This window comes from Ranitomeya variabilis, chromosome 4 (genome assembly GCF_051348905.1).
Source record: "Ranitomeya variabilis isolate aRanVar5 chromosome 4, aRanVar5.hap1, whole genome shotgun sequence".
In the NCBI taxonomy this organism is placed as follows: Eukaryota; Metazoa; Chordata; class Amphibia; order Anura; family Dendrobatidae; genus Ranitomeya; species Ranitomeya variabilis.
The window spans coordinates 708,182,181-708,456,920 of NC_135235.1; the positions used below are offsets into that span (position 1 = coordinate 708,182,181).

General features: G+C 46.2%; 2 protein-coding genes across 4 annotated transcripts; one reads left to right on the forward strand and one right to left on the reverse strand.

Annotated features, from left to right (window-relative positions):
• Positions 1 to 70,395: 70,395 nt before the first annotated feature.
• Positions 70,396 to 210,858, reverse strand: LOC143766489 (uncharacterized). Of its 3 annotated transcripts, none has more exons than XM_077254206.1 (13): positions 210,803 to 210,858; positions 181,386 to 181,535; positions 181,077 to 181,256; positions 180,871 to 180,994; positions 180,698 to 180,795; positions 180,409 to 180,499; positions 163,516 to 163,673; positions 155,871 to 156,017; positions 155,562 to 155,741; positions 155,355 to 155,478; positions 155,177 to 155,271; positions 154,890 to 154,980; positions 70,396 to 73,901 (listed from the first exon to the last, which is right to left on the reverse strand). In XM_077254206.1, exons 1-13 carry the CDS (start codon positions 210,827 to 210,829, stop codon positions 72,190 to 72,192), a joined length of 3,177 nt encoding a protein of 1,058 aa, XP_077110321.1. In that variant the 5' UTR covers positions 210,830 to 210,858; the 3' UTR covers positions 70,396 to 72,189. The 3 variants fall into 3 exon arrangements, with proteins under 3 accessions (XP_077110321.1, XP_077110320.1, XP_077110319.1); XM_077254205.1 differs by having other exon boundaries at positions 163,516 to 163,676; XM_077254204.1 differs by having other exon boundaries at positions 70,396 to 73,904; positions 163,516 to 163,676.
• Positions 210,859 to 220,032: 9,174 nt separating this feature from the next.
• Positions 220,033 to 270,035, forward strand: LOC143768225 (uncharacterized). Its single transcript, XM_077256917.1, has 3 exons — positions 220,033 to 220,269; positions 220,347 to 221,349; positions 269,866 to 270,035. The coding sequence occupies exons 1-3, from the start codon at positions 220,048 to 220,050 to the stop codon at positions 270,033 to 270,035; spliced, it is 1,395 nt and encodes a 464-aa protein (XP_077113032.1). The 5' UTR covers positions 220,033 to 220,047.
• The last annotated feature ends 4,705 nt before the right edge of the window (positions 270,036 to 274,740 follow it).

A 274,740-nucleotide genomic window follows, 5' to 3' on the forward strand; every position in this document is an offset into this window, starting at 1 on the left:
AGATTTAGCAGACTCTGGAGTTGTTCTAGTGTTCAGAGACATGTGTCATCAAAATAAAACCTCTCCTGCATCCTCACCATAAAATTCAGCACCAGAAGTATGTGCAGCGCCCCAAGGTTCTGGTCATTGCAGTAATGTCATTCTCCTCTAGGGGGGAGTGATGTTACTTTTGAAGGCAATAAAGGAGATCTCTTTACCAGGTATCACAAACCATGCAACATACTTCACACTCCAGTCCACCAGGGAGAGCTATGCTCCTATTTATTAGGGCACTCTTCACAATTAGGTAAAACTGGTGGCCTGGATAGGAAGTCATTCAGTTCCTGTCAGGCAGACAGAGAGGAAGGAGGAACATCGAGTAGTTGCTGACAGAGTTGGCCCCTGTCAGGGGTGGGATCCTGTCAGAGGCCTAGACAGAAGGCCACGGAGCTGCGCCTGCCCCACGTGTGGCAGCATCCTAAGAAAGAATCACGAACAGCAAATTGTATTGTAGAGTGTGAAAAATGAAGTCATAGCAAAAGGAGAGGAAACCAGGAGTTCTGCCCTACACAGGCTGCCTCCTTCTGAGGCGCAGGATCCGGTAGCCAGAACACCGAGGGAGCAACAGTCCTTTATGCCATGCTCCAGAGATGGGCAGGACAGCTAATTTCAAGTTACTGATCTGCCCTACACCCAGGAGGCACAATGGCAACTTGTGGGGGCCGTGGCGTGCTAGAGTCCCTGTAAAAAGCCTCAGGCCTTCAGTTATATAGGTTTATTCCTATCCATCTGGGGGACAGAGAGAGACATAACATCTAGAAGATCTACAACAGTTGTGAGGACCTTGAGAGGCTCAGCAGTAAGGTACTACAACACTCAGGCGCTAGAGGAAGGCAACTGATTTCCACCTGGATAAGGGGACTCTGGATTTGCCTTCAGACTGGCCGGACTCTGCCTGCCCGGTGATCTGGTGCTCCGGACTGTGGATGCTGAAGCCTTCAGTAAAAGGGTAAAGAGACTGCAACCTTGTATCCTCGTTCTTCACTGTGCCTCACACCATCCACCATCTACACACTGTTAAGCCTGGGGATACACTTCACCTGTGCGAAGGTATACATCTAGCTGCCATAACATCACCCCAGCGGACCCCTAAGCAGCGTCGGTCACCGTGACCGAATACCACAGGTGGCGTCACGAACATTTCCCCTTTAAAGACCTTTCCCCCCCAATTACAATGGACCCCCAGAGGGCCACGGACCGGGTCAGCCACCATGACATCCCCCTTGAGAACCGAAGGACCCGGTACTGAGTACCCCACTGCCCTACGGGGGAGATCCAACTTTGGCATCACGAACAGGATCTATTTAAGCCTGAAAATCGGGTCATGTGCGCCTAAGAACTGTGTCAGAATTGTATTTGAACTGTGATTTACTAAAGGACTGTGTATTGCAAAAATTCCTATGAAAACCACCGCCATTATAGCGCCATGTGGCGTGTAAGAGTGTTATGATCTGGTGGCCTAGGAGCAGCATGAGACGTACTCTGGAGAAGGTGGTAGCTGTACTGACCGCAGACCCTGAACTTAACACCGCAACTAGAAGTAGCCGATTGCCGACATCATAATTGCGTTCCGCAGGCGAAAACTTTCGAGAGAAGGCACACGGTTTCATCAAGGAACCATCAGAATCCCTCTGAGACAAAACGGCCCCTGCCCCAATCTCAGAAGCGTCAACCTCAACCTGAAAAGGAAGAGAAACATCCGGCTGACGCAACACAGGGGCAGAAGTAAATCGGCGTTTAAGCTCCTGAAAGGCAGAAACAGCGGCAGAGGACCAATTCGTCACATCAGCGCCTTTCTTCGTCAAATCGGTCAGGGGTTTAACCACACTGGAGAAGTTGGCAATGAAACGGCGATAAAAATTAGCAAAGTCCAAAAATTTCTGAAGGCTCTTCACGGATGTGGGCTGGATCCAATCATAAATGGCCTGAACCCTAACCAGATCCATTTCTATAGATGAGGGAAAAAAAATGAAGCCCAAAAAAGAAACCTTCTGTACTCCAAAGAGGCACTTAGACCCCTTCACAAACAAGGCATTATCACGAAGGATCTGAAATACCATCCTGACTTGTTTCACATGAGACTCCAAATCATCTGAAAAAAATCGAAATATCATCCAAATATACAATCATGAATTTATCAAGATAATTCCGAAATATATCATGCATGAAGGACTGAAACACAGATGGAGCATTAGAGAGTCCGAATGGCATCACAAGATATTCAAAATGGCCCTCGGGCGTATTAAACGCAGTTTTCCATTCGTCACCCTGCTTAATACGAACAAGATTATATGCCCCTCGAAGGTCAATCTTAGTAAACCAACTAGCCCCCTTAATCCTGGCAAACAAATCAGAAAGCAAAGGCAAAGGGTATTGGAATTTGACCGTGATCTTATTCAAGAGGCGATAATCAATACAGGGTCTCAACAAAAAAAAAACCTGCTCCCAATGGAGAAGAAGATGGCGGAATATGCCCCTTCTCCAAAGACTCCTTAACATAACTCCGCATGGCGGCATGTTCTGGCACAGACAGGTTGAAAAGTCGGCCCTTAGGGAACTTACAGCCTGGAATCAAGTCAATAGCACAATCACAATCCCTATGCGGTGGAAGGGAACTGGATTTGGGCTCATCGAAAACATCCTGGAAATCTGACAAAAACTCAGGAATTTGAGAAGAGGGGGAGGAGGAAATTGACATCAAAGAAACGTCATCATGAACCCCCTGACAACCCCAACTAGTCACATAGATTTCCAATACAACACCGGATTATGCAACTGTAACCATGGAAACCCCAGCACAATAGCATCACGCAAATTATGCAACAACAAAAAACGACAATCTTCCTGATGGGCTGGCACCATGCACATGGTTAGCTGTGTCCAAAACTGAAGTTTATTTTTAGCCAATGGTGTAGCATCAATGCCCCTCAAAGGGATAGGACTCTGCAAAGGCTGTAAGGGAAAACCACAACGTCTGGCAAATTCTAAGTCCATTAAATTTAAAGCGGCGCCTGAATCCACAAATGCCATGACAGAAAATGACGATAATGAGCAGATCAGGGTCACAGATCACAGAAATTTAGGTTATACAGTACTGATGGTAATGGAATTAGCGATTCTCTTGGCACGCTTAGGGCAATCAGAAATAACATGAGCAGAATCACCGCAGTAAAAACAACCTATTCTGACGTCTGAATCCTTGTCGTTCAGCTCTAGACACAATCCTATCACACTGCATAGGCTCAGGGCTCCGCTCGGAAGACAACGCCATAGTGTGCACAACTCTGCGCTCACGCAAGCGCCGATCAATTTGAATGGCCAGAGACATAGAATCACTCAGTTCAGCAGGCGTGGGGAACCCCACCATAACATCTTTAACGGATTCAGAAAGACCCTTTCTGAAAATTGCCGCCAAAGCATCCTCATTCCATTTAGTCAGCACAGACCATTTTCTAAATTTCTGGCAATACGATTCTGCCGCTTCCTGACCCTGACACAGGGCCAACAAGGTTTTCTCAGCATGATCCACAGAATTAGGTTAATCATACAATAACCCAAGCGCCTGAAAGAAGGTGTCTACATTAACCCCTTCACCCCCAAGGGTGGTTTGCACGTTATGGACCGGGCCAATTTTTACAATTCTGACCACTGTCCCTTTATGGGGTTATAACTCTGGAACGCTTCAACGGATCCCGGTGATTCTGACACTGTTTTCTCGTGACATATTGTACTTCATGATAGTGGTAAAATTTCTTTGATAATACCTGCGTTTATTTGTGAAAAAAACGGAAATTTGGCGAAAATTTTGAAAATTTCGCAATTTTTCAACTTTGAATTTTTATGCAATTAAATCACAGTGATATGTCACACAAAATACTTAATAAGTAACATTTCCCACATGTCTACTTTACATCAGCACAATTTTGGAACCAAAATTTTTTTGTTAGGGAGTTATAAGGGTTAAAATTTGACCAGCAATTTCTCATTTTCACAACACCATTTTTTTTAGGGACCACATCTCATTTGAAGTAATTTTAAGGGGTCTATATGATAGAAAATACCCAAGTGTGACACCATTCTAAAAACTGCACCCCTCAAGGTGCTCAAAACCACATTCAAGAAGTTTATTAACCCTTCAGGTGTTTCACAGGAATTTTTAGAATGTTTAAATAAAAATGAGCATTTAACTTTTTTTTCACACAAAATTTACTTCAGCTCCAATTTGTTTTATTTTACCAAGGGTAACAGGAGAAAATGGACCCCAAAAGATGTTGTACAATTTGTCCTGAGTACGCCGATACCCTATATGTGGGGGTAAACCACTGTTTGGGCACATGACAGAGCTCGGAAGCGAAGGAGCGCCATTTGACTTTTCAATGCAAAATTGACTGGAATTGAGATGGGACGCCATGTTGCGTTTGGAGAGCCCCTGATATGCCTAAACATTGAAACCCCCCACAAGTGACACCATTTTGGAAAGTAGACCCCCTAAAGAGCTTATCTAGAGGTGTGGTGAGCACTTTGACCCACCAAGTGCTTCACAGAAGTTTATAATGCAGAACCGTAAAAATAAAAAATCATATTTTTTCACAAAAATTATCTTTTCACCCCCAATTTTTTATTTTCCCAAGGGTAAGAGAAGAAATTGGACCCCAAAAGATGTTTTACAATTTGTCCTGAGTACACTGATACCGCATATGTGGGGGGGAACCACTGTTTGGGCGCATGGGAGGGCTCGGAAGGGATGGAGCGCCATTTTGAATGCAGACTTAGATGGAATGGTCTGCAGGCGTCACATTGCGTTTGCAGAGCCCTAATGTACCTAAACAGTAAAAAAAAAACACAAGTGACACCATTTTGGAAAGTAGACCCCCTAAGTAACTCATATAGATGTGTTGTGAGAGTTTTGAACCCTCAAGTGTTTCACTACAGTTTATAACGCATAGCCGTGAAAATTAAAAAAAAAAAATTTCCCCCCAAAATAATATTTTAGCCCCCAGTTTTGTATTTTCCCAAGGGTAACAGGAGAAATTGGACCCCAAAAGTTGTTGTCCAATTTGTCTTGAGTACGCTAATACCCCATATGTGGGGGGGAACCACTGTTTGGGCGCATGGGAGGGCTCGGAAGGGATGGAGCGCCATTTTAAATGCAGACTTAGATGGAATGGTCTGCAGGCGTCACATTGCGTTTGCAGAGCCCTAATGTACCTAAACAGTAAAAAAACCCCACAAGTGACACCATTTTGGAAAGTAGACCCCCTAAGTAACTCATCTAGATGTGTTGTGAGAGTTTTGAACCCTCAAGTGTTTCACTACAGTTTATAACGCATAGCCGTGAAAATAAAAATAAAAAAAATTTCCCCCCAAAATTATTTTTTAGCCCCCAGTTTCGTATTTTCCCAAGGGTAACAGGAGAAATTGGACCCCAAAAGTTGTTGTCCAATTTGTCTTGAGTACGCTGATACCCCATATGTGGGGGGGAACCACCGTTTGGGCACATGGGAGGGCTCGGAAGGGAAGGAGCGCCATTTGGAATGCAGACTTAGATGGAATGGTCTTCAGGCATCACATTGCGTTTGCAGAGGCCCTAATGTACCTAAACAGTAGAAACCCCCCACAAGTGACCACATTTTGGAAAGTAGACCCCCTAAGAAACTCATCTAGATGTGTTGTGAGAGCTTTGAACCCCCAATTGTTTCACTACAGTTTTTAACACAGAGCCATGCAAATAAAAAATATTTTTTTTCCACAAAAATTATTTTTTAGCCCCCAGTTTTGTATTTTCCCAAGGGTAACAGGAGAAATTGGACTCCAAAAGTTGTTCTCCAATGTGTTCCGAGTACGCTGATACCCCATATGTTGGGGTAAACCCCTGTTTGGGCGCACGGGAGAGCTCGGAAGGGAAGGAGCACTGTTTTACTTTTTCAACGCAGAATTGGCTGAAATTGAGATCGGACGCCATGTCGCGTTTGGAGAGCCCCTGATGCGCCTAAACAGTGGAAACCCCCCTATTATAACTGAAACCCTAATCCAAACACACCCCTAACCCTAATCCCAACGGTAACCCTAACCACACCTCTAACCCAGACACACCCCTAACCCTATTCCCAACCGTAGATGTAATCCAAACCCTAACCCTAACTTTAGCCCCAACCCTAACCCTAACTTTAGCCCCAACCCTAACTGTAGCCTTAACCCTAACCCTAGCCCCAACCCTAACCCTAGCCCCAACCCTAACCCTAGCCCCAACCCTAACCCCAGCCCTAACCCTAGCCCCAACCCTAGCCCCAACCCTAACCCTAGCCCCAACCCTAGCCCCAACCCTAGCCCCAACCCTAACCCTAGCCCCAACCCTAACCCTAGCCCCAACCCTAACCCCAACCCTAACGCTTGCCCCAACCCTAACCCTAGCCCTAACCCTAATGGTAAAATGGAAATAAGTACATTTTTTAAATTTTTTTATTTTTCCCTAACTAAGGGGGTTTGATTTACTTTTATAGTGGGTTTTTTAGTGGATTTTTATGATTGGCAGCTGTCACACCCTGAAAGAAGCTTTTTATTGCAAAAAATATTTTTTGCGTTACCACATTTTGAGACCTATAATTTTTCCATATTTGAGTCCAGAGAGTCATGTGAGGTCTTGTTTTTTGCGGGACGAGTTGACGTTTTTATTGGTAACATGCTCGGGCATGGGAGATTTTTTGATCGCTTTTTATTCCGATTTTTGTGAGGCAGAATGACCAAAAACCAGCTATTCATTAATTTCTTTTGGGGGAGGCGTTTATACCGTTCCGCGTTTGGTAAAATTGATAAAGCAGTTTTATTCGTCGGGTCAGTACGATTACAGCGATATCTCATTTATATCTTTTTTTTATGTTTTGGCGCTTTTATACGATAAAAACTGTTTTATAGAAAAAATAATTATTTTGGCATCGCTTTATTCTGAGGACTATAACTTTTTTATTTTTTTGCTGATGATGCTACATGGCGGCTCGTTTTTTGCGGGACAAGATGATGTTTGCAGCGGTACCATGGTTATTTAAATCCGTCTTTTTGATCGCGTGTTATTGCACTTTTTCTTTGGTGGTATGAGAATAAAGCGTTGTTTTTTGCCTCGTTTTTTTTTTTTTTTTTTTTTTTACGGTGTTCACTGAAGGGGTTAACTAGTGATATAGTTTTATAGGTGGGGTCGTTTCGGACGCGGCGATACTAAATATGTGTACTTTTATTGTTTGATTTTTTTTATTTAGATAAAGGAATGTATTTATGGGAATAATATATATTTTTTTTCTTTATTTAGGAATTTTTTTTTTCTTTTTTTTTTACACATGTGGGAATTTTTTTTTTTTACTTTTTTTACTTTGTCCCAGGGGGGGACATTACAGATCGGTGATCTGACAGTGTGCATAGCACTCTGTCAGATCTCCGATCTCAGTTACAGCCGTGCAGGCTGCAGCTTTCATCTGCAGCTTGCACGGCACCAGGAAGTGATCCCTGCAGGACCCGGATGCAGCCCCGCGGCCATCTTGGATCCGGGGCCTGCAGGGATAGGAGGTAGGAGACCCCCGGAGCAATGCAATCACATCGCGTTGCTCCGGGGGTCTCAGGGAAGCCCGCAGGGAGCCCCCTCCGTGCGCGATGCTTCCCTGTACCGCCGGCACATCGCGATCATGTTTGATCGCGGTGTGCCGGGGGTTAATGTGCCGGGGGCGGTCCGTGACCACTCCTGGCACATAGCGCCGGATGTCAGCTGCAATAGGCAGCTGACACCCGGCCGCGATCGGCCGCGCTTCCCCCGTGAGCGCGTCCGATCGTGCTGGACGTACTATTCCGTCCTTGGGAATTAGGGCCCACCCCACATGGACGGAATAGTACGTCCGATGACAGAAAGGGGTTAAGCAAGGCTGGATTCCCAGATTCCACGGAAAATGCCCAATCCTGAGGATCGCCACGCAACAGAGATATGACAATTTTAACCTACTGGATGGGATCACCAAAGGAACGGGACTTCAGAGCAAAAAACAGTTTACAGTTATTTTAAAAGCTCAAAAATTTGGACCTGTCCCCAAAAAACAGATCAGGAGTTGGAATTCTAGGCTCTAAAACCGGAGTCTGAACGATATAATCAGAAATACCCTGTACTCTAGCAGCAAGTTGATCCACACGAGAAGCAAGTCCCTGAACATCCATGTCAGCGCCAAACTCCTGAGCCACCCAGAGGTAAAGAGGGAAAAAAAAACACGAGAGTACAGAAAAAAAAATGGCTCAGCACTTTCTTTCCCTTCTTCTGAGATGCGGTTAACTCATTGTTGGCCAGTTGTACTGTTATGATCTGGTGGCCTAGGAGCAGCATGAGACTTACTCTGGAGAAGGTGGTAGCTGTACTGACCGCAGACCCTGAACTTAACACCGCAACTAGAAGTAGCCGTGGGATGTACCTACCAATCCTAGACACCTCGACACAGCCGGAGGACTAATTAACCCTATAGATAGAAAAGGGAAAACTATCTTGCCTCAGAGAAAATCCCCAAAGGATAGACAGCCCCCCACAAATATTGACTGTGAGAGGAGAGGAAAAAACATACACAGACTGAAAACAGGATTTAGCAAAGGAGGCCAATCTAGCTTAATAGGAAGGATAGGACAGAGAACTATGTGGTCAGTATTAAAATACTAGAAAATATCCACCACAGAAAATACAAAAACTCCACATCTGACTAAAGACATGGAGGGTATATCTGCCTCTCCAGAGATTCCAGCTTGGCTGCATAAATCCTTACACAGATTAAGCTGGACAAAAAAAAACATGAAATGCACTGAACAATAAGGCCCACAACATGTGGGCTGCAAAAACAAGCAGAACTTATCTTTGTTGAAAAGAACAGCAAGCAGGAGAGACCAGGAAGGGATGTGAATCCTCCAGAAACAATGAACAACTGGCACTGACTAAAGGGTGAAGCCAGACTAAATAGCCCAGTCCGAAGTGGACACACCTGATGACTGCTGTGAAGGACAGACAGCAGCGCTACCACTTATAACCATCGGAGGGAGCCCAAGAGCAGAATTCACAACACAAGAGGAGTGGGGCGTGTCATCGTGGGCGTAGCCTGGAAGAATGGTGCGAAATTGGAGCCAGCCCCTCACAGATATTACTATGTCAGAGAGATATGCCCATCAACAAGGAAGGTCCGCCTCCTGGTCTGGGATGGAGGAGGGAGAAGAAGGAACCACCCTCCAGAAGAGTCAGAGCCACAACAACAGGAAGACGTTGGGCAGAACCTGGTTGGCAACATGGCGAGCGGAGGTCGCCCGGAAGAGGGGGTGAGAAAACCCACAGCTGTCTCGGCCAATGGGAATAGAGCAGGACCTTGCCAGACTGTAGGAACCAGGAGGTTCTTGGAGGGGAGGTGGAAGAGCTATGTCTTCAGCTCTATAGCTGGTGGCATTGCGCGACCGCCAGCAACGAGGAGCAGCAATGCAGCCAGCCGCCAGAGCCCCAGCATGCAGAGGAAAAGACCGGCACCGGAAATGCCACAGCGGCAGGTAATGACGTCAGCTCTACCCCAGTAGCCGAGGAACCCCTGCTAGTGGCCATAGACAAGCCCGCGCCACCACGACCCAGACGGGTGTGTTGCCGCCTGGAATGGGAGAGGCCCTGGGAGACTTTGAAGACTGCGACGTTCCCCTGCAGCCCATTAAGCGGACTGTGAACGTCCAAGGGGAGTGGGTAACTTTTAAATGGACCCACGCCACTACCAACCTGTTCGTGTTCCCTGGGGAGGCCCAGCCAGAGGGGGAGAAGATTGAGGTGGTCGGACTAGGGGAATACCAACGCCAGGAAATCCTCCGACAAGAGCAGAGGGCGAGGGAGGCAGAGCGTCGACGCCAGGCTGACCGTGAAAAAGATCTACAGGCCAAAGCCTGGACCAGGCAGATGAGCCAGGAGGATTGGGGCCCACAGCGTTATGGGACTGTCGTGACATTCCGCCTTCAAGGAGGCTGGGGTTTCATTAAAGAGCCAGATCTCTATCCAGAGGTTTTTGTGAAGCGACGCGATGTGGAGGCGCACCTAATGAAGGGACACCCAGACTGGGATCTGTACCCTGGTGAGCGTGTCACATACACGTGACATTGGGGGCACAAAGGATGGTACGCCCTCCATGTCTATAAGTACAAGCCTGAAACCATAGCATCGCCACTCCACCGCCCTGATTCAGTACCATCAGGAACACCCCGATCTCCACCCGACCAGTTGACCCCTGGACCGGTCACCATGTGCTCCAAGTACACCCAAACTACTGTGGTGTGGAGAACTGTGAGCACACAGACCCCCATCAGGAGTGCGGATGCACTCTACATAGTACCAGGTAGTCGCCAGTAGCCAAAAGGACTACCTCTGCCAGTACTACCTCCGGAGCTATTCAATTAGAAAAACCCTGAAAAGACTGTAAATAGTTACCAAACTTCCCTTTTCCAACTTTAAACCCATCTGGGTTATTTCTTAAAGGGGTCCTCAGTCCCAGGAGTTTGCATCAGTTTTGCACGAAGTGCATCATTGCTTTAAGAACTGCAGAATCATGAACTGCGCATGATCAGAAACTGTTCATTGTAAATAGTTTACACCTTCTTAAGGGTGCTTCCTACTGGTTTTACAAAGGAGGCTTTTACAAAAACCGCCTCCAACAGAAACTGCTATTAATCTTGTCGTGAGAACTGCTTTGTTTTCTAGGACTTGAAGAAAAACCCCTTGTTGTGGCAGAATTCCGGGTCAGGATACATGTCTTGTAGTCCACCCAAACCAATGTTGGGGGTTCGTCACGGGTCCCTCGCATCACATCACTGATATTGCTAAAGTGACTTGATGATGTGATTGATACTTTGCACTATCTCAGAAAAGACTGGAGTTTGCCCTAAAAGGGAATGTTCGATTATTGCATTTTGCCAGATTAGAGTTGAGAATAGAATTGTGTTTTACATAGCCTATAATGTGTAGCCGATATTATAGAGTTTAAGTTAGATAGTCTGATGTGATGTACTCTGAATAAATTGAAGAAAATGCAGTGAGCCCGTAGGGGTTGATAGACTGTTCTGCATTTGAATAAAGTAAGCCCGTGGGGGTTGGTTGATCATTAAAGAAAATAATTGTTTTGCACTTGAAGAAGAATAGCAGTAAAAAAGTCTACTTTAGTATACCCTTAAAGGGTACATATACTTCCAAGTTTTAAGAGATAGTATACCTGTACGGGTAATTGTGTTTCATAGCTAGTTAATAACCGTTTCCTACTTGACTTAAAGTCACGCGCACCATGTAAATATGTTTTTGTTTGTAACATTCAAGTGTTCTCCCCTCCCATAAAGGGAAGCTTAGTATATATTAATTTGTTTTATAGCATTTTAAAAAATTGCACGTCTTTTTGCTAATGTATTGTTGTTTTCTGTTGTTGCAGTAATGTCATTCTCCTCTAGGGGGAGAGATGTTACGTTTGAAGGCAATAAAGGAGATCTCTTTACCAGGTATCACAAACCATGCAACACACTTCACACTCCATTCCACCAGGGGGAGCTATACTCCTATTTATTAGGGCACTCTTCACAATTAGGTAAAACTGGTGGCCTGGAAAGGAAGTCATTCAGTTCCTGTCAGGCAGACAGAGAGGAAGGAGAAACATCGAGTAGTTGCTGACAGAGTTGGCCCCTGACGGGTGGGATCCTGTCAGAGGCCTAGACAGAAGGCCACGGAGCTGCACCTGCCCCACGTGCAGCAGCATCCTAAGAAAGAGACACGAACAGCGAATTGTATTGTACAGGGTGAGAAACGAAGTCATAGAAAAAGGAGAGGAAACCAGGAGTTCTGCCCTACACAGGCTGCCTCCTTCTGAGGCACAGGATCCAGTAGCCGGAACACCGAGGGAACAACAGTCCTTTATGCCTTGCTCCAGAGACCGGCAGGACAGCTAATTTCAAGTTACTGATCCGCCCTACACCCAGGAGACATGGTGGCAACTTGTGGGGGCCGGGGCATGCTAGAGTCCCTGTAAAAAGGCTCAGGCCATCAGTCATATGGGTTTGTTCCTATCCATCTGGGGGGGACAGAGAGAGACATAACATCTACAACAGTTGTGAGGACCTTATGAGAGGCTCAACAGTAAGGTACTACAACACCCAGGCGCTAGAGGAAGGCTACTGATTTCCACCTGGATAAGGGGACTCTGCATTTGCCTTCAGACCAGCCGGACTCTGCCTGCCCTGTGATCTGTGTTGTTAATTCCGTTCTTGGACTCCCTCCTGTGGTCGTGAATGGTACTTTAGTGAGTTCTGTCCTTGGACACCCTCTGGTGGCTTTGAGTGGAACTGCTGATCTTTGAGGTTGGCTTGCTCAGCTGCCCTCACTTATTGTTCCTGCTGGCTTTCCTATTTAACTCTGCTATGGTCGTTAGTTCATGCCAGCTGTCAATGTCTCAGTACTGGTTCTGATCTCTCTTGGATTTCTCAGATGACCTGTCTACTCCAGCAGAAGCTAAGTCCCTGCTAGTTCATTTGTTGTCCATTTGTTTTGAGTATATTTCTCAGTACATGCTATGTTTCTAGTCCAGATTGCTATTATGATATTTCCTTGCTAGCTGGAAGCTCTGGGGGTGCAGAGTTGCACCTCCACACCGTGAGTCGGTGTGGAGGTCTTTTTGCAAACTCTGTGTGGTTTTTGTAGTTTTTAATACTGACCGCACAGTTCCCTTTCCTATCTTTTGTCTATCTAGAGAAGAATCGGCGTCCTTTGCTAAAATCTGATTTCATTCCTGTGTTTGTCACTTTCCTCTCAACTCACAGTCAATATTTGTGGGGGGCTATCTTTCCTTTGGGGAATTTCTCTGAGGCAAGGTAGGCTTCTATTTCTATCTTCAGGGGTAGTTAGCTCTTAGGCTGTGAAGAGGCATCTAGGGAGAAATAGGAACGCTCCACGGCTATTTCTAGTGTTTGCGATAGGATTAGGGTTTGCGGTTAGTAGAGTTACCACCTCCTCAGAGCTTGTCTCAGATCTCCGTTTTAACCATCAGGTCATTCCGGGTGCTCCTAACTACCAGGTCCATAACAGTGCTCCTAACCACCAGGTCCATAACAGTCCTGGTGCTCCGGACTGTGGATGCTGAAGTCTTCAGTAAAAAGGTAAAGAGACTGCAACCTTGTGTCCTCTTTCTTCACTGCGCCTCACACCATCCACCATCTACACACTGGGAAGCCCTGGGGATACACTTCACCTGTGGGAAGGTATACCATCTAATACTTCTAACAAAATAACTAATACCTAAAAATAATTCTTTATTAATGAATCATAAAAACTCTTTTACAAATTACCACAAACCCACACCCTAAAACACAATAGCACAGGCTCCTAATACACCCTATTACTCCCTAGTGTACAATTACTGACAGCGGAGGTTGGCACCCTAACTTGTACGCAAAATGGCGCCCCCACTCACTGACGGCTCACCTTAGATACACACTATTGAACCCTAGAAAAATGGCAACCACACATCAAAACAGATAAACCGGTTCCAAACAAAGCGTGCCGTACAGGAAAAAGAGGTAAGGAAAAATCAAATTGAGAGGGTGATACCTTAGCCTATAAAAGCAGACACAATTCGTCTTGCATGGGATAGCGCAGAGCTTGGATCTTGATTGAATGTCTCCAGACCAACACTTCAACCATAAGGCTCTACGAGCCGCGTTGGAAAGTCCTGCTGCTCTGGCCACCATTCTGACTGAATCTACTGAAGCGTCCGACAGGAAGGCCGCAGCATCTTGAATTACTGGGAGCGCATTCAGGATTGTATTCCTGGATGCACCTTCCTTAAGTTGTGACTCCAACTGATTCAGCCAGACCATTAAAGATCTGCCTGTACATGTTGCGGCCACTGCTGGTCTCAGAGATCCGGCCGCCATCTCCCAGGTACCTTTAAGGAAGGTGTCTGCCTTCCTATCAAGTGGATCTTTAAGGGTCCCCATATGTTGTGAATTCTGTTGGTGGGCTCCCTCTGGTGGTTACTGGTGGTACTAGGTGACTTGTGTGCTGCGGTCTCTATTCACCTGTTCCCATCAGGAAATGGGAGTTTCCTATTTAGCTTGGCTTCCTTGTCATTCCCTCGCCGGCCATCAATGTAACCAGAGCCTCTCTGTTGCTTGCTACCTGCTCCTATGGTCTACTGATCAGCTAAGTTGGATCATTTGTATTTTTTGGATCTAAGTTGGATCATTTGTATTTTTTTGAATGTTTTAGTCCAGCCTGCAGTTATATGAATCCTAGCGGCTGGATGCTCTAGTGGGCTGAAATTGCCACTCCGGTGCCATGAGTTGGCACATGAGTTTAAGGTAATTTCAGGATGGTATTTTGAAGGGTTTTCAGCTGACCGCGAAGTTTCCTTTTGTATCCTCTGCTATCTAGCTAGTGGGCCTCATTTTGCTGAAATCTGTTTTTCATTACTACGTACGTGTTTTCCTCTTAGCTCACCGTCATTATATGTTGGGGGCCTGCTATCTCTTTCTGGGGATTTTCTCTGGAGGCGAGCCAGGTCTGTGTTTCCTCTACTAGGGGTAGCTAGATCTCCGGCTGGCGCGAGACGTCTAGAGAACCCACAGGCACGTTCCCCGGCTACTGTTATTTGTGTGTTAGGTTCAGCATCGCGGTCAGCTTAGTTTCCATCACCCTAGAGCTTGTCCTGTTTATTCCTATTTTTTGGATTCCCCTGCCATTGGGAATCATGACACCCATATCCTCAAAGGGTAATGAGGCTTTTTTGGACGCCTTCGCCACCGCAGCATCTAGTTTAGGGGCCTTGTCCCAGGTATCAATGGCTGCATCCTCAAAGGGATACCTGCGTTTTAATGCTGGTGGTAATGAGCCTTTTTTCTCCGGTTTCTTCCACTCTCGGAGAATTAAATCCTGAACTTTATCAATCACCGGAAAAGATCTACGTCTCTTATGGTCTAATCCGCTGAACATTATTTCCTGTCTGGAAGGTTGCGTTTTAGGCTCTTCCAGGCCCATCGTACCCCTGACTGATTTAACTAGTTTATCAACTCGGTCCAGAGGTAGACAAAATCAGCCAGAGTCCTCTTCTGATGACGAGGAAGAGGGAATAGAGCCATAGGAACCTTCCTCTCTTTCTTCCTCCGAAGACTCAGAGATTAAGGGAGTTTTACGTTTTGAACTTCCCGCCTGGGATAGAGACCGCAGGGATTCCCTTACTTCCATATGGATCATCTCTTTTAAGTTAGCCGTACTTGCAGATTCTTCCGCTACCTAGGGGAGGACAATAAGGTGATACCTTCTATCCGACCTGATGTCCCTTAACCCCTACCACACCTGTAGACCTCACCGTCTGCTGTATACAGGGGGCACATAATTTTTTGGGACAAGAATCTGGTAAAGGGATTCCACATAGGGCGCACTCCTTATGGAGCGCCCCCACACCGCCGCAGGGCCGAGGGGCACCCGGAGCCGGGCCTCTAGGTCTCAGTCCTGGGGTTGTCACGGTGGCTAGACCCGGTCCGTGGCCCTGTCCGTCAGTGGGGGGACGTCCGGTGCAATAAGTGGTGTTGTAACGGTGCAGTTGTGGGGTGCAGGTCGCGGTAAATAACGAGGACACCAGGTTGCAGTCTCTTTACCTCTTTACTGGAGATCTCTGAGTCCTCAGTCCGGAATACGATCCACCAGGCTGCGCAAGTCCGGCCGGTCCAATGGCACCTCCAGAGTTCTCTTCACAGGTGGAAATCAGTGCCTTCCTTCTTAGCGCTGTGTGTTGTAGTCCTTCCCTGCTGTGCTCACGGAAAGTACCCCACAACTGTTGTGTCTGTTTCTTAAGTTCCCTCACAACTCGATTAGATGTTCCTCTCTTATTCCATCCCTCCCTGGTATTCAGGTTGGAACGGCACCCGTTTGTCAGGTAGGCCTGGAGTTCTTCCGGGACCCTAGTGACGCCCCTCTCAAGCAATTGCCCCCCAAGACTTCATAGGTGATATGTGGTAGACAGCCCGCCTGAGACTGACTGTCCTGCCGCTGTTTGGAGTATGGCTTAAAGCTGTATCTTATTCCACTCCCTCGGCGTTCCGGCCACCGGTAATGCGCCTCAGCAAGGTGCTGTGTTATGGTTCTCAATGGCAAGAGAACATAGCCCAGCAAACATAAGAACTAGCTCTTGGAAGGATGGAAACTAAACTGACCATGAACTAAACCTGCCGCACAACTAACAGTAGGCGGGTAGCGTTGCCTACGTTTTTTATCCCTAGACGCCCAGCGCCGGCCGGAGGACTAACTAATCCTGGCAGAGGAAAATATAGTCCTGGCTCACCTCTAGAGAAATTTCCCCGATAGGCAGACAGAGGCCCCCACATATATTGGCGGTGATTTTAGATGAAATGACAAACGTAGTATGAAAATAGGTTTAGCAAAATTGAGGTCCGCTTACTAGATAGCAGGAAGACAGAAAGGGCACTTTCATGGTCAGCTGAAAACCCTATCAACACACCATCCTGAAATTACTTTAAGACTCTGGTATTAACTCATAACATCAGAGTGGCAATTTCAGATCACAAGAGCTTTCCAGACACAGAAACGAAACTACAGCTGTGAACTGGAACAAAATGCAAAAAACAAACAAGGACAAAAGTCCGACTTAGCTGGGAGTTGTCTAGTAGCAGGAACATGCACAGAAAGGCTTCTGATTACAATGTTGACCGGCATGGAAGTGACAGAGGAGCAAGGTTAAATAGCGACTCCCACATCCTGATGGAAGCAGGTGAACAGAGGGGATGATGCACACCAGTTCAATTCCACCAGTGGCCACCGGGGGAGCCCAAAATCCAATTTCACAACAGTACCCCCCCCTCAAGGAGGGGGCACCGAACCCTCACCAGAACCACCAGGGCGATCAGGATGAGCCCTATGAAAGGCACGGACCAGATCGGAGGCATGAACATCAGAGGCAGTCACCCAAGAATTATCCTCCTGACCGTATCCCTTCCATTTGACCAGATACTGGAGTTTCCGTCTGGAAACACGGGAGTCCAAGATTTTTTCCACAACGTACTCCAACTCGCCCTCAACCAACACCGGAGCAGGAGGCTCAACGGAAGGCACAACCGGTACCTCATACCTGCGCAACAATGACCGATGAAAAACATTATGAATAGAAAAAGATGCAGGGAGGTCCAAACGGAAGGACACAGGGTTAAGAATCTCCAATATCTTGTACGGGCCGATGAACCGAGGCTTAAACTTAGGAGAAGAAACCCTCATAGGGACAAAACGAGAAGACAACCACACCAAGTCCCCAACACAAAGCCGAGGACCAACCCGACGCCGGCGGTTGGCAAAAAGCTGAGTCTTCTCCTGGGACAACTTCAAATTGTCCACTACCTGCCCCCAAATCTGATGCAACCTCTCCACCACAGCATCCACTCCAGGACAATCCGAAGATTCCACCTGACCAGAAGAAAATCGAGGATGAAACCCCGAATTACAGAAAAAAGGAGACACCAAGGTGGCAGAGCTGGCCCGATTATTGAGGGCAAACTCCGCTAAAGGCAAAAAAGCAACCCAATCATCCTGATCTGCAGACACAAAACACCTCAAATATGTCTCCAAGGTCTGATTCGTCCGCTCGGTCTGGCCATTAGTCTGAGGATGGAAAGCAGACGAGAAAGACAAATCTATGCCCATCCTAGCACAGAATGCTCGCCAAAATCTAGACACGAATTGGGTTCCTCTGTCAGAAACGATATTCTCCGGAATACCATGCAAACGGACCACATTTTGAAAAAACAGAGGAACCAACTCGGAAGAAGAAGGCAACTTAGGCAGGGGAACCAAATGGACCATCTTAGAGAAACGGTCACACACCACCCAGATGACAGACATCTTCTGAGAAACAGGAAGATCCGAAATAAAATCCATCGAGATGTGCGTCCAGGGCCTCTTCGGGATAGGCAAGGGCAACAACAATCCACTAGCCCGAGAACAACAAGGCTTGGCCCGAGCACAAACGTCACAAGACTGCACAAAGCCTCGCACATCTCGAGACAGGGAAGGCCACCAGAAGGACCTTGCCACCAAATCCCTGGTACCAAAGATTCCAGGATGACCTGTCAACGCAGAAGAATGAACCTCAGAAATGACTTTACTGGTCCAATCATCAGGAACAAACAGTCTACCAGGTGGGCAACGATCAGGTTTATCCGCCTGAAACTCCTGCAAGGCCCGCCGCAGGTCTGGAGAAACGGCAGACAATATCACTCCATCCTTAAGGATACCTGTAGGTTCAGAGTTACCAGGGGAGTCAGGCTCAAAACTCCTAGAAAGGGCATCCGCCTTAACATTCTTAGAACCCGGCAGGTAGGACACCACAAAATTAAACCGAGAGAAAAACAACGACCAGCGCGCCTGTCTAGGATTCAGGCGTCTGGCGGACTCAAGATAAATTAGATTTTTGTGGTCAGTCAATACCACCACCTGATGTCTAGCCCCCTCAAGCCAATGACGCCACTCCTCAAAAGCCCACTTCATGGCCAAAAGCTCCCGATTCCCAACATCATAATTTCGCTCGGCGGGCGAAAATTTACGCGAGAAAAAGGCACAAGGTCTCATCACGGAACAATCGGAACTTCTCTGCGACAAAACTGCCCCAGCTCCGATTTCAGAAGCGTCGACCTCAACCTGAAAAGGAAGAGCAACATCAGGCTGACGCAACACAGGGGCGGAAGAAAAGCGGCGCTTAAGCTCCCGAAAGGCCTCCACAGCAGCAGGGGACCAATCAGCAACATCAGCACCCTTCTTAGTCAAATCAGTCAATGGTTTAACAACATCAGAAAAACCAGCAATAAATCGACGATAAAAGTTAGCAAAGCCCAAAAATTTCTGAAGACTCTTAAGAGAAGAGGGTTGCGTCCAATCACAAATAGCCTGAACCTTGACAGGATCCATCTCGATGGAAGAGGGGGAAAAAATATATCCCAAAAAGGAAATCTTTTGAACCCCAAAAACGCACTTAGAACCCTTCACACACAAGGAATTAGACCGCAAAACCTGAAAAACCCTCCTGACCTGCTGGACATGAGAGTCCCAGTCATCCGAAAAAATCAAAATATCATCCAGATACACAATCATAAATTTATCCAAATAATCACGAAAAATGTCATGCATAAAGGACTGAAAGACTGAAGGGGCATTTGAAAGACCAAAAGGCATCACCAAATACTCAAAGTGGCCCTCGGGCGTATTAAATGCGGTCTTCCACTCATCCCCCTGCTTAATTCGCACCAAATTATACGCCCCACGGAGATCTATCTTAGAGAACCACTTGGCCCCCTTTATGCGAGCAAACAAATCAGTCAGCAGTGGCAACGGATATTGATATTTAACCGTGATTTTATTCAAAAGCCGATAATCAATACACGGTCTCAAAGAGCCATCTTTCTTAGCCACAAAGAAAAAACCGGCTCCTAAGGGAGATGACGAAGGACGAATATGTCCCTTTTCCAAGGACTCCTTTATATATTCTCGCATAGCAGCATGTTCAGGCACAGACAGATTAAATAAACGACCCTTAGGGTATTTACTACCCGGAATCAAATCTATGGCACAATCGCACTCCCGGTGCGGAGGTAATGAACCAAGCTTAGGTTCTTCAAAAACGTCACGATATTCTGTCAAAAATTCAGGAATCTCAGAGGGAATAGATGATGAAATGGAAACCACAGGTACGTCCCCATGCGTCCCCTTACATCCCCAGCTTAACACAGACATAGCTTTCCAGTCAAGGACTGGGTTATGAGATTGCAGCCATGGCAATCCAAGCACCAACACATCATGTAGGTTATACAGCACAAGAAAGCGAATAATCTCCTGATGATCCGGATTAATCCGCATAGTTACTTGTGTCCAGTATTGTGGTTTATTACTAGCCAATGGGGTGGAGTCAATCCCCTTCAGGGGTATAGGAGTTTCAAGAGGCTCCAAATCATACCCACAGCGTTTGGCAAAGGACCAATCCATAAGACTCAAAGCGGCGCCAGAGTCGACATAGGCATCCGCGGTAATAGATGATAAAGAACAAATCAGGGTCACAGATAGAATAAACTTAGACTGTAAAGTGCCAATTGAAACAGACTTATCAAGCTTCTTAGTACGCTTAGAGCATGCTGATATAACATGAGTTGAATCACCGCAATAGAAGCACAACCCATTTTTTCGTCTAAAATTCTGCCGTTCACTTCTGGACAGAATTCTATCACATTGCATATTCTCTGGCGTCTTCTCAGTAGACACCGCCAAATGGTGCACAGGTTTGCGCTCCCGCAGACGCCTATCGATCTGGATAGCCATTGTCATGGACTCATTCAGACCCGCAGGCACAGGGAACCCCACCATAACATCCTTAATGGCATCAGAGAGACCCTCTCTGAAATTCGCCGCCAGGGCGCACTCATTCCACTGAGTAAGCACAGCCCATTTACGGAATTTCTGGCAGTATATTTCAGCTTCGTCTTGCCCCTGAGATAGGGACATCAAGGCCTTTTCCGCCTGAAGCTCTAACTGAGGTTCCTCATAAAGCAACCCCAAGGCCAGAAAAAACGCATCCACATTGAGCAACGCAGGATCCCCTGGAGCCAATGCAAAAGCCCAATCCTGAGGGTCGCCCCGGAGCAAGGAAATCACAATCCTGACCTGCTGAGCAGGATCTCCAGCAGAGCGAGATTTCAGGGACAAAAACAACTTGCAATTATTTTTGAAATTTTGAAAGCAAGATCTATTCCCCGAGAAAAATTCAGGCAAAGGAATTCTAGGTTCAGATATAGGAACATGAACAACAAAATCTTGTAAATTTTGAACTTTCGTGGTGACATTATTCAAACCTGCAGCTAAACTCTGAATATCCATTTTAAACAGGTGAACACAGAGCCATTCCAGGATTAGAAGGAGAGAGAGAGAGAAAGGCTGCAATATAGGCAGACTTGCAAGAGATTCAATTACAAGCACACTCAGAACTGAAGGGAAAAAAAAAAAAAAAATCTTCAGCAGACTTCTCTTTTCTCTCCTTTCTCTGTCAATTAATTTAACCCTTTGTGGCCGGTCAAACTGTTATGGTTCTCAATGGCAAGAGAACATAGCCCAGCAAACATAAGAACTAGCTCTTGGAAGGATGGAAACTAAACTGACCATGAACTAAACCTGCCGCACAACTAACAGTAGCCGGGTAGCGTTGCCTACGTTTTTTATCCCTAGACGCCCAGCGCCGGCCGGAGGACTAACTAATCCTGGCAGAGGAAAATATAGTCCTGGCTCACCTCTAGAGAAATTTCCCCGATAGGCAGACAGAGGCCCCCACATATATTGGCGGTGATTTTAGATGAAATGACAAACGTAGTATGAAAATAGGTTTAGCAAAATTGAGGTCCGCTTACTAGATAGCAGGAAGACAGAAAGGGCACTTTCATGGTCAGCTGAAAACCCTATCAACACACCATCCTGAAATTACTTTAAGACTCTGGTATTAACTCATAACATCAGAGTGGCAATTTCAGATCACAAGAGCTTTCCAGACACAGAAACGAAACTACAGCTGTGAACTGGAACAAAATGCAAAAAACAAACAAGGACAAAAGTCCGACTTAGCTGGGAGTTGTCTAGTAGCAGGAACATGCACAGAAAGGCTTCTGATTACAATGTTGACCGGCATGGAAGTGACAGAGGAGCAAGGTTAAATAGCGACTCCCACATCCTGATGGAAGCAGGTGAACAGAGGGGATGATGCACACCAGTTCAATTCCACCAGTGGCCACCGGGGGAGCCCAAAATCCAATTTCACAACAGTGCTGCCTCTTTCAACAAAACCCCTGCTGGTATTCTCCTTCTGCTTGATCTCGTTTCTCACTCAGCACAATCTATCTCGCTTCTAGTCCTTTCTTGGGCACCGCCGCTATGCTGAGCAGGCACGGTCCCGTTACGTTCTTTCCAATGCCAAGCCTCTGCCAGGATCCCACCCCTGGCAGAGACCCTACTGTCTCTTCCTCCACAACACCCTCTCTCACTAGGTGTTGCTTCGTTCAATCCAGTCAGCGTTCTGTCTAACTTCCTGCCTGACCCCCAGTTTACCCACTATGGTGGGGAGTGGCCTAATGAATAGCACCCTTAGCTCCCCCCGGAGGCCCTGCTGTGAAACATATTGGTGTCTGTGATACCTGTTCAGAGGAACTCCTTCAGTGCCATCGAACGCACCATGGCTCCCCTTAGTGGCGGAGCCACAGTACTGCAACGACCAGGACTCTGGGGCGCTGCACTCCCCCCTGGTTAAACACAGTACTCCGGGACTGGGAAGAAAAACAACAATACAGATTAGCAAAAAGACATACAATTTTTGTTGAGTGCAAAACAATAAGTATACTTGAACAGGCTTCCCTTTATGGGAGGTGAGGACACTTTTAACGTTGCAAACATAATCAACATTATAAATTACAGGCTATACATAACTCCTGCTACCCAACCGGGTATTCTACTCAGTGCAAATGCTGGAACGATAAATTAACATTGCCTTTAAGAAACATACACTCTTAGTTTACCAAAGGCCTTCCTATAATCACATTACAGGGCAAGGTAACTCTTCATTCTCCTACTTTTGAACCTGCAGGACCGCCTGTCCCTATGGCACCAGACCTACTGCCTCTCCTTTCTTTTACAGGACCGCCCCGTTCAGCCAGGGCCTACTGCCTTTCTCTACTATACATAGTATAGACATAACATTCCTTTCAGTTTGAGAACATGGAGCCCACTCTGCTTGGCTCCTATAAGGACTCACTCTCTAACCCCTACGGGTTCACTTTCTGTCCTTAGTAACTAACTTTCTATGGGGACGCAGGGTTTACCTTCTATCCTCACCTTCATTATTACTTTCTTACATTTCTAATTATGCAGAACTCTAATCTACCTCAACAGGCTTTCTGCATCTTTCCTTTTAAAGAACATTATTCAAGTTTCACATTTCAAACATATTAAACACATATAACTCCATGTAAAACAGTTACATTTCTTTCAGCATACATTACTGTTCGGAAACAGTATCACTTTTCAAGTTCACTTCTAACCTCCCCTTTAAGAGGAGATCAAGTCTTTCTGAGGTAGCTCTTCTTCTCAGCCTACCAGTTCGTGCAAAGGTTCCGGAATGGCATCTTCGCAAAGTGTCTTTAACTAAAACCAGTAGGAAGCACCTTTAAGAAGGTGCAAACTATTTACAGGAAAGTTTGAATCATGCACAGTCCATGATCACTGCAGTTTGTGTAAAACTTCTGGAAAACAACAAAAGTGACCCCGGGTCAACAAAGGGGTCACCTTTTTAAAGTTTACCCTGGACGGGTTTAGCAGCAACAGGAACAAAAGAACAAACAGTAACTATTTACATTTTCATAAAAGAGCAGTAAAACCTTACTGGGGTTCTGCGGAAGGCGACCTCCTATCCGGCCTCACCAGGCCAACAGACCGCCCCGGTGAGCCAGGACGCCGTTCCGGTCCCAGTAACGATAAAATCCCTCGCCGGGAGGTCCTCCTTGTCGGCAGGTGCACCCGTCCCTCTGGGGTGCGGCGATGTTGGACTTCTCGCGGCTCTGCGGGGCCGGGTTCTGCCACCTTCCTCAGGGGATCATCCTCCCCTGGTGTTCCCGCAGCAGCCTGGAGAGCGACGCATCGCTGGACACCTCGGGCGAACCAGCCCATCTCGCCAGTGCCCCTTCTCCACCTCGTATAGGTAACGGCGTCTCCCGGCTCCAGGTCACGATCGAACCTCCCGCTGCAAGGCTCCACTTCCTCCCGGTCTACCCGGACCTGTATTGGCTCCCCAATTTCTTGTATCACTCCTCTTCCGTGCCGGGGATTGAAGGCCACCACAACACCCCAGTGTGATGGCGAGATCTCGGGGGCACTAATCAGATCCACTTGCTCCGCAGGCTGGGGCCGGCTCCGCCACTCTGCCATAAGGCGCCGTAAGTGCTCAGCATCCGGCATAATTTTCAGGCCAGGTGCGGGTAGTGTACCTTCCGCCGCGGCCGGGTTAGCGACAACAGGAGACAACTCGATCTCGGTGGGCTGGCCCACCCGGGTAAGGGCACGGGCATCGGCCTTCAGTCGGCGGGCCAGCTGTCGGGCCTCGGCTGCAGCCACACATTCGTCAGACAGCGGCACAGGGGGTCGGCCCAGCAGTGGCTCGGTGAGGGTCAGACCCCGCAGCGTTGGCGTTTCGGAGCCTGTCTCAGCTTGTGCGGCCTCGGACTGGGCCAGATCAGCTCCGCGTGGTGCTCCTGGTGCCGCCATTTCTTGCTCTTTTCCCGCATCTTCCTCCCACGGCCTCTTCCGTGGGCGGCCCCGTCCCCATGGTCTCCACCCTCCGGCCAGAATCAGGAGGCGGACCTCGGCTGTTGACGGGCACGTCCTCAACACACAGAAATACTTAGACTGGGCGGCCATAGTTGTTCGCGCTCTCCAGCTTGCCTACGCCCCCTTCACGCCCTTCTTCTCTCCCTGCGCTCTCCTCAGCGCTGCAATGGCGACGGGTTTTGGCGGCAACTGGCGTAGCACAGTCTTTGCAATAAAGTACAGTCCAAGCACAGTAAATCACAGTCTCTAGGCACACATGACCTGATTCTTCAGGCTTAAGTAGATCCTGTTCGTGACGCCAAGTTGGAGCGCCCCCACACCGCCGCAGGGCCGAGGGGCACCCGGAGCCGGGCCTCTAGGTCTCAGTCCTGGGGTTGTCACGGTGGCTAGACCCGGTCCGTGGCCCTGTCCGTCAGTGGGGGGACTGTTATGACCCCAGTGGACAGGGTCTCAGAGGAACGTGTAAGTCTGCGAGATACAAAAATCCAGCTCATAGGGCTGTGGTAACTGGGTTGACCAAATAGCTACTCCTAACGCCAACACTAGAAGTAGCCGGGGATCATGCCTACGGTGATCGCTAGATGACTCGCGCCAGCCGGAGAATCTAACTACCCCTAGGAGAAGAAAACAAAGACCTCTCTTGCCTCCAGAGAAAGGGACCCCAAAGCAAGATACAAGCCCCCCACAAATAATAACGGTGAGGTAAGAGGAAATGACAAACACAGAAATGAACCAGGTTCAGCAAAGAGAGGCCAGCTTACTAATAGCAGAATAAAGCAAGATAACTTATCTGGTCAACAAAAACCCTATAAAAATCCACGCTGGAGATTCAAGAACCCCCGAACCGTCTAACGGTCCGGGGGGAGAACACCAGCCCCCTAGAGCTTCCAGCAAAGGTCAGGATACAGATAGGAACAAGCTGGACAAAAATACAAAACAAAACCAAAGCAAAAAGCAAAGAAGCAGACTTAGCTTTGAAATACAGGAACCAGGATCAAAGGACAAGAGCACAACAGATTAGCTCTGAATTCAACGATGCCAGGCATAGAACTGAAGGTCCAGAGAGCTTATATAGCAACGCCCCTGAACTAACGGCCCAGGTGAGCATATAGGAGAAGACAGAAGCTCCAGTGTCAAATCACTAATGACCACTAGAGGGAGCAAAACGCAAATTCACAACAGGGGACATCCGGTGCAATAAGTGGTGTTGTAACGGTGCAGTTGTGGGGTGCAGGTCGCGGTAAATAACGAGGACACCAGGTTGCAGTCTCTTTACCTCTTTACTGGAGATCTCTGAGTCCTCAGTCCGGAATACGATCCACCAGGCTGCGCAAGTCCGGCCGGTCCAATGGCACCTCCAGAGTTCTCTTCACAGGTGGAAATCAGTGCCTTCCTTCTTAGCGCTGTGTGTTGTAGTCCTTCCCTGCTGTGCTCACGGAAAGTACCCCACAACTGTTGTGTCTGTTTCTTAAGTTCCCTCACAACTCGATTAGATGTTCCTCTCTTATTCCATCCCTCCCTGGTATTCAGGTTGGAACGGCACCCGTTTGTCAGGTAGGCCTGGAGTTCTTCCGGGACCCTAGTGACGCCCCTCTCCCGCAATTGCCCCCCAAGACTTCATAGGTGATATGTGGTAGACAGCCCGCCTGAGACTGACTGTCCTGCCGCTGTTTGGAGTATGGCTTAAAGCTGTATCTTATTCCACTCCCTCGGCGTTCCGGCCACCGGTAATGCGCCTCAGCAAGGTGCTGCCTCTTTCAACAAAACCCCTGCTGGTATTCTCCTTCTGCTTGATCTCGTTTCTCACTCAGCACAATCTATCTCGCTTCTAGTCCTTTCTTGGGCACCGCCGCTATGCTGAGCAGGCACGGTCCCGTTACGTTCTTTCCAATGCCAAGCCTCTGCCAGGATCCCACCCCTGGCAGAGACCCTACTGTCTCTTCCTCCACAACACCCTCTCTCACTAGGTGTTGCTTCGTTCAATCCAGTCAGCGTTCTGTCTAACTTCCTGCCTGACCCCCAGTTTACCCACTATGGTGGGGAGTGGCCTAATGAATAGCACCCTTAGCTCCCCCCGGAGGCCCTGCTGTGAAACATATTGGTGTCTGTGATACCTGTTCAGAGGAACTCCTTCAGTGCCATCGAACGCACCATGGCTCCCCTTAGTGGCGGAGCCACAGTACTGCAACGACCAGGACTCTGGGGCGCTGCACTTATGTTTTGTCTTTGCACTTTTCTTCCCCTAAAATGACAAAGTATAAGGGGGCCCGCGTCACTGAGTGAACATTCACGTAGATCACTTACCAGCGCACGCCAAACAAAGGTACCGGAACACGAGGGGGTTCTTTCCCAGTCGAAGCTCTCGATCCCTGCTTGGACGAGCTTTTGCGGCTGGACTGGTCACTCCTGACATGCTCCTTCTCCAAGGGCTTCTGTCGCACATCCAGTAGCTGAGGCTGCTCACCATCACTCTCCATGACGGAAATGTGGCCAAAAGCAGGGCTCTAAATCCGACACCTGCTTAAATCCCCCTGAGTTCCGGTCAGCAGGCTGCCTGGCGTCATCCCATTGGATTCTGATGACCAGACCGCAGCTGGGAGGTCAGCGGTGGTTAATGAGGAATCCGGTGTCCAGGATCGATGGGCGCCACCATCTTGGATAGACTGCACATGCGCAGCCATCCAGTAACCTGGAAGTGCCTGCTGACTCCGCCCCCGGCGTCACAGCACTCCGGAAACGCTCCTGAGAGCGGTGCAGGACGCCGGAGATGTACAACAGCGCTCCGGTCGGCGTCTCTCTCCTGACACCGCTACCCCACTATACCGCTGCACCGCCGCACCGCTGTATGGACCAAGGGGGACAGTTATACTCACCAACGCCGGCACAGAATGGAGATCAGGAATCCTCCGGACCCTGCTCCCTGCTGCAACACGCCACCGACGTGCAGTCCAGCCAGGACCACCGTGGCGTCTCCAGGGAGATCCGCACCGGCCGAGGTAGGAGACCCCCCCGCTACCAGATTCGGCCGGCCGGCCTGGGATCCATTACGAGGATTTTCATCTGAAGGATCCTGTCCCTCCAGGAACAGGAAACCAACTGATGCATGGGGAGAGGTGCCGCCCTTTTGTATCTGTAGGTTTCCTGTTCCTGAAGGGCGGATCCTCTCTCTCGTAGTGCTGTCATGGGAGTCCGAATAAATGTTTGTACAGCAACAGCTTCAACATACCCTCAGCACGACCTCTTCCGGGGACTGAAGGCCCAAGTTTGCTTTATGTTTCAGTTGGGGATGAGGCGTTCCAACTCGGACACAATCTCCTAAAGCCGTACTCAAGCCGTAGTCTAAAATCCACAAGACGCATTTTTAATTATCGCTTGAGCCAGGCAAGACGTTATGTGGAATGTGCCTCTGGTATTTTGACCTTAAAATGGTGTATCTTACTAACTTGCATGCAACTGCAACTTGAAAATGTGGACCGTGTAGTGAAGGCATGCATCTGTCTGCACAATTTTGTTTCCAGGCATGAACCCCTTTTTTTTATTTTTTATTTTATATTAAATCAATTGTAAAAAGTTCAATCCATACAAGAATATGAAAGGTTATAATAACAGTTAACTTTACTAAAAAATATTCTGAAGACATTGTGCGTCCAACCTGATTGTTGGTAAACATTTTAACATATGAGATCCCATAGGGATGAACAAAAACATACACGATGATATTGGGTACAAAAATTTTTTTTACACAAACAATTTAAACGCAGGAATTGCCAAAGTTTGGTGATTGTTTAAACAGTAGTTACAGACTGTGATATTGCGTGGGCGTATTGTCTGCCCAACTGTACGCTGGACTGCTACATTGCCTTGGCATTTCTATACTCAGTTCACCCTGGCCTCTGTATTTTGGTTTGTATGACGGCATGTCCATGGTTCTTGGTCTCGAGGAAGTGGGTTCCTGGGGGCCCAAAAATCACTGCGACACAGATCCTCTAACCGTTGGAGTCCATCTACAATTATGGCATCAACTTCATCTTTGGCAGATGCTCGCTTGCATCTGCGGTGTGCTTGCAAACGGGCACTGACAACAGGAGCCACAGTACTACTCTCCAATGATCGTGGCTCGCTCGGGCCAGACACATCTTCAGCGCCCGTCTGCTGGCTGGTTTCCTGTAGAGATGGCTCCGGTTCCTCTGCCTCGCGAGGCGCAGAGGTACTGCATATCGTTCTATAACCCCCCCCAAAAAAAATTATTATTATTTGCGAGATTTTAATTAAATGCTTGTTTGTCTCTCACACCGAAGCTTTTTACTTACGAGCGCTGGAACAACGTTTTCTGTAGAAACAACAATTGCTCATAATGAACATAAGGGGTGACATGTTTGCCACCAGATCCACTGGGGGCAGAGGCGTAGCTAGGGTTTCAACTTAGGGGGGTGAAACATCTGAGTGGGCCCCTAACCAGCTAACCCTGATTACAGCTACAGTTGCACACTCTAATTGTGAATATATGGGAACCTCAGAATATGACCCTACTGTTATTGAAAATAAATCTATATACAAAAACGAACATTGACTTTACCGCCATATTGTAACCATATGCAACTTTGATGGTCACAATACTCTGAGTGCCCCTATAACAATGATGCTTAAGTGCCCACTTAACATTTAATAATGTCCCCTAAGTTCCCCCATGTACTGCTCCATTATACACAGTATGGTGAGCTTAAAGCTTCCCTATACACAGTATAAGGCCCCACAGCTCCCCTATACACAGTATGATGATTCTATAACTCCCCTATACACAGTATGATGATTCTATAACTCCCCTATACACCGTATGATGTTCCCACTGCTCCCCTCTACACAGTTTGATCCCACTGCTCCCCTATAGATAGTATGAGCCCAATGCTCCCCTATACACAGTATAATGCTGACAGAGCTCCACTATAGAAAGTATAATGCCCCCAGAGCTCCCCTATATACAGTGTAATGGGCCAACAGCTCCCATATGCACAATATGCCTTCACAGTTCCCTATACACAGTATGATGGGCCTGCAGCTCCTATCAAACAGTACGATGTCCCCCACAGTTCCCCTGTACACAGTATGATGGGCCCAAAGCTTCCTTATACACAGTATGATGGGCCCGCAGCTGCCTCATACACAGTATGATGGGCCCGCAGCTTCCTTATACACAGTATGATGGGCCCACAGCTCCCTTATACACAGTATGATGAGCCCGCAGCTCCTTTATACACAGTATGATGGGCCCGCAGCTCCCATATACACAGTATGATGAGCCCGCAGCTCCCTTATACACAGTATGATGGGCCCGCAGCTCCCTTATACACAGTATGATGGGCCCACAGCTCCCATATACACAGCATGATGGGCCCGCAGCTCCCTTATACACAGTATGATTGGCCTGCAGCTCCCTTATACACAGTATGATGGACCCACAGCTCCCTTATACACAGTATGATGGGCCCGCAGCTCCCTTAAACACAGTATGATGGGCCCGCAGCTCCCATATACACAGTATGATGGGCCGGGGGCCCCGCAGCTCTCTTATACACAGTGTGATTGGCCCGCAGCTCCCTTATACACAGTATGATGTGCCCGCAGCTCCCTCATACACAGTATGATGAGCCCCCAGCTCCCTTATACACAGTATGATGGACCCGCAGCTCCCATATACACAGTATGATGAGCCCGCAGCTCCCTTATACACAGTATGATGGGCCCACAGCTCCCATATACACAGTATGATGGGCCTGCAGCTCCCTTATACACAGTATGATTGGCCTGCAGCTCCCTTATACACAGTATGATGGGCCCACAGCTCCCTTATACACAGTATGATGGGCCCACAGCTCCCATATACACAGTATGATGGGCCCGCAGCTCCCATATACACAGTATGATGGGCCGGGGGCCCGCAGCTCTCTTATACACAGTGTGATTGGCCGCAGCTCCCTTATACACAGTGTGATTGGCCCGCAGCTCCCTTATACACAGTGTGATGGGCCCGCAGATCCCATATACACAGTATGATGGGCCCGCAGCTCCCGTACAAACAGTATGATGGACTCACAGCTTCCTTATACATAGTATGATTGGCCCGCAGCTCCCTTATACATAGTATGATTGGCCCACAGCTCCCTTATACACAGTATGATGGGCCCGCAGCTCCCTTATACACAGTATGATGGGCCTGCAGCTCCCTTATACACAGTATGATGGGCCCGCAGCTCCCTTATACAAAGTATGATGGGCCCGCAGCTCCCTTATACACAGTATGATGGACCCGCAGCTCCCATATACACAGTATGATGTGTGCACAGCTCCCATATACACAGTATGATGTGTGCACAGCTCCCTTATACACAGTGTGATGGGCCCACAGCTCCCTTATACACAGTGTGATGGGCCCGCAGCTCCCTTATACACAGTATGATGGACCCGCAGCTCCCTTATACACAGTATGATGGACCCGCAGCTCCCTTATACACAATATGATGGGCCCGCAGCTCCCTTATACAAAGTATGATGGGCCCGCAGCTCCCTTATACACAGTATGATGGACCCGCAGCTCCCATATACACAGTATGATGTGTGCATACTCCCATATACACAGTATGATGTGTGCACAGCTCCCTTATACACAGTATGATGGGCCCACAGCTCCCTTACACACAGTGTGATGGGCCCGCAGCTCCCTTATACACAGTGTGATGGGCCCGCAGCTCCCTTATACACAGTATGATGGACCCGCAGCTCCCTTATACACAATATGATGGGCCCGCAACTCCCTTATACAAAGTATGATGGGCCCGCAGCTCCCTTATACACAGTATGATGGACCCGCAGCTCCCATATACACAGTATGATGTGTGCACACTCCCATATACACAGTATGATGTGTGCACAGCTCCCTTATACACAGTGTGATGGACCCGCAGCTCCCTTATACACAGTGTGATGGACCCGCAGCTCCCTTATACACAGTATGATGAGCCCGCAGCTCCCTTATACATAGTATGATTGGCCTGCAGTTCCCGTATACACATTATGATGGGCCGGAAGCTTCCTTATACACAGTATGATTGGCCTGCAGCTCCCGTATACACAGTATGATTGGCCCGCAGCTCCCTTATACACAGTATGATGTCCCTCACAGCTTCTTTATACACAGTATGATGTCCCTCACAGCTTCCTTATACACAGTATGATGAGCCCGCAGCTCCCTTATACATAGTATGATGGGCCCTCAGCTCTCTTATACACAGTATGATGGGCCCACAGCTTCCTTATACACAGTATGATGGGCCCACAGCTTCCTTATACACAGTATGATGAGCCCACAGCTCCCTTATACACAGTGTGATGGGCCCACAGCTCCCTTATACACAGTATGATGGGCCCACAGCTCCCTTATACACAGTGTGACGGGCCCACAGCCCCCTTATACACAGTATGATGGGCCCTCAGCTCCCTTATACATAGTATGATGGGCCTGCAGCTCCCATATACACAGTATGATGGGCCCGCAGCTCCCTTATACATAGTATGATGTGTGCACAGCTTCCATATACACAGTATGGTGGACTCACAGCTGCCTGTCCTGATTTGGATGCCCCGGTCATTTACTCATCCTTCGGCGTATTCACTGTTTTGTGGCACTGCTGCAGTGCCGCTGCTCAAACTTGTGAGCGCAGCTTCTGACTGGCCAGAAGTTAGAAGCTATGTCACAAGCGCTCAATGTAAGACTATGAGGCTATGTGCACTTGTTGTGGATTCGCGTGCAGATTTACCGCGGATTTCCTGTGCTATTTGTGCGGCTTTCACCTGCGTTTTACCACCTGCGCAATCCTATACAGGAGCAGGTGTAAAACGCTGCGGAATCCGCAAACAGAATTGACATGCTGCGGAAAATACAACGCAGCATTTCCGCGCAGTATTTTCCGCACCATGGCCGCTGCGGATTTGGTTTTCCATAGGTTTACATGGCACTGTAAACCAGATGGAAAACTGCTGTGAATCCGCAGCGGCCAATCCGCACTGTGTGCACATAGCCTGAGAGTGAGAACGAGGCCAGAACGAGGCTCAAACAGACTCACATTGATTAGTGACCTCTGCACTGCTCCATGAAACACTGGAGCCTCGGACGGGTCACAAACTGCAGGAGACGGAGCCGAGCAGAGACTAAAACAGATGAAAACGCCAGAAGGGGAGTATCAGATGGGGGGCAGGGGATGTGGATTTTCAGCACCGCTCCAGCAGTGAAATAAAAAATAATGCTGGAGTGGTGCTGTAAATGTGATGCAGCTCTTGGTTACTGTATGGGGGCTCCTTATACTAATACTCATAAAAGACCCAGGTGGTACGTATCAAAAGCCCCCTACCCCCCATCTCCAGCCTCCCCAGACAGCAAATATTACATGATGGAGCACATATATCAGAACAAAACATTATAATATTCAGCCCCCAGTGACCTGTCTCCCCTCCCCCACTGCAGCCCCAATTCCCCCATCATCTCACATCCACCCCTAAGTGCCCTGTCCCACCTCACCCACCTTCTCCCCTCACAACCACCAAATGGTCTTACATTCACCCCCCAGTGTCCTGTCTCCCCTCACCCACAATACCCCCATAGTCTCACATTTGTCCCCCCTCACTCACTTTCAGCCCCCACACTACCCCAACGGTCTCACACTGACATACCTGAATTCAAGAAACCTAATAAGTTCCATCCCCACTTACTGATGAAGCTTGCACTGCAGGCAGGACCAGGGAGTGTAAGTGAAATGCAAGGTGTGGGCACTAGGACCCAGCGTGCCTGAGCCAATCCCAGCCTGCACAGAGTGAAGAAAAACTGCAGCCGGGGAAATCTTCATGATCAGGTCAGAGGGGCAGCACCATTCACTGCAGGGGGGAGACTGCAGCCGCCACTGTGCTAGCAGCGTGCAGAGTCTCCATCAGACGGGAGCAGCCATTATACTGCTCTGCTCCTACGCGGTGTTCTGCCTCGTCACAGAAGTGGCCCTGCCCTGGCTCCCAGTGGGCCCCTTCATGTGACAGGGCCCGGGGCGATGGCCCCCTCAGTAGCTACGCTACTGACTGGGGGTGTTTTGGCTGGTGCGGAAGTCCCGTACAAATCGATCTCTAATGGATCTCCACCGGGTATGGACAGCTTCGGCTTCACAGAAAAAAAAATAAAATTATTTGACAGCTTGCAATCTTTACATTTTGCTAGTTAAGTTCAGCAATAATTACCGATTTTTTTCTTAGACAATACGGACTTAGCCAAATATCCTGAGTCCAACTCGCAAATTATTTTATCCCACAACTTCCGGTTTTTAATAATATCGTGGTGGGAGCTGTCACTTTGATCCCATATGGACGGATTTGCATCCACTAGTGTTATAAGTGTCTCGTTCCCTGTGTCCAAGGGCTCTTCGTCAACCGCAATGTTCCTTCTTTTTTTTGCGGGCTGCTTGGACTATGTAAACACAACACGTTATATTAAAATGTAGAATTTCATTTTTGGTTGCATAACTTTATCTCAACGCCAAAATTACATTTTATTATTTTTATCCAAATTTTTTTGCTTTTTTAAAACACTTACATTTTTATAAATTTTTGTAAATTGTATTGCATTGTTTCATCGAATTTTTGTTGGCTGTCCTTGTAGTGTTTGGTTTATGTTATGATATGTATGTAGTTTTTTAACCAGGGTTTTAAACATAGTTTTATATATATACATATGTTTCTTGTGTTATGTTTCTTTTGTATGTTTGATTTAAAAAAAAAAAAAAAAAAAAAGGAAACAACTAATTAGCATTTTTTTTGGTCAATAAGGAACATTTTGAGTGATATTTACCACTTCTAGGTGAGGTGAAGACAGACGGCGAGGCTGTTTCTTTTTTTTTCCCTTTTCAACAACCTATGGTGTAGAAAAAAAAAAAAAGTTACAATTCTTGTATCAAGTAATTATATGTTAATTAAAGACACAAAATGTGTGGCATGTACCTTCTTTGTCACTTTTGCCAATTTTTTGGGGGGTGGCCTGGCAGGTTCAGGATCAGAAGATTCCTATTTGCAATAAAAACATGATTACACATTATCTCAATACACTGGAGTGACACACAACAATATTGTGGCTTTTTAAAGGGACTCTGTCACCTGAATTTGGAGGGAACAATTTTCAGCCATGGGGCGGGGTTTTCGGGTTTTTGATTCACCTTTTCCTTACCCGCTGGCTGCAATATTGGATTGAAGTTCATTCTCTGTCCTCCATAGTACACGCCTGCGTAAGGCAAGATTGCCTTGTGCAGTCATGTACTACGGAGGACAGAGAATGAACTTCAATCCAATATTGCAGCCAGCATGCAGCCAGCGGGTAAGGAAAGGGTGACTCAAACACCCAAAAACCCCGCCCCTATGGCTGAAAATCGTTCCCTCCAAATTCAGAGTCCCTTTAAATCGAAAGCATACCGATTGTGACGAGAAGACTGCAGACACGCTGCTGCTGCTTGATCCCTCACTATCCGACATCTGTGTACAAACAAAACAATACATTTAGTACACACACATCCGATGGGCACTACACACTCAAATGATGTACAGAAAAAAATATATACATAGAATTGTACTTGCATTGCCTCTGATCGCTTGCAAGACACACACACTGTGATGCTGGCGTTTTCTCAGTATGTGCTGGCAGACTATATGCTCCAAAATGGCTGCAATCATATTTCCTGTCACATGACCACATGGACCCTCAGGGACCACCCACCACTTTCATTAACGCAATCCAACGTATGGTTTCATTTGGACATTTTGCTTGATTTACGTCTGGCTGTGTTAGCAATAGACTTGAATGGCAGAATTAGCGCTTCCGTTAATCTTGCGTTAGCTTGACCGAACCCAAAAACGCTGCAGGCCGCGTTCGGAAGGTACGTCATAAACAAACGGAATGTTGCAAACGCATGCCAATTTTGACATGCGTTACGATGCGTCATACAAATGAAAGTTAATGGGTGCGTTACAATGTCCGTTACATTGCGTTTTTACTACTTAAAAACGTGTCCGTTAGACGGACTGCCCTAGCGAAATGTGAACCCAGCCAGTTTCAAACGCTTGGGGGGTGACAGGTTCCCTTTATCTGATGCCGAGGGTAGTGAATACAGACCCTGCAGGCCTCGAAAGTCCAAATTTGTTCAGAGTTTCAAACATAAATGACCACCCGTGGCTGTCAAAGGCCTTTTCGGCATCTAGTTTGAGTAGTAATGCTGATCCCTTCATCCTGTTTACAACCTCACTGAGGTTTATTACCCTCCTTGTATTATCCCCCTTCTGCCTACACGGTATAAACCCCACTTGGTCGTAAAAATGGATAAGATGAGGAAGCCAAAAAGACAATCACAATGCCAATATTTTAGTGAAGATTTTTAAATCTGCATTAAGCAATAGGCCTGTAATTAGCACAATCTAGTGGGCCCTTCCTTGGTGTTGGAATGAGAGTAATATATGAGTGTAGCATAGTAGATGGTATTGCCAAACATGTCAAATTGTTAAACAGAGTGACTAAATGGAGGGTAAGGAGTGCTTTAAATGTTTTAAAATATAAATCTGTTAGCCCATTTGGTCCCGGAGATTTGCCATTAGGAAGCAGTTTAAGTACTTCATCTGGGGGGCATGGCCTAGCAATAGATGTGTGTGGACTGCTCCTGTGAGCATGGATGCAGCAGAGAAGGCAGACGCAGCAAATGCCTCATATGTAAGGAGGCTGGAGATAGCGGCCAAATTGGAGAAGATTGCGAGGCTGGAAGGAGAAGCAAAGGTGATGGCTGAAAGGGGAGAGGGGGAAACCAGGGAGGAGAAGAAGAAGACTCAGAGGCTGATTCGGTACAGGGGGGGTTAATGGGTGAGGATGAATGGTGGGAAAAGGAGATTGTGTAGCAGGAAGATACAGAGGAGCCTGTTTTAGGGGAGCCCTCATTGAAGGAAGTATATTACTTGGCTAGATTTTGCAAGACTGCACTAACAACCCTTACAAAGAGAGTTGATGGGGTTAAAGAAGAAATGTCCATTATGAAGTCAGCCATAAAAAAAAGTTGATGCCAGGGTGGGGGCAGTGGAGGAGAGAGTGAGTGTGTTGGAAGACCAACTTTCTAAAATGCAGGAGTCTCACACTCAATGTTTGCAGAGATGTGCTGCCCTGGCTGATAAAAATGAGGACTTGGAAAACCACTCAAGGCGGAATAATGTGAGGTTAGTGGGCATACCCGAGAAGGTGGAAGGGACCGATCCTACAGCGTTTATTGAGGACTTGCTCTGCACTAAAATTGGAGCTGATAACTTGACCAAACTTTATGCGATGGAGAGAGTGCACAGCGTCTCCATGGGACCCCTCCCGCCGGGATCACCCCCGTACTATTCTTGCTAAGATCCTTAATTATATAGTCAGAGACATTATACTAAAGAAAGCAAGAACGGCCAACGATCTGTGCTTTAATGGCCAAAAAATTTCCATTTATCCTGATTACTCGGCTGAGGTGCAAAAGCAGAGGATGACATATGGTGCAGTGAAGAAAAGATTGGGAGACTTGGCTTTGGCTTACTCTACCTTATATCTGGCAAAGCTCAGGGTTGTGGCCCTGGGAACAGTGCATTTTTTCCAAACACCGGAAGAGGCCACTAAATGGCTTGACAAATAATAAGCAGCTCTAGGCAGATAAGGACAGAGGGAAGTGAGTGGAGTGAAATGCCGCGCTGTGTTGTGTCATTTTTTTGACAAGGAAAAACAAAGATATTGCTGTCGTATGGAGGTTCCTGATTCCTGCATATTAATTGATATGGACTATGAAGGGACTCACTGTAATAATATCGTCTATATGCATGTGCGGAGGAGGTGTGGAGGAGTTTTAGATAGTGGTTTAGAGGTAACGTTTATAGGGTAGCTAGACGGAGTACCCACTCTCTGACGAGAGAGGGGAAAATACAACGGGAGAACTGTTATGGTTTGTTGGGTTACTGTATGTTGGGGAGGGAGGAGGGGAAGGATTAATTGTTCAGGGAAGAGTTTTACTGCATACATAGAGCTGCAAGATATTTTCAAGGGTCGGGAATTTGTATGTATAGAATTGTATGATGGGTGATAGAATTAAAATTCTTCATTGGAATGTAAGAGCAAACACGAAGAGCGGCGATCATGGAATATGCTAGGATGAGAAGGCCTGATGTTCTATGCCTCCAGGAGACTCATTTACTTCGGGAAGAGGTGGAGGTGTTGAAGAGAAGGTGGATTGGGAGATCATATCATTCCACATATTCTTCATATGCTAGAGGGGTCTCTTTATTAATAGGAGCGTCTACGCCATTTGAAGAAATTGAAAGCCATGTTGATAGTGAAGGACAGTATATTTTTGTTGTTTGTAAAATTTTAAGTTAAGTTTAGTAGCTATTTACATACCTCTCCTATACAGCGGGAAAAAGTTATGTGAGGTTATGGAATTATTTAAGCAGGGTGCGTGCGGGACTGCCATTACTTATCATTGGGGATTTCAAAAATGTTATAGATGAGGGATGGGATAGACATAAGCAGAGTGCAGGTAAAAGTATTAGGAAATTGATGGCATTTGGGAATTATATTAAAGAGATTGGAATGACGGACCTGTGGTAAGTGAGAAATGAGAATGTGGTGTGCGACTCTTGTTATTCTGCGATGCATGGGTCTCTCTCACAAATAGATATGGCATTGGGGAATGAAATAATGACACAACTTGTCTGTGGAATGGAAAATCTCCCAAGGGTGATTTCGGACCATAAGCCTATAGAATTATCTATTAGACGGATAGGGGGGAAGATTGGGAAGGGAGTTGGCTGGAAGTTGAGTCCGGTATGGCTGGAATATATTAACCCCTTCATGACCCAGCCTATTTTGGCCTTAAAGACCTTGCCGTTTTTTGCCAGTGTCCCTTTATGAGGTAATAACTCAGGAACGCTTCAACGGATCCTAGCGATTCTGAGATTGTTTTTTCGTGACATATTGGGCTTCATGTTAGTGGTAAATTTAGGTCGATAATTTCTGAGTTTATTTGTGAAAAAAACGGAAATTTGGCGAAAATTTTGAAAATTTCGCAATTTTCACATTTTGAATTTTTATTCTGTTAAACCAGAGAGTTATGTGACACAAAATAGTTAATAAATAACATTTCCCACATGTCTACTTTACATCAGCACAATTTTGGAAACAAATTTTTTTTTGCTAGGAAGTTATAAGGGTTAAAATTTGACCAGTGATTTCTCATTTTTACAACAAAATTTACAAAACCATTTTTTTTAGGGACCACCTCACATTTGAAGTCAGTTTGAGGGTTCTATATGGCTGAAAATACCCAAAAGTGACACCATTCTAAAAACTGCACCCCTCAAGGTGCTCAAAACCACATTCAAGAAGTTTATTAACCCTTCAGGTGTTTCACAGCAGCAGAAGCAACATGGAAGGAAAAAATGAACATTTAACTTTTTAGTCACAAAAATGATTTTTTAGCAACAATTTTTTTATTTTCCCAAGGGTAAAAGGAGAAACTGGACCACGAACGATGTTGTCCAATTTGTTCTGAGTACGCTGATACCTCATATGTGGGGGTAAACCACTGTTTGGGCATACGGCAGGGCTTGGAAGGAAAGGAGCGCCATTTGACTTTTTGAATGAAAAATTGGCTCCAATCTTTAGCGGACACCATGTCGCGTTTGGAGAGCCCCCGTGTGCCTAAACATTGGAGCTCCCCCACAAGTGACCCCATTTTGGAAACTAGACCCCCCAAGGAACTTATCTAGAAGCATAGTGAGCAATTTAAACCCCCAGGTGCTTCACAAATTGATCCGTAAAAATGAAACAGTACTTTTTTTTCACAAAAAAATTATTTTAGCCTCAATTTTTTCATTTTCACATGGGCAACAGGATAAAATGGATCCTAAAATTTGTTGGACAATTTCTCCTGAGTACACTGATACCTCACATGTGGGGGTAAACCACTGTTTGGGCACATGGTAAGGCTCGGAAGGGAAGGAGCGCCATTTGACTTTTTGAATGAAAAATTATCTTCATCGCTAGCAGAGACCATGTCACGTTTGGAGAGCCCCTGTGTGCCTAAACATTGGAGCGCTCCCACAAGTGACCCCATTTTGGAAACTAGACCCCCCAAGGAACTTATCTAGAAGCATAGTGAGCACTTTAAACTCTCAGGTGCTTCACAAATTGATCCGTAAAAATGAAAAAGTACTTTTTTTTCACACAAAATTTCTTTTAGCCTCAATTTTTTCATTTTCACATGGGCAACAGGATAAAATGGATCCTAAAATTTGTTGGGCAATTTCTGCTGAGTATGTTGATACCTCATATGTGGGGGTAAACCACTGTTTGGGTGCACGGCAAGGCTCGGAAGGGGAGGCGTGCCATTTGACTTTTTGAATGGAAAATTAGCTCCAATCGTTAGCGAACACCATGTCGCGTTTGGAGAGCCCCTGTGTGCCTAAACATTGGAGCTCCCCTACAAGTGACCCCATTTTGGAAACTAGACCCCCCAAGGAACTTATCTAGATGCATAGTGAGCACTTATAACCCCCAGGTGCTTCACAGAAGTTTATAACGCAGAGCCGTGAAAATAAAAAATAATTTTTCTTTCCTCAAAAATGATTTTTAGCCCAGGATTTTTTAATTTTCCAAGGGTAATAGGAGAAATTGGACCCCAAATGTTGTTGTCCAGTTTGTCCTGAGTACGATGATACCCCATATGTGGGGGTAAACCACTGTTTGGGCACACGGCAGGGCTCGGAAGGGAAGGCACGCCATTTGGCTTTTTGAATGGAAAATTAGCTCCAATCATTAGCGGACACCATGTCACGTTTGGAGAGCCCCTGTGTGCCTAAACAGTAGGAACTCCCCACAAGTGACTCCATTTTGGAAACTAAACCCCCCAAGGAACTTATCTAGATGTGTGGTGAGCACTTTGAACCCCCAAGTGCTTCACAGAAGTTTATAACGCAGAGCCGTGAAAATAATAAATGTGTTTCCTTTCCTCAAAAATATTTTTTTAGCCCAGAATTTTTTATTTTTGCAAGGGTAACAGGAGAAATTGGACCCCAAAAGTTGTTGTCCAGTTTCTCTTGAGTACGCTGATACCCCATATGTGGGGGTAAACCACTGTTTGGGCACATGCCGGGGCTCGGAAGGGAAGTAGTGACGTTTTGGAATGCAGACTTTGATGGAATGGTCTGCGGGCGTCACGTTGCATTTGCAGAGCCCCTGATGTGCCTAAACAGTAGAAACACCCCACAAGTGACCCCATTTTGGAAACTAGACCCCCCAAGGAACTTATCTAGATGTGTGATGAGCACGTTCAACCCCCAAGTGCTTCACAGAAGTTTACAACGCAGAGCCGTGAAAATTAAAAATCATTTTTCTTTCCTCAAAAAAGATGTTTTAGCAGGCAATTTTTTATTTTCACAAGGGTAACAGGAGAAATTGGGCCCCAATGTTTGTTGCCCAGTTTGTTGTGAGTACAGTGATACCCCATATGTGGGGGTAAACCACTGTTTGGGCGCATGTCAGGGCTCGGAAGGGAAGTAGTGACATTTGAAATGCAGACTTTGATGGAATGGTCTGCGGGCGTCACGTTGCATTTGCAGAGCCCCTGATGTGCCTAAACAGTAGAAACACCCCACAAGTGACCCCATTTTGCAAACTAGACCCCCCAAGGAACTTATCTAGATGTGTGATGAGCTCGTTCAACCCCCAAGTGCTTCACAGAAGTTTACAACGCAGAGCCGTGAAAATAAAAAATAATTCTTCTTTCCTCAAAAATTATGTCTTAGCAAGTAATTTTTTATTTTTGCAAGGGTAACAGGAGAAATTGGACCCCAACAGTTGTTGCCCAGTTTGTCCTGAGTACGCTGGTATCCCAAATGTGGGGGTAAACCTCTGTTTGGGCACACGTCGGGGCTTGGAAGGGAGGGAGCACCATTTGACTTTTTGAATGCAAGATTGGCTGGAATCAATGGTGGCGCCATGTTGCGTTTGGAGACCCCTGATGTGCCTAAACAGTGGAAACCCCTCATTTCTAACTTCAACACTAACCCCAACACACCCCTAATCCTAATCCCAACTGTAGCCATAACCCTAATCCCAACCCTAACCCCAACACACCCCTAACCACAACCCTAACCCCAACACACCCGTAACCCTAATTCCAACGCTAACCCTAATCCCAACCCTAACCACAACTGTAACCCCAACACACCCCTAACCCTATCCGTAACCCTAACCACAAGCCTAATCTTAACCCTATTTCCAACCCTAGCCCTAATTCCAACCCTAACCCTAACGGTATGTGCCCACGTAGCGGATTCGTGTGAGATTTTTCCGCACGACTTTTGAAAAATCTGCAAGTAAAAGGCACTGCGTTTTACCTGCGGATTTACAGCAGATTTCCAGTGTTTTTTTGTGCGGATTTCACCTGCGGATTCCTATTGAGGAACAGGTGTAAAACGCTGCGGAATCCGCACAAAGAATTGACATGCTGTGGAAAATACAACGCAGCGTTTCTGCACGGAATTTTCCGCACCATGGGCACAGCGGATTTGGTTTTCCATAGGTGTACACGGTACTGTAAACCTAATGGAAAACTGCTACGAATTCGCAGCCGCCAATCCGCTGCGGATCCGCGGCCAATCCGCTGCGGATCCGCGGCCAATCCGCTGCGGATCCGCGGCCAATCCGCTGCGGATCCGCAGCCAAATCCGCACATGCCATAACCCTAACCCTACCTGTAACCCTAACCCTAGTTCTAACCCTAACCCTAGTGGAAAAAAAAAATAAATATATATTTTCTTTATTTTATTATTGTCCCTATCTATGGGGGTGATAAAGGGGGGGGTTTATTTATTATTTTTTTTATTTTGATCGCTGTGGTAGAACTTACCACAGCGATCAAAATGTACCTGTAAGGAATCTGCCGGCGGGCAGTTCCAAAATAACTATTATATTCAAACCATGGGTGCTCCTATGGGGTCCAAATTCTCTCCATCTTTAGCAATTTTATTTATGGCATGGTGGGAAGAAATTTATATATTTACAGATGATAATCCATTTCTCCCATGCCTTAATTGGTATGGGAGATTTGTGGATGATATTTTGTTAATTTGGCAGGGGGATGTGACAAAATTTCCTGATTTTATGTCCTATCTCAATGACAATCAGTGTAATCTGCGTTTCACCAGCGGCATTCCTTCAGATGAAGTTTCATTTTTGGATGTTCTCCTTACAGGCAGTAATACAACACAAAGGGTTAACACCTCACTCTACAGAAAAGACAACTCTGGTAACACGATCCTGATGTCCTCAAGCTCACACCCTCGCCACACCATTCACGCCATTCCCAGGGGGGAACTTACTAGAGCGAGAAGAATTTGCTCTAGCGATGAAAAGTTTCATAAAGAGAGTCGTATCATTTCTGATAGACTGCTGGACAGAGGGTACAAACAATCTAATATAAAACATGCATTTAGACAGGTTTCCAAAATTCCACGTACCAATTTGTTGCATTCTGAAAATAGTAAATGCTGCTTCTGAAGCGCATATCACATTTTCTACTGCTTATAGCAGTCAATACAACAAAATCAGACAGATTATTCTCAAATATCTTCCTGTAGTCAATCAAGATAGTTCTTTGTGCACAATTCTCCAAAATGGTTGCAGGGTAGTGGCCAAAAGAGGTTGCACACTGGGGAATATTTTATCTCCCAGTATGGTGCGCCCGAGAAAAACTCCCACATCATGGCTATCAGTGAAGGGTTTCTTTAAATGTTCTGGCAATAGATGTAATGTCTGCCAATTTGCAGACAATAAGAGAACTTCTTTTTCCTCAAATCACAATGTCACTTATAATATAAAATCATTTATCAACTGTGATTCTGATCATGTTATATACTGCATAAAATGCAAAGCCTGTAATATTAGTTATATAGGTTATACCACAAGGAAAATTAAGAAAAGAATCTCTGAACATATAACCAATGTAAAGAATAGGAATCCAAGTTATTCTGGGGCCACAAAACATTTTATTTCTGTGCACCAGGGAGATCTGTCAGATTTTTCCTTTTTTTGGCATTGAAAGGGTCAGTCAGTCACCTAGAGGTGGAGATTGGAGGAAGCAATTAGCTCTGCGGGAAGCTTTTTGGATTCTAACTTTAGACACCAAATATCCACATGGTATGAATTACAAAAATGATCTTTTTTATATATATTGAATAACTAATGGATTTTTTGGCAATTTAGAACAGATATTTGTGTATTTCTAAGACATTTGATAAATAAGGCAAAGTTTTGTTATGTGAATTCAGCTGCAGCCTTTTCCAATGAAATTAATTGCTATGTCTGTGATTGGTTCCCTGTTATATATAAACCTGTGTATTCATGTTATATTCGTTCCTATGACTAAGGGCGCCGTGGTGCGCCAGAAACGCGTCAGGCAAAGAGAGTTCCTCTCTCTTTCTTTTTAATATTGTTTTTTAAAATGTCCTAATAAATTTTGGTTATTTTACTCAAACTGGATGGATGTGCTGGAAATCCCTACTTCTCCTTTCGTCTATATAAATGAGGTATCGATGTAATCGTACTCACCCGAAGAATAAAACGGCTGTGTCAATTTTACCAAACGCGGAACGGTATAAACACCACCCCCCCCCCCCACTAAAAAGAAATCCATGAATTGCTGGTTTTTGTTCATTCTGCCTCCCAAAAATCGTAATAAAAAGCGATCAAAAAAATGTCATGTGCCCGAAAATGGCACCAATAAAATGACAACTTGTCCAGAAATAACAAGACCACACATTACTCTGTGGGCCAAAATATGGAAAAATTATAGCTCTCAAAATATGGTGATGCAATAAAAAGCGTCTTTTAGCGTGTGACAGCTGCTAAACAAAAAACCCGCTATAAGAACCACAATAAATAGTAAATCAAACCCCCCTTTATCACCCCCTTAGTTAGTGAAAAATAATAATTAAAAAAAAAAAAGGATTTATTTCCATTTTCCCATTAGGATTAAGCTTAAAGTTAGGGTTGGGGCTAAAGTTAGGGTTGGGGCTAGAGATGAGGTTAACGTTTGATGTTATGATCCCAATGGCTGGGGATCGCTGAGAGGACAAGCAACAAAAATAGGACGAGCTCTAGGGTGATGGAACCTGGGCTGACCGCGTCCTAATCCTAACACACAACTAGCAGTAGCCGGGGAACGTGCCTGAGATGATTCTAGACGTCTCGCGCCAGCCGGAGAACTAGCTTTCCCTAAAAGAGGAAACACAGACCTATCTTGCCTCCAGAGAAATACCCCAAAGGCATAGCAGCCCCCCACATGTAATAACGGTGAAATGAGAGGAAGGCACATACATAGGCATGAAAACAGATGTAGCAAAATGAGGCCCGCTAAAGCTAGATAGCAGAAGGATACAAAAGTAATCTAGGCGGTCAGCGAAAAACCCTTTCTTTCAAAAAGCCATCCTGAAATTACGAGTACCCATGTGCCAACTCATGGTACATGGGGAGTAATTTCAGCCCACTAGAGCAACCAGCAGCAAGGATTCACATTTATGCAAGCTGGACAAAAAACATGATAAGGCAAAACACAAAAACTGAGAAATCAAAACTTAGCTTGTCCTGATGGCTATAGGAGCAGGTAGCCAGAGGTAAACTGAGACACACTGATTACATTGATAGCCGGCAAGGGAATGACAGGGAAACCAGGCTAAATAGGGAACTCCCAGCTCCTAATGGAACAGGTGGAAACCAGAGACCGCAAAAACAAAAGTCACCCAGTACCATCTGTAACCACCAGAGGGAGCCCAAAAACGGAATCCACAACAGTACCCCCCCCTTGAGGAGGGGTCACCGAACCCTCACGAGAACCCCCAGGACGATCAGGATGAGCCCTATGGAAGGCGCGGACCAAATCAGTCACATGAACATCAGAGGCGACCACCCAAGAATTATCCTCCTGACCATAACCCTTCCACTTCACCAAATATTGGAGCTTCCATCTGGAAACACGAGAATCCAAAATCTTCTCCACAACGTACTCCAATTCTCCCTCAACCAGCACCGGAGCAGGAGGCTCAACCGAAGGAACAACAGGTACCTCATACCTCCGCAATAACGACCGATGGAACACATTATGAATAGCAAATGATGCTGGGAGATCCAAACGAAAAGACACAGGGTTAAGAATCTCCAAGATCTTATAAGGACCGATGAACCGAGGCTTGAACTTAGGAGAGGAAACCTTCATAGGAACGAAACGAGAAGACAACCACACCAAGTCCCCAACACGAAGTCGGGGCCCCACGCAGCGACGGCGATTAGCAAACCGCTGAGCCTTCTCCTGAGACAACTTTAAATTGTCCACCACATGATTCCAAATCTGATGCAACCTGTCCACCACCACGTCCACTCCAGGACAATTAGAAGGCTCCACCTGACCAGAGGAAAAACGAGGATGAAACCCCGAATTACAAAAGAAAGGAGAAACCAGAGTAGCAGAACTAGCCCGATTATTAAGAGCAAACTCGGCCAGCGGCAAAAAGGTAACCCAGTCATCTTGATCAGCAGAAACAAAACACCTTAAATAAGTCTCTAAGGTCTGATTAGTTCGTTCTGTCTGGCCATTCGTCTGAGGATGGAATGCAGACGAAAAAGACAAATCAATGCCCATCTTAGCACAGAACGTCCGCTGTCATGGTTCTCAATGGCAAGAGAACGTAGTAAAGCATACAAAAGGACTAGCTCTTGGAAGATGGGAACTCGAGCTGACCGTGAGCTAAACCTACCGCACAACTAACAGTGGCCGGGTAGCGTGCCTACGTTTTTATCCCTAGACGCCCAGCGCCAGCCGGAGGACTGACTGACCCTAGCAGAGGAAAATACAGACCTGGCTTACCTCTAGAGAAATTTTCCCCAAAAGGCAGACAGTAGCCCCCACATATATTGTCGGTGATTTCAGAGGAAATTGACATACGAAGTATGAAGATAGGTTTAGCAAATTGAGGTCCGCTTACTAGATAGTAGGAAGACAGAAAAGGGAACTTCACGGTCAGCTGAAAACCCTTTCAAAATACCATCCTGAAATTACTTTAAGACTCTAATATCAACTCATGACACCAGAGTGGCAATTTCAGCTCACAAGAGCTTCCAGCCTCAGAAATATTCAAACACAGAGAACTGGAACAAAAATGCAAAACAAACTTAGGACTACAAGTCCAACTTAGCTGATAGTAGTCTAGGAGCAGGAACATGCAACAGAAAGGCTTCTGGTAACATTGTTGGCCGGCATAGAAATGACTGAGGAGCAAGGCTAAATAGAAAACTCCCACATCCTGATGGAAACAGGTGAACAGAGGAGATGAAGCACACAAGTTCAGTACCACCAGTGACCACCGGGGGAGCCCAGAAACCAAATTCACAACAGTCCGCCAAAATCTAGACACAAACTGGGATCCCCTATCAGAAACGATGTTCTCCGGAATCCCATGCAAACGAACCACGTTCTGAAAAAAACAGAGGAACCAACTCAGAGGAGGAAGGTAATTTAGGTAAGGGTACCAAATGAACCATCTTAGAAAAGCGATCACACACAACCCAGATGACAGACATTTTCTGAGAGACAGGGAGATCTGAAATAAAATCCATGGAAATGTGCGTCCAAGGCCTCTTCGGGATAGGCAAGGATAACAACAACCCACTGGCCCGAGAACAGCAAGGCTTAGCCTGAGCACAAACTTCACAAGACTGCACAAAGGAATGCACATCCCTTGACAAGGAAGGCCACCAAAAAGACCTGGCCACCAAGTCTCTAGTACCAAATATTCCAGGATGACCTGCCAATGCAGAAGAATGGACCTCGGAGATGACTCTACTGGTCCAACCATCTGGAACAAACAGTCTTTCTGGCGGACAACGATCAGGTTTATCCGCCTGAAACTCCTGCAATGCATGTCGCAAGTCTGGGGAGACGGCAGACAATATCACCCCATCACCAAGGATACCAGTAGGCTCAGAGTCTCCAGGAGAATCAGGTACAAAACTCCTGGAAAGAGCATCCGCCTTCACATTCTTTGAACCTGGCAGGTACGAGACCACAAAATTGAAACGGGAAAAAAACAGCGACCAACGAGCCTGTCTAGGATTCAGGCGCTTGGCAGACTCAAGGTAAATCAGATTCTTGTGATCAGTCAAGACCACCACACGATGCCTAGCACCCTCAAGCCAATGACGCCACTCTTCAAATGCCCACTTCATGGCCAAAAGCTCCCGATTACCAACATCATAATTTCGCACGGCGGGCGAGAATTTTCTAGAAAAGAACGCACATGGCTTCATCACCGAGCCATCGGAGCTTCTCTGTGACAAAACCGCCCCCGCTCCAATCTCGGAAGCATCAACCTCAACCTGAAAAGGAAGTGAAACATCTGGCTGGCACAACACCGGAGCAGAAGAGAACCGGCGCTTAAGTTCCTGAAACGCCTTCACAGCCGTAGAAGACCAATTAGCAACATCAGCACCCTTCTTAGTCAAATCAGTCAAAGGCTTAACAACACTAGAAAAATTAGTTATGAAACGACAGTAAAAATTAGCAAAACCCAAGAACTTCTGAAGACTTTTAACAGATGTAGGTTGCGTCCAGTCACAAATAGCCTGAACCTTGACGGGATCCATCTCAATAGTAGAAGGAGAAAAAATGTACCCCAAAAAAGAAATTTTCTGGACTCCAAAGAGACATTTTGAGCCCTTTATGAATAAAGAATTGGCCCGCAGGACCTGAAACACCTTCCTAACCTGTTGAACATGAGACTCCCAGTCATCAGAAAAAAACAAAATATCATCCAGATACACAATCATAAATTTATCCAGATACTCACGGAAAATATTGTGCATAAAGGACTGAAAGACTGAAGGAGCATTAGAAAGTCCAAAAGGCATTACCAAATACTCAAAATGGCCCTCAGGCGTATTAAATGCGGTTTTCCATTCATCACCTTGCTTTATCCGCACAAGATTATACGCACCTCGAAGATCTATCTTAGTGAACCACCTAGCCCCCTTAATACGAGCAAACAAATCAGTCAACAATGGCAAAGGATACTGAAATTTGACTGTAATCTTATTCAGAAGGCGATAATCTATACAAGGCCTCAGGGAACCATCTTTTTTAGCCACGAAAAAAAAACCTGCTCCCAAAGGGGACGAAGATGGACGAATATGTCCCTTTTCCAAGGACTCCTTAATATAATTCCGCATAGCAGTATGCTCTGGCACTGATAGATTGAATAAACGACCCTTAGGAAACTTACTGCCAGGAATTAAATCTATAGCACAATCACAATCCCTATGAGGAGGAAGCGAATTGAGCTTGGGCTCCTCAAAAACATCCCGATAGTCAGACAAAAACGCAGGGACCTCAGAAGGTGTAGACGAAGCGATTGAAATCAGAGGTGTGTCATCATGAACCCCCTGACATCCCCAGCTTAACACAGACATTGTTTTCCAATCCAGGACTGGATTATGAGTCTGTAACCATGGCAGACCAAGCACTAGAACATCATGTAAATTATACAGTACAAGAAAGCGAATCACCTCCTGATGAACGGGAGTCATGGGCATGGTCACCTGTGTCCAGTACTGCGGTTTATTCATAGCCAATGGTGTAGAGTCAATTCCCTTCAAAGGAATAGGGACTTTCAGAGGCTCCAGATTAAAACCACAGCGTCTGGCAAATGACCAATCCATAAGACTCAGGGCAGCGCCTGAATCTACATAGGCATCGACGGAAATGGATGACAGTGAACAAATCAAAGTTACAGACAAAATGAACTTAGACTGTAGAGTACCAATGGCAAAAGATTTATCAACCTTTTTTGTGCGTTTAGAGCATGCTGATATAACATGAGCAGAATCACCACAATAAAAACACAACCCATTTTTCCGCCTATAGTTTTGCCGTTCAGTTCTGGACTGAATTCTGTCACATTGCATAGTCTCAGGTGCCTGTTCAGAAGACACCGCCAACTGGTGCACAGGTTTGCGCTCCCGTAAACGCTGATCAATTTGAATGGCCATAGTCATAGACTCATTCAGACCTGTAGGCGCAGGGAACCCCACCATAATATCCTTAATGGCCTCAGAAAGGCCATCTCTGAAATTTGCAGCCAGGGCGCACTCATTCCACTGAGTAAGCACCGACCATTTCCGAAATTTTTGACAATATACTTCTGCTTCATCTTGCCCCTGAGAGAGGGCTAATAAAGCTTTTTCAGCCTGAATCTCTAGGTTAGGTTCCTCATAGAGCAAACCCAGTGCCAGAAAAAACGCATCCACACTGAGCAATGCAGGATCCCCTGGTGTCAATGCAAATGCCCAATTCTGAGGGTCGCCCCGCAGGAAAGATATAACAATCTTAACCTGCTGAGCAGGGTCTCCAGAGGAGCGAGATTTCAAAGAAAAAAATAATTTGCAATTGTTCCTAAAATGCAGGAAACTAGATCTATCTCCAGAAAAAAACTCTGGGATAGGAATTCTAGGTTTAGACATAGGGGTGTGAACAACAAAATCCTGTATATTTTGAACCTTAGCGGCAAGATTATTCAGGCTGGAAGCCAAACTCTGGACATCCATGTTAAATAGCTGAGGTCAGAGCCATTCAAAGATTAAGAGGAGGTGAGAAGCAGCCAGACAGCAATTAAAGGCTAGTCAGCAAAACTCTGAGGAAGAAAAAAAAAAAAAAAAAAACTTCCTCCAGACTTCTCTTTCTCCTGCTTCTGCCATACAATTAACCCTTTGTAGGCCGGCTATACTGTTATGATCCCAATGGCTGGGGATCGCTGAGAGGACAAGCAACAAAAATAGGACGGCTCTAGGGTGATGGAACCTGGGCTGACCGCGTCCTAATCCTAACACACAACTAGCAGTAGCCGGTTAACGTGCCTGCGATGATTCTAGACGTCTTGCGCCAGCCGGAGAACTAGCTTTCCCTAAAAGAGGAAACAGACCTATCTTGCCTCCAGAGAAATACCCCAAAGGCATAGCAGCCCCCCACATGTAATGACGGTGAAATGAGAGGAAGGCACATACATAGGCATGAAAACAGATGTAGCAAAATGAGGCCCGCTAAAGCTAGATAGCAGAAGGATACAAAAGTAATCTAGGCGGTCAGCGAAAAACCCTTTCTTTCAAAAAGCCATCCTGAAATTACGAGTACCCATGTGCCAACTCATGGTACATGGGGAGTAATTATAGCCCACTAGAGCAACCAGCAGCAAGGATTCACATTTATGCAAGCTGGACAAAAAACATGATAAGGCAAAACACAAAAACTGAGAAATCAAAACTTAGCTTGTCCTGATGGCTATAGGAGCAGGTAGCCAGAGGTAAACTGAGACACACTGATTACATTGATAGCCGGCAAGGGAATGACAGGGAAACCAGGCTAAATAGGGAACTCCCAGCTCCTAATGGAACAGGTGGAAACCAGAGACCGCAAAAACAAAAGTCACCCAGTACCATCTGTAACCACCAGAGGGAGCCCAAAAACGGAATCCACAACAGTTTGAATTCCGTTTACGGTTGGGATTAGGGGTGTGTCAGTTAGGGGTGTGGTTAGGGTAGGGATTAGGTGTTGTGAACTCTGTTCTTGGGCTCCCTCTTGTGGTCACAAGTGGTACTGTGTGAGTGTTGTCTTTTGGCTCCCTCTGGTGGCTTTGTTTATCATCCTGCGGGTCTGTGGCTGGGATCAGCTGTCTCGTTATCCACTAGTGAGGTTTCCTATTTAACTCAGCTGCAACTTCACTTGTTGCCTGCTGTCAATGTATTCAGACCTATTCTGATTTCACCTGACTACGTTCGGTTTCAGTCTCTCCAAGAGAAGCTAAGTTTCTGTTTGTTCATTTTTGCTCATCAGTTATTCATATGTTCTCTGTGTATGATGAGTTCAGTCCAGCTTGCTAACATGTGATTTTCTTGCTTGCTGGTAGCTCTGGGGTACAGAGTTGCTCCCCTCACACCGTTAGTTGGTGTGGGGGTTCGCGCATTCTCTGAGTGGATTTTACATAGGGTTTTTCACTGACCGCATAGATCCCTTTCTATTTTCTGCTATCTAGTGTTAGCGGGCCTCTTTTGCTAAATCTGATTCATCTCTGTGTTTGTACTTTCCCCTTAACTCACCGTTATTATTTGTGGGGGGCTTTTCTATATCTTTGGGGTCATTTCTCTGAGGCAAGTGAGGTCTTGCTTTCTCTCTAGGGGTAGTCCGTTTCTCAGGCCGTGAAGAGACGTCTAGGATTTTGGGCACGTTCCACGGCTACCTATAGTTGTGTGCGGTTAGGATCAGGTATGCGGTCAGTCCAGTTACCACTTCCCCAGAGCTAGTCCTATGTTCAGTACCTAGCTGGTCAGATTTACGATCCTAAGCCACTAAGGATCATAACATTAGGGGTGTTGGGGTTAGGGGTGTGTTGGGGTTAGGGGAGTGGTTTGGATTAGGGCTAGGGGCGTGTTTGGGTTAAGGGTGTGGTTAGGGTTGGGAATAGGGGTGTGTTCGGGTTAGGGTTGGAGTTAGAATTGGGGGGTTTCCATTGTTTAGGCACATCAGGTGCTCTCCAAATGCGACATGGCATCCGATCTCAATTCCAGCCAATTCTGCATTGAAAAAGTAAAACGGTGCTCCTTACCTTTCCGAGCTCTGCCGTGCACCCAAACAGTGGTTTACCCCCACATATGGAGTATCAGCATACTAAGGACAAATTGGACAACAACTTTTGAGGTCCAAATTCTCCTGTTACCCCTGGGACAATTAAAATTTGTTGGCTAAAAAAATAATTTTTGTGGGAAAAAAATTATTTTTTATACTCACTGCTCTGCGTTATAAACTTTAGTGAAACACTTAGGGGTTCAAAGTTCTCACAACACATCTAGATAAGTTGCTTTGGGGGTCTAGTTTAAAATATGGGGTCACTTGTGGGGGGTTTCTACTGTTTAGGCACATCAGTGGCTCTGCAAACGCAACTTGATGACCGCAGACCATTCCATCAAAGTTTGCATTCCAAAACACCACCACTTCCCTTATGAGCCCGGATGTGTGCCCAAACAGTAGTTTTCTCCCACATATGGGGTATCGGCATACTCAGGACAAATTGGACAACGTTTCGGGTCCAATTTCTCCTGATACCATTGGGAAAATACAAAACTGGGGGCTAAAATATAATTTTTGTGGAAAAAAAAATGATTTTTTAATTTTATGGCTCTGCGATATAAACTTTAGTGAAACACTTGGGGGTTCAAAGTTCTCACAACACATCTAGATAAGTTCCTTGGGGGGTCTAGTTTAAAATATGGGGTTACTTTTGGGGGGTTTCTACTGTTTAAGTACATCAGGGGCTCTGCAAACGCAACGTGGCGCCCGCAGACCATTCCATCTAAGTCTGCATTCCAAAACGGCGCTCCTTCCCTTCCGAGCTCTGACATGCACCCAAACAGTGGTCCCCCCCCCACATATGGGGTATTGGCGTACTCGGGACAAATTGCACAACAACTTTTGGGGTTCAATTTCTCCTGTTACCTTTGGGAAAATAAAAAAATTGGGGGCGAAAAGATCATTTTTGTGAAAAAATATGATTTTTTATTTTTATGGCTCTACATTATAAGCTTCTGTGAAGCACGTGGGGGTTGAAAGTGCTCACCACACATCTAGATAAGTTCCTTAGGGGGTCTACTTTCAAAAAAGGTGTCACTTATGGGGGTTTCCCCTGTTTAGGCACATCAGGGGCTCTCCAAACGCGATATGGCGTCCTATCTCAATTCCAGCCAATTTTGCATTGAAAAGTCAAACGGCGCTCCTTCCCTTCTGAGCTCTGCCATGTGCCCAAACAGTGGTTTACCCCCACATGTGCGGTATCAGCGTACTCAGGACAAATTGCACAACAACCTTTGGGGTCCAATTTCTCCTGTTACCCTTGGCAAAATAAAACAAATTGGATCTGAAGTAAATTTTGGGTGAAAAAATTGTTAAATGTTCATTTTTTTAAAAAACATTCCAAAAATTCCTGTGATGCACCTGAAGTGTTAATAAACTTCTTGAATGTCGTTTTGAGCAACTTGAGGGGTGCAGTTTTTACAATGGTGTCACTTTTGGGTATTTTCTGTCATGTAGACCCCTCAAAGTGACATCATTATTTTTTAGGGACCACATCACATTTGGTGTTGTAAAAATGAGAAATCGCTGGTCAAACATTTAACCCTTAACTCCCTAACAAAAAAAAATGTTGGTTCCAAAATTGTGCTGATGTAAAGTAGACATGTGGGAAATGTTACTTATTAGGTATTTTGTGTGACATATCTATGTGATTTAAGGGCATGAAAATTCAAATTAGGAAAACTGCGAAATTTTCAAAATTTTCGCCAAATTTCTGTTTTTTTTCACAAATAAATGCAAGTCATATCAAAGAAATTTTTCCATTGTCATGAAGTACAATATGTCACTAGACAACAATGTCAGAATCACTGGGATCCATGGAAGCGTTCCAGAGTTATTACTTCATAAAGGAACAGTGGTCAGAATTGTAAAAATTGGCCCGGTCATTAACATGCAAACCACCCTTGGGGGTTTAGAGGTTAAAGAAAGTGATAGGGGAAGATTGGAGGTGACCATAACGAAAGAAGAGATTGAAATAGCTATTATATCTATGGCAAATAATAAAGCCCCGGGGGCAGATGGTATCCCAAGTGAAATTTACAAACAATTAATTGAGATGGTAACACCCAGATTGCAAAAGGCTTTTGAAGAGGCTCTTCGGGAGGGTGAATTACCGGCGTTCGTGAGGGAGGCGGTGGAGGTGGTCATTCCGAAAGAGGGAAGAGATCCAGGGTTGGCTTAATCTTATAGGCCCATCTCGTTGCTAACGATGGATGTAAAGATTTTGGCTAAAATTTTGGCTAGCCGTTTGGCGAGTGTGGTTCAGGATCTTGTTCATCCTGACCAATCTGGATTTATGCCAAATAACTCTACGGCAATTAATTTGTGTAGACTTTCTGAATTTGCAGCTGCCGTCAGACAATAGGGGTAGTAGGGTTGTGGTGTAACTGGACACACGTAAAGCGTTTGATAGTGTTGAGTAGCAATATCTTTGGATATCGAGGATACGATTGCTATATACTTCCCCGACCGCTAGGGTCCGAGTTAATGGGCAAATGTCTGGGAGTTTTGCGCTTCATAGGGTGACTAGGCAGGGGTGGTTTTGTACTATTGACTCTATATTTAGGGATCTTGTGTGAGGAAAAAAGCAGCCGAGGATCAAAATTGAGATATTACAGAGGCCCAATGATGGAGGGGGACTGGTGCTTCCGAACCCTTGGATTTATTACTTAGCTTCTCAGGGCCGACAGATGAGGAGGTGGAGGGATGTGTCTGGGGCAGGTTCAATATAAAGGGTCTTGGTTCAGGTGATGGGGAGGGATCCCTAGGTTCAGGGGTTGGAGGCAGGAAGTTTTAGGAAAATGGGTTTGATATATCCTACTTTAGCGCTGATACATAAAGTCTGGGAGGCAATTAATAAGATTAAGGGTTTAAAGCACTTGACACATTTTTCCCCAATATGGCAAAATGAGACTCAACCGGAAATTTGTTAAAATGGGAGAATTTAAAAATTGGATGAGATTGGGAATACAATATATGGTTCAGGTGCAGGATACGCAGGGATTGGTGCCCTTTGGAAAGTAAAGAAGGAAGATTATGGGCTACCTGAGGTCTGCAGATTTCAATATGGGCAGTTTAGGCATGCTTATGTTATGCAGAGTAGGAAGATGAATATGGAGATTCACAAGAATACAGTGCCTTGTGAAAGTATTTGGCTCCCTGGAAATTTTCAACCTTTTCCCACATATCATGCTTCAAACATAAACAAACCAAATGTAAATTTTTGGTGAAGACTCAACAACAAGTGGAACACAATTGTGAAGTTGAACAAATGTATTGGTTATTTTAAATTTTTGTGGAAATTCAAAAACTGAAAAGTGGAGCGTGCAATATTATTCGGCCCTTTACTTTCAGTGCAGCAAACGCACTCCAGAAGCTCATTGTGGATCTCTGAATGATCCAATGTTGTCCTAAATGCCTAATGATGATAAATATAATCCACCTGTGTGTAATCTAGTCTCAGTATAAATGCAGCTGCTCTGTGAAAGTTTCAGGGTTCTGTTTGAAGCACAGAGAGCATAATGAAGACCAAGGAATACAACAGGCAGGTCCGTGATACTGTTGTGGAGACATTTAAAGCTGGATTTGGATACAAAATTATTTCCAAAACTTTAAACATCCCAAGGAGCACTGTGCAAGCGATCATATTGAAATAAAAGGAGTATCATACCACTGCAAATCTACCAAGACCCGGCAGTCCCTCTAAACTTTCATCTCAAACAAGAAGACTGATCCGAGATGCAGCCAAGAGGCACATGATCACTTTGGATGAACTACAGAGATCTACAACTGAGGTGGGAAAGTCTGTCCATAGGACAAATATCAGTCGTACACTGCACAAATCTGGCCTTTAAAAAAGAGTGGCAAGAAGAAAGCCATTTCTCAAAGATATCCATAAAAAGTGTCGTGTAAAGTTTGCAACAAGCCACCTGGGAGACACACCAAACATGTGGAAGAAGGTGCTCTGGTCAGATGAAACCAAAATCAAACTTTTTGGCAACAATGCCAAACAATATGTTTGGCGTAAAGGCAACACAGCTCATCACCCTGAACACACCATCCCCACTGTCAAACATGGTGGTGGAAGCATCATTTTTTGGGCCTGCTTTTGTTCAGGAGGGACAGGGAAGATGGTTATAATTGATGAGAAGATGGATGGAGCCAAATATAGGACCAATCTTGAAGAAAACCTGTTGGGGGTCTACAAAAGACCTGAGACTGGGACGGAGGTTTCTCTTCCAACAAGACAAAGATCCCAAACAAAGCAAAATCTACAATGGAATGGTTCACAAATAAACATATCCAGGTGTTAGAATGGCCAAGTCAAAGTCCAGACCTCAATCCAATCGAGGATCTGTGGAAAGAGCTGAAAACTGCTGTTCACAAATGATCTCCATCAAACCTCACTGAGCTCGAGTTGTTTGCCAAGGAAGAAAGGGCAAAAATTTCAGTCTCTAGATGTACAAAACTGATAGAGACATACCCCAAGTGACTTGCAGCTGTAATCGCAGCAAAAGGTGGTGCAGTATTAAGTTAAAGGACTGGAATAATATTGCACGCCCCACTTTTCAGTTTTTGAGTTTCCACAAAAACTTAAAATAACCATCAAATTTTATTCAACTTCACAATTGTGTTCCACTTGTTTTTGATTCTTCACCAAAAATGTTAATTTGGTATATTTATGTTTGAAGCATGATATGGGGGGAAAGGTTGAAAAGTTCCATGGAGCCGAATAGTTTCACAAGGCACTGTATGTTGATTAATTATGTCTGCGCAGAGGGGGGAACAAAAGGGGTAGTGTTGGGCATTTATAAGGATCTAATGCATGCTTTTTTAAATAATTATCCTATTAGAGCACGGGAAATGGGAGGAGGAATTGGGTAGGATAGAGGAAGATAAATGGGAAGTGATTATGGAATATAAACCCCAATTATCGCTCAGTGAACCGGGCAGACTCTCCATACTCCATAGAGTATATAGGACTCCTGAACGGCTGTATAGAGCAGGTCTGAGACAGACTTCTGAGTGTTCTCGGTGCCGAATGGAGGGGGCTGGAATTCTCCATATGTTATTGCAGTGTCCAAGTCTGAACCCATATTGGTCAGCGGTGCTTAATGCCATAGGAGGAGCGTATGGATGTAGGACTGAGGGATCCTGTGGTGTGTATTCTGTGATATGTGGAGGAGATTTCAGGTACATGATATAAGGTGGCAATAGCTAGATTATTATATATTGCACGGAAGCTAATCGCCAGATACTGGATAAATGTAGGTCCGCCAACGTTGAGGGAATTCTTCAGACAGTCTGACTATTGTGAATATAGAAAAAATATATATGTTAAGAGAAAAGGCATAAGAGCATTTGAGACCCTGTGGACACCTTGGGTGGAGCGAGGATGACCCTGAACTTAGGTTATACCATGCATCATTTGCTGCTCTTGTATGTAATGGGGGGGAGGGAATTTCTGAAACTCATGACCATTGTTAATGTTGTTCTCATTGCGATTTTTTTTATTGCTTTGTTATTTGAATTTGGTAAAATCAAAATTTATCGGATTTAAAAAAAAAAAAAAAAAAAAAGTACTTCATCTAATTCTTCCTGGGTAATTGCTTTATGAAGAGAAGCTATGGCCTCTGTGGAAAGTTTAGGGAGATTACATTCCTGCAGGAAGGCCTGGACAACCATCTTCCTTTTTTCTGGGCTAAGAGGAAGAGTATCCTGAATAGAGTATAATTTGGATAAATAATCATGGAAAATCTTAGTAATTTTACCAGGATCAAAAACAATTGTCCCCTTGCTACCACTAAGTGCATAGATTGACGACTTCCCCCTATCCTCTGTAAGTTGCCTTGCTAGAAGAGTATGGGACTTGTTCCGTTTATCATAATATCTCTGTCTACAATAAAGTAGACTATATCTCTAAGTATTTTCTTAGATGGGATTATAGTTAGTTTAGCCTCAAGGGTCTTTAGTTGGTCAGTCAGAAGGTCTATCTGGTGCAATCTATCTTTTTTATTTGGGTGCCTAATGATATGCAGTTTCCCCTAAATACGGCTTTATGGGCTTCCCGGATAGTAGAAAACAGAGACCGAGACCATATTAACCTCAAAATAAGCAACAATTGCTTTTTCCAATTTGTCCCTGTATAAGGCCTTTTTAAGCAGGGATTCATTAATCCTCGAGTGAAACACATTAATCTGAGTTGAAGCTTCTTTAACCCCTTCCCGACATGTGACGGTATAGTACGTCACATGTCGGGACCCCCGCTTTGATGTGCGCTCCGGCGGTGAGCGCACATCAAAGCCGGGACATGTCAGCTGTTTTGAACAGCTGACATGTCCCCGCAATAGGCGCGAGCAGAAACGCGATCTGCGCGCGCCTATTAACTAGTTAAATGCCGCTGTCAAACGCAGACAGCGGCATTTAACTACCGCATCCGGCCGGGCGGCCGGATATGAGCGCATCGCCGACCCCAGTCACATGATCGGGGGTCGGCGATGCTCCTCCATTGTAACCATAGAGGTCCTTACTGACTGATGATCGCTGTTATGTAGCAGAGCCGATCGGGCTGTGCCTGCTTCTAGCCTCCCATGGAGGCTATTGAAGCATGGCAAAAGTAAAAAAAAAAAGTTTTTAAAAATGTGAAAAAAATAAAAAAAATATAAAAGTTTAAATCACCCCCCTTTCGCCCCAATCAAAATAAATCAATAAAAAAAAACCCCAACCTACACATATTTGGTATCGCCGCGTTCAGAATCGCCCGATCTATCAATAAAAAAAAGCATTAACCTGATCGCTAAATGGCGTAATGAGAAAAAAATTCGAAACGCCAGATTTACGTTTTTTTGGTCGCCACGACATTGCATTAAAATGCAATAACGGGCGATCAAAAGAATGTATCTGCACCAAAATGCTATCATTAAAAACGCCAGCTCGGCACGCAAAAAATAAGCCCTCACCTGACCCCAGATCACGAAAAATGGAGACGCTACGAGTATCGGAAAATGGCGCAATTTTGTTTTGTTTTTTGCAAAGTTTGGAATTTTTTTTCACCACTTAGGTGAAAAATAACCTAGTCATGTTAGGTGTCTATGAACTCGTAGTGACCTGGAGAATCATAATGGCAGGTCAGTTTTAGCATTTAGTGAACCTAGCAAAATAGGCAAGCAAAAAACAAGTGTGGGATTGCACTTTTTTTGCAATTTCACTGCACTTGGAATTTTTTTCCCGTTTTCTAGTACACGACATGCTAAAACCAATGATGTCGTTCAAAAGTACAACTCGTCCCGCAAAAAATAAGCCCTCACATGGCCAAATTGACGGAAAAATAAAAAAGTTATGGCTCTGGGAAGGAGGGGAGCGAAAAACGAAAACGGAAAAAGCTCCGGGGGTGAAGGGGTTAAGAGTGAGTGTCACGGGCGCTTGGTCAGACCACAAAATAACACCTATGTTATCATCTGCTATCAATCTAAGTGTTTGAAGTAATCGATTCTCTTATATGTGCTATGTGGAGGGGAGAAAAAGGCAAAAGTTTCTTTCCTGTAGGATGGCTGATACACCAGAGATCGGAAACACAAATTTGCTTTATATGAAAGTTAGCTGACAGCCTATGTTGGGTCCACTTGGCAATGATCCACAAAGGGACAATCTATCCATTGAATCAGAGAAGATAACATTAAAAGTCTCCTCCAACTATCCAGGCTGATGGAGGCGGGAAACTCTTAAGAGCATTTGATTCAAAAATGGAATTGGTCAGACAGTTGGTATATATACATTGCACAATATAATTGGTAAGTCTCTGTAACTGCCTTGTAGTATAAGATAATATCCATGGGATCAGCACTGCCACCCCCGCCTTTTTCCTGCTCGGAGAGGACAAATGCATTGTGGGGTATAGATGCTTGGCAAAATTGCAATTCTCCTTTACATTTACATTCCTGTAAAAACACAATGTTTGCATGATGTGTGCGCAATTCGTTAAAGACCATACTTCTCTTAATGTTGGAGTTAAGACCCTTAAACATTCAGTGTTAAAAGTTTAGCTATTTTCTCAGGTGTAGAAATGTGAAGTATATGAAGTTTTACCTACATGTTGCACTGTGATTCGGAGATTATTCGGGTCTTCTTTTGGATTCAGGAAATAGTAGAACAGTGACAGCGGACCATTTTTTAACCTATTGATTAAGACACAAGAGGGACTGGGGGAGACAAAGATCCAACAAACATTTAAAAAAAAATGTACACATCAATGATGTTACCATTAGAGAGAAAGAGGAGGAGAGTAGAACTTAGTCAGCTCTCAAACTCCCCCTTCCCTGGTACAGGTTAAATCAAAGTTTTATAACATCACTGGTTTAGAGATGGATCTCCCGAAAACCTCCCCAGAGACAATCTCAAGGGAGGAACCAGGGAAAGACAAACCCTTGTGAGGGAGTAGTGGCACTAGGCACCGTGCAATAGCACCTAACAAAGCACTAAAGAAAAGTCGGATGAGCAATTCCCAGTTCACAGTACAGATATATAGCAAGCAAATACAACATTAAATGAGAGAAAATTGGCAAACATTAACATTAAACATCCTAGAAAAAATATCAAGTGAAGTGTATCTTCCATGGCTTAAAGGTAAAAGAATCTCTCAGGTTGGGTTACATTGTGATGTTTCTCCTGGGGCTTTTGCTTTGCCAAATTGATAGTGGTGAAGTATTGGGAAGTTCTAGTTTTTAATCCGCCAGTTTAGACAGCGGGATCTCCAAGTCAGAACAGAAAGTCGGAAGGTCTTTGAGGGAACGTAAAACAGTAGTGCGTCCATCTTTCATCACTAAAAGTGCAAATGGAAAACCTCAACGTTACTTAAAATCTTTGTTTTTCAAAGATAAAACGTTTGGTTTTAAGGGTCTTCTTCTTTGGAGGGTTATCCAGGAGAGGTTAGAATATAATTGAATGGGAGTCCCTTCAAAGTCAATTCTACGGAGAGTGCGGGCTTTAGACATTATGCCCTTCTTTAACTGAAAGTCCTATACACAGCAGATCACATCACGTGGTTAAGCATGAAAGCCCTTGGTGGAGTGCTCTGTCTAGTTTAAATTTATAGGATGCAGGTTGGCCCAGGATGGAGTTGAACACTGATTCACGTGTTGCATGAAGATCTTCCGATCCTGCAGCCTCAGGAATGCTTCTCACCCTTATGTTGTTGCGCCGACCCCTATTGTCCAAGTCCTCAAGATGTTTGTTTCATCCAGAGTAGAGATGGCAAACCCGAATAGTAAAGTTTGGCATCTATACCAAACACCGACTGTTCAGACACAGACACCGAAAATAGACTTCACCAGGGAGTCCGTGTTACTGTTTGTGTTCAGCCCCCTGAACACCAGGTGTTTGTTGTGCTGTCATGTGCATGACAGCGCAGCAAACACTGCTTCTGATCGGCGGTAAAATCATCATCGCCAGTCAGACAACTACGGTTCCCACGCTGTCAAATGACAGTGAGAGCCTGCAGCTGTGATCGGAGGTATAAAGTTTACCTCCGGTCACTGGTGCAGGCTGATGGGACTACTCCTCCCACCAGCCGATGCCTGCTGCCGCTAATAACAGTGATAAATAAATAATTTAAAAAAATGGTGTGGGGTCCCCTCCATTTTTGACAACCAGCCAAGCTAAAAGCAGACAGATGGGGGTTGGCATTCTCAGGCTGATAAGTGGCGATGGATATTGCCAAAAAACCTAAAACTAGTGGCCCATGGCTGGCCAGAAAAGGGGCATCTATTAGATACGCCAATTCGAGTGCTTTGCCCAATTCTTCCCACTTGCCCTGTAGCAGTAGCAAGAGGGGGTTCATATTTGTGGGGTTAATGTCGACTTTGTATTGTCAGGTGACATCAAGCCCACGGCTTAGTAATGGAGAGGCGTCTATAAGACGAATCTCCATTACTAATCCTATAGTTATGTGGTAAATAAAGACACAGGCAAAATAAAGTATTTTATTTGAAATAAAACAAAAGACACTTTTTCATTTTTATTTAAAAAATAACAAACACAGTTATACTCATCTAGCACCTAATTCCACTGTATAAAAATTAAAAAACAACAATATCCCTCACCTCTCCGTCATTCTGTCCCACGCCGTAATCCATGTCTGGGCTTTAGTAGTTTTCAACCTGGACGGTGCTAAGATGCGACCGTCCAGGCTGGGAACCACTGGTGAATGAGCTGCTGCGAGCACAGTATCGGTGACGTTATAGAGGTTACTGCAGATCTTCTGCTTTGCCACTGAAACACAGTTTTATCACAAATGATTTGGAGTAGCAAACGGTGCCTGCGGAGGCTGCCACACGATTTTTGCAATCTTCTTCAATGCTGGAAGATTGATTTCACATAGGACAGGATCCGATCTATTTAAATGACAAATTCACTTTCAGAAGCAGCACTAGCGCAGGAGCAACCTGTCTGCACTGTGACACTAAGACAATAGCGCCAGCAAAATAAGATGTCCGCTTTTTATAGGGCAAAGGACATGTGACTTCAGCAGCCAATCACAGACCTTGTTGGTATGACGTTGTGGATGATTTGTGCGCCGATTGCAACACAAAGTTAAAGGGAAAAAAAGCACAAGTTGCTCCTCTAACCTCTCCCCACACCCTCCTCTCATCAAATGCATCTCCCCGTGCCCCCTGCTCATCATACAGCAACACTATCCTAGCCAAACTTATAACAAAAGCATTAGTGGAAACAAAATGATTTATCGAACTGTGACTGAATTTTGCCTACTTTGAGTAAAAATGCTCGTGAAAGTGAACAAGAATCTGTATGTGCCATGTTCATGCCGAATTTGCGATTCGCAATCGTTTTCTGAACAAGTTTGCTCATCTCTGCACCGGACACACACGGTAAAACTGCGGTGGTCAGTTTCTTGTTTCTCGCACATATATCGATAACCTAAGATGGAGTCAGATGAACCCTCCTACAAAACGTGAGAACAAAGTCATTACTACAGGACTGTATGAGAAATGGATTAATTCTACAAGAAATACTGGAGCTACAAGTGAGAAAACCAGGGCCCCATGGCTGGATACTCCGGCCCCCCAGCATGTTAGGGCCAGATGGGGTCTTTGTCACTGGAGCGTATAATGCTACTCGGTATAATGAGACTCTGATCTTGATCATATAAAGAGGGTTGGAGTAAAATAGAAAATGCCTGAATATGAGACCTTGTCTGATCTCTGTGTGCTGTGTAAGAACTATGGAGATAGCGCTATTCTTCTGTATAATGGGGCATGGTGCTGGGGCCTGAATATGAGACCTTGTCTGATCTCTGTGTCCTGTGTAAGAACTATGGAGATAGCGCTATTCTTCTGTATAATGGGGCATGGCGCTGGGGCCTGAATATGAGACCTTGTCTGATCTCTGTGTCCTGTGTAAGAACTATGGAGATAGCGCTATTCTTCTGTATAATGGCTCATGGCGCTGGGGCCTGAGTATTCCTGTACAGGGGTCTTTGGATACATAATCTGATCCAAGCATTTTGGATTGGGAGAAGGGAAAATGGGATTGAGGACATTTTATCGTAATTGTCCTTTAAAAAAAAAACTAATAAAAAAAAATAACTGATTAATAAAAGTTTTTTGCTTTTCCCCTATTTTGTCTGTAGAAGAGGTAAAGAGCGAGGCTGAAGATGCTTTATCTAGAGAATTTTACAATAGAGGGAGGATTGATAACTTGGAATGTCCTTGTCTATTATGGGATTGGTAGTTAGGAAAAGGGGCAGGAGGACATTTTGAGTTTTGTTTTGGGGGTGGGGACAAAAGATGCAATATTTGCTCATATAGTGTAAATATATGAACGCAGTTAGGTCCAGAAATATTTGGTCAGTGACTGAATCTTGATTTCAGTTTTGCAGGCAAACAAATTTAGATTTAATATGAAACAACTGAGGTACAATTGAAGTAGAGACTTTCAGGTTTTATTTTTTAAACAGAATTTTTATTGAATTTTCCAAAACAATATACAAATAGTATAAGACAAAAAGACGTTTTTCATGACATATTGTAATTCATAGTAGTAAAAACTTTTTGATATAGCTTGTTTAATTGTGAAACATTTTTTAGCAATTTTTAAAGTTTGAATATTTATGCCCTAAAATCAGAGATATGTCACATAAAACAGTTAATAAATAACGTTTCCCACATGTCTATTTTACACAATTTTCTGAAACATTTTTTTTAACTAGGAACTTGTAAAGATTAAAAGTTGATCAGCAATTTCTCCTTTTTCCAACAAAATTTTTAAAAAATAATTTATAAAACAATTTTGTTTAGGGATCACCTCACATTTGAAGTGACTTTGAGGTGCCTATATGACAGAAAATACCCAAAAGTCACACTATTCTAAAAACTGCACCCCTCAAGCTGCTCAAAACCACATTCAAAAAGTTTATTAACCCTTCAGATTCTTCAGGTCCTTCATAGGAATATTTTAAATGTGGAAAAAAAAATTAACAAAAAAAAAATGAACATTTAACATTTTTTCCACAAAGAAAATACTTTAGACCCAAGGTTTACAAGAAGAAAATGGACCCCAAAATTTGTTGTGCAATTTATACTGAGCATGACAATACCGCATATGTGGAGGAAAACCACTGTTTGGGTGCACCGCAGAGCTTGGTAGGGAAGGAACGCCATTTGACTAATTGAATGCAAAATTTGCTGGAAGAATTAACAGATTCTATGTGGCGTTTGAAGAGCCCTTGATATGCCTAAACAGTGAAAATCCCCCTCAAGAGACGCCATTTTGGAAACTAGACCCATCAGGGAATGAATCTAGATGTGTGGTGAGCACATTGAACTCTCGAGGGCTTTACAGAAGTGTATAACGTTGAGCCGTGAAAAATCACATTTTCCTCACAAAAATATTATTTTAGCCTCAAATTTTGCATTTTTATAGGGGAAACAGGAGAAATTGCATCATACAATTTGTTGTGCAATTTCTCCTGGTTATGCTGATACCCCAAATTTGGGAGAATACTACTTTTGAGGCACAGTGCACAGCTCAGAAGGGAAGAGGTGCCATATGGTAGTTCGGGTTTTTCTGAATGGTTTGAGGGTGCCATGTCACATTGGCAGAGCTGTTGAGGTGCCAGAACAGAACCCCCCATCATATTACAAACTAAACTTCTCAATTAATTCATCTAGGGGTACAGTAATCATATTGACACCACGTGTGCCTCACAGAATTTTATACCATTGAGCGGTAAAGAAACGAGTAATTAAATTTTTTATTAAATTTTTTGTTTTAGCCCCAAGTTCTTAATTTTTCTACGGGCTAAAAGGATTTTTTTTCAAACAAACTGAGGACCATTTTTTCCTGAGTGTGTCAATAACCTACCGTATTTTCCGGCGTATAAGACGACTTTTTAACCCCTCAAAATCTTCTTAAAAGTCGGGGGTCGTCTTATACGCCGGGTATGTGCATATGGTGGGTGGGGGGGAGTGGTCCCGATGACTAAGACAGGGGGCGTCTCACAGTAAAGTGTGAGTGGAGTATATCCCCCTATTACCTCATTGCAGCAGGGGGTCTCTGTGCTGGGAGCGGCAGCTCCTCTTCGTGCCGTGGGTGCTCTGTGCTGTGGGGGGGCGGCGGTGCATCTTCGTGCCGTGGGTGCTGTGGGGTGGCGGCGGCGACGCATCTTCTTGCAGCGTCGGGGCTTCTCCGGCATCTCCTCTGCAAGAAGATGCGCCGCCGCCGCCCCACAGCACCCACGGCACAGAGCACCCATGGCACAGAGCACCCACGGCACAGAGCACCCACGGCACGAAGAGGAGCTGCCGCTCCCAGCACAGAGACCCCCACGCTGCCGCATTGAGGTAATAGGGGGATATACTCCACTCACACTTTACTGTGAGACGCCCCCTGTCTTAGTCATCGGGACCACTCCCCACGCCAAAAGGAACATATTCACCGGCCCTATAAGATGACATACGGCGTATAAGAAGACCCCCTACTTTTAAGAAGATTTTATATTTTAACTGGAACAGTTGGGGGGTCGTCTTATACGCCCAGTCGTCTTATATGCCGGAAAATACGGTACATGTAAATCGGGAAATATTTTTGAGGCACAGTGCAAAGTTCAGAAGTGAAGGACCGCATACTACAGTGCAGATTTTACTGTTAAGGTTTGCGGGTGCCTTGACCCTCTCGGAGAGCCCCTGAGTTGCCAGAACCCCCAATAAATGACTCCATTTTATAAAAAACACCTCTAAATGAATTCATCTAGGGGTGCAGTGATCATGTTGACACCACGGGTGTGTCACATAATTTTATATCATTGGGCAGTGAAGAAAAACTACATTTTTAACACCAAAATTTTGTTAGCCCCAGATTTTACATTTTCACACAAGTGGATAAAAAGGGCACCTTAATTTGTCCAACAAGTTCTATTGAAAGTGGCAATACCCCATATGTGGCTGTACAGTAGTGCTTGGCCATACTAAAGACTTGGAAGGGACAGAGCGCTATTTGCCTCCTGGAGCGCAGATTTTGCAATAATAGCTTGCGGACTCCATATACAGAGCCCCTAATTGCTAGAAGAGCAGAATCCCCCCTCAAGTGACCCCATTTTGGAAAATATACCCCTCTTCAAATTTATCTACAGGTGCAGTGACTATTGACTCCATGGGTGTTTTCCAGAAACAAGCAGCAATGAATGTTGCCTAGTCAAAGTTGCAAACTGTCGTTGTAGTGACCAGTATGCTGATATAATCAGTATGTTGCAAGCACCAGTATGTTATGCCCACCTCTTGCTTCCATAAGTTAGGCAGGCTCTCGTTGCTTTAGAAATGCCAAATGTGGACATTATATATGGTTTAGTTACACTGTGGGGTTCAGAAAGGGGGGGGGGATTTTTATTTGAGAGCGAAGAATTTGTTGAATTTCTGACTTGTGACATGTAGGATCGCTACTTCCAATAGGTGGCGCTATAGAGTTAAGTCCTCTTTTTCTCAGAAGAGGCAATTTGCATATTTAAATTCCCAGAGGAGCATTGTATGGCAAATAAGCCTCCTTACCTTGACAAGCCAGAGATGGTATGTCACTCTCCATAAGGAGAAACGATACCCCTTAGACCCCAGTCCAGAGCCTCTCACCTAGCCAAATCAGTTCTCATGCTTCGCACTGACGAGGGCCAACAGCCCAAAACACCGTGTCTGCGAATTGAGATACTGATTTGGCTTTTATCCTAAGTCATATTGCACGACTCGTTAAGAGGGTTGATTGTGACTTGTAGGATCGCTACTTCCAACAGGTGGCGCTATAGAGTTAAGTCCTCTTTTTCTCAGAAGAGGCAATTTGCATATTTAAATTCCCAGAGGAGCATTGTACGGCAAATAAGCCTCCTTACCTTGACAAGCCAGAGATGGTATGTCACTCTCCATAAGGAGAAACGATACCCCTTAGACCCAAGGTCCAGAGCCTCTCACCTAGCCAAATCAGTTCTCATGCTTTGCACTGACGAGGGCCAACAGCCCGAAACACCGTGTCTGCGAATTGAGATACTGATTTGGCTTTTATCCTAAGTCATATTGCACGACTCGAAAGAGGGTTGATTGTGATTTGTAGGATCGCTACTTCCAACAGGTAGCGCTATAGAGTTAAGTCCTCTTTTTCTCAGAAGAGGCAATTTGCATATTTAAATTCCCAGAGGAGCATTGTACGGCAAATAAGCTGTTATGATCCTGGTGGTTAGGATCACAAAACTGACCTGATAGGTAAACCAGAATAATAGGACAAGCTCTGGGGATGTGGGAACTTTACTGACCGCAACCCTGATCCTATCCACACACACACTATAGGCAGCCGTGGAGCGTTCCTAAAATCCTAGACGCCTCTTCACAGCCTGAAAAACTAGCTACCCCTAGTGAGAAAGCAAAGCCTCACTTGCCTCAGAGAAATGACCCCAAAGTTTAGACAGCCCCCCACAAATAATAACGGTGAGATAAGGGGAAAATACAAACGTAGAAATGAAAACAGGTTTAGCAAATGAGGCCCGCTAATCACTAAATAGTCAGAAGATAGCAAGGGATCTGTGCGGTCAGTATAAAATACTATCAAAAATAGCCACGCAGAGAATACAAGAACCCCCACACCGACTCACGATGTGAGGGGCGCAACTCTGCACCCCAGAGCTACCGGCAAGCGAGAAAATCACATAAGCAAGCTGGACTGAACTCATCATATACTGAGAAACATTTCCAAGGAAACAATGAGCAAACATGAACTAGCAAGACTTAGCTTCTCCAGAAGGAGAGGTCACAAGGGAAGTCCAAGAGAGATCAGAACCAGTACTGTGTTGTGAATTCTGTTTTTGGCGCCCTCTGGTGGCTACTGGTGGTACTGGCTTGCTTTTGTCTTTTATTTCCAGTGCACCTGTTCCCATCAGGAATTGGGAGTTTCCTATTTAGTCTGGCTTTTCAGTCATTCTAGTGCCGGCAATCAATGTTACCAGAGTACCTCTGTTGTTTGCTACCTGCTCCAAGTCTGCAATTCAGCTAAGTTGGATCTTCTGCATTTTTTGTGTTTGTTTGTCCAGCACGCATTTATATACTCTTGCTGCTGGAAGCTCTAGTGATCTGAAATTACTACTCCGGTGTCATGAGTTGATATCGGAGTTAAAGTGATTTCAGGATGGCTTTTCAGGGTTTTGAGGTGACTGCGAAGTCCTCTTTTGTATTTTCTGCTATCTAGTCAGAGGGCCTCTCTTTGCTGAACCTATATTCATAATACGTACGTGTTTTCCTCTTACCTACCCGTTATTATATGTGGGGGGCTACTATCACTTTTGAGGTTTCCCTGGAGGCAAGCCAGGTCTGTGTATTCCTCTACTAGGGGTAGCTAGATCTCCGGCTGGTGCGAGACGTCTAGGGATAAAACGTAGGTACGCCCCCCGGCTACTATTAGTTGTGTGTTAGGTTCAGTATCGCGGTCATCTGAGATTCCATCATCCTAGAGCTAGCCCGTTTTTTGCCTAAGTCCCTGCCATTGGGAATCATGACAGTACTGAATACAACGACAGCAGGCAACAAGTAAAGGTCCAGGTGGAGTTAAATAGGCGGCCTGAATAGCATGAAACGAGGCAGCTGGAGCCCAGCTACAGACCAGCCGTATCGCTAAAAGCCACCCAGAGGGAGCCCAAGAACCGAACTCACACAGTACCACTCATGACCACAGGAGGGAGCCCGAGAACGGAATTCACAACAATAAGCCTCCTTACCTTGACAAGCCAGAGATGGTATGTCACTCTCCATAAGGAGAAACGATACCCCTTAGACCCCAGTCCAGAGCCTCTCACCTAGCCAAATCAGTTCTCATGCTTCGCTCTGACAAGGGCCAACAGCCCGAAACACCGTGTCTGTGAATTGAGATACTGATTTGGCTTTTATCCTAAGTCATATTGCACGACTCGTTAGAGGGTTGATTGTGACTTGTAGGATCGCTACTTCCAACAGGTGGCGCTATAGAGTTAAGTCCTCTTTTTCTCAGAAGAGGCAATTTGCATATTGAATTTCTTTGGAAAGTTATGGAGCCATTTCACTTTTCCAGAGCCTTTGTGCTTCCATTAACGTGTAAGCCCCCTATATTTCCGTTAACAGGTGACAGACCTGAGTGGGAACTTGCTTTTTTGTGGATTGATTTGAAGCTTTTATTGGGAACATTTTACATAATGTGGGAACATTTTACATAATGTTTGGGATTACATTTATAAAGCGCTGTACGCTGAGCACTTACTCTGGGGCTTCCATCTAAATCTCCAAGTGACGAGATTCAGATGAAACCCCCAAGGGATTCATTCACTTTAATGAGGCAGCAGAGTTATTCTGAACTTCGTCTGGCCTCTGTTCAGCTTTGTCCTTCTATTCAGAAATGCACAAAACTGTGGCCGACAGCACTTTTATGCAGTCCTAAAAAGATGGACACCACCGGTTCACAGGTCCTATGGCGTCCACAGTGCCTCCATCTTCCTCACTATAGGGAATATTCTGCTGGGATTCAGTCTGAATCACATACTTCAGAGATTTACATTGGTGTAAGCGCTCAGCGCAGAATAAATGTGAGCCAAGCCTTACTGCGATCTTTGGACAGAACGAACAAAACAGCAGGTGAAGAATTGGTTTTATTTTTTACACTATTATTATTTATTTATATAGCACCATTAATTCCATGGTGCTGTACATGAGAAAAGGGGTTACAGATAACATTTACAGTAAACAAATTTACAATGACAGACTGGTGCAGAGGGGAGAGGACCCTGTCCTTGCGGACTTACATTCTACATCATTCCTCCTGCGGTATAAGTGATTAGGCAACTTTACTCTTTGGTTCAGTGATACCAGATTTATATTGTTTTTTTGTTTGGCTGCTGTCACACACTTAAAAAATGCTTTTTATTGCGCATCACCATATCATTTGAGGGCATGTTTTTTGCGAGACAAGTTGATGTTTTTATTAGTACCAATATCAGACACATGATACTCTTTGATCGCTTTCTATTCTGATTTTTGGGAGGAAGAATGAATAAAAATCAGCAATTCAGGATTCTTATTTTATGTCGCTCCGCATGTGGTAAAATTCATAAGACAGTTTGATTACAGCGATATCATAGTTTTATCTTTTTAATGTTTTGGCGCTTTCACACAAAACAATTTATAGAAAACAGCTTGCAATTTGTTACCATCTTTTCAGTTAGCCATTAAAAGGTATCAACCACTGAGGACTCTCAATTCTAAATATTATTCTATCTACTGGCTAACATGGTAACAAGATATATATCTTTCCTGTTGAAAAAAATTATTATTTTTGCATTCTTTTATTCTTAGAGCTATACCCTTTTTATTTTTCCACTGATGGATCTGTGTGATGGCTCCTTTTTTGCAGGCAAGATGACGTTTTCAGTGGTACCATGTTTATTTATATTTATTTTTTTGATTGCTTTTTATTCCACTTTTTGTTCAACGGTATGATGACAAACAACAAGACAAAAACAATGCTTTATTTAATTTTTATGGTGTTCACTAAAGGGGTTAAATAGTGGGACTGTTTCATAGGTCTGTTTGTTCTGGATGCGACGATACCAAATGTGTACTTTTATTGCTTATATTTTTTTATTCAAATATTTATGGGTACAATATATTTTGTACTTTTTATTTTTGATCTTTTTTACATTTTTACATTTTTTATAAACTTTTTTTTTTACTTTCTTTAACTTTTTTTACTTTGTCCCACTATGGGACTTTCATTTTTTCCAGGCTGATCACTTGTATAGCATGGGGATACAGGAGCATCCCTATGCTCTGACACACAAAGTTGACGATTATGATAAAGCAACTTTGCTAGCTCAGGTCATCTTTCACGACATTGGGTTACCATGGCAATGATCAGGACCCCACAAAGATGTTGCAGGGTCTCCGATCCAAAGGCAAAGAGGCGGTCTGCTGTGAGCTCGATCACATCACTTAGGGGGTTAAAGTACTGCAGGAGCGGTGTGGGACCACTCCTGGCACTGAGTGTCAGGTGTCAGCAGTCAGAATCAGGTGAATCCCAGCAGTGATCGCGTTTGCACAGGCCGTGTGAGAGCAAAATCGTCGGGATGTCAATATGACCCAGGTTACCGGGACATATGGATACGTCCAAGGTGGGAAAGGGGTTAACAAAGCCAAACACGAGGAATGACAAGGTATTGCCTTAATAGTGGACAACAACTTTAAGGAAATGCAATTATTGGTTCAAACATTTCAAACATTCTGAACATGGAAAAGGCTTCTCCCCTGTGTGACTGCTCTGATGTTTATTAAAAGTTAATTTCTGTGTAAAATATTTTCCACATTAATCACATGAAAGAGGCTTCTCTCATCTGTGAATTCTTTTGTGACTAACAAAATCTGATATCTGTTTAAATCATTTCCCACATTCTGAACATGAAAAAGGCTTCTCCCCTGTGTGAGTTCTCTGGTGACTAAGAAGATTTGATTTATTCTCAAAACATTTCCCACAAGCCAAACAGGAAAAAGGCTTCTCCCCTGTGTGAGTTCTCTGGTGCGCAACAAGAGTAAATTTATGGTTAAAATATTTCCCACATTCTGTACAGGAAAAATACTTCACCCCTGTGTGAGTTCTCTGGTGCTTACACAAATTTCTTTTCTGGTTAAAACACTTCCCACATTCTGAACAGGAGAAAGGCTTCTCCCCTGTGTGGATTCTCTGGTGTTTAACCAACTCTGATTTTCGGTTAAAACATTTCCCACATTCTGAACAGCAAAAAGGCTTCTCCCCAGTGTGAGTTCTATGGTGCACAACCAAATATGATTTCCCGTTAAAACATTTCCCACATTCTGAACATGAATAAGGCTTCTCCCCAGTGTGAGTTCTATGGTGCACAACCAAATATGATTTCTCGTTAAAACATTTCCCACATTCTGAACATGAATAAGGCTTCTCCCCTGTGTGAATTCTCTGGTGCTTAAGCAAATATGAATTCTGGTTAAAACCTTTCCCACATTCTGAACAGGAAAAACTGTTCTCACTTGCGTGGGTTCTTTGATGTATAACAAGCTTCCCTTTCTGGTTAAAACATTTCCCACATGCTGAACAGGAAAAAGGCTTCTCCCCTGTGTGGGTTTTCTGGTGAATAACCAAAACTGATTTCTCGTTAAAACATTTGCCACATTCTGAACAAGAAAACGGCTTCTCCCCTGTGTGGGTTCTGTGGTGCGTAACCAAAGCAGATTTCTGTTTAAAACATTTCCCACATTCTGAACAGGAAAAAGGCTTCTCCCCCGTGTGAGTTCTCTGGTGCACAACAAGATTAACTTTCTGTTTAAAACATTTCCCACATTCTGAACAGGAAAATGACTTCTCCCCTGTGTGAGTTCTCTGGTGCACAACAAGATTACCTTTCTGTTTAAAACATTTCCCACATTCTGAACAGCAAAAAGACTTCTCCCCTGTGTGGGTTCTCAGGTGCTTAACCAAATCTGATTTCTCGTTAAAACATTTCCCACATTCTGAACATGAATGAGGCTTCTCCCCTGTGTGAATTCTCTGGTGCTTATGCAAATATGATTTCTGGTTAAAACATTTCCCACATTCTGAACAGGAAAAAGACTTCTCCCCTGTGTGGGTTCTCTGGTGCTTAACCAAACCTGATTTCTCGTTAAAACATTTGCCACATTCTGAACATGAAAATGGCTTCTCCCCTGTGTGGGTTCTGTGGTGCGTAACCAAAGTCGATTTCTGTTTAAAACATTTCCCACATTCTGAACAGAAAAATGGCTTCTCTCCTGTGTGGGTTCTCTGGTGCTTAACCAAAGCTGTGTGGGTTCTTTGGTTTATGGTATTTCCATATTCTGAATGTGAAAATGACTTCTTTTCTTTAGGAGCAGATTGTGTTTTAATGCTTATTTTGTGACTTTCATTTTCCTTTGTAGTCAGTAATAAATCAGGAGACAGGACCTGTTTCAAAGGATCAGATGACAGAACTTTGCTGTGAAGGGATGATGGTATATCCAAAGTCATGGCATTCAATTCAGTTGCATCCTGTGGGATTTCGAGATCATCCGATTTAAAAATTGAAGATGTCAGCTGTCCCTCTGATCTCCGGGTACAATCATCTGCTAAGAAAAAAACAATTATTTTTAAATATAATATTATTGAATTTTATATTTTTGAACATTTCTACATAAAGGGAGTCGGTCACCCCAAAAATGGCCTATAAACTAAGGCCACCTGCATCAGGGGCTTTTCTACAGCATTGTGTAATGCTGTAGATAAGCTCCCGATGTAAACTGAAAGATGAGAAATAAAGGTTAGATTATACTCACCCAGGGGCGGTCCCGCTGCGGTCCGGTTCGATGGGCGTCGCGGTCTGGGTCCGGCGCCTCCCATTTTCACAGGATGACGTCCTCTTGTCTTCCTGCCGTGGCTCCGGCACAGGCGTACTTTGTCTGCCCTTTTGAGGGCAGAGCAAAGTACTCCAGTGCACAGGCGCCGGGAAAGGTCAGAGGCGCACGCGCACTGTAGTACTTTGCTCTGCCCCCAACAGGGCAAAGTACTCGTGCGCCAGAGCGACGGCAGGAAGACAAGAAGAGGACGTCATCCTATGAAGATGGGAGGCGCCGGACCCGGACCGCAATGCCCATCGGACCGGACCGCAGTGGGACCGCCCCTGGGTGAGTATAATCTAACCTTTATTTCTCATCTTTCAGGTTACATACAGAATGCTGTAGATAAGCCCCTGATGCCGGTGGCCTTAGTTTATATGCCATTTTTGGGGTGACAGATTCCCTTTAAACTGTCCATAAAAATGGCAAGCTATGTAAAAAAATCTGTAATTATTTACCAAGACAATGACAGTTCACAGTCTAATAGAAAACATTAATACATGAATCAGTAGTGCATGATGTTCAACTGTTTGTTCATTCTATAATTACCACAAGCACAGAGAAGAAAAACAGCTGACCGGCACCGAAGGAGCTTGTCATAAATTCACACCGCTGCGGGGATAAATCCTGAGGGCTAGACGCAGGGGCTGGCTGGCAAATTTTAGCCTGGGGGGGCAAGCACACAGCAGTGGCCCATGAGTCGCTGGCCCATCCTTAAAGTGGTTGTCGGATCTTAAAGGGAACCTGTCACCCTCAAAAACGATGGTGAGGTAAGCTCACCGGCCCCCGATGTTACCTGAAAGAGGAGAAAAAGACGTTATATTATACTCACCCAGGGGCGGTCCCGCTCCGATGGGTGTCTCAGGTCCGGAGCCTCCCATCTTTATTCCATGACGTCCTCTTCTGGTCTTCACGCCGCGGCTCCGGCGCAGGCGTACTTTGTCTGTCCTGTTGAGGGCAGAGCAAAGTACTGCAGTGCGCAGGTGCCGCGCCTCTCTGACCTTTCCAGGCGCATGCGCACTGCAGTACTTTGCTCTGCCCTCAGCAGGACAGACAAAGTACACCTGCGCCGGAGCCGCGGCGTGAAGACCAGAAGAGGACGTCATGGAATGAAGATGGGAGGCTCCGGACCTGAGACGCCCATCGGAGCGGGACCGCCCCTGGGTGAGTATAATCTAACGTCTTTTTCTCCTCTTTCAGGTAACATTGGAGGCTTATCTACAGCATTACAGAATGCTGGAGATAAGCCCCTGATGCCGGTGAGCTTACCTCACCAGCCATTTTGGGGGTGACAGGTTCCCTTTAATACAGGTGCCCATTAGGGTGGAATCACAGTAGCATATGGCATCGGATGTGATATTCCAATGATACTTGGCTCTTGCCCTGCTGTGAGTGTGAGCCAAGTGTCAGTGCTCCAATGCTCTCGCAGCATAGGTGTGGAGGAGACGTAGAAATGAATTTCTCCATCTCCTCAATGGTCTGACTCACCGTGTAACAGACTGCAACATCTGCTGAGGAAAAAAAAAACGACTGCACACGGACAGCAAGTGAGAAGAAAAGCATACCACTTTTGTGGAAGAAAATTTAACAGATTTTTTTTATACTCTTTATTAGTCCATGTGGCAACATTTCACTTCCATATCAGAGAAATGTGAAGTTATGGATCCGAAACGTTGCCACATGGGCCAATAAAGAGTCCGCTACTTTTCTCACAATTAATCGGAGTGATAGACAGATACACACACTAACATAAGAATAAATACTGAGAATTATACCATTTATGCAGGACAGTAGAAGTATACACATCTCCACAATATACCGTATATACTCGGGTATAAGTCAACCCAAGTATATGCCGAGGCACCTAATTTTGCCATAAAAAACTGGGAAAACGTATTGACTCGAGTATAAGCCGGGTATACATTGTCCCCACATCACCGTCCTTGTATGCATGGCTCCCCTGTCCCTGTATGCATAGCTCCTCATCTCCATCCTTGTATGCATAGCTCCTCATCCCCGTCCTTGTATGCATGGCTCCTTATCCCCATCCTTGTGTGCATGGCTCCCATATCCCTGTCCTTGTGTGCATGGGCTCCTTATCCCCGTCCTTGTATGCATCGCTCCTTATCCCCATCCTTGTGTGCATGGCTCCCACATCCCTATCCTTGTGTGCATGGGCTCCTTATCCCCGTCCTTGTCTGCATGGCTCCCCTGTCCCTGTATGCACGGCTCCTTATCCCCATCCTTGTATACATGGCTCCTTATCCCCAGCCTTGTGTGCATGGCTCCCTCATCCCTGTCCTTTTGTGCATGGGCTCCTTATCCCCGTCCTTGTATGCATGGCTCCCCTGTCCCTGTATGCATGGCTCCTTATCCCCATCCTTGTGTGCATGGCTCCCACATCCCTGTCCTTGTGTGCATGGGCTCCTTATCCCCGTCCTTGTATGCATGGGCCTCTTATTCCCATTTTTGTATGCATGGCTCCTTCATTGTTCATGTATGCATGGTTCCAATAAAAACAAAACAAAAACAAAACACACTTCCTACTTACCTTCCCTGCATGCCCTCGCAGCATCTCGTTCTGGTGCCAGCAGCTCCTGTGGCCTGGTGATCACGTGTCCCCCACTCATTAAGGTAATGAATATTTACCCATGCCTATGGGAGTGGAGAGGGGTGAATACTCATTACCTCATTACCTTAATGAGCGGAGGACACATGATCGCTCGGCCTGAAGAGCTGCTGGCGCAGGAACGAAATGCAGCGAGGGTGCGCAGGGAAGGTAAGTATGATGGGTGCTGGAAGCCGGCGGCTGTGAACGCTATAAGAGAAATGAATATTCACTGCCAGCGCAGAGAATATTCATTTCTCCTTAGCAGCGGCACAAGCTTTAGCCACAGCCGCCGGCTCCTGCCTCTGTGACCCGCTGCTCCCCCTCCGTTTTTTTGGGATAATGACTCGTGTATAAGCCAAGGGGGGCGTTTTCAGCACAAAAAAATATGCTGAAAAACTCGGCTTATACACGAGTATACGGTATACTACAATCTATTATATACACAGTGGCATATTATATACCGTGTTAAGGAATATAGAGTGGTGTATATATTATATAGTGTAGAGATGTGGCAGCAGTGTATATATAGTGTGAATTCCACACTATATAAAGATCTCTACACTATACAAACATCTCTACACTCTCTTTCTCTCTCTCTCTATATACACACACACACACACACACATCCCTACAATATACGGTAATTAGGACAGCATTATACTATATTATGATGCATACATCACATAGGAGACACCGCGACTGCTGAATATATCACATTGAAACTACTGTATATACAATATATAGTTGATACTGCGACTGATGTGTATAGTTGTAGTACCACCTATATATTGTATGTGATACTGTGACTGGTGCACACACATTATATAGATGAAACTGAACAAAAAAAATTATATATATATATATATATATATATATATATATATATATATATATATATATTAGACACAGATAGATAGATGGCGTGACTATACACAGCAGTATTACCTATACAACGTATAAACAGTAGTCTATACATTATACAGGTGATACTGCAAATGTTGGATACACATTATATAGGCGATACTACTACTGCTGTATATAATAATAGTATCACCTATATATCATGTATACAGCAGTCTATATACATTATATAGGCAATACTGCTACTGATGTGTATATATGTTATATATAGGTGATACTGTTGTGTATATAAGTACGTGTTTGTGTGTATATACACACACACACACACACACACACACACACACACACACACACAGACCAGTATCGCCTATATAACGACATATATACACAGCAGTATCACCTATACACACATCAGTAGCGGTATTTCCTATACAATGTGTATAGACTGCTATATATACATTATATGGGTGATACTGCTGTATATAATCACTACACCACCTATATAATGTATGTATAGCAGTCTACATCTTATATAGGTGACACTGCTACTGATGTGCATATACGTTACATAGGTCAGTGATTTTCAACCAGTGTTCCACGGCACACTAGTGTGCCGCGACACATGGTCGGGTGTGCCGCGGGGAAATGCTGGGTATAATCATTAACCCCTTCCCGACCCATGACGCCACGTAGGCGTCATGAAAGTCGGTGCCAATCCGACCCATGACGCCTATGTGGCGTCATGGAAAGATCGCGTCCCTGCAGATCAGGTGAAAGGGTTAACTCCAATTTCACCCGATCTGCAGGGACAGGGGGAGTGGTACTTCAGCCCAGGGGGGGTGGCTTCACCCCCCTGTGGCTACGATCGCTCTGATTGGCTGTTGAAAGTGAAACAGCCAATCAGAGCGATTTGTAATATTTCACCTATGAAAATGGTGAAATATTACAATCCAGCCATGGCCGATGCTGCAATAGCATCTGCCATGGCTGGAGACCCCGATCTGCCCCCCCCACCGCCACCGATCGCCTCCCCAGTCGTCCTTTCTGCCCCGATCTCCTGTCCACTCCCCTCCTCCCTCCTGTCCGCTCCCCCGGTCCTCCGATCCCCCCCATGTTTCGATCCCACCCCCCCATACTTACCTAGCTCCGATGTCCCTCCTGGTGTCTGGCCGTCTTCTCCATGGGCGCCGTCATCTTGGAAAGTGGCAGGCGCATGCGCAGTGCACCCGCCGAATCTGCCGGCCGGCAGATTCGTTCCTGTACATTTTGGTCGCTGTGATAAGTTCTATCACAGCGATCAAAATAAAAAAAATAGTAAATAACCCCCCCCCCCCTTTATCACCCCCATAGGTAGGGACAATAATAAAATACAGAAAATATAATTATTTTTGTTTTTCCATTAGGGGTAGGGTTAGGGGTAGGGTTAGGGTTGCACTTAGGGTTAGGGTTGCACTTAGGGTTGCACTTAGGGCTAGGGTTGCACTTAGGGTTGCACTTAGGGCTAGGGTTGCACTTAGGGCTAGGGTTAGAATTAGGGTTAGAATTACGGTTGCAATTAGGGTTAGGGTTGGAATTAGGGTTAGAATTAGGCTATGTGCACAAGGTGCGGATTTGGCTGCGGATCCGCAGCGGATTGGTCGCTGCGGATTCGTATCAGTTTTCCATCACGTTTACAGTACCACGTAAACCTATGGAAAACCAAATCCGCTGTGCCCATGGTGCGGAAAATACAGCGCGGAAACGCTGGGTTGTATTTTCCGCAGCATGTCAATTCTTTGTGCGGATTCTGCAGCGTTTTGCACATTTTGGTTGGTGGTGTGCCCCGGGATTTTTTAAGTATAAAAAGTGTGCCGCGGCTCAAAAAAGGTTGAAAATCACTGACATAGGTGATACTGCTGTGTATACATGTATGTATATACATACGTGTGTGTGTGTGTGTGTGTATACACACATACATACATACACACACACACACACGTATGTATACACATATACGTACATGTATACACAGCAGTATCACCTATGTAACGTATATGCACATCAGTAGCAGTGTCACCTATATAATATTGTGATATATGTGATGGTGTAGTGACCCCTGTGGCAGCTAGGGGGCGCTCTGTGCCCTCTGCGAGATATGCATGGAGGCGTATCTGTTGTGGTGATATTCGTGGTGAACCTGTAATCTGCAGTATTGTGAATGGCCGATATGTGTCGCAGAGGGAGTCTGCGTAGTAAGTCTGATGTTTTGTGTTTATGCTGGGACCTGTAGTCCCTCAAGAGTTTCTGTAATGTGTATAGTTAAGTTTGGGTGACTTACTAGGCTAGTCATGAGAGATGGGAGGGTCAGACTAGCCACACATCCACACACACATCCAGGGGTGTGGTTTCAGGTATATAATGTGACCAGGATGTGGGTCACATGGGAGGTGTGTCCGGTAGGTCCTGTGTGGTTCCTGTGTGGAACCTGTGTATGGACCTGCCCGGTGAAGGTGCTGGATCGTCCTGGGAATGACTAGGGTCCTGCAGGCACCTGGGAACGGTGCGGGACTGTCCTAGGAATGACTAGGGTCCCGGGGACTGTCCTAGGAATGACTAGGGTCCCGAATGGTGCTGGATTGGCCTAGGAATGACTAGGGTCCGGAGAGCACCTGAGACCGTGGACTGGGTCCTGCAAGCACCTGGGAACGGTGCGGGACTGTCCTAGGAATGACTAGGGTCCCGGGGACTGTCCTAGGAATGACTAGGGTCCCGAATGGTGCTGGATTGGCCTAGGAATGACTAGGGTCCGGAGAGCACCTAAGATCGTGAGACTTGGCTTCGGGTGGCCTGGGTATTGGACGTGCCCGGCTGCGGAAGGACGTCCGAAGAATACCCGGACTAGGCCACCGGCGTGATCCTGGTAACCTGAGGTAACGGGTGGAGGACGGTGTCCAGGACCTAAGCTGACAGGTGGAGGACGGGGTCCAGGACCTAAGCTGATAGGTGGAGGACGGGGTCCAGGACCTGTTGTGACAGGTGGAGGACGGGGTCCAGGACCTAAGCTGATAGGTGGAGGACGGGGTCCAGGACCTGTGGTAACTGTGTGAGGACCAGGATCTGCGGAGCCAGTGACTGTTCCTGTGTGGGGAAGCTGGAGTCCTTCGGTGAGGTCCGGACTGACTACTGTGTGCCGGACAGGCAAGTTGGGGATCCCCTTAGGCAGCTTACCCAGAAGAGTGTTAACAGAGTGTGGGGAAGCTGGAGTCCTTCGGTGAGATCTGGACTGACTACTGTGTATGGACCAGGCGAGTTGGTGATCCCCGTTAGGCAGCTTACCCAGAAGACTGTTAAAAGAGTCGGCAAGGTGGAGCAGGAGCTCCCGTCAGGTACCCAAGAGACTGTTGGTGCCTGTTATATTCTATGTAATGAACTGTGCTTAACCCGGTTTATGTGGCTTAATAAACCGTATGGACTGCTTTCTTTTATAAACCCGTGCTGTGTGCTTAAATATCGCGGCCAAGCGAGTGTCCCCCAACACTCTCAGTAAGAGAAACCTTACAATTGGTGGAGAATTTTGGCAACGATCCCGCTAGCACACGTGGCGTTAATTGCTGTGGCAGAGCCACGAAGGTGACAAGCGTCTAGCTGTAACTCAGCGGGGTTACGAAAGTGACAAGCGTCTAGCTGTAACTCGGCGGGGTTACGAAAGTGACAAGCGTCTGCTGTGACTCGGCGGGGTCACGAAGGTGACAAGCGGCAGCGGTGGAGCCGTGCAGAGCCGTGTCGAGAGTAGCCGCGGTTGCAACGAGAGGTTCCACAGTAGGCGGAGCTGCAGTGGCTTGTGGTTAGCAGCACCTGGAGGTGCCGGTTGTGTGTGACTGCAGCGGGAGCTGTGGCGGTACCAGCAGGAGCTGGTGAAAGTGACATAGAGAAAAAAAAATAAAAATTATTTTTGTGCAGACTCTTAAAGGGCCAGTACAAGCCCAGAGACGTTGGGGTGTACTGTGTGAACTGGGGCCTGAGTGCCGTGGGGAAGTTCACGGGGTGTATCCCAGGGAGGGGAGTATCCCTAATAGTGAGCGGTGACCCAAATGGAGATAGTTGCCCAAAAGGGGGCGGAGTCCCAAAAAGGGGCGGTAACCCGAATAGGGGTAATGGCCCAAAAAGGGGTGGAATCCCGAAGGGGGGCTGAATCCCGAACCGGGGTGGTGTCAAAAAGCGGAGCATTTGCCCAAAAAGGGGGTGGAGCCAAAAAAAGGGTGGCAATCAGTGAGGAGCCACGTCTGTGTACTTTTTGGCTGGATGGAAAGTGTGTGCGGGGATTGATAGACCCGGGGAGAGAAGCGTCTGTGCTGAGAACCCGTCTAGGAGATTTTGTGTCACCTGGGGACACTGAATATCTCCAGGTAGCCACTATCTACATTGTCGCACCGGAGGTTTCCACATACCGTGAGGTGGCTGTAGACCCGATTTTGCCGTATCCTATGGTAATAGGACAAGATTTGGTAGCACTGTGGGAAAAGGGTGACGTGTTTGTGGGTATAATTTGGATGTCAGTTAGTAATATTGAGAATGCGCCCCCTAGAGGTGACAGTCCTAATGTAGGCCTGACCAAGGGAAAAGGTGCGATTGCCCAACTAACTGACCTGACGTCACTTGAAGTGAGCCACAATATGACTGGTAGTGGTCTGGTGGATAAGACAAGTGGAGCTGACACCCAGACAGAGAGTGACTTGTGGGGTCAATGTACTGTGGAGTGTGACACAGACTCTGGGGGTGACTGTGACAAGTCATGGCCAGTAACAAAGGCATGTGCCGTGCTGACGGTTGGTGGTGACTCCCATTCAGACGGTGATACCGGTGAGGGTGTGCATGAAGCCTTTGAAAAGACAGTAAAAGCGTATGGTGTGCAGTGGGCACTAGAGATGAAACAGATGATCCTGTTGAGGAATAATGAAGCAACTCGACGTTTGGAGCAAGCCAGGGAAGCTCAAAGTCGCCTGGGCTTGGTGGAATGGCTGATCGCCAAGGACGAGTTAGAGGCAGTAACTCCTCAGTTAACTCAGTGTTGAGTGACCTAGGTGGGAGACCTGGTAGAGAAAATGTAGTGACTAAGGGTTTGGTGACACAGACAGACTGTGACTTAAGGGCCAAAGCTCAAGGCCTACGTGTTGACCGCTGGGGGCGGGGTAACCCAACAAGGGTATGAGTATGATTATGAGTGTTGCTCAAAACCGTTTGAGACAGTCTTCTCGACTGGTGGGACAAGAGAGTGTGTGTGACCTGTCTCGAGATTTCAGGTGTTTGTCAGGTGTTCAACCCTACGGGTGTGAACAGAGGGGGAGGATATGTGATATATGTGATGGTGTAGTGACCCCTGTGGCAGCTAGGGGGCGCTCTGTGCGCTCTGCGAGATATGCATGGAGGCGTATCTATTGTGGTGATATTCGTGGTGAACCTGTAATCGGCAGTATTGTGAATGGCCGATATGTGTCGCAGAGGGAGTCTGCGTAGTAAGTCTGATGTTTTGTGTTTATGCTGGGACCTGTAGTCCCTCAAGAGTTTCTGTAATGTGTATAGCTAAGTTTGGGTGACTTACTAGGCTAGTCATGAGAGATGGGAGGGTCAGACTAGCCACACATCCACACACACATCCAGGGGTGTGGTTTCAGGTATATAATGTGACCAGGATGTGGGTCACATGGGAGGTGTGTCCGGTAGGTCCTGTGTGGAACCTGTGCATGGACCTGACCGGTGAAGGTGCTGGATTGGCCTGGGAATGACCAGGGTCCTGCAGGCACCTGGGAATGGTGCGGGACTGTCCTAGGAATGACTAGGGTCCCGGGGACTGTCCTAGGAATGACTAGGGTCCCGAATGGTGCTGGATTGGCCTAGGAATGACTAGGGTCCGGAGAGCACCCGAGACCGTGGACTGGGTCCTGCAAGCACCTGGGAACGGTGCGGGACTGTCCTAGGAATGACTAGGGTCCCGGGGACTGTCCTAGGAATGACTAGGGTCCCGAATGGTGCTGGATTGGCCTAGGAATGACTAGGGTCCGGAGAGCACCTAAGATCGTGAGACTTGGCTTCGGGTGGCCTGGGTATTGGACGTGCCCGGCTGCGGAAGGACGTCCTGAAGAATACCCGGACTAGGCCACCGGCGTGATCCTGGTAACCTGAGGTAACGGGTGGAGGACGGGGTCCAGGACCTAAGCTGACAGGTGGAGGACGGGGTCCAGGACCTAAGCTGATAGGTGGAGGACGGGGTCCAGGACCTGTTGTGACAGGTGGAGGACGGGGTCCAGGACCTAAGCTGATAGGTGGAGGACGGGGTCCAGGACCTAAGCTGACAGGTGGAGGATGGGGTCCAGGACCTGTGGTAACTGTGTGAGGACCAGGATCTGCGGAGCCAGTGACTGTTCCTGTGTGGGGAAGCTGGAGTCCTTCGGTGAGGTCCGGAATGACTACTGTGTGCCGGACAGGCAAGTTGGGGATCCCCGTTAGGCAGCTTACCCAGAAGAGTGTTAACAGAGTGTGGGGAAGCTGGAGTCCTTCGGTGAGATCTGGACTGACTACTGTGTATGGACCAGGCGAGTTGGTGATCCCCGTTAGGCAGCTTACCCAGAAGACTGTTAAAAGAGTCGTCAAGGTGGAGCAGGAGCTCCCGTCAGGTACCCAAGAGACTGTTGGTGCCTGTTATATTCTATGTAATGAACTGTGCTTAACCCGGTTTATGTGGCCTAAAAAACCGTATGGACTGCTTTCTTTTATAAACCCGTGCTGTGTGCTTAAATATCGCGGCCAAGCGAGTGTCCCCCAACACTCTCAGTAAGAGAAACCTTACAATATATAGACTGCTATACATACATTATATAGGTGGTATAGTGATTATACACAGCAGCATCACCTATATAGTGTATATACAGCAGTCTATATACATTATATAGGTGCAACTGCTGTATATACATTAAAAAAAATCATCTTGGGACTCACCCAGGTCCCTGAGATTGGGGGGAGGTCGGGAGGATGAAGAGCTGAGGTGGGCCGGGTCCTGTCCAGCGTCGGCGGTGAAGAGGATCCCGACCCAGGCATTGGTGAGAGCAGTCTTCTCTGACGCTGGTACAGACCGGCCAGCGTCAGACATAATCAGGAGGAGAATACAGAGGCAAAAACAAAAAGTAAATAATATATATTTTTTATTGATATCCATTAAAAAACATAAATAGACAAAACAAGGGAATTTCTAGACAGAAATAACCGATGGCAGCAGAATGTGAGAATCAAAGAACATTAGGATATATAAATCAATTCCTATGGGAAATATTGAATACATTTTTATGTATATCTTGCAAATAGACTCAACCCCTTATTTTTTAGTAATATGCATAATGCAAATAATCCAATATGGGCAAGCAAAATAAGAAGAAATTGTGGTAAACTATGAAGCTGAAAAAACCTACAAAGTGTTTCTGCAAGTAAATGCTACTTTATATGTAGAAGCTGTTTGATAAAGTGCATGGTGCTGTGCGAATATACATGCCATTCAGACAAATAGCAGCTGAACACTTAGTGTGGTAAGCCTCAATAGCAAAATATCCCAGTAAAATATCCCAATAAAATGGTACTACTCACTTTGCATAGCCACCGGAGACCCCGACAGCGCCGTTTCGCCACACAGGCTTCCTCAAATGGGGGCGTATATGTGCGCTCTATTATGACAAGTTTTTATATGCTCCCGGAGCGCGTGCTGTACCAGCTGATGTGAATGTCAGTGATACCGGCTTCTTTCTGCGCATGCGTGATTTTACGGGATTTCCTCCAATGAAATAATGACTTCCCGTGCCGCACGCTTGGAACGCAGGCGTGAAACGCACTGCATCCAATGGAGGGCGGAGTAAGAAGTCACTTATTCTAGTTTAAGAGGTGGTCATTTCACGATTGGACTCATTTTTGGTAATGTATAATATTGCTATACTGTTTTCTAACAGAGTGTCCGTTATATATAGGATGGATTTAAAAGCCAGGGAGACGACCTGGCGGACCAAAGTCTCAGATCTGTTCAAGCAAGGGGTTTCTTCAGGATCACAGGATTTTACGGTGGAGAATAGAGACCTTTCCTTACAATACAAAAATGCCATACATAAAAAAACGAAATTATGGTGGAATAAAGCCACTTTAGAAAACTACCTTATCCAAAATATTGTACCCAGAGGCCTTAGAGTACAGGTATACCCCTAATTTGAGTTGGAAGACCTTGAATTAGTTCAAAGGTGGAAGAAAGCAGCAATTACATGTTCATTAGAATTTATAAAAATTATTATTGACAAAAATACCAGCAGTATGAATGCCCTAGACAAGGACATAGAGGAGCTACAAAAAACTCTCAAAAGACAATTGGCCGCTGACAAAATGGAGAATTTTATTAAAGCAGTAGAAAAAGACATCGATAAGTGGGAAAATGATATAAGTGAACTAAAACTTAAAAAGTTCACAAGGGATTCAGCTGACTTTGAAGCTGATAAAATTTTCAGGTGGCAATTTCCAAAAAAGAAGCGGATACCTGAAGGAATCAGGAATCTAAACCCAAGACATGAACATGCGTCATATGCAGAAAGCAGCACTTCATGCAGCGAAGCAGAGAGTTCCAATGATAGTCGTATGCAGACTAGAGCGAGTAATCGGGAGACTCGCGAAAACAGGAAATATCCAGATATCTTTAACTATAGGAGAGCGAATAGGAGACACAACGACAAACTTAAGGTAATTAATCTGTCGAGTCATGTTTTAAGTGATTCTCAAATAAAATTACTTGAAAAAGGTCTGAATTTTTCCCCCTCCTCGCACTTAGACACCTTCCAGGTAGTAAAGGACCTGCACCTGTTTGCACGTAAAGTTATTTTACAAAAGCTACATCATAGAAAAGATTGTGACACTGCGGGTTTATCTGAAATGGACAGAGAAACCTTGAAAAATCTGGAAGACCTATTGGAAGAAAACCAAGCGATGGATGATGGTAAGTTTCCATCTCATCTGCTGGGTAGATCACAGAAATTTCCAAACCTGAGCACGTGCTCGGCCGTGGAAATCTTCACGAGAGTAGTGACTAATGATATAGAGAGCCTGCCGCGAGTACCCAATTGGGTCTCTAACCTAAATGGTAATGAAAAGAGAGCACTTGGGGAACTACAATCCCTCAGGGATATAGTTATAAAGAGGGCAGACAAAGGTGGAAACACGGTGATCTGGCCCTGTGCACAATACGAAAAACAAGTGGCTAACATTTTGAATAATAAGAACTGTTATAGGAAATTATCCTATAACCCTCTGACAGAATTCCAACAAAAATTAATTAATATATTGGAAACAGCATATGAGGATGGGATTATCCCCCAAAAATTGGTAGATTAAGTCACCAAATTACAACCGAAATTAGCAACATTCTATATTCTCCCGAAGTTGCATAAAGACCCAATTGATCCACCTGGGAGGCCCATAGTGTCTGCTATTGGAGGATTGTGTGAGAATATTTGTGCAATAATAGATTTTTATCTACAACCACTGGTGATAACATTACCATCGTATATTAAAGACACCACCAGTATTCTTAGAAGATTAGATACACTGCAACTGGAGGAGGGTGCTTTTTTTGTCACTGCAGATGTAGAGGCACTATATTCATCAATAAGACATCAAGACGGGTTGTTGGCAGTCTCCCATTTCCTATACGAGAGCAATTTGGATCCCCCTATGAATGAGTTTATTTTGCTGTTGCTTAAATTTATTTTAGAACATAATGTTTTTATCTTTAATGATGAAATTTTTTTTACAAGAACAAGGCACAGCAATGGGGGCTTTTTGTGCTCCCGCATATGCAAATTTATTTATGGGATTTTGGGAGAGAAAGATTTTCCAAGAGGACGCCATTGTGGGCACAGAGGCAATACATGGGTGGAGTCGATTTATCGACGATATTATTTTTATATGGGAGGACTCTGTGGCTAATCTCATAACACTCATGGATAAGCTCAACCAGAATGATTTTAATATCAGGCTCACTTTTAATTATGGGAGAAAAGTTGACTTTCTTGATCTTCAGATTGAAGCTTTAGATAATGGCAATGTTGTTACAGACGTTTTTCGAAAAAAGACAGCCACTAATAGTCTGCTCCATGCGGCCTCTGCCCACCATAGATCAACAATTAAAGGGATTCCCACAGGTCAATTCATAAGACTTAAGAGAATCTGTACTACAGAAGAAGATTTTATAAAACAAGCCTCAAACCTTACTGAGAGACTATATGACCGTGGGTACAGTAAAAGATTGGTCAAGAAGGGGTTCAAAAGAGCCAACAGATTCTCTAGAGATGAGCTTCTTTACAGCCGTAACCCAGATAGGAATCAAAGGGACAGAATAGGTGTCCCCAATTATGTGAGGTTTATTACCGAACATAATAAGCAATGGCCGGATTTAGTGAAAATCATGGAGAAACATTGGTGCATACTTCAATCGGATCCCATTTTGAGAGAGATATTGCCGAGTCGGCCACTAATGACCCCTAGACGGTCTAAGAACTTAGGTGATCTCCTGGTGCACAGTCACTACCAAAATGCGCCTAGGGGTAGGTTGGAATCATTGCCCCAGGGATTCTTCCCATGTAAAGCATGCAAGGCATGTAGCAACCATTTCAAAAGTACCACCTTTCAAAACTATAATAATACTAAGACTTTTAAAATTTGGAAAACCCTAACGTGTTCTTCTAAAGGGGTAGTTTATCATGCTGTTGCCCATGTAAGAAAGTATACATAGGCCTCACTACCCGTGAACTTAGAATCAGAACTAGAGAACACGTTAGGGATATTGAGAAGGCTGCGACAGCGGAAGATATCACTATGCTTAAAACCCTCCCCAGGCACTTCAGGCTTTTTCATAATTGTGATCCCACAGGCCTGAAGATACAGGCCATTGACCAAATTAGTCTGGGACCTAGGGGAGGTAACCTTGGCAAAATCCTAGCACAGAGAGAGAGTAAATGGATCTACCTTCTGGGCACCCTGGCCCCACAAGGTTTGAATGAGAACTTGGGGTTCATGGCATTTTTGTAGGTAGGGGGATGGTTTATATTTTACATCTGAAATATATATTTATATCTTTATTCCCCAAAATAGTATTGATATCACTAACTTTTTCTATTTTCCTGATCCTGTTTTAATTTTAATTTTATGTTGTTGTTGCTTTGTTTTTACTTTTACGTGTATGTGTGTTTTGTTTTATTAAATTTTTAAAAAAAAAAAAAAATATTCTTTTTATAGAACGGATCCTTTCATGGGGTGGTTTCTGGTCTCCTTTGGCACATGAGTGATCTTTCCTTGGAAATTAATGGTCCACTCCAAGATACTATCTTTCCGAATATTTTCAGAAGCTTTACAGAATATTTTCCCTGTACTAATAATTTTCACAAGAGTTTTATTATTATATATTATTGTATAAAATGTGTACTCAACGGACTATTTTATGGCACTATTTTAAATATCTTCAGGGGTCTCACTGTATTAAAATTTTTTTTTTATATATGCAGAATATTTATATGAATATAGACTGGGTGGTGTTTCCATATATCATATATTATTGTCTTATATGGCTATCTAATTTGTTATGTATATATCTTGTTGTAATTTATATTCCTTGTAATATTTATTTATCTATTTATTGTATGCACTTAATATAACTTCTTTATATTTTCCTTAAATTCCATTATAGGTTTTAGGGACACATTCTTATCTAGGCTTTTTCTTTTTCACACATACTGGCATAATAGTCATTATGCAGTACAATTGGTGATATAGTTTCTTGTATCTTACGTGTATAATAGGATCCGTTTTTAGTCTTTGTCTCCCGTAGTCAGGCGGCTTTTTCATTCATCTCAGTTTCTGGCTAGTGCATGCGCAGTTTGGGGTAACTCCGTGACTTCTTACTCCGCCCTCCATTGGATGCAGTGCGTTTCACGCCTGCGTTCCAAGCGTGCGGCACGGGAAGTCACTATTTCATTGGAGGAAATCCCGTAAAATCACGCATGCGCAGAAAGAAGCCGGTATCACTGACATTCACATCAGCTGGTACAGCACGCGCTCCGGGAGCATATAAAAACTTGTCATAATAGAGCGCACATATACGCCCCCATTTGAGGAAGCCTGTGTGGCGAAACGGCGCTGTCGGGGTCTCCGGTGGCTATGCAAAGTGAGTAGTACCATTTTATTGGGATATTTTACTGGGATATTTTGCTATTGAGGCTTACCACACTAAGTGTTCAGCTGCTATTTGTCTGAATGGCATGTATATTCGCACAGCACCATGCACTTTATCAAACAGCTTCTACATATAAAGTAGCATTTACTTGCAGAAACACAAACAGGTTTTTTCAGCTTCATAGTTTACCACAATTTCTTCTTATTTTGCTTGCCCATATTGGATTATTTGCATTATGCATATTACTAAAAAATAAGGGGTTGAGTCTATTTGCAAGATATACATAAAAATTTATTCAATATTTCCCATAGGAATTGATTTATATATCCTAATGTTCTTTGATTCTCACATTCTGCTGCCATCGGTTATTTCTGTCTAGAAATTCCCTTGTTTTGTCTATTTATATGTTTTTTAATGGATATCAATAAAAAAATATATATTATTTACTTTTTGTTTTTGCCTCTGTATTTTGCCAGTTATGTTCCTGGTAAATTGGTGTTTCTTATTCTAGTTGAAGAGGTGGTCATTTCACGATTGGACTCATTTTTGGTAATGTATAATCAGGAGGAGGCATCCTATGTGCGCCGGCCATTTCAAATAACTCCATGTGCGCGCGTGGTCTCCTGCTTGCTCGCGCTGACATGGGGAGCAGACGAGCACGCGCAGGAACTAGGACCGCGGCCGTGCTCGCGCACTAGCACGGGCCGCCGCGGCACTAGTCAGAGCAGGCAACGCACGCACACAGGACCTGGCTAATTAGTTTTAAAGGGCCGGCTGGAGGGATGCGGCGCGTTAAGTATTAAAATCGCTGCAGTTCCTCCAACGGCCCTGTGCACCTGCTCAGGCACCGGCCCGGGGGGCAGATGCACTCCTGCCACCCGGCCCAGTCCGCCCCTGGCTAGACGGACTAAGCTTCCACTGAAGATAGGGAGGTGCTTTGCAACAAGAGCCGATAGTCCACATATATAGGAAACAAAAGAATGCAGCACTCACCCAGCTTCTTCAAATTTATGGATGTCCTTTATTCAATATGACAAACCGTTCCAAGCGTGGCGCGGCACAGACTAGGGCATGTGAGGGAGCAGGAGCGTGCAGAGACAAGACAGACGACGGCCGTTTTGCGCAAAGGCGCTTCTACGGGTCCATGTGAGTTGTGCTGGTGATGTCATTTCCTTTTATAGGATTGGACACACCACATATAACATAATTAAGCATAATCAATTAAAAACAACATCACTAGCTCTGAGTTTCATACGGATTAGAGGAAGACTGCCATATCCAATTTATCATTGAGACCCCATGGTCCTTGTGCGTTGGTTCTAAGTATCCATCTAGCTTCGCGTTGTAGCAAAGGTCTATTGTGATCGCTGCCTTGTTGAAGGAATTTAACTATCTCAAGGCCGGCAAAACTCAGAGAATTGGGATCGCCGCCATGCACTTCTTGTATGTCCTTCACTAGGCGTACTCTCCCCTTACCTGAGAGCACAGAATTGTAATGCTCGCAAACCGGACCATAAGGGGTCGTATTGTCTTACCAATGTAAAACCGATTACATGGGCAGTAAATCACATACACCAAGAATTTACTTTTACATGTCACGAAATCTCTCACAGTATGATACACAGTGCCCACTTTTAGAGGGTTGTCAATTTTGCGTAGATGACACATACTGCAACTACCGCACTTGAAATTCCCCTGCGACAAAGATTTTTTCATCCAATTATTATTGCTAGCCGAGAAGCGTTTTTTTATCACCAAATTCCCGATGTTCACCGAACGCTTAAAAGCAAACCGGGGAGTGCAGACGGCTAAATTTTGGAAATCCGTATAGTTTCTGAGCACATGCCAATTCTTGCATATCGCCGCATGGATGTCATTATCGAGTGGGCTATGTTTAAACGTAAAAGTAAATATACCGTTTTCATTACGGTTATTAGATATTTTCGATCTTTTATTCCCACCCTTTTTTAAAAGATCCATTTGGGATAAATTGGCCGCCCGTGATTCCGCCTGTTGCAGTATGTAATTTGGATATCCCGTTTTCAAAACGCAATTTTAATTCCTGTATTTGACTTTTATACCTTTCCTCACAATTATTGATTTTTCTCAGCCTTATCATTTGGCTGTAAGGGATACTACTTTTAGTGTGGTTAGGATGGGCACTGTGGAAGTGTAAGTGTAAGCTTTAAGTGGCTTAATGGTGGGCAGAGAGGGAGCAGGGGAGTTTTTTATGGATTGCAATCATAAAGTTGAATTGGAATTAATCAGCACTAAGACTTTGGAAATTAGAATCCAGACATTGGCAGAAAAAGAAATTCGCCTGTATTGGACTATAAAATCACTAAAATCTTATACAGAATGTAACCGAGTCCCGAGAGGGTTGAGAGTGTTCAAAGAAATTTCACAGTTTAAGGACGATCCCAGTTTCCAAAAAGCATGGGAACAGATTCACCTTCAATGTTCCCAAAATTTGCTACAGCTAGTCATTGCTCAACATGAAAAGGACTATGTGCTGATATGTGAACAACTGGACAAATTCAAACGAGAATTCTCTTCCCGCATTAGTGGTGACAATTTGAAGTTATTTGAGAAAAAACTAGTTGTAGTGCAAATGGACATTAAAGAAAAGAAAAAAGAAAAATTTCTTAGAGATAAACGCGATTTTGAGTCCGGTCAGATCTTCACGTGGAATAAAAATAACCCTAGAAAGACTTTTGCTAGAAATCGGTCCAGAAAATTTGGGAAATATCATAAAACTTCCCGTGACGGATGGGTAACGGATTCCGATTTAAGTGCAGCTGAGGAAGTCAGTGAAGAATCGGCTTCAGCCTCAAGTGCAGTACCCTCATGTTATGACCTGGTGGTTAGGAGCACCCTGGAATGACCTGATGGTTAAAACGGAAACCTGAGACAAGCTCTGAGGAGGTGGTAACTCTACTGACCACAATCCCTAATCCTACACCAACACTAGAAATAGCCGTGGAGCGTTCCTAACTCTCCCTAGACGCCTCTTCACAGCCTAAGAACTAACTACCCCTGAAGATAGAAATAGAAGCCTACCTTGCCTCAGAGAAATTCCCCAAAGGAAAGGTAGCCCCCCACAAATATTGACTGTGAGTTAAGAGGGAAGTGACAAACACAGGAATGAAAACAGATTTTAGCAAAGGAGGCCGAATCTTCTCTAGATAGACAGAAGATAGGAAAGGGAACTGTGCGGTCAGTATTAAAAACTACAAAAACCACGCAGAGTATGCAAAAAGACCTCCACACCGACTCACGGTGTGGAGGGGCAACTCTGCACCCCCAGAGCTTCCAGCTAGCAAGGAAATATCATAATAGCAAGCTGGACAAGAAACTTAGCATGTGCTGAGAAATACACTCAAACATAATGAACAACAAATAAACTAGCAGGAACTTAGCTTCTGCTGGAGTAGACAGGCCATCTGAGAAATCCAAGAGAGATCTGAACCAGTACTAAGACATTGACAGCTGGCATGAACTAACGACCAGAGCAGAGTTATATAGGAAAGCCAGCAGAAACAATAAGTGAGGGCAGCTAAGAAAGCCAACCTCAAAGATCAGCAGTTCCACTCAAAGCCACCAGAGGGTGCCCAAGAACAGAACTCACCAAAGTACCATTCACGACCACAGGAGGGAGCCCAAGAACGGAATTCACAACAGTACCCCCCCCCTTGAGGAGGGGTCACCGAACCCTCACCAGAGCCCCCAGGCCGATCAGGACGAGCCAAATGAAAGGCACAAACCAAATCGGCAGCATGGACTTCGGAGGCAACAACCCAAGAATTATCCTCCTGGCCATAACCCTTCCACTTAACCAGGTAGTGAAGTTTCCGCCTCAAAATACGAGAATCCAAAATCTTCTCCACCACATACTCCAACTCCCTCTCAACCAACACCGGAGCAGGAGGATCAACGGAAGGAACCATGGGCGCCACATATCTCCGCAACAAAGATCTATGGAACACATTATGGATGGAAAAAGAAGCTGGTAGGGCCAAACGAAAAGACACAGGATTGATAATTTCAGAAATCTTATAAGGACCAATAAAACGAGGCTTGAACTTAGGGGAAGAAACCTTCATAGGAACATGACGAGTAGACAACCAGACCAAATCCCCAACACGAAGTCGGGGACCAACACAGCGACGGCGGTTAGCAAAACATTGAGCCTTTTCCTGAGACAACATTAAATTGTCCACCACATGAGTCCAAATTTGCTGCAACCTGTCCACCACAGAATCCACACCAGGACAGTCAGAAGGCTCAACCTGCCCTGAAAAAAAACGAGGATGAAAACAAAAATTGCAAAAAAAAGGCGAAACCAAAGTAGCCGAACTAGCCCGATTATTAAGGGCGAACTCGGCCAAAGGCAAGAAGGTCACCCAATCATCCTGATCAGCAGAAACAAAGCATCTCAGATAGGTTTCCAAGGTCTGATTGGTTCGCTCGGTTTGGCCACTTGTCTGAGGATGGAATGCTGAAGAAAAAGACAAATCAATGCCCATCTTAGCACAAAAGGACCGCCAAAACCTAGAAACAAACTGGGAACCTCTGTCAGACACAATGTTCTCCGGAATGCCATGCAAACGAACCACATGCTGAAAAAATAATGGAACCAAATCAGAGGAGGAAGGCAATTTAGGCAAAGGTACCAAATGTACCATCTTAGAAAACCGATCACAAACCACCCAGATGACAGACATCCTCTGAGAGACAGGAAGATCAGAAATAAAATCCATGGAAATATGCGTCCAGGGCCTCTTCGGGACAGGCAAAGGCAAAAGCAACCAACTGGCACGAGAACAGCAAGGCTTGGCCCGAGCACAAGTCCCACAGGACTGCACAAAAGAACGCACATCCCGTGACAAGGAAGGCCACCAAAAGGACCTAGCAACCAAATCTCTGGTAACAAAAATCCCAGGATGACCAGCCAATACTGAACAATGAACCTCAGAGATTACCTTACTAGTCCATCTATCAGGAACAAATAGTTTCCCCACTGGACAGCGGTCAGGTCTATCAGCCTGAAACTCCTGCAGCACCCGCCGCAAATCAGGGGAGATGGCAGAAAGAATCACCCCCTCCTTGAGGATACCAGCCGGCTCAAGGACTCCCGGAGAATCAGGCAAAAAACTCCTAGAAAGGGCATCAGCCTTCACATTCTTAGATCCCAGAAGGTACGAGACCACAAAATCGAAATGGGAGAAAAACAGCGACCATCGAGCCTGTCTAGGATTCAACCGCTTGGCAGACTCGAGGTAAGTCAGATTCTTGTGATCAGTCAAGACCACCACGCGATGTTTGGCTCCCTCAAGCCAATGTCGCCACTCCTCGAATGCCCACTTCATAGCCAACAACTCCTGATTGCCGACATCATAATTACGCTCAGCAGGCGAAAACCTTCTAGAAAAGAAAGCACATGGTTTCATCAAAGAGCCATCAGAACTTCTGTGAGACAAAACAGCCCCTGCCCCAATCTCAGAAGCGTCAACCTCAACCTGAAAAGGGAGAGAAACATCTGGCTGACGCAACACAGGGGCAGAAGTAAAACGACGCTTAAGCTCCTGAAAGGCCTCCACAGCCGCAGAGGACCAATTCACCACATCAGCACCTTTCTTGGTCAAATCGGTCAGAGGTTTAACCACAGTAGAAAAATTAGCAATGAAGCGGCGGTAAAAATTAGCAAAGCCCAAAAACTTCTGAAGACTCTTCACAGATGTAGGTTGAGTCCAATCATAAATGGCCTGAACTTTAACAGGGTCCATTTCAATAGTTGAAGGGGAAAAAAAGGGGAAAAAATGAAGCCCAAAAAGGAAACCTTCTGAACTCCAAGGAGGCATTTAGACCGCTTCACAAATAACGCATTAGCACGAAGGACCTGAAATACCATCCTGACCTGCTTCACATGAGACTCCCAATCATCTGAAAAGACCAAAATATCATCCAAATATACAATCATGAGTTTATCCAGATAATTCCGGAAGATATCGTGCATAAAGGACTGAAACACAGATGGAGCATTAGAAAGCCCGAATGGCATCACCAGGTACTCAAAATGGCCCTCGGGCGTATTAAATGCTGTTTTCCATTCATCACCCTGTTTAATACGAACAAGATTATACGCCCCTCGAAGGTCAATCTTGGCAAACCAACTAGCCCCCTTAATCCGAGCAAACAAATCAGACAGCAAAGGCAAAGGGTACTGAAATTTGACCGTGATCTTATTGAGAAGGCGATAATCTATACAGGGTCTCAGGGAGCCATCCTTCTTAGCAACAAAAAAGAACCCTGCTCCCAACGGTGACGAAGACGGGCGAATATGCCCTTTCTCTAAGGACTCCTTTACATAACTCCGCATAGCGGGATGTTCTGGCACAGACAGATTGAAAAGTCGGCCCTTAGGGAACTTGCTACCAGGAATCAAATTAATTAAGACCTTTTCTGAAAATTGCTGCCAGGGCATACTCATTCCATTGTGTAAGCACAGACCACTTTCTAAACTTCTGGCAATATACCTCTGCTGCTTCCTGACCCTGACATAGAGCCAGCAAGGTTTTTTCTGCCTGATCCACAGAATTAGGCTCATCATACAGCAATCCGAGCGCTTGAAAAAATGCATCTACATTAAGCAATGCAGGATTTCCTGGCTCAAGGGAGAAAGCCCAGTCCTGCGGGTCGCCACGCAGCAAAGAAATAATAATCTTCACCTGCTGACTGGAGTCACCAGAGGAACGGGGTTTCAGAGCAAAAAACAATCTGCAATTATTTTTGAAATTCAAAAATTTTGATCTATCCCCAGAAAACAAATCAGGAATAGGAATTCTAGGCTCTAACATCGGATTCTGGACAACATAATCTTGGATACTTTGTACCCTTGCAGTGAGTTGCTCCACACAAGAGGACAGACCTTGAATATCCATATCTACACCTGTCCTGAACCACCCAGAGGTTAAGGGGAAAAGAAAGACAAAACAAGCTGCAAAGAAAAAAAAATTGACTCAGAACGTCTCTTATCCCTCTTTTGAGATGCATTAACACTTTGTGGGCCAGCTGTACTGTTATGACCTGGTGGTTAGGATCACCCTGGAATGACCTGATGGTTAAAACGGAAACCTGAGACAAGCTCTGAGGAGGTGGTAACTCTACTGACCGCAATCCCTAATCCTACACCAACACTAGAAATAGCCGTGAAGCGTTCCTAACTCTCCCTAGACACCTCTTCACAGCCTAAGAACTAACTACCCCTGAAGATAGAAATAGAAGCCTACCTTGCCTCAGAGAAATTCCCCAAAGGAAAGGTAGCCCCCCACAAATATTGACTGTGAGTTAAGAGGGAAGTGACAAATACAGGAATGAAAACAGATTTTAGCAAAGGTGGCCGAATCTTCTCTAGATAGACAGAAGATAGGAAAGGGAACTGTGCGGTCAGTATTAAAAACTACAAAAACCACGCAGAGTATGCAAAAAGACCTCCACACCGACTCACGGTGTGGAGGGGCAACTCTGCAGCCCCAGAGCTTCCAGCTAGCAAGGAAATATCATAATAGCAAGCTGGACAAGAAACTTAGCATGTGCTGAGAAATACACTCAAACGTAATGAACAACAAATGAACTAGCAGGAACTTAGCTTCTGCTGGAGTAGACAGGCCATCTGAGAAATCCAAGAGAGATCTGAACCAGTACTAAGACATTGACAGCTGGCATGAACTAACGACCAGAGCAGAGTTATATAGGAAAGCCAGCAGAAACAATAAGTGAGGGCAGCTGAGAAAGCCAACCTCAAAGATCAGCAGTTCCACTCAAAGCCACGAGAGGGTGCCCAAGAACAGAACTCACCAAAGTACCATTCACGACCACAGGAGGGAGCCCAAGAACGGAATTCACAACACCCTCAACTCTATCACTCCCAGTACCCCAAACCCCTTTAGGGGGAAAAAAGTACGGCGGGGAGGGAGAAAAAAGCGCTATAAAAAAACGCAAACAAGTGTCGTGGAGGCGGTAACTTCACAATATGAAAGGCACCAGTCTGACGATTCTCTACAAATTATTAATTTGTCAAACAAAACGCTCACAAGTGATCAAATAAAAGTTCTCTCACGGGGAGTTAATTTTTGTCTACCGGAGGCTTTTGATTTAAGTGAATTTAAAATTGATTTATTTAGGAGTGTGAGAAAACTGCACCTTCATAAACATTTCTGTAAGAGTAAGGAGAATATTATAGCACCAGTAACTACGAACACACCCGCCAGAGTGGGACCTTTGGGGTTTATGGTGTACCCTTCCATGGATCAAAGGGATATTGAGATGACGACATTGTTGGCAGGATTGAGTGATAATTATCAAGAATCTACGGAGGAGCGACAAGTCCCTGATAAATCTGTTTCAATCCATCCCTTCACAGGGGGAATAAAATCCAGTTGGATGCCCCCTATATCACCTGGCAATAATGTAAATCTGTTCCAAGATTTGGTCATCAAAGACATAGAGGCGATCTTATATAAACAACCTTTACAAAATGTGTCACCTCAGGAGAAAAGTGCCCTGAGAGAAATACAAAAATGGGATGATGTCATTATTAGAAAAGCTGACAAAGGTGGCAATTTAGTCATCTTAGATAAAGCTTACTATATTGAGGAGGCATTATCTCAACTGAATGACCCCAGTACGTACTCTATATTAGAAAATAATCCCACTAACAATATTAAAGTAAAATTGAGAACATTTTTACGCAAATACGTGGAAAAAGGGATAATAACGCAAAAACGAGCAGAAAAATTAATACCGGAATTCCCACAGTTTCCAAATTGGTACAGCATCCCAAAGGTCCACAAAAATGCGGAAAGACCCCCGGGACGCCCAATAGTGTCGGGAAAAAATTCCGTGACAGAACCCTTATCTCAATTTCTAGACTGGTTACTGAAGCCCTTAGGCCGGGGTCACACATGCGAGAAACACGTCCGTGTCTCGCATGTGAAACCCAAGCTCTGGCGCCGGCACTTGGGAGCGGAGCGTGTTATGATCCCAATGGCTGGGGATCGCTGAGAGGACAAGCAACAAAAATAGGACGAGCTCTAGGGTGATGGAACCTGGGCTGACCGCGTCCTAATCCTAACACACAACTAGCAGTAGCCGGGGAACGTGCCTGCGATGATTCTAGACGTCTCGCGCCAGCCGGAGAACTAGCTTTCCCTAAAAGAGGAAACACAGACCTATCTTGCCTCCAGAGAAATACCCCAAAGGCATAGCAGCCCCCCACATGTAATGACGGTGAAATGAGAGGAAGGCACATACTTAGGCATGAAAACAGATTTAGCAAAATGAGGCCCGCTAAAGCTAGATAGCAGAAGGATACAAAAGTAATCTAGGCGGTCAGCGAAAAACCCTTTCTTTCAAAAAGCCATCCTGAAATTACAAGTACCCATGTGCCAACTCATGGTACATGGGGAGTAATTTCAGCCCACTAGAGCAACCAGCAGCAAGGATTCACATTTATGCAAGCTGGACAAAAACATGATAAGGCAAAACACAAAAACTGAGAAATCAAAACTTAGCTTGTCCTGATGGCTATAGGAGCAGGTAGCCAGAGGTAAACTGAGACACACTGATTACATTGATAGCCGGCAAGGGAATGACAGGGAAACCAGGCTAAATAGGGAACTCCCAGCTCCTAATGGAACAGGTGGAAACCAGAGACCGCAAAAACAAAAGTCACCCAGTACCATCTGTAACCACCAGAGGGAGCCCAAAACGGAATCCACAACAGTACCCCCCCTTGAGGGGTCACCGAACCCTCACGAGAACCCCCAGGACGATCAGGATGAGCCCTATGGAAGGTGCGGACCAAATCAGTCGCATGAACATAAGAGGCGACCACCCAAGAATTATCCTCCTGACCATAACCCTTCCACTTCACCAAATATTGGAGCTTCCGTCTGGAAACACGAGAATCCAAAATCTTCTCCACAACGTACTCCAATTCTCCCTCAACCAGCACCGGAGCAGGAGGCTCAACCGAAGGAACAACAGGTACCTCATACCTCCGCAATAACGACCGATGGAACACATTATGAATAGCAAACGATGCTGGGAGATCCAAACGAAAAGACACAGGGTTAAGAATCTCCAAGATCTTATAAGGACCGATGAACCGAGGCTTGAACTTAGGAGAAGAAACCTTCATAGGAACGAAACGAGAAGACAACCACACCAAGTCCCCAACACGAAGTCGGGGCCCCACGCAGCGACGGCGATTAGCAAACCGCTGAGCCTTCTCCTGAGACAACTTCAAATTGTCCACCACATGATTCCAAATCTGATGCAACCTGTCCACCACCACGTCCACTCCAGGACAATCAGAAGGCTCCACCTGACCAGAGGAAAAACGAGGATGAAACCCCGAATTACAAAAGAAAGGAGAAACCAGAGTAGCAGAACTAGCCAGATTATTAAGAGCAAACTCGGCCAGCGGTAAAAAGGTAACCCAGTCATCTTGATCAGCAGAAACAAAACACCTTAAATAGGTCTCTAAGGTCTGATTAGTTCGTTCTGTCTGGCCATTCGTCTGAGGATGGAATGCAGACGAAAAAGACAAATCAATGCCCATCTTAGCACAGAACGTCCGCCAAAATCTAGACACAAACTGGGATCCCCTGTCAGAAACGATGTTCTCCGGAATCCCATGCAAACGAACCACGTTCTGAAAAAACAGAGGGACCAACTCAGAGGAGGAAGGTAATTTAGGTAAGGGTACCAAATGAACCATCTTAGAAAAGCGATCACACACAACCCAGATGACAGACATTTTCTGAGAGACAGGGAGATCTGAAATAAAATCCATGGAAATGTGCGTCCAAGGCCTCTTCGGGATAGGCAAAGATAACAACAACCCACTGGCCCGAGAACAGCAAGGTTTAGCCCGAGCACAAACTTCACAAGACTGCACAAAGGAACGCACATCCCTTGACAAGGAAGGCCACCAAAAAGACCTGGCCACCAAGTCTCTAGTACCAAATATTCCAGGATGACCTGCCAATGCAGAAGAATGGACCTCGGAGATGACTCTACTGGTCCAACTATCTGGAACAAACAGTCTTTCTGGCGGACAACGATTAGGTTTATCCACCTGAAACTCCTGCAATGCACGTCGCAAGTCTGGGGAGACGGCAGACAATATCACCCCATCACCAAGGATACCAGTAGGCTCAGAGTCTCCAGGAGAATCAGGTACAAAACTCCTGGAAAGAGCATCCGCCTTCACATTCTTTGAACCTGGCAGGTACGAGACCACAAAATTGAAACGGGAGAAAAACAGCGACCAACGAGCCTGTCCAGGATTCAGGCGCTTGGCAGACTCAAGGTAAATCAGATTCTTGTGATCAGTCAAGACCACCACACGATGCCTAGCACCCTCAAGCCAATGACGCCACTCTTCAAATGCCCACTTCATGGCCAAAAGCTCCCGATTACCAACATCATAATTTCGCTCGGCGGGCGAGAATTTTCTAGAAAAGAATGCACATGGCTTCATCATCGAGCCATCGGAGCTTCTCTGTGACAAAACCGCCCCCGCTCCAATCTCGGAAGCATCAACCTCAACCTGAAAAGGAAGTGAAACATCTGGCTGGCACAACACCGGAGCAGAAGAGAACCGGCGCTTAAGTTCCTGAAAGGCCTCCACAGCCGTAGAAGACCAATTAGCAACATCAGCACCCTTCTTAGTCAAATCAGTCAAAGGCTTAACAACACTAGAAAAATTAGTTATGAAACGACGGTAAAAATTAGCAAAACCCAAGAACTTCTGAAGACTTTTAACAGATGTAGGTTGCGTCCAGTCACAAATAGCCTGAACCTTGACGGGATCCATCTCAATAGTAGAAGGAGAAAAAAGTACCCCAAAAAATAAATTTTCTGGACTCCAAAGAGACATTTTGAGCCCTTTACGAATAAAGAATTGGCCCGCAGGACCTGAAACACCTTCCTAACCTGTTGAACATGAGACTCCCAGTCATCAGAAAAAAACAAAATATCATCCAGATACACAATCATAAATTTATCCAGATACTCACGGAAAATATTGTGCATAAAGGACTGAAAGACTGAAGGAGCATTAGAAAGTCCAAAAGGCATTACCAAATACTCAAAATGGCCCTCAGGCGTATTAAATGCGGTTTTCCATTCATCACCTTGCTTTATCCGCACAAGATTATACACACCTCGAAGATCTATCTTAGTGAACCACCTAGCCCCCTTAATACGAGCAAACAAATCAGTCAACAATGGCAAAGGATACTGAAATTTGACCATAATCTTATTCAGAAGGCGATAATCTATACAAGGCCTCAGGGAACCATCTTTTTTAGCCACGAAAAAAAAACCTGCTCCCAAAGGGGATGAAGATGGACGAATATGTCCCTTTTCCAAGGACTCCTTAATATAATTCCGCATAGCAGTATGCTCTGGCACTGATAGATTGAATAAACGACCCTTAGGAAACTTACTGCCAGGAATTAAATCTATAGCACAATCACAATCCCTATGAGGAGGAAGCGAATTGAGCTTGGGCTCCTCAAAAACATCCCGATAGTCAGACAAAAACGCAGGAACCTCAGAAGGCGTAGACGAAGCGATTGAAATCAGAGGTGCGTCATCATGAACCCCCTGACATCCCCAGCTTAACACAGACATTGTTTTCCAATCCAGGACTGGATTATGAGTTTGTAACCATGGCAGACCAAGCACTAGTACATCATGTAAATTATACAGTACAAGAAAGCGAATCACCTCCTGATGAACGGGAGTCATGCGCATGGTCACCTGTGTCCAGTACTGCGGTTTATTCATAGCCAATGGTGTAGAGTCAATTCCCTTCAAAGGAATAGAGACTTCCAGAGGCTCCAGATTAAAACCACAGCGTCTGGCAAATGACCAATCCATAAGACTCAGGGCAGCGCCTGAATCTACATAGGCATCGACGGAAATGGATGACAGTGAACAAATCAAAGTTACAGACAAAATTAAACAGACTGTAGACTACCAATGGCAAAAGATTTATTAACCTTTTTTGTGCGTTTAGAGCATGCTGATATAACATGAGCAGAATCACCACAATAAAAACACAACCCATTTTTCCGCCGATAGTTTTGCCGTTCAGTTCTGGACTGAATTCTATCACATTGCATAGTCTCAGGTGCCTGTTCAGAAGACACCGCCAACTGGTGCACAGGTCTGCGCTCCCGTAAACGCCGATCAATTTGAATGGCCATAGTCATAGACTCATTCAGACCTGTAGGCGCAGGGAACCCCACCATAATATCCTTAATGGCCTCAGAAAGGCCATCTCTGAAATTTGCAGCCAGGGCGCACTCATTCCACTGAGTAAGCACCAACCATTTCCGAAATTTTTGACAAAATACTTCTGCTTCATCTTGCCCCTGAGAGAGGGCTAATAAAGCTTTTTCAGCCTGAATCTCTAGGTTAGGTTCCTCATAGAGCAAACCCAGTGCCAGAAAAAACGCATCCACACTGAGCAATGCAGGATCCCCTGGTGCCAATGCAAATGCCCAATTCTGAGGGTCGCCCCGCAGGAAAGATATAACAATCTTAACCTGCTGAGCAGGGTCTCCAGAGGAGCGAGATTTCAAAGAAAGAAATAATTTGCAATTGTTCCTAAAATTCAGGAAACTAGATCTATCTCCAGAAAAAAAACTCTGGGATAGGAATTCTAGGTTCAGACACAGGAGTGTGAACAACAAAATCCTGTATATTTTGAACCTTAGCGGCAAGATTATTCAGGCTGGAAGCCAAACTCTGGACATCCATGTTAAACAGCTGAGGTCAGAGACATTCAAAGATTAAGAGGAGGTGAGAAGCAGCCAGACAGCAATTAAAGGCTAGGCAGCAAAACTCTGAGGAAGAAAAAAAAAAAAAAACTTCCTCCAGACTTCTCTTTCTCCTGCTTCTGCCATACAATTAACCCTTTGTAGGCCGGCTATACTGTTATGATCCCAATGGCTGGGGATCGCTGAGAGGACAAGCAACAAAAATAGGACGAGCTCTAGGGTGATGGAACCTGGGCTGACCGCGTCCTAATCCTAACACACAACTAGCAGTAGCCGGGGAACGTGCCTGCGATGATTCTAGACGTCTCGCGCCAGCCGGAGAACTAGCTTTCCCTAAAAGAGGAAACACAGACCTATCTTGCCTCCAGAGAAATACCCCAAAGGCATAGCAGCCCCCCACATGTAATGACGGTGAAATGAGAGGAAGGCACATACATAGGCATGAAAACAGATTTAGCAAAATGAGGCCCGCTAAAGCTAGATAGCAGAAGGATACAAAAGTAATCTAGGCGGTCAGCGAAAAACCCTTTCTTTCAAAAAGCCATCCTGAAATTACGAGTACCCATGTGCCAACTCATGGTACATGGGGAGTAATTTCAGCCCACTAGAGCAACCAGCAGCAAGGATTCACATTTATGCAAGCTGGACAAAAACATGATAAGGCAAAACACAAAAACTGAGAAATCAAAACTTAGCTTGTCCTGATGGCTATAGGAGCAGGTAGCCAGAGGTAAACTGAGACACACTGATTACATTGATAGCCGGCAAGGGAATGACAGGGAAACCAGGCTAAATGGGGAACTCCCAGCTCCTAATGGAACAGGTGGAAACCAGAGACCGCAAAAACAAAAGTCACCCAGTACCATCTGTAACCACCAGAGGGAGCCCAAAAACGGAATCCACAACAGGAGCGTGCGGCTCCATGTGTTCCTATGCGGCCGCACACTCCGCTCCCAAGTGCCGGCGCCAGAGCTTGGGTTTCACATGCGAGACACGGACGTGTTTCTCGCATGTGTGACCCCGGCCTTACTGTTAGAAATACCATCCTTTGTAAAAGACTCAGGTGATTTTTTGCTCGCCCTTAAAGATTTCATTTGGCAACCCACCTTTGCCTTAGCCTCGATAGACATCTTCAATCTTTACACCAGAATCCCACAACAAAAGGGACTAGAGGCAATTCAGCGCATCCTGACAAATACAGATAAAGATCAGGACTTTGTGTCATTTATCTTGGAAGGATTGGATTTGGTATTGTCCAATAATACGTTCAAATTCTTGGACAAGTGGTACAGCCAAAAGGTTGGTACCGCGATGGGTACTCCGGTGGCGTGCGTTTTCGCGAACCTGTTTTTGGCAGCATTCGAGGAGAGGCACGTCACCGGACCCCACAACCCATATTTAAAACATATTCGTTTATATCTACGCTTTGCCGACGATGTCTTTATTTTGTGGGATGGAGGAGAACAAATATTTGATGAATTTGTTGCGTTTTTGAATGAAAACAATGATGAGAATATGAGATTTACATCAGTCTTTGGTGATAAAGATTCAGATTTTCTGGATGTAAAAATAGAGGTCCGGGAGGGGTTAATAAAAACTAGTGTTCACAGAAAAACAACTGCAACAAATAATGTTTTACACTTCCACAGTGCCCATCCTAACCACACTAAAAGTAGTATCCCTTACAGCCAAATGATGAGGCTGAGAAAAATCAATAATTGTGAGAAAAGGTATAAAAGTCAAATACAGGAATTAAAATCACGTTTTGAAAACAGGGGATATCCAAATTACATACTGCAACTGGCGGAATCACGGGCGGCCAATTTATCCCAAATTGATCTTTTAAAAAAGGGTGGGAATAAAAGATCGAAAATATCTAATAACTGTAATGAAAACGGTATATTTACTTTTACGTTTAAACATAGCCCACTCGATAATGACATCCATGCGGCGATACACAAGAATTGGCATGGGCTCAGAAACGATACGGATTTCCAAAATTTAGCCGTCTGCACTCCCCGGTTTGCTTTTAAGCGTTCGGTGAACATCGGAATTTGGGGATAAAAAAACGCCTCTCGGCTAGCAATAATAATTGGATGAAAAAATCTCTTTGCAGTATGTGTCATCTACGCAAAATTGACAACCCTCTAAAAGTGGGCACTGTGTATCATACTGTGAGAGATTTCATGACATGTAAAAATAAATTCTTGGTGTATGTGATTTACTGCCCATGTAATCGATTTTATATTGGTAAGACAATACGACCCCTTATGGTCCGGTTTCGCGAGCATTACAATTCTGTGCTCCCAGGTAAGGGGAGAGGGCGCCTAGTGAAGCACATACAAGAAGTGCATGGCGGCGATCCCAATTCTCTGAGTTTTGCCGGCCTTGAGATAGTTAAATTCCCTCAACAAGGCGGAGATCACAATAGACTTTTGCTACAACGCGAAGCTAGATGGATACTTAGAACCAACGCACAAGGACCATGGGGTCTCAATGATAAATTGGACATGGCAGTCTTCCTCTAATCCGTATGAAACTCAGAGCTAGTGATGTTGTTTTTAATTGATTATGCTTATATGTGTTATATGTGGTGTGTCCAATCCTATAAAAGGAAATGACATCACCAGCACAACTCACATAGACCCGTAGAAGCGCCTTTGCACGAAACGGCCGTCGTCTGTCTTGTCTCTGCACGCTCCTGCTCCCCTCACATGCCCTAGTCTGTGCCGCGCCATGCTTGGAATGGTTTGTCATATTGAATAAAGGACATCCATAAATTTGAAGAAGCTGGGTGACTGCTGCATTCTTTTGTTTCCTATATATGTTTGTTCATTCTGCCTCCCAAATATTGAATTAAAAAAACTAATCAATGTTATGTAGGCGAAAATAATATCAATTCTCATCTCACAAAAAACAAGCCCTCACTCAGGTCCATCATTTGTAAAAGGAAAAACAGACTACACACGTGGTCAAAATTGTTGTTACCCCTCGTTTAATGACAGAAAATCCCACAACAGTCACAAAAATAACTTGAATCTGACAAAAATAATAAATAATCTATGAAAATGAACAAATGAACATCACACCACATAAAGCCCCACCCACAGCCCCGCCGTAGAGCACGAGAATCTCATTAACTGAAAACTGCAAAAAAAATTAAACAACCACAAGACGGATTTCATCACCAGGTATCAATGTAACCAGTAGAATGGCGCTGACCTGACACTATGTGTAGGTTACTGTGCACAATCCTGCTGACAGGTTCACTTTAAGTTTAGATCTTAACCCCTTCATGACCCAGCCTATTTTGACCTTAATGACCTGGCCATTTTTTTGCAATTCTGACCACTGTCCCTTTATGAGGTAATAACTCAGGAACGCTTCAACGTATCCTAGCGATTCTGAGATTGTTTTTTCGTGACATAGTGGGCTTCATGTAAGTAGCAAATTTAGATAATCGATAATTTTTGCATTTATTTGTGAAAAAAATCGGAAACTTAGCGAAAATTTTGCAATTTTCAAATTTTGAATTTTTATTCTGTTAAACCAGAGAGTTATGTGACACAATATAGTTAATAAATAACATTTCCCACATGAATACTTTACATCAGCATAATTTTGGAAACAATTTTTTTTTTTTTTGCTAGGAAGTGATAAGGATTAAAATTTGACCAGCAATTTCTCATTTTTACAACAAAATTTACAAAACCATTTTTTTTTAGGGACCACTTCACAGTTGAAGTCAGTTTGATGGGTCTATATGGCTGAAAATGCCCAAAAGTGACACCATTCTAAAAACTGCACCCCTCAAGGTGCTCAAAACCACATTCAAGAAGTTTATTAACCCTTCAGGTGTTTCACAGCAGCAGAATCAACATGGAAGGAAAAAATGAACATTTAACTTTTTAGTCACAAAAATGATCTTTTAGCAACAATTTTTTTATTTTCCCAAGGGTAAAAGGAGAAAGTGGACCACAAAAGTTGTTGTCCAATTTGTCCTGAGTACGCTGATACCCCATATGTGGGGGGGAAACCACTGTTTGGGCGCACGGCAGGGCTCGGAAGGGAAGGAGCGCCATTTGATTTTTTAAATGAAAAATTGGCTCCAATATTTAGAGGACACCATGTCTCGTTTGGAGAGCCCCTGTGTACCTAAACATTGGATCTCCCCCACAAATGACCCCGTTTTGGAAACTAGACCCCCCCAAGGAACTTATCTAGATGCATAGTGAGCACTTTGAACCCCCAGGTGCTTCACAAATTGGACCGTAAAAATGAAAAAGTACTTTATTTTTTTGCAAAAATTTTGTTTTAGCCTCAATTTTTTCATTTTCACATGGACAACAAAATAAAACGGATCCTAAACTTTGTTGGGCAAATTTTCCAGAGTACACCGATACCTGACATGTGGGGGTAAACCACTGTTTGGACGCACGCCAAGGCTCTGAAGGGAAGGAGTGCCATTTGTCTTTTTGAATGAAAAATTAGCTCCAATCGTTAGCGGACACCATGTCGCGTTTGGAGAGCCCCTGTGTGCCTAAACATTGGAGCTCCCTCACAAGTGACCCCATTTTGGATACTAGACCTCCAAAGAAACCAATCAAGATGTGTGGTGAGCACTATTTACCCCCAAGTAGGGTTGAGCGAAACTGATCGGACAAATTAAAAAATCGTCGACTTTCGGCAAAGTCGGGTTTCATGAAACCCGACCCGATCCTAGTGTGGGATCGGCCATGAGGTCGGCGATCATCGCGCCAAAGTCGCGTTTCGTATGACGCGTTCAGCGCCATTTCTCAGCCAATGAAGGAGGATGCAAAGTGTGGGCAGCGTGATGACATAGGTCTCGGTCCTCACCATCTTAGACAAGGGCATGACAGTGATAGGCTTGCTTTCTGTGGCGTCACAGGGGCTATAAAGGGGCGTGCACGCCATCTTACTTCTGCCGATCTTAGCATAGGGAGAGGTTGCTGCAGCTTCGTCAGAATAAGGGACATAGTTAGGGAGGGAAGATTAACCCCGAAACTGCTTGTGCTGTAGCGATTTCCACTGTCCAACACTACCTTTTTTTTGCAGGGACAGTGGAGGCTATATTTTTGTGCATCAGCTCTGTAGCTTATTAGGCTGCCTTATAAGGCTCCCTGATAGCTGCATTGCTGTTTGCACACTGCTGTGCAAATCAACTGGTTTATTAAAAGCAAAAATCCTGTTGCTCCTTTCTGCACAGTTATCTTGTTATTTGTCCACACTTTTGTGTGCAGCAGTCCTTTTTATTGCTGCCATACTTGTCCTGAAATCAATGTAGGGAGATTGAAATTGTACTACAGTCAGGGCCGTATTTAGAGTTTCTGCTGCCCTAGGCACTTTTAGTGCTGCCTCCCCCTTTGGTGAGTATGACACTATCGGCAGTGACTTTGGCAAGAATCACTGATGTGAAAGTAGCCTTTTGCAGCTGATTCGGCAGATTTTCTGCATGTGCCGCGTAACGGATCACTTACGGCAACACTGCGTTTGGCCTCATTCATTCCCTATGGGATTTGCGGCACTTTGCCATGATCTGGCAAATGCGGTACCATACCTCCCAACATTTGAAGGGAAGGAGGTATAAAGTTTGTGCGCGCGTAGTGCGCCGCGGCAAATTTTAGGCCACGCCTCTGACCACACCCATTTCACAACTAGTCACACCCATATCCACGTCCCAACCACAGCCAATTAGCACTGCTAATCGCACTGTTTTATATACAATAATTATAAACAAGAAAAATATGGCCACAGTGCTCCATACTGTATAATGGCTACACATGATGCTCCATAGTGTATAATGGCCACACAGTTCTCTGTTATGGTTCTCAATGGCAAGAGAACATAGCCCAGCAAACATAAGAACTAGCTCTTGGAAGGATGGAAACTAAACTGACCATGAACTAAACCTGCCGCACAACTAACAGTAGCCGGGTAGCGTAGCCTGCGTTTTATCCCTAGATGCCCAGCGCCGGCCGGAGGACTAACTAATCCTGGCAGAGGAAAATATAGTCCTGGCTCACCTCTAGAGAAATTTCCCCGAAAGGCAGACAGAGGCCCCCACAAATATTGGCGGTGATTTTAGATGAAATGACAAACGTAGTATGAAAATAGGTTTAGCAAAATTGAGGTCCGCTTACTAGCTAGCAGGAAGACAGAAAGGGCACTTTCATGGTCAGCTGAAAACCCTATCAAAATACCATCCTGAAATTACTTTAAGACTCTAGTATTAACTCATAACATCAGAGTGGCAATTTCAGATCACAAGAGCTTTCCAGACACAGAAACGAAACTACAGCTGTGAACTGGAACAAAATGCAAAAACAAACAAGGACTAAAGTCCAACTTAGCTGGGAGTTGTCTAGCAGCAGGAACATGCACAGAAAGGCTTCTGATTACAATGTTGACCGGCATGGAAGTGACAGAGGAGCAAGGCTAAATAGCGACTCCCACCTCCTGATGGAAACAGGTGAACAGAGAGGATGATGCACACCAGTTCAATTCCACCAGTGGGCACCGGGGGAGCCCAAAATCCAATTTCACAACAGTACCCCCCCCTCAAGGAGGGGGCACCGAACCCTCACCAGAACCACCAGGGCGATCAGGATGAGCCCTATGAAAGGCACGGACCAAATCGGAGGCATGAACATCAGAGGCAGTCACCCAAGAATTATCCTCCTGACCGTATCCCTTCCATTTGACCAGATACTGGAGTTTCCGTCTGGAAACACGGGAGTCCAAGATTTTTTCCACAACGTACTCCAACTCGCCCTCAACCAACACCGGAGCAGGAGGCTCAACGGAAGGCACAACCGGTACCTCATACCTGCGCAATAATGACCGATGAAAAACATTATGAATAGAAAAAGATGCAGGGAGGTCCAAACGGAAGGACACAGGGTTAAGAATCTCCAATATCTTGTACGGGCCGATGAACCGAGGCTTAAACTTGGGAGAAGAAACCCTCATAGGGACAAAACGAGAAGACAACCACACCAAGTCCCCAACACAAAGCCGAGGACCAACCCGACGCCGGCGGTTGGCAAAAAGCTGAGTCTTCTCCTGGGACAACTTCAAATTGTCCACTACCTGCCCCCAAATCTGATGCAACCTCTCCACCACAGCATCCACTCCAGGACAATCCGAAGATTCCACCTGACCAGAAGAAAATCGAGGATGAAACCCCGAATTACAGAAAAAGGGAGACACCAAGGTGGCAGAGCTGGCCTGATTATTGAGGGCAAACTCCGCTAAAGGCAAAAAAGCAACCCAATCATCCTGATCTGCAGACACAAAACACCTCAAATATGTCTCCAAGGTCTGATTCGTCCGCTCGGTCTGGCCATTAGTCTGAGGATGGAAAGCAGACGAGAAAGACAAATCTATGCCCATCCTAGCACAGAATGCTCGCCAAAATCTAGACACGAATTGGGTACCTCTGTCAGAAACGATATTCTCCGGAATACCATGCAAACGGACCACATTTTGAAAAAACAGAGGAACCAACTCGGAAGAAGAAGGCAACTTAGGCAGGGGAACAAAATGGACCATCTTAGAGAAACGATCACACACCACCCAGATGACAGACATCTTCTGAGAAACAGGAAGATCCGAAATAAAATCCATCGAGATGTGCGTCCAGGGCCTCTTCGGGATAGGCAAGGGCAACAACAATCCACTAGCCCGAGAACAACAAGGCTTGGCCCGAGCACAAACGTCACAAGACTGCACGAAGCCTCGCACATCTCGAGACAGGGAAGGCCACCAGAAGGACCTTGCCACCAAATCCCTGGTACCAAAGATTCCAGGATGACCTGCCAACGCAGAAGAATGAACCTCAGAAATGACTTTACTGGTCCAATCATCAGGAACAAACAGTCTACCAGGTGGGCAACGATCAGGTCTATCCGCCTGAAACTCCTGCAAGGCCCGCCGCAGGTCTGGAGAAACGGCAGACAATATCACTCCATCCTTAAGGATACCTGTAGGTTCAGAATTACCAGGGGAGTCAGGCTCAAAACTCCTAGAAAGGGCATCCGCCTTAACATTCTTAGAACCCGGCAGGTAGGACACCACAAAATTAAACCGAGAGAAAAACAACGACCAGCGCGCCTGTCTAGGATTCAGGCGTCTGGCGGACTCAAGATAAATTAGATTTTTGTGGTCAGTTAATACCACCACCTGATGTCTAGCCCCCTCAAGCCAATGACGCCACTCCTCAAAAGCCCACTTCATGGCCAAAAGCTCCCGATTCCCAACATCATAATTCCGCTCGGCGGGCGAAAATTTACGCGAGAAAAAAGCACAAGGTCTCATCACGGAGCAATCGGAACTTCTCTGCGACAAAACCGCCCCAGCTCCGATTTCAGAAGCGTCGACCTCAACCTGAAAAGGAAGAGCAACATCAGGCTGACGCAACACAGGGGCGGAAGAAAAGCGGCGCTTAAGCTCCCGAAAGGCCTCCACAGCAGCAGGGGACCAATCAGCAACATCAGCACCCTTCTTAGTCAAATCAGTCAATGGTTTAACAACATCAGAAAAACCAGCAATAAATCGACGATAAAAGTTAGCAAAGCCCAAAAATTTCTGAAGACTCTTAAGAGAAGAGGGTTGCGTCCAATCACAAATAGACTGAACCTTGACAGGATCCATCTCGATGGAAGAGGGGGAAAAAATATATCCCAAAAAGGAAATCTTTTGAACCCCAAAAACGCACTTAGAACCCTTCACACACAAGGAATTAGACCGCAAAACCTGAAAAACCCTCCTGACCTGCTGGACATGAGAGTCCCAGTCATCCGAAAAAATCAAAATATCATCCAGATACACAATCATAAATTTATCCAAATAATCACGGAAAATGTCATGCATAAAGGACTGAAAGACTGAAGGGGCATTTGAAAGACCAAAAGGCATCACCAAATACTCAAAGTGGCCCTCGGGCGTATTAAATGCGGTTTTCCACTCATCCCCCTGCTTAATACGCACCAAATTATACGCCCCACGGAGATCTATCTTAGAGAACCACTTGGCCCCCTTTATGCGAGCAAACAAATCAGTCAGCAGTGGCAACGGATATTGATATTTAACCGTGATTTTATTCAAAAGCCGATAATCAATGCACGGCCTCAAAGAGCCATCTTTCTTAGCCACAAAGAAAAAACCGGCTCCTAAGGGAGATGACGAAGGACGAATATGTCCCTTTTCCAAGGACTCCTTTATATATTCTCGCATAGCAGCATGTTCAGGCACAGACAGATTAAATAAACGACCCTTAGGGTATTTACTACCCGGAATCAAATCTATGGCACAATCGCACTCCCGGTGCGGAGGTAATGAACCAAGCTTAGGTTCTTCAAAAACGTCACGATATTCAGTCAAGAATTCAGGAATCTCAGAGGGAATAGATGATGAAATGGAAACCACAGGTACGTCCCCATGCGTCCCCTTACATCCCCAGCTTAACACAGACATAGCTTTCCAGTCAAGGACTGGGTTATGAGATTGCAGCCATGGCAATCCAAGCACCAACACATCATGTAGGTTATACAGCACAAGAAAGCGAATAATCTCCTGGTGATCCGGATTAATCCGCATAGTTACTTGTGCCCAGTATTGTGGTTTATTGCTAGCCAATGGGGTGGAGTCAATCCCCTTCAGGGGTATAGGAGTTTCAAGAGGCTCCAAATCATACCCACAGCGTTTGGCAAAGGACCAATCCATAAGACTCAAAGCGGCGCCAGAGTCGACATAGGCATCCGCGGTAATAGATGATAAAGAACAAATCAGGGTCACAGATAGAATAAACTTAGACTGTAAAGTGCCAATTGAAACAGACTTATCAAGCTTCTTAGTACGCTTAGAGCATGCTGATATAACATGAGTTGAATCACCGCAATAGAAGCACAACCCATTTTTTCGTCTAAAATTCTGCCGTTCACTTCTGGACAGAATTCTATCACATTGCATATTCTCTGGCGTCTTCTCAGTAGACACCGCCAAATGGTGCACAGGTTTGCGCTCCCGCAGACGCCTATCGATCTGGATAGCCATTGTCATGGACTCATTCAGACCCGCAGGCACAGGGAACCCCACCATAACATCCTTAATGGCATCAGAGAGACCCTCTCTGAAATTCGCCGCCAGGGCGCACTCATTCCACTGAGTAAGCACAGCCCATTTACGGAATTTCTGGCAGTATATTTCAGCTTCGTCTTGCCCCTGAGATAGGGACATCAAGGCCTTTTCCGCCTGAAGTTCTAACTGAGGTTCCTCATAAAGCAACCCCAAGGCCAGAAAAAACGCATCCACATTGAGCAACGCAGGATCCCCTGGAGCCAATGCAAAAGCCCAATCCTGAGGGTCGCCCCGGAGCAAGGAAATCACAATCCTGACCTGCTGAGCAGGATCTCCAGCAGAGCGAGATTTCAGGGACAAAAACAACTTGCAATTATTTTTGAAATTTTGAAAGCAAGATCTATTCCCCGAGAAAAATTCAGGCAAAGGAATTCTAGGTTCAGATATAGGAACATGAACAACAAAATCTTGTAAATTTTGAACTTTCGTGGTGAGATTATTCAAACCTGCAGCTAAACTCTGAATATCCATTTTAAACAGGTGAACACAGAGCCATTCCAGGATTAGAAGGAGAGAGAGAGAGAAAGGCTGCAATATAGGCAGACTTGCAAGAGATTCAATTACAAGCACACTCAGAACTGAAGGAAAAAAAAAAATAAAAATCTTCAGCAGACTTCTCTTTTCTCTCCTTTCTCTGTCAATTAATTTAACCCTTTTTGGCCGGTCAAACTGTTATGGTTCTCAATGGCAAGAGAACATAGCCCAGCAAACATAAGAACTAGCTCTTGGAAGGATGGAAACTAAACTGACCATGAACTAAACCTGCCGCACAACTAACAGTAGCCGGGTAGCGTAGCCTGCGTTTTATCCCTAGACGCCCAGCGCCGGCCGGAGGACTAACTAATCCTGGCAGAGGAAAATATAGTCCTGGCTCACCTCTAGAGAAATTTCCCCGAAAGGCAGACAGAGGCCCCCACAAATATTGGCGGTGATTTTAGATGAAATGACAAACGTAGTATGAAAATAGGTTTAGCAAAATTGAGGTCCGCTTACTAGATAGCAGGAAGACAGAAAGGGCACTTTCATGGTCAGCTGAAAACCCTATCAAAATACCATCCTGAAATTACTTTAAGACTCTAGTATTAACTCATAACATCAGAGTGGCAATTTCAGATCACAAGAGCTTTCCAGACACAGAAACGAAACTACAGCTGTGAACTGGAACAAAATGCAAAAACAAACAAGGACTAAAGTCCAACTTAGCTGGGAGTTGTCTAGCAGCAGGAACATGCACAGAAAGGCTTCTGATTACAATGTTGACCGGCATGGAAGTGACAGAGGAGCAAGGCTAAATAGCGACTCCCACCTCCTGATGGAAACAGGTGAACAGAGAGGATGATGCACACCAGTTCAATTCCACCAGTGGCCACCGGGGGAGCCCAAAATCCAATTTCACAACAGTTCTCCATACTGTATAATGGCCACACATGATGCTCCATAGTGTATAATGGCCACACATGATGCTCCATAGTGTATAATGGCCACACATGATGCTCCATAATGTATAATGGCCACACAGTGCTCCATACTGTATAATGGCCACACATAGTGCTCCATACTGTATAATGGCCACACATAGTGCTCCATACTGTATAATGATCCCACATGATGCTCAATAATGTATAATGGCCACACATGATGCTCCATACTGTATAATGGCCATTGGCCACACATGATGCTCCATACTGTATAACGGCCACAAATGATGCTCCATACTGTATAATGGCCATTGGCCACACATGATGCTCCATACTGTATAACGGGCACACATGATGCTCAATACTGTATAATGGCCACACAGTTCTCCATACTGTATAATGATCCCACATGATGCTCAATACTGTATAATGACCCACCCTGTATGATTGGCTCATATTCCCACTCCTGTATGCATGGCTCATATTCCCCCCTGTATGCATGCATGGCTCATATTCACCCCCTCCTGTATACATGGCTCATATTCTCCCCACTGTATGCATGGCTCATATTTCCCCTTCCTGTATGCATGGCTCATATTCCCCCCTGTATGCATGGCTCATATTTCCCCCTCCTGTATACTCCTGTATGCATGGCTCATATCCCCCCTGTATGCATGGCTCATATTTCTCCCTCCTGTATGCTCCTGTATGCATGGCTCATATCCCCTGTATGCATGGCTCATATTCCCCCCCTGTATGCATGGCTCATATTTCCCCCTCCTGTATGCATGGCTCATATTTCCCCCTCCTGTATGCATGGCTCATATTTCCCCCTCCTGTATGTATGGCTCATATTTCCCCCTCCTGTATGCATGGCTCATATTCCCCCCCTGTATGCATGGCTCATATCCCCCCCTCTATGCATTGCTCATATCCCCCCCTGTATGCATGGCTCATATCCCCCCCTGTAAGCATGGCTCATATTTCCCCCTCCTGTATGCATGGCTCATATTCCCCCCCTGTATGCATGGCTCATATCCCCCCCTGTATGCATGGCTCATATCCCCCCTGTATGCATGGCTCATATTCCCCCCTGTATGCATGGCTCATATTCCCCCATCCTGTATGCATTGGTCATCTCTCCACCCCACCCCCGCTCCCATCTTGAATGGCGTGGCTTACCGACCTCCTAAATCCACCCTCCCCTGTCCCTCATACTCACCTGTCCCTCACCGCGCGGCCACGCCGACGTCCCTCTGGCTCTGTCCCGACTCCCGTAGCAGCACCTTCTTCCTGCGTCAGCGGTCGTGTGATACCGCTTATTAAGGTCATGAATATGCGCATATTCATGACCATAATGAGCGTTACCATGTGACCGCTCATTCAGGAGCGCTGCAGAAGCCGAGACCAGGCATCACTGGAGCAGGGCGAGTATCCTCTTTAAGGAGGGTGGGTGGAAGGCGGGCGGCCAGGGGGGGGGCGGGGTCGGTCGGGAGGTGACCCTGCTTTTATAAAAAAAACAAACAAAAAACCCACAACAAACCTTGCTCAGGTGCCATCCCCTGCATTGTCTCCACCCTAGGCACGTGCCCTCACGTGCCTAGTGGCAAGTACGGCCCTGACTACAGTCCTTGTATTTTTTCATATATCAGCCAGCCACTTGCTGCCACTCACATTGCGTTGTTTTATACACTGTGCCTGAGTTTGGGTTCAGTCTCCCCCCAAAAAAAAGTGAGATTCAAATTCTCACAAAGTGGATATACCTCAGTCCTCTTAGTTTGTCGTATATCAGCCAGCCACTTTCTGCCACTTCCATTGTGTTGTTTTATACACTGTGCCTGAGTTTTGGTTCAGTGTCCCAAAAAAAAAGTGAGATTGAAATTCTCACAAAGTGGATATATTTCAGTCCTGTTAGTTTGTCGTGTATCAGCCAGCCACTTGCTGCCACTCACATTGCATTGTAAAATACACTGGGCTTGAGTTGTGGTCCAGTCTCCCCAAAATAAAGAGGGAGATTTAAATTCTCAACAAGTTTAGATACACCTTCTACCTTGTTTTACAGTACCATATAACGGTTGTTATTTTAGTTCGATTTTCCCCAAAATGAGGAAGTCTGATGTAATGGGCCGTGGGCGGTCGTTGCCAGCTGGTACTGATGGTGGTGGTGGTGGTGGAGCATCTGGTGGTAGTGGGAAAAGCAAAATAGCACCTACAGCTGGAGGTGTTGAGCCAGCGTCATCGTCTGGCTACACAAGGCCTCGAAGGCTCCCTTATCTGGGAGTAGGAAAACAGCTTTTAAAGCCGGAGCAGGAGGAAAAAGTTTTGGCTTTCCTTGCTGACTCAGCCTCTAGCTCTTTCGCCTCCTCTTCAGAAAGTTCCAAATATAAAAGCAGCAAGTCGTTAGTGGATGCTCCCGGTCAGGAACAAGATGTTTCCTTGTGTCCTTCACCCAAACCAAAAGTGAAGGATGCGTCAAGCGACACTACAGGTTACTCCATGGAGTTCTTTACACATACCGTCCCTGGGTTAGAAAGGGAAATTGTTAACTGCCCATTACAAGATGAATCGGACATGGAGTGCACTGATGCACAGCCACAGCTAGATTATTATGCTGTTCCACTGACTCAGATCACTACATTGCCCTCGCAGTGTACTGAGCCAGAATCTGACCCTGATGAGACTATGGTGCCCCGTCCCGAATGCTATTGCACCTTACACGGTGACACAGAGGAAGGTGCACATGACATTGAAGAGGAGGTGATAGATGACCCAGTTGTTGACGCAGATTGGCAGCCACTGGGGGAAGAGGGTGCCGCTGCCAGTAGCTCAAAAGCGGAGGAGGATGATCAGGAGCAGCCAACTACATCGCAACAGCTGTCATCTGGCAGTAGAGGTATATTTAGGTGCATGGAATGCCTGTTTTAGTAGTATTCCCTTAATATATTGCTAGAGTTTTAGATATGGGAGTAGATTACTCACACATGTAGAGCTATCCCAGTAGTGGACAGCAGTGAATATCCCTATGGGGGTGCTGCGGTGGAACACAAACTAATAAAGTGCATAGTGCTTTGTGCTCAACTATTGCCACCGCATAACCTCCACACCGACAGCACCGCTGCCCACACTGAAGTCACCTTATTTACCAATAATCTTCATTGGTCCCATGCACCTGTGCTGCATATATAAATATATACATGTATATATATGTATACATTCCCCCGGACGAAGCTGACGCGAAACGCGCAATGGGGCTCAGGACCGCACACTCAGGTTATGTAGCGCAGTTTTACTACTTACTTTATGCCTTATATTTATATATGCAGCACAGGTGCATGGGACCAATGAAGATTATTGGTAAATAAGGTGACTTCAGTGTGGGCAGCGGTGCTGTCGGTGTGGAGGTTATGCGGTGGCAATAGTTGAGCACAAAGCACTATGCACTTTATTAGTTTATGTGTTCCACCGCAGCACCCCCATAGGGATATTCACTGCCGTCCACTACTGGGATAGCTCTACATGTGTGAGTAATCTACTCCCATATCTAAAACTCTAGCAATATATTAAGGGAATACTACTAAAACAGGCATTCCATGCACCTAAATATACCTCTATGTATATAAGTTTATATTATATGTGCTACATGAAAGTATAGTGTGCGGTTATTTGCATATGTTGTCTCCATTGTCAGAAATATTTTTTAATTATTAGATTCTCTGTTTTAAATAGTCAATAAAGTTTATCTTTTATAAAATAATATGACGTTGACTTCCGCTTTTTGTTTTTTTGGATTTTGCTGATTTAATGGAAGTGTCATGTATATAGGCCAATAGTTCTATATATGAAAATTTGAACCTGGTGGTGCAGTGCTTCCTGAAAAATTATCCGGGGTTACCCGCCCTTCTCCTGAAGGTGCGAAGACTTTGCTTGCACATCCGCCGGTCACTCGTACACTCCAGCCGTATGCTGAACCATCAGCGATCACTGAATCTTCCCCAGCACCGTCTAATAATCGACGTTGCAACAAGGTGGAACTCCACACTGCACATGCTTCAGAGGCTGTGCGAACAGAGGAGTGCTGTAATTTATTTGTGGGAGGATACACATACACGGGCAGGCACTTGGATGGCAGACATGGAGTTGACTGGTGTGCAGTGGTCGAAGCTACAAGACCTCTGTCAAGTCATTCAGTGTTTTGAGGAATGCACACGGCTGGTAAGTGCAGACTACGCCATCATAAGCATCCCACTAATGCGCCTGCTGATGCAAAGTTTGACGCACATTAAGGAGCAGGCGTCTGCAGCCGAAGAGGAGAGAAGCCTTGATGACAGTCAGCCATTGTCAGCTCAGGGAACTCTCCTGGACGAGGTGGCGGACGAAGAGGAGGAGGATGATGGGGATGAATATTTATGGGAGGAGGATGCTTCTCAGGGGGCAATAGAAACTGGTGGCGTTGCAAGGTCAGGTACAGGGTTTTTGCGGGACACAAGTGATGTTGATTTGCAAGAAAGTGCTCCTCAACCCAGCACAAGCAGTGAATTGACAAATGAAACATTGGCCCACATGGCTGAGTATGCCTTGCATATCCTAAAAAGGGACCCCGCATTATCAAAATGATGACCGATGACGATTACTGGTTGGCCTGCCTCCTGGATCCATGATATAAAGGAAAATTACAAAATATCATGCCACATGAGAACCTTGAGCAAATATTGGCTACCAAACAAGCAACTCTTTTAGACCATTTGGTTCAGGCATTCCCAGCACACAGCGGCGGTGATGGTTCTCACAAGAGCCGTAGTGGGCAACATGGCAGAGGTGTTAGAGGTGCACAAATCCGAAGTGGCGTTGGACAGAGGGGTTTTATGACCAGGTTGTGGAGTGATTTCGCACATGACAGGTACTGCTGCATCGATTCAAAGTGACAGGAGACAGCATTATTCTAGTATGGTTATGAACTACTTTTCCTCCCTTATCGATGTTCTCCCTCACAGGTCATTCCCCTTTGGTTACTGGGAATCTAAAATAGACACCTGGCCTGAATTTTCAGAATATGCATTACAGGAGCTCGCATGCCCTGCTGCTAGTGTGCTATCAGAATGAGTATTCAGTGCTGCTGGTTCAATACTGACCGAAAAAAGGACACATCTGGCTACCCGAAATGTTGATGATCTGACCTTCATTAAAATGAACCAATCATGGATTTCAAATTATTTGGCCCCACCTTCCCCTGCTGACACATAGCTTGCCTGAAAAATGTCTTGCTTTTGGCCTCCTCTTACTGACTTCTCCAATTCCTCCATTTGCAGCTGCTGAATGTCCACCATAGGCCATTTATATACCTCCCTAAATGGGCTGACTCCCCCCACCGGGCCGTGGTCACCACCTGGCGCAAGCACTCGTGCGAGTGCCGTTTGCCTGGACAGGTGGGTGTGCCCACTCTTAGGCGACGGCACTGGCACAGGGTCCCTCATAGTACAATGAAGTGTCTCTGACGGTGGTGGTGCACAACCAACGTCAGACACACCGTCGTAATATGAGGGGCCCTGTGCCAGTACCGCAGCCCACGAGAGTGTTCCCCCCAGCTCGAACAGTGCTCTACCACTTGCAATACTTACCTCTCCCTGCACCACCACTGTGTAGTCTGTGCTGTTAAATCCTTCAATGGCACTGCCAATACAAATTTGTTGAAATGATAGATGATAGTTAAAATATACAGGGGCCCTAGCCTCCATTTAGACCAGTTAATACGTTGCGCCTACTACCACTGTCTGCTACTCAGCAGAGGAGCCCACTCCTGTACCTAGCTATGCCACCTGGTTATTTAAAAAAAAAATGTTGGCAGACATTTAGCCTACTTTATTATTAGGGCCTACTCACTGTGTCAGCCACTCCTTACAATTGTCCTCCGTTGAACAAAGCAATGCCGTCTGGTTAGTCCTGTTACCAATTTTGAACTGCATTTAGCCTACTTACTTATTTGGGCCTACTCACTGTGTCAGCCACTCCTTACAATTGTCCTCCGCTGAACAAAGCAATGCCGCCTGTTTAGTCCTGTTACCAATTCTGAACTTCTTTTAGACTACTTACTTATTTTGGCCTACTCACTGTGTCAGTCACTCCTTACAATTGTCCTCTGCTGAACAAAGCAATGCCGCCAGGTTAGTCCTGTTACCAATTTTTTTTTTTTTTTTTTTTAATAATTTTTTCCCCCCCACAAAAATAAAATTTTCAGCCCCCAATTTTTTATTTTCCCAAGAGTAACAGGAGAAATTAGACCCCCAACGTATGCTTATGCCCCATATGTTTGGGTAAACCACGTCGGGGCTCGGAAGGGAGGGAGCACCATTTGACATTTTGAATGCAAGATTGACTGGAATCAGTGGTGGCACCATGTCGCGTTTGGGACCCCCTGATGTGCCTAAACAGTGGAAACCCCTCAATTCTATCTCCAAAACTAACCCCAACACACCCCTAACCCTAATCCCAACCCTATCCATAACCCTAATCACAACCCTAACCCCAACACAACCCTAATCCTAACCATAACCCTAACCACAAGCCTAACCCCAACACACCCCTAACCCTAATCTTAACCCTAATTCCAACCCTAACCCTAAGGCTATGTGCCCACATTGCGGATTTGTGTGCGGAATTTTCTGCACCGTTTTTGAAAAATCCGCAGGTAAAAAACACACTGCATTTTACCTGCATATTTCCTGCGGTTTTACACCTGCGGATAAATATTGAGGAGCAGGTGTAAAAAGCTGCGGAATCTGCAAAAGAATTGACATGCTGCGGAAAATACAACTCAGCGTTTCTGCGCAGTATTTTCCGCACCATGGGCACAGCGGATTTGGTTTTCCATAGGTTTACATGGTACTGTACAACGTATGGAAAACTGCTGCGAATCTGCCAATCCGCTGCGGATCCGCAGCCAAATCTGCACCATGTACACATACTCTAATTCCAACCCTAACCCTGATTCTAACCCTAACCCTAATTGCAACCCTAACCCTAGTTCTAACCCTAACCCTAGTTCTAACCCTAGCCCTAACCCTAGTGGAAAAATAAAAATAAATATATTTTCTTTATTTTATGCTGCTCTCTACCTATGGGGGTGATAATGGGGAATGGCTATTTACTATTTTTTTTATTGTGATCACTGTGATAAAACTTATCACAGTGATCAAAATGAATGAATGAATCTGCTGGCCGATTCGGCGTGCGCACTGCGCATGCGCCCGCCATTTTGGAAGATGGCGGCGCCCACGCTACAAGCCGGACAGACACCAGGAGGGACTCCGGAGGTATGGGGGGTGGGATCGGAGAGCGGGGGGGCGCCGAACAGGATGGGGGGGCGGAGGGGAGAGGATGGCGCAGAGAACATAACGGAGGGGTAGGGAAGACTGACGGCGGCGGCAAATCGCCGCTGTCAGTCGGTGGCAGGATCAGATCGGGGTCTCCAGCCGTGCCCGATATCTTGTGATGTGATATCTGTTATGAAAGAATTCTTTGAGTAGAAATCTCTGGAAGAATTCCTCGATAACACTACAGAACTGAGCCCTATCAAGCTGTTTTGTAGGACAGAATGTTAGTCCCTTTGATAGAACATGCATTTCTACTGTGCTTGGCTCATATTGTGGACAGTGCACGCCTGTGGGAAAACATTTCTCTGGAACTGTACATTGTATGACAGACTTAAAAGTTTTAATATTAAAAAGTAATTTTAAGGATGACACAAAAAAAATTGAATTTTGAGAATTCAAACTAATGAAGATGTTCAATTCTTTGACACTAGAACTCAATTTAACACCTGGATGTATGACTCACTACATGGATACAATTCACACCTCCACTAGGACTCCAGATAACTAAGGGTACTGTCACACATTGCCATTTTCATCGCTATGACGATACGATTCGTGACGTTCTAGCGATATCGTTACGATATCGCTGTGTCTGACACGCTACTGCGATCAGACATCACGCTGAGAATCGTACGTCGTAGCAGATCGTTTGGAACTTTCTTTCGTCGCGGGATCTCCCGCTGACATCGCTGGATCGCTGTGTGTGACAGCGATCCAGCTATGTGTTCGCTTGTAACCAGGGTAAACATCGGGTAACTAAGCGCAGGGCCGCGCTTAGTAACCCGATGTTTACCCTGGTTACCAGCGTAAACGTAAAAAAAACAAACACTACATACTTACATTCCGGTGTCTGTCCTCCGGCGTCTCAGCTTCTCTGCACTGTGAGCGCCTGCCAGCCAGAAAGCGAGCACAGCGGTGACCTCACCACTCTGCTTTCCGGCCGCTGTGCTTACACAGTGCAGAGAAGCTGAGACGCCGGAGGACAGACACCGGAATGTAAGTATGTAGTGTTTGGTTTTTTTACATTTACGCTGGTAACCAAGGTAAACATCGCGTTACTAAGCGCGGCCCTGCGCTTAGTAACCCGATGTTTACCCTGGTTACCCGGGGACTTCGGCATCGCTCCAGCGCCGTGATTTCAAAGTGTGACCGCAGTCTACGACGCTGGAGCGATAATCATACGACGCTGCGACGTCACGGATCGTGCCGTCGTAGCGATGAAAATGGCAATGTGTCACAGTACCCTAAGAACATCATTCCCACTGCCTCTCCATTTGTAACAAAATGACTACCGTATATACTCGAGCATAAGCCGACCCGGGTATAAGCAGAGACCCCTAATTTTGCCACAAAAAAACTGGGAAAACTTAATGACACGAGTATAAGCCTAGGGTTGGAAATGCAGCAGCTCCTGGTAAATTTCAAAAATAAAAATAGATACTAATAAAAGTAAAATGAATTGAGACATCAGTAGGTTAAGTGTTTTTGAATATCCATATTGAATCAGGAGCCCCATATAATGCTCCACAGAGTTCATGATGGGCCCCATAAGATGCTCCATAATAAAATATGCCCCATATAATGCTACATAAAGTTTATGATGGGCCCCATAAGATGCTTCATAGAAAATATGCCCCATACAATGCTGCATAGGTTGATTATGGCCCCATACAAAATATGCCCCATACAATGCTGCATAGGTTAATTATGGCCCCATAAGATGCTCCATAGATAATGTGTCCCATACAATGCTGAATAGATTATGGCCCCTGTTATGATCCTAGTGGCGGAGGATCGCAAAAAGACAAGCAAGTATGCAAAAAATAGGACAAGCTCTAGGGTGATGGTAACTGGACTGACCGCAGACCTAAACCTATCCAACACAACTAGAGGTAGCCGGGGAACGTGCCTATGTTGGTTCTAGATGTTTCGCGCCAGCCTGAGAAACTAGCTACCCCTGAAGAGAAAGTAAAGACCTCGCTTGCCTCCAGAGAAATAATCCCCAAAGATATAGAAGCCCCCAACAAATATTAACGGTGAGATAAGAGGAAGGCACACACATAGGGATTTATCCAGATATTCACGGAAGATGTCGTGCATAAAGGACTGAAAGACTGAAGGAGCAATAGAAAGTCCAAAAGGCATCACCAAGTACTCAAAATGGCCTTCAGGCGTATTAAATGCAGTTTTCCATTCATCACCCTGCTTTATCCGCACAAGGTTATACGCGCCACGAAAATCTATCTTGGTGAACCACCTAGACCCCTTAATGCGAGCAAACAAATCAGTTAACAATGGCAAAGGATACTGAAATTTGACCGTGATTTTATTCAGAAGACGATAATCAATACAAGGTCTCAGGGAGCCATCTTTCTTAGCCACAAAAAAAAAAACCTGCACCCGGAGGGGACGAGGATGGACGAATATGTCCCTTTTCCAAAGACTCCTTTATATAACTCCGCATGGCAGCATGCTCTGGTACTGACAAATTGAAAAGTCGTCCCTTAGGAAACTTACTACCAGGAATCAAATCTATAGCACAATCACAATCTCTATGAGGAGGTAGAGAATTGAGCTTGGGCTCCTCAAATACATCCTGATAGTCTGACAAAAACGCAGGGATTTCAGAAGGAGTGGATGAAGCAATTGACACCACAGGAGTGTCATCATGAACTCCCTGACAACCCCAACTTGACACAGACATTGTTTTCCAATCCAGGACTGGATTATGAGTCTGCAACCATGGCAGACCCAGCACGACAATATCATGTAAATTATGCAGTACAAGAAAGCGAATCACCTCCTGATGAACAGGAGTCATGCACATGGTCACCTGTGTCCAGTACTGAGGTTTATTCGTAGCCAATGGTGTAGAATCAATTCCCCTCAGAGGAATAGGGATCTTTAAAGGCTCCAGATCAAAACCACAGTGTCTGGCAAATGACCAATCCATCAGACTCAGGGCAGCACCTGAATCCACAAAAGCATTAACCGGATAAGATGACAGGGAACAAATCAGGGTAACAGACAAAATGAACTTAGGCTGTAAAGTACCAATGGTGACCGATTTATCAACCTTTTTTTTGCGCTTAGAGCATGCAGATATAACATGAGCAGAATCACCACAATAAAAACACAACCCATTTTTCCGCCGATAGTTTTGCCGTTCATTTCTGGTCAGAATTCTATCACATTGCATAGTCTCAGGTATCTGTTCAGAAGACACCGCCAAATGGTGCACAGGTTTGCGCTCCCGCAAACGCCAATCAATCTGAATGGCCAGAGTCATTGACTCATTCAGACCTGCCGGCGTAGGGAACCCCACCATAACATTCTTAATGGCCTCAGAAAGACCTTCTCTGAAATTTGCAGCCAGGGCACACTCATTCCACTGAGTAAGCACCGACCACTTCCGAAATTTCTGGCAGTACACCTCTGCTTCATCTTGCCCCTGTGAGAGGGCCAATAACGCTTTTTCGGCCTGGATCTCAAGGTTAGGTTCCTCATAGAGCAATCCAAGAGCCAGAAAAAACGCATCCACACTGAGCAATGCAGGATCCCCTGGAGCCAATGAGAAGGCCCAATCTTGAGGGTCACCACGCAAAAAAGAAATGATAATCTTAACTTGCTGAACGGAGTCACCAGAGGAGTGAAATTTCAAGGAAAGAAACAACTTACAACTGTTCTTAAAATTCAGGAACCTAGATCTATATCCAGAAAACAACTCCGGAATAGGTATTCTGGGTTCAGACATAGGACTGCGAACAACAAAATCCTGAATACTTTGAACCCTAGCAGCTAGGTGATCCAGACTGGAAGCCAAGCTCTGGACATCCATGTCAACAGCTGAGCTCAGAGCTACACCAAGATTAAGAGGAGGAGAGAAGCTAGCAACACAGCAGCTAGAGACACAGCAGCAAAAAAAAACAATTTCTCAAGGCTTCTTTTCTCCTGCTTCTGCCATGCAATTAACACTTTGCGGGCCGGCTGTACTGTTATGATCCTAGTGGCGGAGGATCGCAAAAAGACAAGCAAGTATGCAAAAAATAGGACAAGCTCTAGGGTGATGGTAACTGGACTGACCGCAGACCTAAACCTATCCAACACAACTAGAGGTAGCCGGGGAACGTGCCTACGTTGGTTCTAGACGTCTCGCGCCAGCCTGAGAAACTAGCTACCCCTGAAGAGAAAGTAAAGACCTCGCTTGCCTCCAGAGAAATAATCCCCAAAGATATAGAAGCCCCCAAAAAATATTAACGGTGAGATAAGAGGAAGGCACACACATAGGGATGAAATGAGATTCAGCAAAAGAGGCCCGCTAATACTAGAAAGTAGAAAATAGAACAGGGATCTAAGCGGTCAGCAGAAAACCCTTACACAAAATCCATCCTGAGATTACAAGAACCCATGCACCATCTAATGGTGCATGGGGAGAAACTCAGTCCACTAGAGCAACCAGCAAGCATGGGAAAACATTTTAACAAGCTGGACTAGAAAACATGATGAACAAAGATGCACACAAACTGAGAAAACAAACTTAGCTTGTCTAGAAGAAACTGGGAGCAAGGTAGTCAGAAGGAATCTGAGTAGCACTGATTACATTGACAGCCGGCAACAAGTGGAAGTGAAACAGAGCTATATAGGAACCTCCCAGAAGATAACGAAGCAGGTGGTAGCCAGAGACCAGCAGATAACACACAAAGCCACCAGGGGGAGCCCAAAGCAAAAGTCATACAGTACCACTTGTGACCACAAGAGGGAGCCCAAAAACAGAGCTCACAACAGGCCCCATAAGATGCTCAATAGATAATGTGCCCCATACAATGCTGCATAGATGATGGCCCCATAAGATGCTCCATAATGTGCCCCATACAAAGCTGCATAGGTTGATTATAGCCCCATTGAAAATATGCCCCATACAATGCTGCATAGGTTGATTATGGCCCCATAAGATGCTCCACAGATAATGTGCCCCATATAATGCTGCACAAAGGTGGATTATGGCCCCATAAGATACTCCATAGAAACATTTGCCACATATAATGCTGCACAAAGGTTGATTATGGCCCCATAAGATGCTCCATAGATAATGTACCCCATACAAAGCTGCATAGGTTGATTATGGCCCCAAAGAAAATATGCCCCATACAATGCTGCATAAAGGTTGATTGTGGCCCCATAAGATGCTCCATAGAAACAGTTGCCCCATAGTCGGCTGCTGCGATAAAAAAAAAAATACACACACTCACCTCTTGTCCTGAGCAGGCCCCCGGCACTTGCGATATTCACCTGTCCCCGTTCCACCACTGTGCGCTGATCCTCTTTCACGTTTTCCGCAGTGACTGTTCAGGCAGAGGGCGGTGCGCACTAAACTCGTCATCGCGTCCTCTGACCTGAACGTCACAGGCAGAGGACGTGGAAGAGGAGCGGCGCACAGCGGTGGAACGGGGACAGGTGAATATCGCGCAATGCTCACCCTCCCAGTTATACTCTCCTGCTCCCGACACGGTCCCTGGCAGCTTCTCACTCACAGGTGGTCTCTGGGCACCCGCAGCTTCTTCCTGTGTTCAGCGGTCACATCATACCGCTCATTAAAGTAATGAATATGGGTCCATATTCATTACTTTAATGAGCGGTACCATGTGACCGCTGAACACAGGAAGAAGCTGTGGGCGCCAGAGCTGCAGGAATGTGCAGAGACGCGTCGGGAGCAGGTACGTATGATTTGACAGCTGCCGCTCCTCCTCCCCCTCCGACCCCCTGGGACAACGACTTTAGTATAAGCCTAGAGGGGCACTTTCAGTCTAAAAAAATGGGCTGAAAATCTCGGCTAATACTCGAGCTGACATCCAGCACTATGTGCCAGGAGCAGTCACGGACCGCCCCCGGCACATTAACCCCCGGCACACTGCGATCAAACATGATCGCAGTGTTCCGGCGGTATAGGGAAGCATCGTGCAGGGAGGGGGCTCCCTGCGTGCTTTCCTGAGACCCTGGAGCAACGTGATGTGATTTTTGCGTTGCCCAGAGCATCTTACCTCCTCTCCCTGCAGTCCCCGGATCCAAAATGGCCGCGGGTCTGCATCCGGGTCCTGCAGGGAGGTGGCTTACCAAGCGCCTGCTCAGAGCAGGCGCTGGTAAGCCAGGAGCGCTGCAAGTCAGATCGGTGATCTGACAGAGTGCTGTGCGAACTGTCAGATCAGCGATCTGTGATGTCCCCCTGGGACAAAGTAAGAAAGTAAAAAAAAAAAATTCCACATGTGTAAAAAAAAAAAAAAAATTCCTAAATAAAGAAAAATATATATATTATTCCCATAAATACATTTCTTTATCTAAATAAAAAAAGCAAAACAAATAAAAGTACACATATTTAGTATCGACGCGTCCGTAATGACCCAACCTATAAAACTGTCCCACTAGTTAACCCCTTCAGTGGTGATCACCGTAAAAAAAAAAAAAAAGAGGCAAAAAACAACGCTTTGTTATCATACTGCCGAACAAAAAGTGGAATAACACGCGATCAAAAAGACGGATATAAATAACCATGGTACCGCTGAAAACGTCATCTTGTCCCGCAAAAAACGAGCCATCATACAGCATCAATCAGTGAAAAAATAAAAAAAAGTTATAGTCCTCAGAGTAAAGCGATGCCAAAATAATTATTTTTTTCTATGAAAAAGTTTTTATCGTATAAAAGCACCAAAACATTAAAAAAATGATATAAATGAGGTATCGCTGTAATCGTACTGACCCAAAGAATAAAACTGCTTTATCAATTTTACCTAACGTGGAACGGTATAAAAGCTCCCCCCAAAAGAAGTTCATGAATAGCTGGTTTTTGGTCATTCTGCCTCACAAAAATCGGAATAAAAAGCGATCAAAAAATGTCACGTGCCCGAAAATGTTACCAATAAAAACGTCAACTCGTCCCGCAAAAAAACAAGACCTCACATGACTCTTTGGACCAAAATATGGAAAAATTATAGGACTCAAAATGTGGAGACACAAAAACTTTTTTGCTATCTATAAAAAGCGTCTTTTAGTGTGTGAAAGCTGCCAATCATAAAAATCTGCTATAAAAAACGCTATAAAAGTAAATCAAACCCCCCTTCATCACTCCCTTAGTTAGGGAAAAATAATAAAATTAATAAAATGTATTTATTTCCATTTTCCCATTAGGGTAAGGGTTAGGGCTAGGTTTGGTGCGTGTTGGGGCTAAAGTTGGGGTTAGGGTTTGGATTACATTTACGGTTGGGATTAGAATTAGGGGTGTGTCAGGGTTAGGGGTGTGGTTAGGGTTACCATTGGGATTAGGGTTAGGGGCGTGTTTGGATTAGGGTTTCAGTTAGAATTGGGGAGTTTCCACTGTTTAGGCACATCAGGGGCTCTCCAAACGCGACATGGCATCCGATCTAAATTCCAGCCAATTCTGCGTTGAAAAAGAAAAATAGTGCTCCTTCCCTTCCGAGCTCTCCCGTGTGCCCAAACAGGGGTTTACCCCAACATACTGGGTACAAGCGTACTCAGGACAAATTGGCAAACAACTTTTGGGGTCCAAGTTCTTTTGATACCCTTGGGAAAATAAAAATTTGGGGGGCTAAAGATAATTTTTGTGGGAAAAAAAAAGATTTTCTATTTTCACAGCTCTGCGTTGTAAACTGTAGTGAAACACTTGGGGGTTCAAAGTTCTCACAACACATCTAGATAAGTTCCTTAGGGGGTCTACTTTCCAAAATGGTGTCACTTGTGGGGTTTTTTAATGTTTAGGCACATCAGGGGCTCTCCAAACGCACCATGGTGTCCCATCTCAATTCCAGTAAATTTTGCATTGAAAAGTCAAACGGCGCTCCCTCCCTTCCAAGCTGTGCCATGCGCCCAAACTGTCGTTTACCCCCACATATGGGGTATTGGCGTACTCAGGACAAATTGCACAACAACTTTTGTGGTCCAATGTCTTCTTTTACCTTTGGGAAAATAAAAAATTGGGGGTGAACAGATCATTGAAGTGAAAAAATATGATTTTTTATTTTTACGGCTCTGCATTATAAACTTCTGTGAAGCACTTGGTGAGTCAAATTGCTCACCACACATCTAGATAAGGTTCTTAGGGGGTCTACTTTTCAAAAGTTATATCGAAGAAATTTTACCACTATCATGAAGTACAATATGTCACTAGAAAACAACTTCAGAATCGCGAAGATCCGTTGAAGCGTTCCGGAGTTATAACCTCATAAAGGGACAGTGGTCAGAATTGTAAAAATTGGCCCGGTCATTAACGTGCAAACCACCCTTGGGGCTTAACGGGTTACATGTTGTGCTTTTTTCTTACTAACATATTTGTAATCTTGCCTGAAGGAGCAGCCACTGTGCTCTGAAAGCTGCAAACATTATTTTCTGGTTAGCCAATAAAGGTATCACTCCTAGAATACTTTTGTCATCATTGGGCAGAAAAGTATTCACATCGATTTTTCTGGCTAACACGGTACCACAATACAATTTGTTATTGTTCATCCTGTTATTGTACAGGAAAGATATATATCCTGGTATCGTGTTAGCCAGTACATAGAAAAATATTTAGAATTGAGAGTCCTCAGTGGTTGATACCTTTTAATGGCTAACTGAAAAGATGGTAACAAATTGCAAGCTTTCGAGACTACGCAAGTCTCTTCATCAGGCAAAGACTAAAAGAAATTCTGAAGAATCACATATTTATGCACAACATAGCACAGAAAAAAAACATGGATAAGACAGGTGACATGAGGCAGAATTACCATGAGTAATAAACAGTTATGTCCATAAATATTGGACCAGTTCTTAGATAAGGAATGTTTTATTGTCCTCTGATTGGGGTCTGGTTCTGTTGTGATGACCACACATAGTCTAAGGGGCAAGTTGCTTAGTTGATGTAAAAAGACATAAATCCATGCGACACATTCATTCCTGCACTAAGACTGTCAAAGGACATCATTAGTTTATATTCCCATACTCTTCTGTCTCTCTTAGATTTGAAGCTACCTTTTAGTACAAGTAATTTCATGTCCATAATGTTATGATTTGAGAGACAAAAATGTTTTGCCACAGGTAGATCCATTCTTTATTCTCTTATTGTGTGGCGATGAGAGTTCATTCTTGTTCTCAGTTTCTGTTCTGTCTCCCCCACATTCAGACCCCCAGTTGAACATTTAGTACAAATAATTAGGTACACCACATTAGAAGTGACGCAGCTGAAAGTACTTGGTATCTTGTAGTCCTGATGTGAATTGGGGATCTTTATCCTCTCTGTGGTCATTATAAATGGACAGGTTTTACATTTTTTCTGATTGCCAGGAAAGGTACCTGCAGCTGTTGGAGAGGACAGGGAGCTCTTGACAATGATGCTTCTTAGATTTGAGGGCTGCCTAAAGCACAGTAGTGGAGGGTCTGAAAAAATGGATTGTAAGCGGGCATCTTTTTGTAGTAAAGGTTGTAATTTCTGTGCAGCTCCTCTTAGCACCTCCAGCTTTGGATTGTAGGTGACTACTAGAGGCACCCAGTTATTTTCTTCTTTAGCTTTGTAATGTAGCAGGTGATTCCTTGATATTCTGGTGGCACTTGTAATCTGGTTTTCAATTGTTCTTGGATGGTAGCCCTGATTCAAAAAGGTCTTTCTGAGGCGACTAAGGTGTTCATTCTTATCCATTGGGTTGGAACATATTCGATTGTATCTGATGGCTTGGCTGTAGACAATAGAGTTTATGTGTTTTGGATGGAAACTGTCCTATTTAAGGTATGTTGGATGGTCGATTGGCTTCTGATACAGGGATGTCTCTATTTTATTGTCCTGCAGCTTAATGATGGTATCCAAAAAGTTTATTTCAGTACAGGAGTAGTTGAGTGTCAAGTTGATGGTAGGATGAAATTGATTAAACTGTTCATGGAAAATCTTTAGCTGTGGCTGAGACTCCGTCCAGATGATTAAAATATCATCAACGTAGCGGTAGTAGGCCAGAGGCCTGATGGTACATGAGGACAAAAAGTCGCTTTCAAGCTTGGCCATGAGAAGATTTGCATACTATGGGGCCATTTTACTTCCCATTGTTGTGCCAGTCTCCTGTAGATAGATCTTCTTGTCAAAGTAATTGTGGGTGAAGATGAATTTTATACATTTCACCACAGAATCCGCATCAGTCCCTGTGTTTTCCAGGAAGAATTTGCAGGCATTTAATCCATCCCGGTGAGGGATATTGGAGTACAAAGATTCCACATCCATGGTGGCCAGGCTGGTTCCTTCTGGTAGAGGACCTATTGCTGATAGTTTATTCAATAGGTCAGTTGTGTCCTGAATGAAGCTGGGTGTATCCTTTACCAGGGGTTTAAGAATACCCACTACCCATCCAGATACCTGCTCAGTAAGGGTACCCACACATGAAATAATTGGTCTTCCTGGATTTCCAGATTTGTGGATTTTGGGAAGCATGTAGAATGTCCCTGTTCTTGGACTTTTTGGTATTAGGTCATTGGCTCTTACGGATTCGTCGGGCAGACGAGATACCAACTTGTTTAGTTCCTTGTAATAGTCCTGTGTAGGATCCGACTCCAATTTTTTGTAGTAGCGTGTGTCCATAAGTTGTCTGTTTGCTTCCTTCATATAGTCTGATGTGTTCATCATGACTATTGCACTTCCCTTGTCAGCAGGTTTGATGATGATTTCTTTGTTGGTTTTCAGAGACTGTATGGCCTTTCTCTCCTGGGCAGTGATGTTGGATGCTTGTCTTCTGTTAGTATCTATGATGGTGAATTTTATCAAATGTCTGAAGGTGTCTAAATATTTATCCAAATGAGGGTTGTGTCCAGGTGGAGGTGTCCAACCTGACCTCTTCTTGGTTGTTAAGATTCCTTTTCCTTCAATCCAGGTGGGTTCTGAATCTTCTGTATCATTGAAATATTCCCTCAGGTGCAGTCTCCTGAAAAAATGTTCTTTTAGTTTAGGATTTTTTTTTTTTTTTTAACTTTATAACATTGCTCTGGGGGGGGGGGGGGACATCATGTTATAGGGTCAGATCGCTGATCTGACACTTTGCAGAGCACTGTGTCAGATCAGCGATCTGATGTGCATTGCTGGAGGCTTGCAAGCGCTAGCTCTGAGCAGGCGCTTGCAAGCCACCTCCCTGCAGGAACCCGAAGCAGCCCAGCGGCCATATTGGATCCGGGGCCTGCAGGGAGGAGGAGGTAGGAGACCCTATGAGCAACGCGATCACATAGCATTGCTCCGAGGGTCTCAGGGAAGCACGCAGGTAGCCCCCTCCCTGCGCTATGCTTCCCTGTACCACCGGAAAAAAAAAAAGAGGCAAAAAAATGCTTTATTATCATACCACCGAACAAAAACTGGAATAACACGCGATAAAAAATACGGATATAAATAACCATGGTTCCGCTGAAAACGTCATCTTGTCCCGCAAAAAACAAGCCGGCATACAGCATCATCAGCAAAAAAATAAAAAAGATAAGTTCCTTAGGGGGTCTACTTTCCAAAATGGTCTCACCTGCGGGGGGTTTCAAGGTTTAGGCAGGGGCTCTGCAAACGCAACATGGCGTCCCATCTCAATTCCAGTCAATTTTGCATTGAAAAGTAAAACGGCGCTCCTTCCCTTCCGAGCTCTGCCATGCGCCCAAACAGTGGTTTACCCCCACATATGGGGTATCAGCATACTCAGGACAAATTGTACAACAACTTTTGGGGTCCATTTTCTCCTGTTACCATTGGTAAAATAAAAGAAATTGGAGCTGAAGTAATTTTTTTGTGAAAAAAAGTTAAATGTTCATATTTTTTTTTTAACATTCCAAAAATTCCTGTGAAACACCTGAAGGGTTAATAAACTTCTTGAATGTGGTTTTGAGCACCTTGTCACACTTGATTATTTTCTATCATATAGACCCCTCAAAATGACTTCAAATGTGATGTGGTCCCGAAAAAGAAATAATGTTGTAAAAATGAGAAATTGCTGGTCAACTTTAAACCCTTATAACTCCATGACACAAAAAAAATGATGGTTCCAAAATTATGCTGATGTAAAGTAGACATGTGGGAAATGTTACTTATTAAGTATTTTGTGTGACATATCTCTGTGATTTAAGGGCATAAAAATTCAAAGTTGGAAAATTGCGAAATTTTCAAAATTTTCGCCACATTTCCATTTTTTTCATAAATAAAAGCAGGTAATATCAAACAAATTTTACCACTATCATGAAGTACAATATGTCACGAGAAAATGTCATAATCATCAGGATCTGTCATAATCATCAGGATCCGTTGAAGCATTCTAGATTTATAACCTCATAAAGGGACAGTGGTCAGAATTGTAAAAATTGGCCTGGTCACTAACGTGCAAACCACCCTTGGGGCTTAAGGGGTTAAAGCAAAGTTTGGCCAGAAAGACTGGACCTGGTCTTGTAGGGACCATATGAGCACATTCAGCAGCACAGAAGGCAGAGAAGGTAGATTCAGAAAATAAGATATCAGGGTTATACGAAGCCAACAGTATAACTACCCTCCGCTTTCTCTTAGAGACCCATCATAATAATGTTCCTCAAGTGATTTTCTAACTTGTCAGTACTTTCTACGTACGCTGTCATTTGGCTTTGTAGTTTACAGATCTGGGCAGGTAACGGTCACCATCTTCTATCCCCAGAGGGTAGGTGGATCCTCCAGGTTGTAAGCTCTATATGAAAGGGCTTTCAATGCCCAAAGTCATTTGAACAGTTTTGAATGGAGATCATGGTAATACAGCCGGTCTACACCACCGATAAAGCAGCCACAGCCAGTGACAGAAGAATCTGTGACTTCTCTGCATTTATTGGTTACTAGGGTTGAGCGACTTTTACTTTTTGGGGGTCGAGTCGGGTTTTGCGAAACCCGACTTTGTCAAGAGTCGAGTCGAGTGAAGTCGTCCGATTATCGCGAAAAGTCGAGGATCGACCGAAACACGAAACCCAATGCAAGTCAATGGGGAAGCATAGTTGGCAGTGAGGGGGGGGCCAGGAAAACACCTACAGTGCCCATTTTAATGCCAAAAACATCCATTCTTGTTTCTGAAGCTTGTCAATCTTAATTAACTTTTTAATAATAGTTGGGCATTGGAAATTGGGGGTCATTTGGCTAAAGTTGTAGGGGGTAGGGCTGGTTCAAGTTTTTAGTGGGCCCAAAAAACGTGGACTAGGTCACGGCGGTGGAGCAGGGAGAGGTAAGTATTTCAACTTTGCAAGTGCTGTGATCCTGAGCAAGCAGGGGGGTCCACTCGTTCGCATTGGCACTCGCACAGGGCCCTTCAAAGTACAGCGGTGTGTTTGCACGGCGGGGGCGCCTCCCACCGGCAGCGACACTTTTGCGTACTCTGAGGGGCCCTGTGCCAGTGACGTCGCCAAGGAGTATGCCCCCCACCTGATGAAGGAACCTGCACTTTCATCTGCACCTTCTTCTCTGTCCCTGTGTAAGGTGGTATAGTATGCGGGAAGGGGAACCTGACTTTCAGCAGGGTCAGATTGTGGCTGTGTAGCGTGCAAGGGGAATGTAGTGGTCTGGGTCAATGTACCACAAGACTCATGTATCACCGGCTGGGCAATGGGCAGGCTGAGGATGAAACACAGATATAGGCCCAAATAATAAAGTGGGCTAAATGCAGTTCAAAATTGTTAACAGGACTAACCAGGTGGCATTGCTTAGTTCAGTGGAGTAGAAAACCCAGGAGCGGCACACACCGTTAGTAGGCCCCAACCACCCTTTTTAAAACAAAACAGCTACTTAACGAGAGCCTGAAAATTGAAGCTCAGCTTTATACAGTGGAGGACAACACCAGGGAGCGGCACACACCGTTAGTAGGCCCCAACCACCCTTTTTAAAAAAAACAGCTACTTAACGAGAGCCTGAAAATTGAAGCTGAGCTTTATACAGTGGAGGACAACACCAGGGAGCGGCACACACCTTTAGTAGGCCCCAACCACCCTTTTTAAAAAAAACAGCTACTTAACGAGAGCCTGAAAATTGAAGCTCAGCTTTATACAGTGGAGGACAACACCAGGGAGCGGCACACACCGTTAGTAGGCCCCAACCACCCTTTTTAAAAAAAACAGCTACTTAACGAGAGCCTGAAAATTGAAAGTGGGCAGCGGAGGACAATCGTAAGGAGGGACCGCAGACAGACTTCCTAGGCCTAAAATAATACAATAGGCTCCATGCAGCTTAAATTTGGCAACAGGGGTACACAGGCAGCATTGGTGTGGTCAGCGGAGGACAATTGGAAGGATGGACCGCAGACAGACTTCCTAGGCCTAAAATAATAAAGTAGGCTCTATGCAGCTTCCATTAGGTGGCAGGGGTACACAGGCAGCGTTGGTGTGGTGAGCGGAGGACAATTGGAAGGACGGACCGCAGACAGACTTCCTAGGCCTAAAATAATACAATAGGCTCCATGCAGCTTTAATTTGGCAAGAGGGGTACACAGGCAGCATTGATGTGGTCAGCGGAGGACAATTGGAAGGACAGACCGCAGACAGACTTCCTAGGCCTAAAATAATAAAGTAGGCTCTATGCAGCTTCCATTAGGTGGCAGGAGTACACAGGCAGCGTTGGTGTGGTGAGCGGAGGACAATTGGAAGGATGGACCGCAGACAGACTTCCTAGGCCTAAAATAATAAAATTGGCTCCATGCAGCTTCAATTTGGCAACAGGGGTACACAGGCAGCATTGGTGTGGTCAGTGGAGGACAATTGGAAGTACGGACCACAGAGACTTCCTAGGCCTAAAATAATACAATAGGCTCCATGCAGCTTCAATTTGGCAACAGGGGTACACAGGCAGCATTGGTGTGGTCAGCGGAGGACAATTGGAAGGACAGACCGCAGACAGACTTCCTAGGCCTAAAATAATAAAGTAGGCTCTATGCAGCTTCCATTAGGTGGCAGGAGTACACAGGCAGCGTTGGTGTGGTGAGCGGAGGACAATTGGAAGGATGGACCGCAGACAGACTTCCTAGGCCTAAAATAATAAAATTGGCTCCATGCAGCTTCAATTTGGCAACAGGGGTACACAGGCAGCATTGGTGTGGTCAGTGGAGGACAATTGGAAGTACGGACCGCAGACAGACTTCCTAGGCCTAAAATAATACAATAGGCTCCATGCAGCTTCAATTTGGCAACAAGGGTACACAGGCAGCATTGCTGTGGTCAGCGGAGGACAATTGGAAGGACGGACCGCAGACAGACTTCCTAGGCCTAAAATAATAAAGTAGGCTCTATGCAGCTTCCATTAGGTGGCAGGGGTACACAGGCAGCGTTGGTGTGGTGAGCGGGGGACAATCTGAAGGAGGGACCGCAGACAGACATAGTAGTCCTAAAATAATAAACATTTGGCTCAATGCAGGTTGAATTATCTTGCAGGGGTACACAGGCAGCATTGGTGTGGTCTGCGGAGGACGATTGGAAGGAGTGTCTGACACAGTTAGTACTCCCAAAAAATGAATAAATGTTAATGTCTCGCAAAACTACAAAAAAAAAACCAAAGGGTGGCATACTTAGGTACAGTGGTGGTCTCCTCTGCCGAGTTTCAGACATAGTTATTTGGCGCTAAGTATTTACTGTTGTCAATGTAGGACACTGACCCTGACTATTTTAACTAGCATCATACATGTCAACAAATTGGTATTGTCAGTGCCAGGCATTGAAGGATGTCAGCGCATAGACTAAACATTGGTGGAGCTGTGAGAGATAATTTTGCACGTGGTAGAGCACAGTTTGAGCTGGGGGGGGAAACTCTCTTGTGGCCGGTGGTACAGGCCCAGGGCCCCTCATGTTACAACGGTGTGTCTGACGTTGGGTGCGCGCCACCACCGCTAGAGACACTTCATTGTACTATGAGGGACCCAGTGGCAGTGCAGTCGACCAAAAGCGGGCACACCCACCTCTACAGACAAATGGCACTCTAACGGGTGGTTGCGCCAAGTGGCGAGACCACGACCCCGTGGGGGTAGTTTTCCCATTTAGGGAGGTGTAAACATGTCGTATGCAGGACAAACAGCTGCTGCAAACTAAGAGATTGGAACACTCAGTAAGACCAGTCCACAAGCAAGACCTTTTTATAGGAAAGCTAGGTGTCAGCCGTGAAAGGTGGGGCAAAATAATTCGAAATCCAGGAGTGGTTCATTTTAATGAAGGTTAGATCATCAACATTTTGGGTAGACAGACGAGTCCTTTTTTCGGTTAATATTGAACCAGCAGAACTGAATACTCTTTCAGATAGCACACTAGCTGCTGGGCAAGCAAGCTCCTGCAATGCATATTCTGCCAATTCAGGCCAGGTGTCTAATTTGGATGCCCAGTAATCAAATGGGAATGACGGTTGAGGGAGAACATCGATACGGGATGAAAAATAGTTAGTAACCATACTGGACAAATGTTGTCTCCTGTCACTTTGAATAGATGCTGCAGTACCTGTCCTGTCTGCGGTCATTGCGAAATCACTCCACAACCTGGTCAGAAAACCCCTGTGTCCAACGCCACTTCTGATTTGTACATCTCTAACACCTCTGCCCTGTAGCCCCCTGCATCTCGTGTGAGAGCCATCACCGGCGCTGTGTGCTGGGAATGCCTGAATCAAACGTTCTACAATAGTTGCTTGTTTGTTTGCTAATATTTGTTCGAGGTTCTCCTAAGGCATAATATTTTGCAATTTTCCTTTATAGCGAGGATCAAGGAGGCAGGCCAACCAGTAATCGTCATCGGTTATCATTTTAGAAATGCGTGGGTCCTTTTGGAGGATATGTAAGGCGTAATCCGCCATGTGGGCCAAAGATCCAGTTGTCAAATCTGGGGTTGTGCTGGCTTGAGGGGCAGTAACAGGCAAATCTACGTCACTTGTCTCCCTCAAAAAATTTCTATTGGCCCAGGAGAAGCATCCTCATTAAAAAAATACTCATCCCCATCATCCTCCTCGTCCTCCTCCTCCTCTTCACCCGCTAACGCGTCCTCTACACTGCCCTGACCAGACAATGGCTGACTGTCATCAAGGCTTTCCTCTTCCTCGGCTGCAGACACCTGCTCCTTTATGTGCGTCAAACTTTGCATCAGCAGACGCATTAGGGGGATGCTCATGCTTATTATGGCGTTGTCTGCACTAATCAGCCGTGTGCATTCCTTAAAACACTGAAGGACTTGACACAGGTCTTGGAGCTCGACCACTGCACACCTGACAACTCCATGTCTGCCATCCAACTGCCTGCCCATGTATGTGTATCCTCCCACAAATACATAACAGCACGCCTGTTCGCACAGTCTTTGAAGCATGTGCAGTGTAGAGTTCCACCTTGTTGCAACGTCGATGATTAGGCGATGTCGTGGAAGGTTCAAAGCCCGCTGATGGTTCTGCATACGACTGGAGTGTACGGGCGAACGGCGGATGTGAGAGCAAAGTCTGCGCACTTTGAGGAGGTCGGGTAACCCCGGATAACTTTTCAGGAAACACTGCACCACCAGGTTTAAGGTGTGAGCCAGGCAAGGAATGTGTTTCAGTTGGGAAAGGGCTATGGCAGCCATGAAATTCCTTCCGTTATCACTCACTACCTTGCCTGCCTCAAGATGTACAGTGCCCAGCCATGACTGAGTTTCTTTCTGCAAGAACTCGGACAGAACTTCCGCGGTGTGTCTGTTGTCGCTGTTATGATCCCAATGGCTGGGGATCGCAAAAAGGACAAGCAATAATATCAAAAATAGGACGAGCTCTAGGGAGATGGTAACTGGGCTGACCGCGGCCCTAATCCTGACAAACACAACTAGCAGTAGCCGGGGAACGTGCCTGCGATGATCCTAGACATCTCACGCCAGCCGGAGAAACTAACTATCCCTGAAGAGAAAACAAAGACCTAGCTTGCCTCCAGAGAAATTGTCCCCAAAGATATAGAAGCCCCCCACAAATATCAACGGTGAAGTGAGAGGAAGGCACATACACAGGAATGAAATTAGTTTTAGCAAAAGAGGCCCGCTAAAGCTAGAAAGCAGAAAGATACAATAGGGATCTAGGCGGTCAGCAGAAAACCCTAATACAAAAACCCATCCTGAGATTACAAGTACCCATGTGCCAACTCATGGCACCTGGGGAGAACCTCAGCCCACTAGAGCAACCAGCAAGCATAGGATTCACATTTTTAGCAAGCTGGACAAGAAAACTTAATCAGGCATAAGCACAAAAACTGAGAACACAAAACTTAGCTAGTCCTGAAGGGTCTGGGAGCAGGTAGTCAGAAGGAAACTGAGTAACACTGATTACATTGACAGCCGGCAATGAATGTCAGAGAAGCAGAGCTAAATAGGAACCTCCCAGCAACTAATGAAACAGGTGGAGGCCAGAGACCAGCAAACCAAACAAAGCCACCAGAGGGAGCCCAAAACCAAAGTCACGTAGTACCACCTGTGACCACAAGAGGGAGCCCAGAAACAGAATTCACAACAGTACCCCCCCCCTTGAGGAGGGGTCACCGAACCCTCACGAGAACCCCCAGGGCGATCAGGATGAGCCCTATGAAAGGCACGAACCAAATCAGTCGCATGAACATCAGAGGCGACAACCCAAGAATTATCCTCCTGACCATAACCCTTCCACTTAACTAAATATTGGAGCTTCCGTCTAGAAACACGAGAATCCAAGATCTTCTCCACCACATACTCCAATTCTCCCTCAACCAGCACCGGAGCAGGAGGCTCAACAGAAGGAGCCACAGGCACCACATACCTCCGCAATAACGACCGATGGAACACATTATGAATAGCAAATGATGCTGGGAGATCCAAACGAAATGACACAGGGTTAAGAACCTCCAAGATCTTATAAGGACCGATAAACCGAGGCTTGAACTTAGGAGAGGAGACCTTCATAGGAACAAAGCGAGAAGATAACCACACCAAGTCCCCAACGCGAAGTCGGGGACCCACACAGCGACGGCGATTGGCAAACCGCTGAGCCTTCTCCTGAGACAACTTCAAATTGTCCACCACATGATTCCAAATCTGATGCAATCTGTCCACCACCACATCCACTCCAGGACAATCAGAAGGCTCTACCTGACCTGAAGAAAAAGGAGGATGAAACCCCAAATTACAAAAAAAAGGAGAAACCAAAGTAGCAGAACTAGCCCGATTATTAAGAGCAAACTCGGCCAGCGGCAAAAAGGTAACCCAGTCATCTTGATCAGCAGAAACAAAACATCTTAAATAAGTCTCCAAGGTCTGATTAGTTTGTTCTGTCTGGCCATTCGTCTGAGGATGGAATGCCGACGAAAAAGACAAATCAATGCCCATCTTAGCACAGAACGTCCGCCAAAATCTAGACACAAACTGGGATCCTCTGTCAGAGACAATGTTCTCAGGGATCCCATGCAAACGAACCACGTTCTGAAAAAACAGTGGAACCAACTCGGAGGAGGAGGGTAACTTAGGCAAGGGTACCAAATGAACCATCTTAGAAAAGCGGTCACACACCACCCAGATGACGGACATTTTCTGAGAGACAGGAAGATCTGAAATAAAATCCATGGAAATGTGCGTCCAAGGCCTCTTCGGAACAGGCAAAGATAACAACAAACCACTGGCACGAGAACAGCAAGGCTTGGCCCGAGCACAAACTCCACAAGACTGCACAAAGGAGCGCACATCCCTCGACAAGGAAGGCCACCAAAAAGACCTGGCCACCAAGTCTCTGGTACCAAATATTCCAGGATGACCTGCCAATGCAGAAGAATGAACCTCAGAGATGACTCTACTGGTCCAACTATCCGGAACAAACAGTCTTTCTGGCGGACAACGATCAGGTCTATCCGCCTGAAACTCCTGCAGCGCACGTCGCAAATCTGGGGAGACGGCAGACAAAATCACCCCTTCCCTAAGGATACCAGTAGGCTCAGAGTCTCCAGGAGAGTCAGGCATAAAACTCCTGGAAAGAGCATCAGCCTTCACATTCTTTGAACCAGGCAGGTACGAGACCACAAAATCAAAACGAGAAAAAAACAACGACCAACGAGCCTGTCTGGGATTCAGCCGCTTGGCCGACTGGAGATAAATCAAATTCTTGTGGTCAGTCAAGACCACAACACGATGCCTAGCTCCCTCAAGCCAATGACGCCACTCCTCAAATGCCCACTTCATAGCCAAGAGCTCCCGATTACCGACATCATAATTCCGCTCGGCAGGCGAGAATTTTCTTGAAAAGAATGCACATGGCTTCATCACCGAGCCATCGGAGCTTTTCTGCGACAAAACCGCCCCCGCTCCAATCTCGGAAGCATCAACCTCAACCTGAAAGGGAAGTGAAACATCTGGCTGACACAAAACCGGAGCAGAAGAAAACCGGCGCTTCAGCTCCCGAAAGGCCTCCACAGCCGCAGAAGACCAATTAGCAACATCAGAACCTTTCTTGGTCAAATCCGTCAAAGGCTTAACAACACTAGAAAAATTAGCTATGAAGCGACGGTAGAAATTAGCAAAACCCAAGAACTTCTGAAGACTTTTAACGGATGTAGGTTGCGTCCAGTCACGAATAGCCTGAACCTTGGCAGGATCCATCTCAATAGTAGAAGGAGAAAAAATGTACCCCAAAAAAGAAATCTTCTGGACTCCAAAAAGACATTTTGAGCCCTTCACGAATAAAGCATTGGTCCGCAGGACCTGAAATACCTTCCTGACTTGCTGAACATGAGACTCCCAGTCATCAGAAAAAAACAGAATATCATCCAGATACACAATCATAAATTTATCCAGATACTCACAGAAGATGTCATGCATAAAGGACTGAAAGACTGAAGGAGCATTAGAGAGTCCAAAAGGCATTACCAAATACTCAAAATGGCCCTCAGGCGTATTAAATGCAGTTTTCCATTCATCACCTTGCTTTATCCGCACAAGATTATACACACCTCGAAGATCTATCTTAGTGAACCACCTAGCCCCCTTAATACGAGCAAACAAATCAGTCAACAATGGCAAAGGATACTGAAACTTGACTGTAATCTTATTCAGAAGGCGATAATCTATACAAGGTCTCAGGGAGCCATCTTTTTTTGCCACAAAGAAAAAACCTGCTCCCAGCGGGGATGAAGATGGACGAATATGTCCCTTTTCCAAAGACTCCTTTATGTAACTCCGCATGGCAGCATGCTCTGGCACAGACAAACTGAATAATCGTCCCTTAGGAAACTTACTGCCAGGAATCAAATCTATAGCACAATCACAATCCCTATGAGGAGGAAGCGAGTTGAGCTTGGGCTCCTCAAAAACATCCTGATAGTCAGACAAAAACGCAGGGATCTCAGAAGGAGTAGATGAAGCAATTGACATCACAGGCGCGTCATCATGAACTCCCTGACACCCCCAACTTGACACAGACATTGTTTTCCAATCCAGGACTGGATTATGAGTCTGCAACCATGGCAGACCTAGCACAAGAACATCATGTAAATTATACAGTACTAGGAAGCGAATCACCTCCTGATGAACGGGAGTCATGCGCATGGTCACCCGTGTCCAGTACTGAGGTTTATTCGTAGCCAATGGTGTAGAGTTAATTCCTCTCAGGGGAATAGGGACTGCCAAAGGCTCCAGATCAAAACCATAGCGTCTGGCAAATGACCAATCCATAAGACTCAGGGCAGCACCCGAATCTACATAGGCATTGACCGAAATAGATGACAGTGAACAAATCAGAGTCACAGACAAAACGAACTTAGGCTGTAGAGTACCAATGGCAGCAGATTTATCAACCTTTTTCGTGCGCTTAGAGCATGCTGATATAACATGAGCTGAATCACCACAATAAAAGCACAACCCATTTTTCCGCCTATAGTTCTGCCGTTCAGTTCTGGACTGAATTCTATCACATTGCATACTCTCAGGTACCTGTTCAGAGGACACCGCCAAATGGTGCACAGGTTTGCGCTCCCGTAAACGCCGATCAATCTGAATGGCCATAGTCATTGACTCATTCAGGCCTGTAGGCGTAGGGAACCCCACCATAACATTATTAATGGCCTCAGAAAGACCTTCTCTGAAATTTGCAGCCAGGGCACACTCATTCCACTGAGTAAGCACCGACCACTTCCGAAATTTCTGACAGTATACTTCTGCTTCATCTTGCCCCTGAGAGAGGGCCAATAAAGCTTTTTCAGCCTGGATCTCCAGGTTAGGTTCCTCATAGAGCAAGCCTAGAGCCATGAAAAACGCATCCACACTGAGCAATGCAGGATCCCCTGGTGCCAATGCAAAAGCCCAATCCTGAGGGTCGCCCCGCAGAAAAGAAATGACAATCTTAACCTGCTGAGCAGGGTCTCCAGAGGAACGAGATTTCAAAGAAAGAAACAATTTACAATTGTTCCTAAAATTCAGGAACCTAGATCTATCTCCAGAAAAAAGCTCCGGAATAGGAATTCTAGGCTCAGACATAGGAGTGTGCACAACAAAATCTTGTATATTTTGAACCTTAGCGGCAAAATTACCTAGACTGGAAGCCAAACTCTGGACATCCATGTCAACAGCTGAGGTCAGAGCCACTCTAAGATTAAGAGGAGGTGAGAAGCTAGCCAGACAGCAATTAGAGGCAAGGCAGCAAAACCCAGAGAGAAAAAAAAAAAAAAATTTAAAAAGCTTTTCTTCTCCTGCTTCTGCCGTACAACACCTTGTTGGCCGGCTGTACTGTTATGATCCCAATGGCTGGGGATCGCAAAAAGGACAAGCAATAATATCAAAAATAGGACGAGCTCTAGGGAGATGGTAACTGGGCTGACCGCGGCCCTAATCCTGACAAACACAACTAGCAGTAGCCGGGGAACATGCCTGCGATGATCCTAGACGTCTCGCGCCAGCCGGAGAAACTAACTATCCCTGAAGAGAAAACAAAGACCTAGCTTGCCTCCAGAGAAATTGTCCCCAAAGATATAGAAGCCCCCCACAAATATCAACGGTGAAGTGAGAGGAAGGCACATACACAGGAATGAAATTAGTTTTAGCAAAAGAGGCCCGCTAAAGCTAGAAAGCAGAAAGATACAACAGGGATCTAGGCGGTCAGCAGAAAACCCTAATACAAAAACCCATCCTGAGATTACAAGTACCCATGTGCCAACTCATGGCACCTGGGGAGAACCTCAGCCCACTAGAGCAACCAGCAAGCATAGGATTCACATTTTTAGCAAGCTGGACAAGAAAACTTAATCAGGCATAAGCACAAAAACTGAGAACACAAAACTTAGCTAGTCCTGAAGGGTCTGGGAGCAGGTAGTCAGAAGGAAACTGAGTAACACTGATTACATTGACAGCCGGCAATGAATGTCAGAGAAGCAGAGCTAAATAGGAACCTCCCAGCAACTAATGAAACAGGTGGAGGCCAGAGACCAGCAAACCAAACAAAGCCACCAGAGGGAGCCCAAAACCAAAGTCACGTAGTACCACCTGTGACCACAAGAGGGAGCCCAGAAACAGAATTCACAACATGTCGCCCAAACACTTCATTGCCAATACAGCCTGCTGACGCTTGCCAATAGCTGTCCCATAATGGGACAACTGGTGTGCAACAGTGGCAGCTAGGGATGGAGTGATTGTGCGAATGCGGTTTGTGGACGGCCTCTCGCTTCTGCAGGACGACGAGGAGGAGGGGGGGCCAACACCAACAGCCAACTGTTTCCTAGACCGTGGGCTAGGCAGAACTGTCCCAATATTGCTGTCCCCTGTGGACCCTGCATCCACCACATTAACCCAGTGTGCCGTGATGGACACGTAACGTCCCTGCCCATGCCTACTGGTCCATGCATCTGTTGTCATTTGCACCTTTGTACTCACAGATTGGCTGAGTGCATGGACGATGTGGTCTTTAACATGCTGTTGGAGGGCTGGGATGGCTTTTCTCGAAAAGAAGTGTCGACTGGGTAGCTCGTAGCGTGGTACAGCGTAGTCCATCAGCGCTTTAAAAGCTTCGTTTTCAACTAACCGGTAGGGCATCATCTCTAACGAGATTAGTCTAGCAATGTGGGCGTTCAAACCCTGTGTACGCGGATGCGAGGATGAGTACTTCCTTTTCCTAACGAGAGTCTCATGTAGGGTGAGCTGGACTGGAGAGCTGGAGATCGTGGAACTAGCGAGGGTGCCGGTGGACATGGCAGACTGAGAGAGGGTTGGAGATGGTATTCTTGCCGGTGCCCTACATGCAGTGTTTCCAACTACGAACCTGGTGATTCCCTGACTGCTTTGGCCTGGTGACGAAAGCTGCACAGATACTGCAGGTGGTGCGGGAAATGGTGGGCTCACAGTGAGGGAAGGGATGTAGCGTTGCTGAGTAGCTTCATTGGCCGAGGGTGCTGCTACCTTTAGGGACGTTTGGTAGTTAGTCCGGGCTTGCAAATGCATGCAACTTGTATTTAGACTTTTAAGATTCTGACCTCTGCTTAAGGTAGTTGAACATTTTTGACAGATGACTTTGCGCTGATCATTTGGATGTTGTTTAAAAAAATGCCAGACTGCACTCTTTCTACTATCGGACACCTTTTCAGGCATTGCAGACTGAGCTTCTGTAACTGGATGGCCACGCTGTCCTCCAACTGGTTTTGGCTTTGCCAAGTGTTTTGGGCCAGATATGGGCCCGGCAGATGGAACCTGTTGTGATGTTGATGCCTGCTGCGGCTCCTCCACTTCAGAACTACTGCCGCATGCACCCTGTTCCCCCAATGGCTGCCAATCGGGGTCAACAACTGGGTCATCTATGACCTCCTCTTCTATGTCGTGTGCAACTTCATCTGTGTCACCGTGTAAGCCGGTGGTATAGCGTTTGTGACGGGGCACCATAGTCTCCGCTGGGTTTGATTCTGGCTCAGTACACTGCGAGGGCAATTTTCTGGTCTGAGTCAAAGGAACAGCATAGTAATCTTGCTGTGGCTGTGCATCTGTGCACTCCATGTCCGATTCAACTTCTAATGGGCATGGCCTGTCAACTGTTTCACTGTCTAACCCAGGAACGGTATGTGTAAAGAGCTCCATGGAGTAACCCTTTGGGTCGCCTGACGCATCCTTCTCTCTTGTTCTGGGTGAAGAAGACAAGGAAGCGACTTGTCCCTGACCGTGAACATCCACTAACGACGCGCTGCTTTTACTTTTAGCACTTTCAGAAGAGGAGGCAAAAGAGCTAGAGGCTGAGTCAGCAAGGAAAGCCAAAACTTGTTCTTGCTGCTCCAGCTTTAAAAGCGGTTTTCCTACTCCCAGAAAAGGGAGCGTTCGAGGCCTTGTGTAGCCAGACGACGAACCTGGCTCAACAACTCGAGACTTGGGTGCTGTACTGCTTTTACCACGACCACCTGATGCTCCACCACCACTACCATCATTATCAGCTGACAATGACCGCCCACGGCCACGACCTCTTCCACCAGACTTCCTCATTGTTTGCAAAACGTAACCAAAGTAACGGTATTTGTTACTGTAAAACAACTTATAAGGTGAACTCAAACTTATGTAGGATTTATATATACCTTTATAGGTGCCTGACACTGAAAGGAAAATCAGGCCCAATGTTACACACTAGGTTTTCTGTGCCCCAATAATTTGAGACAGATGGCACACACAGGACCGGCACTCAAGCAGAAATGCCAATCTTAATCTCCCACTATTTTTTTTTTTTTCAGGGAGAATTTAAAAAAAATAAAAAAAATTCACAGTATGACACACTAGGTTTTCTGTGCCCGAATAATTTGAGACAGATGGCACACACAGGACCGGCACTCATGCAGAAATGCCAATCTTAATCTCCCACTATTTTTGGGGGGTTTTAAGGGAGAATTAAAAAAAAAAAAAAAAAGGGACTGTCCTACAATTACTATCTCCCTGCAGTAATCTCAGCAAGGTATGGCAGGCAGCAATAACAAGGAGTGGACAGCTGCACAAAAAAAAAAAAAAAAAGTGTGGACAAACAAACAAGATAGCTGTGCAGAAAGGAAGGAACAACAGGATTTGTGCTTTGAATAAAGCAGTTGGTTTGCACAGCGGCGTACACACACAGCAACGCAGCTATCAGGGAGCTTTCTAGGGCAGCCCAATGAGCTACAGTGCTGAGGAAAAAAAATGTAGCTTCCACTGTCCCTGCAAACAAAAGGTGGTGTTGGACAGTGAAAAAGGAGATTTTTGTTTACTTACCGTAAAATCTTTTTCTCCGAGCCAATCATTGGGGGACACAGACCGTGGGTGTTATGCTGCTTGCCACTAGGAGGACACTAAGTGATACAAAGAAAGTTAGCTCCTCCCCTGCAGTATACACCCTCCTGCTGGCCCTCAGCTAACCAGTTCGGTGCAAAAAGCAGTAGGAGATCAGTAACAACATATTAGCTTACAGCATGTCATATTATATATGAGAGTATAGCATATCGGATTGTAAAAACAAGCATAAGCCAATACTAGGGTGGGAGCTGTGTCCCCCAATGATTGGCTCGGAGAAAAAGATTTTACGGTAAGTAAACAAAAATCTCCTTTTCTCCTACGCCTCATTGGGGGACACAGACCGTGGGACGTACCAAAGCAGTCCCTGGGTGGGGACAACATCAGATCAGGCTCTGTGTAACCGCTACTTACAAGTGCGCCACCGCGGCCTGCAGAGTCCGCCTGCCCAGAGTCACATTTGTGGAAGTCTGGGAATTATATACTTCAAGAATGCATGCGGACTGGACGAATCCGCAAACGTGCAGGCGTGTCTTGTTGACGCCTGGTGCCTGGAACCCACGATAGACGGGGAGATAGGCTGTCATCTAACACGGAAGGACTACTGGATGGTGAAGGAATACACCAGGCTAAATGGCCGATGGAGACGGCCAAACCCTTCCTGTAAAAGTCAGGAAGCCTTCCTCTTACCGGTAGGAAACCCAAGATACAGTGTCCAACCTTCGGAAGGACGCCGTCCTCAAGACATACCTACTCAGAGCACTTGCTCTGTCCGGAATATGGGGACCTCATTCCATTTTGTGGAGTGATGCCAAAAGAGATGAGGGAGGAACTATGCCCTCATGACAGTAGTAATACAATACCACCTTGGTAACTAGGGACAGGGAAGGCTTGAGGACAACCTTGCCTTGAAGGAAATAAGAGAAAAAAGACTGAAAAAGACCCGTTAGCACCGAAGACTCGTCAGGATGAGGATATAGCCGAGAGAAAAGGGGGCAACCTTCCCTAATAGAATAGATCCCAATGATCTAACGGTATGCAATAGGGAAGAATTACATGTGAAAAACATCCTGCGAGGTGGTCCCTACTTGCAGTCTTGTTGCAGAAATACAGAAAGCTACCAGCTCCGCAAGTGAACTGACGTGGTCAGTACGGATGTCCGAGGATCACTGGGGCCCTTTCTGCTTCTGAAAAGTTTTCGGAAGTGGAAACTGGTACCACGGAATAACCGGATCATGCAGTGCGAAGGCTCCTGGATCTCGAGGCCGAACAACCCTCCAGTACGCCGGCGATCAGTCAGGACGCTATCCGAGCTACAACTGTAGAGCTCCAGTGAAGGCGGGTCTGATGGAATACTTCCGGTGAAGTTCCCACTCACTTGAGGTGAAACCCTGACGACTAAATATGTTCGCAGCCCAGAGTTCTACTTCTGGGATATGAACTGCCAATATCACCGAGTGATAGATCTCGGCCCATGTGAGGTACTTTGGCCATGGTGCTTGAACGTGGGTACTCGCTAGATGATTGACGTATGACACAGCCGTGGCGTTGTCCAATTGAATTCGGATGGGTTGACCCGCCATAAGGAGTGGACCTACTATAGGACTACCCTTGAGATCTCCAGAGCAATGATCGGGAGAAGAGGACTGGCATTGGAAGTTACTAGTAACCATGGAACCGGGAGAAAAAAACTCCGGATGAAGAAGGAACTCAGAGACTATCGTCTGAAAGGCTGCTTGACTTGCTGAAAACTAACGGAGCAAAGGAAACTGTTTCCATTGTCGTCTCCGTTTTTTTTTTTTTTGGAACCCTCCCAGCAAATCGAATGAAATGAGGGGATGAGTGAGCAAGAGCGCGAGCTCCCGTTGAAAAACCATGACCTTGTCCGGAGGGAGATATACCACCCTTCTGGAGGAATACTGGATCATCCTCAAAAAGGATATCTGCTGGGCTGGAAATGAGGAGTTGTCCAAGTCTAGCCACCAGCCCAGGTGAGAGGGTATCGCAAGAGATATAGATGACTTAGCGTAGTCCTGCAAGGGTGGGTAAGCAGTCGGTCAAACAGGATAGGACGACCACGCCTCTAGGTGCAAGATGACAGCCACCATGACCCTTGCGAATACCCTGGATGCGGTAGCAAGGCCGAAGAACAAGGTCGTGACTTAAATGCTATTCACGAATGTAAAAGCAAAGGAATTTTTGAAGAGGTTAGGCATCCCGAATGTCGATGGATGCCCGAAACTGCACCTTTTTTGTTGAAGTAATGGCTGAGCGGATGAGACTCCATTCGAAGAAGAAGAAGAACCTTGTGAAAAGATTGTTAGAAGTTTGAGGTCCGGAATCGGTCCTACTTATCGTTCCACCTTTTTAACCAAGATCCCTTAGATCTAGACTGTCCTGGACAACCCTTTCACTGTTGGTCGGGGCTGCGGAAACGTACGATTGTTCGTTAGTCTCCCGCTCAAGAATATGATTGACCAGCTGAACTGTCTTCAGGAAAGGGATACTGGTGTGAATCAAAGTAGTTAAGGGCTCTAAGCAGGAGACCGTTGCTCTAGCATCCATGCGGCGGATAGGGAGGTTAAAGGGCTGGACCCGTAGTTGCCAAACGGAACAAACCAGATGTGCTATTTGACAGATCGTGGCATTTTTAATTAAGGACATATCGGGCAGGGATACTGGTAGGTAACCCACAGGAGATTGTACCTGGTTAATCTGCCGAGTGGCAGAATGCGCCGCTGCTTCCAGCAGGTCATTGCAGAGTTAAAAATTAGGAGCCTCGATCCACCATCCTCTCAACAAGGAAGTGGAGAGGGAAATTCGCCTACTTGCATCTTCTGTTAAATAGTGGTGATGCAGAGGGGGGTGCTCAGACGCCCGAAAAAAAGGATGCCTCTGTACATCCACAGAGTGCAGGTCTCCGGGTGGACAGGACAGGCTGTCTGGCGTTAGGCCTGGACCTTCGAGTGCCCGTCTGTTGATGGTGTGGGGAGACCGGCGCCCTTTAAAGTGCCTGTCGCCCTTAAAAATCAGACCAGGCATAGCGTCCCGCGTAGAGGCTTCTGTCCAGTGAATCGCATATCCGGACTGGATGGCAAAAGCTCTACGAGGGAGTTTAGGCTGAGGGAACTAGTTACACTGGGATAAACTGGGCTCGGCGGCAGAGGGCTCCTCAATTATGACCAGTTTCGGATTGGTCATGGTGCCCTCAAGACCAGGGAATACTGGTCGTGTGCCGTTAAGACCAGGGAAAACTGGTCGTGTGCCTTTAAGACCAGGGAAAACTGGTCTTGTGCCTTTAAGACCAGGGAAAACTGGTCGTGTGCCTTTAAGACCAGGGAATACTGGTCGTGTGCCTTTAAGACCAGGGAATACTGGTCGTGTGCCTTTAAGACCAGGGAATACTGGTCGTGTGCCTTTAAGACCAAGGAATACTGGTCGTGTGCCTTTAAGACCAGGGATTACTGGTCGTGTGGCTTTAAGACCAGAGAATGCTGGTTGTGTGCCTTTAAGACCAGGGAATACTGGTAGTGCGCCATTAAGACCAGGGAATACTGGTCGCGTGCCTTTAAGACCAGGGAAAACTGGACGTGTGCCCTTAAAAACCCGGGAATTCTGGTCACGCGCCCTTAAGACCAGGGAATACTGGTCACGCGCCTTTAAGACCAGGGAATACTGGTCACGTTGCCTTTAAGACCAGGGAATACTGGTCACGTGCCTTTAAGACCAGGGGATACTGGTCACGTACCCTTAAGACCAGGGAATACTGGTCACGAGCCTTTAAGACCAGGAAATACTGGTCACGTGCCTTTAAGACCAGGAAATACTGGTCACGTGCCTTTAAGACCAGAGAATACTGGTCGTGTGACTTTAAGACCGGGAATACTGGTCATGCGGGTTTAGGTAAAATCTCGCAGCGAGCGAGAAGCGCCAATTTAGGGGACGGAGCTACAGGCACGACGTGGGCGGAGCCTCGAAATTTCCATGATAGGCCCCAGCCGGGGCGTAAATTTCTGCAGCCGGCGTCAGCGTAAGAGTCAGGGGTGGTCACCCGTTGCTCGAGAAAATTGAGCGCTTCCGCGTCAGGCGCTAAGCGCCAGGAAAAAAGGCTAAGCCGCCTTGAGGCGACACAGTGCGCTTCTGGAGGTGCGGACTACACATCGGCCGAAGCCGGGAGCTAAATTTGTTAGCCGGCTGGAGCGTTACCTCAGGGAGGTGGTCACAGGGAAGTCTGAGACTGCCTGTCCATATCCCGCTGCAGAAGCCCATTGCTGGCAGGATCCACTTACCAACGGTGCGCGTCCCGGCATGGAGCCGCCGCGGATGTCGGGTATTGCAGCGTGGACGGTGCAGGGGTAGAGAGATAAACCTCAATCCATCATCCCTTTGTTAGGGAGGTGGAGAGGAACCGTCCGCCTCCTTGTCCGCTTTCACAGTGGTGGAGGCTGCCCGGACCATGGAGGGGGGCTTCTTCCACGAAGTTCAGCCCATCGGGACCATGAAAGCACCTCCGCTCCTGAAAGGGATTTCACTGCGGCCTAGTCCGGCTGCAAAAGCCGGGGACTAAATTTATGGAGCCTGCCGGTGGAGCGCGTCGGCGGGCCGCGCACCGAATGATTGCCGCTGGCCAGTGGCACCCCTAGGACCGCATCTTCCACGCAGGCAGCGTGAGGAAGCATGGCCCCCGAGATCTGCAGGGCGCCTCTCGTCCCAGACGAGAAGCGCCGATATAGGGGGCGGAGTTACGGCCGTGGGAGGGATCTGCCCACTGCGGCCTACTCCAGCTGAAAAGCCGGGTACTAAATTTCCAGCCTGCCTGGGGATGCGCGGCGGCCGCAACGGAGCGACGCTAACCGCCGCAGTTCCCGACCGCCGGCGCCTGTCCCCAGGGGCTCTGCCGAAAGTACCGCCGGCGCCTACCCCATAGAGGCCACTGCGGCCTACTCCGGCTGAAAAGCCGGGGACTAAATTTCCGGCCTGCCCGGCGGTGTGAGGTGGCGCGGCCGCAAAGCGATCCGGAGCGCAGGAGGGGAACTCCTGATGTACTCACAGTCCGGTAATGCAGGTCCCCCTGTCCCTGCGCGCTCCATCCTCATCTGCAATCCCTTTGGGCTCTGCCGCAAGTATGCAACGCCATGTGATGTGGGCCTTGTATGTCGGGCCACCGGAGAGGAACATTAGAGCAGGCTCTATGTGCTCGCCGTCTTGCAGGGGGAAGGGAAATCGGGACCAAAGATGGAAACCCGTTGCCCGAGTAAAATTTGGCGTGCTCCCGCGTCGCAGGAGAGGGACGGGGAGGTATACTCGCCGTGCTCGCCTGTTGCTGGTTCGGGGGAGAGCGGGTCCCATAAAAAAGGATCCGTCGCCCCCTTCACTCCGTTGAATAAAAAATAAAAATTTACAGAAAAATAAAAATTAAAATTAAAATAAGAAAGTTGGGGTCTGAAAACAGACCCAAGTGCCTCCTACAGACACTAAGCAAGAACTGGTTAGCTGAGGGCCAGCAGGAGGGTGTATACTGCAGGGGAGGAGCTAACTTTCTTTGTATCACTTAGTGTCCTCCTAGTGGCAAGCAGCATAACACCCACGGTCTGTGTCCCCCAATGAGGCGTAGGAGAAATCGCTACAGCACAAGCGGTTTGGGGGTGAATGTACCCTGCCTAACACTATCCCTGCTTCTGACGAAGCGGCACCTCTCCCTACGCCCAGATCAGCAGCAGTAAGATGGCGGTCGGCGGAAACGCCCCTTTATAGCCCCTGTGACGTCGCAGAAAGCAAGCCAATCACTGCAATGCCCTTCTCTAAGATGGTGGGGACTGAGATCTATGTCATCACGCTGCCCACACTCTGCATCTACCTTCATTGGCTGAGAAATGGCGCTTTTAGCGTCACTGAAAGTCGCGTACCGCGTGGCCAACCCCACACAGGGACCAGGTCGGGTTTCATGAAACCCGACTTTGCCAAAAGTCGGCGACTTATGAAAATGAACGATCCGTTTCGCTCAACCCTAGTGGTTACTACTCACCTGGGTAGTCATATGTAGGAATCTCCTCTTTACACCGTTCATCACACCTCACAGATGTCTCTGTAGTATTAATGTGGGTCAGATCTTCACCCTGAAACAAATATTGAAAAATTCACAGACAGATGGAGAAGTCACATCTATGATCAGCTCTAATCCTGCCATCTCCACCGTTCTCATTACACAAGTATAAAACATAATACTGGGGGATAAAGCACGACTGAGCACAAGACCTCCACAGCCGTCTACACATCACAAGGGAGATCTCATGACAACTTCCCTCCATCTACCTGATCCTGAGGAAAATTAGGATCTTCTTGTTTACAGTCCTGTGGAAGAAAAGGACGGGGACGTCTCTCTGGTGTTGTCCTCTTACTGGATAGATCTGGAGGAAACACATACAGGGAGTGAATTCATTCTTTACATACAGATAATTATAGGCCATTTGTATTTAGTCCTGCCTATTACCTGGTGATGTGAGAGGCTGGGGAACCTCCATTATTACATTCTTGTACAAAGCTGTGTGTCCTTCTAAATACTCCCACTCCTCCATGGAGAAATAGATGGCGACATCCTGACACCTTATAGGAACCTGACACATACAATGATACCATCATCCCCCCAATCCCTTCATAGTTTTACTGTATAATGTCCCAGCATTCCCAGCAGTGTCACCTCTCCAGTCAGCAGCTCAATCATCTTGTAGACGAATTCTAGGATCTTCTGGTCATTGATGTCCTCATGTATCAGGTAGTAAGGTGGAGGCCCCGTGATTGGGCTCAGGGGTCTTCTGCATCCTTCAGACACAGGGTCCTGACAGCGCTCACTAGAGGTCTTCTTCACTACTGTGTAATCCTGGTTATGGAGAGACAGATTAATAAATCTAACTACAGACATTTCCAGAGTCCTCACCTCTCCAGTTCTGTCCATCTGTTATTCCCATAGATAAGAATTATGTAATGTGACGTCATCAGAATCTCTCACCTCTCCAGTAAGCCGGAAGAGGATCTCTAGGGTGAGGTGTAATATTTTCTCTGCCATCTTTTCTCTGTCCATATCCATCTTTGATGGATAAATCAGGAAGATTTTCTTATGTAGATCTTCACTGAGAGGATCCGATATTGTAGAGACCTGAATGAGAAGAAGATGAGCCGATGTAACATCATAAAAATCCTGTGTAATAATACAATTACTGGAGATAATAAGGGAAACATATGAGGAGATTTATTATTTTACAGTATTTAGTTTCCTTTTTTCCATCTACTAATAAAACCTATATATTTAGGCCACAGACAACAAGCAGTTTCTTCCTCGGAGTCGGCAGCTGAATACGTTTCTCATAGACTCATCTTCCATAATGCTAATTCTCGTCTCATTTACCGACACTGGAATCGGCATTAGTAATACTGCAGGAGATATTCATTACACGTGACAGGAGAAATAACTACTTCATGATGAGGACGACATCTCCATCTTCTACTACGTCTCTAGAAACATATTTGTCCAGAGTCCGTCACTGACTCAATCACCACCGGCCGTCTATATGAAGGTTTCCCGTCTTCCCCACACTGTAATCTATCACGTTAAATCTCATGTCTGATTCACACACAGACGTTTGAGGCTTTTATAAAAGCTTTTTTGTTTCCACAAACACTGCAAACAAAATTATCTGATCTCAAATAGAGATGGGCAAACCCGAACTGTAAAGTTCGGCGTCCGTACTGAACAACTACTGTTCGGGCACGGACACAGAACACAGACTTCACCAGAAAATCAGTGTTACTGTTCAGGTTCGGCTGTCCAAATACCAGGTGTTTGCTTCGCTGTCATGTGCATGACAGCGTGGCAAACACCACTTCTGATCAGTGGGGAAATCCTTCCCGCTGGTCAGAGAGCCGCGGTTCCCATGCTGACAAAAGACAGCGGGAGCTCTAAGCTGTGATCGGAGGTATAAAGTTTACCTCCGGTCACTGGTGTCAGCTGATGGGACTACTGCTCCCACCATCTGATACCTGCAGCTACTAATTAGTGAGAGCAGGAGCTGCGGATGGGAGTTTTCATTGGCTGCTCATGCGCTGTAAATAAACAATTTAAAAAAAAAAAAAAACTAGCGTAGGTTCCCCTGCAGTTTTACTAACCAGCCAAACAAAACTCACAGTTGGGGGCTGCAACCCTCAGTTGTCAGCTTCAGCAAGGCTAGATAAGAAGAATAGAGGGGTCCCCATGCTGTTTTTTTATTTAAATACCGTAAATAATTCAAATAAACATTGTGGGGTCCCCCCATTTTTGACAACCAGCCTTGCTAAAGCTCACAGCTGGGGGCTGGTATTCTCAGGCTGGTAAGGGGTCATTGTGAAGAAACCAGATTGTATCTTAATTTCCCAGACAACCATGTTTTTGGAAACCAAAAAGAACTGATTTTTTTATCTGTATATTGGCTTGTGAATTTAAGTGTTTATGGCTGATGGGGCAAGAAGAGAGACTTGCCAACTGATATACTATCTAACATACTGTGTAAAGGTACCTTCACACTAAACGATATCGCTAGCGATCCGTGACGTTGCAGCGTCCTGGCTAGCGATATCGTTTAGTTTGACAGGCAGCAGCGATCAGGATCCTGCTGTGATGTCGCTGGTCGTTGAATAAAGTTCAGAACTTTATTTGGTCGTCCGATCGCCGTGTATCGTTGTGTTTGACACCAAAAGCAACGATACCAGCGATGTTTTACACTGGTAACCAGGGTAAATATCGGGTTACTAAGCGCAGGGCCGCGCTTAGTAACCCGATGTTTACCCTGGTTACCAGTGTAAAATGTAAAATAACAAACACTACATACTCATCTGCGCGTCCCCTGCCGTCTGCTTCCTGCTCTGACTGAGCGCCGACCCTAAAGTGAAAGTGAAAGCACAGCGGTGACGTCACCGCTCTGCTGTTAGGGCCGGCGCTCAGTCAGTGCAGGAAGCGGACGGCAGGGGACGCGCAGGTGAGTATGTACTGTTTGTTATTTTACATTTTACACTGGTAACCAGGGTAAACATCGGGTTACTAAGCGCGGCCCTGCGCTTAGCAACCCGATGTTTACCCTGGTTACCAGGGGACTTCGGCATCGTTGGTCGCTGGAGAGCGGTCTGTGTGACAGCTCTCCAGCGACCAAACAGCGACGCTGCAGCGATCGGCATCGTTGTCGGTATCGCTGCAGCGTCGCTATGTGTGACGGTACCTTTAAGGTACCGTCACACTAAACGATATCGCTAGCGATCCGTGACGTTGCAGCGTCCTCGCTAGCGATATCGTTTAGTTTGACACGCAGCAGCGATCAGGATCCTGCTGTGATGTCGCTGGTCGCTGAATAAAGTCCAGAACTTTATTTGGTCGTCCGATCGCCGTGTATCGTTGTGTTTGACACCAAAAGCAACGATACCAGCGATGTTTTACACTGGTAACCAGGGTAAACATCGGGTTACTAAGCGCAGGGCCGCGCTTAGTAACCCGATGTTTACCCTGGTTACCAGCGTAAAAGTAAAAAAAACAAACAGTACATACTCACCTGCGCGTCCCCCAGCGTCTGCTTCCTGACACTGACTGAGCGCCGGCCCTAAAGTGAAAGTACAGCGGTGACGTCACCGCTGTGCTGTTAGGGCCGGAGCTCAGTCAGTGTCAGGAAGCAGACGCTGGGGGACGCGCAGGTGAGTATGTACGGTTTGTTTTTTTTACTTTTACGCTGGTAACCAGGGTAAACATCGGGTTACTAAGCGCGGCCCTGCGCTTAGCAACCTGATGTTTACCCTGGTTACCCGGGGACCTCGGCATCGTTGGTCGCTGGAGAGCGGTCTGTGTGACAGCTCTCCAGCGACCAAACAGCGACGCTGCAGCGATCGGCATCGTTGTCGCTATCGCTGCAGCGTCGCTTAATGTGACGGTACCTTTAGTCTGTAATAGTGACTGTACATAGAGTGTTAAGCTCTGTTTATTGATGTGTGCTGATATGCTAATAGTGCTACGTAATACCATCACCATTGTTTACCTTATCTTGATGTTGGACTGAAGGACCCTGGGTAATTCTAAAAATAGCTTATAGGCCTCAGGTATAAGAGACTTTTCTTCTGGTAAGGAACTCTTCAGGATCTTAGCCGAGGGTCTGTCGGACCCGGCTGAAGAACACAGGATTGCTCTCAGATATCTCCCTACGCTTGTCATTACCGCATGCCATCTGCATGCCACAGATGGAGTAGCGGCCCTGGGAGCTCGGACGTAACATCTACCATTATCTCGGCGAGTCAGCGGAAGCGCGAGGCCCTGTAATGTGCACCATCTTGGGGTAATTGGTGGGATCGTTCTGTTTGCTATAGTGTGTTGTGGTTCAATAAAGTATTGCCACACTGTTTTACCTTAACCCTGTGTTTGTGTAGTGTATTGCCCACCGGGAGATAGAGCAGGCGTTCAGTGGTATGAGCCCTAGTCCATGCAGTCTTGCTAAAGACAGCCGGGCCAGCGGATGAGAGCACCCACTGACCCCGTTTCTCCACAGTCATTGATATAGTCCCCCCAACCTTAAAACAGCAGCCCGTAGCTGTCCAGAAAAGTCGCATCTATCAGATCAAAAGGGGAGAAGCCAGCGCTGTTTGTGGTCAGAACGCAATACAAAAAGTGCACACGCACATATTAATTTCTAACTGTATATCAAAATGAGACATTTAGCAAACAATTGATCAATTCTTTGAGCCACCCCACCACATCAAGGCATTCTCATGGGGCAGTCCTACTCTACGATTTTTATATTCGCTGTGCCATTACGGCCTCCTTAATATGTTAGACGCAAGACCACATTAATCCCACTCTACTTTTTTTTATTATATTCGCTGTGCCATTACGGTCTCCTAAATGTATTAAAAGCGGGACCATATTGAATAAAAACCATACCTGTAGCATTTCTGAATTACTCCCATGGCGCCAGAAAGGTTATGCGCAAATAAAGGTCGACAATGTCCAAAGATAGACATTTCAGATCTGACCTCCACACTGCCTGACCAGCGCCATAGATAAAGAGAGAGACAGGCCCATCTATTAGATGCACCATTACCGGTGCTTTGCCCGGCTCTTCCCACTTGCCCTGTAGCGGTGGCAAGTGGAGTTAATATTTGTGAGGTTGATGTTACCTTTGTATTGTTAGGTGACATCAAGCTCACGGCTTAGTAATGGAGAGGTGTCTATAAGACACCCATCCATTACTAATCCTATATTTGTATGGTAAAAGACACTGCCAGACTAAAATCCTTTATTTGAAAAAAATGACACGGACTCCTTTATTAATCTCAATTAAACCATACTTACTGCATCGCCTAATCCCAGCGAATAAAATAAAAATCCAACAATATACCATACCTGTCCGTCGTTCTGTCCCACACAGTAATCCATATCTGTGGGATAATTAGTTTTCAACCAGTATGACACCAAGATGTGACCAATCCGGCTGAAAACTCCTGGTGAATGAGCTCCTGAGAGCGCAGCATCTGTAAGCAGGTTGCGGGATGCAGTGGTGCAAGAGAGGCAGAGCAAGGGTTAACAACTTGAACAGATTTAAAATAACAGGGGTTAAACTCCTCGTAGGGAGATACAAAGGGAGGTTGAACAGTACAGTGGTGGATAAGCAACAAAAGTGAGCAGTAAACATAATAATGGCAGTTCCTGAAAATCACTTATTGTATCAAAGGCCTCTCAGTCTTTAGCTGTAGCTTTGGAGACAATGGTGCCAGCAGAAGGTGGTGTGGTTTCAATGGGATCTATCACGCAACGGTCCTTCTTCTGGCAGCACCAGTCGGTCTCCGGTACCTTCCGCTGAGCCCCTAGTCCATAGGTTGGTGCGGGCCACAGCACGGCCGCAACAATTCCAGAATCCGACGTAGGGTGGTCCACGAGGATTAATTGGTCAGGCCACAAAAGTCTGTCTGGTGCACGGCTCTATCTCAGCAGCCCGGGCATTGTGCTCACAGATGAGGAACACACGGCAGCTCCCAGTCTGGTGAAGGCAGGACACCCAACTGCTCGGTCCTTCCTGGACACTTGGGTGATGGCAGGGACTGGTGGGTGCAGAGCAACGCAGCATGGGTGCTCAAGGGAAGGAGCACACTCTTCAGCCTGATGTTCGCTCTCTGCAAGTGCAAAAACTGACTGCTTCAGAGTGCGCATTTCTTTGGGCACATGCCCTGCTACTGTGTCAGGGGTTCAGTCAGGGCTTTTAAGCCTTTCCCCGGACAACAAGGGAAGCAGCCTCAGCAGTTCCGGGCCCGGCGCAGTGCAGGATCCTGCAGTCCAGTGCTTCTCCTTACACATCATTCGCCAACGGTGACATCATCGAGGCCAGGCTGAACTTCGGTGACCTCCGAACAGTGGGAAAATGCCAAAGATGAAGTCACCGCTGGTGAATGATGGTGTGCTGGCAGCAGCTCATTCACCAGTGGTTTTCAGCCGGAACGGTCGCATATTGGCGCTGTCCTGGTTGAAAACTTATTATCCCCCAGACATAGATTAAACCGTTGGACAGAAAGAAGGACAGGTATGGTACATTGTTTTTTTTTCATTTTATTTTTATTACAGGAAATCAAGGGCTTCACTGGGATTACTGGGATCGAGGGCTGGTATTCTCACGCTGGTAACAGGCCATTTATATAGCCCCCCCAGCCCAAAAACAGCAGCATGCAGGTGCCCAACAATGACGCACATATTAGATGTAGCGGTGGCAAGTGGGGTTCATATTTGTGGGGTTTGTCACCTTTCTATTGTCTGGTTACATCAAGCTCACAGCTTAGCAATGGATAAGTGTCTATAAGACACCTATCCATTACTAATCCTATAGTTACATGTTAAATAAAGGTACAATAAGAATAAAGTCTTTTATATGAAATAACACTAAACACAGGTTTACATTTTTATTAATACGCCTAATCCCAGTGAAGCCCTCGATCTCCTGTAATACAAATAAAAAATACATATATACCATACCTGTCCATCGGTTTCTCCCACGCCGTAATCCATGTCTGGGGGCTAGTTTGCAACCTGGACGGTGCCAAGATGTGACCGCCCCGGCTGAAAGCCACTGGTAAATGAGATGCTGAGAGCGCAGCATCATTGACCAGAGTGACATCATCATTGGCATTTTCCCATGGTCCTGAGGTCACCGAAGTTCAGCCCGGACTCGATGTCACCGCTGGTCAATGATGTTGTGCTATCAGCCGGGACGGTTGCATCTTGGCACCGTCAAAGTTTAAAACTATTTAGCTCCCAGACATGGATTACAGCGTCGGACAGAACAATAGACAGGTATGGTATATTGTTGGTTTTTTATTTTATTTTTACTACAAGAGATCGAGGGCTTTGCTGGGATTAGGGTATGCAGTAAGTATGGTTTAATTGAAAATAATAAAGGAGTCTGTGTCATTTTTTCAAATACAGGACTTTAGTCTGGCTGTGTCTTTATGTGCCATACAATTATAGGATTAGTAATGGGTGGGTGTCTTATAGACACCTCTCCATTACTAAGCCTTGGGATTGATGTCACCTAACAATACAAAGGTGACAACAACCCCACAAAAATTAACCCCACTTGCCACCACTACAGGGCAAGTGGGAAGAGCCAGGCAAAGCGCTTGAAAAGGTGCCTCTAATAGAGGCACCTTTTCTAGGCAGATGCAGGCTGCTGTTTTTAGGCTGGGGGGCCTATATCCTCCTCCACTGTGTGGAGTTCTCCGGTGTGTAACAAGATTACATTTGTGGTTAAAACATTTCCCACATGCTGAATAGGAAAAAGGCTTCTTCTCTGTGTGAGTTCTCTGGTGCATAACAAGAATAAACTTATGGTTAAAATATTTCCCACATTCTGAACAGGAAAAATGCTTTACTCCTGTGTGACTTCTCTGGTGCTTAAACAAATTTGTTTTATGGTAAAAACAATTCCCACATTCTGAAGAGGAAAATGGCTTCTCCCCTGTGTGAGTTCTCTGGTGTGTAACAAGAAGACTACGTTTGTGATTAAAACATTTCCCATATTCTGAACAGGAAAAAGGCTTGTCCCCTGTGTGAGTTCTCTGGTGTGTAACAAGACTACGTTTGTGATTAAAATATTTCCCACATTCTAAACAGGAAAAATGCTTCACTCCTGTGTGACTTCTCTGGTGCTTAAACAAATTTGTTTTATGGTAAAAACATTTCCCACATTCTGAACAGGAAAAAGGCTTCTCCCCTGTGTGAGTTCTATGGTGCTGAACCAAATCTGATTTCTCGTTAAAACATTTCCCACATTCTGAACATGAATACGGCTTCTGCCCTGTGTGGATTCTCTGGTGCTTAACCAAATCTGATTTTAGGTTAAAACATTTCCCACATTCTGAACAGCAAAAAGGCTTCTCCCCTGTGTGAGTTCTATGGTGCACAACCAAACCTGATTTTCGGTTAAAACATTTCCTACATTCTGAACAGAAAAAGGCTTCTCCCTTGTGTGGGTTCTTTGGTTTATGGTATTTCCATATACTGAATGTGAAAATGACTTATTTTCTTTAGGAGCAGTTTGTGTTTTAATGCTTATTTTGTGACTTTCATTTTCCTTTGTAGTCAGTAATAAATCAGAAGACAGGACCTGTTTCAAAGGATCAGATGACAGATCTTTGCTGTGAAGGGATGATGGTATATCTGAAGTCATGGCATTCAATTCAGTTGCATCCTGTGGGATTTTGAGATCATCTGATTTAAAAACTGAAGATGTCAGCTGTCCCTCTGATCTCCGGGTACAGTCATCTGCTAAGAAAAAAACAATTTTTGAATAAAATATCCTTGAATTTTATATTTTTGAACATTTTGACTGAAACTGTACATAAAAATGGCAAGCTATGTAAAAAAAAACTGTAATTATTTACCAAGACAATGACAGTTCACAGTCTAATAGAAAATCTTATTAGATGAATCAGTAGTGCATGGTGTTCAACTGTTTGTTCATTCTGCCTCCCAAATATTGAATAAAAAGAAATCAACCAATGCTATGTAGGCGAAAATAATATCAATTCTCATCTCACAAAAAACAAGTCCCCACTCGGGACCATCATCTGTCAATGGAAAAACAGAGGTTCCCACACTATTAGTGACTCAAAGGCTGTTGAAATGCAAGAGGGTTTCCATAAACCAATCCAGGAAAATCTGCTCTCACTTCTGAGTCTTGCAGTGTGCAAAAACAAAATTTAGGATCCCTGTATTTAGCAATATTATAGTGAGCACAATCTGGGCACTAAGTGTTGGGTAATAAAATGGCAAATGTGCAATTTTTCACTCTCCAAATTCCACTGCATGTTAATTTCTGGAAAGTGGCTGTGGAATCAAAATATTCAGTACTCCTACATATGTGGTAAAAATTGTTGTTACCCCTCGTTTAATGACAGAAAATCCCACAACAGTCACCAAAATAACTTGAATCTGACAAAAGTAATAATAAATAATCTATAAAAATGAACAAATGAAGGTCAGACGTTGCTTTTCAACCATGCTTCCACAGAATTAAGAAAGAATGAAACTCATGAAATAGGCCTGGACAGAAATGATGGTACCCCTGAAAATGTGACAAAAGGGACATGTTAAATCAAGGTGTGCCCTCTAAGTATCACAGGCTTCTACAATCTTTTTTATTTATTATTACTTTTGTTAGAGTCAAGTTATTTCTGTGACCATTGTGTGTTTTTCTGTCATTAAACGAGGGGTACCAACAATTTTGACCACGTGTGTATAGATGATAACCCTCAGTGAATTAATTTATAAAATGGAATCACTTTATGGGGATTTCGACTGTTCTGGTTTTCTGTCATTTAGTTATATTAGGGCTAGGGTTGATCGAATAGCTTTTGCATAACTCCTTATCCTAATAGCTATAGCGCTTACCGAATAGTTGCCTCGGGAACCTTGTTACATGGAGCGCTCCCGATAATCATCTGTTCAGGGCTGCAGCTGCCTGTGTTGTGGCTGTGTGACAGTCACAACACATACAGTACATGCAAAGCCTGTGCCTGTTTTTGGGCTATCCATGCATGTGTTGTGACTGTCACACAGCCACGAAACATGCAGCAGCGACACCGAAGAGTTCATTATCAGGAGCGCTACAGGTATCCAGGTTACCAAGGTAGCTATTCGGGAAGCGCTATAGCTATTCGGATAAGCACTTATCTGAAGCTATTCGATCAACCCTAGTTAGGCCTTCTGCATATGGTGTGTCGAATCTCCTCTGGGATCTGTTCCTGCTGTCCAGCTGGAGTAATCTGCTCCCTACTTCAGCCATTTGGAAAGTACCACACCCTACTAAAGCTCAAAGCATATGACAGGAATCTGCCAGAAACAACATTGTTCTCCTCTGGTTCAGTCCTCTGTGCTCACCTTGTGGCTTGTGTATTTGCTTATTGTTGTGAACATGGCCCATTTACTGACTACTCGTGTCTTCTGATTCTGTCCTTCTGGTTCTGACCCAGCTACCTGACTTTTCTTCTTGCCATCTAATACCACAGAATAGCGAGTAACACCATGGTCCAAGCCTAAGGGTCCCAGTGTAAGTCCAGATACATGCAAGGGTGTTAAAGGGCGATGAGCAAGGCAATCCTTGGGATATGGAAAACAGAGAAGATAGTGCCAAGCATGTTCATGGTGGATATCTTTTGAGCAGCCAGGTGACCCAATACATTGTGTCTGCAATCTAGTCTAGCTAGATCTACATTCAAATAGCTACATGGCGCTCCTTGCCTTCTGAACACTGCCATGTGCCCAGACAGTACAATTGTATGTAGGGTATTGTGCAAAGTTGGAAAATAATTTGTAGAGATCCATTTGTTTTCTATTATCCTTTGTGAATAATTTCAAAATTATCACTACATAATGTGACACATGTCAAATATGAAAAATGGGGCCTGATTAGGAACACAAAACTGGCTGCGGGAAGAGGTAAAATTAGAGTATTTTTGACACTGACTACTGTAATCAAAAACTGTGACTATAGGAAATAACACAACTACTGAAATCATCAACCTCAACAGTCTTCATCAGTAATAAATGAGTAGCTAGTAGTGAAACCTCTCTGGTGTAATTAGAGCACGGGGCTCGGTGACTTCACAATCTAAACTATCATAAGGTCCAATATTTTCTGTCAGATGAGTATCAAGAAGAAATGTTACACACTTAAAAAGAACTAACACCTAACAAATGTCCCAAAGCTTAGGCAAACAAAGGACATAAACTCAAAACTATATATACACAACAAAATAAAGGTATCTAACAGACCACAAAAGAGTATAATCCTTCAATTGGTGTTTATTAAATATTCAAGATATACAAAGAAATTTCTTTTAAGTAACCACAATAAAAAGAAGAACCACTGGCAACTAATACCAAAGGACACACTGTGACCAGCCCAATTAGCCACTGGTATTAAATATTCATGAGTTAATGACTCCCGTAGCCCATTCCAAATAGAAAATGGACAATTTATGTCCAAATGTGCAAATATGCATATTAGCATTGGATTTACATATATATTAATAAAGTGCATAGTGCATCAAGGTCAAACACCGACCGTAAAGTGCAGAGTCAAGCTAATAATAGACAGACACAATGTACTCACTAGGTGTCAGCTGGCTTGGTGCTGGTAACAAGAGGTCCCTGCCGAGCCAACGCACGTTTCGTTGAGACTTCCTTAGGAGGCGTGCATTGGGGAGGGGGCTCTGGCTATTTATCTACAGTCTGGCCAATAGAGATGCAATTATGGACATTTAGTTGATTCGTAACATCCGCTATTATGCTGCTATAGAGAGCGCAGTCGTATAAGTGTCCCACGCACATCCGGGATTGCCGGCGCATGCGCTGCTGCCGTGGCAACCAAGGGACCCCAGCAAGAGCGGCCATGGAGCGCAAACAAACAGAGCCGTCATGGAGACGGAGTCCGCGTGCCGTGCGCCGCCCCAACCGAAATCCGGAGCCAGGGAAGCTGCGCATGCGCACTCCGGATCTAAAGAAGACAAGCATTTTAAAGCGATGCCCAAGGGACTATATACCAACGTGACGGTGCAGTAACGGGGCCACAAAAGATATACATCATAGTGAATATTAGACAACTCACATCGGAATGTAGTCACCATAATTAAAGTTACTACGTGCAAAAATATGAGAATAGCAATGTATCGAACAACAAATACTGGAACAAATTAAACAAAAACAGGTAAGTATAAAGTGCAAAGACATACAAGTGTAAATATAAAAATATGAACAATACGAATAATAAACCAAGCAGGCATACATAAAAAATATATATAAATAAAGAGACCTAGCCTGGCTTGTTAGTTATCATATTACAACAACATGAAAAATGTGAGGGTAACAATGAATAAAAGTGAAGTTATTAAATAAATCCTAATACTGAAACCATAGGGCTGCCAAGAAAAAAATTAATACAAAACTAGCAATAATATAACTACATATATTCTTATAACATTGCAGTTCAAATGTAAAAGATGGCTTCTTCTTGGCGTCCATTGGAGATTGATCTCAATAGAAGAAAACTTGTAATTCAATGAGTGAGGTAGATGCGCATCATCCAAACAAGCAAATAGCAGGAGGCAAGACTAGAATATTAAGAAGAAATAATTAAAACAAGCAGCAATAGATTGAAAATAAACATATTAAAAATAAATATATAAAAAAACTGACAAATGGCCATTAACCCCAACCCCCCCAAAAAACGTGTATGATGTCACTATAAGAAAGACCCAAACCCAAAACCCCATTGAGGCCATATGGAGTAACTGTATTGAGTCTGTATATCCAACGGCTCTCTATCCTAGCTAAGGCTTTAAATAGATCACCACCCCGTAGACCCAGAGATACCTGGTCAATAGCTTTAATTTTGAGTTTACTAGCGTTACAATCGTGATGCAAAAAGAAATGACGGGGAAGGGTTTTTAATGTTTCAACATCCTTAGCCGTTTTTGCCTTCTCTATATCGCGTACATGTTCTCTAGTCCTTATCTTAAGTTCACGGGTAGTCATGCCAATGTACACTTTGTTGCACGGACATTGGGCGTAATAAATTACCCCTTTTGAGGCACATGTGAGCCTATGGTGAATAGTAAAAGTACGACCACCCTGAAGATTAGAAAAATCTCTACTCTTTACATGGTTCTGACACCCCTTACAAAAAGTACACGGGAAGAAACCATGTATTGGATCACTTAGTCCTTTCATTTTTTTATCATTTGGAGAATAATGACTCCGAACAAGTAAGTCACGAAGGTTATCTGATCTCCTGGCAGTGATCATTGGTTTATCAGAGAGAATATTTTTCAAGATGGGGTCTGAACGTAAGATACCCCAATGTTTAGTTACAATTTCAACGAAGGCCTTCCATTGACAATTGAAGGGGGTAATCAGTCTCACCTGTGTGTCGTCATTAGTTCTAGATGAGGACTGTTAAAAGAGGTCATTGCGAGGGGTCTGGCATGCCCTTTTATAGCCACGACGGATTTGCCTGTGGCTATAACCTCGTTCTCTGAAGCGACAATAAAGGTCACGAGCCTGATGTTGGAATTTTTCTTGACTAGAACAGATGTGTTTGATCCGTAAATGTTGTCCAATTGGAATTCCACTGATGGTAGACTGGAGATGTGATGAGCTCGCATGTAGCAATGTGTTAGTGGCAGTGGGTTTCCGGTATACATTGGTCTCTATTAGTCCCTGAGAAGAGACGCAGACATCCAAATCCAAAAAATTGACCTGTCGACCATAGGAGAAGGTGAGCGTGATATTCAAATTGTTTGCATTAAGTTTGGCCATAAAGCAATTGAGTTGTTCATTGGTTCCCATCGTCAAAAACACATCGTCAATATAACGAATGCAGTGGTGCACCTTGCCAATGTGCACCACTGGATCACTAAGGAAAATGTCCCTCTCCCAGGCACCCAGAAATAAATTTGCATAGGATGGAGCACAGGCGGCCCCCATGGCGGTCCCCTGAAGCTGGATATATATTTGGTCAGAGAAAATAAAACAATTATGCGTGAGTATGAATTCCAAGAGCTGCAGAATGAGATCAGATATTGGTTTCTCTATATCTCCAACCTGAAGGAACCATGAAACCGCCCTGAGTCCGTCCTGATGCCTGATGGATGTATAGAGACTTTCTATATCTCCTGTGACAAGTATCATATTGTTCTGAAACAGGAGACCATCAAAGCTACGCAAAGCTGCCGTGGTGTCCTGAATAAATGACGGAAGTTTATTGACTAGAAGCTTGAGATAAAAATCAATGATCACTGCCAGGAGATCAGATAACCTTTGTGACTTACTTGTTCGGAGTCATTATTCTCCAAATGATAAAAAAATGAAAGGACTAAGTGATCCAATACATGGTTTCTTCCCGTGTACTTTTTGTAAGGGGTGTCAGAACCATGTAAAGAGTAGAGATTTTTCTAATCTTCAGGGTGGTCGTACTTTTACTATTCATCATAGGCTCACATGTGCCTCAAAAGGGGTAATTTATTACGCTCAATGTCCATGCAACAAAGTGTACATTGGCATGACTACCCGTGAACTTAAGATAAGGACTAGAGAACATGAACGCGATAATAGAGAAGGCAAAAACGGCTAAGGATGTTGAATCATTAAAAACCCTTCCCCGCCATTTCTTTTTGCATCACGATTGTAATGCTAGTAAACTCAAAATTAAAGCTATTGACCAGGTATCTCTGGGTCCACGGGGTGGTGATCCATTTAAAGCCTTAGCTAGGACAGAGCGCCGTTGGATATACAGACTCAATACAGTTACTCCATATGGCCTCAATGAGGGTTTTGGGTTTGGGTCTTTCTTATAGTGACATCATACACGTTTTTTGGGGGGTTGGGGTTAATGGACATTTGTCAGTTTTTTAATATATTTATTTTTAATATGTTTATTTTCAATCTATTGCTGCTTGTTTTAATTATTTCTTATTAATATTCTAGTCTTGCCTCCTGCTATTTGCTTGTTTGGATGATGCGCATCTACCTCACTCATTGAATTACAAGTTTTCTTCTATTAAAATCAATCTCCAATGGACGCCAAAAAGAAGCCATCTTTTACATTTGAACTGCAATGTTATAAGAATATATGTAGTTATATTATTGCTAGTTTTTTATTAATTTTTTTCTTGGCAGCCCTATGGTTTCAGTATTAGGATTTATTTAATAACTTCACTTTTATTCATTGTTACATTCACATTTTTCATGTTGTTGTAATATGATAACTAACGAGCCAGGCTAGGTCTCTTTATTTATATATATTTTTTTATGTATGCCTGCTTGGTTTATTATTCGTATTGTTCATATTTTTATATTTACACTTGTATGTCTTTGCACTTTATACTTACCTGTTTTTGTTTAATTTGTTCCAGTATTTGTTGTTCGATACATTGCTATTCTCATATTTTTGCACGTAGTCACTTTAATTATGTTGACTACATTCCCATGTGAGTTGTCTAATATTCACTATGATGTATATCTTTTGTGGCCCCGTTACTGCACCGTCACGTTGGTATATAGTCCCTTGGGCATCGCTTTAAAATGCTTGTCTTCTTTAGATCCGGAGTGCGCAAGCGCAGCTTCCCTGGCTCCGGACCTCGGTTGGGGCGGCGCCAGGCGCGCGGCACGCAGACTCCGTCTCCATGACGGCTCTGTTTGTTTGCACTCCACAGCCGCTCTTGCTGGGGTCCCTTGGTTGCCACGGCAGCAGCGCATGCGCCGGCAATCCCGGATGTGCGTGGGACACTTATACGACTGCGCTCTCTATAGCAGCATAATAGCGGATGTTACGAATCAACTAAATGTCCATAATTGCATCTCTATTGGCCAGACTGTAGATAAATAGCCAGAGCCCCCTCCCCAATGCACGCCTCCTAAGGAAGTCTCGACGAAACGTGCGTTGGGGCGGCGGGAACCTCTTGTTACCAGCACCAAGCCAGCTGACACCTAGTGAGTACATTGTGTCTGTCTATTATTAGCTCGATTCTGCACTTTACGGTCGGTGTTTGACCTTGATGCACTATGCACTTTATTAATATATATGTAAATCCAATACTAATATGCATATTTGCACATTTGGACGTAAATTGTCCATTTTCTATTTGAAATGGGCTACGAGAGTCATTAACTCATGAATATTTAATAGCAGTGGCTAATTGGGCTGGTCACAGTGTGTCCTTTGGTATTAGTTGCCAGTGGTTCTTCTTTTTATTGTGGTTACATAGTTACATAGTTATTAAGGTTGAAGGAAGACTTTAAGTCCATCTAGTTCAACCCATAGCCTAACATGCCCTAACATGTTGATCCAGGGGAAGGCAAACAAAACCATGTGGTAAGAGTAAGCCCCACCATGGGGAAAAAAAATCCTTCCCGACTCCACATACGGCAATCAGACTAGTTCCCTGGATCAACGCCCTATCAAGGAATCTAGTGTATATACCCTGTAACATTATACTTTTCCAGAAAGGTATCCAGTCCCCTCTTAAATTTAAGTAATGACTCATTCATTACAACATCATACGGCAGAGAGTTCCATAGTCTCACTGCTCTTACAGTAAAGAATCCGCTCCTGTTATTATGCTTAAACCTTTTTTCCTCCAGACGTAAAGGATGCCCCCTTGTCCCTGTCACCGGTCTATGATTAAAAAGATAATCAGAAAGGTCTTTGTACTGTCCCCTCATATATTTATACATTAACATAAGATCACCCCTTAGCCTTCGTTTTTCCAAACTAAATAGCCCCAAGTGTAATAACCTATCTTGGTATTGCAGACCCCTCAGTCCTCTAATAACCTTGGTCGCTCTTCTCTGCACCCGCTCCAGTTCAGCTATGTCTTTCTTATACACCGGAGACCAGAACTGTGCACAGTATTCTAAGTGTGGTCGAACTAGTGACTTGTATAGAGGTAAAATTATGTTCTCCTCATGAGCATCTATGCCTCTTTTAATGCATCCCATTATTTTATTTGCCTTTGTAGCAGCTGCCTGACACTGGCCACTGAATATGAGTTTGTCATCCACCCATACTCCCAGGTCTTTTTCATTGACGGTTTTGCCCAGAGTTTTAGAATTAAGCACATAGTTATACATCTTATTACTTCTACCCAAGTGCATGACCTTACATTTATCCCCATTAAAGCTCATTTGCCATTTATCAGCCCAAGCTTGTAGTTTACATAAACACTCTCGCACCTCTCCAGTCCATCCTTAACTCTGCTGCCCGTCTAATTAATCTCTCTCCTCGCTACACTCCTGCTTCCCCTCTTTGCAAATCCCTTCACTGGCTCCCAATTTCTCAGCGTATCCAGTTTAAATTACTAACACTGACCTACAAAGCCATCCATAATCTTTCTCCTCCGTATATTTCCACACTAATCTATCAATATCTTCCCTCACGTAATCTCCAGTCCTCCCAAGACCTCCTCCTCTCCTCCACGCTTATTCGCTCCTCACCCAATCGCATCCAAGACTTCTCTCGAATATCACCCATCCTCTGGAATTCAGTGCCCCAACACATCCGGTTATCCACTACTTTTGGATCCTTCAAAAGAAACCTAAAAAACCCAATCTCTTCAAAGAAGCTTACAGCCTATAAAGACCACACAGCCACCTCAACACCATTGGAGCTACTGCAACCCTCGACCTACTGTCTCCTTCCCCATAATCCTGTAGAATGTAAGCCCACAAGGGGAGGGTCCTCTTCCCTCTGTACCAGTCTGTCATTGTTAGTTTTGTTTACTGTAAGTGATATTTGTATTTTGATGTAACCCCTTCTCATGTACAGCACCATGGAATTAATGGTGCTATATAAATAAACAATAATAATAATAATAATAATCCTGTAATATAAAATTGTCCTCCTCTGTATTGATTACCCTGCAGAGTTTAGTGTCATCTGCAAATATTGAAATTCTACTCTGAATGCCCCCTACAAGGTCATTAATAAATATGTTAAAAAGAAGAGGGCCCAATACTGACCCCTGTTGTACCCCACTGCTAACCGCGACCCAATCCGAGTGTGCTCCATTAATAACCACCCTTTGTTTCCTATCCCTGAGCCAGCTCTCAATCCACTTACACATATTTTCCCCTATCCCCATTATTCTCATTTTATGTAACAACCTTTTGTGTGGCACCGTATCAAAAGCTTTTGAAAAGTCCATATACACTATATCCACTGGGCTCCCTTGGTCCAGTCCGGAACTTACCTCTTCATAGAAGCTGATCAAATTAGTCTGACATGAACGGTCCCTAGTAAACCCGTGCTGATACTGGGTCATGAGGTTATTCCTCTTTAGATACTCCAGCTTAGCATCCCTTATAATGCCCTCCAGGATTTTACCCACAGTAGAGGTTAAGCTTACTGGCCTATAATGTCCGAGTTCAGTTTTTGTCCCCTTTTTGAATATTGGCACCACATTTGCTATACGCCAGTCCTGTGGTACAGACCCTGTTATTATGGAGCCTTTAAAGATTAAAAATAATGATCTATCAATGACTGTACTTAATTCCTGCAGTACTCGGGGGTGTATCCCATCCGGGCCCGGAGATTTGTCAATTTTTGTGATTTTTAGACGCCGCCGTACTTCCTGCTGGGTTAAGCAGGTAACATTTAATTGGCTGCCATGGGATTTTCTTTTGTAAATACTGATGAAAAAAAAGTCATTTAACATATTGGCTTTTTCCTCATCCGCATCCACCATTTCACCCAGACTATTTTTAAGGGGGCCAACACTATCATTTTTTAGTTTCTTACTATTTATGTACCGTATTTTTCGGACTATAAGACGCACCGGACCATAAGACGCGCCCTAAATTTGGGGTGAAAATTGCAGAAAAAAAGATTTTTTATAAGATGGGGGGCCGTCTTATTGTCCGAATTTACAGTATCTTACCTGAGGGCTGGCGGTGGCAGAGCAGGGTCACAGGAGGCATGGTGTCGGCAGAGGTGGGGTGAGGCGGTACGGCGTGCACCTGAGCAGGGTCCCTGTTTAGGTGGGCGACGCCACGGCCTGGTGTCCATGGGAGGGTGGCAGCAGTGGTTACCGACAGAGGTGCTGGGATCAGGAGGCACAGTGAGAGGTATGGCGTGAGAGGGGTCCCTTTCCCCGGTGAGGTGATGCAGCAGCCTGGTAATGCAGCAGAGCCGGGTGAATCCTGTTGTTACCGTAACGGCAGAGGTGCGGCGGCAGAGTTGTGGCGGCAGAGGTGTGGAGATGAGGAGGCGCAGTGAGCGGGAGCCGGGTGAATCCTGTTGTTATCGGTGCGCGCGGCCATCTTCCTGAGGCCGCGCGTGCGCAGATGGAGGTCTCTGCTGCCCGGGGCTTCAGGAAAATAGCCGCGATGGGGATCGCTGCGGCCATTTTCCTGAAGCCGAGATGCGAACTCGGCTTCAGGAAAATGGCCGCTGCGATCCCCATCTGCGCACGCGTGGCATCCCGCGGCCATTTTCCTGAAGCCCCGGGCAGCAGAGACCTCCATCTGCGCACGCGCGGCCTCAGGAAGATGGCCGCGCGCACCGATAACAACAGGATTCACCCAGCTCTGCTGCATTACCGGGCTGCTGCATCACCCCACCGGGGAAAGGGACCCCGCTCACTGCGCCTCCTCATCTCCACACCTCTGCCGCCACACCTCTGCCGCCGCACCTCTGCCACCGCACCTCTGCCGCCACGGTAAGCCTGCATTGCAAATATAAGACGCACCCCCCATTTTCCCCCCTTTTTTGGGGGGGAAAAGTGCGTCTTATATTCCGAAAAATACGGTAGTTAAAGAATATTTTGGGATTATTTTTGCTCTCTCTGGCAATGAGTCTCTCTGTCTCAATCTTTGCTGCCTTGATTTGCTTTTTACAGAATTTATTTAATTTTTTGTATTTATTTAATGCCTCATCACTACCTACTTCCTTTAATTCTCTAAATGCTTTCTTTTTGTCACTTAGAGCGCCCCTTACAGCTCTATTTAGCCATATTGGTTTCCTCCTATTTCTAGTATGTTTATTCCCATACGGTATATACTGTGCACAGGTCCTATCCAGGATGCTAATAAATGTCTCCCATTTTCTTTGTGTACTTTTTTGTCTCAGGATATCGTCCCAGTTAATTGCGCCAAGATCCTCTCTCATCCGTTGGAAATTTGCCCTCCTGAAGTTTAGTGTCCTTGTCACCCCTCTACAACACATCTTATTAAAGGAAACATGAAAACTTATTATTTTGTGATCACTATTCCCCAAGTGACCCCCAACCCTTATATTTGATATGCGGTCTGGCCTGTTGGTTAATATTAGGTCTAGCAGTGCCCCCCTTCTTGTTGGGTCCTGAACCAGTTGTGAAAGGTAATTGTCTCTCATAGTTGTCAAAAACCGATTACCTTTACTGGAACTGCAGGTTTCTGTTCCCCAATCTATTTCAGGGTAGTTCTTTGTATACCTTGTATATTTAATAAAGACCAATTGAAGGATTATACTCTTTTGTGGTCTGTTAGATACCTTTATTTTGTTGTGTATTTAAAAAGAACTGTGTATAATAGTGCAGAGCTGTGGTGTCTTAAAGGGAACCTGTCAGCAGGATTGTACACAGTAACCTACAGACACTCAGGTTGGTGCCGTTATACTGATTACATTGATACCTGGTGATGAAATCCGTCTTGTGGTTGTTGCTTAATCTGTATTTGTAGCTTTCAGTTAATGAGATTCTCGTGCTCTGGGGTGGGGCTGTGGTCGTGACTGTGGGCGGGGCTTTATGTGGTGCCCTGATTACATATGCATCTGTATTGGCTTATGACAGGTCACTGACCCCTCAGTGACCTGCCCCACATTTTTACATAATGCATATAATAGGGTTAATATTATTGTTGATTTTGCCTATAATATCCCTCCTTATGTACCTGTGTGCCTTGTTTTTCCTCATGTTTAATGTATTTGTTCATATTTGCCCCCTTTTTCATATGTAAAGCGCCATGGAATAAATGGCACTATAAAAATGTATAATAATAATAATAATAATAATAATAATAATAAATAATAATAAATAATATTGTATGGCTTAGAAAATAAATCACATCCAGCAAAATGTCACCGGCGATAGCGGCGCCTGTGCAGTAGCATCTATAAGTAAGGGATAGATGCAACTGGCAAGCGCCGTCGGTGTCATTTTGTTGGATGTAAAAAAATGTCTAAGCCTCACAATAGCCACAATATTATAGGTATGATCAACAATAATACCAACATTATTATATGCATTATGAAAAATGGGGGGCAGGTCACTGAAGGAGTGACCTGCCATAAGCCAATAGAGATGAATATGAAAGCAGAGTATCACAGAGCCCCGCCCATAGCCCCGCCCACAACCCTAGAGCACGAGAATCTCTAACTGAAAACCACAAAAAAATTAACAAAAACCACAAGACGTATTTCATCACCAGGTATCAATGTAATCAGTATAACAGCGCTGACCTGCCACTGTCTGTAGGTTACTGTGCACAATCCTGCTGACAGGTTCACTTTAAATTTAGATCTTAGGCATTTGGAAGAGGAGATGGAGAGCTTTTTTTAAGACTATCAGGGAGTTACAGACTCACATAAGTCAGGCAGGACAATCCCACCACAATTAAACTATCACATAGAATGAACAGGTAAAAAAAAATACATTTTTTATGATATGTTACATTCAAAACAACAACATATGTACGAGGGAAGAACTTCAACATTAACCCCTTCAAGTCGCGGCCCTTTTTCGTTTTTGTGTTTTCGTTTTTCGCTCCCCTCCTTCCCAGAGCCATAACTTTTTTATTTTTCCGTCAATATGGCCATGTGAGGGCTTATTTTTTGCGGGACGAGTTGTACTTTTGAACGACATCATTGGTTTTACCATGTCATGTACTAGAAAACGGGAAAAAAATTCCAAGTGCGGTGAAATTGCAAAAAAAGTGCAATCCCACACTTGTTTTTTGTTTGGCTTTTTTGCTAGGTTCACTAAATGCTAAAACTGACCTGCCATTATGATTCTCTAGGTCATTACGAGTTCATAGACACCTAACATGTCTAGGTTATTTTTTATCCAAGTGGTGAAAAAAAATTCCAAACTTTGCTTAAAAAAAAAAAAAAGTGCCATTTTCCGATACCCGTAGCGTCTCCAATTTTCGTGATCTGGGGTCGGGTGAGGGCTTATTTTTTGCGTGCTGAGCTGATGTTTTTAATGATACCATTTCGGTGCAGATACGTTCTTTTGATCGCCCGTTATTGCATTTTAACGCAATGTCGCGGCGACCAAAAAAACTTAATTCTGGCGTTTCGGATTTTTTTCTTGCTACGCTTGTTTAGCGATCAGGTTAATGCTTTTTTTTAATTGATAGATCGGGCGATTCTGAACGCGGCGATACCAAATATGTGTAGGTTTGGGTTTTTTTTAATTGTTTTATTTAGGATGGGGCGAAAGGGGGGTGATTTAAACTTTTATATTTTTAATATTTTTTTCACATTTTTAAAAACTTTTTTTTTTCACTTTTGCCATGCTTCAATAGCCTCCAAGGGAGGCTAGAAGCAGGCACAGCCCGATCGGCTCTGCTACATAACAGCGATCATCAGATCGCTGTTATGTAGCTGAAATGCAGGTGTGCTGTGAGCGCCGACCACAGGGGGGCGCTCACAGCTACCGGCGATCAGTAACCATAGAGGTCTCAAGGACCTCTATGGTTACCTTCCTGATGCATCGCCGACCCCCGATCATGTGACGGGGGTCGGCGATGACGTCATTTCCGGCCGCCCGGCCGGATGCGGTAGTTAAATGCCGCTGTCTGCATTTGACAGCGGCATTTAACAGGTTAATAGCGGCGGGTGAATAGCGATTTCACCCGCCGCTATTGCGCGCACATGTCAGCTGTACAAAACAGCTGACATGTCGCGACTTTGATGTGCGCTCACCGCCGGAGCGCACATCAAAGCAGGGGACCCGACATGCGCAGTACATGTACGGCGCATGTCGCGAAAGGGTTAAACCGGAGTTGCACTCATTTATGGTGGACCATTGAGGCTACTATGAGTCCTGACCAGGAGAGTAGAGAATATAATATTGCTCCACATTTCAGGAGACATTGTGCAGTAATCTGAATTCCTTAGGATCGAAAACATAATGTCATTTATAACATGGAGTGAATCCATGAAACCAGGGCTCGAGCCAACACATCTCCTGCAGGAAAGAATAAATGTAGATAACAGCCATCAGCCATGCACAGCTTAGAGATATATCATGGCACAGGTGTAATGGATTTTATGCAGTTTATCACAATCTTCCTTAAAGTTAGTTGGTTCTAAAAGAAACTGAAATTTCAGGATAAAGGGAAACTCTGCTGTTATTGTACAATCGATGTGAATACTTTCTGCCCAATGATGAGGAAAGTATTCTAGGAGTGATACCTTTATTGGCTAATCAGAAAATAATATGTTTGCAGCTTTCAGTGCACAGTGGCTCCTTCTTCAGGCCAGATTACAAATAGGTTAATAAGAAAAAAGCACAACATTTAAGGAATACTACAGGAGGACATTTGTTCTGGGGTGGGAGGTGGGAATGATGTTCGTAGTTATCTGGAGTCCGTCTGGTGGAGGTGTGAATTGTATCCATGTAGTGACTCATAAATCCAGGTGTTAAATTGAGTCCAAGTGTCAAAGAATTGAACATCTTCATTAGTTTGAATACTCACAATTTTTCTTTTTCTGTCATCCTTAAAATGACCTTTTAGTATTAAGACTTTTAAGTCTTTCATACAATGTCCAGTTCCAGAGAAATGTTTTCCCACAGGTGTGTCCATTTCATTCCTGATTGTGTGTCTGTGTAGATTCATCCTAGTTGGTAGTTTTTACATGGTTTCCCCAATATAGATACTTCCAGGGCACCTCGTACATTGTATCATGTACACCACGTTGGAGGATGTACATGAGAAGGAACCCGTGACCTTATAGTCCTGATTTGTGTTTGGTACACGGACTATATCTGTTGGTAATATGTGAGTACAAGTTTTGCATTTTTTATTGTTACATGGGAATGTGCCCGTCACTGATGGTGATGAGAGGACACTTCTGACAAGGAGATTCCTTAAGTTAGGGGGCCATTTATAGGAGAGAAGTGGTAGTTCTGGGAATATGTCTTTCAGTTTGTGGTCTCTGTGGAATATGGGTTGGAGATCAGCACCAATTTTCCTTAGGATGCTTAGGAATTGATGTTCAATTCTTTGACACTAGAACTCAATTTACCACCTGGATTTATGAGTCACTACATGGATACAATTCACACCTGTGCTCTGAAAGCTGCAAACATATTTTCTGGTTCGCCAATTAAGCTATCATTCCTAGAATACTTTTGTCATCATTGGGCAGAAAAGTATTCACATCGATTTTTCTGGCTAACACTTTACCACAATACAATTTGTTATTGTACATCCTGTTATTGTACAGAAAGTCACACTTGGCCCTCACTGCTCAATTAATGAAAATCATATAAAGGAAAAAAGCACCAAACCGAACCAATAGACGAATGTACAAAACTTTATTAAATACCATTACAATACAGAAACAAACATAGCAAAAGGGTAATCACAGGAAAATGACAGCTGTCAACCAAGAGCAAGGAAGGCACCACAGTAAAAACAGGCAATAAAACCCAAGGCAAAAACATAGGATGTGATTTTGCTCACAATTATTATCACCCCTTCTTTCCCCACTTATTTTTACCTCCTGTGGTATCCCGACACCTTTCTTCATGTTAAATCGCTCAGTGCGCGCCGGCGCTCCGTTGTTTGGCATTGCCGACGGCGTCTTCATTTCGGCTCTGGGCGGGTTGCGTCCACGGCCCCGCTCACGTGTTCACCCGTGGGTCTGGCCTGGTGACGTGTACTCTCTCATCCGATGAAGCCCTTAGTGATTCTTACCTCCGAGCGGTCGACTGCGCATACGCCGCCTTTTGAGCAAGCATCACAACCTCTTTCCATACCAATCATGATTAATGCTTCTGACATATATAAGGGCACCATTTCTTCATGACGCCAGACCCCCGGAAGAAGACACTGCGCCGAAACACGCATTGGGGTGGTAGGCACCACGGCTCTTCAGGTAAACACCTAGGCATAACCTTTTTATTTTGGCTTGATGGTTCTTGCTTTTTTTTTTTACCACTGTGGTTATTGAATTTTTGCACCTGTCTTGTGCCGTTATTCATTTGTATTCTTATACATTCTCCATACCTATTAGATCTTCAAGTGGCACATGTCAGCACAATGCACTTTTTGAGCATACCTCATAACTATCATTATGTTTTTGCCTTGGGTTTTATTGCCTGTTTTTCCTGTGGTGCCTTCCTTGCTCTTGGTTGACCACTGTCATTTTCCTGTGATTACCCTTTTGTTATGTTTGTTTCTGTATTTTAATGGTATTTAATAAAGTTTTGTACATTTAGTGGTTACTACTCACCTGGGTAGTCACATGTAGGAATCTCCTCTTTACACCGCTCATCACCCCTCACATATGTCGCTGTAGTATTAATATGGGTCAGATCTTCACCCTGAAACAAATATTGTAAAAGTCACAGATAGATGGAAAAGTCATATCCATGATCAGCTCTAATCCTGCCATCTCCACCGTTCTCATTACACAAGTATAAAACATATAATACTGGGGGATAAAACAAGACTGAGCACAAGACCTTCACAGCCGTGTACACATCATAGGGGAGATCTCATGACACCTTCTCTCCATCTACCTGATGATCCTGAGGAACATTGTGATCTTCTTGCTTACAATCCTGTGGAAGAAGAGGACGGGGACATCTCTCTGGTGTTGTCCTCTTACTGGATAGATCTAGAGGAAACACATACAGGGACTGAATTCATTCTTTACAGATAATTATAGGCCGTGTGTATTTAATCCTTTTACCTGGTGATGTGAGGGGCTGGGGAATCTCCATTATGACGTCCTTGTACAGATCTTTGTGTCCTTCTAAATACTCCCACTCCTCCATGGAGAAATAGACAGCGACATCCTGACACCTTATAGGAATCTGACACATACAATGATACCGTCATCCCCCGATCCCTTCATAGCGTTACTGTATAATATTCCAGCATTCCCAGCAGTGTCACCTCTCCAGTCAGCAGCTCAATCATCTTGTAGATGAGTTCTAGCATCTTCTGGTCATTGATGTCCTCATGGATCAGGGGGTGAGGTGGAGGCCCCGTGATTGGGCTCAGGGGTCTTCCCCATCCCTCAGACACAGGGTCCTGACAGCGATCACTAGAGGTCTTCTTCACTACTGTGTAATCCTGGTTATGGAGAGACACATTAATAAATCTCACTACAGACATTTCCAGAGTCCTCACCTCTCCAGTTCTGTCCATCTGTTATTCCCATAGATAAGAATGATGTAATGTGACGTCATCAGAATCTCTCACCTCTCCAGTAAGCCGGAAGAGGATCTCTAGGGTGAGGTGCAATATCCTCTCCGCCATCTTGTCTCTGTCCATATCCATCCTTGCTGGGTAAATCAGGAAAATTCTCTTATATAGAAGATCTTCACTGAGAGGATCCGATATTGTAGAGACCTGAATGAGAAGAAGATGAGCCGATGTAACATCATAAAAATCCTGTGTAATAATACAATTACTGGAGATAATAAGGGAAACATATGAGGAGATTTATTATTCTACAGTATTTAGTTTTCTTCTTTACATCTACTAATAAAACCTATATATTTAGGCCACAGACAACAAGCAGTTTCTTCCTCAGAGTCGGCAGCTGAATACATTTCTAATAGACTCATCTTCCATAACGCTAATTCTCGTCTCATTTCCCGACCCTGGAATCGGCATTAGGAATGCTGCAGGAGATATTCATTACACGTGACAGGAGAAATAACTACTTCATGATGAGGACGACATCTTCATCTTCTACTACGGCTCTAGAAACATATTTGTCCAGAGTCGGTCACTGACTCCATCCCCACCGGCCTCTATATGGAGGTTTCCCGTCTTCCCCGCACTGTAATCTTCTATCACGTTAGATCTCAGGTCTGATTCACACACAGAAGTTTGAGGCTTTTAAAAAATCTTTTTTATAAGAACATCAAGACAGGAGATATTTGATGCCAATGTCTCCATGTAAGCTTCCATATATTACATGAACAACACCAAAAAAAGGTGTGAAAATATTCCAAAAATAATTATATTGAAGTATTGAGGTACCAAATAGAAAGTTTTTACCCAGCATGTGGACACATTGAACCAATGTTACAACCTCCAGTATATTAAATCTTCAGGGTTGTGCATATCCATGAGGCTATTTATAATCAAGACAATGGAATGAAGAAAATCTGCACTCACCCATTTTAGAAGATACTTCAGTCCTTTTAAATTTTCATTTGATTCAGGACAATGACAAAAAGTGCAACAGTGCTAACAGCATGGCGGCAGGTTCAGTGATTTCCCAAAAAAATACCTGACGGACAAGGAACGTTTCAGACTTAATTTGCGCTTCTACTGGTCCATGTTCCACTGGTCTATGAGCATGGACCAGTAGAAGAACTGAAGCATCTTCTAAAAGGTGTGAGTGCTGACTTTCTCCATTCCGTTATCTTGAATACAAAAATAATATTGAGGATGGTGGTACTGTGAGAACATTATAGGGTGTGTGGTGGGCAAAAAAGGGGCACCATACATACAATGAGAGTAATACATGTTTCCTTGGTTCCCATCTTTCATAGTCGTTTGTATCTATCAGTTGAAAAGAAACAAAACCATTGTGATTCTTATAAGGAGACAACACAAAACCCCCTAAATATAACATTTTATAACAACCCCACAACCTGTGACTCTTCAGGGTAAATCGCTCTCTCACTATTGGATTAGAGCTGATACTATGAAGCTAAAGTGACTAAACAGACTTTCTGTCACCTCCATAAAGGGGCACTTTTCCGTGTTTGTCAGAACTGTCCAAGGATTATTAGAAGTGACAGTTTCCCCCAATTAGAAGGGACACCTGTGGATATTGGGGTCTTTACCTGCTGTTTTTTAATAAATAGTATCCTATACACAAGCTCCACATGCAGCGCCCCAGAGTCCTGGTCGTTGCAGTACTAATGCCCTGCCGCTATGGGGGGCTATGGTATGTCCGATGGCACTGAAGGAGTTCTTCTGACAAGTAGTGTTGAGCATTCCGATACCGCAAGTATCGGGTATCGGCCGATACTTAGCGGTATCGGCATTCCGATACCGAGATCCGATACTTGCCGCGTATCGGATACCGGAATCGGAAGTTCCCAGGATTCAAACTGCACAAATTTGTACGAAATCAGCCAATGAGAATGATTCCAAGTGTGGGCACATCCTGTTCAGCATGGAGGACCTGAAACTACTGGCAAGGCTGTGATTGGCTGCTGAAATGATGTCATGATGCAGTTTAAAAGTCGCTGGTGCCATTTTGCGCTCACTCTGCTGTGAATTCAGTTAGTGACAGGACGCTGTTTGCTGACTGAGGGCCAGTTTAGAGATAGCGATTTGCTTCTTTGTGCTTTTCAAAGGCTAATTTAGCAACCGCTGTGTTCACCTACTAATCACCATGCTTTTGCCTTGTAGCGCTGTTTTCACAGCGATCTGCAAGGTCTCTGTGTGTGTGTGTGTGAGTGCAGCCCACTCTAGTCTGATTGCAGCCATAGGCCATCCATAGCTGGTTGTATTCAGTTCAGGGAGGGTGGTTCATTGCCTCATACTGTTCTTTTTTTTTTTTTTTTTTCAAGTAGTGTAGTCTGCTGCTCATTTTAAAAAAAAATTCCTATTAGTGTCTTTCCACCCGTCTCCAGCTAACTTGTGGAAAAACACTACATAGGATAACGTAGAGGAGGGTTTTTGGGCCTTGCAGCGCCGTTTACGGCTGTCTGCACGGTCTCCGTGTGACTGCAGCTTGCCCTGTAGTCTGTGAGCAGCCATAGCCTGGTTGTCTCCAGCTCAGGGTTCTTCACTGCGTCATACCGTAAAATCAATTTTCCTTTTGTTTTAAGTAGTGCAGACTGCTGCACATTTTTTCAAAAAATTCCTATTAGTGTCTTTCCACCCGTCTCCAGCTAACTTGTGGAAAAACACTACATAGGATAACGTAGAGGAGGGTTTTTGGGCCTTGCAGCGCCGTTTACGGCTGTCTGCACGGTCTCCGTGTGACTGCAGCTCACTCTGTTATCAGTTCAGCCCCCAAAAAAATAAATAAATAATAAAGTTCACCAAACACACCAGTGACACCACTTTACATTTGTGTAGGCCACATTAGCTCATATTAAAGTCTAGTCCACACTTTAGAAAATTAGTGTTTCTTATACCTGTTAGGAGCTGTTCAGGAATAAGCACACAAAGCCGTTAGTACTTTTCTGCTTATCTTTATCAGTCAACCAAGATGAAGAAGGCAGTGAGTAAGGCACGTGGGCGTGGAGCAGGGAGAGGACGTGGGGATTCTGTGCCTGCTGCGGGCACCGGTGACTCATCAGCACCCACTTTCACCAGGGAACAGTCCTTCATGCGCAGCTTTGTCGCAGAGCACCGTACACCGCTGCTGCGTGAAGAACAAATTGAAGCCGTTGTCAGATGGATGGCAGCTAACGCATCGACTTCAATTAGTGCCACATCCTCTCAGACACAGAGCACTGGAGAGCAGCCATCTGTCTCTTCACCACCTGCCAAATTGCCCAGGCAGACAGAGAGCCCAGGACAGGAGCCGTCTCTACTTCTGTTCTCTGAATCTCTTGGCTTGGAAACAGGGGGCCAGCCAAGCAGCATTGGAGAAATGGAAGAAGAGGCAGGGTGCAGTGATGCCCAACAGCTTTTTCTCTCTTCCTCTGAAGAGGCGTGTGGGCCAGTGCGTCCGGTCACCACATCGCAGGACGCATCCGCTGATGATGACACTCAGGTGCCACTTTCTGGTGCGTGCTCTGCTGCTGAGACTACCCAGGAGGAGCAGTTGGTGGCAGAGGGTAGTGTAGATGATGAGGTCCTTGACCCATCGTGGCGTGAGGGACAGGAAGGTGGTGGGAGCAGCTCCGAGGAAGAGATTCCTAGAACGGGCCAAAGAGGTAGAGGGAGGGGGGAAGACTGCGCAGCCTGTAGCCTCCACTTTGGCACCCGTTAGGAGCATGTCTGTTCCAAAAGCCAAAAAGTGCGATCCCAAGACCTGCAGTGTCTGGCCCTTTTTTGACACAGTTGCAGATGACATTTGCTATGTCAAATGCAAGGTGTGTCATCACAAAGTCAAAAGAGGTCGAAATGTCAGCAACCTCAATACCTCCAACATGTGGAAACATGTGCGCACCAGGCACGCGGCGGAGTTAGAAAAACACACTGAAGAGCTAGGCCAACCAACAGCGGCAGCTACCACCTCTTCAGCTCGTGTTGCCTCTTCCTCCAGCTCACATGCAGCTGGTTCGGCTTCCTCCCAGGATCGCCGTGGAAGAACCTCTGGCCCTGTTGTCCAGAGACCCGCTGTAATTCCACCCGCAGCACCACTTTCCCAGTCATCCACACACTCCCAGCCCAGTCTACAGCCATCGGTAGTACAGGCATGGGAGAAAAGGCGGCCTTTCTCGTCAAACCACCCACGAGCACAGGCTCTGACTGCAGGCATTGCCAAACTTCTGTCACTGGAAATGCTGTCATTCAGGCTGGTGGAGATTGACAGCTTCCGTGACTTGATGTCATTGGCAGTCCCACAGTACAATGTGCCCAGCTGCTTTTACTTCAGCAGGCAAGCCGTCCCTGCCTTGCACAAGCATGTGGAGGGACACATAAAACACGCGCTACTGAATGCCGTCAGTAGCAAGGTCCACCTCACCACCGATGCGTGGACCAGTCAACATGGACAGGGGCGATACCTTTCCCTCACTGCCCATTGGGTTAATGTCGTTGAGCCGGGTACAGATCGTGCGAGTGGCGCAGGACGTGTCCTGCCCACTCCAAGGATTGCAGGAATCCATTCTGTACGCATTGACTCCTCTTACACCAGTTCCTCAGACTCATCGCTGCAGGAGCCGTCACAGTCCACCTCCACATGGACCCGTGATGAACGTTTACCTGTTACGACCGACATGAGCACAGCCGTGGCCAAACGTCAACAGGCCGTCTTGAAATTAATTTCTTTGGGGAATCGAAGCCACACAGCGCAGGAGCTCTGGAATGCCATCAAGCAGGAGAGCGATGTGTGGTTTGTGCCAGCGAATCTCCAGCCAGGCATGGTAGTGTGTGATAATGGCCGAAATCTGGTGGCAGCTCTGGGCCTCGGCAACCTCACTCACATCCCATGTCTGGCACATGTGCTCAATTTGGTCGTGCAGAGTTTTTTGAGGGACTATCCGGATCTTGATGCACTGCTGCACAAGGTCCGCCTAGAGTGTGCTCACTTGCGGCGTTCCAGCATGGCAAAAGCGCGCATTGCGGCTCTGCAGCGCCGACACCACCTGCCGGAACATCGCACCATATGTGACCTACCTACCAGGTGGAATTCCACGTTTCATATGTTGGAGCGGTTGTGTGAGCAGCAGCAAGCTGTAATGGATTACCAGCTGCATCAGGCGCAAAGAAATCGCACTCCGGGCCGTTCAGACTTCACAACCACAGAGTGGGCCACTATGAAGGACGTCTGCCAGGTTTTGCGTCCCTTCGATTATTCCATGCGGATGGCGAGTGCAGATGATGCACTAGTCAGCATGACTGTCCCCCTTATCTGCCTGCTTGAAAAATCACTGCAAGTGCTAAGGGATGATGTTGTGGAAGAGGTGGAGGATGAGGATTCACCATTTCCATCATCTTCTGGACAGTTAGCGCCACGTGGTTCCTCACAAACGCGTAGGCAGGGGACACTTTGTGAGGAGGATGAGGAGGAGTCAATGGAGGAGGAAGACATCCGTCCAGAGGAGGGAGTTACACAATTGTCCAGTACTCAGTGTGTACAGCGAGGGTGGGGTGATGACGAGCGGGCAGAGATCACGCCTCCAGCAGGGGACAGCGTTTCTTGGCCAGTTGGCAGTCTGCAGCACATGGTGGATTACATGCTGCAGTGCATGAGAAACGACCGCCGCGTCGCCCACATTCTCAACATGTCTGATTATTGGGTGTTCACCCTCCTCGATCCTCGCTACCGGGACAACGTAGAAAGCCTCATCACACCGTTGAACCGGGAGCGAAAAATGCGGGAGTACCAAGACACACTGGTGAATTCCATCATCTTCTCCATTCCAAGTGAGAGAAGTGCTGCTAGTGCATTACAAAGCAGCTCAGTGCGTCCAGGCAGTGGTGGAGGCTCTGCACAAAGAGGGAGCAGAAGCAGTGCCTCTGCCCAAGGCAAGACCAGTATGGCCCAACTGTGGCACAGTTTTCTGTGCCCGCTACAAAAGTCTACACCATCACAGACGGCTCCAGTCAGCAGGAGGCAACGGTTCTGTCAGATGGTGACAGACTACATGTCTTCCCCTCTTGCTGTACTCCCAGACGGCTCTTCACCTTTCAAGTTTTGGGTCTCAAAGCTGGATACATGGCCAGAGCTAAGCCAGTATGTATTGGAGGTGCTGGCTTGCCCTGCGGCTAGTTTATTATCGGAACGCGTCTTTAGTGCTGCAGGTGGTGTACTAACTGACCGTCGCATGCGACTATCCTCCGATAACGTTGACCGGCTTACTTTCCTGAAAATGAACAAGGCCTGGATCTCGCAGGAATTTGCCACTCCTCTTCCTGATTAAATAATTAGGTGACTGTCTACGTTATCCAGGTCTCCTGTTGTGTTCATCTTTCTACCACCTGAACTTAAATTCCTGGGCTCCAACACCGCCAGTTGAGGCTCAGAAGTGCCGTCTGCACAGTCAAAAAATACGACCCAGTGTTATTGGGTTTCAGTGACGTCAGCTGATCCCCAGCTGTGTAGCCGGCAATGTGTCCTGCGACCGCCACGCTGACACAACAACTGAAATGTAAGGGAACTTGTCCCCCCCAAGGCATTTGTTACTGAAAGAGCCACCTTGTGCAGCAGTAATGATGCACAAGGAAAAGGTAGCTATTTTTGTTTAGCTCCTTGCACACGCAGAACTTAACACTTATAAAATGTGTCGACTGATACCGTAAAACCGTCCCGGAGGTGGGACTTTCCTTCGTAATGTGACGCAGCACAGCCGCCATTCTTACCCCCCCGGCGCCGTGCGCCGGCTCCTCAGCGTTGTTTGATTCTGTCTCGAAGCCTGCGCTGTTATGTTATCCCTTGGCCAGGCACACTTAGCGCTGCACCTCTTCTGACATCATTTGGTGTCAGGCTGGCTGCGCCTGTGCGGCCGTGCTGGCCGAGAGCCCGCCTCGCAGTGTCTTCTGATTTAATCCCACTGCGGGCCTGAGATCCATGGACATGCGCAGTGCATATCTCAACCTCCGCCTCTCACTCATCTCCCTACGCCTTCTTCAGACTGTGCGCCGTCAGCTGATCCCTAATAGCATGCCACGGCCGTGACGCCGCACAGTCTGAAGAAGCCGTAGAGAGGGGAGTGAGAGGCGAGGATATGCACTGCGCATGGCCACGGATCCCAGGCCCGCGGTGGAATTACATTAGACGACACTGCGAGGCGGGATCTCGGCCAGCGCGGCCGCACAGGCGCAGCCAGCCTGACACCAAATGATGTCAGAAGAGGGGCAGCGCTAAGTGTGCCTGGCCAAGGGATAACATAACAGCGCAGGCTCCGTGACGGAATCAAACAACGCAGAGGACCCTGGGCACGGCGCCAAGGGGGTAGGAATGACAGCTGTGCTGCGTCATATTACGAAGGAATGTCCCACCTCCGGGACGGTCTCACGGTATCAGGGGACACATTTTATAAGTGTTTAGTTCTGTGTTTGCAAGGAGCATAATAAAAAGAGCCACCTTTTCATTTTGCATCCTTTGTGCTGCACAAGCTGGCTCTTTCAGCTACAAACGCCTTGGGGGGGGTTAAAGGTTCCCTTTAGACTTTCTCCAATCAGGCTTCGGCCTACACTGTGTTCCTCTGCTCCTCCTGCTGTCCCTGGGCTCCAACACCGCTAGTTGCTGTCCAGAAGTGCTGTCCGCACAGTCCCAACAGTCGCTCCTCTGTTATTGGGGTTCAGTAACGTCAGCTGTTCCCCAGCTGTGTGTGTGGCAATCCCTCCTATCTCCTCCACCTCCTCCTCCTGCTGCTGTCCCTGGGCTCCAACACCGCTAGTTGCTGTCCAGAAGTGCTGTCCGCACAGAGCCAAACACCTCGCCAACGTGTTAGTGGGGTTCAGTAATGCCTGCTGCTCCCCTGCTGTGTGTGTGGCAATCCCTCCTATCTCCTCCACCTCCTCCTCCTGCTGCTGTCCCTGGGCTCCAACACCGCTAGTTGCTGTCCAGAAGTGCTGTCTGCACAGAGCCAAACACCTCGCCAATGTGTTAGTGGGGTTCAGTAATGCCTGCTGCTCCCCTGCTGTGTATACGGCAACGTGTCCTGCGACCGCCACGCAGGCACAATAAGTTAAATTTAAGGGAACCTGTCCCCCCCCCCCAGGCGTTTGTTACTGAAGGAGCCACCTTGTGCAGCAGTAATGATGCAAAGGGAAAAAGTGCCTATTTTCGTGGTGCTCCTTGCACATGCTGAATCTAACACTTATGAAATGTGTCCCCTCACACGGTTAAACGTCCGGTCAGAGGAACTTTCCTTTGTCATGTGACGCAGCACAGCCGTAATTTTTACCCCCTTGGCGCCGTGCGCCTCCTCCTCAGCGTTGTTTGAATCTGTCCCGGAGTCTGCGCTGTTATGTTATCCCTTGGCCAGGCACACTTAGCGCTGCCCGTCTTCTGACATCATTTGGTGTCAGGCTGGCTGCGCCTGTGCGGCCGCGCTGGGCAAGATCCCGCCTCGTAGTGTCTTCTGATTTAATCCCACTGCGGGCCTGTGATCCATGGACATGCGCAGTGCATATCTGAACCTCCGCCTCTCACTCATCTCCCGACGCCTTCTTCAGACTGTGCAACGTCAGCTGATCCCTAATAGCATGCCACGGCCGTGACGCCGCACAGTCTGAAGAAGCCATAGGGAGGGGAGTGAGAGGCGATATGCACTGCTCATGCCCATGGATCACAGGTCCGCAGAGTGATTACATTAGATGACACAGCGAGGCGGGATCTTGCCCAGCGCGGCCGCACAGGCGCAGCCAGCCTGACACCAAATGATGTCAGAAGACGGGCAGCGCTAAGTGTGCCAAGGGATAACATAACAGCGCAGACTCCGGGACAGATTCAAACAATGCTGAGGAGGATGCGCACGGCGCCAAGGGGGTAAAAATGACGGCTGTGCTACGTCACATGACAAAGGAAAGTTCCTCCGACCGGACGGTTTAACCGTGTGAGGGGACACATTTCATAAGTGTCAAGTTCAGCGTTTGCAAGGACCATAATTAAAAGAGCTAACTTTACCTTTTCCAGCATTAGTGCTGTACACGATGGCTCTTTCAGCTACAAACGCCTGGGGGGGGTTAAAGGTTCCCTTTCAACTTGCTCCAGTGCAGGCTTCGGCCTACTGTTGTGAATTTGGATTCTGGGCTCCCCCGGTGGCTACTGGTGGAATTGAACTGGTGTCTTCATCTTCTCTGTTCACCTGTTCCCATCAAGTTGTGGGAGTCGCTATATAACCTTGCTTCTCTGTTAGTTGCTTGCCGGTCAACAATGTTATCAGAAGCCTCTCTGTGCTTGTTCCTGCTCCTAGACAACTACTAGATAAGTTGGACTCTTGTCCATGTTTGTTTTTGCATTTTTGTTCCAGTTCACAGCTGTAGTTTCGTTACTGTGTCTGGAAAGCTCTTGTGAACAGGAATTGCCACTCTGGTGTTATGAGTTAATGCCAGAGTTTTAAAGTTATTTCTGGATGGTGTTTTGATAGGGTTTTCAGCTGACCATGAAAGTGTCCTTTCTGTCTTCTGCTATGTAGTAAGTGGACCTCAAATTTGCTAAACCTATTTTCATACTACGTTTGTTATTTCATCTTAACTCACCGCCAATACATGTGGGGGGCCTCTGTCTCCTTTCGGGGTATTTCTCTAGAGGTGAGCTAGGACTAATATTTTCCTCTGCTAGCTTTATTTAGTCCTCCGGCTGGTGCTGGGCATCTAGAATCAACGTAGGCATGCTACCCGGCCACTGCTAGTTGTGCGTTAGGTTTAGTTCATGGTCAGCTCAGTTTCCATCTTCCAAGAGCTAGTTTCTATATATGCTGATGCTATGTTCTCTTGCCATTGAGATCATGACAGTTTGACCGGCCCACAAAGTGTTAATTGTTTGGGCTGAAGCAGGAGATAGAGAAGTGTTTAAGGGAAATTTTTTTTTTTTTTTTTTTTCCCTTCAGAGTTTTGCTGCCTAGCCCTTAATTGCTGTCTAGCTGCTTCTTACCTCCTCTTAACCCTTGAATGGCTCTGTGTCCACCTGTTTGTAATGGATCTTCAGAGTGTAACTGCAGGTTTGAATAATCTCGCCACGAAAGTACAAAAATTGCAAGATTTTGTTTGTCATGCACCTGTATCTGAGCCGAGAATTCCTTTGCCGGAATTTTTCTCGGGGAATAGATCCGGGTTTCAGAATTTTCGAAATAATTGCAAATTATTTTTGTCCCTGAAATCTCGCTCTGCTGGAGACCCTGCACAGCAGGTCAGGATTCTGATTTCCTTGCTCCGGGGCGACCCTCAAGACTGGGCTTTTTCATTGACACCAGGGGATCCTGCGTTGCTCAATGTGGATGCGTTTTTTCTGGCCTTGGGGTTGCTTTATGACGAACCTCATTTGGAGCTTCAGGCAGAAAAAACTTTGATGTCCCTATCTCAGGGGCAAGATGAAGCGGAAATTTACTGCCAAAGATTCCGTAAATGGTCTGTGCTTACTCAGTGGAATGAGTGCGCCCTGGCGGCGACTTTCAGAGAGGGTCTCTCTGATGCCATTAAGGATGTTATGGTGGGGTTCCCTGTGCCTGCGGGTCTGAATGAGTCCATGACAATGGCTATTCAGATCGATAGGCGTCTGCGGGAGCGCAAACCAGTGCACCATCTGGCGGTTTCCACTGAGAGGTCGCCAGAGAGTATGCAGTGTGATAGAATTCTGTCCCGAAGCGAGCGGCAGAATTTTAGACGGAAAAATGGGTTGTGTTTCTATTGTGGTGATTCTACTCATGTTATATCAGCATGCTCTAAGCGCACTAAAAAGCTTGGTAAATCTGTTTCCATTTGCACCTTACCGTCTAAGTTTATTCTATCTGTGACCCTGATTTGCTCTTTGTCATCTATTACCACGGACGCCTATGTCGACTCTGGCGCCGCTTTGAGTCTTATGGATTGGTCCTTTGCCAAACGCTGTGGGTATGATTTAGAGCCTTTGGAGACTCCTATTCCTCTGAAGGGGATTGACTCCACCCCATTGGCTAATAATAGACCACAATACTGGACACAAGTAACTATGCGTATTAATCCGGATCACCAGGAGATTATTCGCTTTCTGGTGCTGTATAATCTACATGATGATTTGGTGTTAGGATTGCCTTGGCTGCAATCTCACAACCCAGTCCTCGACTGGAGAGCTATGTCTGTGTTGAGCTGGGGATGTAAGGGGGCTCATGGGGATGTACCTGTGGTTTCCATTTCATCATCTATTCCCTCTGAAATTCCTGAGTTCCTGTCTGACTATCGTGACGTCTTTGAAGAATCCAAGCTTGGTTCGTTACCTCCGCACCGAGAGTGCGATTGTGCCATAGATTTAATCCCGGGTAGTAAATACCCAAAGGGTCGTTTATTTAATCTGTCTGTGCCTGAACATGCTGCTATGCGAGAATATATAAAGGAGTCCTTGGAAAAGGGACATATTCGTCCATCGTCATCTCCCTTAGGAGCCGGTTTTTTCTTTGTGTCAAAAAAAGACGGCTCTTTGAGACCATGTATTGATTATCGGCTTTTGAATAAAATCACTGTTAAATATCAATACCCATTGCCGTTGCTGACGGATTTGTTTGCTCGCATAAAGGGGGCCAAGTGGTTCTCTAAGATTGACCTTCGGGGGGCGTATAATTTGGTGCGAATCAGGCAGGGGGATGAGTGGAAAACCGCATTTAATACGCCCGAGGGCCACTTTGAGTATTTAGTGATGCCTTTTGGTCTTTCAAATGCTCCGTCAGTTTTCCAGTCCTTTATGCATGATATTTTTCGCGATTATTTGGATAAATTTATGATTGTGTATCTGGATGATATTCTGATTTTTTCGGATGACTGGGACTCTCATGTCCAGCAAGTCAGGAGGGTTTTTCAGGTTTTACGGTCTAATTCTTTGTGTGTGAAGGGTTCTAAGTGTGTTTTTGGGGTACAGAGGATTTCCTTTTTGGGATATATTTTTTCCCCCTCTTCCATTGAAATGGATCCTGTCAAGGTTCAAGCCATTTGTGATTGGACGCAGCCCTCTTCTCTTAAGAGTCTTCAGAAATTTTTGGGCTTTGCTAACTTTTATCGTCGATTTATTGCTGGTTTTTCGGATATTGCTAAGCCATTGACCGATTTGACTAAGAAGGGTGCTGATGTTGCTGATTGGTCCCCTGATGCTGTGGAGGCCTTTCGGGAGCTTAAGCGCCGTTTTTCCTCTGCCCCTGTGTTGCGTCAGCCTGATGTTGCTCTACCTTTTCAGGTTGAGGTCGACGCTTCTGAGATCGGAGCTGGGGCAGTGTTGTCGCAGAAAAGTTCTGACTGCTCCGTGATGAGGCCTTGTGCCTTCTTTTCCCGTAAATTTTCGCCCGCTGAGCGGAATTATGATGTTGGGAATCGGGAGCTTTTGGCCATGAAGTGGGCTTTTGAGGAGTGGCGCCATTGGCTTGAGGGGGCCAGACATCAGGTGGTGGTATTGACTGACCACAAAAATTTGATTTATCTTGAGACCGCCAGGCGCCTGAATCCTAGACAGGCGCGCTGGTCATTATTTTTCTCTCGGTTTAATTTTGTGGTGTCATACCTACCGGGTTCTAAGAATGTTAAGGCGGATGCCCTTTCTAGGAGTTTTGAGCCTGACTCGCCTGGTAACTCTGAGCCCACAGGTATCCTTAAGGATGGAGTGGTATTGTCAGCCGTTTCTCCAGACCTGCGGCGGGCCTTGCAGGAGTTTCAGGCGGATAGACCTGATCGTTGCCCACCTGATAAACTGTTTGTTCCTGATGATTGGACCAGTAGAGTCATCTCTGAGGTTCATTCTTCTGCGTTGGCAGGTCATCCTGGCATTTTTGGTACCAGGGATTTGGTGGCAAGGTCCTTCTGGTGGCCTTCCCTGTCACGAGATGTGCGAGGCTTTGTGCAGTCTTGTGACGTTTGTGCTCGGGCCAAGCATTGTTGTTCTCGGGCTAGTGGATTATTGTTGCCCTTGCCTATTCCTAAGAGGCCTTGGACGCACATCTCGATGGATTTTATTTCAGATCTGCCGGTTTCTCAGAAGATGTCTGTCATCTGGGTGGTGTGTGACCGTTTTTCTAAGATGGTCCATTTGGTTCCTCTGCCCAAGTTGCCTTCTTCTTCCGAGTTGGTTCCTCTGTTTTTTCAAAATGTTGTTCGTTTGCATGGTATTCCTGAGAATATCATTTCTGACAGAGGGACCCAATTCGTGTCTAGATTTTGGCGGGCATTCTGTGCTAGGATGGGCATAGATTTATCTTTTTCGTCCGCTTTCCATCCTCAGACGAATGGCCAGACCGAGCGGACTAATCAGACCCTGGAGACATATCTGAGGTGTTTTGTGTCTGCTGACCAGGATGATTGGGTTGCTTTTTTGCCATTGGCGGAGTTCGCTCTCAATAATCGGGCCAGCTCTGCCACTTTGGTGTCCCCGTTTTTCTGTAATTCGGGGTTTCATCCTCGATTTTCCTCTGGTCAGGTGGAATCTTCGGATTGTCCTGGAGTGGATGCTGTGGTGGAGAGATTGCATCAGATCTGGGGGCAGGTGGTGGACAATTTGAGGTTGTCCCAGGAGAAGACTCAGCTTTTTGCCAACCGCCACCGTCGTGTTGGTCCTCGGCTTTGTGTTGGGGATTTGGTGTGGTTGTCTTCTCGTTTTGTCCCTATGAGGGTCTCTTCTCCTAAGTTTAAGCCTCGGTTCATCGGCCCGTATAAGATATTGGAGATCCTTAACCCTGTTTCCTTCCGTTTGGACCTCCCTGCATCCTTTTCTATTCATAACGTTTTTCATCGGTCATTATTGCGCAGGTATGAGGTACCGGTTGTGCCTTCCGTTGAGCCTCCTGCTCCGGTGTTGGTTGAGGGTGAGTTGGAGTACGTTGTGGAGAAAATCTTAGACTCCCGTGTTTCCAGACGGAGACTCCAGTATCTGGTCAAGTGGAAGGGATACGGCCAGGAGGATAATTCTTGGGTGAATGCATCTGATGTTCATGCCTCTGATCTGGTTCGTGCCTTTCATAGGGCCCATCCTGATCGCCCTGGTGGTTCTGGTGAGGGTTCGGTGCCCCCTCCTTGAGGGGGGGGTACTGTTGTGAATTTGGATTCTGGGCTCCCCCGGTGGCTACTGGTGGAATTGAACTGGTGTCTTCATCTTCTCTGTTCACCTGTTCCCATCAAGTTGTGGGAGTCGCTATATAACCTTGCTTCTCTGTTAGTTGCTTGCCGGTCAACAATGTTATCAGAAGCCTCTCTGTGCTTGTTCCTGCTCCTAGACAACTACTAGATAAGTTGGACTCTTGTCCATGTTTGTTTTTGCATTTTTGTTCCAGTTCACAGCTGTAGTTTCGTTACTGTGTCTGGAAAGCTCTTGTGAACAGGAATTGCCACTCTGGTGTTATGAGTTAATGCCAGAGTTTTAAAGTAATTTCTGGATGGTGTTTTGATAGGGTTTTCAGCTGACCATGAAAGTGTCCTTTCTGTCTTCTGCTATGTAGTAAGTGGACCTCAAATTTGCTAAACCTATTTTCATACTACGTTTGTTATTTCATCTTAACTCACCGCCAATACATGTGGGGGGCCTCTGTCTCCTTTCGGGGTATTTCTCTAGAGGTGAGCTAGGACTAATATTTTCCTCTGCTAGCTTTATTTAGTCCTCCGGCTGGTGCTGGGCATCTAGAATCAACGTAGGCATGCTACCCGGCCACTGCTAGTTGTGCGTTAGGTTTAGTTCATGGTCAGCTCAGTTTCCATCTTCCAAGAGCTAGTTTCTATATATGCTGATGCTATGTTCTCTTGCCATTGAGATCATGACAGCCTACACTCTGCTCCCTCTCCTCCTCCTGCTGACCCTGGGCTCTAACAACGCCAGTTGGGGCCCAGATGTGCTAGCTGCACAGAGCCAAACACCTCGCCAATGTGTCAGTGGGGTTCAGCACCGCTAGCTGTTCCCCTGCTGTGTAGCCTGCAACGTGTCCTGCAACAGCCACGCAGACACAAAGCTGCCACCAGTGCAGGCTTCGGCCTACACTCTGCTCCCTCTCGTCCTCCTGCTGACCCTGGGCTCTAACAACGCCAGTTGGGGCCCAGATGTGCTAGCTGCACAGAGAAAAACACCCGCCAATGTGTCAGTGGGGTTCAGCACCGCCAGCTGTTCCCCTGCTGTGTAGCCGGCAACGTGTCCTGCAACGGCAACGTGTCCTGCAACAGCCACGCAGACACAAGAACTGAAATTGAAGGGAACCTGTCCCCCCTCCCCCAGGCGTTTGTATGTTTTACAAACACCTTGTACAGCAGTAATGCTGCATGTGTGCAAGGTGGCTCATAAACTTATTCTCTTTGCACATGTGGAACTGAACACGTCTAAAATGTGTCCTCTGTGACCATTTAACCGTCCTGGAGGTGTGACTTTCCTTTGTAATGACACGCTGCAACCCCCTTGGTAGCGCTGCCCATCTTCTGGCATCATTGTTTGGCTGGCTGCGCCTCTGCGGCCGCCCTGACCCACACAACGCCCCTCGGTGTCTTATTTATTTTGACTGCGAGGGTGTGATTGATGGGCATGAGCAGTGCATATGTTCGCCTGTCCCTCATCTCCTTCCGCCTTCTTCAGACTGTGCGGCTTCATGGCCGTGGCATGCGATAAGGGATCAGCTGACGCCGCACAGTCTGAAGCAGGTGTAAGGACCCGAGTGTGAGAGGCGAACATATGTACTGCGCCAGGCCATGAATCCCAGCCCCGCAGTGTTTTAACTATGTAAAGACACTGCGGGGCTGGGATTCATGGGCATCGCGAACCGCAACGGCCGACATTAAATGATGTCAGAAGATGGGCAGCGCTAACAGCGCAAGGCCAAGGGATAACACGACAGCGCAGACTCCTGTGCAGCAAATAACGACGCTCAGGAGGCCGCGCCCAGCACCAAGGTGGGATTTTTGACAGCTGTGCTGCGTCTCATTACGAAGGGAACTCTCGCCTCCAACACAGTTTGACTGTATAAAGGGCTAAATGTTATACGTGTTTCATTCAGCTTGTGCAAGGAGAAAAATTAAAAGAGCAACCTTTGACTTGTGCAGCACTACTGCTGCATAAGGTGTGGCTCTTCTAGTTTGTAACCCCTGAGGGGGGGGGGGTTAAAGGTTACCTTTAAAATTGGTTCAATTAGGCTTCGGCCTACACTCTGCTCCACCTGCAGAGCCCGGGCTCCAACACCGCTAGTTGCTGTCCGGAAGTGCTGGCTGCACAGAGCCAAACACCTCGCCAATGTGTCAGTGGGGTTCAGCACCGCTAGCTGTTCCCCTGCTGTGTAGCCGGCAACGTGTCCTGCAACAGCCACGCAGACACAAAGCTGCCGCCAATGCAGGCTTCGGCCTACACTCTGCTCCCTCTCCTCCTCCTGCTGACCCTGGGCTCTAACAACGCCAGTTGGGGCCCAGATGTGCTAGCTGCACAGAGAAAAACACCCGCCAATGTGTCAGTGGGGTTCAGCACCGCCAGCTGTTCCCCTGCTGTGTAGCCGGCAACGTGTCCTGCAACAGCCACGCAGACACAACAGACCCAAAGCTGCCGCCAGTGCAGGCTTCGGACTACACTCTGCTCCCTCTACTCCTCCTGCTGACCCTGGGCTCTAACAACGCCAGTTGGGGCCCAGATGTGCTAGCTGCACAGAGCCAAACACCTCGCCAATGTGTCAGTGGGGTTCAGCACCGCCAGCTGTTCCCCTGCTGTGTAGCCGGCAACGTGTCCTGCAACAGCCACGCAGACACAACAGACCCAAAGCTGCCGCCAGTGCAGGCTTCGGCCTACACTCTGCTCCCCCTGCTGACCCTTTGCTCCCACAACGCTAGTTGGGGCTCTAGGAAGACAAGCTTGAATAGGTCCCCATCCTGGTTCCAGCACCGTCAGCTGGTTCCGGGTAGAGCCTTTGGCTTAGGTGCCTCCTTCTGGGTATCCGAGTTCCACCAACGTCAGGTGGTCCTTGGTAGTGCTTTCAGGCACGGGTACCTCCTGCTTAGTAACCGGGTTCCAGTAACGTCAGCTGGTCCTCGGTAGTTCCATTGGCTCTTGGACCTTCGGCTACCCATCCGGGTTCCAGTACCGTCAGCTGGTTCTCGGCAGTGTCTTTTGCTCTTGTACCTTCTGCTCCCCATCCTGGTCCCAGTACCGTCAGCTTGTTCCGGGCAGAGCCTTTGGCTTAGGTGCCTCCCTCTGGGTATCCGAGTTCCACCAACGTCAGGTGGTCCTTGGTAGTGCTTTCAGGCACGGGTACCTCCTGCTTAGTAACCGGGTTCCAGTAACGTCAGCTGGTCCTCGGTAGTTCCATTGGCTCTTGGACCTTCGGCTACCCATCCGGGTTCCAGTACCGTCAGCTGGTTCTCGGCAGTGTCTTTTGCTCTTGTACCTTCTGCTCCCCATCGTGGTTCCAGTACCGTCAGCTGGTTCCGGGCAGAGCCTTTGGCTTAGGTGCCTCCCTCTGGGTATCCGAGTTCCACCAACGTCAGGTGGTCCTTGGTAGTGCTTTCAGGCACGGGTACCTCCTGCTTAGTAACCGGGTTCCAGTAACGTCAGCTGGTCCTCGGTAGTTCCATTGGCTCTTGGACCTTCGGCTACCCATCCGGGTTCCAGTACCGTCAGCTGGTTCTCGGCAGTGTCTTTTGCTCTTGTACCTTCTGCTCCCCATCGTGGTTCCAGTACCGTCAGCTGGTTCCGGGCAGAGCCTTTGGCTTAGGTGCCTCCCTCTGGGTATCCGAGTTCCACCAACGTCAGGTGGTCCTTGGTAGTGCTTTCAGGCACGGGTACCTCCTGCTTAGTAACCGGGTTCCAGTAACGTCAGCTGGTCCTCGGTAGTTCCATTGGCTCTTGGACCTTCGGCTACCCATCCGGGTTCCAGTACCGTCAGCTGGTTCTCGGCAGTGTCTTTTGCTCTTGTACCTTCTGCTCCCCATCGTGGTTCCAGTACCGTCAGCTTGTTCCGGGCAGAGCCTTTGGCTTAGGTGCCTCCCTCTGGGTATCCGAGTTCCACCAACGTCAGGTGGTCCTTGGTAGTGCTTTCAGGCACGGGTACCTCCTGCTTAGTAACCGGGTTCCAGTAACGTCAGCTGGTCCTCGGTAGTTCCATTGGCTCTTGGACCTTCGGCTACCCATCCGGGTTCCAGTACCGTCAGCTGGTTCTCGGCAGTGTCTTTTGCTCTTGTACCTTCTGCTCCCCATCGTGGTTCCAGTACCGTCAGCTGGTTCCGGGCAGAGCCTTTGGCTTAGGTGCCTCCCTCTGGGTATCCGAGTTCCACCAACGTCAGGTGGTCCTTGGTAGTGCTTTCAGGCACGGGTACCTCCTGCTTAGTAACCGGGTTCCAGTAACGTCAGCTGGTCCTCGGTAGTTACATTGGCTCTTGGACCTTCGGCTAGCCATCCGAGTTCCAGTTCCATCAGCTGTTTCTCGGCATTTTCCCAGCCTTCTTGTACCTTCTGCTACATTTCCAAGTTCAAGAGACTAAAGACGATGACCCGGAAGACCACCCCTAAGATGACGACGACACCAGAGACGACAACCACCGAGATGACGACGACCCTGGAGACGATGACCCTGAAGACCACCCCGATGACGACGACCCCGGAGACGACGACCCTGGAGACGACGACGACCTGGAAGACCGAGAAGCAGAAGAACAAGAGGCTGCAGAACAAAGAGCAGAAGAACATTAAGCATAACACTAAATATCAGAGCAAAAGTTATATAAATTATAAGCAGAAGACGACTAAGCAGTGTATGGGGGTGAGTCCGTTCCTCCTCGTGGTGCCCCTGTATAAAGCCTAATGCTGCAGGCCAAACTGAACGCGGACAAATGTAACTCTTTTGTGACAGGCAGAACGGAAGGTGTAATCTTCAAACTTTTATAGATAACAACTACGGGAATGCCTGTCACAAATAAGAATATGATGAAGAAGTTGAATACGAAGAAGATAATAGTTAAATAAAAAGAATATGAACAATGTAAGAAAAAAAATAATAGGTAGAAGATGAAGAAGAAGATGAATAAGGTGAAGAAGTTGATGTCAAAGAAGCTGATGATGAGGATAATGAAGAAGAAAGTGTGGGAGAAGTAAAAAGGAAGGTGAAGGGCGTGGAAGTAGTGAAACATCAATATCTGACAAAATAAAAAAAAAAATAACAGTCAAAATCTTTCTAACGCCGAACGTCATAAAAAAAAAAAAATCATGCTATTCTATTTGATTGGGCTAAACCTCTGTGCCTTTAATGTCTCCGCCACCTCCCCCAATACATCCTACATTATTCTTAGTTGTTTTCCTTCATGTAGAATTAACCTACAAGGAAAGAAAGGGTTTATTTTAATTCCGATATTTTCGTCCCATTGACTTGCTTTGGGATCGGGTATTGGTATCGGATTAGATCCGATACTTTGACGGTATCGGCCGATACTTTCCGATACCAATACTTTCTGATATCGGAAGGTATCGCTCAACACTACTGACTGGGTTGGAACCAGGCAACATTCTGTGGCAGAGGGTGTTGCAGGGGAAGATTCAGGGGGGTCCCTGTCAGGGGTGGGATCCTGACAGAGGCCTAGCGAACAGAAAGAACGTTACGGGACCACGCCTGCACGATATTGCGGCGGTACCCCAAGAAAGGACAAGAAGCGAGGTTTATTGTGCTGAGTGAGAAACGAGATCAACACAACAAGGAGAATATCCAGTAGGAGTCGTGCTGTAAGACGAGGCAACATCCTACTGAGGCGCGCAGCCGGTGGCCGGAACGCCGAGGAAGTATTAGGCTCCAGGCAGAACTTCAAACCTATGGCAGGACAGTCAGCTCTAGGCGGGCTGTCTCAACCCAAAATCACCTACGCAGACACAGGGGGCAACAACAGGAGAGGGGCGACTCTAGGGTCACAGAAGAACTCCGAGCCTACCCGTCATACGGGTGCGTCCTAGCCATATCATCTGGGGAACGAAACAGAACATCAGAATCGAGTTGTGAGGGAACTTCAGAAACAGACACAACAGTTGTGGGGACTCTCCCGTAAGCACAGCAGGGAAGGACCGCAACACACAAGCGCTAGAAGGTAGGCACAGATTTCCACCTGCAAAGGGAACTCTGGAGGTGCCATTGGACCGGCCGGACTCTAGCAGCCTGGTTAACCGTATTCCGGACTGAGGGTCCTGAAACCTTCAGTAAAGATGTATAGAGACTGCACACCTGTGTCCTCGTTATTTACTGCGACCGGCACCATATCACATCATCATTATCCTCAATTTTCACTGGACGCCCCTCAGCAGGGTCACGGACCGGGCCTAGCCACCGTGACAACCCCAGAACAGAGACTCAGAGGCCCGGTACCGGGTACCCCTCGGCCCTGCGGCAGTGGGGGCGCTCCACACACATTAGACGTGTAAAGCACCACTTGCACAAACATCCCCAGGGTTTTGAAAGATAAAATAAAAATGGCCCATTCGTCAAGACGGTATTCACCAGAGGAGACATACGCTTTCCTTGCCTCCAAGATGGATTCAGCCAGTGAGGAAGATCCCACATTCCTTTAGTCCTCCTCCTTAACTAGTTAGGAATGAACCCCAACAAGGCACCCTAGGACCCAGGCAACCCCTCCAACAATCGATCCTATATAGATTGCATCTCCCGAAAATTATCAGCCCGTCATTCCGGATTTGATCAGCAGCTAAGGAATCCAGTTTGACACCACTGGCCTCACTGACATTGAATTCTTTAAATTCTTTTTCAGTGAGGAAATAATAAATCTTATGGTGGCCCAGACAAACTTGTATGCCCATCTATTTTTCACCCAAAATCCCACGTCATCGTACATCAGATGGACCCCTGTAGACGCAGCAGAGATGATGACATTTTGGGGAATTGTGCTGCATATGGGCATAATCCGAAAACCAGAGCTTCGGCAATACTGGAGTACTGATATACTCTACCGTACCAATATTCTTTATGGCCATGACAAGGACACGATTTGAAGAGTTCCAAAATTGATTGCATTATAGTGATAATGTGCAGTGTACTCCCTGAGATGATCCAAACTTTGATAGTCTATATAACATTAGGCCAGTGGTTGAACACTTCAGTAGAAAATTTGCTGAGTCGCACAACCTCCAAAGGGACATCTCTATAGATGAGTCTCTGGTTCATTTCAAAGGGAGGCTAAAATTTCAACAATACCTGCCCAGTAAGAGGGCCAGGTATGGAATTAAACTGTACAAATTGTACGAGAGTACCCTAGGGTAAACACACAGATTTAGGGTCTACAAGGGAAAAGACACCCAGATTACTTGGGGGTAAGTGGGAAAATTGTGTGGGAATTGATGCACCCACTGCTGGATAAGGGTTATCATCTCTACATTGATAACTTTCACAGCATTCCCCTCTTCAAGACACTCTCTGCGAGAGGTAAAGTTGCCTGCGGCGCAATGCGAAAAAATCAGAGAGGCCTGCATAAGCCGCTAATTGGGCAAACGCAGAGAAAAGGCAAAAGCCGAGCCCAGTGCATCGACAACATGCTGGTGGTCAATTATAAGGACAAATGGGATGTCCTTATCTTCACCACCATACACCATGACAAAAGCTCCTTTGTCACTGTTCGTGGTACCACAACACAAGTCCCAAAGCCAGATTGTAACTTGGATTGCAATCGGTACATGGGTGGTGCAGAACTCTCAGATCAGGTCCTCAAACTCTACAGTGCCATGAGAAAAGCCAAAGTATTGTACAAAAAATTGGCTGTGCACATTGCATAGATGACGTGATGCAGCCGGACAGTCACAGGAACACCAGTAGCCAACATGGCTACGGTATTACCATGTATGGTGGGCAATCCCCGCATATTTATTGGCTGGGAACTGGAGCATGGCGCTCCATCACCTGCGATACTCACTCCAGTAACAAGCTTGTCCGAGCTCCCGATGCCTGATCGAGTAGTGGAGAGCGGCTCACTCATCACTAGTATCTACATTATTGTGCTGGAACAGAACCAGGAGAGAAATAATCGCATTTTGTGAGAACTTCTTTGGGCTTCTGTCCTCTCATCCTGCAGTTGTCTGATTGGATCTAATGTGGGCTTGGGAACCAGCTAAGCCGCATTCTGTCTACAGCTGTTATGCAATAGTGTAGCTACCGGGGGGCAGGGAGGTGGTCACCCTGGGCCCCGTGCTCTGAGGGGGCCCACCCGGAGCTATGCTACTGTAAGGGTACCGTCTCACACTGGCACTTTGATCGCTACGACGGCACGATCCGTGACGTTCCAGCAATATACATACGATATCGCTGTGTCTGACACGCAGCAGCGATCAGGGACCCTGCTGAGAATCGTACGTTGTAGCAGATCGTTGGAAACTTTCTTTCGTCGCTGGATCTCCCGCTGTCATCGCTGGATCGGTGTGTGTGACACCGATCCAGCGATGCGATCGCTTGTAACCAGGGTAAACATCGGGTTACTAAGCGCAGGGTCGCGCTTAGTAACCCGATGTTTACCCTGGTTACCATTGTAAATGTAAAAAAAAAAAAAAACACTACATACTCACCTTCAGATGTCCGTCACGTCCCTCGCCGTCTGCTTCCCGCACTGACTGTGAGCGCCGGCCGTAAAGTAAAAGCAGAGCACAGCGGTGACATCACTGCTGTGCTGTGCTTTACGGCCGGCACTGACACAGTCAGTGAAGGAAGCAGACCCTGGTTTACCCTGGTTACCCGGGGACTTCGGCATCCTTGGTCGCTGGAGAGCTGTCTGTGTGAGAGCTCTCCAGCGACCACACAAGGACTTTCCAACGATCACGGCCAGGTCATATCGCTGGTCGTGATCGTTGGAAAGTTGCTGAGTGTGACGGTACCCTAACTGTATTGGCGTGCACAGCATGCCCATACAGTTACATTCTGCAGCAGTGCAGGGACAATCGATCTCCCAGCTCTGTCGCCCGGCCGCTATGGGGCCCTTGAGCAGGCGGAGGGCCCGATGCCAGCAGTGGGCCCCCCCTTGCCCGTCATCGCAAATTCAACTGTATCGGCTACATTCCGATACAGCTAACCGCATTGATGAGGGGAGTCTCATCCCATTATCTCCCTCTCAGAGTTTGATATCACTAATGCCGACACTGTCAGGGGGTCACGATGACATCACTACCTGGCGCCTGCTGTCCGGAGATGTGTGGGCGCTCAGAGCAGCGGAGGAACCAGGAAGAAAGGGGAGTATTGGTTTAATTTTTTAGTGGGGCTAAATTATGTTATAAAGGTTGCCTATGGGGGTGGGTGCATCATATTAAGGGCTGCATTATACTATAGAGTCTGCCTATGGGGAGTGCATTATACTATATTGAGGACTATATTGAGGATTGTCTGGTGCATTATACTATGTGGAGGCTATCTAGGGGGCCATCATACAGTGTGAAGATACACGGTTGGAGCTATCAAACCGTTTGGGGGATACTAAGGGGTCAGTATATATACAGTGAGGGGGCATTATACTGTGTATAAGAGAGTATAGGGGAACTGTGCATAGGTGAGCTGCCCAGGGGGGAGTCTCGGGACATTATAAACTGTCATGTGGGCACTTATTGTTATAGGGGAACTCAGGTTACTGTGACTGTGAAATGGGTACACAGGGGGAATTATTACTTTCTAGGGTGAAAATTGTGGGTGCTGTTTTCTAGGGCACTTGTACCTGGAATTACTATATTCTAGAGGGTTGCTTTAGAATTTAGAAGGCACAGAGAACCACACAGCAGGTGCAGAAATAGGGACACATACGGCAGCAGCGGCTCAGTATTGGGGTATTAGGTGCAGTAATAAGGACACATACGGCAGCAGCGGCTCAGTATTGGGGTATCAGGGGCAGTAATAGGGACACATACGGCAGCAGCGGCTCAGTATTGGGGTATCAGGTGCAGTAATAGGGACACATACGGCAGCAGCGGCTCAGTATTGGGGTATCAGGTGCAGTAATAGGGACACATACGGCAGCAGCGGCTCAGTATTGGGGTATCAGGTGCAGTAATAGGGACACATACCGCAGCAGTGGCTCAGTATTGGGGTATCAGGTGCAGTAATAGGGACACATACGGCAGCAGCAGCTCAGTATTGGGGTATCAGGTGCAGTAATAGAGACACATACGGCAGCAGCGGCTCAGTATTGGGGTATCAGGTGCAGTAATAGGGACACATATGGCAGCAGCGGCTCAGTATTGGGGTATCAGGTGCAGTAATAGGGACACATACGGCAGCAGCGGCTCAGTATTGGGGTATCAGGGGCAGTAATAGGGACACATACAGCAGCAGCGGCTCAGTATTGGGATATCAGGGGCAGTAATAGGGTCACATAAGGCAGCAGCGGCTCAGTATTGGGGTATCAAGGGCAGTAATAGGGTCACATACGGCAGCAGAGGCTCAGTATTGGGGTATCAGGTGCAGTAATAGGGACACATACGGCAGCAGAGGCTCAGTATTGGGGTATCAGGTGCAGTAATAGGGACACATACGGCAGCAGCGGCTCAGTATTGGGGTATCAGGTGCAGTATAGGGACACATATGGCAGCAGCGGCTCAGTATTGGGGTATCAGTAGGATGAGCAGTTTGTGCAGGTTGGGAATAGATGGTAATGGGGCTGAAATATCAGAAGTGAAACGTGTCTTTGTTGTATTCTCTGCAGCCGAGTCCTGGCTGGAAGAAGTGGTCATGTCGATCTGGGCCAGATGGAAAAGACAAGAAATGTGAAAGATTCTATCAAAAAGAACGTCAGTGGTAAGTCATCATCTATAACTGTGCTGTAATCTCTTACATGTTCTGTAGGGCTGGGATCTACCACTGACCATATGGCGGCAATATCCATGTTGGTCTCTATATAGAGATTATCTTAAGTAACAGCGCGGTCATCTGCTGAGGTTCTCCTCCAATATTAGGCCGGGATCACACACATGCGAGATACGGCTGAGTCTCACATAGTAATCCCCGGCTCTGCCGCCTGTACTCCGGAGCGGAGCTTGCGGCCGCATAGCCAGGGCCGTATTTGCCACTAGGCACTTGAGGGCACGTGCCTAGGGCGGCGGGATGCGGGGGGGCGCACTTGAGCTAGGCTTTTTTTTTTTATATATAAAACTCCGGGGTCAAGTGCCCGCCCCCCCTCCTCCCTCCCTCCTTCCCGCCCCCCTCCCTGAAGACGTAATACTCACCTTCCTCCAGCGGTGTCTGCAACTGCGTCTCATCGCCGGCAGTGTGTCCTGTCTTCAGCGGTCACATGGTACCGCTCATTAAGGTGATGAATATGCGCATATTCATCACCTTAATGAGCGGTATCACGTGACCGCTCATACAGGAAGGAAGATGCTGGAGAGATGCCGGGAAGTTCTGCGCCGCCCGGTGAGAGGTGAGTATGACAGGGAAAAGGGATAGAGGAGCCATGCACGCAGGGGAAAAGGATGGGGGAGCCATGCACGCAGGGGAAAAGGATGGGGGAGCCATGCACGCAGGGGAAAAGGATGGGGGAGCCATGCACGCAGGGGAGAAGGATGGGGGAGCCATGCACGCAGGGGAGAAGAATGGGGGAGCCATGCACGCAGGGGAGAAGGATGGGGGAGCCATGCACGCAGGGGAGAAGGATGGGGGAGCCATGCACGCAGGGGAGAAGGATGGGGGAGCCATGCACGCAGGGGAGAAGGATGGGGGAGCCATGCACGCAGGGGAGAAGGATGGGGGAGCCATGCACGCAGGGGAGAAGGATGGGGGAGCCATGCACGCAGGGGAGAAGGATGGGGGAGCCATGCACGCAGGGGAGAAGGATGGGGGAGCCATGCACGCAGGGGAGAAGGATGGGGGAGCCATGCACGCAGGGGAGAAGGATGGGGGAGCCATGCACGCAGGGGAGAAGGATGGGGGAGCCATGCACGCAGGGGAGAAGGATGGGGGAGCCATGCACGCAGGGGAGAAGGATGGGGGAGCCATGCACGCAGGGGAGAAGGATGGGGAAGCCATGCACGCAGGGGAGAAGGATGGGGGAGCCATGCACGCCGGGGAGAAGGATGGGGGAGCCATGCACGCAGGGGAGAAGGATGGGGGAGCCATGCACGCAGGGGGGAAGGATGGGGGAGCCATGCACGCAGGGGGGAAGGATGGGGGAGCCATGCACGCAGGGGAGAAGGATGGGGGAGACATGCACACAGGGGAGAAGGATGGAGGAGCCATGCACGCAGGGGAGAAGGATGGGGGAGCCATGCACGCAGGGGAGAAGGATGGGGGAGCCATGCACGCAGGGGAGAAGGATAGAGGAGCCATGCACACAGGGGAGAAGGATAGAGGAGCCATGCACGCAGGGGAGAAGGATGGGGGAGCTATGCATGCAGGGTGGGAGGATAGGGGAGCCATGCACGCAGGGGAGAAGGATGGGGGAGCCATGCACGCAGGGTGGGAGGATGGGGAAGCCATGCACGCAGGGGAGAAGGATGGGGGAGCCATGCACGCAGGGTGGGAGGATGGGGGAGCCATGCACGCAGGGTGGGAGGATGGGGGAGCCATGCACGCAGGGTGGGAGGATGGGGGAGCCAAGCACGCAGGGTGAGAGGATAGAGGAGCCATGCACGCAGGGGAGAAGGATGGGGGAGCCATGCACGCAGGGTGGGAGGATGGGGAAGCCATGCACGCAGGGGAGAAGGATGGGGGAGCCATGCACGCCGGGGAGAAGGATGGGGGAGCCATGCACGCAGGGGAGAAGGATGGGGGAGCCATGCACGCAGGGGAGAAGGATGGGGGAGCCATGCACGCAGGGGGGAAGGATGGGGGAGCCATGCACGCAGGGGAGAAGGATGGGGGAGACATGCACACAGGGGAGAAGGATGGAGGAGCCATGCACGCAGGGGAGAAGGATGGGGGGAGCCATGCACGCAGGGGAGAAGGATGGGGGAGCCATGCACGCAGGGGAGAAGGATAGAGGAGCCATGCACACAGGGGAGAAGGATAGAGGAGCCATGCACGCAGGGGAGAAGGATGGGGGAGCTATGCATGCAGGGTGGGAGGATAGGGGAGCCATGCACGCAGGGGAGAAGGATGGGGGAGCCATGCACGCAGGGTGGGAGGATGGGGAAGCCATGCACGCAGGGGAGAAGGATGGGGGAGCCATGCACGCAGGGTGGGAGGATGGGGGAGCCATGCACGCAGGGTGGAAGGATGGGGGAGCCATGCACGCAGGGTGGGAGGATGGGGGAGCCAAGCACGCAGGGTGAGAGGATAGAGGAGCCATGCACGCAGGGGAGAAGGATGGGGGAGCCATGCACGCAGGGTGGGAGGATGGGGGAGCCATGCACGCAGGGTGGGAGGATGAGGGAGCCATGCACGCAGGGTGGGAGGATGGGGGAGCCATGCACGCAGGGTGGGAGGATGGGGGAGCCCAGCACGCAGGGTGGGAGGATGGAGTATAAATATGGTGGAGTATAAATACTAGGCCCTATAGGGGGACACAGTATGACAGGACAGTGTGAAGAGGGGGCCGGTATAGAAAGGAGAGGTCAGTGTGAAGAGTATGTACCATAAGAGGGACAGTGTGGAGGTCATATTTTGTGCAGACAATATAGTGAGGGGCAATTTTTTATTCAGGAGCATTATAATGACACTTGTATCTTTAACGGCGTCATGTGGAGACTTTCTGCAAAAGAGCAGAGAAGATGGAAGTCTGCAGAGACGGCTGTGGATGAGAAAACTCATCATGGGATCTGGACAAGATGAAGAAAAGAAGACCGGCTCCAGAGACGACGACATCTATAAGGTACCTGGATTTACATGTTATTTGTGATACTAATTCTCATGTTTTTATATATGTTAGGAACATTACAGGAAATGTCCAGGTTTGTAATGAGGCTGCAGTCATTCTTTGTGACTGTAGACTTCTGACTTCTCACAGTGCGCACTGCACGCTGTCAGAATTCTCTCGTGCTGGCGATTTACATACATGCGGTCACATGCTGACTAGACATGTGTGGCCTCCGTCAATGAACTGAGTGAGGCCGGGCACGTCTAGTCGGAATGTGGCCAGAGGTATACAAATCACATACTTGTGCTGACATGACCGTCCACCGGCAAGGGGGAATCCTAAAAGTGTGCAGTGCATTAGTTGTGAGAATTCAGAAGCTGCGATGTCAGGATTCAGCTCTGCAGGTTCCAGTAGTCGTCACATGGACACTTCACTCACACGCAACTTTTACACTTATGGTCCTGTGACAATGAGCTTCTCTTCTGCTTCTCTCAATTTTTGACTGAACATTGAGAGCATTAGGGAGAGGAGCTCGTGGGCACATGACTGAGTGTGCGAATCGCATATGTCCTTGGCGGAGGGGGGGCACCAAAATTCATCCTTGCCCCTGGTGCCAGAAACCCTAGATACACCTCTGCCGGTATGCTACTGCGAGCGGCGATTATCGGGTCCGGTGGAGGGAGGTCTGTGCACACGCAGTGAGGCAGGGACAGAGGGTGTGCACAGAGAGAATGGAGACCCAGAGACTGCCCGTCCCAGTCTACGCCGTAGCCTGGAGCCCTCATTATATGTCAATGGAATATGTCAGTTAATAAATTGTTTTTCTAAAGCTTTATAGTGTAGTTTTAGGTCAGGGAGGGATGGGATGAGCTAGCAAGGTGTAGGGACAGGTAGTGATGGCTACTTGCGGACATGTGCCGCACTTGCGGTGATACAAAAACCACTGCTAGCAGTGTTTTTTTCCATTGCTGCAAGTACCGCATTTGCCGGATCACGTGCATGTCTGCAAGTCCCACAGGGAATGAATGAGGCCGAATGCAGTGTTGCCGTAAGTGATCCGTTATGTGGCAGATGCGGAAAAACTGCCGGATCTGCTGCAAAAGGCGACTTTCACATCAGTGATTTTTGCCAAAGTCACTGCCGATAGTGTCATACTCACCAAAGGGGGAGGCAGCACTAAAAGTGCCTAGGGCAGCAGAAACTCTAAATACGGCCCTGCGCATAGCAATACATGGAGCCGCACGCTCCACTCCGGAGTGCAGGCGGCAGGGCCGGGGATTACTATGCGAGACTCAGCCGTATCTCGCGTGTGATCCTGCCCTTAGGGGGCGTCACCCAGTTGCAATCCAGGTTACCTGGTTAGGGGCCACTCAGAAGCTTCACCCCCCTGAATCAAAACCCAAGCTACACCTCTGTAACATAGTCACATAGTTATTAAGATTGAAGGAAGACTTTAGGTCCATCTAGTTCAACCCATAGCCTAACCTAACATGCCCTAACATGTTGATCCAGGGGAAGGCAAAAAAACCCCATGTGGCAAAGAGTAAGCTCCACATCACTGCTCACACCACACAGTGACCCCCAAAGAGTCTCAGTGCTGAAGGGGTTAATGTCCCCCACACCCAGTAACTGGAATCTCCAGCACCTACCTCCACCCCCAGAGCCGCACTCCACATATGTACGGCTGCTCTGTGCGCACAGGACCTGTGATGAGGTCACAGGAGGGGAGGAGTCAGGGGTCACATGATCAGGGGCCTCAGTGTATGCAGGACTCTGCTGTGCTGACAAGTATTCCGCTCGTCTGCTGCTCCTTTAAGAACAGGTAACGTTGCAAAAAGTAGAGCAATTCCCCCCATTAAGTGATTGGATCCCCCCAGATCTTTCATAGACCTTAGTGATATTACAGACGGGAGATTCCAAGAGCGCTAGATTCAGGGGTAATCCTAGTGCTGACAGAGCCGTGCGCCTCCATCTAAGGCTACGTTCACATTTGCGTTGTGCGCCGCAGCGTCGGCGCCGCAGCGCACAACGCAAACAAAAACGCGGCAAAACGCACGCTAAAACGCTGCGTTTTGCGCCGCATGCGTCGTTTTTGGCCGCAAGTTGGCCGCAAAAAAAAATGCAACTTGATGCGTTTCTTGCGTCCAACGCTTGCGGCCATGCGGCGCTAAACGCAGCACAACGCATGTCCATGCGCCCCCATGTTAAATATAGGGGCGCATGACGCATGCGGCGCCGCTGCGGCGCCCGACGCTGCGGCGCTGACCGCAAATGTGAACGTAGCCTAAGGCTACTTTCACACTAGCGTTAACTGCAAACCATCTTAAAACGTCTTTTTTCCGAAAAAACGCATCCTGCAAAAGTGTTTGCAGGATGCGTTTTTTCCCCATAGACTTGTATTGGCGACGTATTGCGACGGATTGGCATACGTCGTGTACGTCGTACGACGGATGCGTCGAAATTTGGCCACACGTCATCGGCAAAAAACGTTGATTGTAACGTTTTTTGTCTCCGCCTAAAAAAGTGTCGCAACGCATCCTGCGGCATGCGTCGTTGGCTACAATGGAAGCCTATGAGCGACGGCTGCGTCGGGACACGTCGTACGACGCAATGCAGCGCTGCAATACGTTTTTTTACACTGAGCATGCTCAGAAGCAGGATTTTGTTGCCAATTGGCCAGACACCCCCAAATCTATATAAACCTGGCCTGGGCCTTCAACCCCACATATGCCAGCAAGACCCAGAGAGAAGACTGCCAGCCACAAGACCCCAGCCAGCCACGTATATAAGTGCCACGTATTTAAGTGCCACGTATTTCAGTGTCACGCATTTAAGTGCCACGTATTTACGTGCCACGATATTTCAGTGCCACGTATAACCACGTAGTTATAGTATTTATAGTACGTGGCACTTAAATATGGGGCACTGAAATAGGTGGCACTATGACTGTCAGAAAATGTTCATTAAACGGTTAGGGGTAGGGTTAGGGTTTGGATCCCTTTATCATCATCCGTAGTTCATTAATCGGATGAATCCACAGTCGTCTCCGTTGCTGCAGAAGCATCCTCCGTTTTTCCGCTGCCGCCTCCTTCTCCCGCACTATGATATCCAGGCGATTCGTCTCAAAGATAACATCGGTAACCAAACTAGCAATCCTCACAAGAACACCTTCCATCGCTGCCACTAAACTAAAACCCTCAAAGATGGGCTGTAAAAACAGTAACTATATAGTTTTCCATATTTTCCAGGAGCCAATCAAGTTTGGGAGCCTCCCATTTTAAAAACGGATCCGTCGGAAAAACGGATGCAACGGATGGTAAAACGGATGCAACGCATCCAGTATTTTCGACGGAAACGTTTAGCGGATTTGCGACGGATCCGTCGAAATGCTGTATGCGTGGCATACGTTTGTCACCGTTTTTCACTTTTTTGACGCATCCGTTTTTTCGGCAAAAATGACGTTTTGAGACGGTTTGCAGTTAACGCTAGTGTGAAAGTAGCCTAAGAGAGCGGCCACAACCCCAGACGATGCAGCGGCCGGAGCAATGTTATTGATGGAGGGAATTTCTGAGAGCAGCAAATTAATAAGAATGTTTTACCTGAACCTCCTGGGGCATCAAGGAAAACCGTCTCCCATTCCCACCTGGAATCTGAGCCATAATTGCCAAATCCCCCGATCTGTGGTCATCAACCAGAAGAGGCTTATTTACTGGGACAAATCCTCTCATCTTCCCCAAATCCTGGCTTTTCCCTCCCAGAATATCTCTGCCCATAACACGAAGGCTGGTGGAGCTGGTGCCGGTGACCTGATGCTATTAGAGGGTCACTACTGACACATTGGCTCCTTCCTTCTAGAGTCAGGAGGGCTGTGGTGGATCTGTCGGCAGTGACATTTATGGCTAAGTCCGGATTACAACTAACATAGAAAAATTCAAATAAAACAACATGAAGAGCAAACTCACCAAAACTTGTCAGATGACAAATGCACTCGCAGGGCGCAGCGGGCCCCCGATAATAAATGCTAAACCACCCGGTAGCTCTCATCAGTAGCTTGCACCTGTGCTGTTTTAGCATTTATTATCAGGGGTCCGCTGCATCCTGCGAGTGCATTTGTCATCTGACAAGTTTTGGTGAGTTTGCTCTTCATGTTGTTTTCTTTTTTAATTTTTCTATGTTATCTGTTTTTGATATTAGAGTAGGACTCGCAAGTTGATGAGGACCCTTGACGTTGGGTTGCGAGCTTATCCATTTTGGCCAAAATTGTAACTAATGCCTCATTTAATGTATTATATACATTATTTAATTTTTCATCTTTTTGCACTTTTTATCATCTTTTTGCCGGGTGCAGCAGGGCCCCTTTATGCTGTTCCTTGTGTGTTGCATGTGTACACATATATATATATATTAGCGCTGGACAGCCCGCCTGCTAATACTATTGGTGTGATCAATAGGTTGTCCAGACACTGTGCATCACATTTATCTGTGTGAATAGTGTCTTATGCAAGTCTTACCTGTGTGCATTTTTTCTACTAGGCAGCCAACCCCTCTAATGTTTGGGCAATGTTTTCTTTTCTGTTTATAGGTTTAACAACAAAAAATAATCATCACAATAATAAAACACAATGGAGCGAGGAGCCCTGATGTGAATACGCTTAAAAACGGCTACAAAAACAATAAAACTGGCACAAAAATGGGCATCAAAGTGGGCACCAAAGAGCCCTGAGGAAAGGGTTAAATGCCTTTGGGCCACTGATCTCACACTGCAGACATTTAGAACAGGGTGCCCCACATCCAAACCAGTTATTTCCAGCCTGGCCCAAATGGGTTCTGGGCATCAGAACTTGCATCAAATTGGGCACACAGCCCATTTTCACACATTTGAATAAGTAACTGATGTTTTTAAGGGGTTAAATGCCTTTGGGCCACTAATACCACAGTGCATACATATAGAACAGGGGGCCCCACATCAAAAACAGGTCCCTCCAGCCTGGCCCAAATGGGTTCTGGGCATCAGAACCGGCATCACAGTGGGCAAACAGCCCATTTTTACACATTTGAATAAGTAACTGATGTTTTCAAGGGGTTAAATGCCTTTTGGCCACTGATACCACAGTGCATAAATATAGAACAGGGAGCTCCACATCAAACCCCAGTCCCTCCAGACTGGCCCAAATGGGTTCTGGGCATCAGAACTGGCATCAAAGTGGTCACACAGCCCATTTTCACACATTTGGATAAGTAACTGAATTTTTTAAGGGGTTAAATTACCTTGGGCCACTGATCTCACACCACTATTACATACACAGGATGGAGACACACTAGCGATTTAAAAATCGGTCCGATTTATTGCAGTTAAGTCTGACGAGTGCAATGCAAGTGTCATGTGAGTGTCAGGCGGTTTTTGTGCGAGTACAATCTGACTTTTCACAACAAGCACCCGATCTACATCCGACTGCAGTGCGATTTTTAACATGAGATTTTACATACAGAAATGTTCTAAATAATTTACACATAGTTTTAAACCGAAATATTCTTCAAAACATATATATATGTGGCTGGCTGGCTCTGACGCTCAGGTCATAGGGCGCGATGACGTGGTTAGTGCATGCTCCCTGCCTGAACAGTCATAGCCAGAGGACACGGATGACAGAGTGGCGCGCAGTGATGGAACGGGGACAGGTGAATATCGCACGTGCCAGATGTGACGTGGCATGCGACAGAGCAGGAAGAGACACCAGGCCGATAATCAAACCAATAAGATTTATTGGAACAGGGAACTGGGACAACATAAATCAAAGTAATTCTGCAGAGTCCGTAATTGGTGTACAATGAGTCCACACAAAGGGAGCAGATCGGGGGCGCCACCTGGCAATCCGACGCTAGGGAAAAGACAAATAATTCTGGGATGGGTTCACTGGATCCAACAGATGAGGGACAACACCATTCCACGTGGCACCTTTTAACCCTCCACACATGGGCACCAGGTTCTCGCCTCAGCATAAGATCCCAGCCCTTCGCAAGTCACCACACAATTGAATCAGCCAACACATGAGTCTATTGTTCTGTGTCCTGGGATCCACCCCTCCATAGGCTCCCCCTACTGGTTGTTGACTCAAGCCTGATTACATGGCAGTCCAGGGACACAGGATGGGGGAGGGACACGCTGTTACACCAGGGGCCTTAGCCAGCGGCGACTCCGGCACCTGACCCCCATAGTGCGCCGGTGTCCCCGCCTGCTTAGGCACTCGGCGCCCAGCGACGAGAGTATGTCTTTTTTTTTAAATCGCAGCAGCAGCATACAGGGCATATTATACTATGGAGCATCTTATGGGGGCCATCAACGATGGGAGCAGCACATGACAGGATGGGGGCGCAGGATGGGAGCAGCACATGACAGGATGGGGGTGCAGGATGGGAGCAGCACATGACAGTATGGGGGTGCAGGATGGGAGCAGCACATGACAGAATGGTGGCGCAGGATGGGAGCAGCACATGACAATGGGGGTGCAGGATGGGAGCAGCATATGACAGAATGGGGGCGCAGGATGGGAGCAGCACATGACAGAATGGTGGCGCAGGATGGGAGCAGCACATGACAATGGGGGTGCAGGATGGGAGCAGCATATGACAGAATGGGGGCGCAGGATGGGAGCAACACATGACAGGATGGGGGCACAGGATGGGAGTAGCACATGACAGGATGAGGGCACAGGAAGAGAGTAGTACATGACAAGATGGAGGCACACAAAACAGGATGAGGGCGCAGAATGGGGCTGCACATGACAGGAAGGGGGCACAGGATGGGAGCAGCATATGACAGGATGGGGTTTGCAAGATGGTAGCAGCACATGACAAGATTAGGGCGCAGGATGGAAGAGGCGCATACCAGGATGGAGACCATATACCAATATAAATGCTCGCCACCCGGGCATAGAACCGGTTCAATAGCTAGTGTGTGTATGTGTGTGTGTATATATATATATATATATATATATATATATATATATACTTCCGTCTGTCTGTCGTGGATATTCATTGGTCGTGGCCAGCCAGTGGGCATAGACAAAAGGGCAGGGGAGGCCAGGAAGTATGCAGAGCAAGTCCCCGCCCACTCCGCACAGACCCGGCCAGAAGCGCTGCAAAGGGGGCAGAGTCTCCATGAGGAGGGCGGAGCCGGCCGGGACCATGGGCGCTGTTGGGGCCTACAGCGGCCAAAAGCCGGGGACTAAATTAGCGGCCGCGGGTCGCTGCCAGCCAGTGAGCGGAGACATAAAAGGGCAGGGGAGGCCAGGAAGTTTGCAGAGCGAGTCCTCGCCCACTCCGTACATGCCCGGCCAGAAGCGCTGCAGAGGGGGCGGAGTCCCTGTGAGGAAGTCGGAGCCGGCCGGGACCATGGGCGCTGTTGGGCCTACAGCGGCCAAAATCTGGGGACTAAACTAGCGGCCGTGGTCAGTGATGGCGGCCGCGACAGCAGGAAACAGCGCAGCACATGCGGCGGTGACAGCTGCGGACGGAAGGTGAGTATATACTACGTGGCTGTGCAATATACTCCATGTGCTGTGCTATATACTACGTGGGCTCTGCACTATACTCCGTGGCCTGTGCTATATTCTCCGTGGGCTCTGCAATATACTCCGTGGCCTGTGCTATATTCTCCGTGGGCTCTGCAATATACTCCGTGGCCTGTGCTATATACTGCGTGGGCTGTACAATATACTATGTCGCTGGGCAATATACTACGTGGCTGTGCAATATACTACGTGGACATGCATATTCTAGAATACCCGATGCGTTAGAATCGGGCCACCATCTAGTATATATATAATCTTTATATTGCAGAGAGAGATAGATAGAAGAATAGCCGGTAATTAATTTGTCGGCCTCTGTAAAATCACTGCTGGAGCCGACAGGATAGAAGACATGGTTTACATACACTAAATTGATGCTGCAGAATAGTTAGAAATGTACTGTATATGTCAGTGATCAATACAATTAGTATACACTGTGTTCCAAATTATTATGCAAATTGGATTTAAGTGTCATAAAGATTTAATTGTTTTGTTTTTCAAATAAACTCGTGGATGGTATTGTGTCTCAGGGCTCAATGAATCACTGAAATCAATCTTAAACACATGTGATAATTAGTTTTCCAGGTGATTCTAATTAAAGGAAAACTACTCAAAAATGATGTTCCACATTATTATGCAGGTCACAGGTTTCAAGCAATATGGGAAATAAAAAGGATTTCTCTGCTGCTGAAAAGCGTTAAATAGTGCAATGCCTTGGACAAGGTATGAAAAAATTAGATATTTCACGGAAACTTAAGAGTGATCATCTAACTCTGATGAGAATTGTGACTGAAACAGAGCACAGACAGAGTTCATGCAAATAAAGGCATAATGAGGAAGTTTTCTGCCAGACAAATTCATTGGATCAAGAGAGCAGCTGCCAAAATACCATTACAAAGCAGCAAACAGTTATTTGAAGCTGCTGGTGCGTCTGGAGTCCCTCGAACCTCAAGGTGTAGGATCCTTCAAAGGCTTGCTGTGGTGCATAAACCTACTATTCGGCCACTCCTAAACAGTGTTCACAAGCAGAAACGGTTGCAGTGGGCCCAGACATACATGAAGACTAATTTTCAAACAGTCTTGTTTACTGATGAGTGTCGAGCAACCCTGGATGGTCCAGATGGATGGAGTAGTGGATGGTTGGTGGATGGCCACCATGTCCCAACAAGGCTGCGACGTCAGCAAGGAGGTGGAGGAGTCATGTTTTGGGCTGGAATCATGGGGAACCAGCTGGTAGAGCCCTTTAAGGTTCCTGAAGGTGTGAAAATGACCTCAGCAAAGTAAATAAAGTTTCTGACTGACAACTTTCTTCCAATGGTCTAAAAAGCAGAAACGTGCCTTCAGGAACAAAATCATCTTCATGCATGACAATGAATACCTCTGAGTAATTGGCTGCTATGGGCATAAAAGGAGATAAACTCATGGTGTGGCCACCATCTTCCCCTGACCTCAACCCTATAGAGAACCTTTGGAGTATCATCAAAAAAAAGATCTATGAGGGTGGGAGGCAGTTCACATCAAAACAGCAGCTCTGGGAGGCTATTCTGACTTCATGCAAAGAAATACAAGCAGAAACTCTCCATAAACTCACAAGTTCAATGGATGCAAGAATTGTGAAGGTGATATCAATGAAGGGCTCCTATGTTAACATGTAACTTGGCCTGTTAGGATGTTTTGGAGTTAAATAACTTTTTTGTTCAGTGAATGTGACCTCCTAATGCTGCAAATTCCACAAATGAGCATTTTCAGTTCTTTAAAACATATCAAATGTTTAGAAATACTACTGTGCCTAATAATTTGGAACACTGCATTTTGAGTTTTTATTCATTTTGGAGATTATACTGTTATCATTGGGAGGTTTCTTCAATAAAATTCGATGTATAATCTAACGGGTGATGACTTTTATTAGACTGACTGTCATTTACACTGACCATTTAGGAAAATCCGAGAAAAAAGTCATTTGCATAATAATTTGGAACATAGTGTAGTGTGAGTGCAAGTTAGGGGACATGTATGTAATTAATAAAAGATTATTTTTGGGGGAAAAAATGTGGGCTCCCACGTAATTTTCCAATCCAGAGAGGGAAAGCCAGCCACTGGGGGCCAATGTTTATAGCCTAAGAAGGGGTTAATACCCATGGATCTCCCCAGGCTATGAATATGAGCCCGCAGCTGTATTTTTAGTGGTTATTAAAATAGGGTGGCCTGTTGTGAATTGACCTTTTGGCTCCCTCTTGTGGTCACTAGTGATATACACTTTGATATTCCTTCCCTTGCTTGGTATCCACCTGGCCTCGTTAGTCCAGGGGTGTCGCTATTTGTACTTCCTGGATTTTCAGTCCGGTGCCTGGCATAGTTGTAATCAGATCCTTCTGTTTGCTCCTATCTGCTGGTCCTGGTTCTATGCAAAATTAAGCTAAGTCCTGCTTTCTTGTTTTTGGTTATTTTCTGTGCTCTTATTTTTGTCCAGCTTGTACTAAATGTGATTCCTTATATTGCTGGAAGCTCTAGGGTGCGGATGTTCTCCCCCCGTGCCGTTAGACGGTTCGGGGGTTCTTGTATATTCCGCGTGGAGTTTTCTCTATCCCCATGATGGCACCACGGAGAGAGGGGTCCGCCCCCAGGGACAGGAAACCTACAGGTGAAAAAGGGCGTACCTCTCTCCCACATCAGTTGGTTTCCTGTCCCTGACGGGGAACCTACAGCACGTACCTGAAGGATCTTCGTGGGATTCCAGGGGCTGGTGCAGTCGACTTTCTAACAGGGGGCGCCCTGTTACGGCTGGATCAAGCGGTTTTTCCCCTTTTTTTCTCCCTTTCCTGAAGCACCACCACAGAGGTCGGCGGGCCTCATGGGTGAGTGGGGGAAGGCAGTGAAAGGATCAAGTCTGCCTTCCTCGAAAAAAAAAAAAAAAAGGGGGGGTATGAAGGAGCGGGTGACGGCGGTCACCGAAGGACTCTACATAGTAATATGGAGGTAGCGGCGGCTATCTTTCCATAAAAGCCCAGGTAAGAACGGGGGCACCCGTGGGCAAAGACGCCGACGCCATTACCGCCAAGTCGGTGCAGGCGTCGGCAACGGAGCGCTGGTACGCGCTCACCGGCGCCATTACCGCAAAAACGCCGACAACGGAGCGCTAGTACGCGCGCGCCGGCGTCCCAGCGCATTCATTCCCTCATGTGAGGTCGACGAAACCGGAAGTTGGGCGGGCGCATGCGCAGACCGTTACTTCCGGTGTCACCGGCAAATACAATAAAAAAACGCCAGCAAACGAAAAAGTGTGGCAAATTCAAACTCCAAGTGCACCAGACAGTGCGGAGGCCACTATGAGCGAAAACGAGCAGCAGGTTATGCAGGAAGCGGTCCAGCGATCTCCTGAGCAGGCACAAGTGCAGCGGCGTCTGCACTTACAGCAGCAGCGCAAAGGAAACTCTTCCTCTGTACAGCGCAGCAGCAGCGGACGATCAGAGTCTCAACGCAGTCGGGGGTCTGCAAAAACCACACGGCCGGCGACGATTCCAGCGGATACAGTCCCCAGGCCCGAGACGGTATCTCTGATCCACAGGGGGTGAGTGATCTACGTGAAAGTGCTGAGTTTAATATGGGGTTACTCTTTTTGTTCTAGGGGAGAAAAAGTACAGGCAAAACTAAGCACAAGGAATGTGCCATATGTTCAGACGAGCTGCCTTCCTCCTGGGAGAAGAGACTATGCAGCGTTTGTATAAAAAAGACGATTCAGGAGGAAACCCCATCATTTGCCTCAGAATTAAAGTCATTAATAAAAAGCCAGGTGGAAAGTGCCATTAAAGACATTAAAACCACAAAGAAAAAACATAAAAAAAGACCTGAGTTCCCTGAGTCTAGTGCGGACAAGTCAGAAAGCGAGTTATCCGACTCAAATGATTCGTCAGCCTCTGACACCTCTTCAGTATCCTCTGAGGGGGGGCGCAGTTGCTTCCCTATCGAGGAAACAGACGCTTTAGTGAAAGCGGTCAGAGCAACAATGGGGTTAGTAGATGAGCGACCTAAAAGAACAGCACAGGACATAATGTTCAGCGGTCTGGAACAAAAAAGAAAAAGAGCATTTCCAGTAAATGAGAAAATTCACTCTCTAATTAAAAGAGAATGGAGAAAGCCAGACAAAAAAGCTCTCCTGACCCCCAAAAGAAAGTACCCGTTTGATGACCCAGCCTGCTCGTCCTGGAGTAAGGCACCAAAGTTAGATGTGGCCATAGCAAAGGCCTCAAAAAAGTTTGCCCTACCATTCGAGGACATGGGTACCTTAAAAGACCCGATGGACAAAAAAGCCGAGGTTTTCTTAAAAAACTCCTGGGAAGCGGCAGGAGGCGGGCTTAAACCAGCTGTCGCGGCCACCTGCACGGCCCGTGCGCTAATGGTGTGGCTCGAACACTTGGATTCCCAATTAAAGGAGAAAGTCTCAAGAGACACAATTCAAAAATCAGTGTCCGTAATGAAAGGTGCAGCAGCCTTTTTGGCGGATGCATCGGTAGATTCGGCCAGATTAGCAGCCAGGGCTGCCGCCTTCTCAAACGCCGCAAGACGTGCTCTGTGGCTAAAATGTTGGCCAGGGGACCTTCAAACAAAAACGATACTGTGTTCAATACCCTGTGAGGGTGAATTCTTGTTCGGTGCAACGCTAGATGATATCCTCGAGAAAGCCGAGGACAAGAAAAAGTCTTTCCCTGGTTTCCCCAACCAGTCTTACAGACGTTCCTTTCGAAATAAAAAATTTATGCGGAGAAAACCTCCGAAAGGGAACAAAGAAACATGGGAGGACAAAAGAAACAAAACCAGAGGTTTCCTATTCAACAAACCCACTCCCGATAATAAAAAAACTCAATGAAGGTGTCCCCCAGGTTGGTGGGAGACTGACCGGGTTTCTTCCAGCCTGGGAAAAAATTTCAAGCAGTCCCTGGATACTAGGCATAGTACGAGAAGGGCTCAAGCTAAAGTTCCGCATTCCCCCCAACAACCTCTTTATGGTGACACCGCAGAGACAGTCTCAAGAACAGTCGGCTCTCCAGGAAGAAATTCTAGGCCTAGTCCAGAAGGAAGTCTTACAGGAAGTCCCACACCAGGAAAGAGGCATGGGCTTCTACTCTCCCCTCTTCCTCCGAAAGAAGCCAGACGGATCATACAGGACGATAATAAATCTCAAAAAATTAAACAGTTTTCTCGAGATCCCACACTTCAAAATGGAGACAATAAAATCATGCGTAAAAATACTCTTTCCCAGGTGTTTCATGACTGTTCTAGATCTACGAGATGCATATTATCATGTACCGATCCACAAGGATCATCAAAAGTACCTCCGGCTAGCAGTGAATATCCAGGGGGAGGTGAAACATTATCAGTTTCGGGCCCTCCCATTTGGGTTAGCTATCGCACCCCGCGTATTCACGAAAATAATGGCGGAAGTGATGGCTCATATACGGGAACAGAATATCTTGATAGTTCCCTACCTGGACGACCTCCTTGTAGCAGGGATATCATTCCATCACTGCAAACAGCAGTTGGATTTGGTTATGACTTCTCTGTCAAGCCTAGGTTGGCTGTTGAACCTTACCAAATCCAAAGTAGTCCCATCACAGGTACAGGAGTACTTAGGGATAGTCCTCGACTCAACCACACAAGTGTGCTATCTTCCTCAGGGGAAGATTCAGAAAATGACACAGGCTGCGGTGCAGTTGTCAACATCCCCAGTCACCACGCTCAGAAAAGCCATGTCCCTGCTGGGCTCCATGACATCCTGTATCCCGGCCGTACAGTGGGCACAGTGCCATTCCCGGGACTTACAATGGGAGACTTTAAGTTCAAGCCTGTGTCTGGGAGGAAATTTAGACGGGCAATTAAGTATATCACCAACTACGATACACTCCCTACAGTGGTGGGCGGACCCGATAAATTTTACCAAGGGGGTCCCTTGGGCACTGCCGACGGAAAAAATCCTAACGACGGATGCAAGCCCCTGGGGGTGGGGTGCTCATGTAGACGGTCAGGTGGCACAAGGGAACTGGAGCAAAAATCAAGAGCTAACCTCATCAAACATGAAAGAACTGCTAGCGGTAAAACTCGCCCTAACACACTTTCTAAAACTCCTCCGCTCCCACCACGTAAAAGTCTTCTCAGACAATCAGGTAGTGGTGGCATACCTAAACCACCAAGGGGGTACCAGGTCGCAAACACTGATGGAAGTAACCCGATCCATCTTCTATATCGCAGAACGCAATCTGAAATCCCTAACAGCCCTTTACATAAAAGGTTCAGAAAACCAGACCGCAGACTTCCTCAGCAGAACACGCTTGAAACAGGGGGAGTGGGAGTTGAAACAGTCGGTGTTCAACCAAATAGTGAAGCGTTGGGGAGAGCCAGAAATAGACCTATTCGCGGACTATCAAAACCGAAAAGTGAGAAAGTTCTGCTCAATCGATCCCCGGGGAGGCCCAGTAGCTCTGGACGCTCTTACAGTCCCCTGGAACTATCATCTCGCCTACGCGTTCCCTCCAATATCCCTCATTCCCCTAGTCTTGAGGAAAATTCGGGAGGAGGGGGCAACAGTGATAGTAATAGCTCCATTTTGGCCTCGCAGAATATGGTTTTCTTGGCTGAGAAAGATGTCCATAGACAGGCCGTGGGTTCTACCAGACACGCAAAATCTGTTATCCCAGGGCCCAGTGTGTCACCCCAGTGTAAAAAGCCTACATATGACAGCTTGGCTTTTGAAAGGAAGCTATTAAGCAACAAAGGGTTTTCATCCAATCTGGTGTCCACATTACTACAGAGTAGGAAACTCGTAACCACCAAAATATATGGCAAAGTGTGGAAAAAATTCATGTCTGTATCGGGGGCTGACCCAGCGGGGGAAATCCCAATAGAAAAAATTCTCGAGTTCCTGCAAAAGGGTTTGGAAAAAGGTTTAGCTACAAGTACCCTAAAGGTTCAGGTAGCAGCCTTGGGAGCGCTGTATAATTATGATCTAGCCAGAAACCGATGGATCGTGAGATTCATCAAAGCCTCGGGTAGATCAAGACCTGTTCCTTTGCATAATGCCCCTCCATGGGATCTAAACCTTGTTCTAAATGCGCTAACCAAATCTCCTTTTGAACCCCTGGCAGACGCACCCCTAAAGATTCTATCTTTAAAAACCACACTCCTAGTGGCCCTAACCTCAGCCCGTCGTGTTAGTGACATACAAGCGTTGTCCGCGTGTCCTCCCTTCACTCAAATTCTCGAGGACAGAGTCATTCTAAAAACAGACCCGGCTTACCTCCCAAAAATCGCGTCACAATTTCACAGGACACAAGAGATCTCCCTACCCTCATTCTGTCCCAACCCCAAGAATGGGGGAGAAAAAACACTACATACCCTTGATGTTAGAAGGTGCCTACTCCAATACTTGTCAGCCACTAGGGAGTGCAGGAAGGATAGGGCTCTGTTTGTCTGCTTCCAGGGTCCACGGAAGGGACAGAAAGCGTCAAAAGCTACGCTAGCGAGGTGGATAAGAGATGCCATCGCCCTATCCTACTCATCCAGCGGGGCAGCCATCCCGGAGAATATAAAAGCGCACTCGACCAGAGCAGTAGCATCATCCTGGGCGGAAAGAGCTGGCGCTTCAATACAACAGATATGTAGAGCGGCCACTTGGTCTTCCCAGTCTACATTTTTCAAACACTACCGCTTAGACTTGACCTCCTCTGATCTCACCTTTGGTCGAAGGGTTCTAGAGGCAGTGGTCCCTCCCTAAAAAGTTACAATCTATGTAAATCTCTCCGTGGTGCCATCATGGGGATAGAGAAAATTGTAGTTACTTACCGATAACGGTATTTCTCTGATCCCATGATGGCACCCGTATATTCCCTCCCTTTTCACACACAGGTGTGCACATGATAATAATATTGATGTTTAGTTTAGTCACGGTGCCTCTGTTAAGTTAAAATTGTTAAGCTTAATTTGTGTAAATATTAAGTTGCAGCTGAAGTTCTGTATAAGGCTCTGTAAACCAACTGATGTGGGAGAGAGGTACGCCCTTTTTCACCTGTAGGTTTCCTGTCCCTGGGGGCGGACCCCTCTCTCCGTGGTGCCATCATGGGATCAGAGAAATACCGTTATCGGTAAGTAACTACAATTTTTGTGAGGGTTTTCGCTGACCATATAAGTCATCTTCCTATATTCTGCTATTAGTTAGCGGGCCTCTCTTTGCTAAAACCTAGTTCATTTCTTGCGTTTGTCTTTTCTTCTTACCTCACCGTTATTATTTGTTGGGGGCTTGTATCCAACTTTTTGGGGTATTTCCTCTGGAGGCAAGAAAGGTCTTTCTTTTCCCTGCTAGGGTTAGTTAGTTCTCCGGCTGGCGCGAGACGTCTAGAATCAACGTAGGTACGTTCCCCGGCTGCTGTTATTTGTGTACTAGGTTCAGGTATATGGTCAGCCCAGTTACCACTGCCCTATGAGCTGGGTTTTATGTTTGCAGACTTCGCTATTGTCTCTGAGACCCCCTGCCATTGGGGTCATAACAGTATGCCAGGCCATAAGTGAATATTTAATGCATTGCAGAAGTGGGATTATAAGAAAGGAAATTCTGAGTTTGTTTGTTTTTTTTTCTTTCTTTCCTCCCCTTTATCTCAGAGTGGCTGGAGCCTTGCTGCAGACATGAATGTCCAGACCTTGATCACTAGTGTGGATCAGCTTGCTGCTCGTGTGCAGAGTATTCAAGATTTTGTTACTAGCAGTCCAATGTCAGAACCTAAAATACCTATTCCGGAATTGTTCTCTGGAGACCGATTTAAATTTAGAAATTTCAGGAATAATTGTAAATTGTTTCTATCTCTGAGACCTCGTTCGTCTGGAGACTCAGCTCAGCAAGTAAAAATTGTTATCTCTTTCTTACGGGGAGACCCTCAGGATTGGGCCTTCTCGTTGGCGTCAGGCGATCCGGCTTTGGCAGATGTTGATGCGTTTTTTCTGGCGCTTGGGTTGCTATACGAGGAGCCCAATCTTGAAATTCAGGCAGAAAAAGCTTTGCTGGCTATCTCTCAGGGCCAGGATGAAGCTGAAGTCTATTGCCAAAAATTTCGGAAATGGTCCGTGCTTACTCAGTGGAATGAGTGTGCTCTGGCCGCAAATTTCAGAAATGGCCTTTCTGAAGCCATTAAGAATGTGATGGTGGGTTTCTCCGTTCCTACAAGTCTGAATGACTCCATGGCGTTAGCTATTCAGATTGACCGGCATTTACGGGAGCGCAAAGTCGCTAATTCCCTGGTGGTGTTGTCTGAACAGACACCTGAGTTATTGCAATGTGATAGAGTTCAGACTAGAATTGAACGGAAAAATCATAGACGTCAGAATGGGTTGTGTTTCTACTGTGGTGATTCTACACATGTTATATCAGCATGCTCTAAACGCTTAACAAAGGTGGTTAGTCCGGTCGCCATTGGTAATTTGCAACCTAAATTATTTTGTCTGTGACTTTAATTTGCTCATTGTCTTCCTATCCTGTTATGGCGTTTGTGGATTCAGGTGCTGCCCTGAGTCTTATGGATCTGTCGTTTTCCAAGCGCTGTGGTTTTGTTCTGGAGCCTTTGGTTAATCCTATTCCTCTGAGAGGTATTGATGCTACGCCATTGGCGGAAAATAAGCCGCAGTTTTGGACACAGGTGACCATGTGCATGTCTCCTGAACATCGAGAGGTGATTCGTTTTCTTGTTTTGCATAAAATGCATGATTTGGTCGTTTTGGGTCTGCCATGGTTACAAACTCACAATCCAGTTTTGGATTGGAAGGCTATGTCTGTGTCAAGTTGGGGCTGTCAGGGAATTCATTGCGATGCCCCGCCGGTGTCTATTGCTTCCTCTACTCCTTCGGATGTTCCTGAGTATTTGTCTGATTATCAGGATGTATTCAGCGAGTCCAGGTCCAGTGCTCTTCCTCCTCATAGGGACTGTGACTGCGCTATAGATTTGATTCCAGTAAAACAAACCCAAAATGGAGAAAAACCATGTATACTTTTTCCACATATTCACAACCCCAGTGGGGGAATTTAGCAGAAAAGCATTTCTAATATATAGAGGACACTCCTAGAACAAATATTGATAGCGCAAAAAAATGGAGTTAATGTCCAACGATTTATATGATAGTTTATTAAATTCCAAAAAAAAAAAATATACCAACAAAGTTCCAACACATGTACACAATACACTCAGATAAAAAATTCAGGCAGTTAGAGGTAGGAAGTAGCACAGAAAAAAGGTTACGGTGCAGCACTCAGGCTGATGCCCGATACATAAAAATCACTTGCATAGTGCACAGTATAAGGCACCGGTAATAGAGAACCGGGGGGCATGTAAAACACTGTATAGTAATGTATGAGTCCTGTACACTGACTCCTATTTCACTCATGAACCTATAAAACCCCACCCAGGATCCTTACCTATGCACTGGCACCAGAACTGGACCACACCGGGGGCAACGGTGTGGTCCAGTTCTGGTGCCAGTGCATAGGTAAGGATCCTAGGTGGGGTTTTATAGGTTCATGAGTGAAATAGGAGTCAGTGTACAGGACTCATACATTACTATACAGTGTTTTACATGCTCCCCGGTTCTCTATTACCGGTGCCTTACACTGTGCACTATGCAAGTGATTTTTATGTATCGGGCATCAGCCTGAGTGCTGCACCAAAACCTTTTTTCTGTGCTACTTCCTACCTCTAACTTCCTGAATTTTTTATCTGAGTGTATTGTGTACATGTGTTGGAACTTTGTTGGTATATTTTTTTTTTTTGGAATTTAATAAACTATCATATAAATCGTTGGACATTAACTCCATTTTTTTGCGCTATCAAGATTTGATTCCAGGTAGTAAGTTTCCTAAGGGAAGATTATTTAATCTGTCTGTACCTGAGCATACCGCAATGCGTTCGTATATTAAGGAGTCTCTGGAGAAGGGACATATTCGTCCATCCTCTTCCCCTCTTGGTGCGGGATTTTTCTTTGTGGCCAAGAAGGACGGATCTTTGAGACCTTGTATAGACTATCGACTTCTGAATAAAATCACTGTTAAATTTCAGTATCCTTTGCCTCTGTTGTCAGACTTGTTTGCCCGGATTAAGGGTGCCAAGTGGTTCACCAAGATAGACCTTCGTGGTGCGTACAACCTTGTGCGCATTAAGCAGGGAGATGTGTTGTGAATTTGGATTCTGGGCTCCCCCGGTGGCCGCTTGTGGAATTGGACTTGTCATCCTCTTTCCTGTTTCACCTGATTCCATCAGTAGTGGGTGTCGCTATTTAAGCTCATTTCTCTGGTGGTTTCTTGCCGGTCAACAATGTTATCTGATGCCTCTCAGTGCTTGTTCCTGCTTCTAGACTACTACTAGATAAGTTGGACTTTTGTCCATGTTTTGTTTTGCCTATTTGTTCCAGTTCACAGCTGAAGTTTTGTTACTGTGTCTGGAAAGCTCTCGTTGATCAGGGATTGCTACTCTGGCGTTATGAGTTAATGCCAGAGTTTAAGGTAATCTCTGGATGGTGTTTTGTTAGTGTTTTTCTGCTGACCATGAAAGTATACTATCTGTCTTCTGCTATCTAGTAAGCGGACCTCAAATTTGCTAAGACTATTTTCCTGCTGCGTTTGTTGTTTCATCTGAACTCACCGTCATTATATGTGGGGGGCTACTGTCTTCTTTGGAATATTTCTCTAGAGGTGAGCCAGGTCTTATATTTCCCTCTGCTAGCTATTTAGGTCTTAGGCCAGAGCTGGGCATCTAGCGTTAAATAGGAAATGCTACCTGGCTATTTCTAGTTGCGCGGCAGGCTTAGTTCATGGTCAGTATAGTTCCATCTTCCGAGAGCTTGTCCCTCTATAGGCTTGCTATGATCTCTGCCTGCAGAGATCATGACAGTTTGACCGGCCGCCCCCCACATATAGTGTTAAAGACCCAGGTTGAGAAAGGAGAGTTATAAGAAGTCTGCTGAAATTTTTTTTTTTTTTTCCTCCAGTCTGCCTTGCTGCAGTCTTTTCTCTCTCTCTCCTCCTAATCTCTGTATGCTCTGTGTGCACCTGACAATAATGGATCTCCAGAGTGTAACTGCGGGTTTGAATAATCTCATCACGAAAGTACAAAATTTACAAGATTTTGTGGTACATGCTCCGGTATCTGAGCCGAGAATTCCTTTGCCGGAGTTCTTCACAGGGAATAGAGCTAGCTTCCAGAATTTCCGAAATAATTGTAAGCTTTATTTGTCCCTGAAGTCTCGTTCAGCTGGAGACCCTGCTCAGCAGGTTAGGATTGTGATTTCCTTGCTCAGGGGTGACCCTCAAGATTGGGCCTTCTCATTGCCAGCAGGGGATCCTGCGTTACGCGATGTGGATGCGTTTTTTCTGGCCTTGGGCTTGCTTTATGAGGAACCTCATTTGGAACTTCAGGCAGAAAAAACTTTGATGGCACTATCTCAGGGGCAAGACGAAGCTGAAGTTTTCTGCCAAAAATTCCGTAAATGGTCTGTGCTTACTCAGTGGAATGAGTGCGCCTTGGCGGCAACTTTCAGAGAAGGTCTCTCTGATGCCGTTAAGGATGTTATGGTGGGGTTCCCTTTGCCTGCAGGTCTGAATGAGTCCATGACAATGGCTATTCAGATTGATAGGCGTCTGCGGGAGCGCAAACCGGTGCACCATCTGGCGGTGTCTATGGAAAAGACGCCAGAAAGTATGCAGTGTGATAGAATTCTGTCCAGGAGCGAGCGACAGAATTTTAGACGGAAGAATGGATTGTGTTTCTATTGTGGGGATTCTACTCATGTTATATCAGCATGCTCTAGGCGTACAAAGAAGCTTGATAAGTCTGTTTCCATTAGCACCATTCAGTCTAAGTTTATTTTGTCTGTAACCCTGATTTGCTCTTTGTCATCCATTGCCACGGACGCCTATGTTGACTCTGGCGCCGCTCTGAGTCTTATGGATTGGTCCTTTGCCAATCGTTGTGGTTTTGATTTAGAGCCTTTGGAGACTCTTATTCCTCTGAAGGGGATTGACTCCACCCCATTGGCTAATAATAAACCACAATACTGGACACAAGTAACCATGCGTATCAATCCGGATCACCAGGAGATTATTCGTTTCCTGGTGCTGTATAATTTACATGACGATTTGGTACTGGGATTGCCATGGTTGCAGTCTCACAACCCAGTCTTGGACTGGAGAGCAATGTCTGTGTTGAGCTGGGGATGTAAGGGTATTCATGGGGACGTACCTTTGGTTTCTATTTCGTCGTCCATTCCCTCTGAAGTCCCTGAGTTCCTCTCTGATTATCAAGACGTCTTTGACGAACCCAAGCTTGGGTCGTTACCTCCGCACCGTGAGTGCGATTGTGCCATAGATTTGATACCGGGTTGTAAATATCCAAAGGGTCGTTTGTTTAATTTGTCTGTGCCGGAACATGCTGCTATGCGGGAATATATAAAGGAGTCTTTGGAAAAGGGACATATTCGTCCATCTTCTTCTCCCTTGGGAGCTGGGTTTTTCTTTGTCTCAAAAAAAGACGGCTCTTTGAGACCATGTATTGATTATCGGCTTCTGAATAAGATCACTGTTAAGTATCAATACCCATTGCCATTGCTTACTGATTTGTTTGCTCGTATAGAGGGTGCTAAGTGGTTCTCTAAAATTGATCTTCGTGGGGCGTATAATTTGGTGCGGATCAGGCAGGGGGATGAGTGGAAGACCGCATTTAATACGCCCGAGGGCCACTTTGAGTATTTGGTCATGCCTTTTGGTCTTTCTAATGCCCCTTCAGTTTTCCAGTCTTTTATGCATGATATTTTCCGCGATTTTCTGGATAAATTTATGATAATATATCTGGATGATATTCTGATTTTTTCTGATGACTGGGACTCTCATGTCCAGCAGGTCAGGAGAGTTTTTCAGGTTCTGCGGTCTAATTCTTTATGTGTGAAGGGGTCTAAGTGCGTTTTTGGGGTCCAGAAAATTTCCTTTTTGGGGTATATTTTTTCTCCCTCTTCCATTGAGATGGATCCCGTCAAGGTGCAAGCTATTTGTGACTGGACTCAGCCCTCCTCTCTTAAGGGTCTTCAGAGATTTTTGGGCTTTGCCAACTTTTACCGCCGATTTATTGCTGGTTTTTCGGATGTCGTTAAACCACTGACTGATTTGACCAGACAAGGCGCTGATGTTGCTAATTGGTCCCCTCATGCTGTAGAGGCCTTTCAGGAGCTTAAGCGCCGTTTTGCCTCTGCCCCTGTGTTGCGTCAGCCTGATGTGAATCTGCCTTTTCAGGTTGAGGTTGACGCTTCGGAGATCGGAGCTGGGGCAGTGTTGTCGCAGAAAGGTTCCGACTGCTCCGTCATTAGGCCTTGTGCCTTCTTTTCTCGCAAATTTTCGCCCGCAGAGCGGAATTATGATGTTGGGAATCGGGAGCTTTTGGCCATGAAGTGGGCGTTTGAGGAGTGGCGCCATTGGCTCGAGGGGGCTAGACATCAGGTGGTGGTATTGACTGACCACAAAAATTTGATTTATCTTGAGACTGCCAGACGCCTGAATCCTAGACAGGCGCGCTGGTCTTTATTTTTTTCTCGCTTTAATTTTGTGGTGTCATACCTACCGGGTTCTAAGAATGTTAAGGCAGATGCCCTTTCTAGGAGTTTTGACCCGGACTCTCCTGGTAATTCTGAACCCACAGGTATCCTTAGGGAGGGAGTAATTTTGTCGGCCGTTTCTCCTGATCTGCGGCGGTCCTTGCAAGAGTTTCAGGCGGATAGACCGGATCGTTGTCCGCCTGATAGACTGTTTGTTCCGGATGATTGGACCAGCAGAGTCATCTCTGAGGTACATTCTTCTGCATTGGCAGGTCATCCCGGAATTTTTGGTACCAGGGATTTGGTGGCAAGATCCTTCTGGTGGCCTTCTCTGTCACGAGATGTGCGAGTCTTTGTGCAGTCATGTGACGTTTGTGCTCGGGCCAAGTCTTGTAGTTCTCGGGCTAGCGGACTGCTGTTGCCCTTGCCTATTCCTAAGAGGCCTTGGACACACATCTCGATGGATTTTATTTCAGATCTGCCTGTTTCCCAGAAGATGTCTGTCATCTGGGTGGTCTGTGACCGTTTCTCTAAAATGGTCCATTTGGTTCCTCTGCCCAAGTTGCCTTCTTCTTCTGAGTTGGTTCCTCTGTTTTTTCAGAATGTTGTCCGATTGCACGGTATTCCTGAGAATATTGTTTCTGACAGAGGTACCCAATTTGTGTCTAGATTTTGGCGGGCATTCTGTGCTAGGATGGGCATAGATTTGTCTTTTTCGTCTGCTTTTCACCCTCAGACTAATGGCCAGACCGAGCGGACTAATCAGACCCTTGAGACATATCTGAGGTGTTTTGTCTCTGCTGACCAGGATGATTGGGTTGCTTTTTTGCCATTGGCAGAGTTCGCCCTCAATAATCGGGCCAGTTCTTCCACCTTGGTGTCCCCGTTTTTCTGTAATTCGGGGTTTCACCCTCGATTTTCCTCCGGTCAGGTGGAATCCTCGGATTGTCCTGGAGTGGATGCGGTGGTAGAGAGATTGCATCACATTTGGGGGCAGGTTATGGACAATTTGAAGTTGTCCCAGGAGAAGACTCAGCGTTTTGCCAACCGTCATCGTCGTGTTGGTTCTCGGCTTTGTGTTGGAGATTTAGTGTGGTTGTCTTCTCGTTTTGTCCCTATGAGGGTCTCTTCTCCTAAGTTTAAACCTCGGTTCATCGGCCCTTATAGAATATTGGAGATTCTTAATCCTGTTTCTTTCCGTTTGGACCTCCCTGCGTCCTTTTCCATTCATAACGTTTTTCATCGGTCGTTATTGCGCAGGTATGAGGTACCTGTTGTACCTTCAGTTGAGCCTCCTGCTCCGGTGTTGGTTGAGGGTGAGTTGGAGTACGTTGTGGAGAAAATTTTGGACTCTCGTGTTTCCAGACGGAAACTCCAGTATCTGGTCAACTGGAAGGGTTACGGCCAGGAGGATAATTCTTGGGTCAATGCATCTGATGTTCATGCTTCTGATCTTGTTCGTGCCTTCCATAGGGCTCATCCTGGTCGCCCTGGTGGATCTGGTGAGGGTTCGGTGCCCCCTCCTTGAGGGGGGGGTACTGTTGTGAATTTGGATTCTGGGCTCCCCCGGTGGCCGCTTGTGGAATTGGACTTGTCATCCTCTTTCCTGTTTCACCTGATTCCATCAGTAGTGGGTGTCGCTATTTAAGCTCATTTCTCTGGTGGTTTCTTGCCGGTCAACAATGTTATCTGATGCCTCTCAGTGCTTGTTCCTGCTTCTAGACTACTACTAGATAAGTTGGACTTTTGTCCATGTTTTGTTTTGCCTATTTGTTCCAGTTCACAGCTGAAGTTTTGTTACTGTGTCTGGAAAGCTCTCGTTGATCAGGGATTGCTACTCTGGCGTTATGAGTTAATGCCAGAGTTTAAGGTAATCTCTGGATGGTGTTTTGTTAGTGTTTTTCTGCTGACCATGAAAGTATACTATCTGTCTTCTGCTATCTAGTAAGCGGACCTCAAATTTGCTAAGACTATTTTCCTGCTGCGTTTGTTGTTTCATCTGAACTCACCGTCATTATATGTGGGGGGCTACTGTCTTCTTTGGAATATTTCTCTAGAGGTGAGCCAGGTCTTATATTTCCCTCTGCTAGCTATTTAGGTCTTAGGCCAGAGCTGGGCATCTAGCGTTAAATAGGAAATGCTACCTGGCTATTTCTAGTTGCGCGGCAGGCTTAGTTCATGGTCAGTATAGTTCCATCTTCCGAGAGCTTGTCCCTCTATAGGCTTGCTATGATCTCTGCCTGCAGAGATCATGACAGAGATGAATGGAAAACTGCATTTAATACGCCCGAAGGTCATTTTGAGTACTTGGTGATGCCTTTTGGGCTCTCTAATGCTCCTTCAGTGTTTCAGTCCTTTATGCATGACATCTTCCGGAAGTATCTGGATAAATTTATGATTGTTTATCTGGATGATATTCTGGTTTTTTCTGATGATTGGGACTCCCATGTAAGGCAGGTCAGGATGGTGTTTCAGGTTTTGCGTGAGAATGCTTTGTTTATTAAGGGCTCAAAGTGTCTCTTTGGTGTGCAGAAGGTTCCCTTTTTGGGTTTTATCTTCTCCCCTTCTGCTGTGGAGATGGACCCAGTCAAGGTCCGAGCTATTCATGATTGGACTCAGCCCACGTCGGTTAAGAGTCTTCAGAAGTTCTTGGGTTTTGCTAACTTCTACCGTTGTTTTATCGCTAATTTTTCTAGCGTTGTTAAACCTTTGACGGATATGACCAAGAAAGGTTCTGATGTTGCTAACTGGGCTCCTGCAGCCGTGGAGGCTTTTCAGGAGCTGAAGCGCCGGTTTACTTCGGCGCCTGTTTTGTGTCAGCCTGATGTCTCGCTTCCCTTTCAGGTTGAAGTGGATGCTTCTGAGATCGGTGCAGGGGCCGTTTTGTCGCAGAGAAGCCCTGGTTGCTCAGTAATGAGACCATGTGCTTTTTTTTCTAGGAAATTTTCGCCTGCTGAGCGGAATTATGATGTTGGCAATCGGGAGTTGTTGGCCATGAAGTGGGCATTTGAGGAGTGGCGTCATTGGCTCGAGGGTGCTAAGCATCGTGTGGTGGTTTTGACTGATCACAAAAATCTGATATATCTCGAGTCTGCTAAACGCCTGAATCCTAGACAGGCCCGTTGGTCATTATTTTTCTCCCGTTTTGACTTCGTGGTCTCGTACCTGCCTGGTTCAAAGAATGTTAAGGCTGATGCTCTTTCTAGGAGCTTTGTGCCTGACTCTCCTGGAGCCTCAGAGCCAGTTGGTATTCTTAAAGAGGGAGTAATCTTGTCGGCCATTTCTCCGGATTTGCGACGTGTGTTGCAGAGATTTCAGGCTGATAGACCTGACTCTTGTCCACCTGACAGACTGTTTGTTCCTGATAAATGGACCAGTAGAGTCATTTCCGAGGTTCACTCCTCGGTATTGTCAGGGCATCCGGGTATTTTTGGCACCAGAGATTTGGTGGCTAGGTCCTTTTGGTGGCCTTCCTTGTCACGGGATGTGCGGTCATTTGTGCAGTCCTGTGGGACTTGTGCTCGGGCTAAGCCTTGCTGTTCTCGTGCCAGCGGGTTGCTTTTGCCCTTGCCTGTCCCGAAGAGGCCTTGGACACACATTTCCATGGATTTCATTTCGGATCTTCCAGTGTCTCGGGGCATGTCTGTCATCTGGGTGGTATGTGATCGCTTTTCCAAGATGGTCCATTTGGTGCCCTTGCCTAAGCTGCCTTCCTCTTCTGATCTGGTTCCGTTATTCTTTCAGAATGTGGTTCGTTTGCACGGCATTCCTGAGAATATCGTGTCTGACAGAGGATCCCAGTTTGTTTCCAGGTTCTGGCGATCCTTTTGTGCTAGGATGTGCATTGATTTGTCGTTTTCATCTGCCTTTCATCCTCAGACTAATGGCCAAACTGAGCGAACAAATCAGACTCTAGAGGCTTATTTGAGATGTTTTGTTTCTGCAGATCAGGATGATTGGGTGACCTTCTTGCCGTTGGCTGAGTTTGCCCTTAATAATCGGGCTAGTTCCGCTACCTTGGTTTCGCCATTTTTCTGCAACTCTGGTTTCCATCCTCGTTTTTCCTCGGGACATGTGGAGCCGTCTGACTGTCCTGGGGTGGATTCTGTGGTGGATAGGTTGCAGCGGATTTGGGATCATGTGGTGGACAACTTGAAGTTGTCACAGGAGAAGGCTCAGCGCTTTGCCAACCGCCGCCGCGGTGTGGGTCCCCGACTTCGCGTTGGGGATTTGGTGTGGCTGTCTTCTCGCTTTGTTCCTATGAAGGTCTCCTCTCCTAAATTTAAGCCTCGCTTCATCGGTCCTTATAAGATTTTGGAAATTCTTAATCCAGTGTCCTTTCGCTTGGAACTTCCTGTGTCGTTTGCCATTCACAACGTGTTCCATAGGTCCTTGTTGCGGCGGTACGTTGTGCCTGTGGTTCTTTCTGTTGAGCCTCCTGCTCCGGTGTTGGTTGGGGGCGAGTTGGAGTACGTGGTGGAAAAGATCTTGGATTCTCGTCTCTCCAGGCGGAGGCTTCAGTATCTGGTCAAGTGGAAGGGCTATGGTCAGGAGGATAATTCCTGGGTGGTCGCCTCTGATGTGCATGCGGCCGATTTGGTTCGTGCCTTTCACGCTGCTCATCCTGATCGCCCTGGTGGTCCTGGTGAGGGTTCGGTGACCCCTCCTTAAGGGGGGGGTACTGTTGTGAATTGACCTTTTGGCTCCCTCTTTTGGTCACTAGTGATATACACTTTGATATTCCTTCCCTTGCTTGGTATCCACCTGGCCTCGTTAGTCCAGGGGTGTCGCTATTTGTACTTCCTGGATTTTCAGTCCGGTGCCTGGCATCGTTGTAATCAGATCCTTCTGTTTGCTCCTATCTGCTGGTCCTGGTTCTATGCAAAATTAAGCTAAGTCCTGCTTTCTTGTTTTTGGTTATTTTCTGTGCTCTTATTTTTGTCCAGCTTGTACTAAATGTGATTCCTTATATTGCTGGAAGCTCTAGGGTGCGGATGTTCTCCCCCCGTGCCGTTAGACGGTTCGGGGGTTCTTGTATATTCCGCGTGGAGTTTTTGTGAGGGTTTTCGCTGACCATATAAGTCATCTTCCTATATTCTGCTATTAGTTAGCGGGCCTCTCTTTGCTAAAACCTAGTTCATTTCTTGCGTTTGTCTTTTCTTCTTACCTCACCGTTATTATTTGTTGGGGGCTTGTATCCAACTTTTTGGGGTATTTCCTCTGGAGGCAAGAAAGGTCTTTCTTTTCCCTGCTAGGGTTAGTTAGTTCTCCGGCTGGCGCGAGACGTCTAGAATCAACGTAGGTACGTTCCCCGGCTGCTGTTATTTGTGTACTAGGTTCAGGTATATGGTCAGCCCAGTTACCACTGCCCTATGAGCTGGGTTTTATGTTTGCAGACTTCGCTATTGTCTCTGAGACCCCCTGCCATTGGGGTCATAACAGTGGCCCCCCCAAAATGACATGGGGTACCATTATAATTAATTTCCAGAAAAGGCTATGCAGACAGCTGAGGGCTGATATTCATAGCCTAGGAAGGGGCCATGGATATTGATCCCCCTGGCTACAAACACCAGCTCTCAGCCTCCCCAGAAATGGCACATCTTTAAGATTCACCAATTCCGGCACTTAGCCTCTCTTCCCGCTGCCCTGTATCGGTGGTATATGGGGTAATAGTTTGGGGGTTGATGTGACCTTTATATTGTAAGGTCACATCAAGCCCAGCTTCGTAATGGAGGTGTCAAGAAGACACCTATCCATTGCTAATCCTATAGTTGTTACAGGTTCAATAAAGACGCAGCCAGGATAAAGTCTTTTAATAAAATAAAACACTAAACACAGTTTTTCATCCTTATTATCCAGCTAATGCATACAACGCCCTTGTTCTCCTGTATTAAAAAAAAAACAATATGCCATACCTGTCAGTCGTTCTGTCCCATGCAGTAATCCATATCTGGTGAAAATACAGTTTGCAACTAGGAGCGGTGCTGAAGTGCGACCGCCATGGCTGCAAACTACTGGTGAATGAATGAGATGATGCCAGCGCAGCTTCAGAGACTAGCGCTGACGTCACTGAGTCTGCCCTCCCTGCCGGCCTGAACTGCGATGAACTCTGCAGCGTGGGAAAATGAACTGGCATTTTCCCACGCTCCAGAGTTCAGCGCGGGTCAGGCAGTCAGGGAGGGTAGACTCAGTGACTTCACTGCTAGTCACTAAGGCTGCGCTGGCAGCATCTCCTCATTCCCAAGTACTTTGCAGCTGGGCCGGTAGCATCTTAGCACTGTCCTGGTTGCAAACTGTATTTTCCCCAGATATACACTGTGTTCCAAATTATTATGCAAATAATATTTCCTCATATTTTCTCTAAATTACCTATCTGAATTGCAGTCATTGTTATTTTCCAGTCATCTACTATTCTAGTATAATTGCAATGTTTTGGAACAAACTGCCTATGAAAACAGTATCTTTTTTAAAAAAAATAAACACTCAAAATGCATGTTCCAAATTATTATGCACAGCAGAGTTTAACCTTTTTTTTTTTATTTTGAACAAAAAAATTGTCAATTGTGAAGTTATACGCATTATCAGCTTATTACAAAATGAAATCAAACAGTTTTCAAGTGAAAACTTTATTCTAGGTGATGTTACATTTGCACATAGGACCCCTTGTTCGAAAGAAGCTTCTGAACTCTCTCGTCCATTGAATTTGTCAGTTTTTGGATGGTTTCTGCTTCAATTGCTTTGCATGTGGACAGAATACCCTCCCAGAGCTGTTGCTTAGATGTGAACTGCCTCCTGCCATCATAGACACTCCTTTTGATAATGCTCCAGAGGTTCTCAATGGGGTTGAGGTCAGGGGAAGATGGTGGCCACACCATAAGTTTGTCCTCTTTTATGCCCATAGCAGCCAGAGATGCAGAAGTGTTTTTTGCAGCATGATACGGTGCATTATCATGCATGAAAATGATCTTGCTGTGGAAAGCACGGTTCTTCCTCTTGAACCATGGCAGGAAGTGTTGTTTTAGAAACTCCACATAGATTATGGAGTTCATCTTTCCCCTTCAGGGATCATAAAGGGGCCGACAATCTCTCTCCCCATGATTCCAGCCCAAAACATTACTCCACCTCCTCCTTGTTGGCGCCTTAGCCGTGTTTTCATGGGGTGTCCATCCTCCACTCCATCCATCTGGACCATCGAGCGTTGCACGGCACTCATCAGTGAACAAAACAGTTTGGAAGTCAGTCTTCATGTATCGTTTGGCCCACTGGAGCCGTTTCTGCTTGTTGCAGTGGATAGAGGTGGTCAACAGGATGGCTTACGCACAGCTGTAAACCTCTGAAGGACCCTGCATCTTGTTGTTCTGGGGACGTTGGAGGCACCAGCAGCTTCAAAAACTTGTCTGCTGCTATGACAAGGCATTTTTGCAGCTGCTCTTTTAACCTTACGCAATTGCCTGTTGGAAAGAGTCCTCAATTTTTCTTTATCAGCACGCACACGTGTGTGCTGGGAATCAGCTACATACTTCTTGATTGTGCGATGATCACGATGAAGTGTCTTGGCAATGTTGATTGTAGTCATGCCTTGACCTAAATACTCCACAATTTGATGCTTCTCAGCAGCCGACACATCCTTTTTCTTTCCCATTTTGGCAAAAAATGTAGGCTGCTTAATAATGTGGAACAGCCTTCTTAAGTAGTCTTGCCTTTATTTGGACACACCTGCCAAACTAATTTGCACAGGTATCTGCAATTGCTTTCAGTGATATAAAGAGCCCTGGCACACATCACCATCAATGAGTTTAAATGACAAACAAAAAAATTCTAACCTTATCACTCCTAAACTCTATGTGCATAATTATTTGGAACACAGTGTAGATTACTGCATGGGACAGAACGATGGACAGGTATGGTTGTTTTTTGTTTTTTTTAATTCATTACAGGAGATCGAGGGCGTCTCATGGATTAGCTGAATAATAAAGATGGCAAACTGTGTTTATTGTTTTATTTAATTAAAATACTTTATTCTGGCTGTGTCTTTATTGAAGCTCTAACAACTATAGGATTAGTAATGGATAGCTGTCTTATTGATGCCTCTCCATTATTAAGCCGGGCTTGATGTGACCTTACAATTCAAGGGTAACATCAACCATCCAACTATTACCCCATATGCCACCGCTACAGGGCAGTGGGAAGAGAGAGGCTAAGTGCCATAATTGCCGTAAATCATGCAGCTGCGTCAACAAAAACTAAATCTCTGAGCAGTCACAACTACTCGGAGATCACCCGAGCATGCTCGGGAAAACCCGAGCAACCAGTATATTCGCTCATCACCATTAACTATCTGCAAAAAACACTTGATGAACTTTCAATACTAGTTTGCAAACCCCAAGAAGCGTTGCAAACAGTGATGAGAGAGTATACTCGTTGCTCTGGCTTTCCCGAGCACACTCGAGTGATCTCTGAGTATTTGTGACTGCTCGGAGATTTAGTTTTTGTTGACACAGCTGCATAATTTAAAAAATTTAAATTTTGAAAAAAGTTGGTTTTCCCTGAATCTCTGAAGCAGGGCCGGCTCCAGGTTTTTGAGGGCCCCGGGCGAAAGAGTCTCAGTGGGCCCCCCTCTTTAACACATACCACAATTCATGATGCACAGATACAGCAGAGAAATATAGCACAGCCACGTAGTATATAACACAGCCACGTAGTATATTGCCCAGCCACGTATATTGCACAGCCACGTAGTATATAGAACAGCCCCCGTAGTATATAACAAAGCCATGTAGTATATAGCACAGCCCACAAAGTATATAGCACAGCCCACGCAGTATAAACACAGCCACGTAGCATATAGCACAGCCCACGCAGTATATGACACAGCCACATAGTATATTGCACAGCCACATAGTATATTGCACAGCCACGTAGTATATTGCACAGCCGCGTAGTACATAACACAGCCACGTAGTACATAACACAGCCACGCAGTATATAACATAGCCCAAGCAGTATATAACACAGCCCACGCAGTATAAAACACAGCCCACACAGATGCAGTATATAGCACAGCCCATGCAGATGCAGTATATAGCACAGCCCACGCAGATGCAGTATATAGCACAGCCCATGCAGATGCAGTATATAGCACAGCCCATGCAGATGCAGTATATAGCACAGCCCATGCAGATGCAGTATATAGCACAGCCCACGCAGATGCAGTATATAGCACAGGGGGGCCCGGCTCCCCACACACCCCTCTAATGCACTGGGGGGGCCCGGCTCCCCACACACCCCTCTAATGCACTGGGGGGCCCGGCCCGGCTCCCCACTAACCCCTCTTTCAAACTAGGGGGGCCCGGCTCCCCACACACCCCTCTAATGCACTGGGGGGGCCCGGCTCCCCATACACCCCTCTTCCACACTAGGGGGGCCCAGCTCGTCACCTGCACCTTAATGCCCTTACAGGCTGCCACAGAGCTTGCCGAGGAGGAGGAGCCCACAGGAGACATCCCTCTGGGGTAAGGACAATGGTGGCGGCTGCTGTGATGTGCTGACCCTGGAGCACGGGCCGCTCAGCAGCCCTCCCTCGCACACTGAGAGCACTGCAGCACAGGCCTCTCTGTGCAGCCATTACTCAGCGGCGCAGCTCTCCCCGCCGCTCCCATGCTGGGTCAGGTCGGGTCCGGGACCACTTGCTTTCCCCCGGGGACAAGGTGACCCCGCAGGACGGTGCTGGGAGCGGGCGCTGTGCGCACACCCGTCATGTCTACTCACCAGATCTGGAACTTCAGGAGCGGCCCCGCCGTGTACTGCATCCTCAGCTTCCTGCTCGGGACACCGTTCCCGTCCGCCGAGGCCGCGCTCAGCACAGCTGCGCTCAGCAAGACGCCGCTCACCAGCAGCAGCCACGGAACACACCAAGCAGCCATCCTGGCCTCAGCGAGCGACTGCAGCAAGCGCCGGCCGGAAGTGACTCGTATCCATGGTGATGGCGGCGCCGGCGGTGACTGGTGAGTATTGCAGCTGCGTGAAACTCAGTCCCAGGCCCGGTCCGAATGTGACTCACTCTGCGTATCCATGGTGACGGTCCCGACTCCCGGAGGTGAGCATTGCTGCTGCAGCTGCTCACCGTAAATGGGCCCCCCCGTCTCGCCAGGGCCCCGGCACTTGCCCGGGTACGCCGGGTCCTGACGCCGGCCCTGCTCTGAAGGACAGTACGCAAATAGTGAAAATGAGTTTCACCGTCGGGAGTAAACCAAGATGTCGCCAAGGTAAATAACCGCAAAGCGACCGATCAGATCAGCAAACACAACATTAATAAAATTTTGAAAAATGGCTGGGGGTGTTTGTTAGCCTGAAGGACATAAACAGATTCTCAAAAATAACTTCTCACGTGAGAAACGCCGTCTTCCACTCGTCTCCCTCTCAAACATTTATCCAATTATAGGCTCCCCACAAATCCAACTTAGAAAACCATTTGGCCCCAGACAATTGGTTACACAAGTCAGGAATGAGAGGAAGTGGGTACGTGTTTCTCACAGTGATTTTGCTGTGTTCCCGAAAGTCGAGGCAAGGACTCAAACCACCATCTTTTTTCTTTACAAAGAAAAAGCCAGCTGCCACAGGAGAAACATAAGGGCGGATATGCCCCTTACGAAGACTCTCGGCAATATACTCCTTCATGACCAGCCGCTCAGGACAAGACAGATTAAACAACCGGGCTTTGGGTAATTTAGCCCCAGGAATTAAATTGATGGCACAATTAAAAGATGGATGTGGCGGTAGAACCTCCGTCTCGCTTTCAGAGAACACGTCTTCAAAGTCCTTCAGGTACTCCGGAATACCTTCCAGACCAACAGACAACACAGATACAGACTTCAAGGACTTAGAAAAGGACCATTGAACAATTTCCCCAGTAACCCAGTTAATAACAGGGTTATGATGCTGTAACCAAGGCATTCCCAAAACCAACCCACTATTTGCCCACTTTGATGCTAATTCTGGATCCCAGAACCCATTTGGGCCAGGCTGCAGGGACCTGGGTTTGATGCAAGGCATCACTATCTGTGTATTTTAAGTGTCAGATCAGTGGCCCAAAGTCATTTAACCCCTTGAAAACATCAGTTCCCTATTCAAATCTGTTAAAATTGGCTGTTTGCCCAGTTTGATGCCAGTTCTGATGCCCTGAACTCATTTGGCCCAGGCTGAATAGACATGGTTTTATTGTGGGGCTCCCTGTTCTATATGTATGCACTCTGGTATCAGTGGCACAAAGGCATTTAACACCTTAAAAACACCAGTTACTTATTCAAATCTGTGAAAAAAGGGCTGTTTGCCCACTTTGATGCCGATTCTGATGCCCAGTACCCATTTGGGCCAGGCTGGAGGGACCTGGTTTTGATGCAGGGCATCACTGTCTGTGTATTTTACGTGTCAGTTCAGTGGCCCAAAGTCATTTAACCCTTTGAAAACATCAGTTACTTATTCAAATCTGCAAAAATGGGCTGTTTGCCCATCTTGATGCCAGTTTTGGTGCCCAGAACCCATTTGGGCCAGGCTGAAGAAACCTGTTTTTGATGTGGGGCTCCCTGTTCTATATGTATGCACTGTGGTATCAGTGGCCCAAAGGCATTTAACCCCTTAAAAACATCACATTCAAATCTGTGAAAATGGGCTGTTTGCCCACTTTGATGCCAGTTCTGATGCCCAGATCCCATTTGGGCCAGGCTGAAGGGACCCGTTTTTGATGTGGCGCTCCCTATTCTATATGTATGCACTGTGGTATCAGTGGCCCAAAGGCATTTAACCCCTTAAAAACATTAGTTACTTATTCAAATCTGTGAAAATGGTCTGTTTGCCCACTTTGATGCCTGTTCTTGTGCCCAGAACCCATTTGGGCCAGGCTGGAGGGACCTGATTTTGATGTGGGGCTCCCTGTTCTATATGTATGCACTGTGGTATCAGTGGCCCAAAGGCATTTAACTCATTAAAAACATCAGTTACTTATTGAAATGTGTGAAAATGGGCTGTGTAGCCACTTTGATGCCAATTCTGATGCCTAGAACCCATTTGGGACAGGCTGGGGTCACCTGGGTTTGATGTGGGGCTCCCTGTTCTATATGTATGCTCTGTGGTATCAGTGGCGAAAAGGCATTTAACCCCTTAAAACATCAGTTACTTATTCATATCTGTGAAAATGGGCTGTTTGCCTACTTTTATGCCAGTTCTGATGCCCAGAACCCATTTGGGCCAGGCTGAAGGGACCTGGGTTTGATGCAGGGCATCACTTTCTGTGTATTTTAAGTGTCTGATCAGTGGCCCAAAGGCATTTAACCTTTTAAAAACTTCAGTTACTTATTCAAATCTGTGAAAATGGGCTGTTTGCCCACTTTGATGCCAGTTCTGATGCCCAGAACCCATTTGGGCCTGGCTGGAAATAACTGGTTTGGATGTGGAGCGCCCTGTTTTATATGTCTGCAGTGTGAGATCAGTGGCCCAAAGGCATTTAACCCTTTCTTCAGCACTCTTTTGTGCCCACTTTGATGCCCATTTTTGTGCCAGTTTTATTGTTTGTGTAGCCGTTTTTAAGCATATTCACATCAGGGCTCCTCGCTGCATTGTGTTTTATTATTGTGATGATTCTTTTTTGTTGTTAAACCTATAAACAGAAAAGAAAACATTGCCGAATAAGAAACTAACGAATAAGAAACCAACTTCAGCTCCGAATAAGAAACTGAATGAATAAGAAACCAACTTCAGCCTCGTTGCACTATGGAGGTGTGAGGAGAGGACCGAGGGACTGTGCCATGGAACGTCTGAGGAGAGGACCGAGGGGCTGCAGCGTGGAGCAGTGTGAGGAGTGGACCGAGGGGCTGCACTATGGAGGTGTGAGTGAGGAGAGGACTGAGGGGCTGCAGGGTGGAGCCGTGTGAGGAGAGGACCGAGGGGCTGTGCCATAGACCCGTGTGAGGAGAGGACCGAGGGGCTGTGCCATAGACCTGTGTGAGGAGAGGACCGATTGGCTGCAGCGTGGAGCAGTGTGAGGAGAGGACTGAGGACCTGCAGCGTTGAGCCGTGCGAGGAGAGGACCGAGGGGAGGGGCTGTGCCATAGACCCGTGTGAGGAGAGGACCGAGGGGCTGCACCATGGAGTTGTGAGGAGAGGACCGAGGGGCTGCACTATGGAGGTGTGAGGAGAGGACCGATTGGCTGCAGCGGGGAGCCGTGTGAGGAGAGGACTGAGGAGCTGCAGCATGGAGCGGTGTGAGGAGAGGACCGAGGAGCTGCAACGTGTAGCAGTGTGAGGAGAGGACCAAGGAGCTGCAGCATGGAGCCGTGTGAGGAGAGGACTGAGGAGCTGCAGCGTGGAGCAGTGTGAGGAGAGGACCGAGGAGCTGCAACGTGTAGCAGTGTGAGGAGACGACCGAGGACCTGCAGCATGGAGCCGTGAGGCGAGGACTGAGGAGCGGCAGCGTGGAGCAGTGTGAGGAGAGGACCGAGGAGCTGCAATGTAGAGCAGTTGTCACGGGGAGACAAGGAGGGCCCCTGCAATTTCCCTCAGACTAGGGAAACCCTGTCTGACCCTCTACCTGAAGTTTACACTGAAGGTGTGCATGTTCAGGCCTCCACCCTCACCCTGACTCCTGATTCAGCCCTAGACTGGACACCACCGCCCACCACCCAGTGAATGCAATAGACCAATACCCAGAGAAATAACAAACAAGGATAAAGGAAAATATACACCACGCCGCAGTCAATCAGGAATACACTATAAATGTGCAGGGCAAAGTAAATACAAATATAGGAAGGAGTAAATAAGACAAAGGAAAATACACCACCAGCAACGATTCTCCACCAACCAGCTCTCCACTCCGGACCGAGATAACTAAGGATAAGACAGAAGCTATAATCGGCGACGCCCAAAGATCCGGAGAAACATTTAAAGGAAATGGGCATGGCCCAGCTTCCAATCCGAGGATCAGATAAATTAACCCCGAAGCAGCCAGACGAAAACTAGCCGATGCCAATGAGCAAACAGTGGTCAAACGCGGAATTACCGCTGTCTGTCAGACGACCTGGTCTGAACAGTGTCCGACATGACAGTACCCCGCCTTCTACGAGGGACCCCAGGGCCCTCACGGCTTATAGGACCCGGCTTGTCTGGATGGCGACGATGAAAACACCTGACCAGCCGATCCGCATGAATGTCCGAGGCTGGTACCCAGGACCTCTCCTCAGGCCCATAACCACGCCAGTTTACCAAATATTGTAAAGTGCGGTGCACCACACGAGAGTCAACCACCCTGGAAACTTCAAATTCTAGGTTACCATCCACCAAGACTGGAGGTGGCATAGGCGCCGCATCCACAGAACCCACCACCTTCTTAAGAAGAGACCTGTGGAACACGTTGTGTATTTTATACACCGTAGGGAGCTCCAGTCGGTACGCTACTGGGTTAATGACGGCGGTGACCTTAAATGGACCAATAAACCGTGGACCCAATTTAAGGGATGGTATCTTTAGTCTTATGTTTTTTGTGGATAACCACACCCAGTCATCCACACTCAGGTCCGGACCTGACACACGCCTACTGTCAGCCACACGTTTGTACCTAGCACCCACACTCAACAGGCGCTGTTTAACTTTCCTCCAGACTGATGACAATTGTGTTCCTAACTGGTCCTCCTCCGGAACGCCGGAAGAGCCTCTCTGACTCAACTTACAAAACTGAGGATGTAGCCCATAAACACAAAAAAACGGAGACTCCCCAGACGACTCTTGGCGGTGATTATTGATGGCAAACTCAGCCAAAGGAAGAAAGGTAGACCACTCCTCCTGGTTATCAGAGACAAAGCAGCGCAAGTACTGCTCCAAATTTTGGTTCATACGCTCGGTCTGACCATTTGACTGGGGATGAAACGCAGACGAATGAGACAACTTGATCCCCAGCCATGAGCAAAATGCTTTCCAAAATTTTGCTACAAACTGAGTACCCCTATCTGACACGGTCAGACGGAACTCCATGAAGCCTGACCACCTCCTGCACAAACACCTGAGCAAGAGTTTTAGCGTTAGGTAAAGAAGGCAAAGACACAAAGTGCGACATTTTTGAAAACCGATCCACAATCACCAAAATGACCATGTTCCCAGCTGAGGGAGGCAAATCAGTGATGAAATCCATGGAGATTTCCGTCCATGGCTTACTACACTGTGTTCCAAATTATTATGCACATAGAGTTTAGGAGTGATAAGGTTAGAATTTTTTTGTTTGTCATTTAAACTCATTGATGGTGATGTGTGCCAGGGCTCTTTATATCACTGAAAGCAATTGCAGATACCTGTGCAAATTAGTTTGGCAGGTGTGTCCAAATAATGGCAAGACTACTTAAGAAGGCTGTTCCACATTATTAAGCAGCCTACATTTTTTGCCAAAATGGGAATGAAAAAGGATGTGTCGGCTGCTGAGAAGCAACAAATTGTGGAGTATTTAGGTCAAGGCATGACTACAATCAACATTGCCAAGACACTTCATTGTGATCATCGCACAATCAAGAAGTATGTAGCTGATTTCCAGCACACACGTGTGCGTGCTGATAAGGAAAAATTGAGGACTCTTTCCAACAGGCAATTGCGTAAGGTTAAAAGAGCAGCTGCAAAAATGCCTTGTCATTGCAGCAGACAAGTTTTTGAAGCTGCTGGTGCCTCCAACGTCCCCAGAACAACAAGATGCAGGGTCCTTCAGAGGTTTGTAGCTGTGCGTAAGCCATCGTGTCGACCACCTCTATCCACTTGCAACAAGCAGAAACGGCTCCAGTGGGCCAAACGATACATGAAGACTAACTTCCAAACTGTTTTGTTCACCGATGAGTGCCGTGCAATGCTCGATGCTCCAGATGGATGGAGTGGAGGGTGGCTGGTTGATGGACACCCCATGAAAACACGGCTAAGGCGCCAACAAGGAGGAGGTGGAGTAATGTTTTGGGCTGGAATCATGGGGAGAGAGATTGTCGGCCCCTTTATGATCCCTGAAGGGGTAAAGATGAACTCCATAATCTATGTGGAGTTTCTAAAACAACACTTCCTACCATGGTTCAAGAGGAAGAACCGTGCTTTCCGCAGCAAGATCATTTTCATGCATGATAATGCAGCGTCTCATGCTGCAGAAAACACATCTGCATCTCTGGCTGCTATGGGCATAAAAGAGGACAAACTTATGGTGTGGCCACCATCTTCCCCTGACCTCAACCCCATTGTGAACCTCTGGAGCATCATCAAAAGGAGTGTCTATGATGGCGGGAGGCAGTTCACATCTAAGCAACAGCTCTGGGAGGGTATTCTGTCCACATGCAAAACAATTGAAGCAGAAACCATCCAAAAACTGACAAATTCAATGGACGAGAGAGTTCAGAAGCTTCTTTCGAACAAGGGGTCCTATGTGCAAATGTAACATCACCTAGAATAAAGTTTTCACTTGAAAACTGCTTGATTTCATTTTGTAATCAGGTGATAATGCTTATAACTTCACAATTGACCATTTTTTTTGTTCAAAATAAAAAAAAGGTTGAAAACTCTGCTGTGCATAATAATTTGGAACATGCATTTTGAGTGTTTATTTTTTTTTTAAAAGATGCTGTTTTCATAGGCAGTTTGTTCCAAAACATTGCAATTATACTAGAATAGTAGATGACTGGAAAATAACAATGACTGCAATTCAGATAGGTAATTTAGAGAAAATATGAGGAAATATTATTTGCATAATAATTTGCAACACAGTGTAGGTACCTCCAGAGGAAGTAGTGTGCCAGCAGGACGGGAGCGGGTCGTCTTCGCCCTAGCGCACGTGGTGCAAGCTGACACATATGAGACCACGTCCTGTCGGATTTTGGGCCACCAAAACCAACGTGACACCAACTCCAAAGTACCTCTAACCCCTGGGTGGCCTGCCAGGACAGTATCATGATGCTCCGCCAACACCTTTAGGCGGAGATGAAGCGGTACAAAAGATTTGTTGATGGGAAGCTCAGATGGTACCTCCTCCTGAGCTTCGGCAATCTCAGCCTCAACCTCGGTAGTGAGAGCCGAAACCACAACACCCTTTTGGAGGATGGGTACTGGATCCTCCCGAGGTTCTCCCCCCGGAAAACACCTGGACAGAGCATCCGCCTTAGTGTTTTTAGACCCTGGTCTGTAAGTGACAACAAAGTTGAACCGCGTGAAAAACAATGCCCAGCGAGCCTGCCTTGGGGACAGACGCTTGGCAGACTCCAAATACAAAATAGGATTGTTACAAACATAGTCATGCAGAGATACCTATATACATTATTACCAATTATACCAATATCTTAAGGTGCCTCAATGCATGTATATCCATCCAGACCGTAGTCAGGAAAAAACTGCCAACCATATGGTAAAAAACCTCACACACTTGCAGTCCAAGAAATCCCATAAAATTGTAACTTTATTGATAACAAATAAAACACAAAACTATGAAAAGGATGAAAAGGTTATGGACAACAGGGAGTGACAGGATACGCACTAGATGGCGGTACATATGCCCACAGGCTCAAAGCTAAATAGCTGCAGCAACATCAGTGCAATAAATAGGGGGCCTATAGCAAGTAATATGAAAAATCAATAACCCCAAACACCGCATCCTAGTAGCGCAATGATAAGAACCGGTGTGTATAGTATAGCTACCTGATGTTGTCACAGCCGGAAGCCAAGAGCACACCCGACGCGCGTTTCGGAGCTCACTGCTCCTTCCTCAGGGGGCGTGAAAGATGTAGACAGTGTCATCCTTTTATATCTACAAAACCGGAAATGTCCGGTATATTCCCCAGTGGCGCGCTGCCCGTCGCCGACGCGGCTGCACACGGCGCCCACATCACCAGCACGGAGGAAACACGTGGGGCCCCACGTGATCACTCACCGCATAGCCATGGGAACGCTGGGCCACCGCACATCCTCGGCAACGCGCATGCGCGAAGCGACCACGGCCATATTGGAAATGGGAATAACAGAGGGCAAAACAGCCCACCTTCGACTCCAAATACAGCAGATTCTTATGGTCGGTAATAACAGTGACCTGATGTACCGACCCCTCCAAGAAGTGTTGCCATTCCTCAAAGGCCAACTTAATAGCCAACAACTCCCTGTTGCCGATATCGTAGTTACGTTCAGCGGACGACAGTTTTTTTGAGAAATAGGCGCACGGACGCAAACCACTCAAGGATTACTTTTCTGAAAGTTTGAGCAAAGAGCACATCAGGCCGTCATCCTCGCCGGTGGCAGCGGGGTTCTTCTTTGTGAAGAAGAAAGATGGCGGATTACGCCCGTGTTTGGATTTCAGGGAGTTGAACCAGATTACGGTTCGTGATCCATACCCTATGCCACTGATACCAGATTTGTTCAACCAGGTGGCAGGTGCTAAGTGGTTTACCAAGCTTGACCTCAGGGGGGCGTACAACCTCATAAGAGTCCGTCAAGGTGATGAGTGGAAGATGGCTTTTAATACCCCTGAGGGTCATTTTGAAAATTTGGTGATGCCTTTTGGGTTAACTAATGCACCTGCAGTGTTCCAACATTTCATCAATGATGTGTTCTCTCATGTTTTGGGGAAATTCGTTATCGTGTACCTAGATGACATCCTCATATATTTTTGCGACCGTGATGCTCATTTAGATCATGTCAGGCAGGTGTTACAGCTTCTCAGAGAGAATAAGCTGTATGCTAAACTTGAGAAATGTGTATTTTTTGCTCAAGAGTTGCCGTTCTTGGGTTATATTGTGTCTGCTTCTGGTTTTAAAATGGACGCCGCTAAGGTGCAAGCGGTGCTGCATTGGGAACGTCCTGATAACCTGAAAGCACTTCAGCGGTTCCTTGGGTTTTCTAACTACTATAGGAAATTTATCAAGGATTTTTCTATCATTGCTAAACAGCTAACTGACATAACTAAAAAGGGTACCAATTTCTCCGTTTGGCCTGAGGCTGCTGTTCGCGCATTTGAATTTCTCAAGAACAGTTTTGTTTCAGCCCCCATTCTTGTGCAGCCAGACGTATCTAAACCCTTTGTCGTGGAAGTCGATGCGTCTGAGGTTGGTGTGGGGGCGCTACTATCTCAAGGCTCATCCTTGAGCGCTTGTCTCTCCGGACCGGAGATGTTGAACATCTGTTGTGAATTCCGTTCTCGGGCTCCCTCCTGTGGTCATGAGTGGTACTGTGTGAGTTTGTTCTTGGGCTCCCTCTGGTGGCCTTTAGCGATATGGCTGGGCTCAGCTGTTTCATCTCCTGCTAGGCTGGGCCTATTTAACTCACCTGGACCTTTACTTGTGGCCTGCTGTCGGTGTATTCAGTCCTGATCCTGTGCTCTCCTGAATATTCCTTGTGACCAGTCTCCTGCTATGAGAAGCTAAGTTTGCTTGTTCAGTTTCTCATTATTTCCTTGAAAACGTTTCTCATTATATAATGAGTTCAGCCCAGCTTGCTTTCATGTGATTTTTTGCTTGCTGGTTAGTTCTGGGGTGCAGAGTGCGCCCCTCACATCGTGAGTCGGTGTGGGGGTTCTTGTATTCTCTGCGTGGTTTACTTTTGATAGTTTTTGTACTGACCGCACAGACACCTATCTTTATTTGCCTATCTAGTATTAGCGGGCCTCATTTGCTAAACCTGTTTCATCTCTACGTTTGTGTTTTCCCCTTAACTCACCGTTATTATTTGTGGGGGGCTATCTAAAACTTTGGGGATATTTCTCTGAGGCAAGTGAGGTCTTTGCTTTCTCTCTAGGGGTAGTCAGTTTCTCAGGCTGTGACGAAGCGTCTAGGTTTTCAGGTAACGCTCCACAGCTGCCTTTAGTGTGTTTGGATAGGATCAGGATTGCGGTCAGTATAGCTTCCACATCCCCAGAACTTGTCCTATATATTCAGGGTATATGTGTCAGGTCAGTTTGAGATCCTACCACCAGGATCATAACAAACATCCTTGCTTTAGGCAACTTGGCCCCTGGTTTAAACCTGATAAAACAGTCATAGGAGCGGTGTGGCGGCAACTCTGAACAACCCTTCTCAGAGAACACATCCGCATAATCCTGAAGTTACTCAGGAACGCTTGAAGTCACAGCGGACACACTTGTGGCCAGGCAATTCTCCTGACAGAAATCACTCCACTGGATTATGTCCTGAGTTTTCCAGTCAATCACCGGGTTGTGTGTAGACAACCAAGGAAAACCCAGAACCAATTGTGCCGGAAGACTCTTGAGCACCTTACATGTGACCTGCTCGAAATGAAGAACCCCAATGTGGAGTTTAACCTCAGCCACGAACTCAGTAATCTCCCCCTGTGGAAGAGGAGCAGAATTGATGGTAACCACACGGATAGGATGAGGCAGTTTTTCAATCTTAAAACCAGCAGTGCGCGCAAACTCCTCATCAATGAGATTAGTGGCAGAACCACTATCCACAAAAATAGTGATTGGTATCTCTCTGCCAGCGACAACAACTTTGGCAGGGAGCATGCACTGAGAAATCATCATGGAGGATATACATAAGCTCAGATTGGACTCCTCCACTCCCTCTGAGCTCAGAAGTTTTCCGCCGTTGCGTTTTTCTTTAACAGCAGAGGACAGATATTAATAAAATGACCAGTTTTACCGCAGAAAAAACAGGCTCCCTGCTTCCTGAGTACAGGGGTATGATTCTTAACATGTGACACCCCTGCGATTTGCATAGATTCCGTGGGCTCACCTGCAGCAACCACACGTGAATTTAAACCTTCACCCACAGGCGGCGTCTCATGATTCCCCTGACGCAAACGGTGATCAATGCGGACAACAAGACTCATGGCAGAATCTAGTGAAGCAGGAGTCTCGTACATCAGGAAGGCTTTTTTAACCCTATTAGAAACTCCATGAATAAAGTGACTCCGCAATGCTGGCTCATTCCACTGAGTGTCAACCACCCAGCGGCGAAATTCAGAACAGTAATCCTCTGCAACACGCTCCCCCTGGCAAATAGTGCGTAACTTAGATTCTGCTAGAGCCATTCTGTCTGGATCATCGTAAATGTGTCCTAGAGCAGAAAAGAAACACTCCACTGATTTAAATGCAGCAGAATCAGAAGGCAACGAAAATGCCCATGCTTGGGGATCCCCACTTAACAATGACAACACCAGACCCACACGTTGAGCCTCATTACCAGAGGAGATCGGGCGCATACGGAAATACAGTTTGCAAGCTTCACGAAAAGAAACAAATTTACTGCGTTCCCCAGCAAATTTTTCAGGCAAAGGAAACTTGGGCTCATTAACTCCTCCAGTCGCTCCAGCCTGTATACTAGATACTGCTAGTCCCTGTTGCTGCACTGCTCCCCTCAGCTCAGTGACCTGTAGGGACAGCGCCTCCAACTGGCGGGTTATGGAAGTCATGGGATCCATGACAAAACTCAGAGAAGAAAAAAAAAAAAGGAACCCTTTTTTTTTGTTGTTGTTGTTAGGCCGATTATAATGTCACGGGGAGACAAGGAGGGCGAGAGCTAATAACCCGCGCCCCTGCAATTTCCCTCAGACGAGGGAAACCCTGTCTGACCCTCTACCTGAAGTTTACACTGAAGGTGTGCATGTTCAGGCCTCCAACCTCACCCTGACTCCTGATTCAGCCCTAGACTGGACACCACCGCCCACCACCCAGTGAATGCAATAGACCAATACCCAGAGAAATAACAAGGATAAAGGAAAATATACACCACACCGCAGTCAATCAGGAATACACTATAAATGTTCAGGGCAAAATAAATACAAATATAGGAAGGAGTAAATAAGACAAAGGAAAATACACCACCAGCAACGATTCTCCACCAACCAGCTCTCCACTCCGGACCGAGATAACTAAGGATAAGACAGAAGCTATAATCGGCGACGTCCAAAGATCCGGAGAACCATTTAAAGGAAATGGGCATGGCCCCACTTCCAATCCGAGGATCAGATAAATTAACCCTGGAGCAGCCAGACAAAAACTAGCCGACGCCAATGAGCAAACAGTGGTCAAACGCGGAATTACCGCTGTCTGTCAGACGACCTGGTCTGAACAGTGTCCGACATGACAGCAGTGTGAGGAGAGGACCGAGGAGCTGCAACATGGAGCAGTGTGAGGAGAGGACCGAGGAGCTGCAGCATGGAGCCGTGTGAGGAGAGGACTGAGGACTGGAGCGTGGAGCAGTGTGAGGAGAGGGAGGAGCTGCAGCGTGGAGCTGTGTGAAGAGAGGACTGAGGACTGGAGCTGTAGCGTGGAGCAGTGTGAGGAGAGGACCGAGGAGCTGCAGCGTGGAGCAGTGTGAGGAGAGAACCGAGGAGCTGCAGCGTGGAGCAGTGTGAGGAGAGGACCGAGGAGCTGCAGCGTGGAGCAGTGTGAGGAGAGGACCGAGGAGCTGCAGCGTGGAGCAGTGTGAGGAGAGGACTAGAGCTGCACTATGGAGCCTTGTACAAAGGAATGAGGACGCAGGAATCAGTGTGAGTGCTCTGAGGTTGTAATTTGTTGTGAGGGAGCATGGGGTATTTAGAGGAGCATCCAGGGGGCTGTTGAGAGGGCATTGGGTAAGTAGTGGGGCATCCAGGGTGCCTTGTGGCTGTTGTGAGGAGGCATGGGGTATGTAGAGGGGGCATGGGGCATCCAGGGTGCTGTGTGGATGGTGTGAGGGGGCATGGAGTATGTAGAGGGGCATCCAGGGGGCTGTGTTGTACAGTGTGAGGGGGCTTGGGGTATGTAGGTGAGGGGGCATCCAGGGGGCTGTGTTGCATAGTGTGAGGGGGGCATCCAGGGGGCTGGTGTGTGTGGGGGCATGGCGCATCCAGGGGCATAGGGTATGAAGAGGGGCATCCAGGGGGGCTGTTGTTGTGAACTCTGTTTCCGGGCTCCCTCCTGTGGTCATGAGTGGTACTGTGTGAGTTCTCTCTTTGGGCTCCTCCTGGTGGCTCTTTTTGTTATTTTGCAGGTTTCTGGCAGGATCAGCTGTCTCGTCATCTGCTAGTTAGGTTTCCTATTTAATCCACCTGGTCCTTCATTCCTTGCCTGTTGCCGTTGCATTCAGTGCTATTCTGATTGCTCCTGTCTACATCCGTTATCAGTCTCTCCAAGAGAAGCTAAGTTCTGTTTGCTTATTTTTGCTCATCTGTGTTCAAGATGTTTCCTAGTATATGATGAGTTTTTGTCCAGCTTGCTAATATGTGATTTCCCTGCTTGCTGGTGCTCTGGGGTGCTGAGTTGCTCCCCCCACATCGTTAGTTGGTGTGGGGGTTCTCGCATTCTCTGCGTGGATATTTTTGCATAGGGTTTTTTACTGACCGCACAGATCCCTTGCTATTTTCTGCTATCTAGCGTTAGCGGGCCTCATTTGCTTAACCTGTTTCATCTCTGCGTTTGTCTTTTCCTCTTAACTCACCGTTATTATTTGTGGGGGGCATCTATATCTCTGGGGGATTTCTCTGAGGCAAGTGAGGTCTTTACTTTCTCTTTAGGGGTAGTCAGTTTCTCAGGCCGTGAAGAGACGTCTAGGATTTCAGGAAACGTTCCACGGCTGCCTATAGTGTGTGCGGTTAGGATCAGGTTTGCGGTTAGTCCAGTTACCACATCCCCAGAGCTCGTCCTATTATTTTCTACTTAGCTGGTTAGATTTGTGATCCTAAGCCACTAGGATCATAACAGGCTGTGTTGCATGGTGTGAGGGGGTATGTAGAGGGGCATCCAGGGGGCTGGCGTGAGGGGGCATGGGGTATGTAGATGGGCATCCAGGGGGGCTGTGTTGCACAGTGTGAGGGGGCATGGGGTATGTAGGTGAAGGGAAAAGGGGCATCCAGGGGGCCTTGTGGCTGTTGTGAGGGGGCATGGGGTATGTAGGTGATGGGGCATCCAGGGGGCTGGGGGGGCATGGCGCATCCAGGGACATAGGGTATGAAGAGGGGCATCCAGGGGGCTGGTGTGAGGGGTCATGGGGTATGTAGAGGGGCATCCAGGGGGGCTGTGTTGCATGGTGTGAGGGAGTATGTAGAGGGGCATCCAGAGGGCTAGAGTGAGGGGGGCATGGGGCATCCAGGGTGCTGTGTGGATGGTGTGAGGGGGCATGGGGTATGTAAAGGGATATCCAAGGGGCCTTGTGGCTGCTGTGAGGGAGCATTTGGTATTGGTATGTAGAGGGGCATCCAGGGGGCTGGTGTGAGGGGGGGCATGGGGTATGTAGAGGGGGCATGAAGCATTCAGGGGGCTGGTGTGAGGGGACGTGGGGTATGTAGAGGGGCATCCAGGGGGCTGTGTTGCACAGTGTGAGGGGGCATGGGGTATGTAGGTGAGAGGGCATGGGGCATCCCGGGGGCTGTGTTGCATAGTGTGAGGGGGGCATCCAGGGGGCTGGTGTGAGGGGGGGCATCCAGGGTTTGAGGGGGCATGGGGTATGTAGAGGGGCATCCAGGGGGCATAGGGTATGTAGAGGGGCAGCACGGTGGCGCAGTGGTTAGCACTGCAGCTTTGCAGAGCTGGAGTCCTGGGTTCAAACCCCACCAAGGACAACATCTGCAAAGAGTTTGTATGTTCTCTCCGTGTTTGTGTGGGTTTCCTCCAGGTACTCCGGTTTCCTCCCACATTCCAAAGACATACTGATAGGGAATTTAGATTGTGAGCCCCGTCGGGGACAGCGATGATGTGTGCAAAGCTGTAAAGTGCTGCGGAATATGTTAGCGCTATATAAAAATAAAGATTATTTATTATTATCCAGGGGGCTGGTGTGAGGAGCCATGGAGTATGTAGAGGGGCATCCAGGGGGCCGGTGTGAGGGGGGGGCATGGGTATGTAGAGTGGGCATGGAGCATCCAGGGGGCTGGTGTGAGGGGGCATGGGGTATATAGAGGGGCATCCAGGGGGCTACATTATGCCCCTCTACATACCTCCCTTCATACCAGCCCCCTTGATGCTCATCTACATACCCCATGCACCCTCACACCAGCTCCCTTGATGCTCATCTACATACCCCCTCACGCCAGCCCACTGGATGCTCCTCTACATACCCCATGCCCCCTTACACGAGCCATACAGCCTCCTGGATGCCCCTCTGCGTACCCCATTCCCCCTCACACCAGATGGGATTTGTATCTCCTAGCTCAGAGCTCCCTCTCTCCTTTCAGCTGGCCAGTGAGTCTGTTCCACTTCCGCAGTCCTTTGTAAGCGATCAATGGGTGGAGCTGTAGCGGTTCCAGTAGGGTTCTCCACTTCGCTGAGGCCTGCACCTCCATAGTCACGCCACTTTACAGTCTTGCCGTGTTCCCTCTTATTGCTGTTTTTTGTTTTTTCCTTCTCTGCCTGCCGGCCAATCAGTTTACACCAATGCCCCAAGTGTAGCACCTTCGTTATGCAAGCCCCCAAAGAGCCCCAGGATTTGAGCACACCATCTCTTCCTGAAACGGTCTCTGCTCTGTTGCATTCCGTCTCTGATCTTGCCAAGGTGTCCCAATTTTTGCTGTCTGATACATCGATTGGATGTGCAGGAGGCAGGTTTCACTGGTCAACGGAGGGTGGGGATAAAGCTGTGGCCCTGGAACTGCAGGGAGAGGGGGTTGCGGTGTGTGCTGCCATTTTCCATATGCCTGTCTTCATTCCCAAGCTGCAACTTGACCTCTCTAGTGTCTAGACTTCCAGAAAATGGCTGTGGAGGCAGACCGAGATCCGTGGCAATTTTCTGGGAGTCTGGACACTAGAGGCCGAATTGCAGGCAAAAGGAAAATGCCACTGCGACTTTTCTCTCTCTCTCCTAACCCCCCCTCCCCCCCCCCCCCCCCCGCAGGTTCAGGGCCTCGGCTTTGCCCCCACCCTTCGTGGATATGTGAAACTTACATCCTGCATCACTGCTCCACCACTGCAACCCCTCTCAGTAATTTTTTTGTTTTGTTTTTAAGATTCAGATTATAAGATGCACCCTGATTTCGCCCCAATTTAGGGGGGGGGGGGAGTGTGCATTAGGGTATGGGCACACGTTGGCAGATTTGCCTGTGGAATTTTCTGTGCAGATTCTGCATCTCTTGGCAGAAAACCCAGTTAAAAATCCGTGCTGCTTTGATGCGTTTTTTATGCTGATTTTCATGCGGCTTTGTGTGCGTTTTTGTAAGCTAAATAAATATCTATTATTTAACCAAAAAAAAGAATTGTGATGTCAGTTCTTGTTCAACCTTTTCCTTTACATGCTCCATTGAAGAATAATGTTTACACCCACAAATAGATAGATCTATAGATAGATATATAGATACCAAGCCCGATGTTTAGTGATAAACATAATAAAATGGTACATAGAAAGATAAATAAAGACACACACACAAAATCTGCGTTAGGCCGGGATCACACTTGCGAGAAAGTCGCACGAGTCTTGCACCTCAATATCGAGCACTGCCGCCGGCACTCTGGAGCGTTCAGCTGCATAGAAATACATGCAGCCACACACGCCAGTCCAAAGTGCCGACGTCAGTGCCAGGTATTGAGGTGCGAGACTCATGCAAGTTTCTCGCAAGTGTGACCCCAGCCTTAAAACGCAATATCTGTTTAAAAAAAATGGCGTGGGCTCCCAGACAATTTTCTGCGCCAGAGAGGGAAAGCCAGTGACTGGGGGCCGATGTTTAGAACCTGGGAAGGAGTTTATACCAATGGGTCTTCCCAGGCAATGAATCTCAGTCCACAGCTGTATGTATAACCTTTACTGGCTATTAAAATTACTGCTACATTTTTAAACCTCCTACCAGGAGATGTGACAGCTCTATAGGCCTCCAGTGACACACTGACAGGAGAAAATGGCTCCTGCAGTGTTATCACTGAGGGTTCAATGGGCTCTCACTTTACGGCACTGCTGCGTGAGAATTTTCCCATGCAGCAGTGCCGCAAGTGACTGTATGAGCTCTGCACTCACAGCGGAGTAGTGATACAGTGCGGAGGATTACTTCCTGTCACTGTATCACTGGAGCCCCCGGAGAGCGGTCGCATCTGCCGATGTGACAGCTCTCCACCGGAGGTTATCGTGGGACACTTGTTATTAAATGGATTACATCGGATCAGGAAGTATACTGTTGGTTAATTATTATTTTTTGGGTTTTTTTTACAGGTGATTGAGGACTTAGGGGACTAGGTGATTGCTGAGTATGTACTGTATGTTGTATGTCTATATGTGTTTTTTTTTTTTTTTTTACACACTTGAACACAGTAGCCGGATGATGGGACTACTACTGTCCCATCATCCGGCTAGCTGTCACTGTAGCAGGCATAGCTGGATGGGACTAGTAGTCTCGTTGGACGATGCCTGCCTACACACAGCCCCGCACACTCAAACACCCACACACAGACATGCAAATCTCCTGCCACCGATCTGCAGCGTTTCTCGCAGGCACATCTGCAGCAAATCCGCAGATCTTTTTTAAACCTGCAGTTTTGATGCAGATTTGCCTGACTCAATGTAAGTCAATGGGTGCAGAAACGCTGCAGATCCGCAAAAAGAATTAACATGCTGCATTAAATGCTGCAAATCCTCGTGTTTTTTTCCACAGCATGTGCACAACAATTCTCACTTTCCCATTAACGAACATTGCTTGTGCACTACACTGCAGATTTGATGCAATTCCGCACGTTCAAACGCTGCAGATCCGCACAACGTGTGTACATCGCCTTACAATCCAAAAAAAATACTGTAATTTTTCAGTAGCCACGAGGTGTGTGTTTCCCTTTTGATGCACTCCGTCAGTGCCGATTGCATAGAAGATCCAAAAAGCAGACACCCTCTAGTTACTCTTCTGGTTCTCCCTGGACTTCCACATTTTCCAGGTTGACATCTGTCTATTGCTCTTCATCGGTCGAGCCACAGACTGCTCAGACTTCTGACTAAGTTGGACTCTGATATAGACTCTGACCGGGCCATCAAAGTTTCAGAATATGGTGAACAATCTGATCTTGGTAGTCAACCAGACTCGCGAGGTCAAGGAAGATGACGTGCTTCCCACAGAGCCGTTGGTATCCTTAAAAAGGCATAACGTAAGCCTCTGTTGTTTTCTTACCACAAAGAGTTTGAAACCATTTCATTCAGGGAATGGGGCCATCTGGAAAGGCATTTTCAAAGTAGGCAAATAGCAAAAATGCCCGCAGACCATTCTATCGAAGTCTGCATTTTAAAACGTCACTACTTCCGTTCCGAGCCCCGACGTGTGCCCAAACAGTCATCCCCTTTCCCCCACATGTGGGATATCAGCGTACTCAGGACAAACTGGACAACAACTTTTAGGGTCCAATTTCTCCTGTTACCCTTGGGGAAAATAACAAACTGAGGGCTAAAAAAAATCATTTTTGAGAAAAAAAAAGGATTTTTTATGTTCACGGCTCTACGTTATAAACTTCTGTGAAGCACTTGGGGGTTTAAAGTGCTCACCACACATCTAGACAAGTTCCTTAAAGGGTCTAGTTTCCAAAATGGTGTCACTTGTTGGGGGTTTCTACTGTTTAGGCACATCAGGGGCTCTCCAAACGCCACATGGCATCCGATCTCAATTCCAGCCAATTCTGCATTGAAAAAGTCAAACGGAACTTCTTCTCTTCCAAGCTCTGCCGTGCACCCAAACAGTGGTTTGCCCCCACATATGGGGTATTGGCGTATTCAGGAGAAATTGCACAGCAAATTTTGTGGTTCATTTTCTCTTTTTACACTTGTGAAAATTAAAAAAATTGGTTCTGAATTAAAATGTTTGCAAAAAAAAAGTTAAATGTTCATTTTTTTCCTTCCACATTGTTTCAGTTCCTGTGAAGCACGTAAAGGGATAATAAACTTCTTGAATGTGGTTTTGAGCACCTTGAGGGGTGTAGTTTTTAGAATGGTGTCAAGTTTGGGTATTTTCTGTCATGTACGCCCCTGAAAGTGACTTTAAATGTGAGATGGTCCTCAAAAAGAATGTTATTTATTAACTATTTTGTGTGACATATCTCTCTGGTGTAGGCTAGTTTCACTCATCAGGCTTTTTGTGTCAGGCTAAATCCGGCCGTTTTGTAAAAAAAAACAGACCCGGCAGAAATAGTGAAAAACTGATGCTCCTGATCTGTTTTTTTTGCTGTATCTGGTGGTGTTAATTTGTATTGATGTTTTTGACTTCCTGTTCCTGGGGGGGGGGGGGGGGTGAGGAGAGAGAGAGAGAATGATTTTTTTTCCCATGCCAGAATCGAAAACAAAGCTTCTGGGCATGCTCAATGTGTAAAAAAACGGATTCGCTAGCCGGTACCGTTCATTCACACACCCGTTCCATGCGTTTATTGCCGGAAACGTCCCTTCAGGCTTTTTCGCCGCACAGAAAAAATGTTGCACTGACTGTTTTTTGTGTGCAGCGAAAAAGCCTGAAGGGACGGATCCGGCACAAAAAGGATGAAACGCATGTCCTTCAGGCACAATCCGGCACTAATATAACTCTATGGGAAAAAAACAGATCCGTTTTTTTACAAAACAGCCGGATTTAGCCTGACACACAAAGCCTGATGTGTGAAAGTAGCCTTAAGGGCATAAAAATTCAAAGTTTGAAAATTGCAAAATGTAAAAAAATTTCGCCATATTTCCATTTTTTTCATAAATAATGGCAAGTAATATCGAAGAAATGTTACCACTAACATGAAGTACTGTGTGTCACGAAAAAACTGTCTCAGAATCAGCGGGATCCGTTAAAGCGTTCCAGAATTAAAACCTCATAAAGTGAAAGTGGTCAGAATTTAAAAATTGGCTCCGTCATTAAGTACCAAATTGGCTCTGTCACTAAGGGGTTAATTAAACAGTTTGAGAGAAGCTTGTTATGGCATTAATGACAGGTTACTGGCTGTTTGATCTCTATCAAGGTGTGTAAACGTTGTGTTTTCTTGCAAAATCTTTTACAAAAATCCAGAATTATTTACACAAATAGCCACAATAATAGGTCTGCAATAATGTAGATCTTTTTCCTCCTACAGACTATTTTATTAGGTCACGGCTGTGTTTCTATGGCAATCGTGGGGCATCCTACATCATTCCCTATAGCACAAATAGCTAATAATTTCTATTAACCCCCGTCCTTTCATATCCCAACAATAATGTTGATTACAGTAGCGCTATGACACCCCCAATGCTAAACAGCACAACGTTACCGATTATGGCCAGTAACCCACCCCTGGCTGCCGATTCAATTACCCCCAAGATACCCCAAAGCCACAGCGGACGCAAGCGTAGACACCACACGTCTTCCCAATCCTCTAATAATTCCCGCCAACATTTCTGCTACCCCTCTAAAAGTCATCCCTCCCTATACCCTATACACAGCTCACATACGAGCCGCCGCAGATCTCAGGCCTCCGGTGTGGCTCTCCACATCAGAAGTCCCGATAGGCAAAATCAGGCACACAACAAATGCCAAAAGTCGCATGCTCCTTCAAAGGTTATCAGCCGGTCTAGCTCCACCCACTCCAGAAATGTCAGAGCTGGGACTGGTGGAAATGCAGTAAAAGTCAAATTCGGGCAAAACTGAACAATGCTGTGTGTAATTATTTTTTTTACAAAAACTGACAATACATACATGCATACATTTATAATTCCTATGCGACTAGATTGGCATCTAGCAGGAGCTCCTGGAATTAACTCCATTCTGGAAGTTTCAGTCATGAGCCGTCAAGATTAGATTTAATCCTATGAGGACATCACTCCAGCAACTCCATTCTAGTCATGTCAGCAATGAACTATACAGAATAGAGGCTACAAGGAAAAACTCCGCTCAGTGTTTGAAAAACTCAATTCCAGTCACCTCAGCACCAAACTACAGAATAGAGGCCAGTCTAGACAGTTCATCATGTCCTATCCTGCTCCCACCTTCTAATGCTCTTTCTGCTACTCCTCGTTGCTGGCGACGTATCCCCAAATCCTGCCCCTCCTCAACACATCCCCACACTCATTTCGAACACCCTACCACAATCCTCTACATGTTTTCTCAATGATGATAACCTCATACCCATTCATCACTCCACCGATCCCCTTACCTGGCGCTCTATGGAACACACGCTCTGTCTGCAACAAACTGCCATTTATCCATGACCTCTTTATCACCAACAAACTCTCCTTCCTCGCCATCACTGAAACCTGGCTCACTACCTCTGACTCAGACTCTCCAGCTGCACTTTTGTATGGCGGATTCTACCTCTCACACCCCTCGCCCCAGCAACAAACGCGGTGGAGGAGTTTGCTTGCTCCTGTCTGACACCTGCTCCTTTACCCCAATTCCACTACCACCCTCCGCTACTTTTCCCTCGTTTGAGGTGCACTCCGTCCGCATCTACTCCCCCTCCAACTGGCCTTCATCTGCAGCCCCCCAGAACTAGCCATCTCCATCTTTCTTGACCACTTCACCACCTGGCTACTTCATTTCCTTTCTGCTGACATCCTCACCATCATCATGGGCGACTTCAACATCCAACTAACATAGATAAAACTCAGAAAAAATACATACAATGAGATACGGCCTTTCCAAAACCCTGTCTGATGACAAATGCACACTTAGCAGGATGCAGCAGGCCTCCACTGATAAAGGCTAGGAGCGGCACATGTGCAACCTACTTGATAAAAACAACCACCCCCATCCTCCAAACATTGCAGGGGTTGGCTGCCTAGTAGAAAAAATGCATATTGATATAACTCACATAGGACGCCAGTCACACTGATAAGTGTGGTGCACAGTGTCTGGTATGCAACCTATTAATGACGCCCCTTGTATTAACAGGCGGGTTGTCCAGCACTATAGTATGCAGCACACAGTGACAGACGCCCCAGAAAAACCTAACCAACATAAAGAGGCCTGGCCACATCCTGCAAAAAAAGAATATGTGAGTTATATCAATGTGCATTTTTTCTACTAGGTAGCCAACCCCTGCAATGTTTGGAGGATGGGGGTGGTTGTTTTTATCAAGTAGGTTGCACATGTGCCGCTCCTAGCCTTTATCAGTGGAGGCCTGCTGCATCCTGCTAAGTGTGCATTTGTCATCAGACAGGGTTTTGGGATGGCCGTATCTCATTGTATGTATTTTTTCTGAGTTTTTTCTATGTTAGTTGTTTTTTGATATTAGTGGTAGGACCCGCAATATTATGAGGACCCTTGACGACGGGTTGCGGGCTTACTTTATTTTGGCCAAAATATTAAACCAATACCTCATATAGTGTATGTGTTTATCATATGCATACATTTTTTTGCACTATATCATATCCTTTTTTGCAGGATGTGGCCAGGCCTCTTTATGTTGGTTAGGTTTTTCTGGGGCGTCTGTCACTGTGTGCTGCATACTATAGTGCTGGGCAGCCCGCCTGTTAATACAAGGGGCGTCATTAATAGGTTGCATACCAGACACTGTGCACCACACTTATCAGTGTGACTGGCGTCCTATGTGAGTTATATCAATGTGCATTTTTTTCTACTAGGCAGCCAACCCCTGCAATGTTTGGAGGATGGGGGTGGTTGGTTTTATCAAGTAGGTTGCACATGTGCCGCTCCTAGCCTTTATCAGTGGAGGCCTGCTGCATCCTGCTAAGTGTGCATTTGTCATCAGACAGGGTTTTGGGAAGGCCGTATCTCATTGTATGTATTTTTTCCGACTTCAACATCCCCATTGATGCTTCCACCCCAGCTGCCTCTAAACTTCTATCACTCACTGCCTCGTTTGTCCTCAATGGTCCTCTGCGGCCACTCACAAAGATGCTGGACCTTATCTCCACCCGCTTCTGTTCCCTTACTAATCTCACTAACCCCTCCCCCTGTCTGTCCACAACCTACTGACATTCTCTTCTCTCTCCTCTCCTAGTGTGCAACCCCTACTCCACAAAATCACCCTCACAGAAATCTAACACCTCAATTTACAATCACTCTGAGTCCCTTCTCCCTCTTACAGACATAGCTTCCCTTCATGACACAGATACTGCTGCCACTTTTTATAACACCATAATGACAGCAACACTTGACTCGGCTGCCCCCCTCACGCATAGCAAAACTTGTACTCTCTTTCAAGCTTCATATCCAAGCCCTTGCCTCCTCCTGCTGACTTAAACTCAAAAATGTTTCCGGATCCGTGCATTCCTTGACCATGAAACCACAAAAACGCTAGTGCACATCCTTATTATCTCCCGCCTTGATTACTGCAACCTCCTACTTTCTAGCCGCCCCTCTAGGACTCTGGCACCTTTCCAATCCATCCTACACTCTGCTGCCCGACTAATCCACCTGTCTCCCCGTTATTCCCCAGCCTCTCCTGTCTGCCAAGCCCTTCACTGGCTTCCTGTTGTCCAGAGGCTCCAGTTCAAAACCCTAACTATGACATACAAAGCCATCCACAACCTGTCTCCTCCATACATCTGTGACATGGTCTCCCGGTACTTACGCACACATAACCTTCGATCCTCTCTAGATCTCCTTCTCTACTCCCCATTATCTCTCCTTCCCACAACTGCATACAAGACTTCTATGCCTCCCCATACTCTGGAACTCTCTACCCCAACACATCAGACCTCGCCTACCATGGAAACCTTCAAAAAGAACCTGAAGACCCACCTCTTCTGACAAGCCTACAACCTGCTCTGCAGTGATCCTTAGTCTGCTGAACCACCCCACGACCAGCTCTACCCTCTCCTAGTGTATTCTCACTTATCCCCTGTGGACTGTGAGCCCTTGCGGGCAGGGTTCTCCTTCTGTACTTGCGTGTGCCTTGTTTTGCTCATGCTTATTGTGCTTGTCTATATCTGCCCCTTTCACATGTAAAGCACCGTGAAATAAATGGCGCTATAAAAATGTATTATAATAATAAATAATTAGTAAATCAGCTAGAATGGAGTTGCTAAAATGAGGTCCTAAAAAAATCCACTACAATGCAATGTTGTAAATTATCAGGACTGTGTTGCTACACTTTATTTTTCTCCCTGCAAAGCGCTAACTCTTTGAAAAACTCGATTCCAGTCACCTCAGCACCAAACTGGCACGATTGTAGGCTACAGGAAGATCCTCCAAAAATCCACTCCGATGCAATGTTATAAATTATGAGGACTCTGTTGCTGCGCTGTTATGTTTCTCCCTGCGAAGCTCCGCTCACTCTTTGAAAAACTTGATTCCAGTCACCTCAGCACCAAACTGTCATGATTGTAGGCTACAGGGAGGTCCTCAAAAAATCCACTCCAATCTAGACAGTTCACTAATGAATCAGCTAGAATGGAGTTGCTAAAATGAGGTCCTCAAAAAATCCACTCCGATCTAGACGGCTCAATGGTGAATTAGCTAGAATGGAGTTGTTAAAATGAGGTCCTCAAAAAATTCACTGCGATCCAATGTTGGAAATTATGAGGACTCTGTTGCTACGCTTTATATTTCTCTCTGCGAAGCTCCACTCACTGCGATTCCAGTTACCTCAGCACCAAACTGTACAGATTGGAAGCTACATTGATATCCTCAAAAAATCCACGCCGCTCTAGACGGCTCAATGGTGAATCAGCTAGAATGGAGTTGTTAAAATTAGGTCCTCAAAAATCCACTCCTATCCAATGTTGGAAATTATGAGGACTCTGTTGATGCGCTGTTACATTTTTCCCCGTGAGGCTCCGCCCACTCTTCCAACATCGGTGCTGCGGCCAGGACTGGTGGAAGGACAGTAAAAGTAAAATTCAGGCAAAACTGAACAATCAGCGCTATGTGTAATTATTTATGTTACAAAAAGCGATAATAAAATGTAAGTTTGATTAATCATGAAAAAAAAAATTGCCCTTTGGAAATACATAATAAATATAACAGTTTGAGCAAGTATCTAAAAAAAATATATATACAGTACAGACCAAAAGTTTGGACACACCTTCTGATTTAAATATTTTTCTGTATTTTCATGACTGTGAAAATTGTACATTCACACTGAAGGCATCAAAACTATGAATTTACACATGGGGAATTATATACTTAACAAAAAAGTGTGAAACAACTGAAATTAGGTCTTATATTCTAGATTCTTCAAAGTAGCCACCTTTTGCTTTGATGACTGCTTTGCACACTCTTGGCATTCTCTTGGTGAGCTTCAAGAGGTAGTCACCGGGAATGGTTTTCACTTCACAGGTGAATAAGTGGGATTTCTTGCCTTCTAAATGGGATTGGGACCATCAGGTGTGTTGTGCAGAAGTCTGGTGGATACACAGCTGATAGTCCTACTGAATAGACTGTTAGAATTTGTATTATGGCAAGAAAAAAGCAGCTACAAAGAAACTGGCTCACATGAGGACTGCCCCAGGAAAGGAAGACCAAGAGTCATCTCTGCTTCTGAGGATAAGTTTATCTGAGTCACCAGCCTCAAAAATCGCAGGTTAACTGCAGCTCAGATTAGAGACTAGGTCAATGCCACACAGAGTTCTAGCAGCAGACACATCTCTACAATAACTGTTAAGAGGAGACTTTGTGCAGAAGGCCTTCATGGTAAAATAGCTGCTAGGAAACCACTGCTAAGTACAGGCAACAAGCAGAAGAGATTTGTTTGGGCTAAAGAACACAAGGAATGTACATTAGACCAGTGGAAATCTGTGCTTTGTTCTGATGAGTCCAAATTTGAGATTTTTGGTTCCAACCACCGTGTCTTTGTGCGACCGAGAAAAGGTAAACAGATGGACTCTACATGCCTGGTTCCCACCGTGAAGCATGGAGGAGGAGGTGTGATGGTGCGGGGGTGCATTGCTGGTGACACTGTTGGTGATTTATTAAAAATTGAAGGCATACTGAACCAGCATGGCTACCACAGCATCTTGCAGCGGCATGCTATTCCATCCGGTTTGCATTTAGTTGGACCATCATTTATTTTTCAACAGGACAATGACCCCCAAACACACCTCCAGGCTGTGTAAGGGCTATTTGACCAAGAAGGAGAGTGATGGAGTGCTACGCCAGATAACCTGGCCTCCATAGTCACCAGACCTGAACCCACTTGAGATGGTTTGTGGTGAGCTGGACAGCAGAGTGAAGGCAAAAGGGCCAACAAGTGCTAAGCATCTCTGGGAACTCCTTCAAGATTGCTGGAAGACCATTCCCAGTGACTACCTCTTGAAGCTCATCAAGAGAATGCCAAGAGTGTGCAAAGCAGTCATCAAAGCAAAAGGTGGCTACTTTGAAGAACTTAGAATATAAGACATAATTTCAGTTGTTTCACACTTTTCGTTAAGTATATAATTCCATATGTGTTAATTCATAGTTTTGATGCCTTCAGTGTGAATGTACAATTTTCATAGTCATGAAAATACAGAAAAATCTTTAAATGAGAAGGTGTGTCCAAACTTTTAGTCTGTACTGTATATATAACTAGATGGTAGCCCGATTCTAACGCATCGGGTATTCTAGAATATGTATGTAGTTTATTTATGAAGATTTTAGAATAATACATTGAATACACAGGATTCGGCCGGCCACGACCAATTAGCGAAGCGCGGTTCAAATCCCGCGCCAATTCGCGGCTAGACTGTGCCTGTCGCTGATTGTTCGCAGCCGGCCACGTAGTATATAACACAGCCACATAGTATATTGCACATCCACATAGTATATTGCACAGCCGCGTAGTATAAAACACAGCCACGTAGTATATAGCACAGCCCACGGAGTATATAGCACAGCCACGTAGTATATAACACAGCCCACGGAGTATATAGCACAGCCACATAGTATATAGCACAGCCCACGAAGTGTATAACAGCCCACATAGTATATAACAGCCCATGCACGCAGTATATAACACAGGCCACGTAGGGTATAACAGGCCACATAGTGTATAACACAGCCCAGGTAGTATATAGCACAGCCATGTAGAATATTGCACAGCCCACGTAGTATATTGCACAGCCCACGTAGTATATTGCTCAGCCCACGCAGTATATTGCACAGCCCACGCAGTATATTGCACAGCCCACGCAGTATATTGCACAGCCCACGCAGTATATTGCACAGCCTGTTATGATCCGGTGACCTTGGAGCTGCATGAAACTTTCTCTGGAGTAGGTGGAAACTGTACTGACCGCAAATCCTGAACTAACACCGCAACTAGAAGTAGCCGTGGGGTGTGCCTAACAAACCCTAGACACCTCGACACAGCCGGAGGACTAAATACCCCTATAGATAGAAATAGGAATACTACCTTGCCTCAGAGCAGAACCCCAAAGGATAGGCAGCCCCCCACGAATATTGACTGTGATTAGGAGAAGAAAAGACACATGCAGGCAGAAAACAAGATTTAGCAAAAGAGGCCACTCTAGCTAAATAGAAAAGGATAGGACAGAATACTAGGCGGTCAGTATTAAAACCCTTCCAAAAATATCCACAGCAGATAATACAAAAAATTCCACAATCTAACTAAAGACGTGGAATGAATATCTGCACCCCCAGAGAATCCAACAAGACTGAGAAAATACTGACACAATCTAAGCTGGACAAGAAAACACAAAAGAATAGCACTGAATTATGAAGCACACAGCATGTGTGCCACAGAAACAAATCCAGACACTTATCTTTGCTGATTTGGCAGAAAGGCAGGAGGAACCAGGCAGAGGTCCAACACCTTCCAACAACAATTGACAACTGGCAAGGACTAATGAATCCTGCACACCTAAATACCCCAGTCAGAACTGCAATCAGCAGACACACCTGACCAGGACTGAAACCCAGGGACAACTGCATTACCACCTACCACCACCGGAGGGAACCCAAAAGCAGAATTCACAACAACAGCCCAAGTAGTATATTGCACAGCTGACGTAGCATATTGCATAGCCCACATAGTATATTGCACAGCCCACGTAGTATATTGCCCAGCCCATGTAGTATATTGCACAGCCACGTAGCATATTGCACAGCCCATGTAGCATATTGCACAGCCCACATAGTATATAGCAATGTGGGCATCATATCCCTGTTAAAAAAAGGAATTAAAATAAAAAATAGTTATATACTCACCTTCCGTTGGCCCCTAGATCCAGGCGAAGCGGTTACCAACGCTCCTCGCGCGCTCCGGTCTCAAGAGTGCATTGCGGTCTCGCGAGACCGCTATGTCATCATCTCGCGAGATCGCAATGCATGGAGCGGTCACCGGAGCGTCGCGAGGAGCGGGGAAGGCCTGTTCTGGATCAGAGGGGCTGACGGACGGTGAGTATATAACTATTTTTTTTTATTATTATTTTTAACATTAGATCTTTTTACTATTGATGCTGCATAGGCAGCATCAATAGTAGAAAGTTGGTCACACAGGGTTAATAGCAGAGTTAACGGAGTGCGTTACACCGCAGCATAACGCGGTCGGTTAGCGCTGCCATTAACCCTGTGAGGAAGGAGCGGCCACTTTGCCGCCAGACTGTGCCCGTCGCTGATTAGTCGTGGCTGTTTTGCCGCGACCAATCAGCGATTTGGGATTTCCGTGACAGACAGAAAAACAGACAGACAGATGGAAGTGACCCTTAGACATTTATATAGCAGATGTGTGTATACATTCCAATTCCACTACATTGCAGTCTATGAGGCTCCTGGAATCAGCTCCATTCTGAACATTGGAGTTGATTTTTTGAGGAAAGTCACTGTAGAAACTGAACTGTCTAGAATGGAGAAGCAGCAGAGAAATCATCAAAAAATCCACTCCAACCTAGTCACCTCACCAGTGAACCGTCTAGAGTGGAGTGGCTAAAATGAGGTAATCAAAAACATGTGACTGCAGTGAGGCCTCAAAAATTCAACTCCAATCTAGTCACCTCACCAGTGAACCGGCTGGAGTGGAGTTGCTGGAGTGAGGACCACAAAATATCCACTCCGATATAGTCACTTCAGTAGTGAGCCGTCTAGAGTGGAGTTGATAAAATGAGGCCTCAAAAAATTAACTCCGATCTAGATGGCTCACTAGTGAATCAGGTACAATGGAGATGATTTTTTGAGGTCCACAAAAAATCAACTCCGAACTAGATGCAACCCTACCTCCACCCGCAGTCCACATATATGGCTGATCTGTGTGCACAGGACCTGTGATGAGGTCACAGGAGGGGAGGAGTCAGGGGTCACATGATCAGGGGCCTCAGTGTATGCAGGACTCTGCTGTGCTGGTTGTCATGGTACTGGATGAGGGGAAGTTTATGTGTGGGGTCAGGAGGGATTTACAGTGTGGATGGAGCAGAGCCGTGTGTGTACGAGGTGTACGGAGCGAAGCCATATGTGTGCGATGTGTACAGAGTGGAGCCGTGTGTGTACGAGGTGGCCAGAGAGGAGCCATGTGTGTATGAGGTGTCGGAGCGGAGCCGTGTGTGTACGGACCTCTCAGATATCTTGTCCACATTAAGTACATATTATAGAGGAATATACACGTCTAACTCCACAGTGCAGGGGGATGATAGATTCCTGTACTTACAGAGTATAACTCTCCCTGAACTGTCCGTAGAACCTAGTTTGCTCTTCGCTCCCTGAACTGTTCATAGATCCTAGTTTGCTCTTCGCTCCCTGAACTGTCGATCGATCCTAGTTTGCTCTTCGCTCTCTGAACTGTCCATTGATCCTAGTTTGCTCTTCGCTCCCTGAACTGTCCATTGATCCTAGTTTGCTCTTCGCTCTCTGAACTGTCCATCGATCCTAGTTTGCTCTTCGCTCCCTGAACTGTCTGTAGATCCTAGTTTGCTCTTCGCTCCCTGAACTGTTCGTAGATCCTAGTTTGCTATTCGCTCCCTGAACTGTCTGTAGATCCTAGCTTGCTCTTCCCTCCCTGCTGTCCATCGATCCTAGTTTGCTCTTCGCTCCCTGAACTGTCCGTAGATCCTAGTTTGCTCTTGGATGGGCCATGAACAGTGGAGGAGTTGGAGGAGGCAGTGAGTAAACTCCAAAACGAAGAAGCCCCAGGGTCCGATGGTTTCCCAGGAGAATCCTATAAAGAATATGGGGGGGATCTTGTTACCAGAATTATTGGGGTCTTTGAGGAGCCGCATCAGTAGGAAGATCGTCCACATTTATGAATGAAGCAATTATTGTCCGGGAGAAACCTGGAGACTCGTATCCTCCGATGTCTTGACTCCCTGCAGATAGTGAAATATTAGCCAAAGTACTTGCCAATAAGGAAATAAAATATCGGAAGTGATCCATGGAGACAAACAGGATTTATGCAGAACAGATCTATGGCACCAACATCAGCCGGTGATATCTTACTGTACAGATGAGTAATAACGAGGCTGGAAATAGAGCAATAATGTCCATGACGCTATGAAAGCTTCCGACAGCGTCCAGTGGAATTATTTATGGAAAGTGTTGGGCAAAATGGGATTTGGTCACAAGTTTATAAATTGGGTCAATGTTCTCTATGGGTCACCGTCCGCTAGATTGAGAGTAAATGGTCGATTGTCGGGGCCATGTTAGTTGGGCAAGGGTACACGACAGGGGCGCCCGTTCTCACCTCTCCTAGTTCCATTAGGAATGGGCCGCTGGCATGTAAACTGAGAGATCATAATAACATCATAGAGAAGGTGAGTCTGTGCTGATAACATTACTGTGTGGGGGCGATATAAAGTCATCTGTGTCCCCAATAATGACAGATATAAAGGAGTTTGGTCCGAGATCAGGCCTAAACATCAATTGTGATAAATCATCTACAGCGTTGCGAAAGTATTCGGCTCCCTAGAACTTTTCAACCTTTTCCCACAAATTCTTCAAACATAAAGATACCCAAATGTAAATTTTTGGTGAAGAATCAACAACAAGTGGGACACAATTGTGAAGTTGAACGAAATTTATTGGTTATTTAAAATCTTTGTGGAAAATCAAAAACTGAAAAGTGGGGGATGCAATATTATTCGGCCCCTTTACTTTCAGTACAGCAAACTCACTCCAGAAGTTCATTGTGGATCTCTGAATGATCCAATGTTGTCCTAAATGCCTAATGATGATAAATATAATCCACCTGTGTGTAATCAAGTCTTCGTATAAATGCACCTGCTCTGTGATAGTCTCAGGGTTCTGTTTGAAGCACACAGAGCATCATGAAGAGCAAGGAACACAACAGGCAGGTCCGTGATACTGTTGTGGAGAAGTTTAAAGCCAGATTTGGATACAAAATGATTTCCAAAACTTTAAACATCCCAAGGAGCACTGTGCAAGGGATCATATTGAAATGGAAGGAGAATCATACCACTGCAAATCTACCAAGACCCGGCCATCCCTCTAAACTTTCATCTCAAACAAGGAGAAGACTGATCAGAGATGCAGCCAAGAGGCCCATGATCACTCTGGATGAACTGCAGAGATCTACAGCTGAGGTGGGACAGTCTGTCCATAGGACAACAATCAGTCGTACACTGCACAAATCTGGCCTTTATGGAAGAATGGCAAGAAGAAAGCCATTTCTCAAAGATATCCATAAAAAGTGTCGTTTAAAGTTTGCAACAAGCCACCTGGGAGACATACCAAACATGTAGAAGAAGGTGCTCTGGTCAGATAAAACCAAAATTAAACTTTTTGGCAACAATGCCAAACGATATGTTTGGCGTAAAGGCAACACAGCTCATCACCCTGAACACACCATCCCCACTGTCATACATGGTGGTGGCAGCATCATTTTTTGGGTCTGCTTTTGTTCAGCAGGGACAGGGAAGATGGTTATAATTGATGGGAAGATGGATGGAGCCAAATATAGGACCATGCAGATCACAGAACAAATGCTTCAGCACTCACCGATTCTGGAGTTAGGTATTCCTTTATTCAAGCATAGAAAAACATCTTCACGGCTCGGGGGAGTAGGGTGGTGGCAGGAGTGTGCAGGAATTGACGACGGCCGTTTCGCGCTAAGAACGGCGCTTCTAAGGGTTAGACCCGTAGAAGCGCCGTTCTTAGCGCAAAATGGCCGTCATCAATTCCTGCACACTCCTGCCACCACCCTACTCCCCCGAGCCGTGAAGATGTTTTTCTATGCTTGAATAAAGGAATACCTAACTCCAGGATCAGTGAGTGCTGCCGCATTTGTTCTGTGATCTGCATGCCATTCACTCTCTGCTTCATGCGAGCACCTCTGACCTGCTATCGGGTGAAGTAACTGTTGAAGTACATACTGTATTTGTTTCTCCCTGGCTATTCGGGCTGTGCTGCCCTACAATTGCTCTACCGCTATCGTTCAAATATAAGACCATTCTTGAAGAAAGCCTGTTGGGGTCTGAGACTGGGACGGAGATTTGACTTCCAACAAGGCAATGATCCCAAACATAAAGCAAACTCTACAATGGAATGGTTCACAAATAAACGTCCAGGTGTTAGAATGGCCAAGTCTAAGTCAGTCCAGACCTCAATCCAATCGAGAATCTGTGGAAAGAGCTGAAAACTGCTATTCACAAATGATCTCCATCAAACATCACTGAGCTCGAGCTGTTTGCCAAGTAAGAATGGGCAAGAATTTCAGTCTCTCAATGTACAAAACTGATAGAGACATACCCCAAACGACTTGCAGCTATAATCGTAGCAAAAGGTGGCGCAACAAAGTATTAAGTTAAAGGGGCCGAATAATATTGTACGACCCACTTTTCAGTTTTTTATTTTCCACAAAAATTTAAAATAACCAATACATTTCGTTCAACTTCACAATTGTGTTCCATTTGTTGATTCTTCAAACATTTACATTTGGTATCTTTATGTTTGAAGCATGATATGTGGGAAAAGGTTGAAAAGTTCCAGGGAGCCGAATACTTTCGCAAGGCACTGTATATTCCCACTGACCCTCTCCCACATATGGAAACAATTGCACCAGCTCGGACACAAGTGGTGGAACAGATTAAATATCTCGGTGTGGTGGTCGGGTCTAATATTACAGACTACCGTACATATTAATTGTTCAGAGAACTGATATGGTGCAAGCGAAATGCAAGGATAAAACTGGCGTCACTTCAAAGGGACAAAACTGAGGGAGGTTTGGAGATTCCTGATCCATTGATCCATTTTATAGCTTCGCAGACACAACATTTTCATGGGTGGGAAAAAGAGAGAATGTGGGCAAGAATTTTAGTCTTGTCCTTCAAGACATAAAATGTACGTCACCCATATATGTGCTGGAGGTGGGCACTAAGTACAGATAGAGAGACTGACCTTAGCAATGATGTACAACATGTGGGACAGGGGAGATACTGTTGGAGATAAGGGAATACTCTAATTTTACCCCATTATGGAAAAATCAGCGACTGGTGGTGTTTGACAAGTTGGCTGGTTTCAGAGGTTGGAAATCAATGGGGAATTCAGAATTTAGATCAGTTAGTACAGGGGTGGGGAATTTTTTTTCTGCCAAGGGCCATTTCAATATTTATACCATCCTTCGGGGGCCATACAAACTCATCCCGCAAATTACATCCTGACTCTGGCACTGGTTTCAGGACGTAATCTTT

Bases quoted from the DNA above. Each gene is read 5' to 3' on its own strand.
- LOC143766489 (XM_077254204.1), bottom strand. From the start codon at position 210,829: ATGTGGAGTGCGGCTCTGGGGGTGGAG. The intron at 155,742-155,870 runs GTGAGAGATTCT...CTCCATAACCAG, and splicing joins TCTTCCGGCTTACTGGAGAG to GATTACACAGTAGTGAAGAA. The intron at 154,981-155,176 runs GTAGATGGAGGG...TATTTGTTTCAG, and splicing joins CTAATTTTCCTCAGGATCAG to GGTGAAGATCTGACCCACAT.
- LOC143768225 (XM_077256917.1), top strand. From the start codon at position 220,048: ATGAGCGAAAACGAGCAGCAGGTTATGCAGGAAGCGGTCCAGCGATCT. The intron at 220,270-220,346 runs GTATCTCTGATC...TTTTTGTTCTAG, and splicing joins CAGTCCCCAGGCCCGAGACG to GGGAGAAAAAGTACAGGCAA. The intron at 221,350-269,865 runs GTGAGGGTGAAT...ACTACATTGCAG, and splicing joins GATACTGTGTTCAATACCCT to TCTATGAGGCTCCTGGAATC.